The following is a 248666-nucleotide window of genomic DNA, read 5'->3' as shown; positions in this document are numbered from 1 at the left end:
GGTGAAAATACTAAAGTACACACAGTAATAATCATGACATTGTGGCCCACATTATAAATGTGTAATTCTAAATTTAAAACATTTTCTGGTTTTAAAAAATAAATCTCGTCATCCATGCAGTTCTGCAGGTCTTGCTAGTAGGGCCGGTCTCTAAGTTCCTGACTGTTCTCACCTTTATCTATTTACGCAGGTCCTCCAGGTCCACGTGATCTTCATACCATCTGTTCCAACAATGATCCAGGAGGGCCCACAGGACCATGTCATGTTCCTCCAAAAAAGCTAACTCGGTCCAGGATTCTGACAACTCTGAAACCATATGTGCCTCCACCAGTGCTACCACGGGTCATTGCTGCAGGACCACCAAGGTCCATAAGTCCGCCTCATCCTCGATGCATGCCAACAGGGCAGCCTCACCAGGTGAAAAGAGAGAGCCACCTTGTGAAGGTTATTCTCTGCCCACCCCTCCACACACACACACACACACACACACAAAGCAGAGCAGGTCCCCTTTTAAGATTCTCAAACTCTGGGCTTTGAATCAAACAGAAAGGAAGCAAAGGTTACACAATAGCAGTAGTTACAGTGATAAAATTTCGCTGAGCAAACAAATATTTGGGGACTATAAATCAAGACCCTGCCATTAACAGATAACTTCTTCTAAAGTGAATAAAACTTAGTGACATTTTAATGAAAACTTACATCTCAAACTTTCCTTAAAGGTTGAAGAAACCAAGAAAGAAGAATTTCATCCTGCCAAGGATGACGATGGCATTGTGCCTCTTCCTACCACCAACACTGAATTACCTTCATCTCCAGGTACAAGTCATAGAGGTGAAATTCTTCAGGATTCAGAGAAAGTTACACTTCACGACACCACAATGGATCACACACGTTCTTTAGGACTTACACTGGGCATGCAAGAGGGAGACCACATGCTGACTCTGAGTTTCCTCCTGGTAGCCACACTGGTGACACAATGGACCCTCTGCAATATAATTTATTTGACAGTCAAAAAAATTTGGAATGTATTTGAAAACAATCACAACCATGAACTTTTTTACAAGTAGGGGCCATCTCGGTTCTCCACAATTATACTGAGCAGGCTCACAAGGGGTTCCCATTGTTAAGTCTTAAAACAAGCATCTTTAAAAGAAAAAAAAACTCAGGCAACTACCATTTAACTTGTTTTAATGTTTCTCCGCAAATGGTGAAAATACTAAAGTACACACAGTAATAATCATGACATTGTGGCCCACATTATAAATGTGTAATTCTAAATTTAAAACATTTTCTGGTTTTAAAAAATAAATCTCGTCATCCATGCAGTTCTGCAGGTCTTGCTAGTAGGGCCGGTCTCTAAGTTCTTGACTGTTCTCACCTTTATCCATTTACGCAGGTCCTCCAGGTCCACGTGATCTTCATACCATCTGTTCCAACAATGTTCCAGGAGGGCCCACAGTACCATGTCATGTTCCTCCAAAAAAGCTAACTCGGTCCAGGATTCTGACAACTCTGAAACCATATGTGCCTCCACCAGTGCTACCACGGGTCACTGAAGCAGGACCACCACGGTCCATAAATCCGCCTCATCCTAGCTGCATGCCAACACGGCAGCCTCACCAGGTGAAAACAGAGAGCCACCTTGTGAAGGTTATTCTCTGCTCACCCCTACACACACACACACACATACACACACACACACACACACGTACACACACACACACACACACACATACACACACGTACACACGTACACACACACACACACACACACACACACACACACAACGCTGAGCAGATCCTCTTTTAAGATTCTCAAACTCTGGGCTTTGAATCAAACAGAAATAAAGCAAAGTTTACACAATAACAGTAGTTACAGTGATAAAATTTCGCTGAGCAAACAAATATTTGGGGACTATAAATCAAGACCCTGCCATTAACAGATAACTTCTTCTAAAGTGAATAAAACTTAGTGACATTTTAATGAAAACTTACATCTCAAACTTTCCTTAAAGGTTGAAGAAACCAAGAAAGAAGAATTTCATCCTGCCATGGATGACGATGGCATTGTGCCCATTCCTACCACCAAAACTGAATTACCTTCGTCTCCAGGTACAAGTCACAGAGGTGACACTACCTGATTCTAAGAAAATTACACTTCACGACACCACAATGGATCACACACGTTCTTTAGGACTTACACTGGGCATGCAAGGGGGAGAACAAATGCTGACTCTGAGCTTCCTCCTGGTAGCCACACTGGTGACAACATGGACCCTCTGCAACATTATTTATTTGATAGTTAAAAAAAATTGGAATGTATTTGAAAACAATCACAACCATGAACTTTGTTACAAGTAGGGGCCCTCTCGGTTTTCCACAATAATACTGAGCAGGCTCACAAGGGGTTCCCATTGTTAAGTCTTAAACAAGCATCTTTAAAAGAAAAAACTCAGTAAACTACCATTTAACTTGTTTTAATGTTCTCCACAAATGCTGAAAATACTAAAGTACACACAGTAATAGTGATGACTTTGTGGCCCACATTATAAATGTGTAATTCTAAATTTAAAACATTTTCTGGTTTTAAAAAATAAATCTCATCATCCATGCAGTTCTGCAGGTCTTGCTAGTAGGGCCGGTCTCTAAGTTCTTGACTGTTCTCACCTTTATCCATTTACGCAGGTCCTCCAGGTCCACGTGATCTTCATACCATCTGTTCCAACAATGATGCAGGAGGGCCCACAGGACCATGTCATGTTCCTCCAAAAAAGCTAACTCGGTCCAGGATTCTGACAACTCTGAAACCATATGTGCCTCCACCAGTGCTACCACGGGTCACTGCTGCAGGACCACCACGGTCCATAAGTCCGCCTCATCCTCGCTGCATGCCAACAGGGCAGCCACACCAGGTGAAAAGAGAGAGCCACCTTGTGAAGGTTATTCTCTGCTCACCCCTACACACACACATACACACACACACATACACACACACACACACACACACAAAGCTGAGCAGATCCTCTTTAAGATTCTCAAACTCTGGGCTTTGAATCAAACAGAAAGGAAGCAAAGGTTACACAATAGCAGTAGTTACAGTGATAAAATTTCGCTGAGCAAACAAATATTTGGGGACTATAAATCAAGACCCTGCCATTAACAGATAACTTCTTCTAAAGTAAATAAAACTTAGTGACATTTTAATGAAAACTTACATCTCAAACTTTCCTTAAAGGTTGAAGAAACCAATAAAGAAGAATTTCATCCTGCCAAGGATGACGATGGCATTGTTCCCCTGCCTACCGCCAACACTGAATTTCCTTCATCTCCAGGTACAAGTCGTAGAGGTGACACTCTTCCTGATTCTAAGAAAATTACACTTCACGACACCACAATGGATCACACACGTTCTTTAGGACTTACACTGGGCATGCAAGGGGGAGAACAAATGCTGACTCTGAGCTTCCTCCTGGTAGCCACACTGGTGACAACATGGACCCTCTGCAACATTATTTATTTGACAGTTAAAAAAAATTGGAATGTATTTGAAAACAATCACAACCATGAACTTTGTTACAAGTAGGGGCCATCTCGGTTCTCCACAATGATACTGAGCATGCTCACAAGGGGTTCCCATTGTTAAGTCTTAAAACAAGCATCTTTAAAAAAAAAACTCAGTAAACTACTATTTAACTTGTTTTAATGTTTCTCCACAAATGGTGAAAATACTAAAGTACACACAGTAATAATCATGACATTGTGGCCCACATTATAAATGTGTAATTCTAAATTTAAAACATTTTCTGGTTTTAAAAAATAAATCTCATCATCCATGCAGTTCTGCAGGTCTTGCTAGTAGGGCCGGTCTCTAAGTTCTTGACTGTTCTCACCTTTATCCATTTACGCAGGTCCTCCAGGTCCACGTGATCTTCATACCATCTGTTCCAACAATGATCCAGGAGGGCCCACAGGACCATGTCATGTTCCTCCAAAAAAGCTAACTCGGTCCAGGATTCTGACAACTCTGAAACCATATGTGCCTCCACCAGTGCTACCACGGGTCACTGCTGCAGGACCACCACGGTCCATAAGTCCGCGTCATCCTAGCTGCATGCCAACAGGGCAGCCTCACCAGGTGAAAACAGAGAGCCACCTTGTGAAGGTTATTCTCTGCTCACCCCTACACACACACACACATACACACACACACACATACACACACACACACACACACACACACACACACACACACAAAGCTGAGAAGATCCTCTTTTAAGATTCTCAAACTCTGGGCTTTGAATCAAACAGAAAGGAAGCAAAGGTTACACAATAGCAGTAGTTACAGTGATAAAATTTCGCTGAGCAAACAAATATTTGGGGACTATAAATCAAGACCCTGCCATTAACAGATAACTTCTTCTAAAGTGAATAAAACTCAGTGACATTTTAATGAAAACTTACATCTCAAACTTTCCTTAAAGGTTGAAGAAACCAAGAAAGAAGAATTTCATCCTGCCAAGGATGACGATGGCATTGTGCCCCTGCCTACCGCCAACACTGAATTTCCTTCATCTCCAGGTACAAGTCTTAGAGGTGACACTCTTCCTGATTCTAAGAAAATTACACTTCACGACACCACAATGGATCACACACGTTCTTTAGGACTTACACTGGGCATGCAAGGGGGAGAACAAATGCTGACTCTGAGCTTCCTCCTGGTAGCCACACTGGTGACAACATGGACCCTCTGCAACATTATTTATTTGATAGTTAAAAAAAATTGGAATGTATTTAAAAACAATCACAACCATGAACTTTATTACAAGTAGGGGCCATCTCGGTTCTCCACAATGATACTGAGCAGGCTCACAAGGGGTTCCCATTGTTAAGTCTTAAAACAAGCATCTTTAAAAAAAAAAAACTCAGTAAACTACTATTTAACTTGTTTTAATGTTTCTCCACAAATGGTGAAAATACTAAAGTACACACAGTAATAATCATGACATTGTGGCCCACATTATAAATGTGTAATTCTAAATTTAAAACATTTTCTGGTTTTAAAAAATAAATCTCGTCATCCATGCAGTTCTGCAGGTCTTGCTAGTAGGGCCGGTCTCTAAGTTCCTGACTGTTCTCACCTTTATCCATTTACGCAGGTCCTCCAGGTCCACGTGATCTTCATACCATCTGTTCCAACAATGATGCAGGAGGGCCCACAGGACCATGTCATGTTCCTCCAAAAAAGCTAACTCGGTCCAGGATTCTGACAACTCTGAAACCATATGTGCCTCCACCAGTGCTACCACGGGTCATTGCTGCAGGACCACCACGGTCCATAAGTCCGCCTCATCCTCGCTGCATGCCACCAGGGCAGCCTCACCAGGTGAAAAGAGAGAGCCACCTTGTGAAGGTTATTCTCTGCCCACCCCTCCACACACACACACACACACACACATACACACACACGTACACACACACACACACACACACATACACACACACGTACACACGTACACACACACACACACACACACACACACACACACACAACGCTGAGCAGATCCTCTTTTAAGATTCTCAAACTCTGGGCTTTGAATCAAACGAAAATAAAGCAAAGTTTACACAATAACAGTAGTTACAGTGATAAAATTTCACTGAGCAAACAAATATTTGGGGACTATAAATCAAGACCCTGCCATTAACAGATAACTTCTTCTAAAGTGAATAAAACTTAGTGACATTTTAATGAAAACTTACATCTCAAACTTTCCTTAAAGGTTGAAGAAACCAAGAAAGAAGAATTTCATCCTGCCAAGGATGACGATGGCATTGCGCCCATTCCTACCACCAAAACTGAATTACCTTCGTCTCCAGGTACAAGTCATAGAGGTGACACTCTTCCTGATTCTAAGAAAATTACACTTCACGACACCACAATGGATCACACACGTTCTTTAGGACTTACACTGGGCATGCAAGGGGGAGAACAAATGCTGACTCTGAGCTTCCTCCTGGTAGCCACACTGGTGACAACATGGACCCTCTGCAACATTATTTATTTGATAGTTAAAAAAAATTGGAATGTATTTGAAAACAATCACAACCATGAACTTTATTACAAGTAGGGGCCCTCTCGGTTCTCCACAATAATACTGAGCAGGCTCACAAGGGGTTCCCATTGTTAAGTCTTAAAACAAGCATCTTTAAAAGAAAAAACTCAGTAAACTACCATTTAACTTGTTTTAATGTTCTCCACAAATGCTGAAAATACTAAAGTACACACAGTAATAGTGATGACTTTGTGGCCCACATTATAAATGTGTAATTCTAAATTTAAAACATTTTCTGGTTTTAAAAAATAAATCTCGTCATCCATGCAGCTCTGCAGGTCTTGCTAGTAGGGCCGGTCTCTAAGTTCCTGACTGTTCTCACCTTTATCCATTTACGCAGGTCCTCCAGGTCCACGTGATCTTCATACCATCTGTTCCAACAATGATGCAGGAGGGCCCACAGGACCATGTCATGTTCCTCCAAAAAAGCTAACTCGGTCCAGGATTCTGACAACTCTGAAACCATATGTGCCTCCACCAGTGCTACCACGGGTCACTGCTGCAGGACCACCACGGTCCATAAGTCCGCCTCATCCTCGCTGCATGCCAACAGGGCAGCCTCACCAGGTGAAAACAGAGAGCCACCTTGTGAAGGTTATTCTCTGCTCACCCCTACACACACACATACACACACACACATACACACACACACACACACACACACACAAAGCTGAGCAGATCCTCTTTTAAGATTCTCAAACTCTGGGCTTTGAATCAAACAGAAAGGAAGCAAAGGTTACACAATAGCAGTAGTTACAGTGATAAAATTTCGCTGAGCAAACAAATATTTGGGGACTATAAATCAAGACCCTGCCATTAACAGATAACTTCTTCTAAAGTAAATAAAACTTAGTGACATTTTAATGAAAACTTACATCTCAAACTTTCCTTAAAGGTTGAAGAAACCAATAAAGAAGAATTTCATCCTGCCAAGGATGACGATGGCATTGTGCCCCTGCCTACCGCCAACACTGAATTTCCTTCATCTCCAGGTACAAGTCACAGAGGTGACACTCTTCCTGATTCTAAGAAAATTACACTTCACGACACCACAATGGATCACACACGTTCTTTAGGACTTACACTGGGCATGCAAGGGGGAGAACAAATGCTGACTCTGAGCTTCCTCCTGGTAGCCACACTGGTGACAACATGGACCCTCTGCAACATTATTTATTTGACAGTTAAAAAAAATTGGAATGTATTTGAAAACAATCACAACCATGAACTTTGTTACAAGTAGGGGCCATCTCGGTTCTCCACAATGATACTGAGCATGCTCACAAGGGGTTCCCATTGTTAAGTCTTAAAACAAGCATCTTTAAAAGAAAAACTCAGTAAACTACTATTTAACTTGTTTTAATGTTTCTCCACAAATGGTGAAAATACTAAAGTACACACAGTAATAATCATGACATTGTGGCCCACATTATAAATGTGTAATTCTAAATTTAAAACATTTTCTGGTTTTAAAAAATAAATCTCATCATCCATGCAGTTCTGCAGGTCTTGCTAGTAGGGCCGGTCTCTAAGTTCTTGACTGTTCTCACCTTTATCCATTTACGCAGGTCCTCCAGGTCCACGTGATCTTCATACCATCTGTTCCAACAATGATCCAGGAGGGCCCACAGGACCATGTCATGTTCCTCCAAAAAAGCTAACTCGGTCCAGGATTCTGACAACTCTGAAACCATATGTGCCTCCACCAGTGCTACCACGGGTCACTGCTGCAGGACCACCACGGTCCATAAGTCCGCGTCATCCTAGCTGCATGCCAACAGGGCAGCCTCACCAGGTGAAAACAGAGAGCCACCTTGTGAAGGTTATTCTCTGCTCACCCCTACACACACACACACACATACACACACACACACACACACACAAAGCTGAGAAGATCCTCTTTTAAGATTCTCAAACTCTGGGCTTTGAATCAAACAGAAAGGAAGCAAAGGTTACACAATAGCAGTAGTTACAGTGATAAAATTTCGCTGAGCAAACAAATATTTGGGGACTATAAATCAAGACCCTGCCATTAAGAGATAACTTCTTCTAAAGTGAATAAAACTCAGTGACATTTTAATGAAAACTTACATCTCAAACTTTCCTTAAAGGTTGAAGAAACCAAGAAAGAAGAATTTCATCCTGCCAAGGATGACGATGGCATTGTGCCCCTGCCTACCGCCAACACTGAATTTCCTTCATCTCCAGGTACAAGTCATAGAGGTGACACTCTTCCTGATTCTAAGAAAATTACACTTCACGACACCACAATGGATCACACACGTTCTTTAGGACTTACACTGGGCATGCAAGGGGGAGAACAAATGCTGACTCTGAGCTTCCTCCTGGTAGCCACACTGGTGACAACATGGACCCTCTGCAACATTATTTATTTGATAGTTAAAAAAAATTGGAATGTATTTGAAAACAATCACAACCATGAACTTTATTACAAGTAGGGGCCATCTCGGTTCTCCACAATGATACTGAGCATGCTCACAAGGGGTTCCCATTGTTAAGTCTTAAAACAAGCATCTTTAAAAAAAAAAACTCAGTAAACTACTATTTAACTTGTTTTAATGTTTCTCCACAAATGGTGAAAATACTAAAGTACACACAGTAATAATCATGACATTGTGGCCCACATTATAAATGTGTAATTCTAAATTTAAAACATTTTCTGGTTTTAAAAAATAAATCTCGTCATCCATGCAGTTCTGCAGGTCTTGCTAGTAGGGCCGGTCTCTAAGTTCCTGACTGTTCTCACCTTTATCCATTTACGCAGGTCCTCCAGGTCCACGTGATCTTCATACCATCTGTTCCAACAATGATGCAGGAGGGCCCACAGGACCATGTCATGTTCCTCCAAAAAAGCTAACTCGGTCCAGGATTCTGACAACTCTGAAACCATATGTGCCTCCACCAGTGCTACCACGGGTCATTGCTGCAGGACCACCACGGTCCATAAGTTCGCCTCATCCTCGCTGCATGCCACCAGGGCAGCCTCACCAGGTGAAAAGAGAGAGCCACCTTGTGAAGGTTATTCTCTGCCCACCCCTCCACACACACACACACACACACACATACACACACACGTACACACACACACACACACACACACATACACACACACGTATACACACACACACACGCACACACACACACACAAAGCTGAGCAGATCCTCTTTTAAGATTCTCAAACTCTGGGCTTTGAATCAAACGAAAATAAAGCAAAGTTTACACAATAACAGTAGTTACAGTGATAAAATTTCGCTGAGCAAACAAATATTTGGGGACTATAAATCAAGACCTTGCCATTAACAGATAACTTCTTCTAAAGTAAATAAAACTTAGTGACATTTTAATGAAAACTTACATCTCAAACTTTCCTTAAAGGTTGAAGAAACCAAGAAAGAAGAATTTCATCCTGCCAAGGATGACGATGGCATTGCGCCCATTCCTACCGCCAACACTGAATTTCCTTCATCTCCAGGTACAAGTCATAGAGGTGAAATTCTTCAGGATTTGGAGAAAATTACACTTCACGACACCACAATGGATCACACACGTTCTTTAGGACTTACACTGGGCATGCAAGGGGGAGAACAAATGCTGACTCTGAGCTTCCTCCTGGTAGCCACACTGGTGATACCATGGACCCTCTGCAACATTATTTATTTGACAGTTAAAAAAATTGGAATTTATTTGAAAACAATCACAACCATGAACTTTGTTACAAGTAGGGGCCCTCTTGGTTCTCCACAGTAATACTGAGCAGGCTCACGAGGGGTTCCCATTGTTAAGTCTTAAAATAAGCATCTTTAAAAGAAAAAAAAACTCAGTAAACTACTATTTAACTTGTTTTAATGTTTCTCCACAAATGGTGAAAATACTAAAGTACACACAGTAATAATCATGACATTGTGGCCCACATTATAAATGTGTAATTCTAAATTTAAAACATTTTCTGGTTTTAAAAAATAAATCTCGTCATCCATGCAGCTCTGCAGGTCTTGCTAGTAGGGCCGGTCTCTAAGTTCCTGACTGTTCTCACCTTTATCCATTTACGCAGGTCCTCCAGGTCCACATGATCTTCATACCATCTGTTCCAACAATGATCCAGGAGGGCCCACAGGACCATGTCATGTTCCTCCAAAAAAGCTAACTCGGTCCAAGATTCGTACCACTCTGAAGTCATATGTGCCTCTACCAGTTATACCTCGCAATAGTTCTTCAGGACCACCACGGTCCATATTGACACCTCTTCTCCCCTGCATGACACCACTGCCAACTTGGCCACTATCACATCCCGGAGGTTGGAAGGGTTGCGGGAGGAAGCCCTGAGGTTTGGCCTTACCCTGGTTGCATTCTGTTCTCCAGTTCATTTTCTGAGTTCCTCATCCCTGCATGGGACACGCCCAATCTCTTGCTCAGTGCTGGACATTTCCTCCTCCACAAGGGGTTCCCTAAGGAGCCCCAGGGTTTTTATGGGGGAAGCCTCTTTTTCTCCTCCAATGCCTCCCATGCAGCCCATGGGTCCTTTGGGGCCTCTTGGGCTATTATGACCTCCACGGAGCAGTGGTGGTACCCCTCTCCCCTGACGAGGTGTCGTGGCACTCCACATGCTATTCTTTGGAGGCTTCTTTCGCGCAAGAGAAGCTTTAAGTATTCTTCCTTGAAAATCCTTTCCATCAAACCATTCCACAGCAGCGTTGGCAGTTGGCAGATCTTCATAGGCCACCGTGGCGTCCCCTTTAGGCTTTCCTCTCTCCTTATCCAAATAGATGTGGATCATGGGATGCCCAGTTCTCTTGTTCATCTTAACAACCCCACACTGCTTACCGAAGTCTGCCAGATCATCCAGATTCACATTGTCATTTAAACCTTGCACATAAATTGCACTGTTGTCAGAATCTTCATCAGGATCTATAGGAAGGCCTAGATCAGGACCTGGGCCTTCATCCATGGGTCCACCGGGCTTATTGATGCCACCTTGGTCTCTAATGCCCATTCCACCGCCTCCTCCTCCCTGCCCACCTCTGCTCATGCCTCCATGATTAAATCCCCTTCTTCTCCTCTCCCAGTTTTCAGGGCCACTCATGGTCTGGTTCTCTCCTGGTTGGAAAATCCCCCAGACTCCTGCCCCCGACACCATGTGGTGTGGTCCTGTCGGAATGAACTCTGCTCCCCGTAGCTGCTGCTCTGTTGGCTATATTGACTTGGAGCCTGGCTGTAGCATCCAGTCTGAGGGGGGTAACTAGTGGGAGGCTGCTGCCCATAGCTGCTTTGTTGACCATAGCTACTCTGTTGTCCATAGTTGCTAGGTTGCCCATAGATGTTCTGTTGAGATTAACTGCTCTGATCATAACTAGTTGGCTGTGAAGAGGAAGATAGGGTATGTAGCATAAGATGTGTAGGAGGATAGGGTGGAGGTGCAGTGACTGGCTGCATGGGGTAGCTCCCAGGTGCTTTGGATATCTGTAATTACTCTGTCCATACCATAGGATGGGCTGGTTATAAAACCCTGTGATAGATTGAGGTTGACTAGTCTCAGTGGGCTCGTTTGCATCTTGTGGTCTTGCAGGTGCAGCGGCGGCTGCTGGCTGCTGGCCATAGGCTGGGTAGGCAGGCTGGGTGCCATATGCAGACTGAGCTGCACAAGAGGCTTGGGTTGTGGTGACTGGAGCAGTGGTGGTGTCATGAGCACCAGTGCCACATCCTTGAACAGTCTGGCTGTATGCCTGGGGGCAGTTGGAGTAGTATCACCAGTGGGAGGCTGTCCATGAGAAGTCACATATGCAGTCTGCCTGTAGGTGGCAGTGCTCTGAGCTGATATCAGTAGGCTGTCCATAAGTTCCATAGCTTTGTTTCCCATAGGTCTGGGTGGTCTGTGCATATCGTTGAGTTGGCTGGGCTGTGTCAGCACTGTAGCCCTACTGGGCTGCAGCTTGGCTGTAGGTACTGTAATCTGTGGACGCCATTTTCTCTCCTTCCTCCTCATTCTCTCTTCCTTGGCAACATTCTGACCCTGTTCTTGAAACTTGCTTCTAAGAGAACACAAGTGTTATAGCTTTACTACTGATCAGGAATCTGCTCTTGTTCATGTCTCAGGTGATGCTTTCGACCCTCAGAGTGCTAATGAATATTTCAGTGCTACCAGTCCAGCTGAACACACCCACTATGCAACTCACTCCAAGGTTCTGCCACTTTGGGAAGCAACAATGGCACTGCTGATGTTAACCACCGGAATATGGTTTCTGAGATTTGTATCAACAGTGATGCTGTGGGCATTCAACCTAATTTAACATGTGGCATGCATTAAAATGAGTTTAACAAGGTAAGTTAGACCACAGCAGTGGTTTAAAATAGATGATGACTTATTCACTAGAAATCCAATTCTCTTTGGCACCAATACATATCATAAATAAATTTTGTGCTATATATAGGACTCTTTAGCCATTACCTAAAACTAGAAAATATGCTTATCTTTTCCAATCATATTGAAAATACATCTAACATGAAACTTGTGTTGTCTGAATGGCTAAGCAGAGAAATGTAACTGTTAGATATTAGTTTCTATTTTTCTCTGTCCATAAACTGTGACTTATGTGGATAGCATCATTTTGGAAATAAACACCCCCAAAGAAGCCACATGTGAGAATAAAACCAATGAAATAAGGCTCCACATTGTCACCACTTCTCAAATACAACGACATTCCTTGTGACATGACACTACATAAGATTCTACTGGTGATGCCTCTGTTACTGCTCATCCTGACGCAGCTACCAATGATGTTCTTGATACTACTGATAATTCTTGCTTTTCTTTTTAGTTGCTGCTGAAGCCTATGAGGAACTACTATCAGCAATATAAATTTTCTAAAATATTCCTGAAATTGTCAAAGTTTAATGTTAATATTTCTTGACACAGTATATACTGATTACAGTATACAATAGTTTTTTTCATTAAAATGTTTTAAAAATATTTTAAACTGTTTCTTGGTATTGTCCAAACTGTTGACATGATGTCTTGGTAACATGTTTAAGGAGAAAGCTTCTATAATACCTATCAGAGATAGAACAGATAGTGGCATATCAAATCAGACAGACCAGGAACTGATGTTGGCTGAAAACCAGACTATGAAAGAAGAAAAAGGAGAGGCAGAGGGAGAGAGACAGAGGAGGAGACACAGAAAGAGGGAGAGGAACATAGAGACAGGAGGAGACAGAGAGATAGGTTTAGAAAGAGAATGAGAAGCTGGAGTAGGGATTCTTCTGAACGAGAGGAAGGTTAGGGGAGGGCAGGAGGGAAGATGATCTAGAACACTAGCATGGACTTTCAACTGTACAGCAGGTACTTGTGCTACTGAAGGACCCTGGAGGCCGGTCTGTACCTTATTATGGTAATAGACACCACAAGGCAGCCAATATTCCCTACTTCCAGTGATAAGAGAAATGACACCTTTGGGTAGAGGAACTAACTTCACAAGTTTTAAAGGGATGTTGGCTTTTATCTATCCTCCAAAAAATCCTCCAAAGTCCAGGTTGAGCCCGTTTCTGGGTATCTGAGACTGCCATTACAGTTTGGGAACTGGAGTTCAATAATAGGCGTCAATGAATTTTAGTGGATTTTCTAAGTCACAGACCAGCCTTGTTGAGGTTTCCATACTCAACTCTAACATAAGTAAAAAGCACCACCCAAACTACTCTATTGGCCTTAAAATCCAAAGAGTTAAAGTGTGGCTGCTTATGTGAATTTCCTTTTCCTGTATTTTTATGGCATTCCATCCCCCAGCACACATTAAGAAAAGTCCCTCACTGAGGGTGGGGCCTTAAGAACCCCTTCCTGTGTGTGATGATCATTGTGTCCTTGACACCATTTTACAGAAACCATCTACAACCTCTGCCTCTCTCTTCCAGAGAAGGTGTTGTAGTTCAGATGTCTTGCTGAGGTCTGAGAACTGCACAGTTTTGCTTTCTCTAGACTTCAGCCAGGTGTGTTGTAGTTCAGATGTAAGAATGGTTAAGATCAAACACACTAATGATAGATTATGCTGGAGAGGATGTGGAGTTAGGGAAACACTCCTCCATTGATGGTGGGAACTCAAACCTGTATATCCACTTTGGAAATCAGCATGGTGGTTTATCAGAAAATTGGGAATCAACATACCTCAAGACCCAACAATACCACTCTTGGGCATATACCCAAAGGATGCTCAACCTTAATATAAGGACATTTGTTCAACTATATTCATAGCAGCATTATTTATTTCCAGAACCCAGGAAAAAAATGCCCCTCAACCAAAGAATGGATAAGGAAAATGTGGTACATTTACACCATGGATTACTACTCAAGGGTAAAAAGAAACGACATCTTGATATTTGTGTGCAAATATATGGAACTAGAAAAAACCATCCTGAGTGAGATAACCCAGACTCAGAAAGATGAACATGGTATATACTCATAAGTGGATACTAACTGTAAAGCAAAAGATAATGAGTCTATAGTCCATAATCCCACAGAAGCTAAGTAACAAGGTGAGCCCTAAGAAAAACATACTAGATCCACCTTAGAAAGGGGAAATAGGTAAGATGACCTCACAAAATTGGGAGTATGGGGTGTAGCGAGAAAGGAGAATGGAAGGGAAAGAGGAGGGAAGATGGAAGCGGGGAGGAGAACTTGAGGGAATGGGATAGTTGAGAAGGAGGAAAGACAAAGATGAGAGCAAGGAAAGGGATATTTTGATTCAGGGAGCCATTATGGGACTAACAAGAAACCTGACACCAGGGAAATTCCCAGGAATCCACAAGATGACCCAGCTATGACCCTAAGTAATAGAGGAGAGGGGGCCCGATCTGGCCTTGCTTTGTAGTCAGATTGATGACATGACAACTCTTATAAAGTGGATAGTCCCGCCTGGCTACCATGGGACAGTTCACAAGTCGGGCAAGGGGCTGGAGACTGAGACAGACAGACAGACAGACAGACAGACAGACAGACACACACACACACACACACACACAGAGAGAGAGAGAGAGAGAGAGGTCCTCTGTAACGGCATAAATGAATGCAGACAGATTGTAAAAAAATATATATCTCTAGCTTTAATGTAGAAATAGACTTACAGAACCACCTTTCCCGCGGAGACCAGGAAAGCAGAAGCTATGGCTGGGAGCATGCTTGCCAAATTTATAGGCAGACATTAGCCCGAGGCGAACACGCCCCCCAAGGGGCGGGACTTATCCCTACAGTCCTCCTTTAAACAAGAATACCCCCTTTATTGTGTTCCAAGGCAGCTTATATAGGGCTCTCCTTGACTAATAGCCACACTCTAGCTCTCTGGATTGTTCAGCTGCAAGCCCACCAGAAACCATTCCCCTGCCATCGGGAACTCATGAGGGTCTTGTGCCCAAAGCAGCTGCAAGCACAGGAAAACAAGCTGTTTACTTCAGCAGGCAAAGAGTCACAGAAAATTCAGGGTCTGAAGGTCTGCAGTCCCCAACAATAAGGAAACATTTAATTGTGGTTGGCTCACTAACAGTACAGAGGTTCAGTCGATTATCGTCACGGCGGGGAGCATGGGGGCACGCAGGCAGGCATGGTGCTGGACAAATAGGCGAGTGCCCTACATCTTGCGGGCAACAAGACGTTGACTGTCACACTGAGTGCAGCTCTCAAGGGAGACCTCCAAGTCCACCTCCACAGTGACACGCTTCCTCCAACAAGACTACACCTACTCCAGCGAGGCCACACCTCCTGATGGTGCCACTCCTTTTGGGGAGCATTTTCTTTCAAACCACCACACTAAGCATTCAAGTATCGGAGCCCATGCGGGCCATTCTTATCCAAACCACCACAAGCACTTTCATATACTTGGAGCACAGGAAACACATAAGGGTTCAGAAAAAAACAATGTGAATATTGAAACCAATACCTGGTTTGGATCAAAGATGAAGACCAGCTCAAGAATGGCTCCTGGGATAGGGTGCGGAAATGTCACTCATGGCTAGTACTGTCCATCCGCAGGGGAATGGGAAATTCCACAGGACATATGCAACTCCAAAATGGAGTGGGCACGTGTCTACAAACTTAAGTGCCTAATAACTAAAGCTGCTGGGTCTGTCTTTGGGCTTAGGAGTGAGTGCTGTGAAAAATATCCCCAAGGCACTTTGTAAGTTTTCTGGGAGTTTCAGATTGCCTTAAGATACGGTTGGAAGCACAGGCATTAAGCTAGGCAGAGGTCTCTTGGCCCTTCTAGGCAGCCATAACCGCCAAACACAGTAGGTGCGTGTCTGGTGATGGGAGTAGGCTATTGAAGCGACCTCATTTTCTGCATTTCCAAGAGCAGACCTGCCTTATTCCAAAGGAAGCCACATCACAGAGATTCAACAGCCTTTGCCTCCCAAGTGCTGGGGTTAAAAGTGTGTGCCACCACTGCCCAGGAATAAACAACATTTAATGCAATGCTGAATTTGTCCATTTCTATCTTTAATCTCTTGATATCGTCTACCTTTGGTTGCTTGTTTTTATACAATGGATCTTTCTGAAATAGTGACTATATTAATTAGTTTTCTATTTATGCAATAAAACACAACTAAGGCAATTATAGGAGGATTTTACAGAAGAAATAATTATCTATCTGTCTATCTATTATCTATCTATCTATCTATCTATCTATCTATCTATCTATCTATCTATCTATCTTGTTTTGAGACAGGGTCTCACCATGTAGCTTAGGCTGTCCTGGAATTTGCTATGTAGACCAGGCTGATCTTGTCCTCACAGAGATCCACCTGTCTCTGTTTCTGACTACTGAAATTAAAGGCATGAGCCCCCATATCTACTACAAATGGTGCCCACGTGGACAACTGCTTCCACATAAAGCCTGAGACAGCTTGGGAAGTAATTCTAGAACAAAATGACAGCTTTGTGCATGGTTTCTTGGTAGCAGCACTCTCTCGGGTCTACTCTGCTTGCTAGAGGCAAGCAAATGCTCTCATCTAAGAGAGGCTTCCTGACTCAGCTTTAGCTGAAAAACCCTGCAGCTCATTAAGAGGTCCTGCCACGAAACACTTAAATGGTGTTGACGAAAAGCTGAACACATGCTTTTCAGTTTTCAGCTGTAGCAGGAAAAAAGCCGCGCCATTTAAAAATGCCGGCTTTCTGGGCTGTCCTGCCAGGGCAAACTCTGACTCTTTTATGCAAGCGGTTCGTGCGGTTTGCAAGCACAGGCTGCAGAAGCTCACTTGCTGGCAGGGACCTTGAAATGCCATAGAGTTGTCGCAGTAAACACAGCTACAGCCAGTACCTCAGCTATGAGGCTGGAAAGCTAAGGAATGGGCTACATCTAGCCAGCAAAGCCACACCTTTAGTCCTACTGAGATTGCTTGGTAAATTAAAGGCTCATGTGGTCAGAAAAAGAGAGATATACAGTAAAGAGAGATTCAAAGACAGAGAAAATTTCTGAATGGTTTAAATTGTGTTAAAAATATATACAAGCTAAAAGTTGAGCTTCTTAAAAGTAAAAAACAAAAAAAGGAAGAGAGTTGTTGTGTGTGGTAGCACACGCCTTTAATCCCAGTGCCTAAAAGGCAGAGACAAACAGATCTCTGTGAGTTCAAGGTGTAGTAGCAAACACCTTTAATCCCAATGCCTGGGAGGCAGAGACAGGCAGATCTCTGAGAGTTCAAAGACAGCCTGGCCTACAGAGTTATTCCAGGTCAAAGATATACGCTCAATAAGCAAAAAGTTAACCTAGGAATGTCACAGTTTAGATTCTAAAGCGCCTAGTGATTTAAAGGCGCAAATCAAAAGTGCTCCTGGATAGTAAAAAATTGCAGATTCACAATCGGACAGATTCAGACCACTAAATGAGTCACACTGTTGGATGAATGTACGTAGGCTTGGGAGAGAGAAGAAAAAGAATATAGAAAATAAAGTCAATGTTAAAAAAAAAGGTAAAGTCTTTAAAAGAGACAGAATAAAGTAAAGTAATAGAGTAAAAATAAGCCACGTAAAAATGGAAAATTCACAGAGAGTCTGGATTATGTACATTGTGTTTTCTTTAAAATTTTTGACTGTGAAGGAGCTAAGTACAGAGAGACATTTCATTATATGGGCTGCCAAGTGGAACCAGAATGGATATCATGAGGGTATGATTTCAGAATTTGGGTCTAAGGATATGATGCTTTGGAGAGGGTCTTCTTTTGTTTTCACAGAGGACCAGACCCTGTGGATTGCATCTATCCCGATTTGGTATGATGGACCACGCCCTCCTGAAGGGTTGTTGTGAACATCTTCAGAAAATTGCTTCGCTCAACTGCCAACTGAGATGAAACTAGCACACAGGTTATACCATGAAAGACCTAATTAACGATGCCCCCATTCAGCAGGAAGCAGTTTGGAGAGAAAAAACTGCGCCCATGTTCCCAAAATATTGTTTATAAATGTTCTTTTACATTTAAAAAGGGAAATGATATAGGTATGAATAATTTGCATTGGTATGGATTTTAAGGTCAATTTTGTTATATGTATATGTATTTCTGATATTGATTAAGGTATTGTGATTGTGTAGTTCATTTAAATATGTACTGTATAATTAAGAAATATAGGTTGTTAATGGATAATCATCGATAATAGTAAAGCTTGTAGTCATGTTAGTTGGATTTTCTAGATATATAGAGATATATTTTAGATAGACATTCTTCATGTCTTTCAAAGATTACAGAATAGGACATTTAATGTTTTAATAACTTAGGACGTTTCATGACAATGAGACACTCTGCTCCTGGCAGCACCAATCTACTTCAAGAGGAAGATTGGCATAGAAGAGGATCCTTATGGAGTTTGATAGCCATTTGGGCAAGGAACTGTTCTTGCCTGGACTATTGCATAAACTGAACACAGAGAACCCACAGAGAGAGGACTACTGAACTTGCCTAAGGTGAGATGATCTTTTGGGGTTCCTGATTCATGAAAGAGTCTGAGAGACATTCTGCAGGACACAACAGATAGTGACTGAACTGACTTTGAATTTTCCTGCTTTATGGTCTGCTGGATACCATGGGCCTGAAGGCTGAAGATGGATGCCCCAACAGGACAGAGGAACTTTGGGTGACTGTCCAGGCAGCGAAATGTCTCTGTCATTTATAGAGTTTTAAAAGTTGCTTTTTTCTTGTTTGCTTAGGTAGTATTGTATCTTTCTGGAGTCTTTGATGGAGTTAAGAATAGTTAGTTATAGTTATAGTTTTCCTTAGTTATGATAAAGATTATTGTAACTTTTACTTGATAACTGTTTCGTTATATGTAATTTTGCTATGTTAAAGTTAAAGCCTTTTTTTTTTGTTTAAACCGAAAAAGGGGAAGTGATGGAGGAAGGTCATTGGTTAAATAAAAAGAAACTGCTTGGCTCTCATTGGTTAGGAGATAGGTGGGAGGAGTAAACAGAACAAAACGCTGGGAGGAAGAGGAAGTGAGGTCAGACTCGACAGCTCTCCTCTCCGGCTCCCAGGCAGACGCACACTATGAAGCTCCGACCCAGGATGGACAGAGGCTGGAATCGTTCTGGTAAGCGCACCTAGGGGCGCTATACAGATGATAAGAAATGGGCTAGTCCAGGTGCGAGAGTTAGCTGAGGAAAGGCTAGGTAGAAATGAGCCAAGCAGTGTTTAAATGAATACAGTTTGTGTGTTGTTATTTCGGGGCAAAAGCTAGCCGAGCAGGCGGCTGGGGTGTTGGGGACGCAGCCCCGCCTGCCGCCGCTCCATATTACTACATCACCCCACCACAGGAAGCTGATATTTTAGGGGATGTAAGAAGGACAAACAGAGCCAGAGCATTTCACTTCGGCTGAGGCTGAAAAGTTTGAGCCCCACCCTAGTTGGCCTATTGTCTTTGTCCTTCTTTTGAAACTTTGGATTTTCCAAACTTCTTGACAGACAGGTTTTCTCTCACCTGAACCAACATGTTAAGTGGAGATGGTGAAGGTTTGCCTCCAGCACGTAGCACACATGAGTGACATTAGTTGTAGGTTGAAACTGATTTAGAAGTGCCTTTGGAAGGGACAGCCACGCCAGTCTCCTTCTTCCTCTTTACAGCCTACACTTGAGCTCAGCGAAAGTCAGAGAAATAATTTTTCTTTATATATCAGGTAGGCAGGCAAGATCTGCGCTCACACAGATGAGCTCATTGCAGGGATGGCTGGCCTCTTTGAGAGAAAGGTGACAAATCGGTTCCATTGTGTCATGCTTGCTTCAGACCCCTTGGCCCTGGTAACAGAGAGGAGAAAGGCTTCCCCCTCGAGTTTGCGTCTTCTGCCATTTTAGCCGTTCTTATTTTCTCCACAGACTGGGCTGACTCAAGCTTCAGATGCTCAAAATTTTGCCACTTTGAATTTTTTTATTTATTAATTTTATTGTATGTGTGAGTGCTCTGCCTGCTTCTATGTGTACAATATGCATGCAGCACCTTTAGAGGCCAGAAGAGATCGTGTGATTCCCTGGAACTAGGCTCAGCACGGTAGGCACTGGAAAAGCAACCTGCTCTTAATTGCTGAGCCATCTCTTTAGTCCTGTTCTGATTAAGAAATCTGTGTGGGGGCGTGGGCATTTCCTGGTACTGGATTAGAATGAGCTTTTGAGGTGCCAGGAGTACATGCTGGGAACCATACCCTGGAAGAGCAGTACATGCTCTTAACCACTGACCTATCTTTCTGCTCTCCCAACCTCTTTTTTTAATGCCCGTGCCTGCGTGTACGTCTCTGCACCTTTCGCATGCAGTGCCTGAGGAGGAGGCCAGAACAGAGCATCAAATCCCCTGGAACTGGGTATACTGGATGACTGTGTGGGGCCATATGGGAAGCAAATTCGGTTCTTTGGAAGAGTAGCCTCTGCCTTTAACTGCAGAGCCATCTTTCCATTTTAAAGCCATCTTAATTTTTTTTAATTGAGGTTTTGTGTCTGCCAGGCCTGGCATTGAGCACCTGGGATCCTAGCGCCTGGCAGGTGGAGGCAGGAATGTTGCCATTTCAGCTATATATCAAGATCAAGGCTAACCTGGGTTACGTATGATAGGCCCAAAAAAACATACCGCCTCCATTTCAGGCTAACCTCACACTTACGATCCATCTGCTTTTGCTTCCCGAGTGCTGGAATTGCCTGTATGTGTTACCATGCCCTGCTTGAACATTTCTATGACTTGGTATACTCATGAAGTCAAAGTCTTCGTAGTTCTCATTGGGACCTGTCATAGAAACTGAGAATGCATTTTACCAAATAAACATTTTTTTTTTCCTTTTTGGCATTCACATCTTCTGCAGAGTTTGAAGTTGTCATGTCCTGTGCTAAGAACAGGGATCCACAACAAGGTATAGGATAGCGCCATGTCTCTCTTCTCAGAAATGTACTCAGCAAGCGAAACAAATAAGGTTCTTCTCTAATCTGCTTTATTGGGGTGTGTTAGAACTGAGGGAGAAAGCTCTTGTACAACTTTGCAGGGAAGAACGACAGCGGCTTGAGAAAACCCAGAATGTCTTCCTATGTTCCGCAGTTGCTTGATCTTCCAGATCGCAGGTCAGCGACCTTAGAGGCGGGGCTGCACCGGGGTGTGTGGCGAGCCAGCCAGGAACTACAGTTCCCAGAAGGCCTCGCGAGCCCAGGAGGGAAGCGGGGCCGCGGAAGGAAAGCCGCGAGCGAGCGGAGGCGGCGGCCGCTGCCCACCCCCGACGCGGTCTGGCTGGCTGCCGTCGGTGCGGCGGACTGACTCGGCGTAGCACCCTAGCGTTCCCGAGCGCCGGCCGCCGCGAGCTCGCGCCTTCGCCCACGGGCCCGGCCAGGGTCGGGATGTAGGGCGCGGGGCGCGGAGGCCGCGGGCGCGGCGGGGGCTTCGCGGAGGCCGCGCCGAGGATGGAGAGAGCGATGGAGCAGCTCAACCGACTGACGCGCTCGCTGCGGCGCGCGCGCACCGTGGAGCTGCCGGAGGGTGAGGCGCCCCGAGGACGCGCTCTGCACTTTGCGGGGTGGGCAGCGGTGGGCGACCGCGGGCGCGCGGGAGCGTGGGCGGGGCGCTGCGGCTCGCTGGAGTTGGTTCCCACTCCACCCGCGCCGGGAAGGGGTGCGGTGGCGGGCGCGGCTGGGGACGCGCTCGCGTTTTCTTAAGCTGCAGATGAGATAGGCTGGCTAGTAATTTTTTTTTTTTTTAAATACGGGGCGTCGCTCTTGTTTTGGCAATAGACAAAGGCTGTCAGACACCAGCCAGGTATTTCCGAAGCACTGTTGGTGTAGTAGGCATTCCTTCGGTAGGGCATGCCTGCCTTCATCTTTTAGTCATGGAGACGTACGTGTTGAGTGGGCTGGGTGAGAACTGGGGTGAATTCACACAGAGGAATAAAAGATCTGTTCCGGACTTTAGCTTTGGAAAACTCCCAATAAAAGAGTTGGGTGGAAGCGTGGGGGATTTTTTCTTTTCTTTTCTGCCTTATGAAGTCAGACTGTTTTAGGGGCAGTGGGAGATGTTCGTAGCCCAGGCTGACTGCAAACTTGGGAGCCTGCTGCCTCAGCCTTTCCAAGTATTGGGAATTCCAGGCATTCGCCTACCGTTCCCTGCTTAGTTTGTTTTATTCCATTTCTCCTAAAACTTTGTTTCACTTAGCTATGGAGAGTGAAAGAAATGTGGAGTTGGCGAATTTGAGGATAATTTCCTTGAAAAGTTTTATTCTTTGTGATTCTGAGTAGAGAAAGTTCCTGGCAGCCCTTTCTCAAAAGTAATTTTGTATTTGTTACTTTGCTAGAATGAAGCACTGGCTTAGACTAGTCCTAATTTTAGGAAGTAAACTTCAGGTTCCACTTTTTCTTCCACGTCCACCTGTGAATCTTCGCTGAGGGCTGGCCTCCCTTATTTTCTGATGTCATCCTGTTGGTGACAGCTAAAGAAGGCTGTGTGTGCTGTTTATTGACATTGCTATTTGCATCGCTAACTTGCATCCAGTATTTTGTGTAAATACGGTACAGAAGGCTCTGATAATATTTTCAGTATATTTTCATTGGAGCTAGAGAGATGGCTCAGCCATTAAGAGCACTGCCTGCTCTTCCAAAGGTCCTGAGTTCTATTCTCAGCAACTGCGTGGCGGCTCACAACCTTCTGTAATTAGATCTGGTGCCCTCTTGAGGAAGAGACCTGATCAGTCGTCCTGCATCTTCATCAACTTAGACCATGAAACCCAATATGGACAAGTTCAACATAACCGTCATATACGGGCTGCCCATGCATGCTTCAGCATTGCCAGGGTATAAATTTCATTCATTTTATATTTTCATTGTAGAAAAGTTGGATAACAAAAATAAAGAAAAATCTGCCATTCCACTCTCAGTAGTAAATAATGTTAGCTTTTTCTTTACATATTGCATACAGTATTTTGTTTTGCATTTAGAAAACGTCACAGATGTGTGCCCATAAATATGTTTATTGAATTTGGCAGAATTTGGTAGATGCGTGAAATAAAACTTGCATTTTTTTTTTGCTGACTATATGAGGAGCAGCTTTGTATTTAAGACTTAGTCTTCTGCTTCCATAGGGTTTATTCCAGAAGATGAACAGGATTTAATTATATAATCAACATTTTAAGGACTTCAATTATCCATTTCTTAACCTATTTTTTGAGAACTTCTAGTCAGGAGTCTGAGTGCTTGGAAACGTGAATATTACAATTAAAAATAAAGTGTTTCCCCTTGTTGTAAGAATGGCCTATTGCTTACATCTTCTCTTTGATTACAAATCTTCATTTGATTACAATGAAATTGTTCATTTTGTTCCTTTATATTTGTCTTTCAGTCTTGAATGAGTCTTTGAATTCTCTTAGTTTGGCCCTTCAGGTAGATCATATCTAGGGCATTCTACTTTTTTAATTGAGAAAATATTTATAATAACAATTATTATCATTTACATCCCAATTGCAGTAGTTGCATCCCAACTAGACTCTCCCCACAATCCCACTTCCCATCCACTCCTCCTAGATTTCTATTCAGGAAAGGGCAGGCCTCCCATGGATATCAACCAAACATGGCATATCAAGTTTCAGTACGACTAGGCACCTCCCCTCCTATTAAGGCTGGCCTGGGCAATTCAGTATGAGAAAACGGGTCCCAGAGACAGCACCTGTTCCCACTGTTAGGATCCCACAAGATGAACAAGCTATACAACTGAACATATACGTAGAGGGCCTAGGTCAGCCCCATGCAGGCTCCCTGGTTGTTGGCTCAGTCTCTGTGAACCCCTATGTTCCCAGGTTAATTGAGTCTGTGGGTTTTCTTTTGATGTCCTTTACCCTTCTGGCCCCTAGAATACTTCCTCCTCCTTTCCCTGAGTTTTGGCTAATGTCTGGCTGTGGGTCTCTGCACCTGATTTCGTCAGTTGCTTGATAAAACCTTTTATGATAAGTGGGCGAGACACCAGTCTATGAGTATAGGAGAATATCATTAGGCATCATTACATTGACTTTTTTCCCCTCTAATATTATTGGTTCTATCCTAAGTCTCTGGGCCATCCAGTCTTTGGGACCTGGCCCTACTGGCAGTGACAAGCATGGGTTCCCTCTTGTGGCGTGGGTCTCCAGCTGGACCAGTCATTGGTTGGCCACGCCCATAATTTCTGCATCACCTTTACCCCAGCACAACTTGTAGGCAAGATAAATTGTAGGTTGAAGGTTCTGTGGCTGGGTGGGTGTCCGAATCCCTCCGCTGGTAGTCTTGCCTGGTCACAGGAGATGGCCGGTTCAGGCTTCGTGTCTCTCGTTGCTAGGATATCCTTCATTAGCAGCGGTTACCTTCAAAAATTCCTGTAGTTTCCATTACTCTAGGTTTCTAGCTTGTCCCCGATATGCCCCACCAATTCCAGTTGTCTCTCCTAGTACTCACTCCCTCTGTTCCCTCTCTGCCTGATCCCTCATGTTCTTGTTCCCCTCCCAAATCTCCTCCACCTTCAATATCTCTTCTGTCTCCCTTTCCCAAGGAGATCCATGTGTCCTCCTTGTACCTTCCATGGGTCTATGGATTGTAGCATGATTGTCCTTTACTTTACAGCTAATATCCATTTACAAGTGAGTATATGCCATGTTTGTCCTTCTGGGTCTGGGTTACCTCGTCCAGGATAATTTTTCCCTGTTCCATCCATTCACCGGTAAATTTCATGGTGCCATTGTTACTAGCAGCTGAGTAATACTCCATTGTGTAAATGTGCCACATTGTTCAGTTGAGGTACATTTGAGTTGTTTGCAGCTTCTGGTTATTACGAATAAAGCTGCTATGAGCGTAGAGCAAGTGTTCTTGAGCATCCTTTGGGTACTTGCCCAGGAGTGGTATAGCTGGCTTTTGAGGTAGATCGATTCCCAATTTTCTGAGAAACCACATACTCATTTTCAAAGTGGTTGCACAAGTTTGCACTCCCATGAGCAATGGAGGAGTGTTCTTCTTGCTCCACATCCTCTCAAGCATGAACTGTCACTTGTGGTTTTGATTTTAGCCATTCTGACAGGTGGAATCTCAGAGTTGTTTTGATTTGCATTTCTGTGATGACTAAGGATGTTGAACATTTCTTCAAACGCTCCTCTGCCATTTGAGATTCCTCTGTTGAGAATTCTCTGTTTAGATCTGTATGCCATTTTAAAGTTGTTTTTTTTATTTTGATGTTTAGTTTCTTGAGTGCTTTATATATTTCGGATATTAGCCTTCCGTTAGATGTGGGGTTGGTGAGAATCTTTTTCTATTCTTTAGACTGCTGTTTTGTTCTGTTGATGGTATCCTTTGCCTTACAGAACTTTTCATTTTCATGAAGTTCAGTTTATTGATTGTTTGCCTGTGCTATTGATATTCTGTCTAGGAAGTTGTCTCCTGTGCCAATGAGTTCAAGGCTATTCCCCACTTTCTCTTCTGTCAGTTTTAGCGCATCTGGATTTATGTTGAGGACTTCTATCCATTTGGACTTGAGTTTTATGTAGGATGATAGTTAATGGACATATTTATGTTCTTCTGCATGCTGACATCCAGTTAGATCAGCACCATTTGTTGAAGATGCTTTATTTTTTTCCATATTTTATTTCTGGTTTCTTTGTCAAAAATCAGGTGTCCATAGGTGTGTCTTCGATTTGATTCCATTGATCAACCAGTCTTTTTTGTGCCAATGTTATGCAGTTTTTATTACTATAGCACTGTAGTACAGATTGAACTCAGGGATGGTGATACCTCCAGAGTTCTTTTATTGTACAGGATTGTTTTAGCTATCCTTGGTTTTTTGTTTTTCCATGTGAAGTTGAGTACTGTTCTTTCTTAATCTGTAAAGAATTGTGTTGGAGCCGGGCGGTGGTGGCGCACGCCTTTAATCCCAGCACTCGGGAGGCAGAGGCAGGCGGAACTCTGTGAGTTCGAGACCAGCCTGGTTTACAAGAGCTAGTTCCAGGACAGGCTCCAAAACCACAGAGAAACCCTGTCTCGAAAAACCAAAAAAAAAAAAAAAAAAGAATTGTGTTGGAATTTTGATGGGAATTGCGTTGAATCTGTAGATTGTTTTTGGTAGGATGGCCATTTTGCTATTAGTCCTACTGATCCATGAGCATGAGAGGTCTTTCCGTATTCTTATATCTTCTGCAATTTCTTTCTTCAAAGCCTTGAAGCTTTTATCATGCAGATCTTTCACTTCCTTGGTTAGCATTAACCCAAGATATTTTATATTATTTGTGGCTATTATTTTTTAAAAATAACTTTTATTCTTGTCTCATACATTACATCGTGACTGTAGTTTTACCTCCCTCCATTCTTCTCAGACCTTCTCCCACCTCCCCTCCCAGATTTTTTTTCTCCTCTGTTTCCCTTCAAAAAACAAAACAAAACAACCTAAGAAAAAAAAAGGAGAGCAGGCCTTTCAGGGCTATCCACCGAACATGACCTAATGAGATACAGTAAGACTGTGCACAAACCCTAACATTAAAGGTGGGCGACCCAGTAGCAGGAGAAGAGTCCCAAGCACAGGCAAAAGAGTCAGAGACAGCCTCACTCGCACTACTGGGAGTCCCACAAGAACACCAAGTTGTACAATAATAAGGTATATACAGGATCCACACTTGTGGCCTCAGTCTCTGTGAGCCCCTGTGAGCCCTGCTTTCTGTGGACCCAGGCCATTCTAAATACACAAATTGTGGTTGCATTTTAAGACCATTCAGGGATGGGTGAGATGAATCAGTGGTGTGCTTAGGAACACACATGTATGTGCACACACACACACAAACACAGATAATAAAAAGCTGAACAGAAGCGCTAAGATTTTTCTTAATTTAAGAAATAATCAGATTATTTTTACGTTAGAATTTAGCAGTCCATAAGTGTCTTAATTATAATTAGAACAAGTTGTTAAATCAGATTTTTTCTAACCAGCTTTCACCCTAAAATTAACTTTTGCACAGCACTAATATATAGAAACTTGATTTGCTGACTTGGATACTGAGAGGTACCTGACATTACTACTAAGTCATGGAGAGCACATTGTTATCATCCCATGCAGGACTAACGAAGTTTTGTGAGAGGAAAAGAGGGAAGGCAAAGAATTATGTCAGCGATGTGGCTGCACAGTGAACTTTGGAAGGCTCAGGTATATTGTGCTCTATGTGGAGAGCACTAGATTACACAGCTTTACAGTGAAGGTAGTTTGTTCAATTAGATAGACTTTGAATGCATTTTAGCTATATATTTGAACCATGGTCAGGAGAACTGCTAGCTTTAAAACGACACTGCTTTCCTTTTTATGATCATTGCTAGAGTACTCAAATGAAGTCCCGTTGTGACTTCTGACCAAAGCAAGAGCTGTGAAAGGATCTCAGTCCTCAGCTTATTAGTGAGCATTGGAAGGTTTGCATTAATTATATTAAGATTTTATTTATATTAAACTCAACAGAGATCTACGTGCTTCTGCCTCCTCAATGCTGAATGGGATTAAAAGCGTGAGCTATCACGCCTGGCTATGATCTATATCTTTTTAAGGTTGGATATGACTTAAAATATAAGATCTGCACCTAAATTTTAATATAAATAAAAATTTATGAATATCATTAATGCAAACCTTTTGATGCACGTAAGTTGTGTATTTTATTTTGTTTTCTTGAGATAGAGTCAGTGTGTAAGCCTTGACCAGCCTGGTACTCAAAGGTCGGCTTCAAACTCAAGGCAATCCTCTTAACTCAGCCTCCCAAATGCTGAGATTACAGGTATATGCCACCATGCCAGGCTTTTATTTTCATGATTAAAACATTGAGATTCACAAATACAGGTATTGCCTGTTTATGACTGTAACGAAGTTACTTGATTGGAATTGTTGTGGTTTAGAAGCACAGACTGTATACTGTAGAAAGAATGCCATGATGTCAGTGGAGACTTATTTTTAGCTTCTGATGACGACTGGCTGGAAATTAGTGAGAATAGTTGACTGAGACTCAATCTACATTTTAAAGAAATGAATAAAATAACTCGAATATAGTGCATATATTAAGAATGGAATTGTATTGTAGACCTTCTGGGTATTGTGTAGCCAGAACACCGACTCTTATAGAATACGTACTTTTGGGGCTCTGGAATTAGTCATTTAATGCCAACATTGCATGGCTGGATTTTAGGGGTAAACAGGGATTGTAATGTCTGCTTTATAAGACAGCATGATAAAAAAGATCTCCTGTATGTGGTGTTCAAAGTGCTGCCTTTGGTGGAGGCGGGAGGCCAGCTGTGGCTACATAGAGTTCAAGGCCAGTCTGTTGGGACCCAGTCTCACCCACACCCCCCAAAGACAGAATATGTTTTCGCTATTAAAGTATTATTTTTACAGTGGGAGAATTATATCTGCATATTGAACTTGTGAATGTTGATGAATAATTAGTTTTCATGTATACACTCACAAATAGGAAAATAATGGAATACTAGTAAATTTCTATATTCCTTATATATGATTCAGTCCTATATTTCTAAATACATAATTTTAAAACACAGTCGAAATGCCATTATTAGCATCAATAGAGTTAAGTAGTCTTTTTATTTATTTTTAATTGTTCTCAGATAGCCTGTGCATGCTTATTCTTTCTCCCTTTCACAGATGTGAGCTCGTGCTCACAGGGCCTTTCTCGCGCTGTGTAAGCAGTCTACCACTGCCATCACTCAGCTCAAGTTGGTTTGTTGAAGCTAGTATTCATAGCACATCACGTTTGGTTCATCTCTCAAGATCCAATGTCTCAGGGTGGGTGCTGTTGTGCATTCCTTTGTCCCAGCACTTGGGAGGCAGAGGCTGGCGGATCTCTTGAGTTTTGGGCTAGCCTGCTGTACATAGAGAGTTGCAGGACAGGCAGGGCTATGTAGAGAAACCCTGTCTCAACAGACAAAAAGACTTAATGTTTCTAGAAACTTCTAGAAAAAGTTTAAAATCTGTGGTTACAATCATGCTTGAAAATGACTAATGTTGAGTGTTTGTTTTTAATCACAATAAGAAAATGTATCATAAACAAAAATCATTTTTGGCTGTATTAGGCTTACAGAAAATCCAGTTTTTCTATCAACATCTTGGGCTACTATAGTACAGTTGTCAAATCTAAGAAATTACTATTTTCATAATACTAGTATGAACTCTACCCTAGAATGTTAGCTTGCCCTCCATTGTTCTCTGATTTAGCATGTACTCCAGGATACTGCACCACATTTATTTGGATTCTTTAGTCTTCCCCAGCTCGGTCATTCTTTATGGCTTCTTTTCATAGTTTTAAGGAGGACTGGTCATGCATTTGTGGCAACACTTGGATTTGTTAGATGTCTTCTTGGGATCAGATTGAGGTTGCCCATTTTGGGGAATATGCCCTCCTCTGGATCATAGCAGTTATTTCTAATGATACCTCATGTTACCAATCCATTAAAGTGGTAGTTGCTGGGTTATTATAAATTTATTCTCTTTCCATTGTAATTTTTGGAAGATACTTGGGATAAGCCTCAGAATTTTAAAGACTAAGTAAAATCTCTAATACGATACCATTAGTAATGTATAAAACTAAGCTCAAAACACTAACTGAAAAATAACATAAATGTAGTATAGCATGTCAGAAACTGACTGTGTGTGTGGTGCATGTATATACGTGTATGGCATGTTCACAGAGTCCAGAGGAGAATAGTGGCTGCCTTCCTCTTGTGTTCCACCTTATTTCTGTGAGATAGAGCCTCCCATTGGATGTGGAGACAAGACTGGACAGCAAGCCCCAGCAACTTTGTATGTTTGACAGTGCTGAGGGTTCCAGGCACACTTTTATTTTATGTGGGTGTTGGGGCTGCTTTTGCCTACTGAGCCATCTTCCCTGCCCTGTAGATGCTGATTTTTAACCTTTGGGTCCCATTTTTGCCTATAAAGATATGAATGTCTTAAGTATATAAAGCAATAAGCACACCCACACAGACACACAGACATGTATATATACACACACACACTTTTTGAAAAAAAAATTTTTTTTGAGACAGTGTTTCTCTGTGTAGCCCTGGCTGTCCTGTAACTCCCTCTATAAACCTCAAACTGACAGCTCCGCCAGCCTCCGCCTCCTAAGTGCTGGGATTAAGGGTATGTGCCACCACTGCTCAGCTTGCAATAAGTATATATTTAAGGTTTCTTCCTTAGTAAAGTTTTTGTTTATTTATTTTTGTGCATCTGTGACAGTGTGTGATTGTGTGCATACGTGTGTTTGAGTGGTCTTGAGGGACAAGCAGAGGTCAGATCACTTGGAGCTAATTAGAGGTAGCTGTGAGCTGTCTGGTCTGGGTACCAGGATCTGAACTCTGCTTCTTTCCAGAGTGGCCACTGTTCTTTAACCCTGAGCCGCCTTTCCACTTTGTTCGGGTTTTACCTTAGTTTTTTTCATTTTTACACATACTTGGTTTTGGTTGGCCCTCCTCCTCTCCCCTCTCCCCCATTTCCCTGCCCTTTCTCCTGTTTAAGCGAGTCTTTCCCAGCATTCCTCCTTTGATTTTCATCCCTCATTTGTTCTTTTGCCCCCCTACTCCTGTCTCTTAAATCTTCTTTCCCCCTCTTTTGGCTTTTGTTTTGTTTTTTGAGAGAAAAGGTTTCACTCTGTAGCCCAGGCTGGCCTGGAGCTCTCTGTGTACTGTGATGATGGGTAGAGACACCATATCTGGCATACATTTAACATTTAAAAATTATTTTTAGCACATATATATCTCTTAATACCCTAGTATTTAAAATTGGAGCTCTAAAATGTCCTAAATTTCTTAAAGATTTCCCAGACTATGCCTACTTACAGTAAAACATGTTGAAAAAAACTCATTGGAAATGTCACTTGCTCAGGTTCCAGGAGATACTAGTTCTGATTTACTCTTTAGACTGTGGGCAAGCTAAGTTTTTCTTGAACAGTGTGGAAGGCACAGGCACAAGAGAGAGGGGGATTCTGTGGCATGAAATCTGTAGTGGTTTTGCTTCTACACTGGTCTTGCTTTCTCCGATTTTTTCTGTTTACATGCAGCTAGGAAAACTGTAATCATTTGTGTCATTTGTTGCGAAAGTAGGAGATAGCTTTAATTCTTTTTCTGTTTATTTTTTTACTCAGATAATGAAACTGCTGTTTACACACTAATGCCAATGGTTATGGCTGACCAGCACAGGTAAGCGTGCACCCGTTTTTGGTTGGTGCTCTCAGGCTTTTCATTTGTCGTGTTAACTCTCATTCTGCGCCTGGAGAACTGTTGGAATTAACAACTGTTGGCAGAGAGCTCTTAACTCGTTTTAATATGTTTTAAAATGTTTTTATTATTTACATATCAGCTCCTCTTTTTATCATTTCTGGGGGATATAGGTCCGTTTCTGAACTCCTGTCAAATTCAAAATTTGATGTCAATTATGCGTTTGGACGTGTGAAGAGAAGCTTGCTCCATATTGCAGCAAAGTAAGCCTGTGATATTTGTCACTAACTCTGGTCTAGAGCGGGATGTTAGCCGTGAATCTGTCCTAACAGCAGCTGGCAGCCAAGGGTGCTTTGTCTTCTTTAGCTCTTGGCGTGCTGTGTATTCGCTCTGTAAATTGTTAGCTGTGATGTGGAATTCATGTCGCATGTTTGTGTGATCATAACTTATTTTAGGTGAGGCATAGAGATTATCTAGATGTGTGTAGAGTGCATTCACAAACATTTCCTTTGCCTTACCATTGTAAGGGATAAAAGGGCATGGTGGATGCCTGTGGACTCGGCGGTTTTATTCTTCTTACTGGGATGGGAGTATTGTTTTTATCCACGACCTGGTGCCTACTGACCTTTCAGGGTTTAGGTGGCAGCCTTGAAACTAATTGTTCATGATTAACTAGCTCCCAGAAAGTCAAGATTTTTGTATAGTTTCTTTCAGAACTAATGGTTTGTTTTTCTTTATTTGAACTTTTACTCACAGTAGAATGTAACATCTTGAAGGTAGAGGATCATATTTGTTATGAGTGAATTGGGACCTTAAAAATGTGTTTGATTTTGTTTTTAAATTTTGTCTAGAACTGCTGTTTGTTGAATGTATCTGAACTGTCTTTTAATATTGTTTTAGCTGTGGATCCGTGGAATGCCTGGTTCTTCTGTTAAAGAAAGGAGCAAATCCTAACTATCAAGATATTTCAGGCTGTACACCCCTCCATCTGGCTGCTAGAAATGGGTAAGCTTCCTATTTCTAATGGTGCACCATTACTCCTGATGAAAATAGAAGGAACACATTCTTGGTTTTCTTCTTCCCTGCATTTGTCTTGAAGAAAATTACAGAAATGATTATAACTATTGATTCGTTTGTTTGTTTGTCCGTCCGTCCGTCCCTCCCTCCCTCCCTCCCTCCGTCCGTCCCTCCCTCCCTCCCTCCCTCCCTCCCTCCGTACCTCCCTCCCACCCTCCCTCCGTACCTCCCTCCCTCCCTCCCTTCCTCCCTCCCTCCCTCCCTCCCTCCCTCCCTCCCTCCCTCCGTCCCTCCGTCCTGTCTGTCTTTCTTTCCTTCTGTCTTTCTTTTTTGGTTTTTCAAGGCATGTTTCTCTGTAGCTTTGGAGCCTGTCCTGGAACTAGCTCTTGTAGACCAAGCTGGCCTTGAACTCACAGGGATCTGCCTGTTTCTGCCTCCCTATTGCTGGGTTTAAAGGTGTGCACTACCACCACCGAGCCTTATTTTTAGTTTCTTAAGGATTTACTTTTTCCCTTTAAAATTTAATAATTTATTGAATTTCCTCTGATAGTTTTTATCTTGTAAATGGAAATTTATTATTACTTGGCTATATGGACAGTCTACTGTAGTAATAGGGGCAACGGCTGGGCTGCGTCCCCAGCACCTCGCCCGCACCGCTAGCTTTACCCGAAATAATTACACGGAAACTGTATTCTTTTAAACACTGCTTTGGCCCATTCCTATCTAGCCTCTTCTAGGCTAATTCTCACATATTAATTTAGCCCATTTCTAATCATCTGTGTAGCGCCCCTAGGTGCGCTTACCGGGAAGATTCTAGCCTAAGTCCATCCTGGGTCGGAGCTTCATAGCGTGCGTCTTCCCTGGAGCAGGTAGCATGGTGTCTCTCTGAAGCGTCTGCTCAGGAGAGGAGAGCTGCGGAGTCTGACCTCACTTCCTCTTCCTCCCAGCATTTTGTTCTGTTTACTCCTCCCACCTATCTCCTAACCAATGAGAGCCAAGCAGCTTCTTTTTATTTAACCAATGACCTTCCTCCATCAGTCTACTTGGTGTTTTTCTTGTCTCTTTCCCTGTTAATCTTTCCATTCTCCTTGGCTTATTTGTAAAACTATTTAGTTATTTTTATTAGTGGAAATACATTATTGATATATTATGCAGTTTATAGTTGTTGGAGAATGAATTGTTTAAGAGTAATCTTTTTGTGAAGGGTAGTTTTCAATGCTAAAGTATATTTATTTACTTGCTGACACTGCTGAAGATTGTCCAGCTGCTGAGCTCTGTCCCCACCTGTTTAGCTGTTATCTTAGTTGCTTTTCTTGTTGCCCTAATAAAGTGTTTGGACAAAAGCGCTTTAAGGGAGAAAGGGTTTGTTTTGCTCCCAGCAGCTTGGGGTTTTAGTTTATCATAGTATGGAAGTCAGGGTGGTGGCAGCTGGAAGGATCTATTCACCTCACATCCATAGGCATGGAGGAAGGATTTCAGTCGCAGATGGTGCAGGGTTTCCACCGCAATTAATGAATCAAGATAATCCCTGAAAGCATGCCTAGCAGCTTCTCAGCTGACTTTAGACCTCTTCAAGTTGACAGCTGAAATTAACCATCACAGCTGTGAGAACTAACACACTACTAGTATTTCCAAAATGTGAAATCTTAAAGACGCACCTTGTTGGCCTCTTCCTATAATGTTCTGATCATTACTGATTAATATCATTGCAATTGTGTGCTATTTTAAGCCCTACTATGCGTGTGTTTTCTTGTCTTTTTCTGCCATGTAGTTCAGTAGGTGTTTTGTCTCTTTGCCTTTATCCCATGTGCTGGTTAGTTCCTTGTCAACTTGACAGCTAGAGTCATTTGGAAAGAAGAGAACTTCAACTGAGAAAATGCTTCAAACAGATTGGCCTGTAGGCAAGTTTGTGTGACATTTTTTTGATTAATGATTACTGTAGGAGGATCCACCCCACCACGGGTAGTGCCACTGTTGGGCAGGTGATCCTGGGTTGTACAAGAAGCACTCCTCCATAGTCTCTGTTTCAGTTCCTGCCCCGAGTTCCTGCTTGGACTTCCCTCAGTGACTGATTGTGACTGAGACATGTAATTCAAATAAACCCTTTCATCCCAAAACTGATCAGCATTTTAACACAGCAATAGAAAACAATTTAGAACACACTGGTATTTATTTGTTTATTATACTTCTGTTGGATTAAAGAATGATACTAAAATGATGGAAATAAAATTTAAAATGAAAACAAGCAGTTTTTGATCTAGGCCTTTGTAAATGGATGTTTCCTGACCACCCAGTCCCAAATAACCCTCTCAGGGACTGAATGTGAATTACAAATGCTCGGCCGATAGCTTAGGCTTGTTTCTAGCTAACTCTTACACTTAAATTAATCTATATTTCTAATTTTGCTTTGTCATGTGGCTCATGACTTATTACCTCATTTTCTGTATGTATGTCCTGCTTGCTCGGCAGCTGGCTGGCATCTCCTCTGACTCCACCCTTCTTTTTCCCATCATTCTCAATTTGGCTTTCTCACCTAACTTCCTGCCCAGCTACTGACCTGTCAGCTTTTTATTAACAAATGTGAGTAATACATATTCATAGTGTATAAAAAGATTGTTCCCCAGCATTCCTTGCTTGATGAGTTTAGATTTGTAAATCTTTTTCAGACATTGTAAATTTTTTCTGTCAGTATACTTCCTATTGTGTATCTTTTAATTAATCTTACAGATATTTTTATTTTCTGAACAGGAATTTCATACAGTTGACATAGCTACATATGTGAAATAGCTATGGAGATAAAGTTGTCCATCTAATTAACTTGAGGCCAAAGTTTTTTTTTATATAAGTTTATGTATATTGAACCAAGATGATGTGAACCATAGTTCTATCAAGGTCAGATAGGGAAAAGGTATAGTATTTGGTCTAAAGTCTATTTGGTATGCTCCACGTCATTTGATTGTATACCTTTTTATGTGGGTGGTTTTTTTCTTTTTTTTGCTTGCACATTATTTCTATGCACCACTTTTTTTTTTTTTAAATTTAACGTGTATAGAGTGTTCTGCCCAGAAAAAGGCACCAGATCTCATTATAGATGACTGTGAGCCATCATGTGGTTGCTGGTAATTGAACTCACAACCTTTTGATGAGTAGCCATTGCTCTTAACCTCTGAGTCATCTGTCTAGCACCCTCTGATTGTGTAACTTTTTGATAGGTAACAAAGTACCAATTAGACAACTATATATTGTAATATGTCACATCCAAAGTCATAAATTATTTATCACCTTTTAGATACATTAGTTATATTGGAAGGATAATGGCAGAGATCTTTTTTGAATGGTCATATATCTTAGAATATTTTTCAATAGCTACAAAGGAAAGGATAGCTTGGTGCATGGGAGGGATGAAAAAGTTCTCTTAGACACAATGTGTGAGGATCAAGGAATAGGTGTCAAGTTTGAAAGACAGGATGGTCTTGGTGTTCTTCTGAGATAAAGCCCTTTTAAGTAGAACATGCAAGGTACTTTTTAATCATTCTTGTCAATAGTAATTGAAAAAGTTAACATTTTGAAGGTTCAGAAGTAGGGCAGATAATACATAATTCACTTAGCAATCAGCAAGATGAGAAGGTGCAGACTCCCTATGTCTACCAAGAATGCCGTGACATTCAGTAAATATCTTAACTTTTATTTCTTATTGAATGGCTCCCTTGTTTAATATGGAAGTTCTTACTAAGTGGCTGATAAATGACTGAGTATTCAGCTCTTCTGGAGTCACTTGCATTTCCAGAAATAGCTTTACACTATAATTGCAGTTAAATTTGTCCATGTTGAAGTATAAATCATGTAAGAATTTTGTCTTTTTGGCTGGTTTATTTTGCTTTCTTTTGCTTTGTCACCTGTTGCTGTGAAATGGATAATATATGCCCGTTGGCCTGCTTTAGCTTTCGTATGTCCCCTGTCACCATTAGTGTTGCCATTTAAACACAAGGTCTTTTTGTAGAGCTCAGGCTGGCTTGAATTTTCAGCAGTTCTCTTGCATCAGCCTCCTAAGTGGCAGGATTGGTAGGCGAGAGCCATCATGCCCAAATCTCCTTTCTAATAAGTCCCATTAATTTGTTTTAGCACCCTGTGTCATTTAGATCACTAGAAGCTTCCTGTAATTGTTGAAGTATATGCGCAGGAAAATTGTTGTTTCTTTATGTAGGAGATCCAGCCTACTCCCCATTATATGAAATATTAAAAGGAAAGACTTTGAAATTATCATTTATCTGTAGGTTACAGATTAGTCAGGTTTGAAACACGATTTTAAGAGTATTTGGAGGGTAAATTATGAGTTCATAAAGAGCAAACTTGCATCAGTATTTTAGCTGTAAATCTTAGCAAAAGAGCTGCTCAGTTGTTTGGTTGTTTTGACAGAGACTGGAAAGTAGTGATCGTGGTTATTAAATAAGAAAGGCACAATAAATTTTTCTCATCTTGTCCTGTACCTTCTGTGATTTGTGTTTGAAGGGGAGAACATTAGAGGTTGTTACTTTTCTTCAACCAGCCTGCCTTAAATGCTTTCTCAGGTCTGCTTCCCTGGCCCATTTCCACCTGACTGCTTGTTTTGAAGCTGTGCCAGTGGTCTGCTTTGGATTCTGAACTGGTTTTAAAACTCCATCTGGATGGACATAGTCATAAGTGTACATTTGGAACAGATTTTTTTTAAAATTTAATAACCGTAGTTGGACTTCTTTGGAACACCAGCTCCCAGATAATGGCATGGAAATTTATTATTAATTATGAAAGCTTGACCTTAGCTTAGGCTTGTTCTCAACTAGCTCGCATGACTTAAATTGACCCATTTATGCTAATCTATGCTCTGTCACATGGCTTGTTACCTCTCCTCAATATAGTATACATCCAACTTCCTTTGCATCTCCCTGGTGGATCTCTGCCCCTTTGATTCCTTCCCAGAGTTCATACCTTTGGTGGGAAGTCCCTCCTATTCTCTCTTGCTAGATATTGGCTATTTAGGTCTTTATTAAACCAATCAGAAGGTGCTTTGGCACAGACACATCTTGATAGTGTGTGAAAAAATTATCCCACAACAATTTTATTATTTTGAGAATTTCGTACATGTACACTATATCTTCATCATTCCCATCCCTTCTCTTTCCCCTCCAATTCCTCCTGTTCCCTTAATAAATTCACGATCTCTTAATTATTATTGTTGTATGTATGAATATATGTAATATATACATACATGTATATAATAGTAACTAGTCCTGGATCAGGCTGTAAGGAAGTTTTGTGAGCAAACTCAGTAGGTTTACTGAGTTCATTTTGCTTTACTGTATGCATGTTTGTTCAGTGCTGACCACTTGTGGTCTTTGTGGGAACTCATCTCTTTGGGAGACTGGTTCTCTCTCAGCAGGCATCGACCACCTGTATCTCTTCATCTGGGGTGAGACTGTGGAACTTCCCATGCACATTGTCATGTCAACTGGTGTTGGTGTTACGGCGGTCTTATTTAGGCAGTCATATTGTTGATAGTAGCTTCCTTATTATATATGGAAGACACCTTCACACAGCAGATGTTATATATGGAATGTTATATAGAGAAGACACTGTCGCACTTTCAGATGTTCATTAACAAAGTTTTAGATAAAACTTGTAAGTAAGAATAAATGTAAACTTCAACATTTATTCACAGCTTTACTTTCCATTTCTTTGAGTATAATGCAGATTTTTAAATAATATTTAACTTTGTTTCAAGAGCAAAAATCAAAATAAAAAAGTGGTTTTACTGTGCTAGCTATTTCCTCTCAGGTTGAATGTTTATTAATAATTGATAAAGTTTTAGTAAGATTTTCTGTATAACTGGCTATGTTACCACTAACATGATTAAACATGACACAAAAAGTTGTTGAACTAGTTGAGTAAATCTGTTATGTACTCTGTATGCCATATATTGTGTTTGGTATAGTACTGTATGATAATACTATATCCATCATATAATACATACATGATATACTATATTATGACTTATTCAATTAGATTATAAATAGCTTCATGTCACAGGTTATATCATAGCTCCTCAATTCAGTGCTGAATATATATTAGTTATCTGTCTGTCTGTCTCCTAAGTAGATTGCCAAAGGGATACCAGTAGAAAATGAATCTTTAGAAAATATGTGGTTCATAAAAATCTTGAGCAGGTATTATTAATGAAGGTGAATTTACGATAAATATTAGATAGTAACTAGGATTGGATTAAGTTATAAAATGAAGTGGGTAGGTAGTTCAGAAACACAGAAGACTTATTTGAATAGACACATATTCAAGGCCACACAAAGTTCATTGAGTACATGAGAAGATGCTTAGCATCAGTAGTTGGGAAATGGAGAACTAGTGAGTTACCATCTCCACTATAAAATGGTGACTATCAAAAAACATACCATAAAGCAAAAACATTGTACCAGCTCCACTATAAAATGATGACTATCAAAAAACACACTATAAAGTAAAACATTGTACCAGCTCCACTATAAAATGGTGAAACAAGATGTTGGCCAGGCTGTGGAGAAATTGGAGCCCATGTAGGTGGCAATGTAAGATTAGGTAAAGCTGCTGTGAAGAACAATGTGATAGAGCCTCTGAAATTTAAAAGTAGAATTGCTGTATGATCTAGCCTTTTCATGTCCAGAAATACTCAATCAAAAACAAAGTCCAAAAAATTTTTGTCATTATATGTATATCAACATTGTGTATAATGGTCAGATGTGGAGTAGCCAAGTGCCTGTCAACTGATGAGTGGATGAGAAAAGTTTAGTATATACAGATAACAGAATAGGTTTCAATCTTAGAAGACATTATGATAATTAAAATACCATATAGATCTGTACCCTTAAGAATGGTTAAGACCAGCTGGGCATGCCTTTAGTCTTAGTACTTAGGAGGTAGAGGCAGCAGATCTCTGAGTTGGAGACCAGACTAGCTACAGAGTGAATTCTAGGCCATCCAGCAAGGGCTGTGTATTGAGACCCTGTCTCAAAGAATCAGTCAATTCATCAAACAAAAATGGTTAAGATGATAAATTGTATGTTAGATATATTTACCACATAACATAATTTTTAAAAATTGTGGGCAGAGAGGGGTACATATATATGCGTTTTACCAATCCTCCGATGATGTTTTTTCATCTTACTGGGGATCAAACCCAGGGTTTCAAACATGCTAAGCAGATGCTTCACCACCGTGTTATATATCCAGCCTGTTTTTTTGTTTATAATCTGTTTTAGTATTTTAAACATTTTACAATCATGAAAGTAGGAATACAACAGTATAGTATTTTTCCTTGTCCATTGTGTATCTTCTTATATTTCAAATGAAGATTGTTACTCCATTTGGTTAGCCAAAACTAGACATTTCTAATAATTTCTTTTATTTAGTCAAAACTAGAAATTCCTCAGAAGTTTAAATGATAATTTGCCCAAGTGAAATGAAAAACGGATTGTAGTTTTTCTTTAATTTGTCATTTGGGTCATAGAAACAGTTTTCTCTTTTATTTTAAAGTAGTATTCACACTTACATATTGGAGCTATAGTAAAGTTGTGGCTGGAGATATCATCTAATACTGGTAGTTGTAATTTAATACATAACTGTCATGTCATTTGTATGTTTCTCGTCTTAGTTATCCATTACTGTCTTTTTTTTTTCCAGACAGAAGAAATGCATGAGTAAATTACTGGAGTACAGTGCGGATGTCAACATTTGTAATAATGAAGGCCTTACAGCAGTACGTGGTATCAGTTTCATCTGAGATTAAAAAAATACTCTGGAAAATAATGGTGAAATGTGCTGTTAGTGCAAATTATAGTACAAGTGTTTGTACAAGTTACTTCTGTAAAGTTCTTGTGACGTATCCAGTGAGTTTATTAAGCAATGTAGTATTTACCATGTTCATCTTGTCTTTAGATTTATAACTTTCATTCACTTTGAAGCCTTATTCGTGTAGTTTTTGTCATAGACTTTTAGGGGAGATTTTCTTTTGAAGTGTATTATCAGCTGCACTGGGCATGGTCTCACACACCCTTAATTCCAGCACTTAGGAGGCAGAAGCAGTTGGGGCTCTGTGATTTTGAGTTTGAGGCCAATCTGGTCTACGTAGTGAGTTCCAGGATAGCCAGGATTACAAAGAGAAATGCTGTTTCAAGAAACCAAAAACAAAGCAAGCAAACAAACAAACAAAGTATTTTGCCAATTCATTATACCAGAGCTATTTTCCGTTATGGCTTTAGGTAACAAAGGGAGTGAGAGTTCACTCTATATACTCTGTACACAGATAACCACTATTAGCATCCATATCCTTTCAGGTTTGCTTTATTGTATTTAAACCATTAGTTTTCAAAATCCATTTTGCTGTTATCATTTTCCATGCAAAAATAAGTTAGTATACTTTTGATTTACATATTGGGAAATGGCACTGCTGAAGGGATTATTAAAAATCACACAATTTTATCAAGTGATTATAATTTTTTTGAGTAGTATTTATTTTTGAAGTAGAGATAAAATAATGTGATCACTGTAGTGAAGACATAGCAGAATGTGTTTCAGCTCCTGTGTGCTGGGATTTCAAGTGTGTCCTATCATACCTGGCTTTTATTACATCTTTTTTTAAAAATGTATGACGTAAAAGAAAGCTTCCCTGAGATTTGAAGTATTCTGTTAGTGGCTTAGTATAGAGTGGGCCTGATCATGAAAAGAATCTGTAATTCCTGTGAAAAATCCATATTTGTCTATATTAGCATCACTCATAAGGTAATTTTGCATTCAGAATTCAGAATGCTTAGAGATGGGATATGCGCCATAAAGTTATAATACCTTAGAACTGACATAGATCTTTCTTTCTTTAGGATGGTAACTTGAGGCAAGCTAAAATGTTGATAGCTATCATATTTTAATTGCATAACTTTGTGTCTGCAAAATTTTCTTGAACTTTAAGGAAGATATAATAGAAAAATTTTAAAGTCTTTTATTTAAAAAAATAGTGATGCATCTACCTAAAATGATTTTTTGCAAGGCTTCTCATAAGGAAGGCTTCTTGGCCTTTTCTCCTTTAAATTCCCAGTCTAAGCCTCCTATCTCCTTAGGAAATTCTTTTCTCTTTCAGTAGATTTGGAAGCTATGTATGTGTCTCTATATTTGAACAATGCATGGTAGCGATCATTTTGGTTTTAGACATCACCACTTAACATTTGGAGATAAATCTATTTTTCCATTTTCCCATTCATATCTTCATTTATAAGCACATTTTTTCATGTCCTTCCAATACAGTCAGTGTAATTTTAGTGCATATTTAGCACAATACATATCTGTGCTAAGAATTTGCTGTAGTTACTTTTTCCCCTTGCTTAGCATTTTGTTCTATGGTTGATACTTACCTTTAAAATACTGAGGTAATTGTAGACTGCAGGTTCTGTAGAGATCCTGTCACATTTCTACCAGTTTTCCTGGACATTTTATAAAACTGTAATATGGTCCTGTGGTGAGGATGTTGATTCAGTCCGTCTGACTGAGGCTTCTCCAGTTTCATTTGCATGTGTTCATATGAACTGAGTTCTGTGTGGTACTATGGCCTGTGTGTTCACGTGATTATTACCACATTCATAGTTCCAAGATTTATAGTACCATAAATATTTGTGTGTTACTCTTTCCTCACCCTCCTTTTCCATCCCCTTCTCTCACCATGCTCAGCCTTTGGCAACCATTCATCACGCCTCGATTCTACAATTCTGCCATTCCAAGGATGTTAATTAACAGATCCTACTGTATTGACGCTTTCAGGCTTGGCTCATTTTGGGTTTATTCCCTGGATATTCATTTGGCTGTTGTGTATATCAAAAGTTTGTTCCTTTATATTGCTGGATAGAATTGCATGGTGTCTATGCTGCCCTTCAACCTCCTCACCTGTTAAAAGACGCTGGAGTCCTTTGGGTTTTTGGATATTATCAGTAAAGCAGACAGAAACATATGATAATGTATAGGTTGTATTTCCTTAGGATAAATGCTTAGGAATGAAGATACTGGGTTTCATGCTTGCTTTTAAAAAGAACACTATCTAACTGTTGGCTATAGAGGTTGTGTCCTTGCCACTTTTATGTGTATGGGTATTTTGCTTGCATGCTTGCCATGTTTGTCTGTGTACCAAATGCATGCAATGGTTCACTAAGGTCAGAAGAGGACATTGAATCCCCTGTAACTGGACTTAGAGACTGTTGTGAGTTGTCATGTAGGTGTTAGGAATTGAATCTGGGACCTCTGAAAGAGCAGCAAATGCTCTTAACCGCTGAGCTATCTCTCCAGCCCTGAGAGTAGTGCTTCATTAGATATGTCATTTGCAAGTATTTTCTAAATCTTTAGTTTGTCCTTCCAAATACTTCACAGGGTTCTTTTAGAGACAGCCTGATTATGTAGTTCAGACTGCCCTAAAACTCAGCATATTCTTGCCTCAGCCTCCCAGGTACTGAGTGACAGGCGTGTGACATTACACTGGGTCACAGGAGGAGTAAAGGATTTTAATTTCAACAGGTTTTTCAATTTGTACAACATGCTTTTGATAGCAATTTTAGAAACTCTTTGCCTAGCCCTAAATATTGAAGGTTTTTTCTCCCTGAAAGTATTAATAGTTGTACTTTTTCTACATCTGAAGTTTCATTTAATATTTTTAAGAATTATGAAGCTTGGGTTGAGGCTCAATATTTTTGTCTGTGAGTGAATGTTCTGTTCCAGTAGTACTGATTGTTGAATGGTTATAGTCTATCCATAATTCATCTATGTATTTATAGCTGGGTGTGGTGGCATACACCTTTAATTCTGTACTCCAGCGGCAGAGTGGGAGTCTTATCTCTGAGTTCAAGGCCAGCATGGTTTACTGGGTGAGGCGGGGTCAGGACTGCACAGAGAAATCCTGTCTCACAAGCAAACAGACAGACAGACAAACACTGTATGCATTTATTTCTTCATGAAATTGATTTTGTGTCTTCCTCAGAAATTCATCTGGGTATATTTGTGTAGTCCTTTCTAGGCTGTGTATTAGTTGTGTTGATATATGCCTATGCTTCTCTGCCCATACCACACAGCCTTGATTCTTGATTCTTATTATTGTAGGATTATTATTATTATTATTATTATTATGATTCTTTCTTCAATGCCTGTGCTTCTCTGCCTGTACCACACAGCTTTGATATTTTATTAATGTAGGTATGTTATTACTATTACTGTATGTAATAAGTCTTAATATTAGAAGAGTAATTCTTCCCGTGTGTGTGTGTGTGTGTGTGTGTGTGTGTGTGTGTGTGTGTGTGTGTGTATGTGTGTGTATGAAGATTGCATTAGCTGTTTTGGTTTGTGCCTACAGAAGTACTTGGATATGATTGATATTACATTAAACTTACTCAGGCCTTTGATTTCTTTCTTTCATTTTTAAATTTTACTTTTTAGTTTTACATATCAATCCCAGTTCTCCTTCCCTTATCCCACTACCCCCACCTTTTCACCACCCCACCCCATCTGCTCTTTAGAGAGGGTATGGCCTCAAATGGGGAGTCAATGAAAAGTCTGTCCCATCACCACTTTGAGGCATGAACCAGGCCCTCTTCCTGTGTCTAGGCTGAGCAAGGAAATAGGCTTCAAAAGCCAGTTCTGTACTAGGGATAGATCCTGGTCCAGCGGAGAGGGCCTTTCCTATTTCTGCTGCTTTGTGAGCTCCCAGATACTCCTGTCTCTGACTCCCATAGGAGTGCTGGGTTCACAAATGTCTACCACCACACCTGTCTTTTCCTCTTGGTTTTGGGACAAAACTCATGGTCTGGAGCTGTCACAGCAAGTCCTTGTCAGGTTGGTAAGTGGTAGGGATCTGAGAGTCTGAAGTTGCCTTGGACACATTTTCAGCTGATGTGTTTGTGATGTGAAGTATGTTCTGTCTTCTAACTCAGGAGGCCCATGCTGCTTAACTTCCAATTCTGGAGCCTTTTAGGGGTTCTCTTGTCTCTTTATTTTTATTGTATCTGTATTAATGTTCTATCTGCTAGTATGTCTGGTGCCTTCTGGAGACTAGAAAAAGGCATTAGATCCATTGGAACTAGATTTTCAATGATTGTGAGCCACCATGTGGGTGCTCAGAACTGGACTCAGTTGCTCTGCAGAACCTTTACGTGATTTAACCGCTGAGCTACCTCTCTAGTCCCCCCACATGCCTTCTTACTTAGCTTTTGCTCTTACTTAGGATTCGTTTTTTTTGTTCTGACATGACAATAAATATTATCTGACAAGATAAAATGTAATACATGCTTTCCAGCTTCCAAAACGTGTGTTTCTCCCTTGTCTTGATGGGCAGGTTCCTTCAAAACTGCTCTTTGACTGCTGTTTTAGTGCAGTGGTGTTAAAGCTGATAGATACGTAATCAGTTTGCACTTTGAAGACAACGAAGTATATCCTAATGTTTGTAATGGAAAAAGTCAAGTGAAAACTGTATAAAATACCTAGTCTGAAATTGTCTGCTTCCCACCCCGATTTAGTTCTGAGTATTGAACTTGGAGCATATATATACATACATACATACATACATACATACATATACATCTATACGTATATGTATGTATGTATGTATGTATGTATGTATGTATATATATGCTAAGCAGGAGTTTAATATGAACATATGAACCATATTGTTAATTTCTGTCAACTTGACACAAATCCTAATCACCTGGCAAGAAAGACCCTCATTTAAGGATTTGCCTCCATCAGACTGGACTATGGGCATGCCAGAGGAGACATTTTGTTTCTTCTTTTTTTCTTAAAAGATTAAAATAAAATAATTATGTGTATATATGAGTACAGTGTCTAAAGAATATACACACATACATGCGCACGCATATACACACACCCACACACCTGTTCAGTCCCTGGAGTGTTACTTGTGTTCATGTTTTAGGACTGATTATTTGGCATTGGACAGCTTATTTCTGTGTTCTTCTCTGGGGAAGACCACCTCTGCTGCTTCCAGTTTTCCTTATTTGCCTTTGTTTCTTTGTGTATTGATGAGGTCCAGCATTTTCTTGATTAGTGATTGATGTGGAGGGCTCCCCCCACTGTGGATGGTACTGTCCCTGAGTAGGTAGAGCTGGGCTGTATAGAAAGGTAGATGAGCAAGCCAGGGAAGCAGGCCAGAAAGCAGTATTCATCTATGGTCTGGGATGAGTTCCTGCCTCCAGGTTTCTGCTTGGGTTCCTGTTGTGACTTCTTTCAGTGGTGGACTGTGATGTGGAACTGTAAGCCAAATAACCCCTTCCACTGCAAACGGGAACAATTCTTTTTGAGACAGGATTTCTTTCTTTCCTCTTTTGAGACAAACTTTCTCTGGAAATCAGGGCTGTCTTGGAAATCACTGTGTAGACCATACTGGCCTGGAACTCAGAGATCTGTTAGCCTCTCTTTTCCCAGCTCTGTGATTAAAGACATGTTCCTGACACTGGGTTTCTTGTAATTTACTGTGTGGCTAAGGTTGGTTTTGATTTCCTGATCTTCTGCCCCTTTCTACCGGTGCCGCAGTTTCAGGTTTGTTCCCTAGCTTCCTTCATTCTTCCTAATTGGAAATTTAACATTGTCTTTTAGTGGTATTATAGGTATTTTATAGTTCTTTTAAAAATTATTCTTATGTATTTTATTATTAGTGTAGGATATATTTGCTGTTCATAACTACAGGAAGTATGTTTTATTTGAATATCCATTTGCTTCTGGAAAAGAAAGAATACTAACCTGGTTTCTCTAGCATCAGCTGTGTTGAGAGTCTAGTGTCATTCAAGAAACAGAGTATTTGGTGATCTAAGCCGAGGATACTTTTTTGAATCCTTCAGTTCTTGAGTTTGTAGTACTTCATGGTATAGCTAATGTCTTGATGCATTTGTTTTTCTCATTTAAAAGCAGGAAAAATTTTTTTTTACAGTGTTCTTTGAATATTGTGCTCAACAGAGAAATAGTATTTTGTATGTACTGACTTTTACGGAAACTCCACTGCACAAATGCTAATAATGAAATGGCTTTGCAGATACACTGGCTGGCTGTGAATGGGCGGACAGAACTCCTCCATGACCTTGTGCAACATGTCAGTGACGTGGACGTTGAGGATGCAATGGGGCAGACAGCACTACATGTAGCCTGCCAGAATGGGCACAAAACGGTAAATTCCTCCATGAAGATGGTAAAGAAAGTGCGTGTATTTGTATTAAAATCTTGAACTCATGAGAAGTTTTTCATTTTGCATATTTGGGAATATGCAGCATTATAGGAAAATACTGTTTTCTATTTTGTATGGCTTTCTGACTAACATTCTGTCTGGGCAGAAGCAATAAAAAATAGTGCTTTTTGCCTTTGCTCAAAATAGTTATAATTTTGATTTTATTTCTGATTCTATTTTTAATAAATGACTGTCTTTGAATATATCTTTACATAATAAAAGTATGACTTTACATGTATTTTAGGCAATTATGTTTAGTCAGCTTTAACAAGTACCTTTTCCATTTTTTATTATCAAGTGTGAATTATGAAATCAGTGAGTAAGGTGAATATTGATACTGCTTTGTAAGATTTCCAGCTGTGTTATCCTAGTCTCTGTTTTCTCCAACTGGTGGAAGTAACTTTCCGCAGATTTCTGGAACCCTGCGTTTGTTCTGTGGTGTTAACCTTGCTGTTGTTGTGTAGACATTTCATTAAAAATAGCTTTTTCATTAGGAAACTGCTGCTTTATATAAAAAGACAGAGGGCTTACAGTTTTAGATTTTCTGTTTTACTGTCTTTACTGTTTAATTTATGTTAAGATTTTTCTTTCACATTTAACCTCGATGATGAATGCAATGTCTTTACTTGCTAACTAGCCGTAACCATACCAATATAAGCTGAAAATAAGTCACTACTAAAAGAAAAAGCTTATTTGTACATCTTCTTATAGGTACATACTTTCATTTATTTCGTTTTATTTTTTGAGATGGACTCACTATGTAGCCCTGGCAGGCAGGGAGCTCCCTATGTAGATCAAGCTGATCTTGGACTTACAGTCTTTAGTTTGTCTCCTGAGTACTTGGATGCAGGCATGACTACTGTGCCCAGGTAACAATCTGTTGATTTATTTTGTGCCAGCTCTCAGTCTTATGTCTTTTGTTGGGAGACAATATTGGGATCTAGATTTCTGTTTTTGTGTGTGCGTGCATGAGTGTGCACAACCTTGAGTGTCGTACCATCCTGCTTTCTTTTACTTGGTGTTAGGGTCTTTCATTGGCCTGAAGTATCATTGAGTAGGTTAGGCTGACTGACCTCTGAGCCCCGTGATTTGCCTGTCCGTGCGTCCCAGGAGCTAGAATTACAAGCTGTGTCACACACCTTTCTGTTTTTCACAGGATGCTGGCATTCTTTAAGGTGGTGAGGCTGAGGTTAGCTTGTGTATAACAAGGGCCTGGGAAAAGAGATGGAAGATCTTTTCTCTTTCTTGGAATGTCTTCTGAATACCTTTGTTCATCTGTAGATTTTTTTGTTTTGATCGTCAGAAAAATAAGCATTTTCAAGTAGTGTTTCTTTTCACTAGTTCATTATTTCTCTCATTCTCCCATCAATATTATTGGTTTTAAAAAATATGACATGTGAAAAAAATGAAGTATCTTGATTTAAGTGACTCAGCTTTTTCCTCCCTCCCTTTATGTTACCAGAGCTCAAACCCAGAGACTCATTGCCTGAGCTGTGTGCTCAGTCCCAGTGGGCTGCGTTTTAGAGAAACTACTGCATATTAGAAAATGAATCACTTATAGCTTTCAAGGGATAGGAAAAAGAACCTACCAGATGAACAGAATGTCACTTACTAAGACTTGTAAACCTTATATTTGCTTAGGAACCCCTGGTGTTATAATTGGAAGAAACTCAGAGAAGCTAACTTCAGCTGTTTGAAGCTAGTGTAGAAACAAGGGTTAGTAAGAAAACCTTGGTTTAAAATATACTTGGAGATTATATTAAAAATTTAGAATTGCCTTATAAAGTTATTGGAAATTAGATGGTATAATAGTATCCCATATGGTTTACATCCTAAAGCAAGCATTATAAAATAATGGAGAATTCCTCATAGTCATAGAATGATTGAATGCCCAGAGGATTCATAGTGAACTGAGGTCATTGAGTCTGAATTGCTCTGTAACTTCCTGTGGATTTTCTTGGGTGGTGAGTTAAAGTGGCCTTTTTGTTTTTATTTTTTCAAGACAGAGTTTCTCCCTGTAATAGACCTGACTGTCCTGGAACTTGTTTTGTAGACCAGCTTGGCCTCAAGCTAACAGAGATCCACCTGCCTCTGCATCTGCCTCTCCAGTGCTGGATTAAATGTGTGTGCCACCCACATCTGGCTAGTGTATATGTATTTATAGAACAAAATATAAAACTTTTTAGAGAAAGAAACGGTATTAAAATATCTCTGAAAAATCTTACTAGCTACTTCAAATTGAAGAAAACAAAATAATAATAATAATAATAATAATTATTCAGTGAAATTTGCCTTTGAATTTCATTTTAGAGTAAATCTCAGGAGTTCATGAAAATACTTTGAACAGATGCCGGAGAACTCAGAAGCTTTGTCGAGTATACAAATAAATATGTATTCTTGCCTTTTTGACAAGAAATGCCTTTTCAGATTTATGCTACTTTTCTAAAAGGTAAAAGACTTGGGAAACAGATTTTTTTTCATAATTAAGCATTTAGGCCTGAGGTTGGGCATAAGCCAGTGGGTAGGCACAAAATCTTGGGTTTGATCCTCAGTCCAAAGGGGCAACAACAGAAACTGGCTTGAGTCTCTTATCAGTTTTCTGCAGTCAACCATGAGAATGCCTAACAGTGACCTTTAAAGTCTCCATAAGGAGGATGGGGCCCCACAATAACAATTTCTCCCAGAATATGATAACACAACTAAGCTGGAAAACACCACCTAAATATCAGTGTTGAACTACAAATTGCTCAGAATAATTTTGAGGTTACAAGCTGATGTGATATACAGCCTAACAGACAACTCTAGCCAGGACTTGAGACAAACCCTGCACTTTCCCATTATGCAGAGACTGGACAACAAAGGATACAGCTACCTTTCCCAGTACTTGACAATTAACCCCAGTTTTTCTTTTTAAGATCCCCTAAAAAGATGCTATCATCCCCAGACAGCAGGATGTAAATTTAAGAATAGGATGCCCACATTCCTAAGAGGTGGGGAGTGTGGTTATTTTGTTATTCGGTGGATTATGGATCTTTGTCATTGTTTAGGGGATTGGTTATTATTGGCCAAGTTGTTATTGGCTATGGTCAGAAAAAAGCTAAACAAGGGATATTAGATTAAAGGTTCTTGTTTTTAAGGTAGTGAATATAGATATGATAAGATAAAAGGGTAGCTTACTGAATTACTCTGAAAAGAAAAAAGGGAGGATATAGATATGATAAGATAAAAAGGTAGATTATTGAGTCTTACTTTTTAAAAAGCAACTACTAGTTTTCAATGTTTTACATTTGATTGGACTTTTCTATATTATATACAAATTTTATATGTTAAAATTTGAGGTTAATTTTTTTAGCATATACTGTACATACATTTCTATTCTTGTTCAAGGTATTGTACTATACAAGCCATTTAACAATGTAATACAAATTTCTAGTCCTTGAAAGTTTTATTACTTACTGTTTAGGATAATGAGGAAATGCAGATTAGTTGTTAATAACTTATTATAATTAAACTTCTCATATTAGGTAGATTTTCAAGGTCAAACAAAGATATGTTTTAGACATGTTATTTTCTACAGAATACAACTTTTATTAAGATATTTTAATAGCATAGCATAGGTTTTTTTTTTTCTTCTTTTTGGACAGTAAGGCATGTCTGCTCCTGGCAGCACCAATCTACTCTAGAGAAGAAAATGGTCATTGAAGAAACTTCACATAGTGTTTACTTTTCTTGTAGCAAAAGTAAACTACTGGGCAAGAAAATGCCCTTGTCTCGACTGCTGACAATATACTATCCTAATTGGACAAGCAAGACACAAAAGAAAGTGACTGCCAAACATTGTCAAGACAAAGAGGGGCAGTCCTTCTGAATATCCCGCCTCACAGAAATGTCTGTCAGATATACTAGGCCTGTAGGCCGAAGATGTATGTCCTAATGTTGCCCTAATGTTGCAGAGGAACTGTGGGTGACTGTCCAGAGAGATAGCTGTTTCTGTCATTTCTCACATTTGTTTTTGAAAGTCGTTTGCTTGCACTTCCTGCTTACTCCGTTAATATTATTTCATTCTTGGGTCTCTGAAAGAGTTGAAGACTAGATAGTTACAGTTTTCCCTGTTTACCTGAAGCAGAAAGCAGTTATGTTAGAAAGTAAATTAGGTACATGACTTTGGACTCACCAAGATAGGATAGATAATGGAGTATTTTCTCTGAATTTGTCAAATGGACTAGATAGTATTGATGTATTTATTGCCTGTATATATTGTATATAGTTATTGTATTTACTATATATCGTGTTTTTTTTTTGCTTTTTTTTTTTTTTGGTTTTGCGAGACAGGATTTCTCTGTAGCTTTGGAGCCTGTCCTGGAACTAGCTCTTGTAGACCAGGCTGGCCTCCAACTCACAGAGATCCGCCTGCCTCTGCCTCCCGAGTGCTGGGATTAAAGGCGTGCACCACCACCGCCCGGCTATATAGTTTTTCTTAACATTAGTTAATAGTCTTTTGTATTTTAGACAAAAATGGGGAAAAGTAGTGATATTTCATTTGTATTTTAATAAATAAATAAAGCTTGCCTGAAGATTAGAACTCTAAACAACCACACTAGTCAGCCATAGAGGCATGCAGTGGTGGCACACACCTTTAGTCCCAGTTGCCACACTAGCTAGCCATAGAAGCTTGCTGCTGGTGGTGCATACTTTTAACCCCAGCACTAGAGAGGAATATAAGGCAGGATGAGATAGGAACTCACTCTCTTTCAGTCTGAATATTTCATAGAGATAAGAGCTCTCTAGTGGCTTGGCTGTTTTGCTTTTCTAATCTTTAGCCCTGACTGTCTAAGAACCCACTTTGTAGATCAGACTGGCCTTGAATCCAGAGATCTGCCTACTTTTGCCTTCTCAGTCCTGGGATTAAAGGCACTTGCCACCACTGACTGGCAGTGGTATCTCTATTTCTACAAATAATTATATCTGATTTATTTTATCTGCTTAAAAATCTTAGTTTTTGAAAATATTTAGGAGTTCAAAAATTGAATCAGAAATTTATTTTTGTCAATTATGTTGTGCCTAATTGACTGAAAATTTCTAAGTAGCCTTGCTTCAAGACCTCTGATATATTGAATAAGTAAACACTACACCTGAGTTTTGTCTATTATGCACACACTAGCATATTTACATAGTTGGAAATGTGTTAACTTTTAGTATTTTCAAGACTGTTTACAGTCTTGACATGTTGGTAAGGCTGGGCAGCAGATACCTCTGTAATTTTTTGTAGGTTTTATTTTTCTTGATATTTCACTTCTAGATCATGAGAATACTTTGTTAGGAAGAAAAGAATTTGCTGTTGCAGTTAGGCCTTTTGCTTTATTATTGACTATTGTCACTGAATTATCTGGGAATGACTTGTTTGTTAATTAGGCATGATAAGGGCTTCTGGAAGGCTCACCTCTCCATGAGGGCTCAACAGGAAGGTGATGGGAGAGCTGTGAGGGGCCTCTGCTGTGAGGAGTACTTAGATCCCTTTCTTTACACTTGGTCCAGAACAGGGTTGAAGAAATCTTCTGATTACCTGTTACTTTCTTGCTTTTGTTTCTATTATGGTATGGAATTAATAGTTGATTGAGTTTTAGCTGTCATTCTCATTCATGTTTTAAGAGCTTTCATGAAAAAGATCAGCAAACAATAAAAAAGATTAGTGGTTGATGACCTTTCAATCACTTTAATGCTATAGGAATTAGTAAAGGAATTTTTTTTGCATTCATATTCTTATCAATCATTTTTTCCTTCCTGTTAGAATGAGTAGTTTCCCCCTGTCTTTTTGTAGGCAACATTTACCTACAAGTGAATGCTTAAAACTTATCTCCTTTAATAGTTGCATAGCTGCTTGGCACGGGTGCTGCACAGTGAATTTAGGTCCTCTGGAAGAGCAGCAAATGTTCCTAACCACTGAGCCATCTCTTCAGTCCACATTGAGAATATTAATTAATGTAATTTTGTTAAATAAGGAAGGAAAATACTTACCCTGATAAAAAAGAAAAAAGCTGGGATAAGCAGTTGCCACTACCTTCATCAATGTGTTTTATCAATGTCTTTTAGAACATACAAGGATATGGCAAGTACATAAGAAAGGAATGAATTTTTAATGTCTGTAGGTTATACAAGGATATGATAGGAACATTGACAATTTATGTTATAAGTCTTGCTTTTTTTCTTTGATTTCCTTGAAGTTTAACCATTTAAGAATATGTTAGTCTATGGATAAATAATTTTATCCTGTAAGCTCTACAGTATAAATGAAAATGCAGAAGCACTAAAAACGTATATGGTTTAAGAACCATTTAAGAATCAAATAAGTGACTGTTCAGCACTAGTTGACTGGGGAGGATGAGTGCATTGGCATGCTCTTTTTTAACTTACATGACTGAGATGATATGTCCTGACCAAAAGTAGCTGAAGGGAGCAAGTGGTTCGTTCAGCCTGCGAGTCCAGGCTATCCTCATTACTTCAGGGAGGTCATAGCAGCAGGAGCCAGAGACATCAGCTCACACTGTCTCTGCTGTCAAGAGCAGAGGGAAGTGCGCCAGTTCAGCTTGCTTGTTACTCAGCCAGCTTTCCTCAGTCTTCAATAGTTCAGGGCCCAGCCCATGAAATGGTGTCTTGAGTATTCAGGGTGAGTCTTCCTGAATGGACTAGCATTTCAGAAAGTACATCACAGACATTTCCACAGACCAACGTGATAAAAACAGTCATTTGTCACTCTTTCTAGGTTATGGCAAGTTGACATTTACAAGTAAATAGCACATTCTATAATTAATGTAGTTTATGAAGATAAAACTAGGGAGTAATAATGAATTTATAGAAAAAAGTGGAATTTTTACTTCCTGGAAAATAGGATAATTATTTTGATGATGGTCTTAGTTTTTTTAAATTTTCTTTAGAGATTTATTTATTTATTATGTATACAATATTCTGTCTGTGTATATGCCTGCAGGCCAGAAGAGGGCACTAGACCTCATTACAGATGATTGCAAGCCACCATGTGGTTGCTGGAATTGAACTCAGGACCTTTGGAAGAGCAGGCAATGCTCTTAACTGCTGAGCCATCTATCCAGCCCCTGGTCTTGGGTTTTAACCTGTTTTTATTGTGTGATAGAACATAAATTACCTTTCTGGAATTCAGAATATCTTACAGAAGTGGAGTTAATTAAATGAATTGATAGGTCCTTAGTACAGTGTCTGGGCACATGTTAAAGTTATTCATATTATTATACCATTGTATTGTTTTAACTGTAATGTATATAAACAAATAGTATATTTTAATATCTTAGCCTTTGAGTTGTTAGGTTTGAGGTACATGTGAACCTTCTCTTTCCATATGGGCATTTTTCATGTATATATGTATGCCTGGTGTACTAAGAGGGCATCAACTCCTTTGGATTGGGTTTGGATTTTGTTGTAGCTGCAATGTTGATGCTGGGAATGGAACCTGATTCTCTGGAAAAGCAGCCATTAGACTTACCCGCTAAGCCATGTCGTTAGCCCCTGGACCTGTGTTTTCTCTGTACTTGCTTTCATCATTCCTCAATCTTCTGGGAGACTGAGTTCTTTGTCTATAAGTTCTATAATCAGTGGCTGTAACTGCTGTCTGTCTCACTCCTGCTTTAAGATCAAATGCAGCTGTTGGGGTAGAAATCTTGAACGGTGAAGCTTTGATCAAAGTGCCCACATAAGCCTTATCTTGAAAAACAGGACTCAGATGTGCATGCTTATGTATACTTATGCAGGCTCATGTGGAAGCCAGAGCAGGTGTCAGATAAAGCTATCTCTTACTGCTTTGTACCTTAGTTCTATGGGACAGAGTGTTTTCTTTTCTTTTCTTTTTCTTTTTCTTCTTTTTTTTTTTTGGTTTTTTGAGAGAGTTTCTCTGTAGCTTTGGTGCCTGTCCCGGAACTAGCTCTTGTAGATCAGGCTGGCCTCGAACTCCTAGAGATCCGCCTGCCTCTGCCTCCCGAGTGCTGGGATTAAAGGTGTGCGCCACCACCGCCCGGCGGGACTTACTTCATCCTTGGTTTATAGGTTATAGGCATGTATGGCCGTAGCCTACTTTTATGTGGGTACTGGGGATTCAAACTCATTTCATCTTGATTACCCACTGAGCCATCTCCTGAGTCCCACTTATCTAAATATAAAACATAGGAAATACCATATTACAATCTTTTGTGTTTGCTGCTGAGAATTGAATCTAGGACCTTGAATATACTAAGCCCATCTAAAGCAAAACAAAGCAGTCCCTCTTCCAATTGCATTCCTCCCTTGAGCCCCTCTTAAGACCGGGCCTTCTCATTTCCCCTTAAGTTATGTTTGCTTGCTTTCAAAAGCAATAACAACAAACTACAAGTGAGCTCCACTATTTAGATTTTAGAATTCGTGTTGGGATATAAGTAAATTCAGGCACTAATATATGACTACTCTATCTTTAAGTCTTTTACCAAAATCTTTTAAAGAAAACATGGCAGTTCATTAAATCATCTTTCTTTTAAACCAAGATCACCTGAAGAAATGAAGTTCAAGTTTTAAGCATCTCTTCGGTGCATTTCTCCAAATAATAAGTTGCTATGACTGTTTTACAGTTTTTAACACTTGTATATTAATTGTTTCTTTATGGATTTATACATTTTCTTTAGGCAATTTAATTTATATATGTTAAGGTTTTTTTTTGCTGATGAGTCAAGTTGTAAACACTTTAATATATATATATATATATATATACATATATATACACATTTTTTTTGGAGTTTGTTTTCTTACAACTTATTCTGATCAGGGTTTCCCTCTCCTAGCTCCTCCCAGACCCTTCCCACCTCCCCACCCACCCTACTCCATATTCTTTCTTTTTAGAAAATAAGCAAAGCAATTGAAGAATGACAATAGAAATATGAGAAATATAGACATACGTATATCCACACAAGCAAAATCCATAAAAACACAGAATTGGAAACCGTAATATATAAGCAAAAACTCAGTAAGGCAAAAAATGTCCTCCAAAAGAAATGTGAGATTAAAAGTCTATAAAAATATCATGAGTTTTTTCTTTGTTGGCCATCTCCTACTAGGCATGGGGCCTTAAGTGCTTAATATCCCCAGTGAGACTTCTTTGGAGAACACTAAATTTTCTTTGGCAAGCAGTTGTCAATAGGAGATACCTTTTGGCTAGGGATAGGAGCTTACATCCATTCCCCCTCTCATTGTTGGGACCAAATCTGGCTTGAACCTGTGCAGGCCCCTGTAATGCTGCCAGTCTATGAGTTTATATGTGCATCAGTCCTGTTGTGTCAGGAAGACTCTGTTTCCTTGGTGTTTTCCATCGCCTTGGCGCGTACAGTCTTTTTACATCTTTTCCCGAACTCTAAGGGGAGGGTTTAATAAAGGCATCTCATTGGATTGAGTAGTCAACACTCTTGAAGTTAGTCATTCACTGTGTATGTGTGTGTCTATGTGGTGTGTTGTATCATGTGCTGTGGGTGTACATGTATGTGGAAGAGAAGACTGTGGGGTCCTTTATCTCTAGTCCCCAGTAGATCCTGGGCACTGAGCTCAGGTCGTCGGGCTTGAACCTGAGAGCCCCAGTTTCTCAGTTTTCTCTGTGTGGATCAGTAGTTCCCCCTTACATCACCTTGTAATGTCACAGAGCTGTTGTTTACAAACAGATTTGTTAGATAACCTGCCAGTTCTGTTTTTCCTAATCTAGATCATTTTTAATGCCTTTGTGTTCAATTTCTTATATTTTGATTTCTATATTGTCTGATTTTTTAATTTCTTTTTTTTGGGGGGGGTTCTAATTTCTAATTCCTTTGAGGAAGAAGTATTTTAGGAATGAGAAAATATTATAGATAAGTACATTTTGACCATATATTTGAATAATAACATGAATGACTAGAGATTTATATGTTTGAAATAATTTAAAAACCTTGAAGGCTTTAAAAAATTGCTTAAATTCCAATGTTACATTTATGAAATTTAGTATTAGTCAGATTTCAGGTTCTCGCTGAGATTTTACATACCTTTTACTAGACATTTCACATTGGCATTGCTTTGTTTAGACTGGGTACTTGGTCCTGTTTAGCTCTGGCTATGTGTGCTGCACACTGGATGTCTGTGTAGTACCAGGCCCTTCTAGTCTTTGTATCAATTCACTGGTTTTCTCATCTTGTTTTCTGTTTATTTCCTTTTTCTTTCCTGTCAATATTCCAAACATCATTTTTTCTAAACGTTAGTTGGATTGTTATTTCTTCTGTAAAATTGTACATTTCCTTATTTTCTAAATATCCCCCCCCCCCCCAGGTTCCTACTCTTGTTCTGTGGTTAAAATTCCCTTTTCTTCCTTTTTAGAGTTTATCTTCTTTTCTCCCTCTTCTTTTCCCTCTTTCCTTCCATCCATCCTGTTCTTTCAGATAGGGTTTTGCTGTATAGTTCAGGCTGACCTCCAACTCGCTTTGTAGCCCAGGCCAGCCCCACCTTGGGATACTCCTGTTAGCCTTCTGAGAGTTGAGGTTATAGGCATGTACCACTCTGCCCAGTTAGCTCTTTAAATTCTTTTTTGTGGTTGTCTATATTTTTTCTGAGTTTTGCTTTGATTTGCTTTTTATCCCCAGGTTAGATGTTTGCTTTAACTGTATTTTAAATATTGTCTGTCCATTCATATTTAATGGTGAGACACTAAGGGACATTGTATGAGGAATGAATTTATTAGTGCCTGGTTTAGCTGTATACCAAGGTGTCTAGTGACACTGTCCATATATATATATATTTTTTTTTTGGTGAGTGCTGTCCAGCACATGATGGAATGTTTTTCTATGTTCCTGATTGCTCACTAGCTAACCAGTAGCACCCTCTCTTCCTAATCGTGAAAATCAAAGTATTTCCTGGCATTGTGAAATGTTCTCAGAGGAGAACTGACTGACTTGCTCAGTGTGCTCTTGTCCTCCTCTTTCTCTTGTGTGGGTGTACACTGTGATTTTGTTATTGACATAGGACTAGGGTTTAGAGCACCAACGTCTGTGGTCAATCTAGAAGTAATATTGAAAAATTTTAATTCCAAAGGTGTTTTCTTTTTAATGTTTTTATATGCTTTCTTCATTTTGTTTTTCCAGGAGAAACTCAAATGAGGACCATAGGAATAAAACTAGAAAACATTATTTTTGAGGTTTTTCAGATGGGCTTTGTTCTGTCCTGAATCTCAGATGTATATTTTTATGATTTTATGTGAACTCACTTTCTCTTGGTAGAAGTCAAATGACTATAAGGGAGAGGGTACATATGATTGAGTTTCAGAGAATTTGAGCCAGCATGGACTTTTGTTGATTGGAAAAGGGCTTCTTAGCTTTTAACATGTTGTACAACAGTTATACTCTGGCTTTGGGAGAATTACAGCTCTGTGTGCATTTCCCCGCAAGAAGTAAAATGTTTAGTTTTAAAATTTAGATATTTAAAGGTGTCTTGTTTGCTAGCCTTATATAGTTTTGCAACCTTAAATAATTACAAATAAAAATTCATTTCCTTGGTTTCACTAGTCACATTTTGAGTCACATGAGTAGTCATGTGACTGTTGACTGTCCTCTGATCGAGGGCCCCCAGGCAGGCACACTTTGTATCACATCGACAGTTCCACGTAAGACTGTGGAGTACCTGAGTGTCATTGAGCTTTTTATAGTTGGACTTATTCACCATCATATATCATGAGTCTGTACACTCATTTTCTTTTTAAAGCTTCAAACTGTGGGAAGAATTCTCCTTATGTGGATTAAAGTTCTAATAATTGTGTCTTTTGTTTGACTTCTCTGGGTTTACTTTTAACCTTTTTCCTCCCAGACAGTGCAATGCTTGCTAGACAGTGGTGCTGATATTAACAGGCCGAATGTATCAGGAGCCACTCCATTGTACTTTGCTTGCAGGTACGATATTTTGTATTTTCAGACATGCTTCCCTTAATGAATGTTATGTTTCAACTATATTTTCACACATAAATATTTGTGTATGTTTTCTCAAACTCTTGTTTTCCTACAAATGCTTTGCTTTTATTTAGTATGATAAATACTCTGTTACTTAATTGCAGGAGAGAAAGCATTTTCTATTTATATGATTATTGCTATTTTGAGATACAGTCTTACTCTGTAGGCCAGGGTTTAGAACTCACAATGTAGCTCATGGCTGGCCTCCAACTTTAGGTTCTCTTCCCCCAGCTTCTGTAATGCTGAGATTATAAATTTGAGCCATTTTGATCAGCATTTCAGTTAATTGCCAGTGCTTTTATTTTATCAGTGGGCTGTTTTATTTACTTGAATACTTCAGTTTTAGGACAGAATAGTAATCCAGTGAATTCCGTATCTTATTAAGTACCTAGGTCTGATCCTTTGGGAAAAACTGTTGAATATGATTGGTATATGTTATGTATTCTGTTTTTTCGCTACTGTCTTGATTATTTTTCTTGACTTGGTCATTTGTTTCTTCTTAAAGGACTTTTAGAGGACTTGCCTAGCATGCACAAAGCTGTTCTTTCATCCCAAGTATCAGGGCAATGCAAAAGCCAACCAAAACATCAACAACACAAAACAAATGCTGAAGAGTAATATAGTAATTATATACACACACGTGTTCCATACACATATCCCTGTATATATTTGTAATCTGTCACACAAAGGCAGTGCAGAAAACTACTGTAATGGTTCTTTTTGCTCTATATTCCTATGGTTGTCCCTTGGTATCCTTGGGGATTGGTTCTAGAACAACCTTCTCCCTGATGGATAGCCAAATATAATATAAATTCCCCGATGTAAAATCCCAAAGTATTTATATATAATCATCCTACAGCTTAATTATCTCTGTATTACTTACATCTACTATAAACACTGTGCAGATATTGTACCGTGTTGTTTGAGTAGTGATAAGCAATGAAGTATGCACATATTCAGTACAGAGATAAAGTATGTGCATATTTAGTACAGGTACAACAGTTGTATGCCTGACCGTGTTTTCAGTCTGTCAATATGGAACCCATAGGTGTGGATGGCTGATTATATGTTAATTGTAATAATCATTCATTTAGATTTTTATAGCAACTCTAAAAATTTCGTATCCTATTCTTTTATATCATTTAAAAATTATTTTTATTTTGTGTGTATAAATGTTTTGCCTGCATGTACACAACATGCATGCCTGTTGTCTGTGTAGCCTAGAAAAGGGTGTCTGATCTTGAACTGGAGTCACAGATGGTTGCTAGCTGCTACAGGGATGCTGTGAATTGAACCTGCATCCTTTGCAAGAGCAGCAAGCATGCTTATGTGCTGAACCATCTCTTTATCACCATTTTACTACAAGTTTATTTTTAACAGAAAGATGTGCCTTTTCTTGTTTCAATTGGTGTCTCTGATATTATCTTGATCAGACTGATACAGATCATCTATTTATTTTGATTTTATCAATTTTAATTATGTGTGTGTCCATTGTGGGTACATATATGTATTATAGGTGCCTGTGGAGGCCAGAAGAGGGTTTCAGATAGAAACTGAAACTGGAGCTTGAGTTAGAGGCGATTGTCACTGACCTGCTCTCCTGGAAACTGCACTCAGGTTCTCTGTAGGAGCAGTGCATACTTGTGACTGCTGAGCTTCTCTTCATCCCTCTTTATTTGGGGCAGTTTACAAAGCACTGTAGTGATTCTTTCATGTATTTTTTTAAATTGTAGTCATATCATTTCTCTCCTTCCCGTTCCTCACTCCACTCTCTCCCATGCAACCCTACTTGTCCTCTCTCAAAATTAATGGCTTATTTTTTGATTGTTGTTATACACATATACACAGACTCTCTCTCTCTCTCTCTCTCTCTCTCTCTCTCTCTCTCTCTCTTCTCTCTCTCTCTCTCTCTCTCTCTCCCCCCCCTCTCCCCCCCTCTCTCTCCCCTAAGTATGTAAGAATGACCTGTATGTGTATGATTTTTTTATTTAAATTATGTGAATTGTAAAACTTGGCGAAGCTGTTAAATTCAAGGGGCTTCTATATACAAGAGCTTTTTGGGTTTTGTTTTCTAGTTCACATCTGAGTTCAGTAGTCTCTTATTCTTATGATTTAACTGATTGACTGATAGCTAATTCCATGATGATATGAATTTATGAAAGATACTAGCTTGAGTTTCTGGAATAATGTTATTCCATATATATATATATCTTATATAAATTAAAAATTTTGAACATTTTGTTTATTATTTTATGTGTATGGGTGTTTTGACTGTATGCGTGTCTGACTGTATACCATGTACATGCATGGCCAGAAGAGTGTGTTAGATCCTCTGGAACTGGAGTTTCAGACTGTTGTGACACATCGTTGTGGCTGCTGGAAATTGAATCTCGTTCCTCAGGAATAGCAACCAGTGCTTTTAACTGCTGAGTTATTTCTCCAGCACATTTTCTTAAAAATTTTCCCATATTTTATCTTGGATGTTTATTTTTTGACTAGACATTCCTTTGAAGCTCCCAATTTAATTGTTCACAGGCTAATTACATTATTATGAAATCATCAGATGTCCAGCATATAGCATCTTATTTTTTTCTTCATGTCTTTCTTGTGCCCCTTATTCTCCTACTTATTCAGCGCAGAAATTGGGTCATTATTTCTTAGTACTCTCCGACTCTGAACTTGGAACTTATTCTTAACAGCAAGCTCTTTAAAGTCTGCCTTCAAAGCATGTTTTGCATCTCTAGACTCTCTTTAAGCTACTTTCCTGTTGTTACTGAGGAGTCTACCTAGTCTCCTTGACTCCACTTTTACTTCCCTTTAGTAATGTCTTTCTCAGCAAAGCGACCTTGTGGGAGAAAGAAGAGTAAGTTCTTGCCACCTTAGAACTTCTCAGTGCTTCTTTGTTGCATTTCAGAGAAAACCTGCATTCTTTAGGCCGGTGAGACTTAACTCGGCTCTGCCCACTGTGCTTTGGCTATGCTGGTTCTCTTCGGGTTCTCTGAGTGCAAGTGTCCACTGTGTTTTTCTGCATGATGTTTTCCTGTTGTCTTTTGCTGGACGTTTTGTGTGGCTTCTTCCTTCATGCTACTGCTTTAGCTGTTACTTGATTCCCCCTCCAGCCTGCCTTTTTGTTTGAGTTAGAAGTGTGATCCAAGCTGGGCTCAACCTTGTGATCCTTTTGTCTGCCTCCCTTGTGCTTGCTTAGACTATAGACATGTATTGCCAAACCTGGTATCTTATTGTGCTTTTTGTTGCTGTGATAAAACACTGACCAAAAGCAATTTGGGAAAGAAAGGGTTTATTTGGCTTACATATGCTGGGTCACAAGTACATTGAGGAAAGCCAAAGCAAGAATTCAAGACAGGAATCTGGAGATTGACGCAGAGAATGTGGAAGAGCATTGCTTACTGGCTTGCTCTTCATGACTTGCTCAGCCTGCTTTCATATGCCACCTAGGTGAACTGTAGTACAGTTCAGCCTCTCGTATCAATTATTATTTTAAGAAGATGCCCTATAGACTTTCCTATAGCATATTTGATGGAGGCATTTTTCTTGGGGTTCCTCGTCTCCAAGAATTCTAACTTGTGTCAAGTTGACCAAAAAAAAAAAAATTCCAGGATACCTGACTTTAACTTGCTTTTTAGAAGCATAGTTATGGCCGATTGAAATAGATCCCAAATGATTGCCTGTTACAATCTCATAGTATTGCTTTCATAGCATTTTGTAATTTATGCCTATTTATTTACTGTTTGTAGTCTATCTCAACTTTAGTGAAAGCAAAAAGAGTATTTCTTTTTACCTCTTTCTGTCTGATGCTTGTACAGTATTTTGTGCTTAGATGTTTAGTGGGTGCTTGTGAGTGAATCCCTCTGGTTACATACAAAATGATGAATTTAAAATAGTTAATACAATATTATATTATTACGTGGAACTGGGATATTCGTATAGCTAGTCTGAATATAAGAACATTGTTAAAAGATTGCTTTAAAAGTATTTATTCTTTTACTGTATTTATATCAAAGATTATTTCTAAAACTCAGTTGTGTGTGGTACTGGGAATTGAACCCAGGCACCTTTTGCCATGCCAAGCCATTCTTAATTTTTATTTTAAAGACAGGGTGTTCTTGTAATTGAGGCTGGTTTGGGACTCACTAAACATGGCCAGGTCTGACCTGGAACTCATGAGAGCCCTTCCACCTCAGCCAAATGCTTGGCATTATGGGCATGAACCAAGATGGCTATTAAGTTTTCATTTAGCAAGCATTGGATCTCTTTGAAAAAAGATAAGACATGAAATGAAAAAGGAATTTGTCATTGTAGGAGAATGATACATGAGGCACTAAACTGTATGGTGGCACCTGACTGTGTGTGTGAGCTACTGTCAGAGGAGAATGTTAAGCATTTAATAAACTCAAGTGATTCTCCTTTCTCAGCTTCTCAAAAAGTCCTAGGGTTATAGGTCTGCATGCCTGGCTGTTTACATAGGTGCTGGGGGTTTGAAATCAGTTCCTCATGCTTGCCCAACATGCACTCCTAACTCACTGAGCTATCTCCACAGCCGTGAAGGTATGCTTTTAATTGTATTGTGGTTTCTACATTCTCAGGTATTTTCTCTATTTACAGATAACTTTTATTAGGAAAGTTAAGGTAAATTGGAGTATATATAGATAAACAAGGTAGTAAGCTGTTGATGGCGTTTTAGAGATCTTTAGAGTTACAAAGGTATAAGCTTCAGAGCATAGAGTGTAACTCCTGTCAACAATTCTTTTTAGTTAGAGAACTCAGAATCAGAAGGTTCTTGGAGAAAGTCAACAAGATCGACAAACCCCTATCCAAACTAATTAAACGACAGAGAGAGAACACACAAATAAATAAGATCAGAAATGAAAAGGGGGACATAACCACAGACACAGCGGAAATTCAGAGAATCATTAGATCTTACTACAAAAGCCTGTATAACACAAAATTGGAAAATATAAAAGAAATGGACACTTTTTTAGATAAATACCATATACCAAAGTTAAACCAGGACCAGGTGAACAATCTAAACAGACCTGTTAGTCACGAAGAATTAGAAGAGGTTATCAAAAACCTCCCTACCAAAAAAAGCCCAGGACCAGATGGTTTCAATGCGGAATTCTACCAGAACTTCCAAGAAGAGCTAATTCCTATACTCCTTAATGTATTCCACAATATAGAAACAGAAGGGTCATTACCAAACTCCTTCTATGAAGCTACAGTTACTTTGATACCAAAACCACACAAAGACTCAACCAGGAAAGAGAATTACAGGCCAATCTCACTCATGAACATCGACGCAAAAATCCTCAACAAAATACTGGTAAACCGAATCCAAGAACACATTAGAAAAATTATCCATTATGATCAAGTAGGCTTCATCCCAGAGATGCAGGGCTGGTTCAACATACGAAAATCTATCAATGTAATCCACCATATAAATAAACTGAAAGAAAAAAATCATATGATCATTTCATTAGATGCTGAAAAAGCATTCGACAAAATTCAACACCCCTTTATGATAAAGGTCTTGGAGAGAATAGGGATACAAGGATCCTACCTAAATATAATAAAAGCTATTTACAGCAAGCCAACAGCTAACATTAAATTGAACGGAGAAAAACTCAAAGCCATCCCACTAAAATCAGGAACACGCCAAGGATGTCCACTCTCTCCATACCTCTTCAATATAGTGCTTGAAGTTCTAGCAATAGCAATAAGACAACATAAGGAGATCAAGGGGATTTGTATTGGAAAGGAAGAAGTTAAGCTTTCGTTATTTGCAGATGATATGATAGTTTACATAAGTGACCCCAAAAATTCTACCAAAGAACTCCTACAGCTGATAAACACCTTTAGTAATTTGGCAGGATACAAGATCAACTCCAAAAAATCAGTTGCCTTCCTTTACACTAAGGATAAGGAAGCAGAGAGGGAAATCAGAGAAGCATCACCTTTCACGATAGCCACAAATAGCATAAAATATCTAGGGGTAACCCTGACCAAGGAAGTGAAAGACCTATTCGACAAGAACTATAAGTCTTTGAAGAAAGAAATTGAAGAAGACACCAGAAAATGGAAGGACCTCCCTTGCTCTTGGATTGGGAGGATCAACATAGTAAAAATGGCAATTCTACCAAAAGCAATCTATAGATTCAATGCAATCCCCATCAGAATCCCATCAAAATTCTTCACAGATCTGGAGAAGACAATAATCAACTTTATATGGAGGAACAAAAAACCCAGGATAGCCAGAACAATCTTATACAATAAAGGATTGTCTGGAGGCATTACCATCCCTGACTTCAAACTCTATTATAGAGCTACAGTATTGAAAACAGCCTGGTATTGGCATAAAAACAGAGAAGTCGACCAATGGAATCGAATAGAAGACCCTGACTTTAACCCACAAACCTTTGAGCACCTGATTTTCGATAAAGGAGCTAAAAGTATACAATGGAAAAAAGACAGCATTTTCAACAAATTGTGCTGGTAAAACTGGATGTCAATCTGTAAAAGAATGAAAATAGATCCATATCTATCACCATGCACAAAACTCAAGTCCAAATGGATTAAAGACCTCAATATCAGTCCGAACACACTGAACCAGATAGAAGAGGAAGTGGGAAGTACTCTACAGCACATGGGCACAGGAGACCACTTCCTACGTATAACCCCAGCAGCACAGACACTAAGGGCATCATTGAATAAATGGGACCTCCTGAGGCTGAGAAGCTTCTGTAAAGCAAAGGACACTGTCACTAAGACAAAAAGGCAACCCACTTACTGGGAGAAGATTTTCACCAACCCCGCAACTGACAAAGGTCTGATCTCCAAAATATATAAAGAAATCAAGAAACTAGACCGTAAAAGGCTAATCAATCCAATTATAAAATGGGGCACTGAGCTGAACAGAGAATTCTCAACAGAAGAACTTCAAATGGCCAAAAGACACTTAAGGTCATGCTCAACTTCCTTAGCGATCAGGGAAATGCAAATCAAGACAACTTTAAGATACCATCTTACACCTGTCAGAATGGCTAAAATAAAAAACACCAATGATAGCCTTTGCTGGAGAGGTTGTGGAGAAAGGGGGACACTCACCCATTGCTGGTGGGAATGCAAACTTGTGCAACCACTCTGGAAAGCAGTGTTTCGGTTTCTCAGGAAATTCGGGATCAACCTACCCCTGGACCCAGCAATACCACTCTTGGGAATATACCCAAGAGAGGCCCTATCATACAACAAAAGTATATGCTCAACTATGTTCATGGCAGCATTGTTTGTAATAGCCAGAACCTGGAAACAACCTAGATGCCCTTCAACGGAAGAATGGATGAAGAAAGTATGGAATATATATATATATATTAGAGTATTACTCAGCTGTAAAAAACAAGGACTTCTTGAATTTTGCATACAAATGGATGGAAATAGAAAACACTATCCTGAGTGAGGTAAGCCAGACCCAAAAAGAGGATCATGGGATGTACTCACTCATATTTGGTTTCTAGCCATAAATAAAGGACATTGGGCTTATAATGCATGTTCCTAGAGAAGCTAAGTAAGAAGGTGAACCCAAAGATAAACACATAGGCATCATCATGAATATTAACCTTCATCAGGCGATGAAAGGAGACAGAGACAGAGGAGCACGGGACAGAAATCTCAAGGTCCAAATCAGGAGTAGAAGGAGACGGAGCACGAGCAAGGAACTCAGGACCGCGAGGGGCACACCCACACACTCAGACAATGGGGATGTTCTATCGGGAACTCACCAAGGCCAGCTGGCCTGGGTCTGAAAAAGCATGGGATAAATCCGGACTGGCTGAACATAGAGGACAATGAGGAATACTGAGAACTCAAGAACAATCGCAGTGGGTTTTTGATCCTACTGCACGTACTGCCTTTGGGGGAGCCTAGGCAGTTTGGATGCTCACCTTAGGAGACCTGGATAGAGGTGGGCGGTCCTTGGGCTTCCCACAGGTCAGGGAACCCTGATTGCTCTTCCAGCAGATGAGGGAGGGTGACTTGATCAGGGGAGGGGGAGGGAAATGGGAGGCGGTTGCGGGGAGGAGGCAGAAATCCTTAATAAATAAATAAATTAAAAAAAAAGAAAAAAATAACCTTTAAATTTAAATCTAAAAGCTTATGGAATAGTAAACTCTAGTTTCTGTTCATAAGCATTCCCATTATTATACACTCTGGTGGGCATTCTTAGACATTAAGATTGAAAGAGCCCAAAGGTAGAAAGCTGAAGGATTTTGAAAAACAATTGTATTTTCATAAACTACACTGTCATATCCTTGTAAAGAGTATTGTCCCAATCAGTATAAAAATGAGTCTGTCTATTGAGAGAGTGAGAGCACATTAGTTTTCTTTAATGATGTGGCCCCTGCGTGGCTGACGACTCTGTACTGGACACCCACACCCAGAGGAAATGGGTGACCCACGTCCAAGTCAGTGGGTTATTGACAATTAGAAAAGAGAAGGGTAGGAAATTGCAGGCAAAGCTCTGGAAAGATTTAGGAGGAGGATAAGTATGAAATTATCAGAATTAATAAAAATATTATGTATTTATAAAATTAGCCATAATTTTTATAAAGAATAATTGCCTTTTCAGTAAGCTTCCCTAGTTATTTGGATTAAAAATTCTTTGTGGTCCCAAATAATGCCAAAATATAGTCAACTGTTCAAAACATCAGCTTCTGGGATAGAGGGGTGTGTGAGTAACTTAAAATACAATGTAGTTTCCCCACTGAGGATTGTACTCCATTTGTATCTTAGCTATAAGGCATTACATATCATGCTGTGTGTTTCTGTGTATTTTAGTGTATATAATTATAAAGCTGGGTGGATATAGTTTTAAAGTTGAGTATTAAAAACAGTTGACAATTAAAACAAAATCTTAGCTGAGCGTGATGGTGCTGGCTTTTAGTTTTGGCAACCAGGAGGCAGAGTCAGGCGGAATTTCAAGGCTTTCCTGGTCTACAAAGCATGTTCCAGTCCATGGAAGGTACAAAGTGAGACCCTGTGACACTCTTCACAACTCTGTGACTCTGTAGGTTAGTTGTAAACTGCTGCAGTTTTAGTAAGTGGTGTTGGGCACTAATTGTGCTCTTCACAGTTTGTATGCTGTAAACAACCGCTTCTTGTTTTTAATCTAGTTTTGAAATGGACTGTCCCTTCATTGGAGGTGTGAGCTTCAGGTAGTTTCAGAGAGCCAGCTTTCTCGAAATGTTGTACTGGCATTTTGTTTTCTTTGTACTAAATATTCTTTTTTTTTTAAAAAATTATTTTCATAATTTTCTTTACAAAAAGATGTAAAAAGTGTATTTTGCCTGCATGTGTGTCTTAATATCTTGTGAGTGCCTGGCGCTCACATGGGTCAGAAGAAGGCATCAGATTCTCTGGAACTCGAGTAACAGCTGTGTACTACCCTGTGTGTCTTGGGAACCAAACCTTGGTCTTTTACAAGAGTAGCAAATACTCTTTAACTGTTGAGCCATCTCTGCAGCTCCAGGTCTTATACTTTTAATTTTATGTGTGTGTGTGTGTGTGTGTCTGTCTGTCTCTCTCTGTGTATCATCTGAGTGCTAGTACCCACAGGTGCCATAGGCATTGGATAACTCTAGTGTTGGAGTTCCAGGCATTTGTGAACCATCTGATATGGGTGTGCTGGGCGTTGAGCTCAGATACTCTTAACCACTAAGCTGTCTCTCCAGGCCTCATGCTAATAATTGGTTTTGCTGTATGCGACAAAAAATGTTTATGTGGAGGCTTTATGAATCAAACAGATGGATGTATCTACTATTTAAGTGTTGGTCTTGAGCAATTGCATTTACTCTTGAAACATTGGGTGAACCTTTTCAAAAGAGACTTTAGACAGATTAGATTAAGCACAGTTGATTTGCACAGAGAGCAAGCACTTCATAAACTGGATAGTACTCAAACCAGAAGTGGTTCAGAGAGCTCTGTGCTAGCAGTGTCTGAACAGTGAGCTCTTAGACTAAATGTAAATGATGGCCTGAGTGGTGGCAGCAGTGCTTCGGGCTTATTTGAGCATGATTTGATGGATTGACTGCCTATGATTGGCTGAAACTTAATCTGTGAACATAGGAGTAAAACCCTTAGTTTGTCCCACTCACCACACGGATGAGGAGTTTCCTTCTTACCAGGGAGCCAGCACTTGATTATGCAGTGGCCATCAGTTGAACGTCTTCTAAGTCGTTTTTACACCATCTACTGAGTAACAGTGCCTGTTCCTACAAGTTGTGGGCTCAGTTCTAGTTGAATCTCTGCACTTTAGGTACTGGAGCAAGTCTCATCCTCTGCAGTTTCTGAACGACTGCCAGCTGGGCTTCCTTGGACTCCCTCCTTGGGTCTGACTAATATGCTAGAGTGGCTCATAGAACTCAGGGAAATACTATGTCATCATTATTAGATTAGGAAGGGTATTTAAGGGTTACAAGTAAGCACCAGACACCGAGACCCGTTGGGCAAGGTCTAGAAGGCCTCAAATGTAGGCGCTTTTTGTCTTGAAGAATTGAGATGCATTGTCCTGGGGAGCTGGGACGTCTTAGTCACAGTACTTCGAGGCTGGCTCTTCGCAGCTAACCCGAAGTTCTCCAAGACCCAGTTTTGTTTTTTAACTTCATTTTGTTAGCATGATTGAAATGTGGACAATTGTTCAGAATTGTTATTGGGCCAAAAGGGGTGTGACTTAATATATTAGGACAGTGTCAAACCCAGCAGGGTGTTTCTGTTCAGAGTCTTCATGGCCTTTTGGGCAGCATTCCTTTCTCTTAGGTAACAGGCAGAGCACCTTCTGAAAAGGGGATCCTCTCTTGGATCCTTACACAGGTATAGCAAAAACATGTCAGAGAAGTTTCTGTGAGTCACTTAGGGAAGTTTGCTTGAGCGAAACAAGGAATATTGAGGAGGGGCAGGAAAGTACTAGAGAGGTTTTGGTCTCAACATTCTAACAAAAATTACCTCTGAGTTGATTGTTCCAAAGCTACTTCAAGAATCAAGGCCAGAAAACCCAATACACTAACCTTACTTTTCTACTTATTTAAGATATAACAAGGAATTATATAAGAAATAGGAAGCGTGGATGAGCACAAATACACACACACACACACACACACACACACACACACACACACACACACACACACCCTGTCACATCTGAGTATTTGTTATGAGCAGCACACTCTTATTTGCTTATTTATCATTAGGTTGCAGTTCGTTGCCCAGGAGCTCAAGTACAGGGACAGCTTTCAGGCTAATGCTGTCACAGTTACATCCCTGGAGACCGAGGACTAGATAATATTTATCACCTGAGGTATTCTAGGAAGTTGTGTTAGGTTTCTCCTTGTTATTCCCTATCATTCATTCCTTAGTGCTTATTTATCGAGTGTATGAAATACTAAGTTAAAGCTTACAGTATAATTTATAGAATGTGATGTGTACATGTTATAAGCCAACTGCCATGTTGGTACTATTGAACAAGCCTACTATTTAGATATTGACGGTTCAGGGGCTGGAGAGATGGCAGAGCAATTAAGAGCACTTGTTCTTGCAGAGGACCAGTGTTCATTTCTCAGCACTCAACCTGGGGACAGATAGCCATCTGTAGCTCCAGTTCCAAGGATCTGACTTCCTCTTGACCTCTGAGGGCACAAGACACATACATAGTACAAATATATCCATGCAGGGGAAACATGCATATAAAATAAATAAATGTAAAAAAATTAAAAGTTGTCAATTGGAAAGATTGAACACGTGGACATTAAGCAATTGTGAGAGTTCTTGAAATTGGATAGTTTTTTTTTTATATAAAACTCAGATTATTCTACAGGTGCCACTCTCTTCTGACATGTATTAAGTTTATCTTGGTTACTTTTTAGTTTTATTTTTGGGCATGGCAAGGAGCAGCCTAGCATAGGACAGTATGAATTAACCACTGTTATAATAGCTGTCTGATATTTTGGCTGGCACCATCAGCTTAATAACCCTGGTGCCTGATGAATAAAGACTTCTGAGCCTTTTGCTTGAGGCTTGTTATATCACAGCTGGGAAACTGAGACAGAATTGCCCTGAGTTTGGGGCCAGCCTGGACTACAGAGTGAGAGACTACTCTTGTTAAACATTAATAATAAGACTAATTACTATTATTTTCAAAGGACTGGTCTACTGTTGTTGTTGTTTTTCTGGTATAATGTGGATACTATTATTTAAAAACTACTTTTTATATATGTTGGTGTTTTGCCAACATACATAAACTGGCTATACCAGTTATGGTTCCCTCTTGAGGAAGAGGCCTGGTCAGTCATCCTCATCAATTTAGACCTTGAGACTTAATATGGAAAAGTTCAACGGAACCGCCATATATGGGCTGACAATGCATGCTTTAGCATTGCCAGGGCATAGATTTCAGTTTTCAAATTTTTCCTCTGGAAGAGTAGCCTACTGCTGAGCCATCTCTCCAGCTCCCTAGATATTATTCTTATGTTATTTCTGGTCATTTGGTGCACATAGCAAGGAAGGTAGTTATTATTGCCATAAGTTATCAACAGAATGATTAAACCTATTATAATTGTTTTTTTGTGGCACTAGATTTGTAGCAGGACAGTATGAATGTTTAATTCAAATTGGTTATAATTTTTTTTTTTACTGTACCATTCATTTGAAATACAATGAGCTTGTTTTAGATTTGTTCCCATTTCTGGAAAATCTGTGTAGTCTTTATTGTTGTGAAGTGATGTGCCTCTAGAGGATACTAGGGATCTAATTTATGGAGAAAAGTTAGATTAAAAACTTAGATTTTTAATTTGGTTCTATTTCTATACAGTCATGGTCAGAGAGATACTGCACAGATTCTTCTGTTACGAGGAGCCAAATATTTACCAGATAAAAATGGAGTAACCCCTCTAGATTTATGTGTACAGGTATGTTTTTAATATATTATCCTGAGCCCATTTATCATAGAAATTATAAATTATTAAATTATGTTTTACATAAATGAGAGTACAAATGTTTAGCCTGCAAAAACTATATTATTTAAAAGTCTCTTTGTTTTTAAACCTCAATAATCATTACTCTTGTTTTTAGGGTGGATATGGAGAGACTTGTGAAGTATTAATTCAGTATCACCCGAGGCTTTTCCAGACTATTGTTCAAATGACACAGAATGAAGACCTTCGGGAAAACATGGTAGCATAAGCTTGCTAATAGGTTGTAAATGAATAATAATAATTCTGTTGTCATGATTGTTTTAGTAATTTGAGTTTGTTGTACATTATGAAGCTATGAATTATAGTTAGCCCTTGGTATATGGGGATTCTGCAGCCCCAAATCAACCAATTGTTGATTAAAACTACTATAATTAAACATGGACACACCTTTTGTAATTATTCCCTAAAGAATATAGTATAACTATTTACATAGCACTTATATTTTATTAGGCAGGATAAGTTATGTGAAGCTGATTTTAAGTTTATAAGAGAATATGCATTGAATAGATTCACTTGCTCTGGCTTCTTACATAGAGTCCTTGAGCATCTACAGGTTTTGGGTACTAGGGACAAATTGGAATTGGTTACCAGGAATATTGAGGTGTAACTGTATATAATACTGTATCTTGTCTGATATTTGCCCCTCTGAATCATCTGGCTGTCTCTTTGGTCTCTTCCTCAGGGATAGAGGAAAGAAATGTAGTGTCTGGTGACCACTGTTTACTGAGCTCCTTTTCCTGTTGTTTTGTGGTCCCAGGGCGTGAACCCAGGGCCCAACTTCATTGTCCTGCTGAGCTACATCCCCAGCCCCAAGCTCAGTATTTTCAGTAGGAATAGTCTTAGAAAAGTTGGAGACATTAGAAGTTTAGAATTAAATTTCCCCATACATACTTTATTTCCTATGTGTATGTATCTCTTTACCTGGATAATTTTGAAGATATTGTCATCTTTTTCTATATTGACTCTTAAGTTTATGTAAAGCAAAATAACTGTAAAGTTCTTGACTTTAGTTAGCTGGCTTCAAGGCATTTATAAAACTAATATGTGTGTACATTTTGATAGAATTTAATGGATCACTTACTGTGTAATCACTTTTTTTTTAAATTGATATAAAACCAGTTACGGCAAGTTCTGGAGCATTTGTCTCAGCAGAGTGAAAGCCAGTACCTAAAGATTCTGACAAGCCTTGCTGAAGTGGCTACAACAAATGGTCATAAACTGCTTAGGTGAGCATTTCTGTAAATCAGTACTTAGTAGTGTCTGTCTGTTTCATCTCCTGAATAATTAGATACTGTCTGTCATTGGTGAGGTCTTAAAAATTTTTGCTGACTTACTGTATTAGTTTACTTTTCTAAACTATGATAAAACATCATGTCTTTGGCAACTCAGAGAAGGACTTATTTGGCTTAAGGTTACAGAGTTCATCATGGCAGGAAAGCATGGCAGCCAGCAGCAGATGAGGAAAGCAGGAAGCAGAGGGCAGGCTCTAAATGGTGCACACTCTTAGACTCTCAGATCCCCTCCAGGGCAGTAACATGACCTCCTCCAACAAGACCACACCTCCCGAGCTTCTCCGAATGCCTCCAATGTCAGACCTAGCATTCCAACCCAGAGACTAGGGGGACACCTCATTCATACCACACACATTGACTGGTTTTTGTTTTGTTTAAAAAGGCTGCCGAACTATTCAGCCCTTAGTAGTCAAGAGACTTTTTAAAGAAACCTAGAGCATGTTAATGGGAATTTTGGCATATGTGTATGGAATTTAATCCATATTTTGGGTGTGGTCATACTTCCTTTTGGTCCAGGCAGTTGGGAGCTGGAAATTGGAGGACCAGGAATTCAAGGTAATCCTCAGCTACATAGTTTGTGACCAGTTTGGGCTACATGAGAAAATAGTTCAGGAAAGTAAATCTCTGACTTATAAAATTGGGTACATCCACTGTTTAACCTTTCAGTATTCCTTCATGATTCATTATCAAGTCCCCCCCCCCCCCCGTGCTTTCCTTCTCCCTAGTTCAGGTCTTTGTTCTTCTTGGAAGATAATATGGTTTTAATAACTCATTGCTTATTGGGAGCTACTGAGTACCAACCTTACCACTTTCTCAGGGTTCAGAATTGGACTTCTATGACAAGCAAAAACTGGCTTGGGAACAGGGTCTGCGGGGTAGAACAAACTGACTGACTTAGGCACGTTTTGCCTGCAAGTTTCTAGAGGGAAGATAAAAGAAGGGAAAAGAAGAAGCATAAGGGTAAGGGCAAAGCATCATAAGGCAGAAGGGCAAGGCATCAGGCATAAGGGTAAAAGGGGCAAAGCATAAGGTTAAGGGATAGGGCGGTCAGAAGGGTAAGGGATAGGGCGGTCAGAAGGGTAAGGGATAGGGCGGTCAGAAGGGTAAGGGATAGGGCGGTCAGAAGGGTATGGGATAGGGCAATCATAAGGGCAAGGGATAAGGGCTAAAAGAGGGCATCAGGCATAAAGGGGTAAAAAAGGTAAGAGGTGATCTCCATAAAACTTTCAGTTTATATAGGCATACAGACAAGTTAGCGATCCCACAGGTGGTAACAGTAGTATCAAACATGCATTTTCACAGAGTCACAAGAAACTGGTGAAGGTGGCAAGTAGGCACCTTATGTCTCAGAGGGGGCGTGGATGTGAATTCCCCCTGCGGTTGGGAACATATTGTTGGCAGCTATACTAACCTGTGGGCTTGATTTGCTTTATCATCTAGCTGGTTGAGATAAAAGGAATCTCTTCTAGGGACCCTACTTTTAACTCCAGCAGGCTGCCCAGGTGAGAATTTTTCTCTCTGAAGCTAGTTTTAGCTACTCAGGCCGTTTCCCTGTATAAACAGTTAATTTCCTGGGCTATGATCTTATGTTAGTTGAAACCAAGTTGAAAGGTAAATACAGATTTATTAGTAGCCTGTTAAGTCAGAGCAGAAGACCAGTACATTATACCTTCGCGAGTCTGCTGTTAGAGCACACATGTTACCTCCAGTATGAGGCTCCTTTCTTTCATTGACTTCTGTCAATAAAGAAAGTTGGTGGGGACCATTTTTATGTAGATTTTGGCAATGAGAATGAGGACTTGACTGAATCCTTTTCACACCATGGCTTCATGGTGTGGGGGGAGGTGTCCAGTTGCCCTACAGGAAAAGTCGATTTATACACTGTTGGGGTAATACAGAAGGGAGAAATGCTATGATTTCACAAGATTTTTACAGAATTGACAGTGACTTATCCAAAGGACAGACATCCTCATAGCTCTGCAAAAATGGTTCTCCAGGTAGAGTGCCCTTCTCGTGGATAGTCCAATGGAGCCATCAACTTTACATTTACTGTGTAATACTTGTGGGCTCACCACAATCGCTACATCTAAGGAATTAAGCTTTATATCGCTTGAGTTTTATTTGTAACTTATGTATATGCTGTATTTCTCTGTATGTGATTAGCCAGTCCAGTTAGGAGAATAGGCAGCTATTACCAAGTACTTAGTGTGGTTTTTAGCATATGGATTTGAGCCTCTTCTAGTTTGGATGTATTTTTCTATGCATTTCACTGTCACTAATCATTTCAACAGTGACAGTTTGTGATAACCTTTCATCTCCATAGTTGCTGCTGAACCTTTCTCTTCCAGCATCATCCAGAGTCTATAAAAGATATGAATATAAAGCTACATTGTAAGGTTTACTGCTATTCATGTTCCATTCTTCCTGGGGACTTTTTGTGTACCTAAGATGAAAGTCTTTCTGCCCTATAACGCCTGCCTTCTTTTTCTAGAGAGGGTTTTGCTGTGTAGCCCAGGCTGGCTTTGAACTTGTTACCCTGTTTCGTGGTCGGGAGTGGGAATACATTTGGGAGCTACTTATTCCTGGCTGCTGCCTGTGCCCCTCTGCTCTTCACTGGGAAGGCCTCTGCTAATTCATCACCAGTATCACCATCTCGCTTGTTTGCTTTTCCTCATTGCTTTCCATACTCTTGGAATCACATTTAGATTCTTTATCTGTAAGATCCATTGAAGCTAAGATTTCCATAATGTACTCCTCTCACTTTTTTTAGTTATTCCCAATAATTCATCTATTTGTTGAAATTTAAGATTTAAGACAGGCTAATTAAAACATAGTACAAAAAAGGTGGAGGGGGATGAATAGGGGCTGTGTTTGATCAAAAAGCATATTATATGCATATATGAAATTCTGAATAAAAAGCATATATAGTTATTTCCATTCAGCTCCTTTATTACAGTGAGCTATAATTTATGACTATTAAAATCATATTTTTTAAAAAAACAACAACAAAAAAGCCCCCAAAACATGGTCTGTGAGTTTTGAGGTCAGCCGGGTTCAGATATAAGCCCATAAGTTCAGACATACTGTTCCTAATTGTAATCTCAGCAGTGAACTTTTTGGCGCTCTCTTCATTGTTACCAGTACATCTGTTGCATATTTTTGAGTACCTGCTGTTTACCAGGCCAACTGTTAGCTGATTATGAATAAAACAGATGATCTGTCTCCCTATATTGAATTTATAGTTTAGTTGAAATTTTATTCCATTTTTTAAAAGTCGGTGTTAGAAAGAACTGGACTAAATATACACTGCGAAGACAGTAAACTTGATGAGTAAATTTGTACAAAAGCATTCTCTTCTGCTCAAAAGTTATGTAACCTTTTCCTTTTTTTTTGCACAGTAGTTATAGAAGATGACTGGTGTTATATATTTCAAAATAAATCCACTTTCAGAACACAGTCTTACTGTGATACTCAGTATGTTTTCATATTAACTGAATTGGTCTTTGATTTTTATGGTGGATGATATTTACAGTGTTTTTATAGTTATAAGACAATTCATTATATAGGTTAGACCCTGATGCAGATGATTGGTAATATTAACATACAATTTGTGAATGTCTCATGTGAATATTCCATTACTGCTATTCTGAAGGAATACAGGGGTGTGGATAGAATGATGGGGCTTCAACCACTGAGTTAAGATGGTTGTATTGTGCATTGACCTAGAATATAGTATTTATACTATTGCTTCTCTTGGAAGTATTTTCAGAGTTGTAAACAATTGGTTGAATTTATAAATATAGTTCTAGAAGTGAACAATTTGCCTTAAAGTTTATATCCAAAGATTCCATCTGTTTTTTGGGGGTCATTTTCTTCATAGTTTATGCTATGATCTTTGGTTATATTCTGGGTGCTAAATGATTAGAAATCTACTTATTTGTAACACTATATTTAATACATATTAATATATTTTTGTTCCGCAAACCCTTCTGTTTTCTAGAATGGTAGGAAATTTTCTTACCACAGACAATGCATGAAACAGATGGTTAGCGGGCTAAGTCTGCTTTCAGATATGTATTTGAAGATGATTGTGTTTGATTCCACCTAATCTTTTATGTTTTAACTTTTTCATTTTCAGTTTATCTAGCAATTATGATGCTCAGATGAAGAGCCTTCTAAGGATTGTGAGGATATTTTGTCATGTCTTTCGAATTGGCCCCTCATCTCCCAGTAATGGAATCGATATGGGCTACAATGGGAATAAAACTCCAAGAAGCCAAGTGTTCAAGGTCAGAGAAGTAGTTGTTAGGAAGGGAGATGTAAAAAGAGATGACTCTAACACAGCATGCATTTGTTAATGAAAACCTCAAGGACAGGATGTGTTTGCTTCATAACTTGGTCACATACTTTTCTTCTCATCTCAGTTTAATGAACAGGATTTCATTGGTAAGGTATTATATTTTTCTTACACATATATTGATCCTGTTAGTGTTTTTAAGGATGGAGATATTTAGTACCAAAGTATGTGTACTGAATTTCAGATTTGCTTTTTCTTTTGTGTGGTATTAGATATTGAAGCAATGACCATCTACGTGTGGTGCAAGCATGTGACTTACTGAGTTAATCCTAGCTTATGTTTACTTTTGACTTGGAGACAGGACCTCATTAAGTTGATCAGACTAACCTGGTCCTTGTTCTGTAGCTCAGGCAGGTCTTGACCTCTCCATCATATGCCCTCCCAAGTAGCTGGGATTACAAATTATAGCCACCAGATCTAGCTCAAATGAGGAGCTTTAAATGCATAATATAAGCTATCATTTTTAAAGTGTCTTACTAGAAGATAAAATAATCTGGTTTTGTTCAGTTTTATTATGTATATGCCGTGTGTTTGTGTCTGTTATGTATTTTAGAAGAAATGCTACTTAAAAAAAAATTTGTTTATTTATTATGTACTGCCTGCATGTGTTCTGCCTGCATGTGTTCCTGCATGCCAGAAGAGGGCACCAGATCTCATTATAGATGGTTGTGAGCCAACATGGTTGAACACAACATGGGGAATTGAACTCAGGACCTCTGGAAGAGCAGCCAGCCAGCAGCGCTCTTAACCTCTGAGCAATCTCTTTAACTTCACTACTTTTTCTTAATAGTTTTGTTAACAGTTTCAGGGATCACTTTAACAAGAGTGTTTGGGGTTTTTTTTGTAACGATTTATTTATTTATTTATGATTTTTTTGCCTGCATGTGTCTTTTTGAAGGTGTTGGATCTCTTGAAATGGAGTTACAGACAGTTGTGAGTTGCCATGATGGTGCTGGGAACTAAACCTAGGTCTTCTGGAAGAGCAGTTAGTGGTCTTAACCGCTGAGCCATCTCTGCAGTTGTATTTGGGATTTTAAAAGAATACTTTACATTACTTTGGCTGCCTTTCCTTTTATTTTTTTTAAAGATTTATTTATTTTATATGAGTGCTTTATCTGCATGTATGCCTTTATGCCAGAAGAGGGCATCAGGTTCCACCGTAGATGGATGTGAGCCACCATTGTGGTTGTTGGGAATTGAACTGAGGACCTCTGGAAGAACAGCCAGTGATTTAACTTCTGAGCCATTTCTCCAGCCTCCTAGGCTGTCTTTTCTAATTCAAGCATACATGTCATTGTTGTTACCCATGTCAAATTATAAGTTTATGAATTAACTGCCTATATCGTTATTAATTTCTTATATAAATTTAGAAAAGATCATGGATTTGATCCTCAGCACATCAAAAAAATAAATAAGTAGTAACAACAACAAAAACGCATAAAAAAGCTTGTCTTGTGCACAGCAGTGTTCTACCTATGAGTCACACTCCATGCCTTTTATTTATTATGATTTTTAAGGCTAGTCTTCTTTTTTCTTTCTTTTGGTTTTTTTTGAGTGTTTCCCTGTAGCTTTGGCGCCTGTCCTGGAACTAGCTCTTGTAGTCCAGGCTGGCCTTGAACTCACAGAGATCCGCCTGCCTCTGCCTTCCAAGTTCTGGCATCAAAGGCGTTTGCCACCACCGCCTGGCAGTGGCAATCTTTCTTAAGAGGTTTCTGTGTTATAAAATTTACTTTTGAGGTTCATGAAGACAGCATTCTTGCAACAGTCTTTAGGTTATTGCTCCAAATAGTAATATTTTTTTATGTTGTATCACTACTTGAAAAGGTTTACTGTTTATAAAACAAGTCTGAATTAATGTTATATGTTAAATAATTCTGATCTGTCTTACAAGAAATTTTGACATACTTAGATAAGTGGTTTTCAGGTGTTTTGATACTTCATAAAAATTATTTGTGTATTGTTGAATAATATGTGTATTTGAATGCATCCTTGTGGAAGTCAAAAGGCAACTCTTTTGTTTCCACCTTGCTGTGGTTTCCAGGCATTGAGCTTATGAAGCAAACACTTTACCTCCTGAGCCATCTTGCTGGCCAAATCTGTACTCTTGAGTGCTAAGACTGGGTGTGATAACCTTTAGAGAGGAATGCCTAAGTGTCTCTCTGTACGTTTCCTCCTTCCCACTTTTTGAAATCAAAACAGAAAATATAATTTTGGTCTATACATATTTGTTCCTTTTTACATACTTGTTTTTTTTTTCTTTACCCCCTCTCTTGTGCCACCTTCTGGAAGAAGGAAATTAGCATTTTTTTCATTCAGACTGACTTTCCTTTTTTTTAAAAAAAATTTATTTATTTATTAAAGATTTCTGTCTCTTCCCCGCCATTTCCCTCCCCCTCCCCCAATCAAGTCCCCCTCCCTCATCAGCCCAAAGAGCAATCAGGGTTCCCTGCCCTGTGGGAAGTCCAAGGACCGCCCACCTCCATCCAGGTCTAGTAAGGTGAGCATCCAAACTGCCTAGGCTCCCACAAAGCCATGTGCTGTTTCCTTTAGTTAGGATCGACAGTTTACTATTTCTGTAACATACCCACCCAAGTGAATGATCAGTATAAATGTCAGTGCTGTGTTAAGTGAGTTGCTCCACATCATATCCTATGGAGTTCCTACTATATTCTGGTATGGCTCACTGTGTTAGGACAGTTTCTACCCCCGATTTCACTTTCTACTCTTGTGTAAAAAAGAAAATCCTAGTAGGTATAGGCAATGATCATTGTTCTCAGTATTGATTTTTTAATTATTCTTGAAATCTGAGTTTCTCTTGCTAATTGACTCTGTAAGCATATACATAATACTTGGTTTAATGCTAGTTTTCTACATAGTACAGGTTCAACTGTAAAAAACTATGCTAAAGATGTTGTTTCCCACTTTGTCTCTTTTCAGTGTTTTAAATACATGACCTCACATATGCTAGATGACATGGTTTTTTTCTTTGTTTAAAGAAATCCAGACTTTGTGTTTTGTCATACTTATAGGCTTTCTTTCCTTTTATTTTTATTTTGCTGTAGTGGAAAATGAACTCAGCACCTTATAGTTTAGGCAAGTGCTCTATCATTGATCTATATATTGATTGTTTAATTTTTTAAAATATTTTTTCATACAATGTTTTGATCATGTTGCCTCCCAGATAGCCCACCTCCCTAGCCACCAACCTTATGTTCATTATTTTATTTCTTCCTCCGTCTTCTCCCTCTTTCTCAAATGAAAACCAATAAATGAATAAGACAAAACTTTATAGAACAAAACCAAAAAGGTCCCCTACCCCCCCAAAACAAAAGCATAACGAAGTTTGTTGATTGTTGATCAACTCCTCCTGGTCACGGGGCCTGTCCTGAAGTGTGGTTGATAAGTGTCTTAGTTGGGTTTTTATTACTGTAAAGAGACACCATGAACATGGTAACTTTTTATAAGTAAGACATTTAATTAGAGTGGCTCACTTACAGTTTCAGAGGTCCAGCCGATTATCATCATGCTGGTGATACATATGGTGATGCAGGCAGAAGTGGTACAGGAAAAATAGCCAAAATTCCTACATTTTAAAGGCAACAGGAAGTCGACTAAAAGTCACAGTGTTAGAAGCCTAAGCAGTAGTGATCCCAAAGTCTGTCCCCACAGTGATAACACTTCCTCCAACAAGGGCACAATTCCTCTACTCCCACTCCCCTTGGGTGCCATTTTCCTTCAAACCAGCACATACAGAAATTAAGTATTAACTATTAAAGTTTCTCTTAGTCTTTTTACAGCTTTGTGAGTGAACTTTGGCATCTTTGAGTGATGGGAAATCATGTAATTTCTTGTGTGTAAAGATAAAGTATAAACTGTATGTTGCTATCCAACTTCATATGACATTCATTGTGGGGTTGTCAAGTTGTAACTTTGGAATTGCTGATTCGCTGTAGTGTTAGACTGGAAACTAAATTCTGTCTAAGGCAGCAATTGATTCCTACTTGCAGTCTCTTTAATCGTATACCCTGGCATGTCACTTCATTGTTAGGATTAAGCAGTGGTCTTCCGTTAGGACTGAGTGTGTTTCTAGGCCTTTAGTAGTTATCTGATTCATTTTGAAGGCCTTTAAGTTAATCTTAACACTTCACCATTCTTTCAGTGTCTAGCAACTTTGTAATAGTTGAGAGAGAATTTTGTTTTTGTTGTTGGACCAGTGAGCGTAGGGAAGAGAGTTAGGTTTCTTATGTGTTGTTCCCCTCTCTTCCTATGAATAGTAAGTTGTGACTTTTAATAGTTTCATAGAATTGCAATTTAGAAAAAGATTCTCAGAAGCCATGTTTTTGGTTGTAGCATTTGATGTTATCTATTTGATAACAGGATTTGAAAGTGCTATGATATTCATTCAGTTAGTTTTCCTGTCAGATTTCGATTTCACTTCAGCCTATCTTGAGATTTAAAAAAAGTTTCCCGTTAAGCTTAGAGTTATGTATATGTCATATATAACGTGTAATATTCTTAGTGTATACTTTAAAGTTGTTTGTGAATCACATGATTATGTCATATCACTATTGTGTGTGTAGAAATGTAATTTTGTGGTTGTGAATTCTCAGTTTATGAGGTGAGCAGTTATTTTGATAATGCTTGATATTCTTGTTATCAATGATTAATTTTTTTCGTTTAAAAATTTTTTTATATGTATGGATGTTTTGTCTGCACATATGTCTGTGTACCACGCACATACCTGGCACACACAGAGTGCAGTAGAGGGTGTTGGATCCTCTGGAACTGGGGTTGCAGATGTCTGAGTCACCATGTGGGTGCTGGGAACTGAACCTGAATCCTCTTTACGTCTGCCAGTGCTTTTACCTGCTGAGCTAGCTCAATAGCCCCAGCTCATTGTTTTCAGTAGCAGCTGGTATATACACTTTGTATCCAGTTTATTATCCATAAGTAAGTGTTGCAAGCCCCATAGCTGTGGGATGCAGTAGTTCACTTACTTCACTATGCTATGAGACAGGTGGTGTACCACAGAGCTTCACTCAGTCCAGTACTTTTCTTGTGATTTATTATAGTTGGAGAGTCATTATTTCCACAGTGTTCACTCTTGTGACTAACAAGTGACTTCTCTTTTTAGATAATTCCTTAGGCAAAGTCCTGTCTGGGATGGGATTTGGCTTTATTGTGTGTGTGACCTAAATACAGTAAGATGATACAAAGGGGGAAAGAATAACAAAAATAGAAAAACACCAAATTATTTTATTTTATCTTTTATTTAAAAAAAATTCTAGTTTTTTTCTTTTAATATTTTTGCCATGATCATTTGATTAGAGGCCAGTTACCCTTTTTTTTCTTGCAGCACTTGACAGATCCGTTTTTTCACTCAGAAGTTCCGTTCTGCAGGAAAATTAAGTAGTTTTCTGATATAATGAGACTATATAGGTAGTTTGATGTTTGATCATGAATAAAAGCTCTTGGATTGTGATGAGAACCCTAAGATATTTTCAGTCTCATGTTTGTGTCAGCTGCTTCTTTCTTAATCATTGGGGATCCTAAATCTTCCCAACTATAAGGCTAAGTGTTGAAAACCCAGCCTTCTAGGTAAGAGGGTACTCATTTCAGCTTTATTGAAGGTAAAATTAATTTCATTAAAAAGAAGATACTTAGGTTTCTTTCGTACCTGGAGTATAGTATTTATTGAGTCAGTGAATTAGACTTTTGTTCAGTGCAGTTCTTATAACTTAATTTTGATTTTTTTAATGTACAAAAATAGGAATGAGTTAATTATTTGCAAATTCAGTAAGTAAAATTCTCAGCTTACAGGAAGTTGAAGAAAAGCAAGAAGGGAGTTGTGGTGAGGGTATTGTTATTAATAGATATTGTGAAGCTTTTCTTGGCAGAACAGGCTGTTTAAACATTTTCTGAGATTGGAAATATGGCTGTTTAGTCTCTTTCCTGAAGTCAAGATGACTTAGTTGTTACTTTTTAGGTGAGGTATTTTAAGGGTAGGTCTTTCTTAAATGCTTGGTCCACTTTGTAGTATCTGTAATTATTTAGTGTTCAAAGTAAGATTAATTGTTCACTTGGAGAAAGACAGCTAATTGTTTTTTAGACAGGGCTTCTCTGTGTAGTCCTGGCTCTCCTGGAACTCACTCCATAGTTCCTTGCTTGGAACTCACAGAGATCCACCTGACTCTGCTTCCCGAGTGCTGGGATTAAATGCAGGCATGTGCCACCATCACCTGGCTACAGCTAATTCATAATAGGAGTATTTAACATCATGTATGCTATGACGGGCTGTTACCCTGTACTCCCTTCCAGTAGTTGGGAATGTGTATTTTTGTGCACTTTATAAACTAATTGTTATAGGTCATTTGTATTTCACCTCTGGTATTTGTTCTGTGATGACATGGTTTAAACAATAAAATGTATATATGATTATCTCAAAGAAAGGCATTCACTCTTCTCAGCAGGAATATTTCGTATTTAGAAGTAAGATTCAGTTTATCTCCAGCCTCTTTTTGCCTTAATCTCAGGCACTTGAGAAGTGGATGCAGGAGGATCTGGAGTACAAGGTTGTCTTGGTTACATTTGTAGATTGAAGCTATCCTAGGACTCAGTTTTAACATTAGGAAAAGGAGAACAACAACAATAATAATTTGCTAAGGACTTTGCAAATTATTATTTGCTGTGTACTTTTATTACTTTTAAGCTCCCCAAGTCATATAGATGTAGGAATATAAAAGTATCTGGAATAAATTAATTATCCTCTCTATCTGGATGTGAGGTTTTAGTTTTTGTCTTTAAAACATCACGAACTTAAGAATGATACTTAAAAAGCCCCTTTCTTTTCTTTTTAGCCTTTGGAATTGCTTTGGCACTCATTAGATGAATGGTTAGTTTTAATAGCCACAGAATTAATGAAAAACAAAAAGGACTCAACGGATATCACTTCTATTTTATTGAAACAAAAAGGCCAGGATCAAGGTGCTGCTTCCATTTCACCATTTGAACCTTCAGGCCCTGGGAGCTGTGAACACCTGTCCGTGGGCACAGGGGAGTCCAAGCCAGATGTGCTTGCGGGGAGTCAGGAAGCCAGTGCAGACTGTCAGGATGTTGTTGCTATGACAGCCAACCGGCTAAGCGCTGTCATTCAAGCTTTTTACATGTGCTGCTCCTGTCAGATGCCTCCAGGGTAAGAAAGTTTTGACTTAATACTATTTTCCTTTGGTAGATGAAGAAAAGCTGCAATAATTTTGTAGTTTCAGTGAAAGCAAATGTAATTTGTTGGTTTTTTTAGGCTCTATTCTTATTTTGTTTTAGGATACTCATTGCACTAATACAAGCCTAGTAAAAATATTTAAAATTTTGAAAGTATATACATTTATTTTTATGTAAATTTGTGAATGCTACTATATAAAGAGCTGCAGAAAATTTTACACTTTCTAGAAGTCACTTGTTTCTATCATTTGTTAATAACAAGTTTCCTGTGTTATTCCATTGTACATATTGACAGGGTCCTCAGTTGATAAGGAAGATGTGTATCTAGTTCTTACTTGTGGTCTAGGAGCTAGTCCCACTTAATATGTATTTATTGAATTTAGATATTGTATTGCCAACGTTGTACATCCTGATTGCTTTTTCCCTTCCACACCCAGAATGACTTCTCCTCGTTTCATTGAATTTGTCTGCAAACATGATGAAGTGCTAAAATGCTTTGTGAATAGGTAAGGCTTTCTGGATTCTTAGACTATCTTGGCAGCCCTTTTCTCTACTTATACTTCATTTTTTTTTAAGAACTTTAATTTTATTTTGTAAGAATTTCATACATAAGTGTTACATTAACATAATTTCTTTTTTTTAATTTTTTTTATTGATAAAAGAAGAATAAAGAAAAAAAAAACAAATTTCCACCTCCTCCCAGCCTCCCATTTCCCTCCCCCTCCTCCCACTCTTCTCCCCCTCCTCCTACTCTTCTCCCCCTCCTCCCACTCCTCTCCCCCTCCCTCTCCAGTCCAAAGAGCAGTCAGGGTTCCCTGCCCTGTGGTAAGTCCTAGGTCCTCCCCCCTCCGTCCATATCTAGGAAGGTGAACATCCAAACTGGCTAGGCTCCCACCAAGACAGCAGATTGCGTAGGATCAAAACTGCGTGCCATTGTCCTTGGCGTCTCATCAGCCCTCATTGTTCGTCATGTTCAGAGAGTCCAGTTTTATCCCATGCTTTTTTGGTAACAGTCCAGCTGGCCTTGGTGAGCTCCCAATACATCAGCTCCGCTGTCTCAGTGGGTGGGTGCACCCCTCGTGGTCCCGACTTCCTTGCTCATGTTCTCCCTCCTTCTGCTCCTCATTGGGACCTTGGGAGCTCAGTCCAGTGCTCCAGTGTGGGTCTCTGTCTCTATCTCCATCCATCGCCAGATGAAAGTTCTAAGATGATATGCAAGATATTCGTCAGTATTGCGCTAGGATAGGGTCATTTCAGGTTCCCTATCCTCCGCTGCCCAAGGAACTAACTGGGGACCTCAGTTTGGGCACCTGGGAGCCCCTATAGGGTCAATTCTCCTGCCCACCCTAAAGTGGGTCCCTTAACTAAGAATTGTGGTTCCGTGCTCCCCTATCCAACCTTCCTTTATCCCGATCCTCCTGTTTCCCCAAGTCCCCCCTCCTTCCCTTTTACCTTTTCTCTCCCCATCTCTCCTTACCCCCATCCCACCCCACCCCCAAGATCCCACTTTTCTCCCCGGCAATTTTGTCTACTTCCCTTATCCAAGAGGATAACTATATGTTTTTCCTTGTGTTCACCTTCTTACTTAGCTTCTTTAGGTTCGCCAATTGTAGACTCCGTGACCCCTATTTATGGCTAGAAACAGAAAAGAAATTAACTCTGTTACTATTTAAAATATGCTCATTAACAAAATTATAGCAAGTAGAAACAAATATGTTCTTTCCTTCTACTTCACCATTTTATATCTGAATTTGCATTTCACTCAGTGATGATTATTGTTCCTTTTTTCTTTTAGAAATCCCAAAATTATATTTGACCATTTTCACTTTCTTCTTGAGTGTCCTGAGTTGATGTCAAGGTTCATGCATATCATAAAAGCACAGGTACAGATTTTCTTTATCTTATTTTTAATATAATGAAATAAAATATTTTTCTTTTGTAAAATTATTTATAATTTTTTTTAATTTTAAAATTCAGGGTTTTTTTTGTTTTTGTTTGGGTTTTTTTTTGTTGTTTTTGCTTTTTGCTTTGTCTAGATAGGGTTTCTCTGTGTAATAGTCCCAGCTGTCTCAAAGTTTACTCTGTAGGTCAGGCTGCCTCCCTAGTGCTGAGATTAAAGGCAAACATCACCACTGCCTGGCTAAAATTGTTATTTTTAAAAGAAATGTTATTTCATTATTTTGTGCATATGGGTATTTTGCATGCCTGTATGTCTGTGGATTGTGTGGTGCCTGGTCCTGTGGAGAGCAGAAGCAGATATTAGATCCTTTAGACTGGAGTCACAGACTGCATGTGGGTGCTGGGAATTGAACCTGGCTCCTCTTAACCTCGGAACCATTTCTCTAGCCCTCTGAAATTAATTTTCAGATTCTGAATTCTGTTTAGTAATTTTACTTTAAGCTTCTTTTGCTTTCAAAGGGGCTTTAAAAAAATTTTGTTGAGTTTTTTTTTGCCTGCGTGTGTGTAGAACACATGAATTCAGCATACCCGGAGGCCAGAGGGAGTCTCTGGGGCTGGAATTAAAGGACGGCATTAGCCAACACGTGGCTAATCAAACTGAGGTCTTATAGAGGAAGAGGAGCCAGTGATCTTAATCACTAAGCTATCTTTTCAGACCCTCAAAGAGAATTGTAACTAAATATAACAGGGAATTTAATAAATGTATCTATAAGTTAGTAATTATCATATTACTAGGCTCTTTTAAGAGAGGTTTTTTTTGGGTGTTGTAGTGAGGAGAGATTTCAAAAAAGGAAATAGATTTTTTAAGTGGCTCTGAAAAACTTGGACAGTGTGTGAAGTTTTGAGTGAAAAAGGGTGAACATTGTAGCCACGGCAAGGATTTGAAACACGGTGCTGACTGCAGCAGAAATTCGTTCTGAAAGGTAGATTTGATCATATGCTATTGAGCTTTGATTGGGAGGTTAACGTCTTGTTTGCTGGACTGTTAATCCCACCAGTCGAGAATAAGACCACTATCACATTGAAAGCCAAATCTGGAGCATGTTTTAATCAGATACTGGCCAGGTGGGTGCTCTGGCCAGGTGGGTCTCTGGCCAGGTCCATCTCTAGGCTTCCAGAAGATGGCCCCCAATCAGGGTTTTCAGCAGCTTAAGTAGTTCCCATTAGGGAAATACATCAGATCCAATCAGGGGCAAGCATACATCCTGAAGTTTCTCCAGCCTCCATTCAAATAGGGGCAAGCCTATATCCTGATGTATTTCCTGCAGGTGAACCTCCTGCCCACAGGTGATCAAGCCCATCTGGTGCAGATGAGCCAAACAAACTTGTTATAGGAGTGAAAATCGTGTGGCTTGTTATCTCCAGTGAACTAAGGCCTCTAGGATTTCAGGAACTGTCTGTCCTTGGATAAGGGGCTTGCAGATAAGAGGCACTTTTTTTTTTTTTTACAACACGGCTCAGGACCTTCTCTCTCTTCCCCACTGTCAGACTGCATTCTCCAGGACTCTCTCCAGAAATACCCTTTACAGTAAGATGTGACAGAACCTCTTGTGTGAAGCCCTAGCGGCTCCTGGTTTTATTTATTTGTTTTTTTAAGGATTTATTTGTTTATTTATACAGCACCCTGACTGTAGGCCAGAAGAGGACACCAGATCTCATTATAGGTAGTTGTGAGCCACCATGTGGTTGCTGGGAATTGAACTCAGGACCTCTGGAAGAGCAGTCAGAGTTCTTAACCACTGAGCCATCTCTCCAGCCCCGATAAGAGGCACTTTTGTTTCAGGGATCTCTTAGTCATAGTAATTAAAACTTAAAATGTAATTTTGGCTCTCATAGGAGTAACTTTGTACCAGGAAAATAAGATAATCCTGCCAACATATAATTCATTCTCTCTCTCTCTCTCTCTCTCTCTCTCTCTCTCTCTCTCTCTCTCTCTCTCTCTCTCTCTCACACACACACACACACACACACACACACACACACACACACACACACATTTCAGAACCTCTCCTTAGTAGTATTTGTGCAGACTGGGTGGTGGTGGTGAAAGAGGCTGGTGAATCTCTGTGAGTTCAAGGCCAGCCTGATCAACAGAGCTAGTTCCAGGACAGCTATGGTTGTTACAGAGAGAAACCCTGTCTCAAAAAAACAAAAAAGGAAGAAAAAGTATTTGTACAGAAATATAAAACATATCTTTCCTCTTTAACCACTGGTCACCTGGAAAGCACAAACGGAAGAAGCTGGTTGTCCTTTAGTAAAGGTAGTTAGTATTATTAATTGTTACCTTTCCTACTGTTGCAAGAAAATACCCTGACAGGAAGGGTCTTAGTTAGGGTTGCTTTTGCTGTGATAAAACACCATGACAAAAGCAAGTTGGAGAGGTCAGAACTTACTTGGCTTAATACTTCCACATCGCTGTTTACCACTGAAGGAAGCCAGGACAGGAATTCAAGCAGGGCAGGAACCTGGAGGCAGCAGCGGATGCAGAGGCCATGGAGGGATATTGCTTACTGTCTTGTTCCTCATGGCTTCCTCAGAATTTCTCTTATAGAATTTAGGACTACTAGCCTGGGGGTGGGGCGGTGACACCACCCACAACGGGTTGGGCCCTACTCCACACTAATTAAGAAAATGGCCTACAAGCCTCCTACAGCCAGATCTTATTGAGGCATTTTCTCAGTTAAGTTCCTTCTCTGAAGTGACTCTAGCATGTGTCAAGTTGATAAAAAATATGAAAAAGGAAACTTCAAGTATATTGTACATTTCACTGTTATTTAATAGTGGTTATATACACAGATGTTCACATAGTAACACACACACACATACACACACACACACACACACACACACACACACACACACACATAAAATCCATGTGTGTTACCCAAAAAATATTTAGCTCACAAACTAACATTTTAGTTTATCTTGAAACCCAATATTTAGTATAACTGGAATGAAGAGATTTTGTGGTGTCTTGAAACCTGCTGGAAAAATGTCCTTTGGGTATTGTCGGTACTGGATGCACTACGAGTGCACCTGAGTAGAAGTCCATACTGGAGTGCACATAGTCCAATCCAGGAGGGATTTTGAGGTGGTTCTGAGGTTTCTTATGCATTGTTTGGAGAGAGGTGTGTGTGCATACCGTGTGCAGATGAAGAACTAGGCTGTAAGAGCAGTTTCAGAAGGGATATGTGTGCATAGACGAATGAAATGGGTTCCAGACTGAAGTAAGAGCAGTTTCAGAGGGATATGTGTGCATAGACAGAATGAAATGGGTTCCAGACTGAAGGATCTCCTGTACTCGATCATCTCATTCCTGCTAATATCTGCTCGGTTCCCTTTCCCCTTTCCCATTCCAGGGATGCCGGTACCTCTGCTGCATCTCCCAAAGGGACCCAGTGTCACCTTCTGTGCTTTTCTCTTTGTCTCCCTAAAATTGATATGCCTGTTTTCCTGTGTTCTGAGCAAGTTCTACCCAACTTTAAGTCATAGTTCGAACTGTGATCCTGCAAAGCCTCTGTCCTCATCCTTTGATTAATTTTTGTTGTTAATGGCTTTGCTTGTCCCTGTTGAGAACTTGGTATTGTGTACATATATATTCTGTATTAACTCAATTTTTTAGGTATGTCAAGCAGTTTTCATCTGAAATTAATTTCTACTACTCTTATGTACTCAAATGACCTGCAGCATTTGCATATACTAGATGTTTAATATCAATTTCTGATTAATCATAAAAATTAGGCATTATTTGAGTTTGTTTTCCATGACAGATGAGTGAGTATAGTAAAATTTTCAAGAGTTCTTTATATTTTTAGGGTAAAGAGAGGAGAGGCTGAAAGATAATAAATAAAATTGTATCTATTACCTCAATTCCTAAGAAAAGAAGTAAGAATGAACTAGGCATAAAAGATTAGTTTAAAAATAGTTTATTTATGTGTATATGTGTATGTGTTGTCATGCGCATGTGAGTACAGGTTCCTGTGGAAGCCAGAAGAGGACATTGAGTCCCTTAAGGTTTGGAGCAACAAGCAATTGTGAGCTGTCTGGTAGGGATTTTGGGTATCTAACTCAGGTTCTCTACAAGAACTGGATGCTCTTAACTACTGAGCTTTATCTCAAGCTCAAAAGTTCAGTATTTAAAAAATTAAATGAAACAGTCAGTATAATTTTTTTGGGTGTGAAAATACATTCATATAAGCATTATATGACTTAAAAGATTTAGAATATGCTACATATCTGATATTAAGTTCTTTGATGTAATTTATGAATTTTTGTTGAAAACATAGGAATTAAACATACATTAGACAAGGTATTTTAATTAAGATCACTTTGTGATTATTTATTGAAAAGTTAGAACATTAATGATTGCATTTTTTTGATCTGGTAATTAGGTGTTTTAAATACTGATAATGTATTTTTACTGTCATTTTTTGGGGTAGCCATTTAAAGATCGCTGTGAATGGTTTTATGAACATTTGCACTCAGGACAGCCAGACTCAGACATGGTGCACAGGCCAGTGAATGAAAATGATATTCTCCTGGTTCACAGAGGTATGTTTCACAAAGAAACTGATAAATGGATAAACCATAATGTAGTCGTTATTATAAGTTTTAATATGTTAAAATTAACCAATGCTACATATTTAGATTCTATTTTTAGGAGTAGCTGTGAAATTGTATCAAAAGCAAATTGTGCAAAACTAAAGCAGGGGATTGCTGTGCGATTTCATGGAGAGGAAGGCATGGTGGGTATATAAAATGTCATAACACACTTACAGAGTTTAATATTGACCTGATAAATACAGTAATTGAATTTAATTTAAATTTTGTTATTATTTATGAGAATATGTCTAAGTGCAATATATTTCTGTTGTTGCTAAATTTTTTTTTTTTTGAATTTAGGGTCAAGGTGTTGTGCGTGAGTGGTTTGATATTCTGTCTAATGAAATAGTCAATCCTGATTATGCCCTGTTTACCCAGTCAGCAGATGGTAAGTTGTGTAGTCTAGACCTTTCTGTGACTGCATTTTGTCTTCGATTCTTTTAATAGCCCTGTTGTCTTGGTGGATGAGATGCCAGAAGAGAAAGCTGAAGTTTGGAGTTTTGTCCTTACAGAGCTTTCTCCTAAACAGTTTCCAAATGCTTGTCTCAAGGCCCTGAAAACTTCTCTTTAGAACATTAAAATTTACTCAATTTAAGGTTTTTTGTTATGGTATTATTACTTTTAGTTGACATTTTCTTTTATAAAATGATAGTAGATGTACTTTAAAAAGTCTTTATTTGGAATAATAAATTTGGTAACCCTAATTGCATTTCCAAGTTGTAAAGTCTATTGATCATGAAACCCTAGGCCAGTATTTAGGATGTTCCATATTAATTCATTTATTCATACTGTCTTTATTTTTAGTCATTTGAAGAGATCAAAATCAGGCAGCTAAAAAACATTGCACTTGGACTGAAGAGATGGCTCAGCCATTAAAGGCTAGGCACTAACTAAAAATAAAAAGCATGTACTTAACCATATAATAAGATGAAGCACTGTTTGTGGAGATGGTTCTTGTAACCTATATAAAGATATAATTTAATACTGTAAACTAAATGCTAATGGCTACTAAGTTGTTTTGAGAAGAATATCTGAGAGCAAGCTAACTTAATAAAGACATATTTGAAGTGAAGATGGGATTTCAGTTTTCAAATGCTTTGTATGTTTGCTTATTTCTCTTGAAAATATTCTTTCCCCAGTATTTGTACTTTTGAAAGAAGAGAATGTCTTACCATTTATAACTTCTTCAACCAAAGTAGCAGCAAGTGCCTGTTTAATGAGAAGAGTTAAGGGAGGCACCAGGATGGGCTATGGGGAAGGCAGAAGTCTGTAGGCATGTTTCTGTTCAACAGTATCTCTGACACACTTGGAACAATGGATATTACTTAGGGATGTGGAACTGCCTGCTTCGACTCTGTAACCTGTCTCTGATTGTTTGCTGTGATGTCAGTTTGGTGAATTTAGTGTTGGTGATTTTTATGACGAGTTCAGAAAAACAAGAAGTTTAATTGTGTAGGCCTAGTTTTTAAAGCTAGAGTCAGCATAGATGTACTTCCAACTGATAGGAGTGAGAGCAGAGTGTATGTATGATCATACAGACTAAAATTTTAATCTGTTCATTTTGTAATTCATGTACGTCTTTTGGTCATAGTGTTATATATTCCCTGTTTTTAGGTATGGTTGTTATGAAGGAATTACATTTGGGATTTAAGAATTCTTGATGTAGGGAATGTTTAGATAGACCTCATGTATGTAGTATTGTAAAAAAGAAAATTTATTTTCTTATCAAATTAAGATAGAGACACAGTGTAGTTTAGTAGTTAAGAGTTTGGCCTCTGCAATGATAGTAGATGTGAATCCTGACTCCCTTTTTTTCCTGTGAACATTGGGCCAGGAGCATAACCTTTCTGAACCTCAAACATTTTTTTTTTTAAAATCATGATGTTAATCTGTGTTTTAGAATATGAATTTGGTTACGTGATACATGAAAACACAGGTCAGTCCCCAGCACAAGGAGTGGGAAGTAAATATTAGATGTTCTTTCTTTTATTTTTGAAATACTTTCTTATCCAATAGAATTTCTATCTTGAAAAATGTTCACTATTTCTTAAAAATACTTCAATAAACTTATTTGTTTGAAAAAATAGTCAAATTTTAAATCTTTTTTAGATTTTGTGTTTTGTTTTTGCTTTTTGAGTCAGGTTTTTCTGTTTAGCCCTGGCTGTCCTGCACCTCGCTCTGTAGACCAGGCTGGCCTCAAACTGACAGAGATGCTTTTGCCCCTGCCTCTTGAGTGCTGGGATAAAAGGTGTGTTCCACCACCACTCAACTTAAAATTTTCTGGATTTTTAAGAATTATTTTTAATTGTGAATATGTGTGCAAATGCAGATTATCATGGGTGCAAGAGATACCAGATTTCCCTGGAGCTGGAATTCCAGGCAGTTGTGAGCTACCAGGTATGAGTGCTGAGAACTGCACTCTGGTCTTCTGGAAGAGTGCCTTACCGCTGAGCATCTCTCCATCCCAGTTAAACAGTTTTTAATACTGAAACTAAGAAGCTGGCAGGGTCACAAATATATTTGGGTTTAAGTTTAACACAAGCTTTTAATGTTTTGTTCAAGTAAAAAATTATTTTTTGAAGATTTTTGCCTACATACTATTTTTCTTAATTTTCTTTTAAAGAATCCAGGTTTCTTAGAAACTTGTTAGTGAAGGAATATGCAGAGCTAGGAGAAGAAAGTAGAGTCACCAAAGTCTTTGCTGGTTCATCTATAATCAAAAGCTTTACTACTTAAAAAAGTAAACAGCATGTTTATTTTCAGCATATTTTTTTAGAATTATGGTTATGTTTATTTTTGAAATCTTTGTGGCTGTTAATCTTGCCTTGCAATAGGTCACCGTGAGAGGCAGTTCAGAGTGAATGATATGTTTCACATGCCTATTGAATCATCACATGTTTCCAGATTTGCTGCTTAGCACCTGTATAGTGGTTACAGCAGTTTCGTCCAGTGTTGCACTGGAAAATCAAAGATGTATGAAAACTCCAAGTGAACTGTCAAGACAAGTATTTTGAGTGACTAGACATTTCACTTTCTACTCCTTGTCCACTTTTCTTTGCTGCTATTTCATTAGTTTTATCAGCTCGTCTGTTTTAGTCTTGTTGCCATGAATAGTAGTGTAAAGCATCAACTCCGTGTATATTTTACTAGATGAATGAATGAATGAATTTGTAATCCTTGTTAATGGCCAGAAAATGTATTGAAGGAGAGATAAAGTCAAGATGTGGCTTTAGATTTTGTCGTTGTACTAGTTGTTTGTTGTTGTTGTTGTTTTGGTAAAATACAAAATTCACCATTGAAGCCATTGGAAAGTAGACTGTGTGCTAGCATTAAGTACATTTGCTATGCTATATAGTTATCACCACTCCTAATTCCAGAACTTTCCCATCAACTCAAGGGGAGACTCTGTGTCTTTGATTCAACTCCCTCTAGCCTCAAGTAACACTAATTTATTGTGACTTTTTAAAAATTTGTCTATTCCATATAGTTCATAGAAATAAATAACACTGTTACATAGCTTTTAGCAATAATCATACCCTTGCTGTTTTTACTTTCGCTTATTAGTAGTTGTTTAAACTTATTTGCCTTTTGAAAGAATTGGATGAATTTTAGGTGTAGCAGATTTTCTGATTCCTAAGGCATCACATTCAGTGATTAGGTCTAATACTAAAGAGTGGTTATTTTTGTCATATTTTGTAGCTTTACATGCAAACTCTAGTGAGTACTGGGCATGTATAGATGAATGAGGCAATCTCTGCCCGAGTTCATAGCTAAATAACTACTGTCATAGTACCTAGAAAAATGTGTATTGTAAATGTGTATGACCTTTTGTTGTGTTTTACCAGGATCTCTTGATATGTCAGAAGTGTTTTTATAACTTTCTCTCTACACACAGATTATCCTGAGAAGTGTGAATTAATGTTTATCTTTTATACTCCCATTCTACTGTTTGTTTATGTGTTCTACAAAGAACTACATAATGTAACCATGGCCTTTGAGTTACATGTGGATAAATTTTACCTGCATTGAATTGTTCTAGTGCATATACATCTTACTACTTTGTATTTATTTCAATAGGAACGACTTTTCAGCCCAATAGCAACTCCTATGTGAATCCTGATCACTTGAACTATTTCCGGTTTGCTGGACAGATCTTGGGATTAGCTTTAAATCACAGGCAGTTGGTCAACATTTACTTCACACGGTCTTTCTACAAGCACATTCTTGGTATGGGTTTCTTGGTATTTCTGTAGACGTTTACATTGCTGTTTTACAGATTTTAGAGAGAACTGATAATAAGCATACTACCGTTTTTATTGAAATAATTGCTATTCTGGTTAGAGGCATACATTCCTAAGGTATCTGGGGGCTAGAAGGAGAGGAAAATGTCTTTCTTTTAAGAAGGAGCACCTTTAGACTTTTATGACTACCATTTTAGTGTATATGTGTTTATACAAAGTGTCCATTTTTATGTGCGTGTACCTAAAGTAATTGTTAATTCTGAAGCTTATAACAGTTTCCTAAATAGCCGTCTCAAAGAAAGACTGCATTGTAGAGATGTGGACGGAATAGCAGCTTCATTTAATGGACTCTTAATTTAGAAATGAGCATCCATTTAAAACATGCTGCAGATTTGATTATACTTTGCTGTTTTGCAGAGTATCTGTAGAGGGCAGCATTTTACCACTAAATAGGTAAAGGAAAGTCAGAAGCATGTAACTGCTGTTCTTGCAATTTTTTAGGTATTCCTGTAAATTACCAAGATGTAGCATCTATTGATCCAGAATATGCCAAAAATTTGCAGTGGATTTTAGATAATGATATTAGTGACCTGGGTCTAGAGCTGACGTTTTCTGTTGAGACCGACGTGTTTGGAGCAATGGAAGAGGTGCCTTTGAAGCCTGGGGGTGGAAGTATTCTTGTGACGCAAAATAACAAAGTGAGTATTCAGATTTTCACCTCAGTTATTCTTAAAATAGTCCTGACTGTCAGTTTCTCTACATTATTCCAACGTTTGCTAGAAAAATGCACTTCGTCATTGCTAGAAGATGAAAGTACTTAAGTTAACCAAACTATCACATTGAAGACTCGAGTTAGTTTTGGTCTGGTACTGTGATGATATGGTTAGCAAGGCAGTCTAGAACACTATTTAATTGATTGTGGAAGTTAGGCGTCTACATTTTAAAAAATTTGATTGGGTCAGGTGGTAGTGGCTCAAGCCTTTAATCCCAGCACTTGGGAGGCAGAGGCAGGCGGATCTCTGAGTTCAAGGCCAGCCTGGTCTACAAGAGCTAGTTCCAGGACAGACTGCAATGCTACAGAGAAACCTTGTCTCGGAAAACCAAAAAAAAAAAAAAAAAAAAAAGATTGGAAATATAAACTAAATGATGGTAGTATGTGCAGTAATCACTATTGTATATTTTAAAGGCTAGATATTAAGGCAGTTTTTATTTGAACGTATGTATGTGGTGTAAACATGGCATGAGTAGGCATGTCTCCAGTGCCGATGCATGTGGAGGGCAGGCGACACTGGGCTGTTCTACTAACAATTGCTTATTTACCTTTATGGGTAGGGGTATTTAAACAGTTTTTATTGACACTTAGTGTAACTATGTACTTTGGTGTGACAATTATTTTAGAGACTTATACCTGGGGAACACTTGCGTGGGTGCAGCTGCATGTAAAGGAGTTCTCCACAGAAGTGGTGTGATCTGAGAAGCGACTTTCCTACACATCAGTTATTATGTGCCATATGTCTATATAACGCTTTCTAGAGTCCATTGTTAAGTGAGAAAAAGAGTGGGTTAATTTGTGAAGTGGACGGTAGGCTCGGTGGGTGTGCATTGACTTCCTCACTTGTTGGCAGACGTCACATGGCAGGCCTGCAGCGACCCATGGGAGATCAGAAAGCAAGGGGTAGCCGAGAGGATATCCACTTTTATTCTCTCTGTGTGTCTGAGTAATTGATTCAACACTGTTTTTGTTTCTTCTGCCTTATTTTTTTGAGACAATATCTCCCAGGAATCTGAAGCCCACCAATTTGGCTACACTGTCGGGCCAGTGATTCCCTGTGAGTCACCCATGGATGTCCATCCCCCCCCCCCCCCACGGTTGGGGTTACAGAGCACAGCTCCTTTCTTGGCTTTCACATGGATCTGAGAGATCTGAACTCAGTTTCCTAAACTTGTGTAGCAAACAGTTTACTCACAGAACTATCTCCTGTACCAGATTAAAGTGTTTTAACAGAAATCTCAGTGTCTAAACTTTGCATGTGTTTTCATGTTCCAGTAAATCCTACCTCTTGATTTTATATATATTAACACATACATACATAATTTAATTGTTTTATTATATCATCTATACATAACATTTGTTTTAAATTTGACTTAAGTATTGATTATATTTAGTATAATACAATATTGTATTGTTGTATATTTCTGTCTTAGTGTTTCTATTGCTGCAGTGAAATATCATGACCAAAAAGCAGGTTTGGGAGGAAAGGGTATTTTGGCTTATACTTCCACATTGCTGTTTGTCATTGAAAGAAGTCAGGACAGGAATTCAAACAGGGCAGGAGTTTGAAGCCAGCAGCTGATGCAGGTGCCATGGAGGAGTGCTGCTTACTGGCTTGTTTCCCACGGCTTGCTCAGCCTGCTTTTCTTATAAAACCCAGGACCAGCAGCCCAGGGATGGCCTCACCTACCATGGGCTGTGCCCTCCCGCATTGATCACTAAGACAGCTGGGTCTCATGGAGGTAGTTCCTCAACTGAGGCTCCTTCCTCTCTGATGACTCTAGTTTGTGTCAAGTTGACACACAATACCAGCAGCACAATGTCTTGAAATTTTGTAGACTGTAGATTTAGTAAAATATGAAATATTTTTTAAAGGCCCGAAGATGTAGGCACATTTTTAAAAAGTATCTTTACTCTTCGAGGGTTTTATGCAGTATATTTAGGTCATATCTCCATTCGTATTTCTTCAAGATCCGCTCCACCTCCTTTTCCTCCACAATTTTTTTTTTTTTAAATAACCCACTAAGAACACTTTTTTGCCAGCTATTCCCTCCTTTACTTCAGGGTGTGGGGCCATCTAGTGGTGTGTGGCGCACCTGTCAGGAGCTGAACCCTTAAAGAAACCCGATTGTTCCCACATTCCCCCAACCCCAGAAGCTGTCAACTTGCTGTAGCTCCTCAGTTAGGGCGGTGACGCACAAACCTCTTCCCATGTGCACTGGACAGCCTTCCTGTGAGTTCCTGACTACAGCAGTCCTATTGTGTTCAGAAGACACAGGTCCCTGACTGCTGGCTCTTAACAGCCTTTCTGCCTCCTAGAGAGCCCTGAGCCTTGGGGAGGGGTGGCTGTAGATGTCCCATTTTGGGATGAGCACTCCACTTACACTGGTTTTCTGCCTTTGACCCATTGTGAATTTCTGTGTTGACCACCAGCCACTGACCCAGGAAACTTACCTGACGACGGGTAAGAACTGCACAATGGCTAGAGAGTGTTACAAAGTTAGAGGGGAGTGTGATCCTGTGTCCATTTAGCAAAGTGATAGTAGTAGGTTTATTCCTAGGGCTTCTGAGCTCCCCAACCATGGGTCCTTTGCTAGACTTACAGCACCAGGCTGTACTGTGGAGTGGACATTGATGAACCGCAGTCAGGAAGTGGTTGGCCACCCCTGACATATGAGCTAGTATTGTACCCGTTAGCAGATCTTGTCATGTTGGTTGTTATTACAGCCCACAGGGTTCAGGGCTGAGAAAGACTATTGATGGCTCTTACCTCCTAGGAGCACCTTCTACTTAGCACCTACTAGTTCTGTGAGCGCTAACCAGCAAGAAGGAAGCTTCCTGGTTAGTACCATGTTGAATTCTCCATGCCCAATGATGAATGTTTGCTTTGTCTTCAGCTGTAGAGACTTACATCAAATCAAGAGCAATTGCAATAGCCTATACTGAAAACAGGTCTCAACGGTATGCTTGGCAACAACTTGAGGGGAAACATCCCATTCCTTGCATTGAACAAGGAATTTTTCGTTGTCAATCATGGTCACATTTTAAAACTCATTGACTTTAATATTCTATTCTATTAAATTAGGATAATGATAGAGTATCTTACTAACATTTTTGTTAAGTGAAAAAGGCAAATATTAGTTGCCTTTAGATAGTAGTTTATAAAATATGTTCTTAGTTTTACATAATTGTGAATTGAAAACTTTAGACTTTATATTTTATACTTACACAAAATGATCAAGTTTAGTTACTGGAAATAAAATTGGGAACAGAGATTTTATTCATTCAAACTTATAGATATTTTTAGTCTTCCAAGTGACTTTATACACAGGACATAGAAGCCTAAAGCCATGAATATGGCAGCCCCAGGCAGCCAGTTCTGGTGTGTGTTGTGCGATTGGGTAATTTCAGTCAGTGTTGGGCAAGAGAAGAAGCTTTTTCAGTAGTGTTCGAACCCACGACTCATGCAGCTAGCCCTTGAGTAGAGTGTCTGTCCTGGTGAACTCAGGATTTGGAGACCACGGTTCCAAGCACAGGACCAGGGCAGCTCCAGATCCTCCTCCACTCTTTGATGATATGCGTGGTGGCTTTTTCAGCCTACCAGGAGGATACTCAGCCTAGGAGCTGATGTAGTCTTCAGTGTCAACCACGTGCATGGAGACCCAATGGCCGCATATGGCTGTGGCCTGTGGCAGCTCTAGAGCAGCTCAAGGAAAGGAGATAGTGTACCAAGAGTTACACTGTTTTGTGTCTGTGAACAAACTCTAGGTTTTTTTTTTTTCCTGTGGACACAGCCCATGTAACTAAGAAGCTAAGTTTATTTGTCTCCAGCTATACATATCAGAACTGGAAAATGCACTACAGTCATGATGCGTTTCTGCCCCCACAGAAAGACCTCAATGCTCCTGATTCTATGTCATCTCATATGTGCTGTTGGCTGGGATGACATTTAGGAAAAGTTCTCTGTTTTTCTGTCAGCTTAGCAGCTGTACGTGAATCTACTGCTATTTGAATTATCATCTTCAGGTGGGCCTGAAGTTAACACCCCACTGGCCACTTAGACTGTAGCTTGGCGGGGCTTTCCGTTCTGCAGCCACCACTCTGTCATGCTGCAACATGTAGGCTTAAATTAAGTCTCTTCTGTTCTGTCAGTAAGACTTGGGGGTGAAAGACTGGGGTGAAAATCTGCTACGTAGAGAGATTAAGTAGCAACTAGCTGACCTTGGTTTTTGGGTGGAGACACTACAAGAGACACATCTCTTTTCTCCTCCCAGAGCCACGAGAGCTCAAACTGTAGTCCCCACCCTTCGCTTCCTGTGTTTTTTCTGTGTCCAAATTGCTGACTTCTCTGTAACTAGTTCAGGTCAGCTAATCACAGGCTCTGCCCCCTTGATTCAAGGTGAACTTGATGTAACTTATTTATTTAACAGTCTCAGAGTGTCACAGTGCAATCAAAACATCCCATAGCTGTTATCCTCAGAGGTGTTGGGCCTTTGTGCAAGCAAGGCACTTGGCATGGGTGTTACTGGTGGTACTGGTCCTGCTTCTGGACCTCCACCTGGCGACTGTATGCAGTGAACTGAGTACCTCTCATGTCTTGGCCTGTAGTGGTTACATATGGAGGTAATCCTTAGTATGCTTATACTGTTGCTCTTCCACAGCTATGGCTGCTGTGTGGCCCTGGCCTGGACATCATCTGTGCTTATGTACTTTGTTGTGCATTCTATGTGGACTACACTTGGGTTCTGGATGTCATGGGGGGCCTAGCCCCTCAGCAGTGTCTCCAGCTCTACCTGACCCCGGGAGTGGCTGCCTTTCAGCCCCTCATCATATACTGGCTGACCTTGCACCTGGTCTGGTGACCGTGGCCTCAGGTGGCACTGAGTTTTTCATATATTGAAGATTTGGTTTCTTTGGAAAACTAAAAAAAAAAAAGGAAGAATGAATGGCAATGTGGTGCCAAAGCCTAGACCTCAGAAGCTCAAGTCCAGTGGCCTTCATCCTGTGTGAAACAGTAATTGAGTTGAAGAACTCAATTTTTTTAAAATATAGTGAGTCAGGTCCTGTTAAACTGTAAATAGAAATATAAAAAAAGAAAATAGTAATCTGCTTATGTTTTTAAATGTATACGAGCTTAGTGAATGAAAAATTAAACTTATTATTGTGTGATGGGGAAGCCTTGTTAACCAATTATCTTTAAGAGGTGGGACCAAGTTAGGGTGTGGCTTTCTGGGACCTGGAGAAAAGGGGTGCACAGGCCAGGTGCTCTCTCTCTGTGGTACAGTTGAGCGTGGACTTCTCATTCTGGTTTTGTGAATTTTCCCCTTATAATAAATAAAAATGTGATTATTTATATTTTAGCTAGCCTGGTTATTTCCCTAATCGAGTTGACTTTTACAATTGTGTATGTGATGTATCTGTAGGAATATACACCTGCCAGGGGGCATGTGTGGAGGTCAGAGGACAGCTGTGGAGTGGTTCTCTCCTTCCAGCTCTGTGTGGGTTCCAGGGATTGAGCTCAGGTTGTCAGGCTTTCCCTCTACGTGCCGTCATCCTCTGAGCCCTCTTCTAACTGTGGATTGTCTACCTTGCATGACATTTACTGTTTGAGTTTACCCTGAAGACCTATACTCAATTCAGAGTATTGAAATCATAAACTCTTTGTTAACTCAGTGATTGCATATCAGCAAAAAACTGTAAACATGAAACATGATTCTAAATGAATGCTGTATCTGGTGAGTAGACCCCCACTCCTTTCAGACACATGTAACACGACGAAGTTGAAAGAGCCTTTCATCGACTCTGTGCTCTTTCGCTCTGTTCATGTGCCCCTCCTAGCAGCCCCTTCCATTCTAACATGACTTTTGTTTAGATTTTAAAAATGTTTGTTTTATTAGTGATTTTATTTTTATGTCTTTTGAAAGAGCAAAAGGAAAGTGATAGATAAATAATTATAAGTGATAATATGTTCATTTTGAGGGGGACCACTCATTGTGGTTTCATATAACGTTGGAATACTATGGTAATAAGGATCTCAAAACTTTATTTACTTTGTTGATTACAGAGTTTTGTAACGATCAGGATTGGTAGTAGCTGTTAATAACATTAATCGGCCATTAGTATGTTAATAATTCTCTCCTTGTTTTTGAGATAGTGTCTTAGTTCCTTTTTTGTTGCTATGGAGAGATACATGGCCAAGGCAATTTATAACAGAAAACATTTAATTGATACCTGGTTTTCACTTTCAAAGGGTTAGAGTCCATGATCATCATCACAGAGATCATGGCATCAGGCAGGCAGACATTGGACTGGAGTAATAACTAAGAGCTTGCAACCTGATCTGCAGTTGAGGGGGAGGGAGAGGGAGAGAAAGAGAGAGGGAGAAAGAGAGAAAGTGTGTGTGTGCGCGCGCACGCGCTCGTGCATTTGTGTCTCTCTGGGAATAGCTTGGACTTTTGAAACTTAAAGGTCTATCCCCAGTGACACACTTCTTCAACAAGACAACACCTCCTAATCCTTTCTAAATAGTCCACCAACTGCAGAACAAACATTGAAATATATGAACCTATGGGAACCATTCTCATTCACTTAGAATCTTCTGATGTATTATAGACTAGCCTTGAACTCTGTGTGGGGACCAGGTTGGTCTCAAACTGTGATAGTCCTTGTGCCCAGCCTATCTTCAGTGCTAGCATTGCAGGTGTATGCTGTGACACCTGACTAAGATGTAAAATCTTTAAAATGTAGCACATCTAGTTCCCTTGTCTTAAAATTGATACTAACACTCACAAGGCAAAGACAGGAGGCTCCTGAGTTCCAGCTGGAATGTTAGTGTGCAGTAGTAGTGGGTCTTTGAAGTAATAGTTGTTAAGAAATGTTGATTTTTTCTATTTTGTTTGAAGATGTACTCCTTCTAAAGAGATAAGGAAAAAATTTAGAAGCAGTTGGGGTTTTTTAATCAATGCAGTTTCTATTAGTTAAGTCATAAGAATTAGTGGTGCTAGCATCTTATTATTCTACAGAAAAATAATAACCAAAACTCATTTGACTTTAGTGTGAAAATTAGGATATGAAGAAAGCTGATATTCACAAATCAACATCTGGTAATTATGGTCTGGATACTGAAGTAAATGTGGAAAACCATATTAGGAGGAATAGAAGAAAATGTGAAGAGAGAGAAGTATAATTGCAAGAATTAATTTAAAGACAGAATATGTGGAGATAGTAGGACTATGTACTATTCTGATAGATGTGGAATACAGCTAAAATAGGTTGAGTTCAGCTGAGCAGTGCAGAATGCTTCCCATTTAAGATTTTTTGTGTATGTGTGGATAGGTATTGTGTATGTACATGTATATGTGTGGAGTATGTGTGTGTGGATGTCCCAGTCCCCCAGACAGGGTCTCCTACTGAACCAGGAGCTATCCCCAGTGGTCCTTCTGTCCGACTTCCCCACAGTACTGTGGGTTACAGACCTGTGTGAGGCCAGGCTCAGCTTCTTCACCTGAGTGCTGGGATCAGGTCTTCATATTTGCACAGCAAGTTCCCTCCCTTTCTGTCTCTCATTAGAAAAGAACAGGCTTCTAAGAAATAACAAAACATAATAGCATGGGATCAAACTGGACCCCCTGAATGTGGCTGACAATTGGGGCAGACTGAGAAGCCAATGATAATGGCACTGGGATTTGTCTCTACTGCATGTACTAGCTTTTTGGAATCCTGTTCTATTTGGATGCATACCTTCCTAAGCCTGGATGGGTACCCTGCCCTCTCTTAGGACTGGAGGGGGAGGAGGGAAGGTAAGTAGGGGAGAGGGAAGGAAGTGGGAAGAGGGGAGGAAGTGGAAATTTTGATTAGTATTATTTATAAAGTAATAAAAAAATCTGCTGAAAAAACATAATAAAATAAGATAAAACAAAAGCCATTACATTGAATTTGGACAAGGCAAACCAACAGAAGGAAAGGAGCCCCAAGAATAGGCACAAGAATCAGAGGCCCACTCTTTTTCTCACTCAGGAATCCCATAAATATACTATACTGAAAGCTAGAATACGTACATGGAGGATCTGGTGCAGACCTGCGCAGGCCCTGTGCATGCCGTTTCAGTCTCTGTGAGTTCATCTGAGCTTTGCTGAGTTGATTTAAAGGATCTTGTTCTCCTGGTGTCCTTGGTTCTCTCTGACTCAAAGACTTTTTCTACCTCCTTTTCTTCAGCGTTCCTGTACCTTAAGCTCATTAATGGTATACATATTGAATGAGTCTGGAAAGTGTTCATAATTCCGTGAAAAGTTTTAGTGAGAGCAGACATAAACTAAAAGGTGATTGGGTATTTGTAATGAATTGACAGTTGTGTGGTTGTCACTTGCAAATGCTAAGTAGGTATGTGTGTATACATACTTTCCTAGGTCAAATTCTGGAACGTGAGTACATATTGCTGTTTGATTGTCTGGTACACATCTCTCAAATAACTGCCTAAATATAACTGGTAATTACTGATTAGTCCCTATTGTAGGAAAATCCTTCTGAGTAGTGGGCAAGTGGGATTCAGAGATGGGGGTAGATTGAAAATAGAAGTAGCTGCTTTTCTTGTGCTAAGTAATACAAGTTGCCAAATGAGGTTTGGGGGAATCATGAGGCATCGGCTGTGACAGTTCTGTAGTTTTAGAGCTATGGAGAATTCCTAGTTTGCACTTGTATGTAACGTTCTGGCTCAGACTAGTGCCAGAACAGTAGAAGGAAAGAGAAGCAGGCATCTCAGTTTGCTTGCTACTGCTGAGGGACAAACCAAAGCAACTTGGGGAGGAAAGGGCCATCTGCCTTTCATCGTGGGCTGTTATGGAAGAGAAACAGAACAGGATGCTGGAGGCAGCAGCTGATGTGGAGACCACAGAGGAAGGCTGTTTACTGGCTTGTTCCCCCCCCCCCCCCCGCTAGCTCAGCCTGCCTCTTCTACAACCCAGGACCAGTAGCCCAGGAGTGACTCCTCTCACAGTTGGCTGGACCTTCCCACATCAATCGCTAATCAAGGAAGTGCCCCTCAGACTTACCTACCTGTTGGAGACATTCTCAGTTAGGTCCCTCTTCCCAGTGATCCGGCAGTCATCACCATAGCAGGCTTTCCTTATCCTGGCGGGTGAGAAGTATGTAGAGCGTTTGTGCTGTTGTTTTTAACTCAATGGAGTCTGACTTAGAAGCAATAATAAAAAAAAAAGATCTAACATTTGATAGGTTTTATGTACACATGATAATTCTGTGCCAAACACATTTTTTATTACTTGCTGAATTTTAAGTGAGCTTGCTTCCTATGAGGAAAAATGTTCCTTAAGATAAAATTCAGTATAATTCAACGTACAAACTTCTTGTGGTGGCTAAAGCAGCTATGAGCTTTCCGCTGTAAGTCTCTATGTTGAAATTAGGAGTTCTTTTTCTCCAAAGAATACTTTAGCCATCTTGTCTAGTCATCTTTGTCTAGTAGTATTTTTATACAAACAAAATCAAGTACCACAATATAATTTGGCTAGGTTTAATTTTTGTTTTGTCTGTTTGAGACACAATCTTGCTGTATGAAACTCGATGTATCCTCAAACTTGTTATCCTCTTGAATGCTGAAATAACAAGCAAATCCCACCATATTCAGCAATAAAACTCAGTTTTATGGTAATAAAAAAATTCAGTATAATTCTACTGTGTAGGAAATTGAAGCAGGAGGACTCTAAGTGTGAGATATTCCTAGGCTACATGATGAGACTTATTTCAAAAGAAAAAGAAAATGAAAGTAAAAAAAAATTAAAAAGTAGATAAAGTAAGCTTTTTTGTTTGTTTAATTTTGGTTTTGGTTTTGGTTTTTCAAGACAGGGCTTCTCTGTATAGCCCTGGCTGTCGCGGAACTTGTGCTGTACACCAAGCTGCTCTTGAACTCAGATGTCTACTTTCCTCTGCCTCTGAATTGCTGGAATTAAAGGCATGGGCCACTTGCCCAGTTTTAAATAAGCTGTTTTAACTGAGAATTGGATTGGCTACAGTAAAATTAGCCAGATTCAAAGTATGCATAAAATGTATTTGATAGATGTATGCATTTGTTTTTGCCTGTTATTGAACATAAGGTCGCAGCTCCTTTCTTTCTGCATCCTGGAATATGTGCTGGTAAAGAAACCCTTTCCTTTTAGAGATGCAGCAGTCCAGTGAGAGATTTTGCTCCAAAGAACTGGAAGTATAAAGACACTGAGACCTAAGCAGGTTGCCTTTGAGGAATAGCCACAAGGTCAAGAAAACAGGAGTGAAATGGGGTGCTGTTAGCACCAAGGTAGAGTCAAGATTGGCCTTAAAAATTAGAAGTGTATTTGAATTTTATTTTCAATTTCCAGGAAGTCAGGAAGGAGAAGAGCAATATGACTTGAATATATGTAATCTGTACATCTCAGTCCCCTGTGGCTGGGGTGTGGAGAACAGCAGTTCGGGGTGCAGATAGGAACGGGGATGACATATACAATAATCGGTTGTTGTGCTAGAGTGGAGTTGCTACAGCAGAGCCGGACTGAGAGTGCTTGTGCATGGGATGCAGGAGATAGTTGCAAAGGTTTGGGCCTGATGATGGTTAGCAAATGTGTTTCCTGGTTTGCTAAGGGGTGAGTATTGGTGCCAAGTTAGTTCTAAACCTTTGTCTTTTACATGAAAAACAGCTGTATCAGTATTGGCTAAACTGTGAAATTTAAAATGTATTCATTACAAAACCTTTTTTTATAGGCGGAGTATGTCCAGCTTGTTACTGAACTTCGAATGACAAGAGCCATTCAGCCTCAGATCAATGCTTTTTTACAAGGTTTTCATATGTTCATCCCACCGTCCCTCATACAACTGTTTGATGAGTATGAATTGGTAAGGAAGAACATGTTTTTTTCTTGTTATGGTAGAGCACGACTTCATTAATGTAATTCAGAAATACTATGAGGGGTAAGGATGCAACCTACTGGTAGAACCCTTGCCTAACATACAAGGAGTTTTATCCCCAAACCAGAGAAAATGAAAGCAGAAGTAATTTCAGAGTACTGATTGGGGTTTATTTAATGAAGCATTATTGTTTAGAATATATGCTTAGAAAATTTGTAAGCAGATATGTGGTTTTGCTTCACTTAAGCTGAATAACAATATTAACAGTTCTTTCATGTGAGTTGTGGTAAGGTAGGATAAAGAGAAAAATGAAATAAGTTTTTAATGTCTTTGACATGAAAGATGTGGAAGGCCTGTCTTTCCAGAAGCGACAGAGTCCACATCACTTCTGAAATTGTAAAATTGGACTTTTCTTATTGTATTTGTGTGTCTTTTCTACTTTCTTATTAAAATGTGTGTGTTTTGATTTTAATGTTTATGTGTTTACCATTGCCATACATATAATTTTAAAGTCCTCCATTTCTACCCCCTTTGTGGTCTCCTTTTTTTGCTCAAGTCCTCAATGGGTATTTTGTTTTGTTCTTTGGTTTGCCTGCCTTCTACTGTGACCTAATAGAATTTACACTTTATATTATTTATGTCTAAATTGTATCTGTTTTCTTTTGTTGTTAATAAATTACTTTCAAACTCTGAGTTGTAGTAGGTGGAATAGGGGGCCACTTCCCTCCACCAGGCTAGCTTTACCCGAAATAATTAAACGGAAACTATTCTTTTAATTACTGCTTGGCCCATTAGTTCTAGCCTCTTATTGGCTAATTCTCACATCTTGCTTTAACCCATTTTTAATAATCTGTGTAGTACCACGAGATGATGTCTTACCAGGAAGGATTCTAGCCTACATCCGTCTGGGGTTGGAGAATCATGGCAACTGAGTGACTCGGCTTTTTTCTCCCAGCATTCTGTTCTGTTTACTCCGCCTACGTAATTTTCTGTCCTATTAAAGGCCAAGGCAGTTTCTTTATTAACCAATAAACATATGACCCTCCTCCATCACTGAATTGTCGGAAACCTTAAAAAGACACAGTATTTTATGTATATTCGTGTTTTGCCTACATGCATGTCTGTGTGAGCATGCCAGATACCTTGGAACTGGAGTTCCAAACAGTTGTGAGTGACCACGTGGGTGCTGGGAATTGAACCTAGGTCCTCTGGAAGAGTATCCAGTGCTCTTAACCACTGAACCATCTCTCCAGCCCCGACACAGTATTTTAAAGAGCACAGCTGCTGTAGTAGTTACTTCTCTTATTGCTGTGACGAGTGTCTGACAGAGAGAAGCTTAAGGAAGGAAGGGTGTAGGTGTAATTGTTCATGGTTTGAAGATGTGTGTGTGTTTTTCATTATGGTGGGGCAAGCTCCTGGCTGTGGTAGCAGGGTTGTTACTGATGCTTGTTCACATCTTGGCAGACTAGGAAGGAAAGACATAAAAACGGATTGGGCTGAAATTAGAGCCTTTGCAGTGGAATAACTGGACAAGGTGTTAGATCTTTACAACATGGGAGAATTCTGCAGAGAATCCATCTAGGCTTGACATTTTTTTCCTTGGGTGATTTTTAATTTTTCCATATTATTGCTTGCTATAGATTTTTTTAAATTCTTTCTCATTTGGTTTAACTTTGGTAAGTCATGTGTCTAGAAATTTCTCTATTTCTTCTAGATTATCCAATTTAGTGTAATATGTTTGTTTTTAAGGTATGTCTGTAACTTTAAAAAGAGGTACTCGAGAAAAAGACGCCATGTGACAGAGCTCAGGTGGAGAGATTTTTTATTGGGGGAAAGTGAGTGGGCAAAGGGGAGACTGGTCTCTGGGGACAGGAGTAGCAGGAGAGAAGAGAAAAGGGTCAAACGGAGGGAGGGAAGGAGAGAGAGAGAGAGAGAGAGAGAGAGAGAGAGAGAGAGAGAGAGAGAGAGAGAGAGAGAGAGAGAGGTGGGAGGTGGGCAGGGCTCTTTTAAAAGGGAACATAGTGAATGTGCATAGGCGGTGCTCTTAGTGGCTACAGCTGAGGCTGTGTCCTATCAACCACAAGGTCAGACCAATACAGATGCTTGAATACTAGCAGTGTCTACCATTTTCTGTATTTTATTGGTAACTGTTATAATGACTTTTATTTCCTCTCTGATTTTATGAGCTTGAATCTTAGTTTTGCCAAAAGTTTCTTAGTTTTGTTTATATTTTCCAAGAATCAGCTCTTTGTTTCATTGATTCCTTGTATTTTTAAAGTTTCTATTTCGGTAATATCTGCCATGATTTGAGACCTGTTATTTTTATTATTTTTATCTTTAAAAATTCTGTGTGTATGTGTGTGCCTGTCTGTGTCTATGAGCTTGCTATGGCATGCATGTGAGTGAGTGCATGTAGAGCTCAGAAGACAACTTGTGATCGTTGATTCTCTCCTTTGGCCATGTGGGCTTCTGGGATCTAATCAGGTCATGAGGTGTGGTGGCAGGTGCTTTTACCTGCTCAGCTGTCTCTCCAAATTTCTGTTTTAAGTGCAGGTATTTATAGCTGTGAACATCTCATCTTTCATTTTATCCTGTAGGTTTTGGTGTGCTGTCTGTTCATTTTCCTTGAATTCTAGAAAGTTTTTTTTCTTGATTTCTTTAATGAGTCATTAATTATTTAGTAGTGTATCATTTAATCTCCCTGAATTTGTATAGTTTCCCTTGCTGTTTTATTCTATTGTGTTCAGATAGAATGCAAGAAGTTAATTTAGTTTTGTATGTATTTGTTGCGATTTGCTTTGTGTCCTAATATATGACCTATCTTAGAGACTAAGTTCAGTGGACTGCTGAGGAGAATGTCTGTGTGTCAGTCAGTGTTTGAACATGCGTTCTCTACTCCTGTTGATCTGTGATGTCATGCTTCTGGTATGCTTTTAAGTACTTAGCCCCAAGGGAAGAATTTTCCATCTTCCCTTTCTGCTGTTGCTGTTGCCTTGAGTGTGCCTTCTCTTCTAGCTGTTTGAAATGTCCATTGCTTTTCTGCTACCTCCCAATATCCATTTCCCCAGCTTATTTTCTTGAGACTTTGGCCAAGTGTACCAAAATGTTGCCTGTTATGTTGGGTTTGGCAGGTTTACCTATTTTGAAAATAAATGAAACAAACAAACAAACACCTCAGCCCCCCTTTTTTTGTGAGAATCATACATATTGTTGCACATAATGATAATTCACTGAATAGTATTTTATTATGTCAGTTTCCTTTTGTCTTACACTCTTACATACTGACAGGGTCTTTACAGTTTACCATTTTAACTAGTCATACTATAAATAGTGTAGTTTCTCTTTATGAGAGTATGTGCATATGTTCTGTGTACATGGAATTATTATCATAGAACAGGCCTCTGCTACACCAAGAAAGGAAAGTTTTTACACTTTTGTGTACTTACTTAAGGATTCAGGTTTGATTCTAGATTTTAGTGAGGAGAAGGCATATAGTAGCTACAGTATCCTGTCATCAGTCACTGTGGATGGAGGTCCCAGTAAGGAGATGATTGTCAGATTGAAGCATATGTAACACAGTTCTACTTAGAAGACTCATGCCAAATGTCTGAGTGGTTGTCTTCCCATATTGTGCTCCATCTATAATAACAGAATATCCAAACACCAAGTCATGGGAATTCTAGGCAATCTAATTTCTGTAACGCATGTCTTATTAGTGTAGCCTCTATAATTTGTAGATGACATCTAGTTGTAACATTTGTTTGTGCATCTATGAGTATTCACACACATTTTTAGTTTATTTGTGCTTGAAGACAGGGTTTCATGTAGCCCATGCTGGCCTTTAACTTGCTTTATGACTGAGGATGTCTTTGAACTTCTAAATCATCATGCTACCACCTCCAAAGAGCTAGGATTACAGGCATAGGCCACTTTGTTGTATCTTAAAATGTTTAATTCTTTTATTGTATTAAAAATACATTATTGCCTAGGTGTGGTGGTACATGCCTTTTAATCCCTACACTCAGGACAGAGGCAAGCAGATCTTAGTGAGTTTAAGATGAGCTCGGACTACACTCTAAGACCCTGTCTCATCCCATCCCCCTTACTCCCTCTCCCACTGCAAAAAACCTCAAAAAGTCTCAAATTTAAAAAAATAAATTAATTGAAACTTACAGTCTTTTTTACTATATGTACTTTTTCTTGTGAATTTTTATTTATTGTCATGTTAACTTTTTCTTTAGTTGTTTGTTATAAGGAATTAAAAAATAAGTAAATCATTAAATGCCATCGCTATAGAGGTGGTGGGACCTGGGCGAATGGAGACCATAAACAAGGTGGATAAAGTCTCATGCAATTGTCAACTTTATTCAGAGCATCAGGCAATTTGTATTCTGGTTAAGAGGGATCACATGAGTCAAGGATGCAATCACAGCTCACATGTGGTGGGCAGTTTGCATGGACAAGCCACATGCAGCAAAAAACTTTTCTGTAGAGGAATATAAACAAATTACAATAGCCAGTTGTAACAAACAGTCTGAAGTAAAAATCACTCCTTTCTGCTACACCTGGGAAGGACATGAAAATACATGCCAAGAACAAATCTGTGGGCTTGAAATCTCCATACATAGCTCCCTTCTTGGACAGTGTTCTGACAATAAGATAAGAAACCAATGTTTACTAAGTGTGTAAAAAAACAAAACAAAACAAAAAACAAACCCCATGCTGCCTTTAATTCTTGCATGGAGACAAGAGGCCAGTGGATTTTTGTGATTTTCAGATCAGTCTGGTATATACAGTGAGATTCTGTCTCAAAAAAAAGGTGTTTTTCTCTCCTTAAATTATAATAAATGTGATATAAAAGATTTCCAATTTTTTAAGAGTACAGTTAGTTGCAGTAATTATTTCATAATTTTATTCATAATTGTTTTGAAATTTTATTCATAATTATGAAAGAATAATGATAGTAAAAGCTTATCTTTAGTTTGAAAGGGAAGATGATTAAACTCATGAATTGTAAGAAACATGTAAAATTCATCCCCATGCTCTTTTGCAGATCTGTGTTAGTCTAGCAGGAAACCAAGTTTTCTCAGGTGGTTCAAGTAAAGAAATCTTAATAAAGGGATGGTTGCAGCAGTATTTATACAGCACAAAGTTCTGGCAGTAGTCGGAAGCCTTTGTTCTGGCTACTGTCAAAAGAGGCAGGGGGAAGAATTGTAGCAGAGGGCCCTTTGTGAGAGTGAATTGCCAAGGAGATGCTCTGTGGCATTTTACAGTTTAGAGTTGGGGTTACTATAAAACGATAGCGCCGAAGTAAGACATGAACAGAGATCTCCTTACCTGTGGAGACCTGCTTCTCAGTAGCCAAGCTCTTCACTGAAGGTAGTAAGGAAGACAGCCAGTCTGCAGAGAGCAGCCTAGAGAGTGTGTCAGGAGCGCTAAAAAGACCCACTCCTGCAGCAAAATAGAGTACTGCAGATACGCACCAACAGTTCGATATCATAGGGTCTTGGCGTGATTGATCTCTTACAGAAGAGCCTTTGTTTATGTGGGCTATTATTCCAGTGGATAATTGCTGCATTTGAGATTAAATTAGAAGTAAGAAGTGCTTTATTAATTATGTTAACATAAGTAACATTTAGAAATGAAAACTATTCCAAGAACAGTACAAAAATAGTGAGAAAAGTGTCCCTGTTTTTATAAATTTGTGATGCCTCACTAAATAAACCATTAGATTCTCATATTTGCTTATGCTATGATTAGCTGCATGTCATTATTTGGTTGAAGTATATGAAGAAAATCCAGTTTCATACGGAAAGCATGGAAAAGGGAGACTCTTACTGACCTACTGAATAGAATTCAAAACTCCTCATGGTCTCACACATAGCCTTGGGTTAGCTTTGCTAGAGCATATGCTGCCCTAGTTATTGTGAGTTGTCACTGTGAAGTCATTCCCTCCCTCACTGTGTGGTTTTGTGCTGTGAAACATGGGCGATTCAGATACACAGATGCTCTCCTGGTTCCCTTTCCCTTTGGAACACTTACTTTCTTGATATAACTTTAGTTATATGATGTAGATATGTATGTTTGATGATCTTGGGGAAAAGCCAATCAGATACTTAGGACTGAGGATGTTGCTTCGTGGTTGAGTGCTTGCCTAATACATACAAGGCCCCTTCGATCCGTGCCTGTGATCCACTGCAAACAAAGTCACTAGAAAATACTGATTTTTTTTTTTAATTACCTCGGGGAACATTGACTTCAAACGATCTGAATTACTCCAAAATAGAATTCATATGAGCCTAAATCCTTTAAATAAAAAAGATTATTTATTGATAAACTTTCCATTTGTTTAATATTCAGGCTTTTGGTGTCACTTTCATGTCGAGAAAATGATCTGGTGAAATTTAACATATTTGTAAAGAATACTAAAATCAAAATAAAGTGAACTAGAGGGAATACTTGCCACATTGATGTACACAGAAATTTTGGTTGTATATATTTGCTGTAAATATACAAGCTACCATTCTTTTTATGTTTTAGATTGTATCAAAGTGGGTCCATCCCCTCATGTCACATTTGAAATATCACCATGGAGGATTCTTCCTTGTGTAGTGCTTATTATTGATGACATGTAGGAACTGTCACAGAAATAAACCAGCTTTATATGGGATTAGTTTCTAATTAAGGCAAACTTACTATTTAAATGGAATGACTTTTTTTTCCCCTAAAGAAGATTAATGAAATATTTTTCCTCTTTCCCAAAGGAGCTACTGCTTTCTGGCATGCCAGAAATTGATGTGAATGATTGGATTAAAAATACAGAATACACGAGTGGCTATGAAAGAGAAGATCCAGTCATTCAGGTAACTCCCCTCTGGAGCTTAGAATGAAGTTAAGTTTGCCATTTAATTTTGTAAGCTTTTCAGTTCTATTGGATGGGAATCCACATCCATTAACAAAATAAAGATTTTGCATAAATTCTTCTTTGGGGGATATTGCATATGAAAATCTTGTGTGAAATCATCTTTGATAAATGAGTTTCAGAAAATGAAATGTGCTTTATGAATATTGCATGGTCTCTGTTTCTAATAAGTCTCCATTTGCTCTGAAATGTGAGCTAAATTGTGGTTATTCTTGGCAGTGGTTCTGGGAAGTTGTGGAAGACATCACTCAAGAAGAGCGAGTTCTTCTCTTGCAGTTTGTTACTGGCAGGTAAGAAGTGCTTTTATGATAACACTGAGAAAATTTATTGTATGACCAAGAGAGTAATCACAGAGAAAAACAACGAAACTGAATAATCAGTATTCTGAATTTGTTTCTTGCCTCTCTGTCCATACTTTAGGTATTAAACAAATGATTGTTTATGTATTGAAAATAGAAAACATTTATAGTACTGCTAAATCTTTAATATATTTCAGAAACTTGAATTTTTAATATATTTTATGTTTTTGATTGGTTTGATAATAAAGGCATTCTATTTGTGTGGTCACACATGAATACACACATAATCTCTCTCATATACACTGTCTTAGTTTGGGTTTCTATTGTATTTTGCTAATTTAATAAAACCTGATTATAAAATGAACTAGATTTCTGTTTATATGTGACAAAATACCATGGGCCGGAAGCAGTTGGGGAGGAAAGGTTTATTTGGCTTATATTTCTACATTGTAGTCCATCACTGAAGGAAGCAAGTACGGGAACTAAAAGAGGGCATGAATCTGGAGACAGGAGCTGATGCAGAGGCTATGGAGGGGTTGCTGCATATTGGCTTACTTCACATGGCTCTCTCAGACTGCTTTCCTGTACAACCCAGTACTGCTGTACTGCCCCCACAGGGGGCTATGCTTCCCACACCAATCATTAATTAAGAAAATATCCCACAGACTTGCCTGCAGGCCAGTTTAGTGGAGGAATTTTCTTATTTGTAGTTCCCTCTTTATAGATGATTCAGTGTTGTATAAAATTGAAAAAAACCCAAACAACCAGCATAAGTGTGAATCTATATAGTATATATGTATTTTTTAAAAAACATTATTTTCTTATTTTAAAAGTACTATACAACTATTTTAGACAATTTGAAAAATGGAGAACATGAAAAAAAAAATGAAGTTCCCACTAGGTAACCTCGCCATCCAAACGTAGCCACGTTGATCCATCTTTTCCACGCTCTTTTGAAAGTAGTTGGAGTCATTCTGTAATCGGGTTTTATTAAATTAGTAAGACATGACTTTTGACAGATTATAGACTAGATAGGAAAGAAAGCTTTGTTAATTTTTTTTGCCTCTTGAGGTGCTAAGAAATATTCAGAGATATGAATAATTAAAACAAGCATTATATTTAAGGTTAGATAATTTATACAGATACCAAAAACAGAAAAAAATAAACAACCTGATCACCTGTAATCTCAGTCCCTAAAGATAACCAGCTAATATTTATGTTAGTATCCTTTATTATCAGTACTTTATATAAGTACTTTATTCTCATTTGTCTGTGTAGTGTAGATATGTGTGTGTGTTGTGTGCACTTACTTGTACGGACACCCATCTCACCAGCATGCATCATGTATGTGTGGAGATCAGAAGGCAGCAGCAGCTGCCTTCTTACTATTCTTCCCCTTGTTCTTTGTGTGTGCTTTCTCAGTGAGCCCAGAGCCACTGCTGGGCAGTGAGTTCAGGAGTTCCATAGTACCAGGATTGCAGCAGGCCCAGTGTGCCCTGCTGCTATGTGAATGCTGGGAATCTGGACTTTGGTCTTCATGGTTACGCAGTAAGCACTTTACCAACTAAGCCACCTTCCCACCCTCATCTACATTTTTTATTAGCTGTTTAATTTTTATATTCCCCCCTTTTTAAAAATTTTAATTTTATTAATTATTCTTTTTCAGATTTCTCCCTAGCCCCTAAATGCCCCCTATAAAGACATCTCTTCATTACTCTCCCATCTGTCTCACCCTCACCATCCCAGCCTGATCCCTCATGTTCCCATCCTCCCAGTCTCCCATCCTCCCCTCTTTCCACTCCCATCCCCAGTTTACTGAGGAAATCTCTTCTATTTCCCCTTCCCAGGGAAATTCATGCTTCCCTCTTTGGACTCTCCATGTAACCTCTTTGGAGCTGTGGATTGTAGCCTGGTTGACCTTTACTTTACACCTAATATTCATCTTTGTCTTTCTAGGTCGGGGCCACCTCACTCAGGATGGTTTTTAGTGCCATCTGTTTGCCTGCAAATGTCATGATGTTATTGTTTTTACTGCTGAGTGATACTCCATTATGTAAATGTTGTCTTTATCCATCCCTCTGTTGAGGGCCATGTAGGTTGTTTCCAGGTTCTAGCTATTACAAATAATGCTTTTATGAGCATAGTTGAGCAAGTGTCCCTGTGGAATGATTAAGCATCCTTTGGGTATATGCCCAACCAAGAGTGGTATTGCTCTGGGTCCTGAGGTATATTGATTGATTTTCTAAGAAGGTACCAAATTGATTTCCAAAGTGGCTGTGCAAGTTTGCACTCTCACTAGGGGAGGTATGTTTCCCTTGTGCTCTACGTCCTCTCCAACATAGGCTGTCATTTGTTTTGATTTTAGCCATTCTGGCAGGGATGACTTGGTATCTCAAAGTCATTTTGATTTGTATTTCCCTGATGGCTAAGAATGTTGAACAATTCTTTAGTTTCATTTTGGTATTTGTTTGTTTGTTTGTTTGTTTGTTTATTTATTTATTTAAGACAGGGTTTCTTTGTGTAACTTTGGCTGTCCTGGAACACACTCTGTAGACCAGGCTGGCCTCAAACTCAAGGAGATCCCCTGCCTCTGCCTCCCTTTGTGCTGGGACTGAAGGCGTGCACCTTCACTGCCCGACAAACAATTCTTTAAGTGATTGACCATTCTGTTGAGAATTCTCTGTTTAGATCTTTACCCTCCCCCTTTTTTAAAAAAAAATGAATTATTTTGTGTTTTGATGTCTAGTTTCTTGAGTTCTTTATACATTTTGGAAATCACCCCTCTGTCATATGTCAGGTTGGTGAAGATCTTTTCCCATTCTGTAGGCTGTTGTTTTGTCTTTTTGACAGTGACCTTTGCCTTACAAAAGCTTTTCAGTTTCAGGAGGTCCCTTTTATTACTTGTCAATCCCAGTGTCTGTGTTACTGATGCTATATTCAGGAAGTTATCTCCTGTGCCAATGCATTCGAGATTACTTCCCCCTTTCTCTTCTTCTATCAGGTTCAGTGTAACTGGATTTATGTTGAACTCTTTGATCCACTTGGACTTGAGTTTTGTACAGGGCGATAGATATGGCTGTATCTATTTTCATTCTTCTACATGCTGAAAACCAATTATGCCAGCACCATTTGTTGAAGATGCTTTCTTTTTTCCACTGTATGGTTTTGGTTTCTTTTTTAAAAATCAGGTGTTCATAGGTTTGTGGATTAATATCAGGGTCTTCATTTAGATTCCATTGATACATTTGTCTGTTTTTATGCCAATACCCTGCTGTTTTTATTACTATAGCTCTATAGGAGAGCTTGAAGTCAGGGATGGTGATACCTCTGGATGTTCCTTTATTGTACAGGATAGGTTTTGCTGTCCTGGGTTTTTTGTTTTTCCATATGAAGTTGAGTATTTTTCTTTTCAAGGTCTGTGAAGAATTGTGTTGGAATTTTGATGGGGATTGTATTGGTAAGATTCCTATTTTTACTGTTAGTCCTACTGAGCCATAACCATAGGAAATCTTTCCATTTTTTGTTATCTTCTTCAGTTTCTTTCTCTTCAAAGACCTGAAGTTCTTGTCATACGTGCCTTTCACTTGTTTGAGTCACCCCAAGATGTTTTATGTTATTTATGGCTATTGTAAAAGATGTTGTTTTCCTGATTTCTTTCTCAGCCTGTTTATAACTTTTATAGAGGAGGACTACTGATTTATTTTTTTTTTGTAGTTAATTTTGTATCCCGACACTTCACTGAAGGTGTTTATCAACTGCAGGAGTTTCCTGGTAGAATTTTGGGGGTCACTTATATATACTATCATATCATCTGCAAATAGAAGAAGTTTGACTTTTTTCCTCTTCCTATTTGTATCCTTGTGATCTCCTTTTATTGTCTTACTGCTCTAGCCAGAACTTCAAGTACTATATTGTGGTGGACAGTCTTGTATGGAGAGAGTGGAGAGTCTTGTCTTGTTCCTAATTTTAGTGGAACCACTTTGATTTTCTCCCGCTTGCTGTATATTACTTTTATTATGTTTAAGTATGTTATTTTGTCCTTGATCTCTCCAAGACCTTTATCATGAAGGGGTTTGGAATTTTGTCGAAGGCTTTTCAGCATCTAAAGAGATGATCATGGTTTTTTTTCTTTCTTTCAGTTTGTTTATATGGTCGGTTACATTGACAAATTTTTATATGTTGAACCATCCCTGCATCTCTGGTATAAAGCCTAGCTGATCATAGTAGATTTATTTTTTTGGATGTGCTCTTGGATTCAGTTTGCCAGTATTTTATTGAGTATTTTTGTATCAATGTTCATGTATTTTGAGTATCAATGTTCATGAGGGAGATTGGTCTGTAATTCTTTTTCTTTCTGCCTCTTTGTGTGGTTTGGGTATCGGTACCTGTAGCCTCATAAAAAGAATTTGTCAATGTTTTTTCTATTGTGTGAGAAGTATTGGTATTAGCTCTTTGAAATTCTGGTAGAATTCTGAACTGAAAACCATCTGGTTTGGATAAAGGTTTTGTCTATCTTGTTAATTTTCTCAAAAAAAAAAAACCCACTCTATTTTTTCATTGACTCTTTTATTGTTTTCTTCGTTTCTGTTTTATTGATTTTAGTCCTCAATTTGATTAGTACTCCTCGTGGGAGGTCTTCTTATACTCATTTACGCATTTATGCCAGTGAATGACCTCAGGACTCACTGCTGAGTGCAAGGCAGCCTTGCACTGAGCTGCATCTTTAGCCTGCTTTTTGTTTAATTTGTCTTTCATAGTTTAGTTGTGTAAAGGACCTTGGAGTTTTTATTCGGATACTGAAATGCTGTGGTACAATTTGTGTAAGGATGGTGAGAGCACTTATTTTTTCATTTTGTCTTGATAAAGTGACATTTTTGTTTGGCTTCCTAATTTTTTCCTTTTCACTTTCCCCTCAGTTTGGGTTTTCTTTAGTGATTTTATTTCTACCTTCGTGTCCTGAGCTGTTTTCATCATTTCATTCTGTTTGTGTTATCTTAGACTTTATTAAGGGTTATTTTATTTCCCTTTTCAGGTCCTCAAGCATATTCATAATACCTATTTTAAAGTCCTTGTCTTGTGCTTCCTTACAATCCTCAGGTCCAAATGTAGTAGGGTTGCTGGGTTCTGGTTGAGACATACTGCCCTGCCTGATACTAATTGTGTTACTATATTGGTGTCTAGGCACCTGGATTTGGGATAATTGTAATCCTAGCTGTTTATATTTGGTCTTGGCTTTTTGGGGGTGGGTGTTTTGCTCCTTGTTTTCTGTTGCCCTCTTTACATTTTAGGATAGTGTGGCGGTTGTGAGTTAGATGGTAGGGAGTCCTTTTGAGTTCCTGCCAGGTGTTGGCACTGAAGGTTCCTGGTAGCATGATTTTTTTAGTCATTGGGGCTGGTGGGAAAGAATGGGCTAGAAGGAGGTGCTAGTCGGGTCCACAGGACTGAGTTCCCCGGGAGTGGAGTCAGAGAGGACAGCCCCTACAGGTGGACTGCTGTGGGGTTGGGTAAGACTGGGGAATTGGAAATGGGGGCAATAAGGAGAGTGAACATCATCTGCCCGATTGATTCCCAGCCCAGCGTGGCCACCGTGGCCAGTCAGTTCCCAACTAGAGAGTCTCTGGTTTTTGTTGTTTTGTTTTTGAGACAGAGTCTCTCTATATAGTCTTGGTTGGTCTAGAACTCACTATGTAGACCAGACTGGCCTCGAACTCACAGAGATCCATCTGCCTCTGCCTCCTGAGTGCTGGGATTAAAGGTGTGTCCCATTTGCCTGGCTGACAGTCTTTACTTTTTAAAGTAGAGTCTTGCCAAGTTACCCAGGCTGCTCTTGAGCTCCTTCTAGCTCAAGCCTTAGCCTCTAGAGTAACTGTGGTTACAGGCCTGCGACACCAGCCTTGGCACAGGAGTCTTTCAGTACTTCTTTGTTTAGTAAAGAAGCATAGAGATTTCATCACTATGGCATTTAATAGCAATCGATCTACTTCCCAGCTAGAAATGAAAACTGGAAATGTTTAGGAATTCTTTAATATTAGTAAGCCATTTTCCCTATTGCTGACTTGAAATAGAACATCCTTATACACATTTTCCAGAGTTTGTGTGTGAATTATAAAATACACAATAAAAAATGACTATATCAGCTGCTTTTAGGTGTGTACTTTTCTCATTAAGTACATTATTTATACTTATATCTACTGTTCCTCTCCTGGTTCTTTTCTTCTGGTCCTGAACTGAAAGTTTGCCTATTAAAAACTGTTGATCCAGTGTATCCAAGGGTGGCGACCATGAAGTCCTGATCTTCCTGTCTCTACCTCTTGAGTGCTGTGAATGCAGGCATGCACCTCATGCCTAGTTTTCTGCAGTTCTGGATCTAACTCAGAGCTTTACACATGCTAAACAAGCACCCTACCATCTGAGTTCCATCCCTACCTCTGTGCTTCTGTGAATAATTTTGAGGATTGTATTATTTCTTACAGGCTCTGAACTGATGTCACTGGCTAGTTCTCCCCATTTTTATTAATACTTTGTTTTAAATGTAAATGATCACCTTATTGAGTGTGAACTAAGCTTGGATTTCCATCTCCCTAAAGATTAATGATGCTGAACTTCTCTCGTGCTAAACTGGCCATGTGTATATCTTATATGGGTTTTGTTGTTAGGCATTCTTTAGGGATTGTGAGTATCAGTCCTTACCTGTTCCTACTCCCAGCAGATGTTCCTCTGTATTTTCTAATCATGTTTTTTATAGTCTTTAATCTGTCTTTAGCTAATCTTTCAATGAGGTATAAATAATAGTCTGACTTCAACTAAAATTATTACAGCAAATAATCCAGCTGTCCCAACACACCTTATTGGGACTTTTCCCCATTGAAGATTTTTGAGGGGTGAGAGGGGATATTGAGATAGGTTTTCAAGGAGACCAGGTTGCATTTGAACTCACGGTGTAGGTAATAATAACCTTGGACTTCCTGATTCTGAGAACTGGGATTTCAGCCACTGTACCTGGTTATTTACAGTTCTGAGACTTAAACAATGGTCTCCTGCATGCCTATTGCATGTTCTTGGCATTCTTTTAAAAAATTACTACTTGGGGGCTGGAGAGATGGCTCAGTGGTTAAGAGCATTGCCTGCTCTTCCAAAGGTCCTGAGTTCAATTCCCGGCAACCACATGGTGGCTCACAACCATCTGGAATGAGGTCTGGTGCCCTCTTCTGGCCTGCAGACATACACACAGACAGAATATTGTATACATAATAAATAAATAAATAAATAAATAAATAAATAAATAAATAAATAAATTACTACTTGATAATTGGAGGAGCATATTTCTGGGTTATTTTATTAGTCTATATGTGTATCATAACTCTTATGACTATACTCCTATGATAAATTTAAAATCAAACTGCGTCTTCATGCTTCTCCCAGGATTGTTTTGGCTATTGCCAATAAACATTTTTTTAGATTGTACTGAATTGCATTGGTAACATGTGGCCCAGGCTTATCTTGAACTTAAGTTTCTTTTGCCTTATGTCTTAAGCTGCTGAACAGCAAAGACTCAGGCAGCATGCACAGCCACCTGCATGCTATGATTGTGTATCAGAAAACCTTCTAAATTTGGTCATGTTTGGCTCATCCTAGATGTCCATTAAAAATAATTTGAAAAAAATTGTGTATGTAAAATAACATTTTATTCAGCTACAAAGAAAGAATAATCAGAGTCAGAAAGGAAATATCACATGGCTTCTCTCATGCAAAACTTAGATTTAAATTATGTATAAGCATGTATGTATGCTGGCCATGACAGTAAAGAGGAGCGTGGGAGGGAGCAAAGGTCTGCAAGGAGATGAGAAGGGAAGCAGGAGAAGGTAACGAAGTGTGTATGTGACGTGGAAATGGGAGGAAGCACTATTGGCGAAAGAAGGGGACCAGCAAGGAGGAGGGGGACAGAGGGTAAAAGAACTATGGGGAAGGTGAATATGAACAAAATATAATGAGATGTGTATGAAAATATTATAATGAAGCCCATTTACTTTGTATGATAACCATTAGAAGCGAAAAAGTACACATTTAGTATTTATACATTAAATGTGCATCAATATTCTGATTTATTCTAGGGGTATTATAGCATGTTACTATAATTGAGTCAGTTTTTTTCCAGTTATTTTTTTTTGTGGTGTTAAGGCTTAACAGTCTTGTATCTTCTGAGCAAGTACACTTTCCATTGGCTACACCCCCAGCTTACAGCAATACATTTCCCCTCCAGATTAAATTGTTTAATCATGACACATACAGAGTATTTGAAATAATAATTTATTTTGAAATGCATAAAACTTGAAAAGTTGTAATTATACTTTCTATAGCTGTATACCCAGAATTAAAAATTTTAGTTGGTGTATTACACATTAAATTTTAGCCTTCTTGTGGTCCCAAATTTTTTACACAGTAGTTAAAAAAATATTTGAGGACAGGAAAGTTGATTCGTGTAGACTAGTTGCTGTACAGGTGTGAGCACCTGAGTATGGATCCTGAGGACCCGTGTGACAGCTGGGTTGGTAGCACACACAGAACCCTAGTACCGGTGGGCAGTGGCAACCATGTAGAGCAAGTGATGAACTTCAGGTTCAGTGAGAGACATTGTCTCAGAACATAAGGTGGCAAAGAATAGAGGAGATGCCCGAATTCACCTCGACACACACATGCCCAGGATGATCACACACGTGTACCATAGACATTGTATGCTTGCTCTTCTCCATATCTGGAAAGATGAATGTCAATAGAAAAATGCTTTGTACCTCAGTGTTTGTCACAAAGAAGAAAATCCCTAGATTACAACATGTAAGGAGAAAGGACTTATCCCACTGTTCCAGGAGGGAGACAATCCATCATGGTGAGGAAGATATGCATGGCAGGAAGCAGAAAAGTTACTGCTACAGGAACAGGAAGTAGGACCTGGTTTCCTAGCAAGGCTACCTCCTAAAGCAGTGCTTCTCAACCTTCCTATTGCTGTAACCCCTTAATACACTTCCTCATTTATTGGTGACCCCAACCATATCATTGCTACTTTATAACTGTAATTTTGCTCCTGTTATGAATTGTAATGTAAATAGGCATGTTTTCGGATGGTCTTAGGTGACCCCTGTGATCCATAGGTTTATAACCACTGCCCTAAAGATCCTCTGCACTTCAAACAGTCACACCAGCTGGGGACCAAGTATTCAACACATGAGTTTCTGGAGGACATTCCACATCCAAACAACCACAGTCCTTTTATTCAGCAAACATTTAACAGCTGTGAGTTTCCAGGCAGTTTTAATCCCAAGGATACCAATGCCACTGATACAAACGTAAAATAGGACATGTTTGAGAGTCCTAATTTAACAGGGAGGTACGCAAAGCAAACTTTCTGTCTTAGGATGTCTGTTGCTGTGATAAATCACCATGTTCTTAAGCAACTTGAGAGGAAAGGGTTTCTTTCGCTTCCACTTCCATGTTAGAGTCTGTCAGTGAAGAAGTCAGTGCAGGAACCTAGAGGCAGGAGCTGATGTCGAGGCCCTGGAACTGCTTGCTTAGCTTGCCTTCTTACAGCACCCTGTACCTGGAACGCCAAGGTGCGGTGCACCCTCCCACATTAATTACCAGACAAGAAAATTGCACCACAGGCTTGCCTACATATAGGCCAGTATGGTGGGGGCATTTTCCTAAGTGAGATTCTTTCTTCCAAAATGACTCTTGTTGTGTGAAATTGACACAAAACTAGCCAGCCCATTGTCGTAAACATGTCATATAGCCAGTTAAAAGTATAGTTTACCTGATGGAAGCATAGAGAACTTTCTTCTTGGATGATTACTAACTAACCATGAAGCAACAGACAATGAGTTGTAAGTTTTCAGACTAAAAAATGCTGTTCTGTCATTGTTTTAGAGTTCGATATACTCTTGCCCTAATGTCGACCTTAACATGTGTCTGTCAGAAACATTTGCTTTCATGGTCACAGCTGATGTTATAAACTCTTAGTTCCAGGGTCCCGCATGGTGGTTTTGCCAATATTATGGGTGGAAGTGGTTTGCAGAACTTCACAATTGCTGCTGTGCCATATACTCCAAATCTGTTACCAACTTCCAGCACATGGTAAGTTAAACTAACATTTAAATGAATTATAAAATATTTTTTATTAATTTTAAATGATCAAAAGTAATTGCTTTATCTCCTTTCTGGTGGTTCACATATTAAATTTATGATTTTACTATAATAGAGGAAAAAGAATTAACTAAAGTCTTCAGTAGTTACATTCCATTGCTTTGTTATGATACCATTTTCCTTGAGAAGGTATATTTTTACTTCATTAGAATATAAAATGCATAATTTCCCCCTTCCTCTACATCCTATTCTTCCCAAATACTCCCTCTTCCCTCCCAAATTCATGGAGTGTCTTTAATTTTGTCGGATACACATGTACATGAATAAACAGAAAACTACAGCCTACCGGGTCTGTACAGTATTGATTGTATATATGTTTCTAGAGTTGTGGTGGCACACACCTTTAATCCCAGCACTTGGGAGGCAGAGGCAGGTGGATCTCTGTGAGTTCAAGTACAGCCTGGTCTTCAGAGTGAGTTCCAGGACAGCCAAAGATACACAGAGAAACCCTGTCTCAAAAAAATGAAAAATAAAAATAAAAGAAATAGAGTTTAAAATAAAGCTATGTAAAGATGGAAAATGCACAGAGAATCTAGATACTAAATGTTATTGTGTTGTCTTTGAATTGTTTGGTGGCTGAGGAAGGAGCAACAACTGCTAAAATTATTTGATTATAAATACTGCTGGATTAATCCAACATATATTTTGAAAATACCTTGACTTTAAGTCAAAAGATATGTTACTTTGGAGAAGAGGTTTTTCTTTTGTTTCTATAGGAAATGAGAGGCTGTGGATTTGTTCTGGGTTAAGAAATAATCAGGTTTGGTCAAGGAAGACCCCTTGAAAAATTTCTGATTGGAGTGAGTGGCCCAGATGATTCAACATTCCAGAGGACCTCTGTTGGAGTTTCCTTTGAGTTCTACTTCCAGAACAGCCTCAAGACTGTTTGCTGAGATGATCAAGCCTCACAGAATATTCCAGTCAGGACTTGACCATAATCCTAAATTTTCTTTAGGTCCCCATAAGATTATCAGCGTCCCCAATAACTAGGAAATAGCCTAGAAAACTATGCCCACATTCCCCAAAAAAATGGATTATGGATGTTTGACTTTGTTTAGGGTATTGGTTACAAGTTGTTATGGATAATGGTCAGGAAAAAAGGTAAACAAAAGAGATTAGAATCATATCCATATCTATCACCATGCACAAAACTCAAGTCCAAATGGATTAAAGACCTCAATATCAGTCCAAACACACTGAACCTGATAGAAGAGAAAGTGGGAAGTACTCTACAGCACATGGGCACAGGAGACCACTTCCCACGTATAACCCCAGCAGCTAACTGTTCTTGAAATTGTTCAGGTCTTGTTTCGGCAGCCATGTTGTTGAGATTCATGACAGGCTTCTTTATTCTTACAGCTATATGTCACAATCTTTTTTTTTTTTTTTTTGATTTTCGAGACAGGGTTTCTCTGTAGCTTTTTTTGGTTCCTGTCCTGGAACTCCCTTTGTAGACCAGGCTGGCCTCGAACTCACAGAGATCCGCCTGCCTCTGCCTCCCGAGTGCTGGGATTAAAGGCGTGCACCACCACCGCCCGGCTTATGTCACAATCTTGAAGCACATTTCTTGGTTCCCCTGTCTCTCACAATCTTTCTACCCCCTCTTCTTTGCTGTTCCCTGAATCTTAGGTGCAGGAATTGTGTGGTCAAATGTACCGCAGTCAGTTCTCTGCATTTTGACTGGTAGCTTTCTGTGCTGGTCTCTATCTGCTTTGAAAAGAGGCTTCTTTGATCAGGGGCAAGGTCTACACTTACCTGGGTCTCTGCCACATGTGTTGGCTTTGGTTCCTGGTAGAATGCAGGTCTAGGGTCTTGGTGACTTCCACTGGAAAGGAGATGGGATGAGAGGAGGGTCTGATGCTGGCAACAACGGTGGCAAAACTACGGGAACCCTGGCTGCCTGCCATATGTGGTATGCTGTAATTCTGTAATGAAAGAAAAGGTCACCCATAATCTCTCCTCAGAATTCTGGAACTACAAATGAATCAGTGGTTACGTAGTTTTGCTTCTGTTTTAGAAGGGAACATTTGGGAGGGAGGCACACACCTAAAACTTAATTGAGTTTCACTGAAGTTAAAATGGTGGCTCAGTTGCATCGTCACTTTCATGTATAGTACCCGGTTACTTATTTTACGCTGGAAGTTTATTTTCATGCCCTACATTTGCATTCTGAGAGGAACTGCACTGCAGCAGTTTTTCCCTTCCTTTTTAAATACCACTTCAGGGCTTTCCAATTTCAATGCAAATTTGAGAGAGTGGTTTTATGTTAATTATGAGCAGTGTTTTTACTGCTAGGTAAAACAAGAAATTTCTGAGATTCTGTTTAATGATGGTCTTTTTTTTTTTAAAGCATCAATATGCTCAAGTTACCTGAATACCCAAGTAAAGAAATACTCAAGGACAGACTGCTGGTGGCACTACATTGTGGCAGCTATGGTTATACAATGGTGTGATGCCTCCTGGAGAACTCACCTGACTGCTGATGCGCGAGCCAGAGTGGCAGGAGTCATTTGGGGAACTGTCGGCTGAAAAGCAGCCTCAGTGCAGCCACAGGCGGAGCTCCTGTTTAAAATTCATAAAGGATTGGGTTTTCTACTTTAGCTTTCGTTTCCCTGCTTTGTTTTCTCTGTTTGGGTTACAAGTAGAAAATATAAAATCATAGTAGACTTTACTTTTAAACATGACCATTGTAAGTAGAAACCTTTCTTTTAAAGTTTGTTTTAATCTTATCCAAAACTGTGTTAAGGCAAAAATCTTTCTCTACATTCCACTTTTGCTGTGAACCTGTCTCGTTTAAAGGGTATTTTCTGTATATTATATGAGGACATCCAGCGGGTATGTTCTAGTGCATGTAAAGAACCATTTATATTTTGGAAAACTATTGTATAGAACGGATTAATATAGATTGTGTAAAGCCACAAATATGTATTTTCCCACACTATACCTATATTGCAATGGGTTTTATTTTTTGTTGTTGATTAGCTTTTTAGTATTTTGATAAATGATGTTGAATTTAGACTGGCTTGACTAACAATCAATAAAGTGACATCTAATTTATATATTAAAGCTTATACCATATGAATTATTGCATCTTTCCGTGCTCAGTTTCATGTGTATATAGTGTGTGGTCTCGGTTTTTCTTATGCCTTAATTTATAACGAAAATAAAATTGAAATATATTTACCATATTTCTTTTCATTATTTGATCTAAGCTTGATGAGACATTTGAAGAAATATAATGTGCAGATTGTAATTTAGTTATGCAATATTTTCTTAAATTTGCTTATATGGTTAAAATGCTATGCTTAGGTGGTATCTGTCTGATAGAGAGCATTGAATGGACATTTTGGACAAGACACACTGGTCCAGTTGGAGCATGAGTAGCCTGACTTGACCGGGGGATTCCAGGAACACACATACAGATATGCTGGCGGAGGTGTTTCTGACATCTAGAACTCTGACACTGGGGGCAAATATCAGACCTGGTGGCATCACAGTTCTCGTGAGAGCAGCCAGTGTATTTGGGCAGTGATGTTTGAGGGAGAGATACATATTGAAAGTAGCAAATTAAAACCCAAAATACACAAAAAATGTATCATTTGGGGTCCTGTTTTATTTTTTAATATAAGAAAATACACTTAAAAAGAAATTTCTTAAACCTAAAGGAGCTCTAAAATTCAGATTCAAATGCTTTATTTTTTCTAATTACAGAAAAGGCCACTATCTTGTTGAAACAACCTTACAACAGACCTAGCTTTTGAGACTGTAACTGACTTATTTGTGATTCTAGAATCCAGCAGTTCTCAGTACCAGCACATAGTTCAGCAGTTGGAACCAGAAACGATGGAGAAGCACCCTTTCCTTTGCTCCCAATTGCTGTTTAAGCATCTGGCTGCCCACAGTTGACCACAGCTCTCCTGCTGCTCTGCTATGGGGGTAAGCGCTTAAACTGGGATCTGTTGTCTGTATGGAATTAGGGTGCAGATTATGTGGGGTACAAGCTGGATGAAGTCTAATCATTTCTGCCTCTTAGCTCTCTATTTTGAGAGATTGACCAAAATTTGAGGCATTGATTTCTTTCTGTCACCATCGTAAATGAATTTATTTGATCTTAGTGTGGAATTTACAAGTCAGCATCACAGGAATTGAGTAAGGGAACATCATACTCAGTTATCAGTTGAAGAGTGTTCCTGCTGATGTCGGTGAACTGAGGTCATTCAGCAGTCAGTGAATGCAAACAGCTAAGATGTTGAGAGAGTACAGTTCAGGGGACGAATATAGAGAATAATCCTGAAAGACTAAAGCTTACCTAACGAGTAAGTGAAGCATTCAGCATCAACAGAGATAGTTGAATGGTATCTGAATCAATTCAGTGTATACAGGCTATAATGGTGTCATGGTAAAAACAGATCTTACAGAATATTAGAGATGAAATGGTCAGTTTGGGAATGCTATGGAAGTACGTAAGAATGCTTGCAGCTGCATGGGGGAGAGCCTGGATGACTAGGTGAGAGGAAAGAATTGGGCTGTCAGGAAAACCAAGCCCTTGGCAGCTTCTAGCTATCTCCCATGAAGCCCCTCTTAAGAAACATAGGGAAGATACTGCCTCTTTCACGCTTCCAACAGCCGACAGAAATGACTCCTAAAAAGCCTGTACCCATTTCAGGAAGGAGACACCTTAGACTGCCCTACAGACAGCACTACATACAAAGTAACCAAGAAAAACTGCAGCTCCCTTTTGGTAGTCGTGGTAAGAACAGTGCCCACAAGGGTGGATGATAAATGCCACTTGGCTTCTGGTCTAATTAACAGCCGGCAGACTTGCCAAGGTTAAAGACCAGTAACACTTTGTAAGGCCAGCCACTGCTAACAGCCAGGGTTATCAGCGAAGGGGTGATTTAGAGATGGACATGACCCCTCTACTGTGTAAGCAGTGCATGGTCATGTCCCTGGCTAAGCTCAGGGGACATGTCAGTGCCCTGTGAACCCACATTGGCTTGGCCCATAGTATACCCAGGGAATTAATCAGTCTCTCAGTGGAAGATAGCTGTCCACTTTCTGCAATAAGTCCTATAAAAAGCCTCTAGAAACCCTGTCTTGAAAAACACAAAAACAAAAATTAATTTTTATTGGTCGTGTCGATATGAATGATGTGCATGTACATACACATGTGCATATGCAGAGATTAGAAGACAACTTTTGGGAATTGGTTCTGTCCTCTTGTGCAATCTGGGGGCTCAAACTCAGATTGTCAGCTTTTACAGTGAGCATTTTTAACCACTGAGCCATCTCAACCCAGAGTCTTGGTTCAGTGTAGATAGGTGTCAACTCATGTTGTCTACAGGGATAGTGTGTGTGTGTGTGTGTGTCTGTCTGTCTGTCTGTCTGTCTCTGTCTCTGTGTTTGTCTGCATTGCCTTTGGTTTGGGCAATCCAGGTATGATTTGAGTAGGTATGGTTCCCATAGACTTCATATGTTTAAATGCTTGGCCCATAAGGAATGGCACTATTAGAAGATATGGATTTGTCAGAATAAGTGTGCCTCTGTTGGGGAAGGCTTTGAGCTTTGAGGTCTCATATATGCTCAGGCTATGCCCAATGTGACACACAGTTGCTTCTGCTGACTGAGGGTCAAGATGTAGAACCCCCAGCTTCTCCAACACCATGTCTGCCTGCACTCCACCGTCATCGAACACCAGCTTTGATGAAACTCTTATGTTCCAGGGTAGGAGTGTGAGGGTTAGAATTATTAAACAAAAAGAACAGAGACTTAAGACAAATAAGACACAGAAACATAGAACAGCATCAGGAGGAACTTTCAGTGAATTACTGAATCCCTGAATCTGTCTGCATTTATTTTCTACATGCTTGTATACCTTACTCAAAAAGGGGTGGGAGAGGTAACAGAAGTCATTAACATGATATAAGGAATAGACTTGAATTCTCTGATGCTTGGTCCTGGTGGAGCGGATCTACCTCTATACCCAAAATGCTAATTAACCACACTCTAAGTCAGAATCTCTTGTTTGTAGCCACATCTGTTGTCAACAACTTTAAGAGAACAAAAATAAGCTTAACTTTGACCTCCTTCAGTCAAGGTGGAAAAGGTTCACATCTGGGTTCTCACACACCATGACAATAATGTACTAAACCTCTGAACTGTAAGCTAGCCCCAATCGAATACTTTCCTTTAAAAGAGTTGCCATGGTGATATGCAAGATATTCATCAGTGTGGTTATAGGATAGGGCCATTTCACGTTCCTTATCCTCGGCTGCCCAAGGCACTAACTGGGGACATCCCCCTGGGCACCATAGAACCTTCATCGGGCGGTGGATGGAGATAGAGACAGAGACCCATATTGGAGCACCGGAATAAGCTCCCAAGGTCCCAATGAGGAGCAGGAGGGAGAACATGAGCAAGGAAGTGGGGACCGCGAGGGGTGCACCCACCCACTGAGACAGAGGGACTTATCTATTGGGAGCTCAGCAAGGCCAGCTGGACTGGAACTGAAAAAGCATGGGATAAAACCGGACTCTGAACAATGAGGACCGATGAGAAGCCAAAGACAATGGCACTGGGGTTTGATCCTACTTCATGTTCTGGCTTTGTGGGAGCCTAGCCAGTTTGGATGCTCACCTTCCTAGACCTAGATGGAGGGGGGAGGACCTTGGACTTTCCACCTGACTGCTCTTCTGTCTGGAGAGAGAGGGGGAAAGGAGTAGGGGGAGGGGAAGTGGAGTGGGAGGAAGGGGAGGGAAATGGGAGGATGGGAGGAGGCAGAAATTTTTTTCCAAGAAAAAATAAATAAATTAAAAAAAAAAAGAGTTGCCATGGTCATGGTGTCTCTTCACAGCAATAGAAACCCTAACTTAGACACCAGGTGAGTGAGCATTTCCCAGAGACATTATATCTGTAATAATTAGCTGTGTTATAACAGTGAAATAACTCTATCATGGTTCTCCAAGAATGTCCCCTGAGGATAATTCTAAATAACTCTTCTGCTGCTGTTGCAGCATGAAGCTTCTTGCACACGAAATTTGCTAGATAATCACAAAATGTGCACTAAAGGTAAAACAACCTACCAGGGTAGAAATTTACTTAATTATTGTCTGCCCAAGATTATAGGTTTGACAGACCAAGCATTGGCCATTTTAGAAGTCACGCACTATATTAATTTTTCCTTGTTTACAGTTTGGACCATTTTATCTCTTCCATGCTGAGTCAAGAGTGAAGAGCTAATGACGGGCACTTCCAGGGCGCAGGGAGGGTCAGCCAGTTGTTCTCACTGTCAAGGAGCCTGGATTAATAATCGGTGTATATCTTAAATGCAAATGTTATTCAGTTCAGGTGCATGGGACGGTTTATCAATAGTTTATCTTGGGTAATTTGACTTGGGTTGGTCTTACAGAGTTCATCCAAAATTGCCTATCTTTTATGATTAAGTTCTTTGACTTCACATGTATACATTATTTATTGCAGGACAAAATTTCACAACAAACCCATAGATTTGTAAAAATGCCTTACTTTTATTGCTTATCAGTTAATTCCCAAATATTTTAGAGTTCTTGATAATCTTAACTTATACCAAAAACTTAGGAAGTAATTTTGAAAAATGTAATTTAGTGTGTGGGTGTTTTGCCTGCATATATGTCTATGTACAGTGTGTGTGCCTGGTGCCTACAGTAGCCAAAAGGCAGCATTGGATCCCCTGGGTCTCGAGTTACAGGTGGTGGTGAGCCACTATGTAGGTTCTAGTAATTGAGTATGAGTCCTCTAGAAGAGCAGCCAGTGCTCTTAACTACTGAGCTGTCTCTCCACTTCCTTTGGAATTGATTTTTTTAGCTATCTATATGACATGCTATCTATATGACCATTTTGTAAATATATATTCGGTAATTTATAGGAACAATTACGATAGGATTTTTTTCCTCGTGTGGAGACTTCTATTCTCCTAGTCGAATTCTATTATATTAGTTTTTGTTTGATGGTGATGAGAATCAAACCTGGAGCCTCAAACAGTTTAAGTAAGTATAAGCTATCTGTGGTCATTTTATTTCCATATGTAACAATGTATTTGCCAATGGACAAAGTATATTTTTGCCTTAAAATACTTATTTTACTTGCTTGCATTTATATCCACGCACCAGTACACTCTAGTGTCCTCACACGCCAGAAGAGAACATTCAGATTCCCGTGGGACTGGGGTTAGAGATGGTTGTGAGACACCATGTGGGTGCTGGGAATTGAACCCAGGTCCTCTGGAAGAGAAGCCAGCAAGTGCTCTTAACTGCTGAGTCATCACTTTTCATGGTTTCAGTTGCCCTGTGGTTAACTCTAGTCCACGATTAAGTGGAATTTGTTTCAGAAGTATGTTATTCACAGGTTTTTAACTGACTGTCCACATTACATGATAAAACATTGCACCATTCCACTCTGTCTCATCTAGAGGTGAACCCTTTATCCTGTGTATCTATTCTGTATGTGGTACCCATTCATTAATCACTTAGCTATTTCACTTATCAAATTATTACTGAACTTGGGAGTGACAAGTGGACTTCAACAAGCCAATTTCAGCCACCTGCTCCCAACAAGTCCATTGAAATAGCCAAATTTATTAAAACGGAGATCAAAGAGATGTAATGCCCACTAAGTTCATTTCTGGGGTCTTGATATAAAGGTAGGGTTTAAATAAGAACTAAGAGATGTTAATAACTATGCAGTCTGGCCAATGTGTGGTGTCTTGCCCATCACTGTCTCAGATCTTAAGTCTCTCCTTCAACAGTCTCTCCTTCTGAGTTACCTATCAAGTTGTAAATCTTTCCCCAGGCGACATTTTTTTCCCCCTCTGGAAGTCAAATTGTTTCTCTGGATGTCTCAGCCCCTTCTTCCAACAGGAGATTTCCCAGGGACATTATAATTTCTTGGAGTCTATGTTTAATAATATGGTAGCCAAAGAAGGAGCACAGTGGTGTCTTTAGAAGGCACTTCTGCCTGGCAGGCTCTTCGGCCAGCTGATGTAGTGTGGCTACCAGAAGTAGGTGAAAGGCCTGATTACTCTTAGTGTTTTCACTCTTAAAGGGGAAACAAAAGATAAGATAAATATATGTCTAATGTAAACTGTCAAATTAATTGCCTAGATGCAGAGTTGAGCCTAGGAGTGGACAGATTCACACCAGATTTTACCAAATCTTAAGAAATATCTAACCCAGTGCTTCTCAAACTGCCCCATGAAATAAAAGAAGGAACATTAACACACTCATTCAATAAAACCAGTATTATCTTGACACACCAACTAGATAAGGACATTATCATAACAACAACAACAACAACCATAACAACAAAGAAAATCACAGGCCAGTTTCCCTGATGGATACAGACACAAAACTCTCAATAAAATACATGCAAATTGAATTTTAAAAAGTATTTTTGAAAACTCACCAGGCCAAAACATTTTTATTCAGGGTTCAAGGTTGCTTGAAAATATGGCAGTAAATAAATGAAATGAAATAAATAACAGAAAAGGCCATTGATGAAGTATTCCTTCATGATGGAAGTCCTAAAGAAGTTAGGAATGGAAGGGTCATATCTTAACATGATGTAACCTATATGCGACATCCTACAGCCAACGTTATATTAAATGGGGAAAAGTAAAAAAAAAATTTCCCTAAAAACAAGACTGAAACAAGGGTGCCTTCTCTCAGTGCTCTTTAGAATAGTATTCAAAGTCTCAGCTAGAGTAACAGGAAAGAGAAAATAGGACTTATATTTAGGAAGGGAGAAAGTAAGTTTCTGGTGTTTGAGTGAAAATGGCCCCAGTCGGCTCATCTATGGACCACTTGGTCCCCAGTTGGTGGAACTCTTTGGGAAGGATCAGGAGGTGTGATTTGTTGGAGGAGCTGTGTAACTGAGGACAGATTTTGGGTTTTCAAAAGGCTCTGCCATTCCCAGTCTCTCTTTGTCTTGAGGTTGGGGATCACAATGTGAATTCTCAGTTGTTCCTTCATTCTGCCATCATAAACTCCAATGACAAATTAGAAGCCACAAGCCAAATTAAGTGCTATCTTTTATCAGTTGCCTCGATCATGGTTTTTTATCACAACAATCCCTATTTGCAGATGATAGAATAATAAAAATACCCTAACAATTCCAACAGGAAAATCTCAGATATGACACTTTCAGCAAAGTGTCAGGATACAAAATAACACAAACAGTCAATAGCCTGTCTTCATAGCAGTAATGGACTATTCAAGAATGAATATGGCTGGGCAGAGAGAGGAATATAAGGCCAGAGCAGACATGAGGTCGGCCCCTTTTTGGCCAAGAAGATAGCAAGATCAGAGTTGGCTGTGGCTTGCTCCTTTCTCACGCTGATCTTTCAGTCTTTGCCCTGATATCTGGCTCTGGGTTTTTATTGTTAAGACCTATAAGAACTCATGCAATAGTTTCTTTCTTTTTTTTTTTTTAATTTCTGGAATGGGGGTTTACCAAAATACATCCAAAACAGAAGCCAAGTATAGTATAAAGTGATACCCTATGTATCATGCATGCAAAATTTACGTATAAAAGTGTTTATCAATACTAAGATGAACATAGTACTCTTTTTTCCCCCAGTCTCATTGTCCTCTTTTTTAATTAATTAATTTATTTATTAAAGATTTCTGTCTCTTCCCCGCCACCGCCTCCCATTTCCCTCCCCCTCCCCCAATTAAGTCTCCCCCCAGCCCGAAAAGCAATCAGGGTTCCCTGTCCTGTGGGAAGTCCAAGGAACCCCCACCTCCATCCAGGTCTAGTAAGTTGAGCATCCAAACTGCCTAGGCTCCCACAAAGCCAGTGCGTGCAGTAGGATCAGAAGCCCATTGCCATTGTTCTTGAGCTGTCAGTAGTCCTCATTGTCCGCTATGTTCAGAGAGTCCGGTTTTATCCCAGGCTTTTCCAGACCCATGCAATAGTTTCTTTAGACAGAATAAAGTGTGACCGAAAAAAGAGAAAAGTGAAAAATACTTTCAGAAAAAAAAATGAATGAAACTGGAGATAACTGAGTTAAACCAAATAAGCCAGATTTAGAAAAACAAATACTGCATTTTTCTCATGAGAAAGTTGTACTTTTAACTTTATGTGTGTGTATATATATATATACATATATATGTAATATATATATCTACATACACTCACACACACATATATATGCAGGTGTATGTGGGTCATGAAGAAGGGGGACCATGAGATGGGAGGAAGAGATCTTAAAGAAAGGGGATTGATAGAAAAGATTGTGGAATGCATGTAATATGAAGACAGAAAGAGGTGCAGACCATTTGATGGAAGGAAAAGGGACCAGTCAGAGGGAGTAAGGAGGGAATGTGGAGATCAGTGTGGGAAGGAGCAGAATAAGAACAAAGTATATGAATGTGTATGTATAAGAATACCATAATAAACCCATTACTCTGTAGACTAACTTAGAAAGTTTATAAAATATTCTGAAGGTCTTTTGTATGATCTAAGCCTATTTGCAGGACTCAGAGTTTTAGTGTTTGCTACATTACGGGCCATTTGTTCTCTTGTGAGCCAAACGTGAAGCCCCACCTCCGTTTATGGTGTTTCCAGAAATGGGTTCTTAAGTTTTGAAACCCAACATTTTGCCAGTTGGACAGGGTGTATACAATTGTCTTTATCAGCACCTGTTTGTCAATATTAAATGTTTATGTATTTTTAGCATGATTTAAGGCACTCTTGTTTTAATAATGATTTTTTTTTTCTCATATGAAACACGTTCCTGTCTGTGTGCTTTCACAGCTACTGGGCAACACAGTAGTAAGAGAATTTCCAGTGTTCTGCGGTGGAAGCTGTTTTTAATGTGGGACGATTTCTGTGAGACTGTTACTGGTAATCTTGTCGGCATTAGGATCAGGTTGTGATTGCTGGCCTGCTGTTCTGCTGCTAAATGGGACCACTCCAGTTTATAGTGAGGCCTTTGATTTTAAAAATGAGAAAATTGGAGCCAGACAAGTAGCGACTTGCTTAGGGCTTCAGATACAGTTGCTGCAAGCTGGAATTTGAAGCCCAGACTTTTAAATTCTTAGTGCAGCAGGTGTTCCCTTGCGCCACGTTGTCTCTTTCTGACAGGGCTGCTTTATAAAAGGACTTTTATAAAAGCACCTGCAGCTTGTTAGCGGCTATGTACAACAAGCCTGTTGAGAGGCTATAACTCCATCAGCGGTAGTTAGGCCTGATTAATAGAACCAGGTTTCTTCCATCCCACTACGCAACAGCACACAGGGTGGGTATTCTATCATCTCCAAATGAGAAGGAACAGATGTATTGTCAGGTCGTATATCATGGCTAGTCATTAGCCTTTATTATCATTATAAAAATGTTCATTTTTAAGCATACCTGGTATTTGGGAAGTGTATTGTACCTTCAACACACTTCCAATGTTTCTTTTTCATTTATTTATTTTATTTTTTGAGACAGGGTTTTTCTGTGTAACCCTGACTGTCCTGGAACTCACCAGGCTGACCTTGAGTCCAGAGATCTGCCTGCTTCTTTCTCCCAAGTGCTGGCATTAAAGGCATGTGCCACCAGTGCCCAGTGACATCCGTTGTTTCAAAGCAACACGACCCTGAATTGAGTATCTGACGACTGTTGGTGTATGCTTGTATGAGAAGACTGAGTCTAGTGGACAGAAATGGAGGGACGGTGGTCCTAGGGGGAATTAAATACAGTTGCTTCTCAAATCAATCCAGTAAATTCTCTTCAGTGCTTCCTGTGTGTTTAACACTGGTTTAGGGACTGTGATTGGTAATTTTCATTTCAAGCGGTGTCTAAAGCTGTGCACCGGGTGTAGACATGTATCACTGTAATAAGACCTACACAATATGGGGCCAGTCAGCATCCCATCATGGACAGGAGTGGAGCTCATGAGATTCTGCCCCTTCCCGAAGAGCTACCGATACTAATGTTCAATAGCAGAAGGGGAGTCATTTTTATTAAAGGTCATTTTTATTAAGTTTTCCATGCTCTAGTAGGTAAGACTTCATCTGTATCATTTCAGCAACCCTCAACTAGAAAGGGCACAAGAAAGAAAAAAAATAGAGCAAACACAAGATACAAAACTAGGGGGAACAGAGGAATGTATGAGAGCATAGAAAGGCTTAGAATAATCCATTGCCCAGGGCAACTAGCTGGCCTAACTGAATTCTTACATTTTTCTCTAAATGTGGAGAAAAATAAATTGATAAGGTTGTTGATTAAACACTAAGTGGAAATGATAAAAATGATAAATGTGCTAAAATAAGACTGTGTGGCAGCTTTGTGGTTCTCAGATTCTTAATTAGCAAATCAATAGCTTTCTCAGTTCTAGGTTCTTGTTATTCCTTGAGAATCCTGATACTCTGGAGTTTTCTTGATTTGGAGATTGTTGTGTGTCTGTGTACACATCTTAACTGATGGCTCATTTTTTTCTCAAATATTTACCCTATTTTATTTATTTATTTATTTTAAATTAATTTATTTATTAAGGATTTCTGCCTCTTCCCCGCAACCGCCTCCCATTTCCCTCCCCCTCCCCCGATCAAGTCACCCTCCCTCATTTTTAACTCAACATTTCTCTCGAAGCTGATTTAATGGGAAGAAGCTTACCGCAGAAATGGGGAAGAGCTCTTGGGTGGCATTTGCACAATATCTCCTTATAAAACCTATCTCCTAATGTCCAGTGATAGAGAACAAAGGTCGATATTCCACTCAAATACCCAAATTCTGCCACATTGGCCATCATGGTACCATTGCCAAAGTTCACTTGATCAGGAGTGCTGTCCCTTCAGCCAGAGGCAGCTCTGCTTCTCCATCACCAATGGCTGCCACTTCCTCCTAATCTGCCTTTGCCCACACAGAGAAGGCATGCTTCATTCTTTCCCTTCTTTTTTCTGATAGCTCTGACTCTGGAGTGTTCAACCCCACAGCTCGGGATAGCTGTGGATGTAGTCCAATGCAAAACTTACTTGAAATATTATGAGAAAAATTTTGCTGTTGTTGCTTCTTATTCTTTTGCAATTTTTTGTCACCCAGTTGTGTTGTTCTTGAGTATGAACAATGATATGTAAAATAAAATGAATGTATATGCTCACTATTTGGGCTGGTGTACGGCTTCCATTTCAGGGTGGTGTGCAGCTTCCAATGCGTATCTTCCAAGTTCATGCTGTCTAAGTAGCACCATAACATGTTACACGTAGAGGCTGGAGAAATGGCTCAGTAGTTAAGAAGACTAGCTGCTTTTTTAGAAGACTTTTTTTTTATTTCCAACACCCACGTGGGGGCTTACAACCAGTTGTCATTTCAGTCCCAGGGGATCCAATGACCTCTTCTGACCTGGATTCCTAGCACCCACATACACTGTGTGGGTCTGGCAGCCTGCTTAGGGAAGGTAGATAAAAGCTGAAGAAAGCTGCCTAGCTAGACTAGCTGAATTGGTGAGCTCTGGGTCCAAGTGAGGCAGCACCACCTAGCTTCATTCTCTGTCCTATGAACACACACTTGAACCTGCACACATGTGCCTATGTACATGTAAACATGCATCCACCTGTGCATACAAACCATACACATGCAAAGAGAGTAAAATTAGCATCAAATTATTCAATAAGCACTTGAGAACCCATTCAGAATTACAACTACTCCTATCAAATCAAAAGGCTCTTGCATCCAAACCCAAACTTGTATTTGATCTGACTCACATGGTGGAAGGAAGAGACTCACTCCTAACCTTCACACACACACATACAAACACACACACACACACACACACACACACACTGTGGTACATGTGTCCCACCGTCTAAATAAATAAAGTATAATAAACAATTTAAAAATAACTATTGATGCACTAGTTTCTCAAATACTAAATACCCCATCATACAATATACTTTGATTATATCCATCCTTATTCCTCTCCCTATCTTCTCTCAGATTCATGCCTACCTCCCTTTTCCTCACTTCATATCTTTGTTGTTGTTGTTATAGACCCACCATGATCATTTATGCTGTCCATTTACTCCTGGGCGAGGGCCCATCCATAGGAGCATGACAGAAAGAAACTGACTCTTCATTCTATATCCAACCACCAACTGTCAATTGCTCCTCAGTTAGGAGTGGGGGCTCTCAAACTCCTTTCCCATCCACGTTAGGATGCTAATTCTCTAGATGGTGTGCAGGAATCCACAGCTGCTGTGAGTTTATGAATGTGGCCGTCCTGCCAGGTCCAGAAGACACTGCCTTACTCCAGTCCTCCCCGACCTCTGTTCCCACAGTCTTCCTACCTCCTCTTCTGTAATGGTCCCTGAAACTAGGGGACGAGGGGCGTGATATAGATCTGCTTTTCCCTTTGACCTGTTGTGAGTTATTGTGTTAGCCACCAGTCACTGCACAATGTCCAATTAGCAAAAATAATAGTAGTAGGTTCGGAAATTCCTGGGGCCTCTGAGCTCCCCAACCATGGGGTCTTGGCCAGACTTACAGCACCAGGCTGTGCTGTGGAGTGGACCTTAGCTGCAATCAGAAAGTGGCTGGTTACCCCTGACATATGTGCTTGTGCTAGTATTGTATTCAGGGTGTGATTTACACATTGATCATGGTTATAGCTGACAAGGTTCTCAGAGGGGGAACTGTTGATGACTTCTTGCCATCCCCAGCAGCCTGCTTACCTACTTAGCATCCTCCAGTACAATAAAAGCTTCCAGGAGGGAGGAAGCATCCTGGTCAGTACCAGTTTCTTCTCCATGACCTGTGACCCATTTTCCTTTATAGTAATTTTCATTTTCTTTATTAGTGATATTTGGGACCTGGCCCACAATTTAAAAAGACTCTAACATGGCCCTGTGTAATTAGAATTATTATGTGAAAACTTTTTCTTCTTATCTGTGTGGTAACTATCACAAAAATTACACACAGATCTTGGTTTGTTTGTTTTTACTCATCAATTTTTGTTGATGTTTATATATTTAATGTGTAGAATCTTCCCGGTAAGACCGGTGCTATACAGATGATAAGAAATGGGCTAGTCCAGGTGCGAGAGTTAGCCTAGAAGAGGCTAGGTAGAAATGAGCCAAGCAGTGTTTAAATTAATGCAGTTTGTGTGTTGTTATTTCGGGGCAAAAGCTAGCCGAGCAGGCGGCTGGGGTGTTGGGGACGCAGCCCCGCCGTCCTTATTACTACACAAGACAATTCCTTTTATTTATTTATCTTAAAAGATGGTGCATTTATTTCTTTTATATGTATGAGTATTTTGACTGTATGTATCCAGAGGCATGCATGCATGCAGTGATCATGCTGGCTAAAAGAGAACATTAGGTCTCCTTGATTATAAACATGCGCAAGTTGCCATGTGGGGGCTGAGACTTGAACCCTGTCCTCTGGAAGAGCCGTCAGTGCTTTTAACCCCTGAGCCAACTCTCCAGCTCTATGCCAATTCTTTATCCAATGTGGCCAAGAGAAGCTAATAGTTTAGATAACCCCTATCTAGCTCACATCAAATTTTGATTTCCCTGTCCAGCATATAGTTAGTTAATTCAATTTGTGCCTAAGCTGGCATGATGAGTCCATAGACTACAACTGAACACAAAAGAGCACAGTATCAAGCCAGTAGTACATATATAGGTGACTTCAGTACCAGCTTTTATAGTTAGCTGTTGCCAGGATCACAACAGAATCAAGGAAGAAAGCTCAACTATCTGGAGTTAGAGTACCTGACAAAAAAAGCTGGAATTAAAGTGTTTAGCTTATAGTCACATACTGGGATGGTATAAGCAAGACACTAAGAGTGGAGGAGATGGCGTTGGCTTCCTCAGTTCCACTTCCCCACTGCAATTGTGCACAGGCAGAGGGTAGATTAATGTAGGCACTAGGATGGACTCACTCTTCTGACTAGCTGCTTGGAGCGTTCAGATGCTCGCTGGGGTATTGTACATAGCAGTCCTGCCAATGGTCATTTGTGTTCTTTTGAGCTAAATCAGATGCATAGCCTTCATTCATGGTGTGTCCAGAAATGGATTTATAAGGGGTGAAGTTTTCAAAGTTTTTCTTTGACTTCTTCATGAGGATCCATTGGCAGATGCACCCGAAGCACTCTGTTCAGGGCCTCAGGTTCTAAGATCAGGGGTGGTGAAAGTGCCTAGGCTCGGAAAGACAATGCCTGTACAGCTGGTCAGACTTCCTGGTTTGGGACTGCAGCTCCTTTCAAAATCAGCAGTGCAGCATCCTTCTTACATAAACATTTGAAGTAATAAAATAGATAAAAACATAAAATATTTTATGCCAACCTTAATGCTTTCTATAAAGGGGGAAAACCTACTATAAAATAAAACATTCAACATAGGACTATCACCAGTTCTAAAAAAGTTAACCAAAAAAAAAAACCCAACAAAATCAGCAGTACATTCACAGTGCTCAGACTGCTCTGGGGAGGGCACTTTTTCCAACAGAGACTCCCATGCAAAGCCTTTGCAGCGGTCAGGCTTACATGCACACACACACACACACACATACACGCACGCACACACATGAGGCAATTTTTGGGTGGAAGTTTATTTAGGCTTATGGTTTGAGAGATCACTGTCAGTCATGGTGGGGGAGGAGGCTCAGGACAGTGCTGACGTGACTATGAAGCTACCTGCACTCATCCAGGCAGATCAGGAAGTAGAGCTGGGGCAGGAAATAGGCCAAGATATATACTCCATACCCTGACCTCCAGCTGTCTACTTCTTTCGGTTAAGCACTCCCACCTAGAGTGTATAGAGCACCTTTATACAGCTTGATCAGACCAAGCGTTGAAGCATTACTACAGGGTAGGGGAGCATTTGACATTCAAACCATAACAGTAACCCTTTATGCCAGTTTGTAATGGAAATGCAAAACGAGAACTGCATATTACTTGAATTTCTTATTGCTGCAGTAAGAAATCACCATGCATTTAGTAGTTGAAATAACACACATTCATGATCTCATTGGCTTTGGGGTTCAGAAGTATGAGATGGGATAACTTGATTAAAATCAAAGAGTCACCAAGGCTGTGCTCCTTTAAGGAATGGATTCTTTTCCGTCTTTTTAGCTTATAGAGGTTTCTTGCATTTCTTGGCTCGTGGTTCCCTTAGACCCTCAAAACCAACAATAATACCAGTTGATTGTCACATCCATTATTTCTCCTGTCTCTCTCTTCCACATTGAAGGAATCTGTGATCACATTTGATCTGCTCAGATAATACACTTTCTCCACCTCAAGGTCAGCAGTATATTAGCCACTTTCTGAAAAGTCTAGGTTAGGATGTGGACAAGTCCCTTGTGTGTAGGGTTGGGGGTTTACTCCAATAGTCTACAGTGACGGAAGCATTTTTAATGCTTGCTTCTCACTTCCATTTATTTATTTATATTTATTCTCTCTGTGTGTATGTGTGTGTATGTATGTGTGTGTGTGTGCATGCTTATTCAAGTGTGCACGTGTGTGTCATGTATCATAGCATGCCAGTGGAGATCTAAGGACAACTTGGAGGGAATCAGTTTTCTCCTTCTCTACTGCTAGTCCCTAGGATGGATCTTCAGGCTTCAAGTCTTCAGGCTTGGCTGGAAACACCTTTACCTGCTGAGTCATCTCATCTACCTCCCTGCTGGAAATCTTCTATTCTTCCTTTTATTAAAGAGATTTTTTTTTCTCATACAGTATCATATACATACAGTTTCCCCTCCATTTACTCTTTCCAGTTCTTTTCCTTCTCCTCTCCTATCTGGAACTATTTCATTCTGCCTCTCATTACAAAAGAACAGTCTTCTAGGAGATAACAACAAAACACAACAAAAGAAAATATAATAAGATAAAATGAAACCTTCACACTGAAGTTAGACAAAGCAAAGCAAAAGGTGGAAATCAACCCCAAGAGAAGGTATAAAAATCAGAGACTCACTCATTTACACACTCAAGAGTCCTGTAACAGCACTAAACTGAAAGCTATAGTATACAGGCAGAGGACCTGGTGCAGACCTGTGTAGACCCTGTGATTGCTGCCTCAGTCTCTGTGAGTTCTTATGGGTTTTGCTCAGTTGATTTAGGAGGCCTTGTTCTGATGTCCTCCATCTCCTCTGTCTCTCCCACTCATTCTGCCTTTTCTTCTGTAGAATTCCCTGAGCTCTAAGGGGAGGGATTCGATAGAGACATCTCATTTATAGCTGTGTGAGTCAAAGTTTAGAAAGGGATGAGATAATGTCTTGCTGTGGTCTCTATTTGTTCCAATCTGCTGCAGGAGGAAGCCTCTCTGATGGCGGCTGAATAAGGCACCAATCTATGAGTACAGCAGAATATTCTTAGAAGTCATTTAAAAAAAAAACCAAAACGAGCAGTTGTTGGGACTGCGGATCACCAGACCCAAAATTTCTTGTAAACAACTTGTTTTCCTCTGCTTTGAGCAGCCTGCAGCTGCTCTGAGCATGAGACCCTGATGGCAGGGGAGTGGGTTCTGATGAGTCTGCAGCTGAAAGATCCTGAGAGCTGGGACATGGCCAGAGCCCTATATAAGCTGCCCCTGAGCACAATAAAGTGGGCATTCTTGTCTTAAGGAGTCCCCACGGCCCCATCGGTCTGTCTGTCTCTGTGTTTGTATGTTTTTAAATTTTCACCCTTGCTCTCATAGCATGTAGCAAGTAGAGCACGGACGGAACCAGTGTAGTTTTACAATCATTAGTATTTGGTTTCCCCCCCTGTTTCTGAGCTACCTAGACTCTGGTTCTTGGTCACCCAGCAGGCTTTAAGTCAAGTCATACATCAGTAGGTTACTCCCACAAGGTTTGTGACACCATAGCCTTAGCACATCTTGCAGACAGGATAGATTGGAGATCAAAGGTTTTATGGTTGTGTTGATGTTTAGTTTTCTCTTTTGGAAGCCTGCAGAGTACTCTCCATGTCATAGACACTAGAACATGGGGTAAAGGTTTGGTGTAGGCACCAGTCAGCCTCTATCCATATTCAATGAGTTCTGTGGATACTGTCTTCAGCAATGGGGGCGTGTTTTCAGTTTGTGGAGAACAGCCTGTTTTCTTGGCAACAGCCTGAGTTGTTTGGGGATTTTCATGGGACCCTTTCAGTCAACAACTCAACTGTATCAAACCCAGTCCCAGCACTGGACACTTTATTTGATGATAACAGAAGGCTGGTAGGGGTTCTGTCTCCCTCATTATGTGGAGGCTTCATTAGAATCACCTTTATAAATCATAGGAAGTTCTCAGTGCACTAGGTTTCCACACCACCTTTCAAGTGCTCTTCAAATCTGCGTGTCTCTCCCCCTCATTCCCCCTCTACCCCATCTTCCTTTCCCCTTCGCACCTGATCTTCCCATTCTCATTCCCTCTTCCACCCATAAAATAGATTCCATTTATGCCTCCCAGGGAGATCCATGTGTCTCCCCATCATCCCATCCTGTATGCCTAACTTCTCTGGATCTATGGATTGTGGCATGATTATCATTTATTTAATAGTTAGCCTCATAATATAAGTGATATATATATATATATATATATATATATATATATATATATATATATATATAATATTTGTCTTTCTGGGTCTGGGTTACCTCATTCAGGATGATTTTTTTCTGGCTCCATTTGTTTGACTGTAAATTTAATGATGTCATTTTAAAAAAGGAGCTGCACAATGTTTCATTGTGTAAGTGTAACACATTTTGTTTACCCATTCTTTTGTTGAGGAACTCTACGTTGCTTCTAATAACCAGCTATTCTGAACAAACTAGCAATGAACATGACTGAGTAAGTATCCCTGTGGTAGGATGGTGTGTCCTTTGGGATATGTCAAAGAGTGGTATAGCTGAATCTTGAGGTAGATTGATTTCTATCTTTCTAAGGGACCATCATACTGATTTCCAGAGTGGCTGTACAAGTTTGTACTTCACCAGCAATGGAGGACTGTTCCCCTTACTCCATATCCTCACCAGTTTAAACTGTTACTTGTGTGATTGATCTTAGCCATTTTTATAGGTATAAGATGAAATTTCATAATAGTTTTCATTTCCATTCCATAATGGCTACGGATGGTGACCTCTTGTTTAAGTGTTTCTAGGCCATTTGAGTTTCCTCTATTGAGAATTCTCTGTTTAGATCTATATCACATTTTAAATCGAATCATTTGATTTTTTGATATCTACTTTCTTGAGTTCTTTATATATTTTTAATATTAGCTCTCTATCAGATGTGGAGTTGATAAAATATTTTCCAATTTTATAGCCTGCCACTTTGTTCTATTGATAGTGTCCTTTGCCACGCAGAAGCTTTCAGTTTCATGAGGTTCCATTTATTAATCTTAGTACCTGAGCGGTCTGTGTTCTGTTCAGAAAGTCTTGTCCTGTGCCAATGAGTTCAAGGCTATTTCCCACTTCCTCTTCTGTCAGGGTAAGGGTTGGTTTTATGTTGACGTCTTTGATCCACTTGGAGTTGAGTTTCACGCAAGGTAATAAATATGGAACTATTTGGATTTTTCTACATGCAGACTACCAGTTAGGCCAGCACCAGTTGGTAAAGATGCTTTCTTTTTTCCAGTGTGTATTTCTGCCTTATGTTTTGTAGTGATATTTCATTTGTATTTTAATAAATAAGGCTTTTGTGAAGATCAGAAGGCAAAATGGTCACACTAGTCAGCCATACAGGCCAGGCAGTGGTAGCACACACCTTTAATCCCAGCAGCCACACTAGTTAGCCATAGAGGTGGGGCGGTGGTGGTGCACACCTTTAATACCAGCACTAGAGAGGAATATAAGGTGGGATGAGAGAGGAATAGCTCTCTTTCAGTCTGAAGATTTCATAGAGGTAAGAGGTTCCAGTGGCTTGCTGCTTTGCTTTTCTGATCTTCAGGTTGAAACCTAATATCTCTCTCTCTCTCTGGGTTTTTATTATTTGTGCTACACAGTATTAAATATCAGGTGTCCCTGGGTGTGTTGGTTTATGTGACTGATGTCTTTTAAACACCCGTATTATAGATGAGAAACTGAGGTACATACTGATCAAATTCATTAAAGCCACACATCAGGGGCAAAGCTGAAACTTAAACCCAAAGAGTTTGGCTGAGAAACCCTCGCCAAAGTGTCACACTAAGCTGCTTTTCAAAGGCTGGACATCAGATGGCACCGTGTCTGTCAAGAAATGAGTGTCAATAAAGGAGGTGTTGATTCCTTAGGATAACGAGACTCAAGAACAGCCAGTTTCACCAATCCTTAATGAAATGTCACATACTGCTCAATAAATTGGGAACACTTTGGAGCTGATTAATCTTGAAGTAAATGCATTTTAGAATGAAAGGGGGGACATATAGAAATAAAGGTGCCCTGGAGACTTTGAAGAGAACATGCCAGCGTGTTCCGTTCCCCAAAGCAGGCGCCCCTAGTAATTGGGTCTGTTCGTGTCCAGACTTTGTGGATATTCCCTCCTGTGAACTGAGCTGAGAAAGTTTTATGGTTTTGTTCCTGGGCTGTAATTTATCTAGGTGGACTTTACTTTTTAAAAGTATAATTTGCTCTTCCTAAGTTGATAAGCTGGCGCTCCGCAGGGCAGATCATTGTCCAACTCCAGCGTGGGCTCGAAATCAGACCAGGTGCAGCTCCAATAAGGAAACTGAAGTTGGTAGTTGTCCCAAACCGAACAGAATTTTTGTTCCTGCTCTTCGAATGAAATCATTCCTGAAAATCCAAGTCTGGCTAGATTGTACATTGGAGAAAACGTCAGTGGGAAGCTTATGGCCTCTACTGCTTGGAGAAGTCAGTCTTAGCCAGCTCAAAAAGCAAAAGCCCCACAAGAAGCAGGCCCTGGTGTGTGCACCACGCCATCCTTGAGGACTTGGTTTTCCCAAGTAAAACTGTGGCCAAGAGGGTCTTGTGATGTTCCAGGGCTCTAAGCTTCATTCAGACAGAGCACAGGCAAATTTGCTGTGTATCCCAGGCTGACCTCAAATTCAGGATTCTCATGGCTTGGCCTCCAGGGTGCTGGAATTATGGGTAGTAGGACATCTGTGCCCTGCACACCCTCGGGTGTTTTGTCATAGTGACTGAAAGCTGATGAATACACACGAATTCTAGTTGCTCCCTATTCTCAATATTGTAATTGGCCCTTTTCCCTTTTATTTTTTATGTGTGTGGGTGTTTTGCCTACAGGTATGTCTGTGCACCATATAAATAATAACATAAAGTTAACAGACACACTGAGCAAAGATATCTATAATGTCTAAATGCAGCAATATTGCATTATATTATTATATTATAATCAGATCTTATCATATTATTGTAAACAACACCTGTGTATCAACAAAAAGAAGATAGGAAACCCAAAAGCCAATGGACACAGGATAAAATTAGGCATTCTGTAGAGGGAGAATGCTAACTGGCTAAAGGAATCTATTATAAGATGCAAATAAAAAAAGACAAATTTAAAATTAAAAATTAGATTCCATATCAGAATAGCAAATACTAGAAAACAGAATATACAGAACTGTAATGAGGATGCTTGACGACTACTATTTTGAGCATTTTCTGGTATGATTATTATAGAAAGAATCCTAGAAAAAAATTCATGAAATGTTTATATACTATGACATATACAGTGTGTCATTCATTCATATGCTGAATTTCTCAGAGAAATACCACACGTCCATAAAGGAAGGTTATCTTTTGTTAGACATCTAGATTACTTCTGCTTCTCTTATTAAAACAGCATTGCTATGGAGATTATCCAGTTGCATATGAGCTGGGCCATTTGGAGTGAATTACCTGAGTTATAGGGAAAGTGTAGGTTCAACTTTAAGGATCCCGATTGCTTTACAAAATGGTGATATCAATCAGTGTTCTTTTTTAGCAGTATACAAAGAAGTGCAGTTCTGGATTCTTTTTCTAGATTCTTAACTAATATTTAAGATCATTGGGTGTAAAAAAGCCTTTCACTATGACTCGTATAAAATGGTATCTCTTTATTTTTAGTTTTTATTTTCTTCAATGCTAAAAAGTTGAACAGAATTTTTATAATTTAATGCCCATGTTATATAAATTCTACAAATGGCCATATTCTTCATTCTATAAATTACATTTGTTAAAAGATAAAGAGTGTATAAGAAAGTAACCTTTCAAATTAACTTAATCTTGTTTAATAGCCCCAAATGTTTAATTTTAGTAAATGATTCTAAAATGATTTGCGTATGTGTGTGTCTTCATGTGGGTATGTCCACATGCATGTACCTGAAGGGTTAGAAGAGGGTGTTGGATCCCCAGCTGCTAAGCCATCTCTCGAGTCCTCCTGAACACTTCTTTATTGTGGCATTGATGTTGTCACCAAGACAGAGACTTCATATTCTCAAAACCTCTTTGTAGGCTCTACTTCCCAGCACTATTGCGGTTGAAGACGAAGGGTTAAGTTCTGGAGGTGATAAATGTCCAAGCCACAATCCAGTGGTGGTAATATTAGAGCAAAAGCCCCAATAATACAGCCCAAAGCACCAGGAAGACCAAGCTTGAAGTGGTTGAATCTCCGTTTCTCAGTTTGTCCAAAGATGATGTTACTACCTGCTGACTTCTCTATGCTCGAATAAACAATATAACACACTTAGAAACTTCTGGTTACTATAAAGTTCTAAATTGGTACAGATGTTACTAAGATGTTGGCGATCCTGGTGTAAATGATTGGAAGTGATTTTAACAGAAAACAACCCCCTGCGCCTATCTAGACTCTCGCTTCTAGAGGAATCGGGAGACCGCAGTCAGCATTTGTGCTGACAGGCCCGTGCAAATGTGAAGCTTGGTTGCTATAACATCATTGAACGCAAATTGACACCACCACACACAGCAGAGCGCTTCTTCTCCAGCCGACTGCAGTGATCTTTAACTTACGCATGAGAGGCTAGAGAGTGTCAACACAGAGTTCAGCTGTATGTAGTAACTCCTCTAAGTGCTTGTGACATGCTATGTCAGGAGTTCAGTGGTTGAGTTTCACACGGGGCAGTGAGATTCGTCGGGATCATTAGGATCCTCCTGGAATAACTTCCTTGAGTTGATTGCCTTTGACAGATCAGTTTGCTTAGATTAAAAAGCAATTGCTGCTGTCTAGTCAAATTTAAACACTTTGGCTAGAAGACGCTGAACTCTAACTCTATCCGGTCTGTAGAAACACCTTGATGTGAAAATCACATCGAATGTAGTGGAGAGAAAACTGACTTAGTGAGATCCAGGAGTATGGTTTTGTAATAGCGAGATGGAGGATCTATACTAGAGAAAGGATGACAAATAAAAGCTAGTGTGGACTGTGGGAAGAGGCAAAAGAATAATGTCATTAATAACAACGTTGCATCCATTGTGCTAAGTTGTTACAACGTTTGTGATATGACTGCTTTTTATTCATGTAACATTGACCATGTTAGTTTGGGGCAGAAAGGATTGGTCTTCTGATATAAACAATGAAATACAATGAAAGGTTATTGTGGTATGTAAGTATCTTCCCCTTCCTCTTTATGAATGAATTCAGGGATTTAAAAAGAAACAGTAGCACCGACAGAGCTCAAATAGCAGTTTTCAAAATCTAAATCCCCAAGGCCAAGGAGAACATCTGAATTAAGTGAAATTTAAACTTGTATTAGTTTCTATTGTTCTGACAAAACACCATGACCAAAAGCAAGTTTCTGGGGGAGGGGGAGCAGTTATTTGACTTACAGTTCTCCATCGCAGTCCATCATGGAAGGAAATCAGGACAGGAATCCAAATAGGACAGGATCCTGGAGGCAGGAGCTGATGCAGAGGCCATAGAGGAGTGCTGCTTACTGGTTTACTTCCCATGGCTTGCTCAGGCTGCTTTCTTTCTTTCTTTTTTTATTAAAACATTTTCTTTTTTTTGCCCTTCCTTTTCTTTTTTAAAAGATATTTATTTATTTTATATATAGTGTTCTGCCTGCATATATGCCTGCAGGGCAGAAGAGGACACCAGATCTCATTACAGATGGTTGTGAGCCACCATGTGGTTGCTGGGAATTGAACTCAGGACCTCTGGAAGAACAGTCAGCGCTCTTAACCACTGAGCCATCTCTACAGCCCTCAGGCTGCTTTCTTACAGAACCCAGTCCAGGCATGGCCCCACCCACAATGATCTGGTCCCTCCTCTGTCCATCACTTATCAAGAAAATGCCTAACAGAAGCATCTTGATCGAGGCATTTCTCAACTGAGGTTCCCTCCTCTCCAATGACTCTAGCTTGTGTCAAGTTGACATAAAACTTCCAGCACCAAACTTAATGACTTCAATTACATGTGCAGACTTTGTGAGCTGGAGGCAGACTGGAAGCTGAGAGACACAAGCTGACATCTACCTGTGACACACAGCACACAGTACAGACTTGGAACTAGTGTGAGAAATGACATGTTCTCAAAAGTACCCTTAGTTTTGTCACAGCTTCTCTTTGTATTTAGATTGCTTGATCTTGTAGCAGGGATAATAAAAGTAGAGGATAAAAGCCTGGTCTGATGGGTTTTGCTTTTCCCTTAGGAGTATAAGATTTCCTACGAGCATGCTCCTTAGAAACCCAGGCTACAGAAAGCATGTGTTATCTGGTGTTAATTGAGAAGAGTGTGGTACACATTATCCTTACACAGAGAGAAGGGATACCACATCCATCACAGAAGTTTGCAAACATCAAGAGCTCTAATGTTAGAACAGTTTCATCATCCAAAGAAGCCTCGGTGCCCATCAGTCATCATTCCTTCCACTGTAGACAGCCACTAATCCAGTTTATTCCTTTACAGATTATCTTATTCTGAGTACCAGATGAGAACCATATAGTAGATGGTCTTTCAAGACTGATTTTGTTGACATGTTTTCAAAAGCCATCCGACTGGATCCAATTTCAGTGATTCACTTTTCTTACTGAATAACCATCTATTACTAGGATGTGGCACATTTTATATAGTTACTCACCAGCTACAGCACTTTTTGGCTTGAGAATATTCATGTACAAGTTTTAGTATGGAGAATTTTTTCATTTCTTTCAGACATATGATTTTTGGTTGTATGCTAACTCTGTATCTAAATTTTTGAGTAATTTCCTGTTTGCCGATGAACTATAAGTTTACATCCCTGACAGAAATGTATGAGGATTCTAATTTGTTCACATTTTTTTTGTGATCACTTATTATAACCCATCTTTTTAGTCACAGCTATCCCAGTGTTCATAAAATATTATCTTATTGTGCTTTAATTTCATTTCACTTGTGATGACACTGTTTTTTCTTTTGGAATTTCTAGACAGGGTTTCTCCGTAGCTTTTGGTTCCTGTCTTGGAACTAGCTCTTGTAGTCCAGGCTGGCCTCAAACTCACAGAGATCCGCCTGCCTCTGCCTTCCGAGTGCTGGGATTAAAGGCGTGAGCCACTACCGCCCGGCGTGATGACACCTTTGATTAAACATTTTCCATATGTATAGTGGCCCTGTATCTATCTTTAGTTGGAGAAATGTCACTCAAATCTTTAGTTCACTTTAAAAATTTTTTTGTCTTTACTGGGTTGAACATGGTCTTCATTTCCTTAAATCTCTTTATCATATATATAATCTTAAACTATTTCTTCTTTTCCTATGGTGTAGGAGAGAAAATTTAATACCTTATGTGGTTCAATTTGTCTTTGTTTTCCTTTTGTGGCTTACAATTTTATTTTGGTATCGTGTATCAGAGACCACTGTCTGATCCAAGGTAACAAATTTATTGATTTTTTATTACATATACACATGTATGTGAAGCTACATATGCACGACTGTGTGTGCATGCAGAGGTCAGAGGCCAACCTTGGGTGCTTTTCTCCTTATTTTTTGAGATAGCATGTCTCATTGAGCCTGGATCTTTCTTTTGGATGGCTAGACTGGCTGGCCAGTGAGCCTCAGGGATCCTTCTTTCTCCACCTCTCCAGCCCTGGGATGACAAAATGCATGCTGCCATGCCTCAGCTTTTACCTGGATCCTAGGACATTGATCTCTGGTCCTGATGCTTGCTTGACAAACACTTTACTGACTGAACTGTCTCCTCAGCACAAAGATTTATACTTATGTGTTTTGAGTTTTATAGCATTATGATCCAGGCATGTGACTCAATGGTAGGTGTTGACTATGGTGGCATTTCGTGGCTGTCACCTTGACTACATCTAGAATTAACTAGAATCTAAGTGGCTAGACACATTGTGAGGGATTTTTTTTTTAAACCGAAATCATGTGTGGTGGGAAGACCCATTTTTAATCCATATCTATTGAGATAGGAATATCTGTTTTTAATCTGGGTCACATCTTCTGCTGGTAACCTATATAAAGGATATGGAAGAAGAGAGCTTGCTCTCTTTGCCTGCTTGCTCTCTCTAGCAAGTCCATTCCTTCTTTGACATTAGAGCCTACTTCAGGATTCTGGCATATACTGAAGACCACCTGAGACTCTCAGCATCCTTCAGCAGTCATTGTTAGACAAGTTGGCTCACAGTCTGTCATCAGTTCTAATAAAATCCCTATATATACATGCCATACACACATACATGCACACACACATACACACACCACACACACACACACACACACACACACACACACACACACACACACACACACACATTCTTTATTGTCTGCTAAACCAGCAGGGACTTTCTCTGAAGGAGATGTCAGATAATAACAATACTTCTGTGGTAGTTTGAATGTAATTGGCCCCCATAAGCTCATAGGGCATTGAACTATTGGGAGATGTGGCTTTGTTGGGGTAGATGTGGCTTTGTTGGGAGAAGTCCATTCTGTGCAGGAGGGGCTTTTGAAATCTCATATATTCTCAAGCTACGACCAATATCTCAGACTACTTTCTGTAGCCCCCTTTCCACTCTCAGTTCCTTCTTGGCATCTTGTCTGTCTACATGCCCCATGTCCTGCGACGAAAACAATGCACTAAACCTCTGAACTGTAAGTCACCCAACTGAATGTTTTCTTTATAAGAATTGCTGTCGTCTTGGTGTCTCTTTACAGCAAAAGAAACTCTAACTAAGACTACTTCTATTCCCCAGGGCCACCAATGGTTGTACCCGGACCTATTACTATAAGGCAAAAAAAGCTCCTAGAGTGGAGGTAAAACATCATAGTCCAGGAGGAGGTGTGCAACACTACTCTTCAGAGCTCAGTGAGTTACTAATCCATCCAAGTAGAAGTCTGGGAAATAACTGTGGGATTGGATTGTTAAGGTTGTGGGATAATGGTGGAAGGAACATAAAACTGGGTCAGATTGAGTTTATTGATATGGTCCCTCTGAGTGGAAATTCTAGGTTTAATATGGAAGCTTCCGCAGTTTGTTTTCTTGATATCTAGTTTCTTGAACTCTTCATATGTTTTAGATATTAGTCTTCTATTGGATATGGAATGGTAGAAATATTCTTCCATTATGTAAGCTGCCACCTTGTCCAAATGACAGTGTTCTGTTGTAAAAATTTTATTTTAAGATCTGTTACATTTGTTTATGCTCTGGAACATTCGTTTAATGGTGTAAAGATGTGTTGCTTTTGCTTATGCTGAATTTGTTTAACTCTTGAAGCTGTGATTCTTTGCCTGTCTAAAACACCCGATGTGCTAATAAAGAGCTAAATGGCCAATAGTGAGACAGGGCAAAGAATAGGTGGGGTTAGCAGTCAGAGAGTATAAATAGAAGGAGGAATGAGGAGGAGGGGAAGTAGAAGTGAGCAAGGAGAGGAGGACATCAGGGGCCAGCCACCAACTCATCACCCAGTCACCAAGCCTGCCTCACAGTAAGAGTGAAAGCAAGACATGTAGGAGGAAGAAAAGGGAAAAACCCAGAGGCAAAATGTAGTCAGGATAATTTAAGTTTAGGAAAACTTGTGAGAAACAAGCAAAGCTAAGGCCAGACATTCATAACTGAAAATAACTCTTTGTGTGCAATTTATTTGGGAGCTGGGTAGCAACCCCCCCCCCCCAAAAAAAGGTCAAAGTAGTACAAAGACCAAAGAGCCAGAACAAACTCAAAAAATGTTCTTTACTTTAGGGAAGATGTTCAGTTTCATGAAGTACCATTTATTAATTGTTGCTCTTAGTGCCTGTGCTAATAGTACTCTGTTCATAAAGTCTTTTCCTGTGCCAATGAATTCAAAGTTATTACCTACTTTCTCTTCTATCAGGTTCAGAGTTTCTGGTTTTATGTTGAGGTCTTTGATTCATTTTGAACTGGTTTTGTGCAGGATAGGTTCTATTTGCAGACATCCAGTTTGACCAGCCCCATTTGTTGAAGATGCTGTCTTTTTTTCTAGTGTATTTCTGGTTTCTTCAATAAAAAAAACCCAGGTGTCCATAGGTATGTGGATTTATGTCTGGGTTTTCAATTACATTTCACTGATAAATATGTCTGCTCTGATGCCAATAAAAACTATGTGGTTTTTGTTTGGTTTTTGTTTACAATAGTTTTGTAGTACAGCTTGAAATTGGGGATGGTGTTAGTTCTTTTATTTTTCAGAATTGCTTTAGTTATCCTGTTATTTTTGTGTTTCCATATGAAGGTGGAAAATGTCCTTTCAAGAATTGTTTTTGGAATTTTGATGGGGATTGTATTAAATCTGTATATTGCTTTTTGCCATTTTCACTATGCTAATCCTAATGATCCATGAACACTGGAGATCTTTCCAGTTTCTGCTATATTCTTCAATATCTTTCTTCAAAGATTTGAAGTTTTTATTTTTAAGCCTTTCACTTGGCTTGGTTAGAATTGCTCCAAAACATTTTATATTATTTGATGCTCTTGTGAAGGATGCAGTTTTCCCGATTTCTTTCTCAGTCTATTTGCCATTTCTATACAGGAGTGCTACTGATTTTCTTTGAGTTAGTTTTGTATCCAGCTACTTTGCTGAAAGAGTTTATCATCAGCTGTAGGAGTTTTCTGGTGGAATTTTTAGGGGGCACTTATATATACTATCACATCATCTACAAATCATAATTCTTTGACTACTTTCTTTCTAATTTTTATCCCCTTGATATTTTTCAGTTGTCTTATTTCTCTAGCTAAAATTTCAAGAACTATGTTGAATAGATATGAAAGAGTGGACAATCTCATCTTTTTGATTTTAGTGGAATTGCTTTGACTTTCTCTTTATTCAACTTGAAGTTGGCTATATCCCCTGTATCACTAATCTCTCTAGGACTTTTTTTCATGAAGTGTTGCTGGATTTTGTCTAAGGCTTTTTCCTTATCTAGAGAGATGATCACTCCATTTTTGTCTTTCTTTTTTTTATATGGTAGATTACATTTATTAAATTTTCATATATTGAACCATCCTTGAACCTGTGAGATGAAGCCTACTTGATCATGTTGGATGATCTTTTTGATGTGTTCTTGAATTCAGCTTGTAAGTATTTTATTGAGTATTTTTGCCTCTATGTTCATAAGGGAAATTTCTCCTTCTATGTTGGGTCTTTATGTGGTTTGGGTATCATGGTTACTGTGGCCTCTTAAAATGAATCGAGCAATGATCCTTCTGTTTCTATTTTGTGAAGTAATTTAAGGAGTATTGGCATTAACTCTTTTTAGAATGTTTAGTAGAATTCTGCAGTAAACTCACCTGGTATTTTTTTTTTGTTTGGGACACTTTTAATGACTGGCTTTCTTTTACTAGGGAGACGTAGGTCTATTAAAATTGTTTATCTGCTCCTGATTTAAGTTTGCTTATCTATTGAGAAAATTATACATTTATTTTATAATTCCTCATTTGTTGGAGTATTTGCTTTTAAAATATGTTCATATGATTCTCTGAATTTCCTCAATGACAGTTGTTATGTTCCCCTTTTCATTTTTGATTTTGTTAATGTGGGTATTCTCTCTGCCTTTTAGTTAGTTTGGATAAAAGTTTGTTTTTCTTTGATTTTTTTAAAAGACACAACTCTTTGTTTTATTGATCTTTCTCTTTGTTTCTATTTTATTGATTTCAGTCTGAGTTTGAAATTTCCATGAAATAGAGAGAAGAAAGTATATATCTTGTGTGTGTGTGTGTGTGTGTGTGTGTGTGTGTGTGTGAGAGAGAGAGAGAGAGAGAGAGAGAGAGAGAGAGAGAGAGAGAGAGAAATGTTCTGTAAATATGTCAGCTCCACTTATTTATAACATTTCTTCCAGCATTTCTCTGTTTAATTTTTGTCTGTATGATCTTTCAGAGAGTGAGATTTGGATGTTTAAGTGGTTCACTCTCAGTGTTTGAGGGCCAATATGTGATTTAAGCTGTAGTAGTGTGTCTTTTACAAACCTATTTGCCTTTATGCTTTTGAAGTAGATAGTAAGAATTATAATGTCATTTTGGTGAATTTCTCCTTTGATGAGGATGTAGTGTCCTTTCTTAACTGTTTTAATTAATTTTGGTTTGACCTATTTTTTGTTAGTTATTAAAAGGGATACACCAGTTTCCTTCTTGAGTCCATTTGCTTGGAATATCTTTTTCCAACCCTTTACCTCGAGGTAATATCTATCCTTGATTTTGAGGTGTGTTTTTTTTTTTTTTGGATACAGCAAAAGGATGGATCCTGCTATCTTATCAATTTTGTTAATCTATGTCTTTTTTTGGAGAATTGAGTACAGTGATACTGAAAGGTATCATTGACCAATGATTGTTGATTTCTGCTATTTTGTTGTAGGTGGTAGTGGTGGTAGTGGAGTGTGTGATTCCCTTCTTTTGGTTTTCCTTGTGTGAGATTATTTATTTCCTGTGTTTTATGAGTGTAGTTAACCACCTTAGATTGGAATTTCCTTTCTGGCTCCTTCTGTAGGGATTTATAGATAGACAGATATTGGTTAAATTTTGCTTTATCATGGGCTATATTGTTTTCTCCATTTATGGTGATTGAAATTTTTGTTGGTATAGTAATCTGGGCTACAATCTGTGGTCTTTTAGAGTCTGCTGGACCTCTGTCCAGGCCCTTCTAGTTTTTAGAGTCTCCATTGAGAGATCAGGTATAATTGTAGTAGGTCTGCTTTTATATGCTACTTGTTCTTTTTCCCTTGCAGCTTTTAATATTATTTCTTTGTTCTTTATGTTTAGTGTCTTGATTATTATGTAGTATCAGGACTTTCTCCTCTGGTCCAATCTATTTAGTGTTTTGTTTACTTTTTGTACCTTTATAGGTATGTCCTTCTTTAGATTAAGACAATTTTCTTCTACGATTTTGTTTAAAGTATTTTGTGGGACTTTGAGCAGGGATTCCTTTACTTCTAGATTTCTATTATTCTTAGGTTTGTTCTTGCATAATGTCCCAGATTTCTTGCATGTTTTGTGTCATTTTTTTTTAGATACAACATTTTCTTTATCCATTTATTCTATTGTTTATTAAATGCCTAAGATTTTCTCTTCCATGTCTTATATCATGTTGGTGAAGCTTGCATCTGTAGTTCCTGTTTGAATTCCAAAATTGTTATTTTCCAGAATTCCCTCAGTTTATGTGTTCTTTATTGATTCTATTTCCATTTTCAGGTCTGGAACAGGTTTATTCATTTCCTTCATGTGTTTATTTGTGTTTTTCTGGATTTCTTTAAGAGATTTATTCATTTCCCCTAATTATTTATTTGTATTTTCCTAGTTTCTTTAAAGGATTTATTGATTTTCTCTTTAAAGGCCACTGTCATGATTAGAAAGTTGATGGTAAGGTCTTTTTTTTGTACTTCAGATGTGTTGGAGTATTCAGGGTCTGCTGTGGTAGGATAACTAGACTGTTATGGAAGCATATTATCATGGATATTCTTGATTGCATTTCTATACTGACATCTAGGCACCATGTGTTTGTGATGATTATAGGTCTATGTCTTAATTTTTGGCTCTGTCTTTGTTGGGTGAGTGTTTTGTTCCTTGGGTTCTGTCTCCTCTCTGGATTTTAAGAGAGTGTGATGGCTGTGCGTTGCTTGATATCAATTTTTCTTTGGATTTAATAATTGTGACCAATGTGGCTTCCAGGTAAAATGTGTTTCTGGGTACTTAGGAGTAGAGTTAGGCTAATGATCTAATGGAGCTCACAGGTGTTAGGAGAGCAGTGTTCAACTAGGATCTGCTTATTTCATCTCCTTGGAATGGGAGAAGACAGAAAAGAAGGGTCACCATAGAAGATCTTCTGTAGCACTGGATAATTGGATCTAGAGAAAGAGAAGCAGAGGGAATATCTACAGACAGTCTATCTGTTTCTCTGGCAGCAGTGGTCTATGGGTTAACAGAGAATGCCTGCTGGAGTAGGGGGCTGGATAAACTAACAAGTGGGAAGAGGAAGGTTAGAAGGAGAAGGTCCATGGGGTCCACAAATATGTGGGCAGGAGGAGAGCAAGGCTGCAGTTGTTAGTTGTTCTGTTGAAGACCCAGAGCTAAGACTGGGTGGTTGGGATTGGAGAAGGGAAGGAGTGGTGAAGGTTTTCAGTTAGCTTACCTGTTTTTCTGGACTGTTGGCTGATTTGGGATTCCCCTCTGTATGCTATGAATATGTTATTTATTACTGTTGATTAATAAAGAAGCTACTTTGGCCCATGGAAGGGCAAAATATAGCAAGGCAGAAAATCCAAGTAGAGATAGAGGAGGAAAGAAGAAGGAGCCAGGGACATTCTATGTAGCTGCCAAAGGAGAAAGATGTCAGAATCTTACTGGTAAGCCACATTCTTGTGGTGATACATAGATTAATAGAGAGATGATCACTCCATTTGATCAGCTAGTATCTAGCTATAGTCTCTGATTCAAAGCAGTCTTGAGAGTGTCAGAGTGCAATAAAAATATCCCACAACATTTCCCCCTTTTTGCCTAAAAGGTTTTAACTCTAACACAGTAAAACTAAATACAATAAGAACAATTATCAGATAAGAATTATATTCTCAATATTCAGTCCATTTGCATTTAACAAATTCAGAGAAAATATTCCATTATCCAGTCTTAGTGATTCTAAAGTTTTGTACACAATTCACTTTCTATCCTAACTTGCATTATCAACCAAAAACTCTTCTTTCTATATCTCAAAACATTTTCCTAGATAAACAATTTAAGTGATTTTATGTCTATCAACCTTACATACTTTATACCACTTCTGTGAATTTCTTTTCTGAATTAAGTAACAAGGAAAACTATAACTATCTTATCTTCAACCCTATCAGAGACTCAAGAAGGATATAATATTACCTGAGTAAACTGGAAATGTAGAGCAAACAACTTCCAACAGCTATAGAAATGAGAAAAACAACTGCCTGGCTACTGGCCAATCAGTGTTTATTTAAAATATAATTGAATACAGAATACAGACCACTGTCCCACACCAGTAGAAGCAAGGGCACTTTCTTGCCCAGTGCCTAAGTTTGCTACAATAAAAGCAAATTCCATATGGAGGTTCTTTGATGCCCATAATGGAAGTAAATTAGTGTTGCCAAGAAGAGACATGTCTCACTGGCATGAAAAGCCTTAGGTTATTAAAACACCTTAAATGCCATATTTTCTAAGTCTCTGAGGTGTTTGAAGACCACCTATCTATCTACTTCTCTGTTTAAACTTGAAAACATATCTAACATGACTACAAGTTTAATTATTACGGATGACTAACTACTTAGCTGTATTTTTAAATTATGCATTACATTTTAAAATGAGCTACATAGGTGCAATAGCTTAAACAAAAGTAGAAACATACAGTATAACAAAATAACCTTAAATTTGTATCAATATACAAAAATATCTTAAAGAAGAGTTGAAACATATATAGAGTATTTTCTAACAATATAACCCTAACTTTGTGTCAATATACAAAACTCCATATCAATGTAAAATACTTGAGATTAATAGCTGCTTTTTAGTTTTAATCTACCCTTTTATGTCATCATTACTATATCCCCCCCCACACACTTTTTCTTTTTAGAAAGAGGTTCTTTAATCTAACCTCCCTTGCCTAGTTTCTTCCCTTTCCTTGACCAGTAGCAATTTGCAGACAACCCCCAAATGATGAAAAACATCCACAACTCACCTAATGACCAAAAACCACCCACCCCACCTCTTGGGATTGTGGGTGTTATGTTCTTAAAATTACTTCCTGTTGATTCAGGATGATGGTATTTTTAGAGGACCCAGAGAAAATTGAAATAATGGTTGATCCTGGAAGAGCTTGCTGTTGTCCAGTCTTAGTGTGGTGGGAAAGTACAGGACTTATCTGTGGTCCTGGTTGGAGTAATCTATGAGACTGCACCATCTTAGCTAAGATGGTGACCCAATATCAGCTGTAAATACCACATATCCATTCATCAATGCACGATAGAGTTTGTCTTTAGAGACCTGATCACCCTTTTGCATTCTGAATTAGCATTTTCAAAAGCCAAGGACTCAATTTGTCTAATTGTGGATCTGATATTATTCTATATATATCTGAAGTCAATCTTTGCAAAAATCAGTGAAGGCTTCTTTGGGCTTTGTATAACTTTAGTAAATCACTTAGTCTTCTTTCCTGATTCTTCAACCCTGTCCCAAGCATTCAAATCAATTATATGATAAGAGTCAAGGTATGATCATTAATTCTAATCTGTCTTTGCTCATCAGCATACTGGTTGTCACTCAGAAGTTGACCTTTAGAAATTTCAATACCTCTAGCCTTACTTCATTGTTCTATGACTCTAGACTTCTCTCTTCACCATGTTTTCCATTGTAACTGAGGATCAGCTTCCAATATTGTTACACCTGAATCTTTCCAGTCTTACAGAATAATTCTGTTCAAAGTTGCCTGTGATTTTAACATCTACTTCACAAAAGGGGAGTGCATACTATATGAAACCACTGCTTCTTTAAATATCTTCAAATCTAACATTTCTACAGGATTCCAGATAACTTCTGAATAGCCTTGGGAGTGCATATCATCTGGTAATCATTCTTGAATGGTAACTGGATAAATTAAGGTTGGTTTTCTAATAACCTTGGGCCACTCCTCTTTAGTTTCATAATGCAAGTGTGTGGTAGATTCTACCCCAAACTCCTCTGTCTCTGTGTTAATATTTTTCTTAATTTCACTAGTAGGTCATTGATGTGTGATTACCATTGATTAATAAAGAAACTGCTTTGGGTCTAAATGGCAGAACAGAGCTAGTCAGGGAAAACTAAACTAAATGCTGGGAGAAAGAAGATAGAGTTAGAGAAGTCATGTAGCCCTGCCAGAGACAGTCACTAGACAGAACTTCGCCTGGTAAGCCACAGCCAAATGGCAATACACAGATTAATAGAAATGGGTTAACCAAAGATATGAGCTAGCTAGCAATGCACTTAAGTGATTGGCCATGCAGTGATTTAAATAATATAGTTTCTGAGTGGTTATTTTGTGAGTCTGGGCGGCCAGAAATGAACAGCGGCCACTCACAACAGGTTTTTCTAAGGATTGTATCTTATTAGTCATTTTTTTTTATTTGGCCTCAGTAATAAATCATTTTTTTAAAGGGATAAAACGTGACTTAACAAACTGATAATGATTACAATCAACATTATGCCAATCCTGGCTAAGTTGATTATTCCTTCATTTAATTTTTCCATTTTCAAACTATGTATTGTAGAACCACACAGAGACCTAATTCCCCTCTTAAGAATCCCCGTGTGTCTCACCAGATCTGCTGATGACAACAGTGCCATGTGGCTGGGCAGAGAGAGTGAGTAGTGTACAGCCTGGCTGAGGGTAACTGCTTGCTTGTAGCTGTGGGCGGAGAGTACGTGAGTATGGCTGCAGTAGTAAAAGCCCAAATAGGTGTCAAGGCAATCAATCTCGCAAGGCAATGGTCCAAGGAGGGATGTCCAGGAGAAACCCATGGTGAGAGTAGCCAGCTGCCTGAAAAGCAGACACAGGGTGATGTGTGGATGAGGCCCATGTAAAGGGAAACAAGGGCTTGGGGCCACCTCAATGACAGAGCTGACTAGTGGTGGCTCACTACAGCAATGTTTGGGGCTCAGGAAGGCAGCTGGAGGAGGCTGCTATAGCAAGGCTGTAACAGGAAAACCCAGACTTGCATAGAGGGCCTGGAGGGAGGGAGGGAAATCCAGCCAAGTGGTTCTGGATGCTGCAAAGCAATCAGCAAGTGGCTGTCTCATGATCTTGTTCCCTGCGTTGGACACCAGATGAAGCATTTATCTAATTATTCTGTATCAATGAAAACACAGAAACCTAAATGATCAGAAAAGCGACGGAGAAGCGATTTCTCTCTCTCTCTCTCTCTTTCTCTCTCTCTCTCTCTCTCTCTCTCTCTCTCTCTCCCTCCCTTTCTCCTCCCTCTCTCTCCTTCCTTGATCAATCTTTCTGAGAATCTTTCTAAGCCCCACACCACTTAGTGTTCAGGACCAGGGAATTAGAAAGAACATGATGGGAAAACATCTGGGGAAGAAGTATGTGGATCTCTCTCTCCAAATGGGCAAAGGATGTGAAGATACTTGTGTCCCGTGTAAATGCTCATAAAATGGTAATTTCAGCAGGGGAAGCAGTCAATAATCAAGTAGATAGAATGAGCCATTCTGTAGACAGCCAGCCCCTCTCCCTAGCCATTCCTGTCATTGCCCAGTGGGCCCATGATCAAAGTGGCCATGGTGTCAGAGATGGAGATTATGTGTGGGCTCAACAACATGGACTTCCACTCACCACGGCTGATTTTGCTACAGCTACTGTTGACTGTCAGATCTGCCAGCAGCAGCGACCAACACTGAGCCCTGGATATGGCATCGTTCACTGGGGTGACCAGCCAGCGAACTGATGGCAAGTAGACCACTTCCTCCATGGAAAGAGCAATGCTTTGTTCTTACTGGAGTTCATACTTACTTTGGTTATGAATTTATTTTCCTATGTGTAATACTTCTGTCAATTCTACAATCTGTGGACTTATAGAAATTACAGAGTGCACAGAATGCCTTATGTACCATCATGGTATTATTCCACATAGTATGCCTTCTGATCAAGGAACTCCTTTCATGGGCAGAGAAGCACAGCAGTGGACCCATGACTGTGGAATCTTATCATGTTCCCCACCATCCTGAGGAAGCTCTCCCGACAGAAAGACAGAATGACCTCTTGAAGATATAGTTCCAGCACCAACAAAGTGTCAGCAGCCTGGAGGGCTATGGCAGGATTCTCCAAAAGGCAGTATATGCTTTGAATAGGGGTCCAATATATAGTATGGTTTCTCCCATCACCAGGATCCATGGGTCCAGGAATGAAGGGATAGAAAAGGAATAGTTCCACTCATTATCTATCACTCCTAGCAATCCACTAGGAATTTATGATTCATATTCCTGTGATCTTAAATTCTGATGGCCTAGAAGTTTTGATTTCAGAGGGAGGAGTTCTTCTGTCAGGAGCCACAACAAACATTCCATTGAACTGGAAACTCCCATTCCTGCCTACTTGGAGCCTTTGATACCCTTAAGTCAACGAGTTACAAAAGGAATAATGGTGTTGGGGGGGATGATCAATCCAGATTACAAAGGGGGAAATTAGATTACTTCCTAAAGTGAAGGTAAGAAGGTTTATGTCTGGAGTGCAGGGAATCCTTTAGGGGTATCTCTTGGCGCTACCATGTCCTGTAATTAAAGTCAATGGAAACTATAAAAACATAATCCAGGCAGGCAGAAATCCTGACAAAGGGGACACATCTTTCAGGAATGAAGGTGTGGGTCTCTCCTCTGGGAAAAAGAGCCAAGTCATGGTAAAGTGATTGCTGAAGGCAGAGGAAATGCAGAATGGTTTATAGAGAAAGGTAGTTATAAATATCTCCTACGGCCATATGACCAGTTGCAGAAACAAGGATTATAACTAAAATGAGTGAATGTGTTTGTACAGATATTTGTGCTTTACTTTCCTCATACCATTAATTAAAGTAACATAAACTAAGAGACTATCGGTGGCTTCATATTTGAGATACAAGAAGATGTCTCTTAAGTGATATTGTAGTTGTATAAAGGGTAGTTATGATAGACATAATTATGATTGGCTATTGTTTTATTTAGAAATGGGTAGTTATATCATGATAGATATAATTACGACTGGCTATTATTTTATTTAGAAATTAAGCATGACATACGAAAATATGATTGTGTGCTGAGTTGATAAGGGGGTGAACTTGTGATAGATATTCTTGGTTGAGTGACTGCATCTGAATTTAACTAAAACCCAAGCAGCTGGGCACACCAAATATTTTTTCTTAATTAACTCATTTGAAGTGGAAGAGCCAGTTTTAATCCTAATCTTTTGAGGTGGGAAGATCCACCTTTAATCAAAGCCACACTTTCTGCTGTTAGCCTATATAAAGGATATGGAAGAAGGAAGCTTTCTCTCTTTATCTGTTTACTCTCTTTGGCAACTCTATTCCTGGCCTATTTTTTTCAGGATTCGGCATATACCAAAGACCAGCTGAAAGATCCAGCCCTGTGACCTGAACAACTACTGAATTTTTGGAACTTCCATGGGTAGATAGCCTATTGGGTTTATTGGACCTCAGCCTGTAAGCCATTCTAATAAATCCCCCCCCCCTCACTTTTATCTCTCACCCTCTCTCTAAGTTCTGTTCTTCAACTTCCCTAGCATGCACAACTGGTATAAATTGCCAGTTCTAAAAGTAAAGGTGGGATTGGTGAGTTTTATAGTTTTAGGTCTGACATTTAATTGCTCTTGTATCATTTGTTGAAAGAATTCTTCATTGAATCATTTTGTTTCTTTTGTTAAAAGTCACTTGGCTATATTGCTTGAGTTTCTTCCTGGATTCTCCATTCTATTCCATTTATTTATGTGCTTATTTTATGCTTGACTCAATTGCTGTAGTGTTTTAGTAAATATGACTGTGTTTGCAAAATCTAAGTCATGTTATTGCTAAGATAGCAATACCCTATAAACTGACCTTCACACCAATGTACTCTCCACCTTCTTTACTAGCTTTTTTCGTCAAGAACTGACAAAACAGTTATAAAATTAACACAGGAACTTAGCGTCACCCAAACTAGCCTCAAAGAGAAAGTAAAATTTTCCAAAAAACTAAAGTAATTGAGAACAATATCTGTCTTCACTGTTCACTGTAGGGATTGCATGTGAGGCGAGAATTCTATTCCTGAGCTGCATCTCTCTGTTTATCTGTTTAGGTTGTTTTTTCTTGTGGTGATGGATTTTTCTATCTACTTTACCTCAGTTATCTAATTTATTAGCGTAGTGTCTTCATAGTGTCCTCTACAATCTTTTTTATTTCTGTAACATTGCTAATGATAATCTCCTTTGATTCTTGAATTTGGTAAATATGACTTTCCTTTTTCTTGTTTTTTGTTTTTAGTTTTCAACAGTATTATTTCTACAAGACACATATGTTGACCTTGCTTCAACACAGGGTTTAGAAAACAATAACAAACAAATCCAGGAGATGCTTTTCCTTGTTTCTTTGTCCCCTTGCATGTGCCTCCCTCTTTCCTCTCTACCATAATTGTAAGATCCTTTGTACATCAGGATGTATTTTTATCTTATATTCCGAAACCTATTTAGGGGTCAGTTGAGAAATTTTTTCACTGTTCATTCCTGGTGGTTTGTTTGATATCTTTTGTGTATCCCACGAAACTCTACTGCAGTCATTTTAAATATCACAATTCAGGAACTCAGTTGGCTTTGAAGAGATATTCTGTTTCTGGTGCAGAAATTCAGATGCTATTTGAGTTCAGAATTCACAACAGACTCAGTGCAGTTATTTTAGATGCTCAGAACGTTGTTCTGGAAGGGGTTTAGAGTGACCTAACCTATGGATTGGGCAGTACCTAGTCTGTGCCAATCAATTGTGCCAGGAGGGAATGGGGATTTGGTATGGCTGTATCTTCTAGTGCACAAAGAAAAGCAAAACCCACTGCACCTAAAAGAGATTGACACCCGGATAGTCGTTTGAAATTTGTGATCTTTTTATATGGCAGAAATAAGTTCAAACACTCAGCTCAGTTAGATCTCAGGACAATGTTTATTTATGTCTTGCTTTGCCTTTATACTGCTTCAGGCTGGCTATAGATGCTGCAGATTAGTTAGTGGGAGTCTAGGAGACTCTAGGTTGGCCTAGATTGGAAGACAAGAAAAAAGGTACTAGATTTGATTGTTAATTTAATTATTAGCTCCTTGTAACCACATGGGTATTAAGAACCTTTGGGAGTAAACTTCCTTTATGATCTTTCTTTCCTGAGAGTAACAGCCCTAGCTATCCTGGAACTCTCTCTGTAGACTGGACTGGCCTTAAACTAATAGAGATTCACCTGCCTCTGCTTCTCTAGCGCTGAGATTAAGTGTGTACACCACCACTGCCCAGCCTTCTTTTAGGTTTTTAAATGTGATGAGTCCGTGGGCTATAAGGGCTGAACTTAGATGAATCAGGGGTCTATAGAGTTGAATCTTCAAAGACACTCCGTGTTAGTTTGGTAATTGTTCTTCCTCCTCAGCTAGAAATTGATGAGACACTCTAAAATCAAACATCAAGTTTATTCATCTCAAGTTTTATAGATTAGTGCCATTTGAGAGTGAGGTTTTCATTAAAGAGCATCCTGGTAATTTGTGCGAAGCATGCCCAGGCAGTGCCTGGCACCATTTTATTGATGATAGACCTCTCAATATTTGAAGTTATACTTGGAAGTGACTGAAGATCCCACACTTTCAAATCCCAGAATAGCCCCCCCCACCCCTTTTTGGATAAAGATAGTGTTCCTTGTGATCATTTTCTCTTTTTCCTTGGCTGGTCTCAAAATTTTGTTCCTTTGTTAAAAAAAAAAGGAGATGGCTGAACATTTGCTTCCTGTGTATTTTTAGCTCTGTATGCATTACTGGCATGGCCTGCAGTTTCCTAATAATATTCTTATTTAAGATTTCCTTCCTGGGGAAGCTGTCTCACAGCAGAAGAATGAAGCCTCTGCCCTCATCCTGATGCTCTGGAGTGGGGCGAGCCGCCCATTTCAGACCCAGGGAAAGGCAAAGCAGGGATGGTTCCTAACACTTGTTTTTCATCCGTAGACATTACAGGATGAGAGATATAACTAGATTGAACTAACAAATTTGGTGTATGAATACATTTTACCAACACAGAAACTTCTGTTTAAAAAGTTTGGACTGGAGAGGGAGGGGGAGAGGAGTTTGGGGGAGGGGGAGAAGGGTGGGAGGAGGGGGAGGGAAATGGGGGGCTGGGAGGAGGCAGATACTTTTTTTTCCTTTTCTCAATAAAAAAATAAAAATAAAAAAAAGTTTTTTACACACACACACGTACACATTAAAATTAAATAGAAGAAATAAAATTATAATTAATAACCTCAAGGAAAAGTTACTTAAGTACAGATGACATTTCAATATTTTCCTTTTTTCTGAAGTCTTTTTTTTCATTGACTTTTTTGCATATTATATTCTGATCACTGTTTTTCTTCCCTGTCTCATCCCAGTTCCTCTTCACCTCCCTACCCATCTTTTCTCACACTTTCTTTATCTCTCTCTTTAGAAAACAAGCTTATCATACTAGAACAGCACAAGGAGAGAGAAAGAGAGAGAGACAGAGAGAGACAGATAGACAGAGACAGAGAGACACAGAGATAGAGACAGAGGAAGACAGAGAGAAAGAAGAAGAAGCATATACACATGCATAGACAAATAAGTCAATGCAGAAAACCCACGGAAACACAAAATTGGAAACTGTCATGGCTAAAATTATGTTTAAAGCTTTAATTACTGTGCTTAAGAGAGCTATAAAACAGAAATGCCTCTAACCTGTAAGCTCTACTTGCTCAAGGACAGATGATTTCCTGGAATACTGGGGCTGTTGTTCATGTCCAATAACCTGCCACATATTTTGGTTTCTGTAGACAAACTTGGTTGCACCTGCTCCATGGGATGTGCTTGATCTCACGTAGGTGAGAAGTACATAAATAGCCTTGTGAGGCTTGTCTTTGTAGTCTCTGATTAGTGTCATTTGGCACCATACTCTGAGAATCCAGGATATGGACCTTGCCAATGTCCATTGTCCTGCCAATTATTTATTAAAACTTACTTCAAATTTGGCTCAAAAATTGTGGTATTGGTATTATTTTCACCCAGTGGAATTAATGAAACCATAATATACAAGCCAGTGTAGATGGAAGACACCAAGGAAACCATGCTTTCCAAATGAAAATGGGAACAGAACCACTCCTAGGTATGGCTGCTATGGTTGAGGAGAAGGGTTTTATGTAGATAGGAGGGAAGTTACAGCCAGAGGCATCTGGAAGGGTCCAGACTGGAGAGAAGAGAAAGAGAGGAGAAGAGCAAGAGAGAAAAAGGAGAGAGAGGAGGAGGAGGGGGCAAGTGGATCAAGAGAGGAACAGAGAATCAAGAGAGTGCATGGTTGAAATAGCAGGTTCATAGAGAAATCAGAAACTATGGGTAGGGAAGCAATGCCCAGTTCCTGGGCTGGAGAGGTTTAGGGTGGGGTGGGTGGGGTGAGAAGTGCTGGGAAGAGCCACAGGTGCTGAGTGAGGTTTCTCCTGGGTTTCCATGGGACCTGGCATCTCCCAGACACAATCAGACTGACACACATACGAACTCCTGGAGATGGAGGCTCCATCAACAAGGCCTACACAGAACTAAGCCAGATGTGGTTCCCGTGCTGAGATGGGGAGGTTACATGATCCCCCACTCCTAACCAAGAAGCTATTTTCCCTTCACAACAACTCATAAAGTAAAAATTAGTTTCCTCCAATGGAGTCTCTGATTTTACAAACCACATTCAAGGGCAGGCCTCTCGCCCAGCAGCAGATGGCGGACGAAACAAACTCAATGGTATTTTTGGAGGTGTGTGTGTGTGTGTGTGTGTGTGTGTGTGTGTGTCTGTCTGTCTGTCTGTCTGTCTGTCTCAGAAGAGCCTTTTCTGAAGGGACCAGACAGTAGCAAACACAAAAACCTTAAAATATGTGACCTGCAAGATGGCTGAAGATGGAGCTACAGGTAACATCATTTAAAAATCTCAGGATGGAAGTGCTTTTGCACCTTGTTTATAACTTCCGTTAGGTAATTTAGCATTTTCTCCTCTTGTTGAGGAACCTCCTTCAGCCAATAGCCTTTAAGAGACCATGCCCAAATGGGCTTCTTCAGCCAATAGCCTTTAAGAGAGCAGCCCAGCCCATTTGGGTTTTTACACGTGAGGAGCCAGTGAGCTATAAGGAGCTCCCACAGCACCCTCTTAGCCAGCAGCAATTGAGTTCCGCGTGTAATACACCAGTAGTTGACTACGAGACAGTTTTGATATTAGTTGCTGTAAGTGTAGTTTATCTATGCAGCAGTGTTGAAGGCAATGCACTCAGCTTTAAACAGAGACTTGTATGAACCGATTTCAGAACCACAGTTGAATTCCACGTGGGACATCACCGGACCTTCAGGAGGTGAAGAGAGCCTGGTGTAAAGCCACAATATGTATGACATACTGGATGAGATGGCTGGTATTTCCTAAAAAAATGAATCTAGAGGCTAGGCACCTGGTGTCTTGTTTATACAAACTACTTTGTCAAATTGCAATGTGAAGGAAAGCGTGATTGACATTGTCTTCTGCTACCATTTCTCCCAGAAGCATTTTGTTGTCTGTTCTCTAGTCAGAACAGTGTTAAAAATAGTCATAAAAAATAAGCCTTTTGGGCAGTGATGGTACACGCCTTTAATTACAACTTTCAGGAGGCACAGGCAGGAGGATCCTTGTGAGTTGAGGTCAATTTGGTCTATAGAGTGAGATCCAGGATAGCCAGGGCTACAGAGAGAATCCCTGTCTCAGGAAACAAACAAACAAAACAAAACAAAACAACGACAACAAAAAACCCCAAAAGGCCTATAGATTTCAAACGTTCTTGATTGGTTGCCCCTAAGACCTGTGACCTATAGCCTTTACTCTGGGATGCAGTAGATCCTCTTCTGTGCTAATGTGAGGTCTTGTTTAAGCTGTTGGTGGTGGTTTTTCGAGACAGGCTTTCTCTGTCCTTGGACTCACAGAGATCCACCTGTCTCTGCCTTTTAAGTGCCCAGATTAAAAGCGTGTACCACCACCTCCTGGCTTTTCAAAGGGGTGAGCTGGAGGGTGTAAGCTTGTTCCTGACTTCCTTTCCCACCTACAGTCAGTTATCTCAAGAAGGCACCTTTATCCTCTTTTGAGCATCCCTTACTTTTTTCCACTTTACTGTACAGTGATAATATTTATTTATCTATCATTTTGAACATCTTCATAAAAATCCATCAAGGTATTAGTTTTATTTTTGTAAATATGACTTCAAATTATTATTATTCTTTTACCCCTTTATAAATACCCTTTAGGAGTCTAATGTACTGGAACTTCAGAGTGCTTAACTTGGTGGTGATGACAGGATGTAGTTTCCGTCTGCCATTCTAATGCCTGGTCTGGAATGGTTGGAATGTGAAATGAAAGGCTGTGCCTTGACCTTTTGGGCAGTGATGGTACACACCTTTAATTACAACTCTCGGGAGGCACTGGTGAAGATCTCAGGCCACAGCAGGGAAGGCAAGCAGGTGTCTGCTCAGTTCTGTCTGAAGACTTCTTTCCCTGACTCTATGTATTTGTCAAGTCCCACCTATTCTCTGAGTGTCCTTAGTACCTAGGCAGCATTAATTATGTGTTCTCCAAGGTTTTTTGCTTTGATGCACAAAGAAAAGTATCTTTTGTAGATGCTCAATCATACTACAAAGACATTTGTTCAACTATATCCATAGCAACATTATTTGTAATAGCCAGAACCTGGAAACAACCTAGATGCCCCTCAACCAAAGAATGGATGAAGAAAACGTGGCACATTTACACATTAGAGTACTATTCAGTGGTAAACCACAATGACATCTTGAATTTTGCATGCAAGTGGATGGAACTATCAAACACTATCCTGAGTGAGATAACCCAGACCCAAAAAGATGAATATGGTATGTACTCACTCATAAGTGGATACTAACCTATAGATCATGATCCTACAGAAGCTAAGTAATAAGGTGAACCCTAAGAAAAACATACATAGACTCACCTGGAAAGTTGAAATAGACAAGATCACCTGACAAAGTTGGGAACAAAAGCTGGGAACAATGTTGGGTGGGGGGAGTTGGGAGGGTAGAAGCAGAAGAGGACGGGATAAGGAGAGGGGCGAGGAGAACTTTAGGGGATGGGAGAGTCGAGATGGAGGAAGGACAGAGATGAGAGCAAGGAAAGAGCTATTTTGATTGAGAGAGCCATTGTGGGGTTAGCAGGAAACCTGGCTCTAGAGAAATCCCCAGGAATCCACAAGGATGACCACAGCTAAGACTCTAAGCAATAGAGGAAAGGGTTCCTGAACTGGCCCTGTCCTGTGGTCAGACTGATGAATATCTTAAATATCACCATAGAACCTTCATCTAGCAGCTGCTGGAGACTGGGCAGAGACCCGCAGCGGAGGCCTGGACTGAGCTCCCAAGGTCGGGTTAAAGAGTGGGAGGAGTGAGAATAAGAGCAAAGAGGTCAAGACCATGATGGGTCCACCCACTGAAACCGTCTGCTGGAGCTGATGGGAGCTCACCAACACCAGGATTGGGAAGGAACAAGCACGGGTGGAACTAGTCTCTCTGAATGCGGTCGACATTGTACGGCTGGGGCAGACTGAGGGGGCCACGGAAATTGGCACCAGGATTTATTTCTGCTGCTTGTGCTGGCCATTTGGGAGCCTGTTCTCATTGGATGGATACCTTTCTCAGCCTAGTTATAGTGGGGGAGGACCTTGGACCTTCCCTAGGGCAGTGTGTCTTGCCCTCTCTGGGTAGTGGATGGGAGGTGGGATGGGTAAGGTGGGTGGAGGGGATGGGAGGGGGAGGGAGTAAGAACTTGGATTGAATATGTATGATAAAAAAGATAGTTTTCTTTAAAAAAATTTTAAAAAGGATTTAAAAATAAAAAAAGAAAAATGTCTTTTGTGCAATGTTTCTCTAAGTAGAAATTTTAAGTGGATGGCAGGGACCCTGCTTTTCAGTAACACTTTGAAGAGACTTTTTCCAAATTACTAATGTCGGAGAAGCAAGACCTATGCTAAAGGAAGAGAATATAAGAAATTTTATCAATGCAAAAATAAAGCATACTTTATCCAAATCACTAATTGTTTCCCCAACAAAAAAGGGGAGCATTGTTCTGGAGGTGTCTTCCAGAGCCTCAGCTGCCCTTAGCGGAATAGCTCCGGCCCATGACACCTGGCTCTCTGCCCATAGATGAAGACTCTTTGTTGCTGTGGTCATACGTTTTTGCTCTTTCGTAGTAAATCTAACCCAAAGACACCTCTTTCCTGTAGAATTGTTTCCTCTGAAGTGCTCGTAAACAGTATCTGCCTCCATTTCCTGCAGCACGGTCATGGTGGAGCATTTTGCGCTAAGAATCAATATGTGTTTTATTAGCAGCAGGAGACTCGTTGGATTGATTTTTTTCTTTTTACCTTTATGGGAATTTGCTATAAAAAGGTAAATTAAAAAGTTAACCATCTGCTGCTCCACTTTTCATTTAAAATCTTTTATTTGATTACTCTTTCCAGGTAATCAATGCTTTCTATTTTGCTCTTATGCTGGCTAGTGAATGAAGGTGCCCCAAATTTATAGCTTTTATTTGTGTAACAGCATTGTCGGAGTCACAATCTTTATGTGTCCTATTAGCAGTCTGGAAAATATTTCTTACTACATCGAAACAGAACAAAATTCAATTTAGAAATATAATTTCCTGCCACGGAGACACTTGATAACAGGGTGGAGATTAATGGAGCCCAGTGACAGAGACTTGATATAAAGCAGGAGATTAATACTGCTTTATCAGCCTACCCTGCAAGTGGATTGGCTCCAGAGGGGAAAAAACCCGCTTGAAGCTGCTGAGTTGTCTGTTCGTCAGCAGGAGAGGTCTCTGGGCATTTCTTTTGTGAGTCCCGAGGCTTCACCGTGTGCACGTCTATTTGACAACACGAGGACCAGCCTGCACACAGAACCACCCTTGCTTATTTTACAGTAGGAGCATGTTTCTTATTATTCCTTTTGATCCCACAGGAAGTTTGAGTGCTGCGGAGGTCAGCTTGGGAGTTAAGGGGATTATGTGCAGTAAATCATGTCAAAATTAATGAATAGGATCATGCTGACACTTCGGTTTGGTTGGGTTTAGGTGAAGTGTTAAAATAGTATTTTTAATTGCAAACCTCCTGTCCTTAAGTCCCATTATAAATACTTTTTCTATCCTTTACAGAAGTCATTAATTTCCTTTCCCAACATAGAAGTGGGCACTTTCAAAGGAACTGGGAGCAAATCTGCAGATTACTTCAGCAGGGCAAACCTCCACAGTCTAGATTCTGAAACAAACTGTAGAGAAGATTGAACTGTTAGAAACACTCTGGATAGAGTCCACATTTTGGTTTTGGATTTAATTCAGGATATTAAAGTATTATATTTCTGGAATTGAAGGTTTTTTTGAACTTGCTCCTGAGCTATGTGAATGTTTAAACTTTCAAACTGTCTAAGGAAGAGTGTCTTACCCAATGGCCTCACAGCAGTGGCCGGGTGCTTTTAAAAGCTTGAATTATACCATGAATAGGACACAGGCTAATTGCTTGGCTACAGAATTACAGTGGGAAAGAGATATCTTTAACAGCTCTTGCTTCTTTTTAACTGACTGGATTTTTGCAGAAACGGACTGAAAAAAAGTATTTTGCATGGATTCTACTCAGTTCTGTAATTAAGAGTTTTGTCAGTTAGGCTACAGGTTGTTGCTCCAGGTCATTTAGCAGCTTTCTGTATTCTCATTATTTCAAAATTGCTTTCTGTTTCTAAATGAACTAAATGGTTATGGAATATGAGCTTTAACATTTCATTGGGTTGTTGAGAAAGATAAGCAACTTTTGCAAAAGGCTTAAATACTGAAAAGGCTCTAGGAACACAGTCAACTTACTTAAAATAATACTAGTATGTACAGACTACTTTAAATATTCTGTGTCTAGGATGTTTTGGGGGAAGAGACAGGATTTCCAAGAAATCTTTCTTAGTTCTAGGTTGGTGTAGCTGTCCAGTTACCATAATTCTTAGAAGTGAACCCCTGGAGATTGTTTACACTTGAAAAACAAGGAGAAAAAGACCCGTGGGGCACTTCTCTTTGTAACTATCATGAAGTTACTGATGTCAGAGAAATTGAGGCATGATTTGATTTGTTCACCACGGGCTCTCAATATTCTAAAATATGTTGTAAAGACTGACTTTGAAAATCGTTAGGCTGGTGGGCAGAGTCCAGAGTCCTCGGGTGCCTTGGGAGGTTCTGTCCCCCCCAGCTGACCTCTTACTGTCCCATTATCTTGCTTGTACTCTGCTTGTTTGATGCTACCCACACAAGCCTGTAGGGAACGCTAGGCTCTGGTAAAGCTCTCCTCTTGTCTTAAAGCACACAGCAAACTCCTCGGCCAAACAGCTTTAAGTGGCTGAACGTTCACTCAGAAAGAAAGAGGCTTAAAATGATTTCCACCCCACAGGATTTGGCAGAGAGGAAAACTTGAAAGGGCTATTAATTTCAGTGAGCATGCATCTGATTTTCCTCCCTCTTGCTCCACTGGTCCAGTGGGACCTTTGGCGAATATGCCCCTTTGACCTTTCCCTAGTCATGCAATTACCCTCATCCTGCCTTTTCTCTTTTGCACTTCCTTTCCCAAATGGCCTTTCTTAGGAGATGCAGTTTAAATTGTGCAGTGCCCACTCCAGACAGAGCCTCTTGGATTAATTTTGATCCCCTCCATCCAACTGCCAGAACGTGACCATCAAATGTGCTGCCTTCTTGGAGTTTTGCCTGAGGGGCACAACACCCCTGCACATTTACAAACATTTTGTTTTCCATCCTTGGAGAGATGGCAGATTCTACCCTCCCCCTCCCTTTTTTTTTTTTTCCTTTCTTAACTTTCTGTTCTCTGTGTAAGATTGATAGGGCTGTCATGTTCAGCAGCTCAGCTGTGGTTGTGGATTATGTGCCCTGGTTACACTCAGCACATATAGGCTCTAATCTAACCCTGCTCCCATTGACTTTCTAAAGGACACAGGCTGCAGCCGCAGCATGGAGACATAACATTATCCTATCATGGGATGACCCTGTAGCTACCCCAGAAATAGCTTGTTTTATCCCCCACCTAAACACGGCCAAGTAGGAGAGCCAAGGTGTGTGGGGGCAACGTTGTGATAGAGAGGCCCCTGTCCATTCCTCATCAGCTTCATGTATGGTTTTCCTCAGTTCTGAGGCATGTATGCCAGCTCTCAGATCCCCTAATTCAAGCTTTTGTTTCACACAATAAGGAGCGAGAGAAAACTGTTCCCCATTTGTCTTGCTTCACTGTTTCCAAGGAAACAGGGATATGGACGTCACAAGGTCATTCTCAGGCAGTCCTGCCTCAGCCAGGGCCTGATGTTAACCCTTTGCTCACACTCATAGCTGCTCTTGCTGCTGCAGCAATGGCACCATTCTCTCTGTGAACAAGAGTTCATAGCATCCATGTGCTAATAGTGTCCTCACTAGCAACTTTGTCTCTTTCTTCAGTAGGGAAATACACAGAAAGAGAGGATAGACTGAATGAACCCTGCCATCACATTCCCCAGGGTCTGTTCACCTACTGAGTGTGCACCTCATGTGCCACCATGTTGAAATAGGAGCAGCGGGGCTGCGTCCCCGGCACCCGGCCGCCCCCACGGCTAGCTTTACCCGAAATAATTACATGGAAACTGTATTTTTTTAAACACCGCTTGGCCCATTTCTATCTAGCCTCTTCTAGGCTAGCTCTCGCACCTGGACTAGCCCATTTCTAATAATCTGCTGTAGCCCACGAGCTGGTTTACCAGGAATGATCTTAACCTGCATCTGCCTGGAGTAGAAGAATCATGGCGATTCTCTGACTCAGCTTCTTTCTCCCAGCCTTCCATTCTGTTTACTCCACCCACCTAAGGGTGGGCCTATCAAATGGGCCTAGCAGTTTCTTTATTGCTTAATCAATGAAATCAACAGATTGATATATGACACTCCCACATCACCACCAGGTTAGACAGGAGGCAAAAATGAGCAGAGCACAGGTGCCCCAGGAAAGAGCAGGTGTGTACCCTAGAACTGTGGCGCAGGAACTCCGGTGTGAGTTACTCTGACAGACGTCTTCACGTTCTGAACTAAACAGAGTGACAGGAGCTCAGCATCTTGTCTGCCATGTTTTCTAGCTTAACGAGCTCAGCCAGCCTTTTCTGAAGAAGCCCATAGAGACTAGTAGCCCATATCCATAGTGATTATTGGGAGATGTAACAAGACCCTAAAATGCCCTAAGTCACTAAAAAACAAACAAACAAAAACACAAACATCCTCGTGTGATCTTTATTTTACCGCATTTTAGGTCCAAAGTCATAAGGGCCATCTTCGATCTCTTTCCAGGACACTTATATAATGTTAGGTGTCTTGGAAGGCAGATGATAAAGTTTTGTTAAATTAAATCTAGATAACACCACAGCAGCACCTCAAAATGTTAAAGCTATGGACAAATAAGACACATTTCATTCAAATACAAACACAGGGATCTGATGACTTTCAGGGGTGCATATCTGCAGTTCTAGAAGGGGAAGCCCCAGGTCTGACCTAATCCTTCTGACTCCATTGCTTAGGGTATTTATTTGGGACAGACAGACAGAAGTGTGCATGCATTATTTCTCCATTTCGGCTGGTTTGAACACAACGCTAATTTAGGGATCTGTGTCATTGTGAGAAGAATCTAGTTTTATTGTTGACTAAGAACACAATCAATCTTTGAATTTCATTTCAACAAAGATAAAATTGAATAAATCAGTTAGAATGCGGATCAAGAGTTTCCTTAATCCAAGAAGGCAGGAACCCAGGAAAGTGTAAGCAAAACAACCAAGAAGTTTGTGTAACTGTGGCGTGGGACAGAGGGACAACTGCGGGGGACTGCAGGGGTAGTAGTGTTCTCATAACAAGGTGCGCAGCTCCAGTCCACCATCTATAGTGTGTGTGCCACGAAGAAGGGACCAGCATTTAGGATCACTTGCTGCTCTTGCAGGGGATGAGCCTGGGTCCCAGCACTCACAGAGTGGATCACAATCTGTAGTTCCAGTTCCAGGGAAGCTGGCACCCTATTCAGACCTCGATGGGCACCAGGCACACACATGGCACACATACAAATGCAGGTGAGCTATTTATACACACGAAATAAAACCCAAGATAAAATTTAAAAATACATACGCATGTGTAACTGTTAAAACTAAACCCAGTCAGGCAATGGTAGCTCACGCTTTTATTTCAGCACTCAGGGAGGCAGAAGCAGGCAGATCTCTGTGAGTTTGAGGCCAGCCTCGTCTACAGAGTGAGTTCCAGGACATCTAGGACTACACAGAGAAACCTTGTCTCGAAAAACCAAAAACCAAAACCAAAAGCACAAAACTAAACCCTTCCTTGGAGAAGAGGGGGGAAAAATGTATAGCTCAATAAAAACAGTAACAAAATTCTTCAAAATCTCCCAAACTAAACCCTTCCTACAAAGCCACCATGCCAGTCCTTCCTACATAGCCACCATGCCAGTCCTTCCTACATAGCCACCATGCCAGTCCCTTCTCTTTTCGTAGCAAGAGCCTTCTTGTCACAGAGATGCTTCTAGCTGCAGAAGAGATGTTTTCTTCTGAGCTTTAGAGGACTTTAACTTTTGCAGAGGAGAAAACTACCACTGAAGAGAAATTAAATACTGTCCACCACAACTTGTTTTTCCATGGACCCCTGGCTGTCTTAGAACTCACTCTGTAGACCAGGCTGACCTCAAGTAGAGATCTGCCTACTTCTGCCTCCCTGAGTGCTGCAATTAAAGGTCTGTGCTACCATGCCTGGTCTAACACAACTTCTGTCTGATTAAGAAGTCTACCCAGGGCTTTAGTTTTACTTCCCGAGCCGGTGATCTTGTACCCATTTGGAAATAAATATTTCTTTGTTTTACTTGAAACTGCAGCTTACTTATCTTTGCTGTGGGACATACTTGGGGTAGGGACAGCAATAGTAGGATGCTGTGAATTTGATTACAATAATCAACAAGTTTGTTTGCTTATAGGGGAGTAGGAGCGTCCAGGGGCTTTCCTGGCCATGGCAGTGAGAGCCCGTGGCCGGCAGGGGCCTTCCCAAGAGAAGCGTGTTGCATGGAACTATGAGCGAATGGTAAGTGTCAACACATGAACGCTTCACTGCCCTTTATTCCCCCTTGCTCTCTTATTTGTGAGCTAGTTTTCAGACAGCTGGGTTTTATACAGGGACGTCCGAGTAAACTGGAACTGACAGACAATGAGCTGATAGCTGGGGCTATAGCCACAGGAATCGATGCATTTCAGAATCCACGGAAAGGAAAGTAGTCAAGGTGGTCTAAGGCCCTTTAGAGTGACAAATGCAATTTACACAATAAGCAAAAAACCATGATTGGGAGTAGGTAGCGAAAGATCTCATCTAGGAGGCAGAGGAGAGGTGTCTGAGGGGGCGATGTGGCTAACCTTAGAAGTCAGCAGCAAAATTGGCTCTGAAAGTGGTAACAGCAACAACAAAATAAAGCTTAAGAAACAAAACCCGAAGCAAACCAAACAGAAAGAACGTACGGATGCAAGCCAAAGACTCAAGAAAAGCTTAGGTTCTGTGTTGTTCCACACCAGCTTCATAATGAGATAGGGCTCCATCTGAACTGTGCAGCTGACCAGATTTATTTAGATGGCTCTGATTTGTATGTCCAGTTGAAGTGGACCGAATGACAGTCACATCTGAAGACACATAAAGACATTTCCAGGTAGTCCCAGGAGAAGCCTGTGTCTTTCCAGAGACGTTCAGCCTGGCCACTGCAAAACATTTTGCTGTGGTTAATCTGAGTGGCACTTCCCGAGGGGACCACTGCAGGCCATAGAACAAACTCGCGAAGCTTACGATGACACGGGCTTCCTGCGTCTCCAAACTATAACGTTAAATATTTCTTCTTTCTCCCTTTCCTTGTTTTTATTTTTGTTTTTTTAGATTTTAATTGTAGTATTACTCCCTTTCCTTTCTTATCTTCAATCCTCCCACACATCCCTCATCTGTTCTCACCATTATTGCACGCATATATATGTATATACTAGTGGTTCTCAATTTATGGGTTGTGACCTCTCTGGGGTTAGAATGACCCTTCCATAGTGCCTAAGAGCACCACAAAACACAAATATTTACACTACAATTTAAAACAACAGAAAATGATAGTTATGAAGTCGCAACAAAAATAATTTTATGTTGGGGGGGGATCACCACAACTTGAGAAACTGTATTAAAGGGTCGCAGCATTAGCAAGGCTGAGAACCACTGGCTTTTACATATATAGTTCAAAACTGGTTGATGGTACTTGAGGGTAAGAATTCTCTTTAAGAAGGCATTGCACTCCCTGCCTTCTCCTAGAGATGGAGTTCTCAGAGGCAATGTGTGTTTAGTGGTTCAAAAGCAGGGCTTTGGATTTGTCAGGGTAGAGAGGATCTGTACAGGGTTTTGGACTCCTCTTTCTCCTCTTTGTCTTTGTAACCCAGGTACTGACTTCCCTTAAGAGGAGGTAACGTTTAAAGCAGGGCTGTGATTCCCTCCTTCAGAGCACGGTGGTGAGCATCCTGTGGGATGGTACCTGTAGCACATGGAGTGGAGGAAAGCCATAGCCAGCCCAAAGCAGATGTTAACTTCACAAAGTTACTGCATTTGCCCAAACTCCTATTATACTCCCACTCCATCTGGTGAAGGTAGAACGTCTCACTTGGGAGGACCCCTCCAGCTAAGTGGCCTTGATTCCATAACCCTGCAAACTCCATCAGAGGTTAGACCTGCTGAAGGATTCAGCGGCATGAACATTTGAGAGACAAATAGATGGAGAAGAGTTAGCTAAATAGATAAGGATTTTCTTCACTCTTTTTACTTCTGTGTAGCTCTTTGAGTTGACATAATACTGCTCTTTTGGTTCCAGCTTGAGGCTCTACCCCAGAAAGCAACTCATGTGGATTTGCTTGTTTCTTGGGTGCCAGGCCCGGCAGCTCTCTTAAATTATCCTTTTCTGTTTTAATAGCTAACAGAGAAAATGGAATGCTCCGAGTGAAGGCTTTATATCCATCCTTGCCTGCTCCTGTTTCCTGTATTGAAGTCGCATTATAGGACTTCCTGGTGAAATGCTGGGTTAATAGCTACCTCCGTGTAACACAGTGCAGGAGAAGAGACAGGAAAACAAAGAATAGAAGCCAGACAGAGTGGGAGACATGAGGGGCCACGTCGGGAGTCACGGGCCAGTGAAAATGCAAGGAGAGAGAAGGACAACTGGACAACAGAGTTCTAGTCACGTGATTCCACTGCAGCAGAGGGGAAGCAGAAGTCCCTTTTGGGGACTAGAGAGATGGCTCAGGAGTTAAGAGCACTTGCTACTGCTCCCAGCACCCACACAGTGGTTCGCAAACCTTGGTAATTCCAGTTTTAAGAGACTGGATGTCATCTTCTGTCCTTCAAGGGGACCAGGTTCAGTTGTTCATGGGCACCAGGTACATATGTGGTGCATAGACATATATGCTGGTGAAACACCCATACACATAAAATAGAGTACTATTGAGAAATGAACTCCAGGAAAAATCTCCAAATGAAAATGAAAGATATATCTGCACCAACACATGGACAAATTGCAATATGAAAATTCAAGAAATACAAAAAAGCAAGGCAACAAACCCCACCCCTCTTTCTTAATTACTGAATTAAAAGTATAAACATGGATAAAGGATAAAGAACCAAAATTTACTTGTAAAAACTAGCAGTGATTTCAGAAGAGATACAAACAAGCAAATGGCTTAAATAAAAACAAAATCCAACATCCCTGCTCCCCCCCACCAAAAAAAAAACCCCAGAAAACAAAACACTCAGGACCTGAAGAATAAAGTTGGGGCTGTAAACAAAAAAGTCAGAAAAATGGATAGGAAAGAATATGGTAGATGAATGCAGAAACATGGTTGAAAATTTTAGGAAAGCAGACGAGAAGCTCAGCAAGACACATGAGAAAGTCAGGAACATAGATATGTCATAAAGTGTCAGCAACAGAAATGAGATAGCAACATGGATGAGAGAATCAACAATATGGACGAGAGAATCAGCAACATGGATGAGAGAGAGTCAGCAACATGCATGCTAAAACAAGCCACGAGGATGAGAGAGAGTCAGTTCCACAGATGAAATGGTAGCATGGATGAAGGAGTTAGCATCATGGATTAGAGATTTGGCAACATGAACTTTTACAAGTTAGCAAGAAAATGAAGATTATATAGGGAAATTCAAACTTAAGTGTTGGAATTTTAAAATTTCATAATTCAAATAAAATCAAAGAGAAAATACATTAGAAGAATTAACCATGCAGAAGAAAGACTATCAGGAGGGAAGGACCCATGTTAAGAAAATACTTTACTTAAACATCAGTAAAGAAAAACAGTAAGTAACCTATGACTTACAAGATTTTTTCAGATGTGATTGAGACATAGCCTGAGATTCCGTGTGGTAGTAGAAAGGGCTTTGTACTGATGAGGCAGGATGGCTCAGCAAGTAAAGATGTTTGCTGCCAAGACTGATGATCTGTATTTGACTTGCAGGAGAGATTTACATGGTAGGAGGAGAAAACTAACTCTTGTAAATTGCCCTCTGACTTCCACATGCATGCTGGGGCATTTGTGTACCTACATACAGATAAGTAAATGCAAATAAGAAGGAATTGAGATAAATGCTAAAGGCATAGAAACCCTGTTCAATAAAATTACAGCAGAAAATTTCTAAAATCTAGTGAAAGAAATGTATATGCAATAGCAAGAGGCATTTATAGCCCCCAAACAGACATGATCAGAGAATTTCTTCATAGCACATTGCAGTTAATGTATAAAACAAAGAAATATTATTAAAAGTTATAAAAGAAAAATGGCAACTCATTTAAAAAGAAGTATGTCAGAACAGCATCAGAACTCTCAAGAGAATCCCTCATGACCAGGAACGCCTGGAATAATACATTTCAAGCCCTAAAAGCAAATAGCTGCCAACCAAGATTGCTTATCCCCCAAAGTGCCTTTCAAAATCAGTAGAAATAAAGGTAGTTTAAGAAAAGCACAGACGAGGAATTCATGATCACCAACCTGGTATGGAAGAAACTTAAAGGAATCCTACACACAGAGAAGGAAGGAAGGAAGGAAGACTATTGATACCAAGAACACAGGAAAGAGTAACATCACGAGAAGACCAGGTAGACAAAGGAGAGATAAGAAAGATACTCCACAGAAACCCCACAAACTTGCAAATACCAATAGGGGAAAAATGAAAAACAATAATTCCATCAACCAGAAAAACAGCAAAATTACAGGAGTTAACAAATGCCTTTCAATAATAATACTAAAGGCAAATCATCTCAATGTGCCAATTAAAAAAACATAGACTAGCTGACTATATTAAAAAAAAACCTTTCTGCTGTCTGTCACCTGCCCCTCCTACAGCACTGATCTGGGACGTATATAAACCACGTTTCTCTGTACACCAAAAACAAACTTGGCATGAAAAATCCCAAGAAAAAAATTCTATTCACAATAACTTCAAACAAACAAATAAAACAGGCAAACCATTAGTAAATATAAAACAAAAAACAGAGTGAAACAACCCCTCAAATACCTAAGACTAAATCTAACCAAGGAGATAAAATGCTTCACTTTTGGGCACTGAAGAAAGAAAGAGAAGACACTAGAAGATGGAAAGATCGTCCATGCTTGTGGATTGGCAGGATTACTTTTGCAAAAACAGGTATAAAACAAAAGTGATCTATAGATTCAATTCAGTTTCTATCTAAATATGAATTCTATTCTTCATAGAATTATAAAAAACTATAAATTTCACATGGAAGTATAAAAAAAAACCCCAATTATCCAAAGCAGTCATAGGTAGAAAGAACCATGCTGATGGCATCAGAGTTACCTGATTTCCAATTATACTAGAGCTGATTAATAAATTCTGCATTGTGCTGGCACAAGCACAGATGTCAGTGCAATGGACTCAGAAACAAGCCTACATGGCAACACAAACTACTCTTTGACAAAGAAAGAAAAACAAGAAGTAAAAAACCAAAACAAAAACATACCCTTGAGGAAATACAGACTCTTTAGCAAATATTTTTGGGATAACTAGCTGTCCCTGCTGAAGAGTAAAGCTATTTCCTATCTTTACCCTGTAAAAAAGAACAATCTAAAATCGATCAAAAGCCTTAATGTAAGGCCCCACACAAAAATGATAAAGGAAGACATAGGTTATCTGTTAAGATGAGTGCATAGGACTTTCTGAAAATAAAATCAATGATCAGTCAATGGAATGACATGAAATTAAAAAGTGGCTACATAGCAAAGGCAGCTGTTACCAGAACTAAGAGACAGTAACACATCTGGAGGGTTAGTTTGTAGAATCTGCAAATAGTTCTTCATGCTAAATACCAAACTCTCAATGGATGATGGCCAAAAGATGAAATGGCTCTCAAACGAAGACATACAAATCATCAACAAACAAATGAGAAAAGCATCCTTAGCCACCAGGGAAGTGCAAATTCAAGCTGTCTTGAGATTTCACCACAACCTTGGCTAGCACCAAGCAAACAAACAAGTATTGGGCATGACTGCACATAGCTGTCACCCCTGCCCTTCAGGAGGCATAAATCCCCAGTGAGCAGGAGCTTTGTGAAGCCAGTTTATACTATGTGAAACCCTGTTTTGAAATCTGCTCCCAGCCCACTCCCTAAAGGAAACAAAAGATAGTAACAAATACCAGCCAGTATACGGGGAAAGAGAAAACTCACAACCTTGCTGGTGGAAATGCAAATTGGTATAGCAACCGTGGAAACTGGCACAGAAGTTTCCTCAGAAATGGAAAATGTGGCTACCATTTGGTGCGTCTTCGAAATTGCTGTGGCTATGTTAGAATCTTATTTGGAGGTTTTAAAATCAGTTTTAATTTGAGGCCAAAGTTAGATCTTAGCAACATGTCTTTATGACTTTCAAATTCATTGATGAAATGCTTCCCACTCAGTCTGAAAATAGGTTGTTAGGGCTTCCTCTGCCACTGAACCCTGCTCTCTGACCAGTTTCTGCCCTTTGTGCTCAGCATCTGCAGGGGGAGGGAGGAGATGAATTCATTAGATTCTTCAAAGAGAAAGAATTTCTTGATTGGGGTTCAAGTTGAATAGGAAAAAAAAACCACTCTTTTCCCCACCCCCATTTTTTCAGACATGTCTGAACAGTGCCCTCTACATGGGTGCCCTGAGCATCTTTGCATCTGTAGCCAGGGGCTCTAGCAAATCCTCATTGTCATCTGGACTTCATTACAATTTCCCCAAATGTGTTCCTATATGCAGGCTACTGAATATCTAATTTCTTACAAAATATGTAGCAACTAGTTTGTTTATGTCTATTTTGTATTTGCATAGGACTTGTGGTCACATGACTACAAGGGACTCTATGTTGCAATTGTTCTTATTGACAGTAGAAAAATCAGAAGATCAAAATGTCAGTGTGTTTTTCAAGATCAAAACTCTTTAAACAGGGAACTGGAAACTAAAAGTAGGTTCTCCAACCCCACAAACTTACTGTTCATTTGATGACACCATGTTCTTCCTGACTGAATTTCAGTACAAAATGTTTCGTTATTCCTTGCAGTAGGAATGGCAACTGTAAATCACGTGCGTTCTGCCCCAATATTTTAAGGTTTGTTTGAAAAGAGCCCTGCCTTCAATTTCTGTTGTTTAACTATTATGTAGGCATGCTAAACAACTAAAACATGCTTCCTTTATCCTTTATCTTATTAAGTATCTATAAGGTGGACTACCTTCAAAATGTTAGAAAGCCATTTGTATTTCAGCTCCCACAAGTTAATGTTTTTCCTTTGTTATTATTTTTTCAAATTTATTTCTTGATATATATATATATACATACATATATAAAACATCATTTTAAATCTGCAGCTTTAGTGTAGTTTCTCAAGCATCTTGATCTGCTACTGTGAAAATTTCTCCAGTGTTTTCTTTTAGCACATTCGATGATTTCATTTTGTATGTTGATGCATTTATCTACACATAATTTATTTTATAAGAAGTAGAAAGTAGAAATATTTCTCCCTGGATGGCTTCTTAATTGTCCTGACAACTTTTATTGGACAGCCATCTCTAACTACCAACTTAGAAAAACAATTTTCTTGAATCTGGATGTGTCTGTGTTGGTTCCAGGCCACGCTGCACTGTTTCTCTCCCCTTTGGTGTGATACCATGTTTCTGTTTCTGTTTTTTTTTTTAAACTAGTGAAGCTTTCTAGTCCTCCTTTTCATTCTGCTTGGCCTTACCGTCTTAGTAAACTTTCTTTGGCTATTCTTGATTATTCTTACATTTTACTTTTCTGTATTAACTAGAATTAGCTTATTTGTTTCCAAAACTTTGTTATTGTTGGTGTCTTTTTTGGGCCCGCATCATGGCTTAAAGGGCCATGAAGCATTGGAGGCTTGATCCCCAACTGGTAGCTCCAATTACTAAAAAGCGATTGAATCTCAAGAGCTCTGACCTCATCCCTAGGTCAATCCACAGATGGGGTCATAATTTGGTGGTATTATTTGGATGTGGTGGAACTAGGAGGTGGGGCCGAAGTGGAAGAAATAAGCAACTGGAGGTGAACCTCTGGCAGCTCCTCTTGTTTCCTTCTTCCGTTCCTGAGATAAAGTCGTCTGTTCTGCCATGTGTCCTTGTCATGTTTCTCAGTGTCACTGTGAGTGAGATCAGAAGCAGCAGCGGCAAACGACATGGGTCCAAACCTCAGATACCACGAGACAAACAAATCAGCTCCCTCTTCTCTGATTCTATCATGTGTTACAGCAACAAAACCAACACAGAAGGAAAGGAATGGATACCCTTATGTAAAACATTGCTAGTTAGTCAAGGAGATGTTAAACTGAGTTTACTCAAATTCAACTACTGTGTGAGTCAACTTTGAATCCAGTCTTACAGCAGCAATAGCTCAGCTAAGAGGTCATAAACATACTTCATTCTCAAGGCTGACTGGTCTTGGAGATGATATGACCCCAGTTGTTTTTGAATATATACTTGGTCTTCTATGTCTGTCACTGTCTACAAATAAGGCCAATTTCATCTATGACTTTATGACAAGGAAAGACCTGGATACCAGAGTCACACTTGTGATGGAATGTAATCCTGTTAAGAAGTAAGGTAGAGTTAAAATAGCCTAGGCTTTGGTCCTAGAAAGACCTGTTTCCCATCTTTGCTGTGAGATTATGATAAAATTTTCAATGCAAAAATTTGGTTAGGGCTTCAAAACAGTTGTTAGTCAATAGTTCCCCTGTAGAAAGAGCGTTTGATGATGCTTCTGTTTGATACTGGGAGATATCTGAGATCACTTTGTGCGGTCAAGTTTACCAGAGAGCAGCCCTATGGAAATCCAAGTGGAGGTTCCAGAAGTAAACCTAAAAGCAGCGTACCATATGACCCAGATCCACTGCTCCTGGGGAGACTCCTGCAGTCAGAACCCGACAGAGATGCTTGCACATCCATGGTTACTGGGGCACTGTTCACAATAGCCAAGCTAAGTAATGAGCCTAGATGTTCACCACAAGCAAGTGAATAAAGACAACATTCTGTTCATGCACGATGCAGTTTTATTCGGTTACAATTAGTCACAAAGTCATGTCGCTTTCGGGAAGGTGTGAAGAACTGGACACCATCGTGTGAACTGAATGCCATCCAGACTCGGAAAGACGAGGATATTCCTAAAACAAAAGAAGGCAAGGAAGAAAAAAATGGAAGAGGATGATTTCGGAGGAAGGTCACAAGCCAGTTTCATGAGTCTGACCAAAGTAGGCTATATACATGTATGAAAATTGAGTAATAAGGGACCATAAACATGAATGAAAGCATAATAATAAAGGATTCGTGTATGAAAACTGAATAATAAAGTCAGTCTCTGTGTACAGTGAACACATACATTTCTTTTTTTGTAAAGAAGCAGAAGTAAGTTTTCCAGACTGGTGAGTTCCTTCCACAGGTAAAGTTTTGGGTAGAAGGTTCAGTTGTGGGGAACATGTTTGGGCCACACAGGAAAAGGGCTCTATCTAGGGTGGCATGTGCTCTCGCCCTCCCATCTCTGAAAGCTGTGCCTTTACCATCCATTTTGGTCTTTATTGGAGGCTTGCCGTCACTCTTCATCTTTTCCTGAGACTATTTTTTTTTTGCCAGAAAATATGCACTGAAAAAGAATTCACTTAGCACAGGGCCAAAGTTTATAGAGAATAATAAAATATTTTTAAGAATTGGTTATTTTTAAAATCAAATCCAGAAGCCAGGACAATAAGATTTTGTTTGGGAATAAATTAACATTATTGTAGAATGAAGATTGAAATGAGTGACTCAATATCAACTCACTTTTGGTGAAAAGATGTTTGGATACAAATTTGTGATTATACATTTTAAGTTTTCACATTATGAGCAAATCTCTGAGGGAGTCATCATTTTTCCTATGTCCCGAATCAGGTGGAATTTAGATAGCCTTGCCCAGCTGTCATTTTCCTTGCAAATTTCCTATCACTTTGGTTACGAAGGGCTCTCCTGCAAGACATGGATTTCACAGTGCCTTTGCCCATAATCCCAGCAGTTCTCAACCATAACATTTGTTGACGATGGATTTGTCAATGTTTTGCAAATCCGGCAGTTTTCCTTTTCAATCACCTCATTCTTGCATGGATGCACTTTACAAATGAGCGTTTGTGGCATCTGGAAGCACAGTGGAAGGCTTATGATGTGGTATGAGCAAACCCCTGGGTCTCGGGAAGGTTGAGTGGCGAGGGGGACTTTGCATCTGTGACTGAGTTACTTGAGATCGTTGTGACCTTATTTTGTGCTATTCAGGTGGGACTGATGTGGCCACAGAAATCCTTATGAAAGGCCGGAGATCAGGGTGGGCACAACTGATACCATAATGGAAAGAGGAGGTTGGATTAATGAAACCATGAGCCAAGGAAAGTCCTTTGTCTCTGGACGTGAAGTGGCAGAGATGTGCTCCCCTCTGAACTTCCAGAAGGAACAAGCTAGGCAAACACCTACATCTTGTCCCCTGAGACTCACTTTAGACTTCTTATCTCCAGAAATGTAAGAATAAATTTATGGTGCTTGCAGTCACTACATGGAGTGATATGCCTTAGCTGCAGGGTAAGGGGGCTGTACAGAATCCTGACAGCCAGGAGTGAATACACACTATGAGCGGCCTGGGCTAGACAGAATCAGTCCCCCAGAAAGTTCTGAATGACTAGTTTCTCCAGGTAGCTTAGAACTACAGTATATGAGTGTCTCTATGTGCACTTGGCAGGTGCCTCTGCAAATGTATGCACATGTATATTCGTGTGTGTGTGTGTGTGTGTGTTTCACAAAGTAAAGCAAGTATTGAGGAGAAGTGTATAGTGGCCTTTTCTCATTTCTTTTTCTTTGCCTGGAGCTGGGTTTCCTCCCAGTTTGGGAAATGGCCAATGACACATACTGAAGAAACCATAGAGGCTAGTTGTGTGAGAAAGAGGCTGAAGTGAAAGAGGCTGAAGGAGAAAGGCAAGTGAGCACTACAGCTGCTGAGCTGGGAGTTAGTTACAGCAGAGACAGAAAGAGAGTAAGTGCTGCTGGGCCAACTACTAGGCATGGGGAGGCAGAGGTAAGTCGGGCGATCTGTACACAGTTTTAATTTACACCCCTCCCACTCTCGAGCAGCTATCCTTCCTGGAAGTCACCGATCCCCATCCCGGGCTTGGGTTGTATGTTAATTAATTTATTTATTTGGTGTTGGGAGTTGACCCCAGAGCCTTGGGCATGCTGAGCATGTGTTCAAGCATGTAGCTACGCCCCAGGCAGTTTGATGTGCTATTTCTTGTCCGAAGCTTCTCAATCGGACTTCCAGACCTGAGATCTAAGCAGACACCTCAGGAGGCTACTTTGTGGCACCTCGTGCTTTTGGATCCGGGTATTTGGTAGGCAAGGCCTCGTTAGCCTTGGCTTTGTGCTTCTCGACATACTCATCTGCCTCTCTGAAGTTGCAATGGCCAAACATCTGTTCTTGGTGATCTCTTTCTCTGGTCAGTCTCTGTGGCCCTTGCTGTGGCCTGGGAGTTCTGCTCTGGAGAGCCTTCTGTCCATGTGGCTGATCAGTGTGTGGGAATTTGAGAGCAAAGTCAATAGAATGCGTGTGTCTGCACATGAAAGCGTACATCCTGGTACCACTTACACGCCAGCAACCCAAGCCCGATTAATAACAGCTATGATTGCAACCAGATTCGCAGCATGTGGCCCAGAGGAAATGCAGACTATGCAACCAATTTCCACACAGGCTTGGTGGCTGTCAGCGCGAAGCACTGGCTGGAGGCTTCTAGGCACTTTCAATTAGAGTTCTTTTTATTCTGTGTCCCCTGTCCTCTCCCCGGAGATTAAACACTGGTTTCAGCTTTGAAATACCGTCCCTGTGTTATTGGGCTCAGGGATGCTGCCTGCATTTATTTCAGTTTGTGTGGCAAGAGTTGAGGGTCTTTTTATTGTTATTTTTGTGCTCCATTGAGGTTTGGCTGAATGATTGACAGTTGGCCGGTGAGGTCGTTCAAGGGGCACAGCTTGTTGGGATTCCACAGCAGACCCACATATGGCCTGGCTTCCCATTCCCAGCGATGGCTCCCTCCCCCTAGAGACTGACTCTGCCTGAGTATTTCTGACTTGAACTGATAAGGTTGGGAGAGGAACACAGTGGAGTTTTCTTACAGAGCAGCATCCATGTGGACTTACATTGTCCTGCCAGAGTTACATGAAACTCGGCAGAACGGAAAGTGCCAGGCCTCCCAGTGTGCCCATTGCGCAAGAGCATAGTGGGACAACACTGGATGCCCCTGTTCTGGCTCTAAGGGTATAACTAAGTCCCTGGTGATTAGTGCAGACAAGGACTAGCTCCGGAAGTGCCAAAGAAAGCCGTATTCCTGGCCTGAGTGAGAGGCTAAGATCAGTGTCCGCTATGTGTTGCTGTTGTTTGTTATTTTGTTTTGCACAAAGGTGAAACCGGCATGTCAGAGTCACGTTATTTCCCTGTGTAGACTCTCAGATATAAAGTCATTTACTAAACAAAGTTGAAAGTTCTTAGATAAATATCTACATTTTACCTGGTGGCTGACATGCAAGGATTATTTTGACAGAAAGTAAATAGCAAGGCAGTGTGAGAGACTTGAGAGGGGAAAAAAATTAGTTCAACTCATGTGTTATTTAGTGAGCAGGACCAATCAATTTTACCCCCCACTGCCAGAGCAGGGAGTTATGTAGCTGTGTTGTTGGGCAAGGCTCGCAAATTACAATCAAGAAGTAAATAATATTGAAACCTTACAAATTGAATTTTTATTAAGAAATTCATCTCTGGTTACCTGAGAGTTTAGAAAATCTTTTAGTGCTTGTGGAAGCAGGCAGTATATCTCAATATACAATACCAGATTGATTGGGGTGAGTGATTTTAATCTTTTAGGGTCAGAAATATACTTCACCTTTTCAAATAGGCTTAATGAGGAGGAGCTGATGAGCGCCGCTTTAAAAGCCGGCCTGATTCTTCTTGTGCGGTCTTTTATCTGCATTACCATTCCTGTTGCTGATTTCATGTGCTTTGCAAATTGGGATTAATGGCTTTTCTGCATGAGAGTTTCAAGGTCATATTTCATAAATTGAGTAAATAAACAAATCCCTCTCTATCATTGACTCTATGTACTTAACATCTATATATTTATTACTTTCTGCATTTATAAGATGCCAGTACTGCTATTAATAACTGGTATATATTGTGCAAGACTTGTAGCTTAACTAGAAAATAGAAGTGGAAACTTGAGCCTCACATTTTCAAAGATGAACAAGTTTAGATGATTTTTGCACACCACTGCTCACTGTCAGGGACATGCACTGCTCACTGTCAGGCGCATGCACTGCTCACTGTCAGGCGCATGCACTGCTCACTGTCAGGCGCATGCACTGCTAACTGTCAGGCGCATGCACTGCTCACTGTCAGGGACATGCACTGCTCACTGTCAGGGACATGCACTGCTCACTGTCAGGGACATGCACTGCTCACTGTCAGGTGCACGCACTGCTCACTGTCAGGGACATGCACTGCTCACTGTCAGGGACATGCACTGCTCACTGTCAGGTGCACGCACTGCTCACTGTCAGGGACATGCACTGCTCACTGTCAGGGACATGCACTGCTCACTGTCAGGTGCACACACTGCTCACTGTCAGGTGCATGCACTGCTCACTGTCAGGGACATGCACTGCTAACTGTCAGGGACATGCACTGCTCACCTTCAGGGACATGCACTGCTCACTGTCAGGTGCATGCACTGCTCACTGTCAGGGACATGCACTGCTCACTGTCAGGGACATGCACTGCTCACTGTCAGGTGCACGCACTGCTCACTGTCAGGTGCACGCACTGCTCACTGTCAGGTGCACACACTGCTCACTGTCAGGGACATGCACTGCTCACTGTCAGGTGCATGCACTGCTCACTGTCAGGGACATGCACTGCTCACTGTCAGGGACATGCACTGCTCACTGTCAGGTGCATGCACTGCTCACTGTCAGGTGCACGCACTGCTCACTGTCAGGGACATGCACTGCTCACTGTCAGGTGCATGCACTGCTCACTGTCAGGTGCATGCACTGCTCACTGTCAGGTGCACACACTGCTCACTGTCAGGCGCACGCACTGCTCACTGTCAGGTGCATGCACTGCTCACTGTCAGGTGCATGCACTGCTCACTGTCAGGGACATGCACTGCTCACTGTCAGGTGCACACACTGCTCACTGTCAGGCACATGCACTGCTCACTGTCAGGTGCACACACTGCTCACTGTCAGGGACATGCACTGCTCACTGTCAGGGACATGCACTGCTCACTGTCAGGGACATGCACTGCTCACTGTCAGGGACATGCACTGCTCACTGTCAGGTGCACACACTGCTCACTGTCAGGGACATGCACTGCTCACTGTCAGGGACATGCACTGCTCACTGTCAGGGACATGCACTGCTCACTGTCAGGGACATGCACTGCTCACTGTCAGGTGCACACACTGCTCACTGTCAGGTGCACGCACTGCTCACTGTCAGGTGCATGCACTGCTCACTGTCAGGCACATGCACTGCTCACTGTCAGGTGCACGCACTGCTCACTGTCAGGGACATGCACTGCTCACTGTCAGGTGCACACACTGCTCACTGTCAGGTGCACGCACTGCTCACTGTCAGGGACATGCACTGCTCACTGTCAGGGACATGCACTGCTCACTGTCAGGTGCATGCACTGCTCACTGTCAGGCACATGCACTGCTCACTGTCAGGTGCACACACTGCTCACTGTCAGGCACATGCACTGCTCACTGTCAGGGACATGCACTGCTCACTGTCAGGCGCATGCACTGCTCACTCTCAGGGACATGCACTGCTCACTGTCAGGCGCATGCACTGCTCACTGTCAGGTGCACGCACTGCTCACTGTCAGGTGCACACACTGCTCACTGTCAGGTGCACGCACTGCTCACTGTCAGGGACATGCACTGCTCATTGTCAGGGACATGCACTGCTCACTGTCAGGGACATGCACTGCTCACTGTCAGGGACATGCACTGCTCACTGTCAGGGACATGCACTGCTCACTGTCAGGTGCACGCACTGCTCACTGTCAGGTGCACGCACTGCTCACTGTCAGGTGCACACACTGCTCACTGTCAGGTGCACGCACTGCTCACTGTCAGGTGCATGCACTGCTCACTGTCAGGTGCACACACTGCTCACTGTCAGGTGCACACACTGCTCACTGTCAGGTGCACACACTGCTCACTGTCAGGTGCACGCACTGCTCACTGTCAGGTGCACGCACTGCTCACTGTCAGGGACATGCACTGCTCACTGTCAGGCACATGCACTGCTCACTGTCAGGGACATGCACTGCTCACTGTCAGGTGCACGCACTGCTCACTGTCAGGGACATGCACTGCTCACTGTCAGGTGCACGCACTGCTCACTGTCAGGGACATGCACTGCTCACTGTCAGGTGCACGCACTGCTCACTGTCAGGTGCACGCACTGCTCACTGTCAGGGACATGCACTGCTCACTGTCAGGTGCACACACTGCTCACTGTCAGGTGCACGCACTGCTCACTGTCAGGTGCACGCACTGCTCACTGTCAGGGACATGCACTGCTCACTGTCAGGGACATGCACTGCTCACTGTCAGGTGCACGCACTGCTCACTGTCAGGGACATGCACTGCTCACTGTCAGGTGCACGCACTGCTCACTGTCAGGTGCACACACTGCTCACTGTCAGGGACATGCACTGCTCACTGTCAGGTGCACGCACTGCTCACTGTCAGGTGCACACACTGCTCACTGTCAGGCGCATGCACTGCTCACTGTCAGGTGCACACACTGCTCACTGTCAGGCGCATGCACTGCTCACTGTCAGGTGCACGCACTGCTCACTGTCAGGTGCACACACTGCTCACTGTCAGGCGCATGCACTGCTCACTGTCAGGTGCACACACTGCTCACTGTCAGGCGCATGCACTGTTCACTGTCAGGTGCACGTACTGCTCACTCTCAGGTGCACACACTGCTCACTGTCAGGCGCATGCACTGCTCACTGTCAGGTGCACGCACTGCTCACTGTCAGGTGCACGCACTGCTCACTGTCAGGGACATGCACTGCTCACTGTCAGGTGCACACACTGCTCACTGTCAGGTGCACACACTGCTCACTGTCAGGGACATGCACTGCTCACTGTCAGGTGCACGCACTGCTCACTGTCAGGGACATGCACTGCTCACTGTCAGGTGCACGCACTGCTCACTGTCAGGTGCACACACTGCTCACTGTCAGGGACATGCACTGCTCACTGTCAGGTGCACACACTGCTCACTGTCAGGTGCACGCACTGCTCACTGTCAGGGACATGCACTGCTCACTGTCAGGGACATGCACTGCTCACTGTCAGGTGCACACACTGCTCACTGTCAGGTGCACGCACTGCTCACTGTCAGGTGCACGCACTGCTCACTGTCAGGTGCACACACTGCTCACTGTCAGGTGCACGCACTGCTCACTGTCAGGCACATGCACTGCTCACTGTCAGGCACATGCACTGCTCACTGTCAGGGACATGCACTGCTCACTGTCAGGTGCACGCACTGCTCACTGTCAGGGACATGCACTGCTCACTGTCAGGGACATGCACTGCTCACTGTCAGGGACATGCACTGCTCACTGTCAGGTGCACGCACTGCTCACTGTCAGGTGCATGCACTGCTCACTGTCAGGCACATGCACTGCTCACTGTCAGGTGCACGCACTGCTCACTGTCAGGCGCATGCACTGCTCACTGTCAGGGACATGCACTGCTCACTGTCAGGGACATGCACTGCTCACTGTCAGGTGCACACACTGCTCACTGTCAGGGACATGCACTGCTCACTGTCAGGGACATGCACTGCTCACTGTCAGGGACATGCACTGCTCACTGTCAGGTGCACGCACTGCTCACTGTCAGGGACATGCACTGCTCACTGTCAGGTGCACGCACTGCTCACTGTCAGGGACATGCACTGCTCACTGTCAGGGACATGCACTGCTCACTGTCAGGTGCACGCACTGCTAACTGTCAGGTGCACGCACTGCTCACTGTTAAGGACATGCACTGCTCACTGTCAGGTGCATGCACTTCTTATTTTAAGGCATATTCATTGCTCACTGACTGAAAGTCCATCTCTTTCTATGTCTGTCAGCATTTAAAATGTTTGATTTACTTTGATTTTATGTGTATAGCCTTTTGTTTCATGCATATATCTGACGCCTGGCATCTGAGGAAGCCAAAAGAGGGTGTCAGATCCTCTGGAACTAGAATTACCATGAACTCTTGTGTAGGTGCCGGGAACTGGGCTCAGGTCCTCTGCAAGAGCAGAAAATGCTCTTAAGCACAAGCCATTCTCCAGCCCTGTCTATCAACATCTTCTCGTGAATGATATCCCTTTCTAGGGTAACACCACAGTATTTTCTTTGACCTGTGTCATGGAGTATTGTTGATACAAGAGTTTATGAAGTTCTTCAATGATTGTGTGTGTGTGTGTGTGTGAGAGAGAGAGAGGGGGGGGGTGTTATGCTGTGTCACATCAGTCAGTAGTTCCACATGCCAGCCATGGCAGCAACATCAATTCATAATTTTCCACTGAAGATTATTCTGTTGGTACACTGCTGAACCCCAAGGTAAGGTGACTTTTTTTAAATGTTGTATTTTAATTTTGTTCTTCTTTCAACACAACACAACCTCACATAGCCATACGTCTTTCTTGCAGCACCTGGCTGTGTGCCTGAGAGTCCTGCAAAAGAGACACTTACCACAGAGTAATATTTTCCTTGAGGTTTCCTGGGGCGAACCAGTTCTGCAGTTTCCCAGTAATTGTTTTAGAAAGACAGTTCTAGACTTGGATTTTCTCTTAAATCTTTCCCTGCCTGTGGCTCCAGATTCCTTTTGGCAGGCCTCACTAAGGTGCCTGGATCTGGGTGTAACAGTCGGAAACATGAATTACCTAGTGGAAGCTGATAGTGCCTCGAATGGTCCGCTCTGCTAGAAAGCCCTCTGTCTGGACAGTCCAAAGTCTCTTTCTACAATGTGATAAGCGAAGAGAATTTATGGGCATCATATCCCACAGTGTGAACTGCTGAGGTGGCTTTTCAGATGAAGAAGTTGAAAACTTGGGAATAATGAAGGTTTGTACATATATATTTTTATATATTATTATTTAATTTATTATATTTTTTCCCTTTTACGTGTTGACCTCAGTGAAAATTAGAGAAGTTGAATAGCCACATGCAGGTTGATCTTTTTTTCCTTCTTCTAGCTCACTAGTAAGTAAAATGGAGGCTTTGTATGGCTGGTCAGTTCCCACAGTAGAAAAACACTGGAATCTTCCTTCTGGGGGCAAGTTGTATGCTATTGTCTTATGTGGTGCTTGCTGGTACTCTAATCATGAGGTTTGATAACCTGGAAATGGTGTAGCACCTTCATGACTCACAGTAACCTGCACACAGAAACTCATCCCTGAAGCTGTTCTTACACTTTACTGCCCTCTGCCGGTGAAGCCCTGCAATTCCTTGACTGTTACTTGCTTCCACCCTCCCTCAAACCCCCATCACAGTGCGGCGCTCTTACATGGAATTGTCCTGGGTGGTGCTTTACTAGGGAAAATGCCAGAATAACAACAAACAACGTGTTAATTTGTTAATGATCGTGTCTCTATGTGAAAGTGTCCCATTCTCTTGGGGACTTTCGTTTACCTAGTTCCCTGCCTGGTCCTTGCTTTGCCGTTGTCCACGTCCAAAATTCTCCAGGGAGGCAGCTATAGGATGGACTTAGAATACACACAGATGCCTGGGCCCTGGGAGCCAAATATGGAGGACCCATCACCGAAAGCCCCCTTTCAGTGGTGGGCTAAAGTTCTCGATGGGAGGAGGCAGGTCTTCAGGGACTGTTCCAAGGCCAAGTTGGACGAGACTGCAAGACCAGTAGGCAGAGGTTAGAGAGAAATGCTTAAGCCAGGGACTGGTGACTGACTTGACCAGCACAGATTTGGTTAGTAAGAAAATGACGCTTTCATGGTCACTTGAGACTTTTGCTATCTTGGTAGTCTCTAGAAAGAAAAATATTGATATGGTTGCTATACCACTGTCAAAAGAGGCTGCCAATTTGAATCGTCTTACTACACTAACTGGGGATGGTTGGTTACAATTTTCGCTCTAGTAGATGATAAGAGAAGCTATAGAAACTACACTGCCACTTACAACATTATCTAGAGAAAATCTAGAAGGTGCCAAATGGCTTTCTATCAGCAGTTCTCAGTCTATAGCCTTCCCCTCAAAATTTACTAGAAATCTCTATTACTGAAGTCCCTTTGTGATATGGAATTCCCCTCTTTATGCTGTGAATACCATTGGTTAATAAAGAAACTGTCTTGGGCCTGCTTAGGGCAGACTAGAGGTAGGCGGGGGAAACTAAACTGAATGCTGGGAGAAAGAAGGTGGAGTCAGAGAGAAGCCATGTAGTTACTGCCAGGGACAGATGAGCCCAAACCTTGCTGGTAAGCCACAGCCATGTGGTAATATACAGATTAATAGAAACTGGTTAAATTAAGATGTAAGAGCTAGCCAATAAGAAGCTAGAGCTAATAGGTCAAGCAGTGATTTAATTAATATAGTTTCTGTGTGATTATTTCAGGGTTCTGGGCAGCCGGAAACAAACAAGTGGCCTTCTCATAACACCCTCTCTGAACACAGAGTCGGGAACTCTGGAGGCTAGCTCAGCAATATGCATTTAACATAGCCACTTTACCTTGGAGTGTGAATGACAAATACCAGGTCCTTTCCCTGCAGGAAGTATTGAAGCTGTGATGGGGGCAGGTAGGTAGAAGACATGTAGGCAGAGCCATAAGCCACCTTGGAAAAGCACATGTCTGTGCTGTGTCTCAGGTGGTTGTTAGCATTTCTTGAAGTTTGGCCACTAGATAAATCGAGGTAATAATAACACCACACAGGTGAAAGATGAATAGCCAGGGCCATCAAAGGGCAAGGAAATAATGACAATAGAATTGATCAGGACACTTGATGATTGTTTTAGGAAATTGTCATGAGGTTGCCCTGAGTTCTGACATGGTGACCTTCTTTGACATAGAAGCAGCAAAATTTAATATTCTGGGAAAGGTCAAACCAATGTTATTTTATAAAAATAATTTTCTTGGGTAGGGAAAGCAGTAATTGACAATGTCAACTGGAAATTTTATTAAAAAATTATTCAGTTTGGGAGCATAATAAATCATAAAGCATCAGCAAGCTTTCTTTTCAAGTTCTTCCTGAGACTATGACAGATAAACCTTCAATTAGAACAAAAGGCACCAAAGGGACCCAAGTGTCACTCACCACAGCTATTCCTGTCCTGAGGCACCAGCATTTCTTTGGCAGAGCTTTAGTAAGAAAATGCTTCTGGAGAGTTTACTCCTTCTGGTTAAAATTCTTTAAATGGCAAAGTAAGTCACTGACTGTCATTCTCTGAGAAAGAGGGGAAGCAAAACCTGTTCTTAATTACTGGGCAGCTGCTATGCTTTTAATTGCCTTCTTTTATAAGCAATAAAATAAAAGAGTAGCCGTACGTTCGCTTATGTACTATTCCTGCACCTCTGTGCTGCACGGCCCTGGGAACGTGCTACAAGGCAGATTGTGCACCCTGGGGGCTCTGATTTAGGAGGGGCATGATTTTTAACAAGCATCCCAATCATTTTAGTGCAGGTGGCTTGAAGACCACACCTTTTGAAACCCTGCCCGTGGCCTACCCATAATTTATGTGCTCACTAGTGTGGGGCATCTACCAGTCACTGGCAATTCATAAGACTTCAGTTTAGCACTGGTAAAGACTTCACTGTGAGCAGCAGATGATTATTGCAATAGAATCTCTTTTGTTGGCATTTGAAAGAACTAATAATAGTTAAAAAATAAGTTCTTATTTAGTGTATTTTTGGGGGCAGTTTTAGGTTTCTGCTGAGTTGAGAGGACAATAGAGTCCTTGCTCTGCTCACCAACTCAAGAGTTCCCTGCCTTAATGGTGTCCAGAATTACTGAGGAATCTTCATAGCAATTAACCAGTATTGGTGGGTTATGTTACTATTAATGAAATCCATAGAGCGTTTTCCTTACAGCTGTGCTGTGGGCTTTGATCAGTTTGAAATGCACTATCCCACTATCATAGCGCTATCATGGTTAATCTTGATTTCACCTCAATGGGCTGTGGAATCACTATGGAAACCATTTTCTGGGCATGTCTGTGGGGTTATACAGATTAGGTGAGCTGTAATTGGAAGGCCCATCCTGAACGTGGCAGCACCATGCCACAGCAGGCAACATGAGCTGAAGAGAAAGGCGACCAAGAGTTCAAGTTTCGGCCACCAGAACTTCTCCTCTGTTATGGAGTATGTCCTTGAACTCCAAGCCGGAAAAATCCTTCATCCCCAAGTTGCTTTTGTCAGGGAAGTGTCTATAGCAACAAGTAAAGTAACTTACACAAGCACAGCCTGGAATTTTCCTACAGCTTTCCTGGTCCTGTTAATCGCTTCCGCCCTTCCCAACCCCTAGCCCCGTAACCTGACATCGTTGTCACTGTAAGTTCACTTTGTTTTCCAAGTGTCTCATCACTGGACTCATGCAGTATGCAGCTTTCCGCCCTGGTTCCATCTGCTCAGCAATATACATTGAAGATTCTGTTTCCTTTTCAGTGACTTGATAGCTCACTTCTTTTAATTGCTAAATAACATTCCACTCTATGGATATTTTATACTTTTTAAAAATCCTTTTGCCTTTTGTAGGACATGTACATTAAAGCTAGGATTATATGATGGCCATAGATGTTGATGAAGTCTGGTAGACATTTTATAAATCTTTGCTAAGTGTCTCTGACATCCATTTCTTTCTTTTTAATTTTCTGTTTTAATCTATTATGGTTCCAATAAAAACCAGAATATTTTTATTGATTAGAAGAGGTAATAAAAGTTAGCCCTTAGTACAGTATTGGAGCTCTGTTGTGACTTTTGAAGACATATAGTGATGTGGTCTGTTTAAAAACATACAGAAAAGTTGAATACCCTGTGTCTTCATCTAAACAATTAATTTACATCTCTTTATGTATCTTTCTCTGCTTCTGAATATATTAATATATAGAAACATGAGCTGTACTTTGTAAAATTAGTAATCATAACTAAAGTCCTGCTTCACATGCTTCCTGTGAGAATCAATATGATGGGGCTAATTTATCACATGAGAAATTAAGAGTAATTATATAATATTATTTTAGTTAGAAATCCATTCTTTTTGTCATGATTATGATTGGAATGTCTTTCTAGTGACTTATGCCCAATTTCCACATGGCCGCTGGCAGAAGTGCTGTGTTGTCTGACACAGGATGAGTTTGTTGTTCTAACCTTGGCTTTGCCTCTTTCCATTCCTGGCAGTATAGAGTGATCTCTACTATAGTCTTGAGTTCTGAGAATCTCTGAGTTTTCTAATTGTGGCTTACTATTAAGGAGCATAGTAATAGAAATGTTATATAGTAATTTGACAGGAACTGATAAACCAAAACAGAAGCAAAGTATTCAAATGCAAGTTCAAATACTCATGAAATCTGGACTTCCTCCCATGCAGGTTTTGAATACTTTTTCTGTGTGAAACTCAGCTATGGGAAGAGGAAGATCTACCCACAGAGATGATGTCACTGCACTCTCCAGGGACGATGTCATTGTGCTCTATGGGAATGATGTCACTGCACACTACAGGGACGATGTCACTGAACAGTCCTGGGAACCAGGAAGAGAACTGAGGCTGTGCATGTGTACAGACTGTTTCCCAGAACAGGCAACTTCTCTGACTAAACTCATAGAGGAAAAAGTCTTAGAACACTTTTTATTCTAAGAATAAAAATTATATAATAGAATATATTATAAGAATAAAAATTATATAATCTATTCTAATAATAAAAATTATTATAGAAATGTCTCAGGTCAAAATAGTGGTAAATTATTAAACAACATTTAAAGAACATTTTATTTAGTGATAATTTCAGAGTTAAAAAACTTATAGAAATAAGAACCACGTGCAGATTCCTCTACACTCAGCTCCACCAGAGGTTTGCTTTTGCATGGCTGAACAGGTAGTCAAAAAATGTCAGTAAGACCCTGTTATGGCATGGTTAGCTGCAGACTCCAGAAATAAATGCCGGTATCTTTGCTTTTTCCAAGTTAGATTAAACAACAACAACAATAACAAAACAAATTATATTGCCAAGGTATGCTTAGAAGATTGCAGCTTTTACTTTCCCATTTAAGAACTAAAACACTCTGAAAAGAATTTGCATCCAAACTGCTTATTTTGTCACTTCTGAGATGAACATGGGATGCTGAAACAATGCAGAATAGTCTTTTATTCCTGCGGCAGCTGTAGTATCCTTCCATACGTAAGCATTTCACTTTTTATTTTAATATGTTCCAGATGAAATATGCTTAGCGTTCTCAAGTAAAACATTTATGATCTAATTGTAATTAACCTTGACTCTGTTATGATTTACAATTAACATGGGCCTTCCGGTTACTGCTGCTGATTTGATAGATTCTGACAGCTCTTGATAAGCTAGCTCACAGACAGCCACTTGGAAGTGGGCTTGATGAAAAACATGGCTTTAGAGTCAGGAGTGCTGAAGAAGTTCTACAGATTCAATCAGAGTTCCCACTTTATGTTTCAGAATTCAATAGAATGTATTTACATGAAGCTCAACGTTATGTCTGTCTTCTTTAGAGACTGAGTGAGCCCAGGACAACACTGCTAACAGTAAGAACCGAAACTGTGGACACAAACAAGCTTCAGACAGGAAGTGCTCTTAGGGAAGCTGGGTGGAGGGATTTAAGATAGGAATCAGAAAGTTGTATAAAGCTCTCTCTTCTTTCTTTCTTTTTAAAATTTTGGGACATGGCAAAAGTTTTTTTGGTCAAAATTGGTATGTTTGGCTCTCAGTAAACACCGTGTTCTCAATTTCCTTGACTGTAAAAACATATAGTCTCAGGGGTCCAGGAACTAGATGCCATTGACATGACCACGTTCTTCAGGTGGAATGCTGCAGTAAACACGAGGACTGATTTAAATATGAACTTGATGAATTGATCCTAGAGTTCGATTTATGAAAAATGTTAAGACCAGTTAAGTCATGTTATGGATACGTGATGCGTTGACTGGATGGGAGAAAAAGAGGTTGCGCAGAAGCCAGTCCCTCTGGGCCGGGTTGGAAGCGATGAGTCAAGTGACAGGAAACCCTGACTCAAAGCGGTCTACACAATGAGATGTCTTAGTGTCTCACCAAAAATCAAGTCCAAATGTGGGCAGCTCCTGACGGGTTGATCCAGTTGCTCAACCTATGTGTTTGTTTTCCTCTGCTTTATCATCTCGGAACTGTTGACTTAGTTTCTTCTGGTGATTTCAAGAAGGCTGAAATCATCACTAGCTCCACAGTAGTTTATTCCCAGACTCCCCCCCCCCCCACTTTCGACTTCTCTCTTCTGTGAAAAGGGAATATTCCCAGGATTTCTTACACACAGTCGTAACTAGAGCTATGTCACACACTTGTGTCCAGAGGTGTCTTGGAAGTAGGAATAGGAAAATGGGATGGGACGTGGTGGATCCTCCCTCTCTGGGGTATTTGAGCACACAGAGGAGGGGAGCTCCACGGAAACAAGATAGGCTTTACTTTTGGGAGGGAGCAAAAGGAGGAACTTGGGCTAATTATAATGTTTTTTTCCCCTAAGGGTAGCATTGGTTTTTTCTCATGTCTGATTTAACTTAAATATTTTAACTTGGATGTAGGGAGAAGTAGCAAATACATTTGCCACGTATAGGTATATAAGTTAATAAGTCAGTGTGTTCAAGTGAACTCCCCTTACAGCCACTGAAGGAAGAGACAGGAGCTGATCCAGTCAATGGTTAAAAGGCAGCCGTGCTCTGAGGCGGAAGCGTCTTGGTGCTGTGACCCACAAAAGAGCCGTTAACCTTGTTCCTAGCAAATCTTTCTTTAGTTATCTCGGAGAGGAAATTTCTATTTTAAACTACAGAGCCTTCCACACAATATCTGACTGCGGAGTTTATGGAAAGGATTCAGAAAAAATAATGTGTTTGGTCTTATCTTAATAATATGTGCTATCCTGGGGCCTTTGAAGCTGGTAAACAGAAATGTGGACTTCCGGAGGAGATTTTGGGGTCTATAACTGTGAGAAATGTGGGGAACTTAAAGACTCTTGAAACATAAAAATACAATTTATAACTTACCAAAGCACATTGAGGACAGAGAATGAGATTCATGCTGCCTGTCCTTATTTGAAATGATGTTGCATGGCTTAGCCCATAAACTCTTGACTTTCCACAGTAACATAGACAATCTAATACTTCAGACTACCCAGACAATGTGACGTGATATATTGGCTAATTGTCTGTCCATTCTTATTGGACTCTAAGACCTCATGATAGTTTCTGACTTTTTATATAGGATGCCTTTGAAGGGAAGGTTGAAGTTATAGTTTTCAGTCTTAAAATAACCTCAAAAATTCAAAACCATGGTTGTGAGGGTAGGAATGGTGAGTTTTAGCTAAGATTGGAACTTACAACACACCCAAACTATCCCTCACTTATGGTGAGTTCTTCAGATGCAGATCCCTGTCTGCTCACTGTTGTCTATGGCAGCAATCTGTGACCCTGTCTTCAACACCATGTACAGCCCTCATCAGTGTGATCCAGAAGGATTCTCTAAACTCTACTAAAGGCTGGAAATAGCAGAATCTACCTCTTCATGGTCACCAGAGACCATGGCAAACACTGAGTGCCAGCTCTGTTTGCCTGCTTAGAGAGCGACAGCAGACAACCTTCTGTCTGAGGTGTCACTCAGAACGGCTCTTCTTCACTCTTCGTGTGGCTTCTCTGAACATGCTACAAAGGAAGAAACTACCCTCTGCCCCTTTATGTCTGAAAATACTCCTATTTATACCCGTCCGTTTGATCGGATTCTTGGGCTTCAACTCCAGAGTAAAAAAAATGACTTCCTAAATTTAAAACCATTGTTTTAAATTGGTCTTCTACATCACACACACACATGCATACTAAATAAATATGAAATTGTTTAAGTCCAAGGGACCAGTTTTAATTTCAAATGAACTTCTTCTTTCTCTCTGTCACATCTCATATAGTTGTAGGGACAATAGACTTCATATTGGAAATTCAAAATTACTGGGTCAGTGCAGGCAGTAGCTTGGTGATTGTAAACTTGAAGTTGGAGACAATGTGTTTGAGCCCTAGCCCCTTTGTTTCTCATTAGCTGTAGTATCTTGGGAAATCATTAGTATTTAAGGCTTTGTTTTTTCCTATGTAAAATGCAGGATGCAAGAGTACTGTCATCACACTTGTGATGATTCAAAAAGAGCACTCGTTTAATTTTTAGTGCACAGAAAACCTAACTGAAAAAATTGCTATTGTTTGTTATTAATATTTTATACATTAATAACAATATTTACCTAAACATCTTAACTAGGATTTTGAGGCATCCTAAGTATACAGAAAGCAAATTTATTTTTCAATTCTAAAAGAATAAGAACAGTTAATAAAAATTCAAGCCGAATAAGATATAAGTAGCATAAAAGTGGCATTTGCTACTCTCCAATCTTTACATCACTTTTCAGAACAATCCACTTAAAAAGTTTAAAAGTTAATTTTTCTTGGCGCGGTGGTACATACACCTTTAAGTTTAGAACTCAAGGAAGTAGAGACAGAAACAGGCTGATTTCTATGTATAAAAGGCCAGCCTGTCTACAGAATAAGTTCTGGGCCAATCAAGGCTACACAGTCTCAAACAAAACAAAACAAAACAAAATGAAACAAAACCCCAATCAAATCAAACTAAAATAAACAAACAAAAAAAAGCAAAAATTAATTTTTTATGTAACCTATCTCCTGACATTCATTCATATAACTTATCAGCTCTGCAAACAGTGCCAGTTGACTGTCATGGGACTGATGAATACATGTTTTCTTTCCAGTCCTGTCAATACTTATTTGGGTTCTTATATTTTAATATGCTGACTGCTCGTCATAACTGAATTATACATGCAATTATAAATGCAAGTTCCATTTCTTGCCATTTCAAACATTAGATGGAATCATAGTTTCCCGTTATGATGTGAGAAAATTAGCCTACCATCTTCCCAGGTCTCCTACAGCCACCTGTCACCTATCATCAGCCATGCTATTCCTGTCACACTGTCAAGATAATTCGCATTAGTGGGTTTTCTTATTCCTTTGACAAAACACCTGAGGGAATCAACGTAAGAGAAGAAAGCTTTATGATTATGAACGGATGCAATCCCTCCTGGATGGACAGAGGCAGCTCAGTCACATCGCCTCTGCAGGCAGGAAACAGCAACGGACATTGCTGTCCTTCAGGCTATTCTGTTCCTTTCTACTCTTGTGTTAGCCTAGAGCCCCAGAGCATGGGATGGTGCAGCCTGCATTCAACAGCGAGTCTTCCTTCCCCAGCTAATGACCTCTGAAGCACATGACCAACCTATCCAGAACTGTGTCTCCTAGATGACTCTAAGTCCAGTCAAGTTTGCAATGGAGAGGAACCATCACAATATAGGGTATTTACATTCTGTCTGGTAATTGAATCAGAGTTCTAGTAGCCAAATCTCAGCATCATCACATTGACAATAAGCCTTTGTAATATTAGGGCTATGTAAATCTTATTCTCTGAAGACTAAATGATGTGATTAGATCTACAGAGAAGACACAACCTTAAATGTCACAGAGTTTATCTGTGAACATTCTAAGTAGAAAACTCAAGTTGATTTAATTTTTTTTGTATCTATCACATGGTAAGAAACATTTCAGTGTTTAATTAGGTTGCATACTTTGCATATTTTTGTATGTATTTTGAATTTTCTGTTTTCCATGAGAAAGGTGTCGGCTAGAACATAAATGCAGATGTGGAAGAAGAGTAGAGCTAGATGGAGACCAGAGACTTTAATCTCTTTAGGTTGTCCAGCTGACTAATAAGTTTTCAAACCATAAATAAACCACCTGAGGAGACTGTAGAGAGGCACTTATCTCTTTAGGTTGTCCAGCTGATTAATCATAAGTTTTAAAAACATAAATAAACCACAAGGGTCACACGGAGAAACCTGTGTCTCCTTTGTTACTGAATTTCCAGTTTCAAATTCCTTCTTCCAGATCATTGTTCTGCTCTCATTAGTGCAACAGTTAATAAGTGTGAGCCTGGCTCTTAATCCCTTGAAAAGAATCTGTAATTTTGTTGGTTTGCTTTGTACAGAGGAAACCTTTTGTTTTTTTCTGAACCTTCCTCTTTTTAAAGTTGTTAAATTTCCTGAGTATTTGTACAGGAGTTTTCTGTCAGGCTGTTACGAAGCTCCTGATATAAATTCCATCATTCCCTATTCTAAGAGACCTTCCTCCGTTGTTTACATGATTATTTTTGTTTTGTTTTGGTTTGGTTTTTGGAAACTTTAAGAGATGAGTGTGAGATCTTGAAGATTTGTTCTCTGTAAACAAGCTTTTTTCTCCCCCATATTTTTTTTGTTTGCAGTTTGATTCTATGATGTATCATCTTTTTGTCTCCTCAATCATGTTCTCGGTTTCCAGGAGCACTTTGCTGTCTGCTGCCTTGTTGCTAAGTCATTTTAAGTGTCTCTGGAATCATCTGCACTCTCTGTCTGGTCAGCCGTCTCCGTTTGTCTGTCTTTCTGTTCTGGATTGTTGATGCCCATTGAGCTCTGCAGGAATACATCTTCAGCAGGCCAGAGAAACTGGGAATGAGATGCAGGTGAGAAAAAACACACACACACAGATTGTTTTCCTGAGGGATCAAAGCTTCTTTTTCATTTTATTGTTCTTTCTGTTGCTTGTTAAACTCTATTCTTTTTTCTAGTCTTTTCTACCCTGATATTTCCCTTCTGTTTCCTTTCCTGATGTCTTTCTTCTAACTATTTCATGATGTCTTCCTTTTCCATCCTTCATTTTTTTTTAAATTTTTTCCTTATAGCTTGTATACTCCTGCAGAATCTTTCAAGGGATATAAAATTTTCAATGTGGTTGCATTCTATTTTTTAAGTGAATGATTACAATAATATAAGTAAAAAACATGTTTCTTATTTCTCTACCATGATTAAACATTTACGTATTATAGGTAAAAAACAAATTATCCTGAAGAACTCACATACAGCTAAACATTCATCTTTTAGATTTCTCACAGACCAGGAGTCTTTCAGCCATAGCTGTTTACACAGGCAGTAGTTTTTATAATTGTCTCAGGAAACACAACTTTCAGCTGCTGTTCCTCATTTCCTATGTCCCCTTCTAAAACCAAGTATGTGCACATGTGTTTACAGGCATATGTATGCTTGTGTCATATGTCTATCTATCCATTCTTACAGACACTTAAAAAGTGTGGATGTGTGAGCATTGCCACATCCAGCTCATAAGGCAGTTTGTTGATCTGTCAATTTAGTTGCATGACTGTATTCTATTCCTCCATAGAGCCTATGATCTCCATTACATTAGAATTAATTAATTAATTAATTAATTAATTTATAGCCAAGGTTTCCTGTGTAACTGCCCTGGATGTCCTGGAACTCGCTTTATAGACCACATTGGCCTCAAACTCACAGAGATCTGCCAGCCTCTGTCTTCTGGGTGCTGAGATTAGAGGAGTGTACCACCACAGCCTGGCTGAATTTTTTTTAAAATCAGCTTTACAATACGAGGCGTGGATCCATTTTTATGAATTGAGTCCTAGGTGTCTTCTTATGAACTGATGGTCAGGGAGGCTCCAGAACTGTTGTGGAATATTAGTTTAAGATGTGTTACATTCTTTCATGCTATGGAATATTTGTTTAATTTTGCAAAGATGTATACATTCTTTTATGTTGCATTTGTTTAATTCTGTGAAGTTGTGTTACTTTGCCTGCCTAAAACACCTAATTGGTCTGATAAAGAGCTGAATGGCAAATAGCTAGGCAGGAGAGGAAAAATAGGCGGGGCTGACAGGGAGAGACTAAAAGGAATAAGAGAGAAGGGGGGAGCAAGAAAAGTAGATGGCGAGAAAGATGCCAGGGGCCAGCCACCCAGCCACCCATCCAGGCACGGAATAAGAAGGTAAGAAAAGATATACAGAAGTAGAGAAAGATAAATGTCTAGAGGCAAAAGGTAGGTGGGATAATATAAGTTAAGAAAAATTGGCAAGAAAGAAGCCAAGCTAAGTCTGGGTATTCATAAGAAAGAATAAGTCTCTGTGTGACTATTTTGGAACTGGGTGGTGGGACCCCCAAAGAGCAAAGAGTGAAAAACCCATCAATACAGAGCTCCCTAACAGTTCCTCTGGGTTGCTCATCAGGGTTTAGTGTTTTGATTTCTTAGACAAAATCTCACTACATTGCCCTGTTTGGCCTTGAATTCTTGATTATTCTGCCTCACCCTCTCAAGTGTGGGGATTATAGGCATGTGCCAGCATCAATTTTTTCTTTCTATGAATAAGCAATTTTGTTTGTGGAGATTTTTTTCTCTTTCATAGTGGTAGAGTTTTGCATTGACCATTTCTTATACTGACAAGAAGTTAGAGTCCATCTAATCTTTTGTATTATAAATATTGCCTTGAATATCCCTGTACAGCCTTCTGGCGTTTATTTGCAAATATATTCAAATTAAGAATTTCTTGGTGACAGAGGATGTATATATAAAACATGGATTAAAATGATTTTACAATTTACATTGTGTTAGTTTCTTGAAAATCTAATGTGCTCACTGGATAAATACTGAAGTTGCAAAATGATACAATAAAAATTAAATCAGTTTCAACTCTTTCTCTGTTAATCTCTTCTACCACCCTTCTCAGCCTCAGCCACTATTCTTCCCTATATGAAGAGAGTGTCTATACACTTACACATATGTGTGTGTGAGTGCACACAGACATGCACATGCACATAAGTGCATGTTGTGTGTGCATGTGCATGCATGTCTCTTTGTGTGTATGCTTGCACATGCGTGCGTGTATATGTGTGCAAATTCGTATGTGTGGATATGCACATATGTGTATGTATGTATATGTGTGCACAGATGCTTCTCTGTGTATATGTTTGCATGTGTTTGCATATGTGTATGCATGTGCTTGTGTGTATGTTCACACTTCCTCTTTTCAGATAATTTCTTCGAGGGGCCGTAGCTGAGTCAAAGTTCTGGAGGCAAAGTGAGGGAAGTTTTCTCCTATAAAAAGTATTCACATTTGATTTCTTTTAAATTAAACCATTTGAGCTGTCCCTGAAGTGTGTCATGACATATTGCAAGAGGTTGCCCCATTTCTCTTTCCTCTTCTTTAACTATTCTTGGCTCCATATTCCATGTGGGTATGGAGGACTTTTCAGGGACATACTTTGTCTTCCTTCGTATGAGAAAAGACAGAGTTGGTGTGGATTTAAAATCCCTGTTTCTTCCTTCTAGTGTCTAAATTCATGACAAATGGTACTGCTGAAGGAAGGAGGAGCAGGAGTTTAGTGGTTAAGAGCACTGACTCTTCTTCCAAGGACTGGACAAGGCAAACAGTGCAGTTGAGTTTGGCACCACAACACAGGCCAGATTTGATGAGCAGCTTTCTGCACTGAGCAGAGATGAGTTGCTGAGATGCTGTTCATCTACTCTTCTTCCCCTAACTACCACTTTTGCTTGATTCAGTACTATTTTACTAGCTGTCACTCCTCTGTCTGTGGATAGTCTTTGGTATATGAGGTTTATAAAATACTTAACTACAGAGACAAAAGTCCTGGAAGAAAATGGTATTAAGGGAGCATAGCTTTTGCATGAATATGCTAAAAGTAGGTCATTTATTTTATCAAACTTTACCATGATTTTTGATGATGAATGTGGAGATTTATATTCACAAATGAAGCAAGACCAGGTAATAAAATGCTAATCAGATTTTAAAGTCAGATCTGGGGTTGAGAACCATCTGTACTCCTTATGGACCACATGACCTTAGGAAAGTCAAAGTAATTTTCTTGGGCATCAATTTCTTCATCTACAAATATTCATAAGATTGTTGTGAGGATTAAGGAGATAATATTAGCAAAGTACTTTGTAAGTGCTATGTGTCATGAAAATTACAGTCATAATGTTAAAGAGAGAAGTGGGCAAGCTTATTAAATTCATCCAAAAATAATTCTTACAATCATGTCCAACACTGCACATCATTCTCAGGGCTCAGACATGTTGTGTTTTAAGATTTAATGATGGGACAATGTGAACCCCCAATTATCTTTTTAGACAGGGAATCTCAGTGACTAAGCTTCTTCTCCATATTAGTAAAAATTACAAGCAGCCCACTGTGGCCAGAGCCTCAGGTAGGAACAGAAGTGTAGTGAAGACAAGGCCAGAGGGACTGGGAGTGGCCATGAATGACAACTCCAAGGAGTACGGAACTTATTTATTAGCTACTGGAAACCTGTGGGGCAGTCAAGTTGGGAATGAGATACCAAATATAAAAAGTAGCCAAAAGGTTCAATGAGAAAATAAAAAGTTCTTCAGTGCCACTGAATCCAGAAAAATGCTCATGTGGTGGCAATTCTATATAACCATGCTCCCAAGGTAGAGAGGCATGGCTTTCCAAGTTCCTAGAGAGGCCATGATCGCTACAGATTCAGCTGGAGCTAGAGGTGTATCTTTTCATTCCTGGGGTTTCCTGACTGTGCAGTAGACCCTGACTCAAAGGAAATAAGACACCATGGCAGAAGAAATGTTCAGCCTACCCCTGAGCTTTTACTGAAGAGACTGGGTGAAAGAGAGACGTGTCTCAACCGATCCGGTCTCAGTCTGCCTGTCCCTGTAGCATGCAAGGAAGCATTCTAGGAATAGGAGACACATCACAGGCTGTGAAGAAGAGGAGGAAACAGAAACAGAGAGGTTGCCACAGGGCAAGGATGAAGCAGCAAGGTGTTAGGCCCAGGCACGTGTATTTAGAAAGGGGAAGCAAAAGCAGCGGCAGAAAGTGTGAACCAAGAATCAGCATTAGTTACAAAGAAGAAGCTAGAAGGGTGGACCAAGGAGAAGGATCAATTTTACACCACAGTAGGTGGAGGAATGGAAATATCATAACAAAAAATTAGGAGAAGGACAAGATCTGGGCAGCAAGCAGAAGAGAAGCGGCGATGTCTCATGGGACACTAGAAATACAGAAAAAAGACACGAACTTGGAGAAATGGTAAACAAGCTTGAAGGTTTACATGTGGAAGGAAAAACTAAAGCTTTGGTGTTATAAACTACACAACAAGGGCAAAGTAGTTGATGAAGGAATGGACAGAGGGAGGATGAGAACTTGGAAAACACCAACAGTGAAAAACCCACTTTCAGGCCTGTGAGTCTGCCATTACCGTCAGCCACTGTGTCAGATGGCGTGGTGGTTCAGGGCTTCTCAGCAGAGGGAAGAGACCAAATTTTCGCACTGAGGTCCATTTCTTCTTGAACTTGTGGTTGCAGAGCTAGGAGTTGGACACGGAGCACGGGGAGACATCAGGAGCAGACAGGTGCAAGGCTGTCTCCTGCCTCCCACAGGTACTTTGATAGATCTACACATCGGCTCACAAAGTGTTCAAAGTTGAAGAGCTTAATTTCCAACACCCAAAAGTTGGAAAGTTAATATAAATCTTATTTATCTTAAAATAAACCAGAAGTGATGGTAGCAGGTTTTACTGGCCATCTATTTTAGGAGTAATGTGGATTATCTATCACAGTTCACGTCCACAGTGGTTGGCTTTTTATTCATTTGGCTGACTTCCCTGGCCTCTGTAGGCACAGGATTGGGGGCTTTGGTTTGATCTAAATGTTGATCTGATGTATTTCACTAAAAGAAAAAGCAGACCCTCTGATCATCTTTGTAGGAGGGAAGAGACAGGCAGAGGGGAAGATGGACAAAAAGAAGGAATTTCAGAATTAGTCTGGGATCAGAAAGACTCGACATGAAGGGTAAATGCACGAAGTTAAGATTTGGGGGAGCAGAGAAAGGAACGAGAGAGGCTGTTAACCTCAGTAAAATAGACGTCACATTGTGATTCAGAAGACACAATACTGGGTCTGAGCAATGTGGGGAGATTCAGGACAGTTGTACAGGACCCACTAAAAAGAAAACCAGCTCTGGTGGAAGATAAGACAGTGCCCCTTGAAAGTACTGATAAGCAAGAATGCCCGATGGTTTATGTAGAAACTGCTTTCCCCTACTTACTTGGAACAGCCGATTAAAGCGGAAAATTATATTTCAGAGTTTTAAAAGCCATCTTATGTTATGTTTAAATCAGTCTTTTTCAAGTATTTCATGTCAACAGCTGAAGGAGTCAGCCCTGTAGAGGCCATAGCCAGAGCAGCAGCTTTCCTTCCATTTGGCTGCCTCTTCCAAAGTTTCCAGTTCGGTTATTTATCCAACTGTAGCACCATTTCTATTAAACCACACAAAGGGACGGCTTAAAGTATTTATGCAAAAGTGTGCGTATGCTGTGTTTCAATGCCAATATTTGTGTTTGATTGAACCTCTTCAGATAACACAAAAGCAATTTGTTTTATTGAATGGAACAAATGTTTGTTTCTTTCTTAGGGAAATTTTTGTTTGTTTGTTCAGGTCTGCTTATTTTTAGAGATGGGAGGCATGTAAGCTGAAACGATGGTGCATTAAAATTATTCCTCATCAATTTGTTTTACACCACTTATTTTTAATTGATGCCAGCAAACCCTGAGCTGCTCATGGGTAAATTTGTTTTGCTGATTTATGTATTCCGAGACTGCTACAGGGCATTTCGAGAGCATTATAAGTACAGAATCTATAGTTGAGAAGGCCAAGGCTTATAAAAAAATGGGAGGGTGAAAAAAACACACTGTTTTATTGAGGACTTTATGAGTTGGGGAGAACACTGATATTCATGGTAAAAATCTACACATTTATTTTTTCTGTTTCTGTGAACTGGCACTAACTGTACCACTTTTTTTCACAAAGAGGGAACTTTTTAATGATTTATAAGGTAATCTCACAAATGATAACTAAATAATGTAATTCAAGGGAATGCTAGGTATTGGGATCTGAAGGGGCTAATTAGTTTCATCTCACCATGAGCTCTGAACCAACTGAGAAGTAAATATAAAATAGATATTGAGAACATAACAGAAACAGCCATAGAAAATTCTGTTATTGATAAAACTAGAGAATGTGGCTCTGATGTGCTACCAAAATGGGTCTCCCAGTCCTCTCCACACTTGTCACTGTAGGACTTATGGGCTTTATGGTATATGAGCTGAGCTTCAGAAAGGTAGCATCCTAGTCATGCTCTGGAATGACTTGGTTCAACCCACTGGACTCAGAGTGAGAGGTCACTCCAACAACAGCTCCTCAGGAAGCTGGTATAGTAACTTGTGTGAAAGCTGGTCCTCTGGGTGGAGGCTTTCAGGTCAGATCCAACTCAGTCCTCCAGGTCTTATGTCTTCAGAAATAGGGCCTTACTTTTAATCTCAAAGAGGCAGTCAATGGCAATAGCAATGACCTACTATCAACAATTATAGTTTCAATAAAGGGGTCATATACAAAATATATAAAGAATCCAAAAACCAGGAAAAAACTGACCTAATTTAAAAATATGGTACATAACCCAATAGACAGTTCTCAAAAGATAGAACAAAAATTGCTGAGAAACACTTAAAGCAATGTTCAGTATTCCAAGTCATCAAGGAAATGGAGCTAGGGGAAACTCAAATGCTACTACTGTTCTGCTAAAGGAACATAGCAATAAAGTGACTCCTGATGACATTCTGCTGTGCTCATAGACCAGTGACTTATTCAGCCACCATCAGAGAAAGCTCCCTCCTGCCATAGATGGGAACAAATACAGAGATTCACAGCTGGACAAAAGCCAAGAGTGACAGATCTTAGAACACTTAGTTTTAAATGTCTTCATCAAACCTTCCCCTCAGGGTTCAGGGAAATGTGTGGAAGAGGAAACAGAAAGAGTGTAAGTGTTGTTGAACAATCTTTTGGTACTCTGTAAATATGTATCACACTCATTGGTTAATAAAGAGCTGACTGGCCAATAGCTAGGCAAGGAGAAGACAGGCAGGACTTGTGGACAAACAAAGAGGACAGGAAGAAGAGTGGAGTCATGAGAGTTGCCAGGGACACAGACAGAAACATGATGAGCATGCTGTACAGAGAAAGGCTCCGAGCCATGTGGTAGGGCATAGATAATAAATATGTGCTAATTTCAGTTGTAAGAGCTAGTTGGTAACAAGCCTAAACAACTGACCAAGCATTTATAGCTAATATTAAGTCTCAGTATGGTTATTTGGAAGCTGACTGGCAGGACACAGAAAATGCCTACATGTAGGAATCAAAGGGGATGGATAACAAATAACCAGAAAATGCTGTCTTTCAGGCACAACATGGGGACTGCACAGGTCCAAGCCAGATGGGGTTCTAGCTCAGAGAGGAAGAAGTAGACATGAACTCCCATCCCTAATCCAGAAGCTATCTCCAGTTAACAGTTAACAAGGTTTCTTCAAGAGGGCCTTAATGGGTATACAGACCATACATAAGGGCGGGCTCCATGCCCAGCACTAGCTTGCCAGTACAGAATGAACATTTTTGTCTCATATAGCATTGTTTGGGCATCTTAAAATAATTTTCTTTATTGTTTTATTTGTTCATTCTGTTTTATCTTCCTTTGTTTGTTCTTTTTCTTTGTTTTATTTTTTCTCACTAGTTTATTTAAAATTTTATTTAGTAATAAATTTCAAGAGTTTAATTGAGTTTTCAGATCACATCTCTTAATCTTTATTCCGTTAAAGAAATGAATTAAATGTCCTCATTTTTTAAGTAGCTGGTGCTTAACTATAAAGAAAGGAGCAGTAAATCCCAATCCAAAGTACACAATCATCATAGCCAATAACTGCCTCTTGTTTTCTCCTGAAAATGGCACATTCTTCCTGGTCCCTTCTCCTAGTGGCTGCAAGGGACCATTGTTTTCTTAAGAATGAGTGGAGTTAGAAGGGTAGGGGTGGGGAGGACTGGGAGGAGATGAGGGAAGAGAAACTATGGTCAAAATATATTATACTAAAATAACTATTTACTATAAAAATTAATTATAAAAAAGAAAAAAAAGGCGAACATGAAGGAAATCGTATCTGGTACTGGAAACCTAGCCAATCACCAGTGTTGGTGAGGTCTTAGAGAACTTATTTCTGCCAATTTACTAAACAGTACAGTTCCTAGTTGAAATCTAAACATCCTATAAAGGGGCTCTCACCCCTCATTAAATACACTTCTCTTTGCAATAGTCAGAGACCATTACAGAAAATTCAAACAGGCCAAAACACAGTGACGTAGTGGCAGTGGCTATATTCATCCCTAGTTGGTACGTCTAAAACACGACTCCTGCACCTAAGGCTTACAGAACCCTGCGAAAGAAGAAGGAGTGGAAAGACTGCTGGAGCCAGAGGCGCAGCGAATCTGCTGCAAGACTGTGTCTTCTCAAAACGATACAGAAGCTACACCCACGGTGCCTCAACAGTTTAACTACCTGAACAAGACCTGGCCAGGGCTGGGGAGACGGTGCAGCAGTTAAGAACATTTGTTGTCCTGGTTCAATTCCCAGGAGACAAGTGGAGATTTATAACTGTCTACAGCTCCAGATCTAAAGCATCTGAGACCCTATTCTGATCTTCCTTGACCCCCAGGGCAGGTATGCACATGGTAGAGACATACACGTGAGCAAAGTACTCATGCACATTAAACAAGTAAATAAACACATAAACACATACATACCAAAGACCTGAATAAGTATAACAGCAATAGAAGTGCTAATGAAGAGGAGGGAAACCTCATGGGGCCCCACCAATAAACAAGAAGTACAGACAGCTAAGAAACACGGAGTGGGAGACATAGTCTTTCCCAGGAATGAGCCCCCTAGTTGGTTATCCCGTACCAAGTGATTGGCCCTGAACTCACATGCATACAAGTAACATTAGATGAACAGAACAGAATATATATTGTTCTTTCTGCTGCATTGTGTGCTCTAGGCCAGCTGATTAAATCTATATTATATGTGTGTGTGTGTGTATATATACACACACATATATGTATATATATGACAACCAGAGAAAAACATTATGATGCCGAGAGGAAGAAAGGGGGCAGGTTCATGGCAGGGACTGGAAGGGGGTTATGGGAAGGAGAAATGATGTAAACATATCTTAGTTTAAAAACACAAAAGGGGAAGAAGAACATCAATGAACCCACAGAGAAGTGGACCACTGGCCATTGGCGGCTAGCACAGCAAGGACAGCCAATGGATACGGTGTGGAGGCTCACAATATAAGCAGGATTTCTGTTAGATGTTTTTTTATTTTTCTAAACTTGTATTTATTATTGTGTGTGAGTGTTGGCATTGACATGTCATCATAGAGGTCGGAAGACAACTTTCAGGGACACATTTTTGCTTTCACCCCATTGAGGTGGGAAATCTCTCTTGCTCTTTCTGATGCACCACATACTCTAGGCCAGCTGGCCTCGTGTTTCTGGACAGCGCTGTTCCTGCTTCTAATCTTCTTACAGAGACAGGTCAGCCAGTGGTTCCCGGGGTTTAGCTCACCGGGGTTGTGTTGTTAGTACTTTACCCACTGATCCATCTTGCTGGTCAGCTCTTATTTTAAGACATGAAGGTGTAAACTGAAGCTTGCTTACACGCACGTGTGTGCGTGCTCACACACGTACAACTAGTGATATACTACATGAATATCTGTAATTAGGGATTGATTGGTATGGGCCAAATAGCTTCATTTGTTTCTAAAGTTCATTTAAAATAATTTTGGTGAAGGAAGACAGTCATATATGTGGTCTGAGGCACTGTCCTCTGTGCCAAATAGCTTTTGTGCATATTGGGAAGAAGCAAGGTAGCATGGCACATGGTTTGTGTCCTCTCCTTCTGCTAGCTGTCTCTTTCTCTGTCCCTGTGGCTATTACGGCTGAGGCAGGAGCAAATTCACTATTTGACGGCCTTTAACGCATGCCCGAGGCTCATCTTCGTGCTTTAACAGGGGGATCATGTTACATCGTCTTTTTACTCTTGCTCTGAGTAATTTAAATCTAAACAGAAACAAAAAATTATTTCTATTTGTGGAGAAGAATATCATTTTACAATTTTATCTTTTAGCAGAATCTTACTTTCTAGAATGTAATCTGGTGGGTACACAAATTACCCCCCTAGAAATGACCAGTGGGGTTCAGACTTCTGCTTTCCTGTTCTCAGAGCTGCCCCAGACTCTTCTTTACAGTTAGTAAAGGTACTAAATTAGGGGCTGGGAAAACGGCTCAGTGGTTGGTTGCTCTTCCAGAGGTCCCAGGTTCAATTCCCAGCACCTATGTGATAGTCACAACTGTCTGTAACTTCAGTGGGATCTGCCACCTTCACACAGATATAAATACAGACAAGACACCAATGCCCATAAAGAAAAAATCATTAAAAAATTTTAAAAAAGATTTATAAAAAAAGGCAAAGAAAACCAGCCCACAAATCACAATCAAAGAGAACCTATACAACAGTGAGGACCCTAAGAGAGACATACATAGATCTAATCTACATGGGAAGTAGAAAAAAACAAGATCTCCTGAGTAAATTGGGAGCATGGGGACCTTAGGAGAAGGTTGGAGGGGAGGGAGAGGCAGGGAAGGGAGCAGAGAAAAATGTTAGAGTTCGATAAAAATCAATAAAAATGAAGAAACATCATAAAAATTTACTAAATTAGAAAAAAACTGAGGCAAGGCAGGAGCAGTGTTCAGGGCAGTGGTTCCTTTGGGGCGAGGGTGAAGATTGGCAGGGTTAGAATCTGGGACGCTTTTCGGGGGGGCACAGTGCTGCAGGTGTCTTAAAACTGTGATGTGGACACACGTTCACTATAACAACGTTCTTTCTTCCACAAACATTCTAAAATAAAATAAATATTTTATACATTGAAAATATAAAGATAAATTTCAGAAATACAGATCCCCTTCCTGTTGCCCTCTCACGTGTTTGTCCCGCATCTGGGGCTGTGACGTCAGCACACACACTGCCGTGCTGGTAAGACGGTTTGGAGGATAATGGTACTTGTTGGATGCCTGACAACCTGAGCCCAATCCCTGGGACACACATGGGAGAGGAGAGGACTGAGTCCCCTCTCATAGTGTCCCCCGATTTCTATATGTATGCTTTGGAACTCATGTGTCCCACTCCTGGATAAACAAATGTAGTAAAACTCCACCATTAGTCTTTATATACTTGGTACACAGGCTGTGCTAGCCGACTCTACCATGGCAAGAGGCAGGGATCCAACTCAAACTGTTTAAATCTTCTTTCCCTGAAAAGGAAACGAGAAAAGAGGAATCTGTCCACTTGTGTAGCAAGGAGGGACAGGTGTGCAATTAATTTGGGCCCCACCACACCAGAGAGCACACACACTAATACCAGGCCTGTTTTTAGTCTGGGCTTTCTCTGTATTTTGGGTTCTGTTTCTCTTGCAATAGATAATTTCATCCATCTGGCCAGGGAAGACTGTCACATGCAGCCAGATGACATTTCCCTACAATCCTCAGGACAAATAGAAGAAAATCAAGCATGTCTTCTGGTAGTCTGGGCAGCTGTAGAATTCATAGGGTTCCTTGTTCATAAGGAAGGAAAAAGATCTAAAGGTACTGAAACAGAATTTATTTTGTGTTCTTTCTCTTTTACTTGTCATGTTTATTAAAAATATTTATTTTTGTGTGTATGAGTGCTGACTTGAATGTATGCATGTGTACCATGACCATGCTTGCTGCCTGAAGAGGCCAGAAGGGGATGTTGAATCCCCTGAAGCCAGAGTGATGGACAGTTGTGAGCTGCCATGTGCATGCTGGGAACTGAGTTCTGGCCATTGGTGAGAGCATTCCACTGCGGGGCTATGATCCCTAGGCTTGTGAGATGGGCTGTCCAAGAAAAGAAGCTGAGCAAGCCAGAAGAAGCAAGCCAGTATACAAAGCTACTCCATGGTCTCAGCTTCAGTTTCTGCCTGTAGTTCCTGCCCTGGTTTCCCTCCAGGTTAAACTGTATTGTAGGTTGGAAGCTAAAATAAACCCTTTTCTCCCTAAGTTCCTTCTGGTCAGCAACAGAAACCTAATTAGGACAAATAGGAAGCATGACCTCCTGGGGCTCTGGTGTCCAGGGTTGAGGCACAGCTGACTCTATTTTCTTTATAATTAAGCAATGTTAGATTTTGATTTGTATTTTTTCCCCTCTGTAATCATGTCCTTAGCTAGAGGTCAACTTCTTTTTTTGACTTATTCTTCCTCGATAACCTTGTGATTTATACGTTGTAAATTGTATAAATCCATTGTCTCATGATATGTTATGAGAATGGACTGACCATAAAATGTTTCATGGAATGTTAACTGTCTGACCATAAATCCATGACATGTGCCTTTTCCCATAATCATAAAAATAACTACAGAATTCCACGTATGTAATCACTTGCTCATTTGCTATAAAAAGGCCCTTCTGCTTCTGGTCTTGGCTGCTTCATTCTCCTACCAAGGGAGGCTGTAAGTTTGGCCTGGCCATAAATAAATTTTTACCTTTCAATATCTCAGTGTTAGCGCCTGGCGTTTGACACCATAATGCCCAGCTTCCATGTAACAGATTTCTTCATTCTTACCTTAGTCTTCTGAAACTGCCACAAGGAGTGTATCCACTGGGATGCTGCAGTGTATCCACTGGGATGCTGCAGTGTATCCACTGGGATGCTGCAGTGTATCCACTGGGATGCTGCAGTGTATCCACTGGGATGCTGCAGTGTATCCACTGGGATGCTGCAGTGTATCCACTGGAATGCTGCAGTGTATCCACTGGGATGCTGCAGGCGAGCTGCATGGCAGATGGGGTGGGCTCGTTGCTTACCTTGCCTTCCCACTGGATTTTGTTTAAAAACAAACAAATAAAACTCCCAGGGAAAAATTAATAAGAATTTCAAAGCAGCAATAGAGGAATGTGGAAACAAGTGGAAAACCTTCCTAAACACATGGATGATATAACCAAGGCATCTTATACATGATGTTTAAGTGCAAGGCCCATCTAAACACAGGGGTGGTATAACCAACAGGTCATATATGCGATGCTTAGTTGGTCACTAATTTTATGGAGATTATGATTGTCCTGGGTTGGGCCATCCATTTGTCTTTGAACTTATCATGTGACTTAGGTATATGGAACATTCTGATAGGGCAGCCCTGGGTTCTACATTCACAGTTGACACTGGTCAGCTGGGAGAAGGGTCCCTCCAAAGAATCAGTAATGCGTAGACACATTACACTTAATGTGGAGACCTTTGCTCTGCCTGCTTCCTGCCCTTCTTTATTTCCTGCTAGCATTTTAATCTCTTGACACTCCACAGAATTTCTGGATACTCCTCCATCTCCAGTATCCACCCTGTTGCTTCAACATGTGGCTTCTTGCTGGACCATACATCTACTTCCCTCTGCCTTGAAATACATTTCCTCTTCTGGAAACTTCTAATCTGTCAGCACACAGTTCGAACTCAGGTCCCTAGACAGAAAGTTTGCTTGGATGTTAGCCAATTCATTTGGTTCTGAGCCCAGCACTTCCTGATCCTGCTCTGATTCATCTGAGTTGCTCACTGGACTCTGGACCCTTGAGAGGAGAGCTGTCTCTGACCCATTTCAGCGCTCAATGGAAAGCAGATCTTGTTACGTAATAGGTCCTAGATAAGGCCTGTTGGATAAAGAAATGAAAGCTGGTGTTAGAAAACAGTGTTTACAAAATACCTTATGTAACATCAATCCTGGGCCCAACAGGAGGCATTCACATTTAGGAGAGCACCAGGTTCTGTTTTCTCGAGGATCCATCCGTCTCCTGAGTAAAATGAAGCTGGTTTTTTTTTTTTTTTTTGGCTAAAACTGTGAAAGAATCTAACCAATTAAATGCACAACGCAGTAAAGTGATATTTCTAACTCAAATAAATTTGTGAGTCTTTTTCCTAAAATGGAGCTTATTGCCTGGGGTCTGTCCTTGGACTCTAGACAAGGTCAAGTGCTGTCTGTGGAGTGGAATAAATGGTTTCTCACCTTGCCTCTGGGCAGATCAGTTCTGACAATGTGAGATCCAAGAGCTACAAGTGTCAGGAATAAGGGATTGGCCATTTATCAGCTTTTGCCTTAAAACATTTTCAAAACATCCTCTTCTAAGTTTTTTTTTTTAACTTCTGCTGAGGGAAAGCAAACACAAACAATGTGACCTTGCGTTTACCTCAAGATCCTTTACCCAGCACCCAGTAGTTAAAAGCTTCGTTCCAGCACTCAGATTAAAACACTGCCTCTCAAAACACAGCCTTGCCAACTGTGCTCCGGGGAAGGAGCAGCCACTGGAACAATGTGGGCAATTTAATCACGCTGGGGAGAGGGGGAAGCCAGTCTGGAGGCTCTTCTGTAATGGAATGCAATGCCTGCATCCCAACAGGGAGAATGAGAAATGGGACGAAGGTGGACAGCGAGAGGCAAAGTCCAAACTGGCATACAAATCAACCACCCCACTCAATGAGTTACCCATAAGATAGTGGTATAAACGTGCGTGAATTAGACACTATAGAAGGAAATAATTCAGAAGCGTGGAATGAAACCCTTTTACTGCACCAGAGCTGTTCTGTGTAGCAAAACCTCCATCTATTTCTTTCCATTTTTACTTAAGTTCAGCTTTTAAAACGTGCTTATTCTCCATGGAATTGAAGCATGTACAGACCATTGCGCATAGCTATATCTAAAGTTCTGTTTTCTCTGTTAGAGCTCATACTCCTAGCTGTTTTCAGTTAAACCCAAGATTAAAGAGCAGAAATAGCTTTATGCTTTAATTCAAAATTATTTTCCATTATTTTATAGGGATAAAAAATGAGCTGATAAGAACCTTTATATATGAGCCAAACTAGAGTTTATAACTAAGATTACCAGAATGAAAAAAAAATGTCTTGTGTCCGCTCCCATATTTGCCATCTTAGATATGTGTTTTTGGTTAGTTTATTTAAACATAAAATGTCCACTGTCCGTCATATCTATGGTATAGTAAACAATGATTAATGTAACCTTCCATTTGATTGGTTAGAATGTGGTGCGCTGGGTTGATGGCTAGATGGTTAAGAGCCCCTGCCACTCTTCCAGAGGACCTGAGTTTCTGTCTCAGCATCCATGCCAGGAGCTTACAACCAACTGAGACTCCAGTTCCAGGGGACCCAATGTACTCTTTTGGCACCTCCGAACTTGAGGTATGCTACAGAGATATTTTATCTATGTTTTAATAAATAAAGCTTGCCTAAAAATCAGACAGCAAAACTAAGCTTTAAGAGGCCAGGCAGTGGTGGCACACACCTTTAATCCCAGGATTTGCGAGACAGAGGCACGTGGATCTCTGTGAGCTCAAGGCCACCCTGGGCCACACAGATCAATGTAGAAACAGATCCATGTGGTAGTGGCTCATGCCTTTAAGGCCAGTACTAAGGAGTTACATGCTTTTAATTCCAGAACTAGAGGGCAACATAAGACAGGCTCAGGGCTCAGTTTGCAGTCACCCAGCCTTGGTGGAGGTAAGACTTCTCTAGTGGTTTGTTTTACTTTTATGATCTTCAGCTTGACCTCCAATATCTATCTCTGGGTTTTTATTATTTGTGCTACAGCATACAACACACAGGACACACACATACATGCAACTAATTTTTTTAAAATTATCTTTTAAAAAGAAAAATCAATGGCTGATACTGACTTTGAATTTTGGTATATGATTAGAATATTTAAAAAACTATGTCTCTAATAATTCTTGGTGATTTAATCAAGTCTTGAAAGAAGACGAATGTTGTATTGGCTAGTGACACCTGACTTGAAAGAAGACCAATATTGTATTAACTAGAGACATCTGACTTGCATCATCTGGGGACTAACAGTCACCAGGGAGAGAGAGAGAGTCCACTAAAGGAGGCAATGGGATGAATGTGACAATTAAGACATTCCAGATGTCATGGATATGATATTTTCCTTTTACATAGTAATCATAGTCCTCCCTATATCCATCACAGATGAAGAACCTGATTGGCCTTGGAGAGAGTATCTACTCACTGTAGTGTCAGAAGAGCAGGTGGTTAGAAATGTGCTAAACAGCATACTAATAAAATTAATGTCCATGCAGTTTCAAATATTTAACAGTTAACATTAAGTGATTATATAAATGAAGAAATGTGTGACTTTATTTGCAAAGGGGAGACATTTTAAACTCAGATATATCTGAAAATTCGCATGGACTTATTTAATTTTGGAATTAAGTAAAACTCACTTTTGCTCTTATAATATTGTATAATCAGAAAGAGAAGAGATTCTTGATGGGAGATAGAGTTAGGGTGAACAACTGAGTGTTCAAAACCATAGTCTATCTATAGCCATAGCCTATTCATAGTCTTGAATTCATGTGCATGTGGAGCACCTATGATCAAGCAAACACCACTGTGCTGTTCCTGCTATGAAATTCATTTGCGTGGCACCAATAATGAAGCGATGGGCTTCTTCTTCCACAACCATGCAAAATTTAGCTTTTCTTGATGTTTCAGATTTCCGCAGTTCAAGTCATTCTTCTAGGTATACAGTCATTCCCACGTACTTGCTGTTGTTGCACAGAGTTGATCAGAACACATGCTTCAGAAGGAGGGAAAGTCCTTAACACCACTTGTTTCTAAATACGGCAGGCTGATCATTCCTGCATGGATGGTGATAGGGGTAATGGGTCTCTGGTCACTGATATTTACAAAAATACCTGGCAAGGCAGTTAAAGACACTTCCTTACCAGGCAGCTTCTTAGCATGTGTGGTGTGCCGTGTTCCTCCCTAAGAGGGGAGTCTGTGCATGGAATTTGTTCCATGGACTCTTTGACCACAAGGTGGAGGAATGCATTGCCCTAAACCACTTTCCTTGATAAAGTTGCTGTTTGTCTCTCATGGTCAGAGCCTGAACTGGGAGTGAGAAAAGGAATTCCTGCTTTCTATCCCAGGCCAGGGTAACTCTCAACTCCAGTCCAAAATGTTTGCTGTACACATGGGATGGGCGCTGACAGAACAGACAACCCAGAGTAGAAATGGAGGCCGCATGCCAGGAATGGAGAAAACTGGGGGGTGCTTGGAGATGCCTCTTCCATGTTACACTGACCCCCATATAATATCTTTATAGCTTCACAGATCTTCCTGTAATATTTATATTAATTTTATTTTTAGACCCGTCAATGAGTAAGAGGTGAAAGCCAAGCCAGGAATGGACACTGATGGAGGCTGAAGGACAGTTTCTTTGTCCCAAAAGCGCTGAGAGCTAAGTCCAGAGTGGTCTTTCATTCTGTGTTCTCGTCTGGTGGCTTGCATGCTCCCTCCCCGGTGTGTCACGTGGTGATACTTTGAACTGTTTAAGAACCATCAGTAACCATTTTATAACCTTTCCTAAGATCTCAGACCTTGTGTTTCTAGATCCCAGTTTTACCCACAGTAAGACTATTTGTGGCAACGATGGGTGTCAGTGGTGGGTCTTTAAGCACTTGGCCGTTGGAAGTGACCATCAAGGACAGCTGATGTGGTAGCTGTTGTCTCGGGTGTAGTCGGTTGGGGCTTTCATTGTCTGTAGAGAACTTAAAAGCAATAACAAAAACATCTTTGTTTGTCATTTATTTTTTAAAGAATCAATGTCATACTCTAGTCATGTAAAATGATGATTTTAATGAAAACACTTCTTTCAGGAAGTCGCCTTCCCCTAAATGGCTGTCTAGGACGAACTTATGCAAAGGCAAATAAGTATACTTTAGGTTTTGCATTTTCTGTTCCCTTATTCTAGTCTGTAAACTTATTTCCTCTCATTTTATTAAGAAGGATCATTGAAAATTAGGAATTTTATCCACAAAGGTCTAAACCTAGTTTTCACTATGCTGTTTTGTCCTAATTACTTTGGTGAAGGAAAGCCATCAAAATTAACAGCAGTGGGCTCAAAGTATCCATTCTGTCTAGGGTCTTCCTTCATTTCATTTGAGAAAGCACTGCATAGGAGGATCTGCTCTTGAGTGCAAAGACCAATTATATTCGTGCCCTGAAGCTGTGTGGCTCTGGTAGGATCTAGATCGCTGGGCCTCTGCTTTCCTCTTTTGCAGCTAGGCTGATATCCTTAAAGGATAGAAATGAAGGAACTGGCTAGAATCATAAAAAACAAAGTTAGAATCATTAATAAACAAAGTTAGTGTGACCGATTATGTCCAGTTAAGATGCTTAACTAAGGGAAGGAGGGAGGGAGGAAGAAAGGGAAGGTGGGAGACAGAGAGAGAGAGAGAAAAAAAGAGAGAGAGAGAAAGAGAGGGAGGGAGGGAGAAGGGGGATGAGGAGGTGGAGGAGGAGAGAAGAAAGGCTTGTAAAAGCCAGAGGTTAACACTGGTTGTATTTCTTAGTTGCTCTCCATCTTACCTTTGAGACATGGAATCCAGGACCTTGCCTAGGTGACCAATCAGCTCCAGGGGTCGTCCCCACAACAAGGATTACAGGTGTGTGCCAGCATTCTTGCTATTATTTTTATTTTTTAAACATGTGTTCTGGGGACCAGATTCAGTAGGGTCCTCATGTTTGTGTATTAAACAATTTATTCACTGAGCCATCTCCCCAGCTCCAATGTTTAAAATATTGCTTAAAGAAATATAAATAGAGCTTTATAACCTTCATAATCTTGTGCATCTTAGGGACACAAACATGTAAAGCCGACTAGCTCTCAAAGCTTAAAAACTAAACGTTTAATGATTCTGACTCTCATATGCCTAGAACTCTAAAATGAGTTTCTTTTTGGCTCAGAAATATTGTGGGCATTAATAGGTAAAATCTGAAGAAATCCATCATGCTGACATGGTAGAAACTGAAGTTAGGTCATCACAAGGATTTTCTACACTGCTGTCTCTGGACTTTGCCTTGTATTTTGAAAGGGTTCTCCACCTTATCCTGGAACTTTCCAGAGTACATAGAAGTCTTCAGAATTGTGCTGCACGTAACTGAATCATTCAAGTTTTTGCCCATGCAGTGCAATGGGTAGTATAGATATGTCTCTAAAAGATGTGTCTTGTCAGATTTTCTTTTCAGTGATCAAGAAGACTGACTTTAATCCATTGATTTCTTCATCATTAAAACAATGTATTGATAGTTTAGCCTGTGCTAACATCTCTGCGGGTCTTGAGATTTAACAGGGAGCAGTTCTAAACCTCCAAGGAACCTGCTTTTCCTAATGGGTTGAAGAGAGTAGAAAACAGATGGAGTCAAGATGTGCAGATGTAGCTTGAAGATTCATTTAGAATCTTGACACAATAACCTTTTTATTCTAAATGTTGAACACAACAGTGTAAAGGTAATGTACCTCTGGGGGTCAACAGGTTCATTCATTGTAAGAGCAATACTTTTTTTCAGGGGTTAAAAGTTCCTGTAAATGTTTCCAGATGTCAGCTAGATCTTACACTTTTGAGTTAACTTAGCAGCCTGCCGTTCAGTTTAGACCATGGTAAGCCAAGCCGGTATGGCCCTCACCATTTCCTCCAAGTGAATAGAATACTTTTAGGGACTCTAATTCATCTTCTGTATCAATTCTCTTCTATGTAGTTAGGCGTTGGAGTCATCTTGGAAATAACATTCCAGTATTTTAGCAAATTATATGTATGATATATATATATATATATGCATATAAAATATATGTGGACCTATTTTCTTAAATATACTGAATTGAATTCTCTAGGGATGAAAGCCTTGGGATACGTGTTGTTCACTGTGCTTCATGTGACTTTGATTAAGCTGCATGGCTTCAATTTTCAAGTCAGGTATTAGGAGATATTCATTACCAGCTTACTCTCTTTAATGTAAGAATGTTTTCAGTCTTCTCCTCACATGCTTAAGACTTTACAAAGCAAGGCACATGGATTTGAGGAGTCAGACCTCCTTTCCCGTCCCAGCTTTCATTGCCCCGCTCTGGATACCCTCTGCTTCAGTTGAATCCACTGGCGAACTTCTCTCGGGTATAGTGTGTATTCCTGCATCGGTAACTTTTTGTGCTTTTTCTCAGGGTCCTATTTCTTCTTTTTCTGGTCTGTGTCCTTTTAAGAGCTATTTAACTCTAATCTGTGATATCAGAATCTTGGCCCACTTGATCCTTTCTGACCTTTCCAGCCTTCACTGTGTGTATTACCAACTTGCAATTTGCAGTAGAGTCTCTTGTGACCAATAGGTCTATTTCAAGTCTGGGAAAGCCTTTTAAGTGACTGTCATATATGACATACCACTTATAACATTTCCTGACCAAAAATGCATAAGAGCATCTAACACTGCTCCCTGTAATGTCTTTCAGACGTTTGGAACTTCAGTGGACCCCCATATCACACCTGTCTTGTTGCCTAGAACAGAACTCAGGTCTCACATAAGGCCAATAGCCATTTGTATACTCAAACTAGGAAAAAACCCATTTAATCATCTCAAAACCATTGGCTTCTGTGTGGTGCTTTCTCAGCTTCTGCTGAGAAGGAATCTGAAGCTTTAATTTGTACCCTTACATTCTTTCTCTTTGCTTTTTCTCGCACAGCGGTATCTGTAACCTGTCCCTTGACTTCACATGTAGTTTTGCCTCAGAAGGAAGCCATTTATTATAACTTCAGAAGGTAAGTAGAGTAACTCAAATCACTCTGTGCTTAAAGTAATGCATAAAGTTTCGGGTTACTGCACAGGGAACATCCCATAAGCCCCTGAAACTCATTGCTGTTGACTGACTGGCCTTGCTTGCTCTCATGGGATTGAGAGCTACTCTGCAGCTCTGATCCTGATTACTAGAGAAATTCTGGGATCTGGTCAGAATGCTCAGAGGGTAAAGGCACTCACTGCCAAGCCTGACAACTTGAATTTGATCCTTAGGACTTAAGGTGGAGGGAGGGAGCCAAGTCCCACAAACGGTCTGTCCTTTGACAGTCACATGCAGCTGTGACGTGTGCAGGATAAGATTACAATTCAGTTGGTAGAAGGTTTGCACTTTATGCATGAGCCATGAAGTTTCATCCATAGCATCACAACCTGCAGAGAGGAAAGAGAGAGAGAGAGAGAGAGAGAGAGAGAGAGAGAGAGAGAGAGAGAGAGACTGTTTCATGTCAGTCAAGCACACTGACTTAAATCCTGCTTTTAATTTTGTTCATGCAGTGTGACAGACTCTGTATCCATTTGATATGATTTTTGCGATGAATATTAGAAATAACCTGTTTGTGTTTGAAAGCCAACGTTCTGTCAACTCATACATGAAATTGCATAAGGCAGAAATAGCTGTCACATATCTGAATCTAGAAAACATTTTCTGCTGCCAACTTGTCCTTCTAAGTATCCTTTGGGAGGACTCACACCTCGTGTCGATGGCACCTAAACTTTGCTCATCTGGAGTGAATATTTACAAGATGGAAAGTTTCTCCTCCTTGTGCGCTAGACCACATGACCACGACACTTTCATTCTAATGCACCCTTGACATCTAGGAATTTTTTTTCCAGAGCTGAATGCAGAGATCCTAATAGTTCAGCTGGCAGCAAACAAAGGCTCTATTTACAATATATGTACTAATACTTTTTAAATATCATTCCTCAGTCAGAAGACATGAGAGGTCCTGGTGTACAAAGATGAAATGACAGCTATTTCTTTGTGCCAAGGGAGATGTGGTTTATCCAGATGGACCTCTATGGTTGTGGCAGTTACTACAGTGATAGAGTCAATGAAAGCCTATCATACAGTGAGAGGATGTCAAAGGCTTCAGCCTCAGATGGTGAGTGGTGGGGAGCAGTGGGGTGGGAAGTGTTCAGCAAGGCACTTCTTAGGGGTCTTATTCACTCTAAAGTTAAAATAGAAGAGGTGGAAAGAAGAGTTACCAGCTCTACTAATACAATAATACAGAAAGACCTCAGAAACCACATCTTACAGCAACTCAGTCATGCTTGCTTAATCCTACTTTCTAGAGTTTTGGCACTGATAAGAGACAAGGACTATAGAGGTTGTAAAAACACCATGTATATATCTAATTTATGAAGAATTGACAATGAAAACTCCAAGGTTAGGATTGGTGGCAGAGATGCAGATGTTTGTGGGGAGAAAGGCACCTGAGAATGTGGCTGATAGGGAATTTCATCATTCCTACATCTGTAAACCAAGGGAAGAACATTTTCCTTGACATGTTCCTTGACATAGTGACGTAGTTTGACATGTTATGGATCAAATCATGTCCAATGTGTCTTCCAGCTGTACAAAAATGATTAGCATTTTCTGTGTCCATTAGATTAGCTTGCCATCCCCAGACATCCAAATACTACAGGACAGAAGCATAGAAAAAAGGGAAATCAGATGAAAAGAGAATCAGACAGAAAGAAAACAGGCAAGGGAGTGACTGTAGCAGATTATGAAAAATGAATTTAAAATTCTTCATTCTCTTCAGAGAGTCAAGTGTTCCTTAAGAACCAGAATTATTTTATTTTGGCAAGGAAGGTCAAGAAATGCTGGTTGGAAGTGCTCCTCTTATCTCTCAGTTCAGGATCACTAGCTCTTCGGTGCATCAGCAATGAGGTTCCTGTGTGTTCTTTGTCACCTATAGGTGCTGTATCAGACTGAAGAGACACAAAGGGTGCAGGGAACTCACATGGTGGTTGTCAGATGGTTGGGGCTGCCGTCTCCTGAGCTGGTTGACTTTGGCTATTGAATGAAATCCTAGCAACAGCTTTCACACTTGGGAAGAAGAAGGCTCACAAAGGTTAATTTGCTGAGGTATTTATTTCAGCCAGGACTTCCAAGTGTAGTCTAAACCAATTTTATTATTTCTTTTAAATTAAATACAATTGTTTCCCCTTTAAGAAAGAGTGCCTGCTTTTCTTTATTGTTCTGGATTAGTGCTGTCTGTAACAGTCTAGAAGGTCTCATAAAGGTAAGCTTACACCTGGCATGTGCCTCAAAGAGTTTTCTTAGCCAGTTGGTAAATTGTTCCTTCAAAGAGCTGAGTGTAGAGACAAAAACTGGGTTACTAAGGATTTTCTTGTGTAGATATAATTTTTAAGATTACACTTTTCATTACAGTGATAGTTTATTTTTCTAGATAATTGGGGATACACAGAAGCACAAAGGGGAAAAAAACTGCATGTCACTATCTGAAGCAATGGTTTATTAAAAAATGTTTACATTTTCTCCTAGCTTCTTTACTTTGAATATTTATTCCCCAAAATGCATTCATAGCACATCCCATTTTGTGTTATTCCATTGTGTAATATAGAAATCAACTTGTGAAATAGTTCCTATAATTATCATCGTGTTTAGGATTATTAACAGAACTAGAACGTACTGTAGGATGACAAGCTTTCTTTTGTGAAAAATCTCCTCTGAAAGTAATTTGCTTCAGGTTGAGCCATTTGCTAAATGGGAAGAACTCAGAGCGAATTTTCAGGATCACGTTCATGTGTCTTCTACATTGACTTTCAGAGAAAAATTTTCTGTGATTTGGGATGAGGCGTTTTCTGCTGCTTCCACCCCTTAAAATGGGTTTTTGTAGAAAAGGTTTTGTTTTTCAGTTGACTGGAATAAATCAGTGATTTTGGAAACGAATAAGCTTATATCTTTTTATGTCCAGGCAAGTACTCTACTGCTGAGCAACATCCCAGCTGTACTTCTTCACTTTTAATCAATAAGTATTTTATCCTGGACCACCCGAAGCACTAAAATTCACTTCCTGTTTATAGAACAACTTGTAGTCTGACATTCCCTAACCTGTCTACTGAGTTTGGAGCATGTGTTCTAGATTTAGGCAGCATAAGGCCAAATTTTGATTCAACTACTTAGGTATTATGCAAGCTTGAGAAAGTTATTCCAATTCAGACCAGATTTCCTCATCTGCACGTGCATGGAAACATCCCCTGTTTCAGGCGTTCTGTGAAGATTAAGTGAATTATAGTTATTCGGTGGCTTTTATGGGTGCTCAAGGTTCCAAGAACCTCTGTGGACACTGAAATCTGTGTGTGAGGTTACTTATTGTAAATACCTAAAAATTATAAATTTTATGTTTTTTAAATGATTTATTATTTTTATTTTATATGCATTGGTGTTTTGTTTGCATGTGTGTCTGTCTGTATGAGGCATGAGATCCCATGGAACTGGAGTTGCAGACAATTATGAGTTGCCATCTGGGTGCTGGGAATTGAACCTGGATCCTCTGGAAGTGCAACCAGTGCTCCTAATCTCTGAACCATCTCTCTAGCTGTAAATGTTGTTAATAGATTTTATACTGTACTATTCAGGTAATAATGACAAAAATATCTGTACATGTTTAGGGCAAGTGTAGTGATTTCTTCGAATGCTTTTGGTCAGCAGTTGGTTGAACTCAAAGACAAAGAGCCCACAGATATGGAGGGCTGTATGCCTACAGATATAAAGGACTCTATGGAAAGCCTTTTCAGATATCATTCTTACTAAACCTTTATCTTTAATCTAAAAGCTGAAATTTTGTTAGCCAGATCTTTAGTTAAAATATGTCGTTTTCAATTAAAACTTGATCTATTTGACAACACCTTGAAGTCATAGAATCTAAAACATTCTGGGGGTCTGCTTGTTTTTAGTTCATTATTGAGTTGTCAGGGTGTTTACTTTTTCAATTTAACTTTTATTTTTCTCTCATACATTACATCCTGGCTGCAGTTTCATCTCCCTCCACCACTCCCCCAGACCTTCTTCCCTTTTCCCCTCTCCCCAAGATCAACTCCTCTTCTGAGGGGTTCCTTTGGCTTGCCTAATGTTTGTCTGGGGTTCTTTTCATCTGCTTCCATGGTTGCTGGATGATACTCCTCTGATGACATCTGGACTAAGCATGAATATATAGTATAGCAATGTATCTTTAGGGATCATTTCATTGACCACCCCCAGTTGTGTTTGGTTCTATTTGGATCCCTGTGCCTGTAGAGGCAGAGCTTCCAGGCAAAGAGAGTAAGTAAGAGGAGAAATTTAGGCTTGAAAAAAGAAAGAAAAGTAGAGGACAGGGAGAAGCCAGGGACCAGTTAGCCAGACAAAGAGGAAGAAGGACAATAAGGCATACTGAATGAGAGAAAGGTAAAAAGCTCTGAGGTAGAACGTAGATGAAGAGATGGATGAATGATGTTATTCTCTCAGTTGGGACATGTAAGCAGGGGCTCATCCCTCCCTGCTAAGAACCAAGTAGCCTGGTCACCAAAGAAGATACTCCTCCCAAACAGGCAGGTCACGGGATCTAATGTAGATACATAAGTAACCCCTTCAGACAGCTAACTCTTTTGTTTTCATAGTGTTGACCCTGCCTCTGAAGAGTTTTATATGGCTGTTGTATTCTTTGAGAGCTCAAAAAATTGATTTGACATGACAGGCATGATTATACACATTATCTTTCACCCCTTGGCTACAGTGGACTCTCATGAAGAGCCATTTGCTGGGTTTTATGTACTGCATAGACATACAAAATAGATAGAGGTTGTATCTTTTCTAAGTGATCAGAATTTCTAAGATTTGTGCCCAGCATAAGCGGTTGCCTCAATGTAAAAGGTCAATCATTTTATCTGCTAAAGAGGTTCCCAAGCATCCCCTGGAGCAGAAATGTCTATGACAACATTTCTGCATAATGAGAGGAAACATTTCCATAATAAGTGAGTGCAGAACTGGGAGGCAAGCGGTGAGGTGAAGAGGTAAAAAGCCAGCATCGGAAGAAGGTAGCTAATGAAAAGGCTATCTAATTTTTACTGTGCTTTGCGATAAACTCTGTGGAGATTTGGTGTGTCACCTTAAACAGAAAATGGCAGAAATTAATTATAAACAGCTCTGCATTTCCACAATTTGTTCATGTCTGCATTCCAGCAATTATAGCCCATTGTGTTTAATCCATGTCACATCTGTCTCCACCTTGCTGGCTTGCTGGCCCTGGCCTCCGCTCTTCTGGCCCCCAGTGTCTGACACGGGCGTGCCATGTAGTACAAACTTAGTAAATGTTGGAGTCTCGTGGAGTGAGATTGTGTGTTTATCGAAGTCACTGTGATATTGTAGATGGCCACTATCAGATTCAAAGAAAGCAATCATGATGACGGAGAGTAGGACTCAGCAATAAACGTCCTAGGCAGTGACAGGGGCTGGAGCTGACCCGTAATCTATTCTATGACCTAGAGGTAGATTTACTAATACCCACAAAAGGTGCCATGCAGCAGTTTGGGGTGTAAAGCAGACACAAACAGCATGAAGATGGATGGATGGATGGATGGATGGATGGGTGGGTGGGTGGATGGATGGATGGGTGGGTGGTTGGATGGATGGATGCTCTGTCAGAGGATCTGTGAGTAAGTACTACAGGGCTGCTCCTCCCATAGAGACAGGTTTTCTTGACCAGGCGGAAAGGAGGCAGCAGCTATGGAAGAACTCAGTTGTGGTTTTGTCCCTTGGGTGACAGAGTGGCTTCCTGCTCTGGCGAGGTGGGAGTGGGTCTGAGAAGCCCATAGGAAAGCTTGGCCTCCAGCCTCACTCCTGTCTTACACACTCTGTCTCTGGCCTAGGTTCTCCTTAGGGTCATAGTCCACTTTGTGGCACAACACTGCATGTCCAGCCTAACCACTGACTTAGATTTCTCACAGAAGTGCTGGCAACCACAGACAGAGGGGCGAGAACAGACAGCATGTTCTAGCAGGGCGTAAGTTAGATTCCCTTCCATCTGTCTACCTGCCTCCACCTCTCCACCAGCGGCCCTTACCCTGTCATCAGCATATGCACAGTCATGAGTGCTCACTTGGTGTCCAGGCCCTGTGATGTCATTTAAGGGAGCTGTCCTACAGAAGTTTGACAAGGACCCTGAGAAGGAGCACACCCCACCTCCATTCAGTGCCTGTTGAAGTTACATAAAATTGGTCAGTATGAGTTCAGGGAGCAAGTATTTCCCCAGAGAATCACAAGGTAAGCGGCTGGAATGGTCTGCTATTTGCATGACTGGATGCTGGCAGCAGAACTCCGCCTGTCTGAAGCTCACGCGGGGTTAGAGAATGAAATCCCCGTAAGGACCTGGAAGCAGGAGGAAAAAGCCCATGATTTATGTGCTTTCCTCTTCCCATTTACACGGTGCCAATGCTGATCTGGACAGACCCCATGAAGGGAGGCCCTGGGCTGAAATGGCATTTCCTCCCCGTCTCTTAAGCATTCTACCGTTTGGTTGCAAGACACACGGAAATGGAAATGTAATGCTGCTGGATTCTGAGAAGTAGTCACAGGTGTTTTGCAGTCCGGGCATGTACGCTCTGTTTACTATGAAATAACTCCATATTCGTCACTGATTCAATCAAAGATGGATGCACTGACATTGAGAAGCAATGATTATATCTCTGAGTAAGGCACGCAGGCCAGGAAATGGAAATAGAAATAAATTCGAGTGCCTGTGAACAGGGAAGCAATTTTCAGTTTGCTTCACATGGTCTTTTTTTTTTTTTTAAAGAGCTTGCATGTTTATATTGGTGTGCATTATTTGTCACTACAAAACTAGGAATGCTTGCTTAACACCTTCATATAAAGGCGATGTTTTACTGAGGACCCGACTCTGCAGAAAAGCAAAAATAACGATAACAACAACAATTCCAACCAACCAACCAACCAACCAAACAACCAAACAAACAAAAAACAAACAAACAAACAAAAAACAAACAAGACAAAAAGAAAAATAAATAACAATGCATTAAATTGCTTTTTGCACCAATTGCCAAGCCTTTCCCTTCCAAAAAATTAAGAAAAGATTTCTGTTTGTTGCAATCCTTTTGTCAAATGAGCAAAGAGCTCAGTGCAGTCATGTGAGGTGTATGTGACCTCCAAATTATAGACTAGAGTCGTCATTCGTGTCCCTTGTGTGACATGAAACCTGCCTACAGACTCGCCCCTCCTCCCTCAGTCTCTTCTTTTGTTTTAAAATGACCAGCAAAGAAATGAGATGCAACTGCTTTTATATAAAAAAAATCACATTGTTATTATTACAAGTTGAAACATTTCTTTTTCAAGCAGAAATATCTGCTACTACCTGTGTATTTAGGCTTTGGATAGCTGATAAACAGCTCGGGATTACACAAAAAGAACTGCATTTTCATTATCAACTGCTCACAAATTCCAGTCGGCAGAGTTGCGGCGGCAGAAAGCAGGCAGCCAGTTTCAAACTGTCTTCTTTTCTTAAGCTTTTAAAACAAGGCCATGATTCTTCATATGCAGTTGAAATGGAAATCACTCAGGCTCAGTGCACACCAGGAAATTGCAGCATCGTTTCCCCCTCCCTGCTCCCTTTCCTTTCCTGAGAGCAGCAAGCTGCATAGTGTCTGGAAGCTCCCAGAACTGCCGGCTGGGTGGAACCGCACCTCCACCCAGCCACCTCTTTGATAGTCAAGCCAGAGTCTTGCCTCGGGTCATCTTTTACATTGTGTTTTGATTTAATAACACAGACACATTGTTGAGATGAACGTGTTGTGACAACTTAATGAGAAGAAAAGAAGAGCCCAAAGGTTTTTACTGACCGACCAGTTCCATTTAATACTGCATTTTGAAAAACGTGCTTGGACAAAGAAAAATTCACATTTCAGTGATGATAGTGAATAGAAGTGGATTTGGCCTGATTAATTTGTTTTTTTTCCTTGAAGAAAATATTTAATAAACGAAAGATTGTGATAGCTATTTTTTCCTCTCAATTTCTTTTTTAAAAATATTTATTTATTTATTTATTATTTATACAGTATTCTGTCTGCTTGTATGCCTGCAGGCCAGAAGAGGGCACCAGACCTCATTACAGAGGGTTGTGAACCACCATGTGGTTGCTGGGAATTGAACTCAGGACCTTTGGAAGAGCAGGCAATGCTCTTAGGAAATAGCAGATCTTGAAATAAGTTTTACCTGGTTTCTTGGACAATGTACGTTAGTGAGACACCCTTCTATTTGACTTGGGTTTCTAGAACAGCAGAGTGGGTTTCTAGGTTATCGAAAAAGGGGTGTGCTTAGTCTCTTGGGGTCCACCCCCTGCACCCATGTAATTTATCCTGCAAGCCTTCATCAAAGCGGAGAGGGTGGTTACACTGCCGTGAGTCCACTCCGGGGGAGGCTAGTTAAAGAAGGAAAATTGCCCACGGCTTAGAACCTTGAGAGTCTTCCCTGTCTGAGTTTCCGGTTTCTAGCTTGAATAGTTAATGCTACTATAAACTAGTCCTTCTGTGAAAGTGTTGCTGTGGAAAGTAGATGCCATGATGCACATTACTACGGACAAGTCGTCTCTTTCAGGACAGGATCACTCGCTCTTTGCTGTCTTGACTGCTGCTACTTCAGGAAATGGCTTGCCTTTCCTTACTTGCCTTTCTTCCAACATTGAGTGTGTGGGCTCCACCCTCCCCCAATCTCCTCAGTAACTCTCAGAAGGGTAAATCAAATACTGAGCTAGTTGTGGGTGTCTCCTAGGAGGTGTGGTTCTGGGAAGGAAAGTGGCTCGTGGTTTTGCCCAGCTTTGTCCTGGCCACCCAGTGTCAGGCACCGATTGACCACTTTGTGTGTGCGTAGTGTTGAGAGACCTGGAGGCTCACAGAACCTCTGTGTGTACCACTGCATCCCCAGATCTTCATGTCGCCTTCCTGGAAGGGTTATTTTTTTCTAGGGACTGTAAAGAATTGCAGTTATTTGTTCAAGGATAAGTTTTAGTCTGGAACAGCCTAAGGAGCTTATGATCTACTAAAAATGTCCCAGTTCCTCTACAATTTGATTTTCTTAGTGCCTACTCTTCTCTTTGAAAAGCAGGTCAAATTTCTCAACTAAACCATTTAATTAAAAAAGTTGCTTCAATGACTTCATATGCATTCACCAAACAAACCTCTAGCTAAAAGCATTTGCTTGTGTCATTTTGGACTCTCATTTGAAGCCAGTTAAGTGAAACCTAGCCTGTTCTTGGAAGGTTACAATTAACCTCGGGTCAGAAATGTGAAGAGAAAATGAATGAAATGCTCATCTGATTTTCGTGCCTGCTCAGAACTTCTGGGGACCTGTGTAATGGGCTGCGGGCAGAGATTGTGGAACCTGTCTGACTTGATGGCCTTAAGAAAATAATGGTTTACATGAATGCTTTAATTTATGTGGCAGTTTTCAAATACATGTGACTTTATTACTGCAAAAACTTCGTCCTCATTTTGTCCTTCATCGACTAGGTACAGTCTTTGTGATTTTTGCATAGGGAATTTTAAAGTTAATATGAAATCTCTTTTTGAAGGCTTGCAGAAGGAAAATGAGATTATAGTAATTTTCAACTCTGTTTTAAACGTCAGCCTAAAGAAGTGATGCTCGGTGTGTAACACCTGCAAACATGGCTGGGTGGGGGAACCTTCAGCCTTGGAGGAGGCACGGCAGAGTGAGACTGAAGTCAAGGATTGCACAAGGAGAGAAGTGTCCATAGATGTTTACTTCTGTTCTTATGTCTAAGCTTTTTACCAAGCAAAGCTGCACTCACTCCAAAAGAAGCAACCCTGTGAATAACCCATCAAGGTTCCTGTTGAGTGGGTCACCTGGGTGGCCCTGAAGATCTACAGTAGAGGGTTACTTGGACTCAACTTAAGCCAATAAAGGTATCAACTGAAAATGATGAACTCAATACTATGGAATGTGAATTATTATAATTTTGGTTGAAGTGAGATAATATTCATAAAAAATAACAGAGGTTATGTCAATCATCCCCAATACATTCTGGCCCTTTCTGATAGGGGTGGATGCTTCTCTTTTCTGACCATTCATCATGAACTAGTCTATGCTCTAGCTCTGCTTGCTCCTTTTTGGTGGCTGCTTGGTGTCTCCATGCCTTCCTATTATCTGTGCTATTTTATTCTGGTCCAATTCATTTGTGTAGGAATCAGGCATTTTTCGTTATTAGAACTCTTTTTGGTTAATTGGATTGTGTCAGCAGTTACTCAAGGTTCAGACTTGCTCTCATGCAATCCTCTTGGGTTATCTCTAGCACACAAGATGTGTGTACCCATCAGTACTTAGCTATGCTTTCTGTTGGCTTTCCTTCCTCTGCCTCCCCTGCACCACTTGATTTCCATCTGAGTCATTTTCATTTACCCCTGTGCTGAAGATCAGCGCTAGTCCTGGACTCCTGAGGCTCTGTGTTAGGAAGATCATTTTCTATTTTAGATTTGAGCTGCCTGGAGTTCGTCGTTGGGCAGACATGGAAATATCACTGCATTTTGGGATAATGGGGTTTCAGTGTTTACTCAGAGAATATATAACATGTTTGCCAAACATGGAGGCTCCAAAATTCTTGTGGGTCATCTACCTATACACATATATGTGCACACACATATCCTGATTCTGTACATAATATTTTCAAGTAAGTAGTGAATATGAACAAGTGAAATCAGTATCTGCTTTGTTTCCTTAATATGGGTTTTTACGGTATGTTGTGTTTAAAACTACTTTCTAGTTGGGAGAACTTATTCTAGAAATAACTGTTTAACCTGTTTTCTTGCCACTGAAAAGGCATTGATTTTGGAGATACAAGAAGACTATGGTCTCACTGAGATACAAATATGCTGGACTCAAGCTGGTGGTACCCTTGTCCCTTTGCCTCAGTGTGGTCTGTAGAACCATGAAACAGGCTTGATGTCAGAAGTCAATTGAGAACACCTGCTCTCCGTTAATTGCGTTTATAGGTAGACTTTAAAATGCTAGGAGGTTTCTTCTCCAATTGGTTGTTCTAAAATTGAAATTCAAAGAACAGTTCTAAAATCCTTTAGTTTGAAATAATTTCAGATTTACAGAGGACATGAGATGCCAGTGCAGAGCGGTTTGTGCGTGAGTGTGTGTGTGTGTGTGTGTGTGTGTGTGTGTAGCTTTAAAGCAGCTTTGGCCGATGGTGATATTTTACATGATCACAGTTCATCTATCAATCTAAGAAATTGGCGCAGATATGCTACTCCAGGCTTGAAAGCCAATTTAAGGATTATTTATTATTACAGTGTGCGTCTGATGTGTGTGGAGGTCAGTATGTGCCATGGCAGGCTATTGAGCGCAGAGTGCACCTCTGCGGAGTTGAAAATCTCTAGTTTTTATTTGGGCTTTAGGGATGCAACTCAGGCCAGAAGGCTTTCTCCACAAGCACTTTTCTCATTGACCATGATAGAGCAGTTTTAAAATAATTTTTGTTTATGGAATACAGAGTTATTTAGTAAAATGTTCCATGTAGGATCCCGAAGCCTGGAGATGTGCCTTGGTACAGAGAGAGAACTTGTCTACATGCACACTGCCCTGCCTTTGATCCGCAGCATGGCCCAAACCAACAAGCTAACACTGCAAAAACAAACCACCAAGGAATTGGACAGTCTAGGTTGTTCATGTAGAAACTGAATTAATTTTACGATATGTTAAAATTTTTTTATCTTAGCTAATTTTTCTCACCAGCGTGTATATTGAATAGGATAGCAGGGTACTTCTTTCAAAGTGAATGCAGTTTCACTTCTATAGAAATCAGAAACTCCTATAGGAATTTCTTTTTCATCTTTTAATAATCTGTTGACTGTTTCACAAGATTTACCCTGTAAACATAAATTTGCACACTGTAGAAAATACCGCTCATATTGACGAAAGCTTAAGTCTCTCTGTGTGTGTGTCTTAAGACAGTATAAGCAGAGCAGGCAGCCGTCTCTTAGACAATTAAGGCAATTGCACAAGAGTGTGACGGCAGGTGATTGAATTGCATTGCCTTGTGAGAGGATATGCTGTGGCTGCTTGTGCTTGTGCACTTTAGACAACAGCGTAGCAGCATGAACGCAGTTGGAAAGGCCACCACTCTGTCCTGCTCCGCTGTTTTGTTCTCACTTGGGCTGCATGTCGTCGTGACACCTTGAGAGGACGGACGGTTGTTTCACATGTTCACCCAGGCTCGAGGTTCAGTGGAGCACTGCACTATCATGTGTGATGCTAAGAACAAAAGGAGTCCTACCTTTTTAAAGCTCTTACTGACTAAGGACTCTAGAGAGGGAGAAGGTTTAGTTGTTGAAGCTTCCAATAAGATACAAGGTGTCACGTGCATCTTTTATCTACAAAGCAAATGTTATATACTTGTATTGATATTAAAATGGAATTAAGTATATGTTATTTATAAATATCTCCCTGGGAGACATGCTGTGGTTTTTCAATATGAATGAGTAATATAAAATGTTAATCTAGAAAGGATTCTCAGAAAGGTAAAAGTGAAGATACCAGTGAGCCATAGATTAAAAGTAGATGCCTGAACTGTTATTGAAACTGGCAAAGGGGACTTTAAATTGTAATTAGATTTCACCAATTGTGGATGAGGCATATGAAAGAGAGATTTACAGGAAAAGTATGCTCATCCATTGCTTCTGATAAAACTCATTTGTGAAGGTAAATTGCAGATGCTGGCAAGGGTGATGGTGGATTGTTAGGGCCGGAGTCTAATTTAAGCATCCTTACTTGGCATTCGGCAGTGTCCCAGCAGAGAGTTTGGCCTTGAATCTATAGCTATTCCCGGAATGGAGACCTATTTAGGAGAACTGTTGATGAGAGGTTAGCTCCTGCATTGATTTTTTTTTGTAGGCCAGTGTTGGGGGAAGAAAAGAGGTAGAGGCAGGAGAATTCTTGTAGGTTTTCCTTATTTGACTTGGCTTCAGGTTTAAGGCTGGGAGTGAGGAAAGAAAACTTTCCGAAGTCTTTTAATACGTGTGTGTGTGTGTGTGTGTGTGTGTGAATTTATGTGTGTGGCTTGTGTGTGTGTGTGCACACGCGTGCATGCATGACTCTGTCTTTTTATCTTGGGTTCATCTGTAGTATTGAGCTGCCTCATTGAATTTACAAAGCCTGCTCTCACTACAGCTGCTGTGGTGGAGACCTACTGTGTAGCCCCTCGTTGCTGATAGCCAGTGACGGGTGCTTTATAAGGACTGTCTCTTTTGATTAGCATTGCATATAGAAGCAACCTTGTATGGGGTTTGGAGAAGTTTCTTAGGTTTTCAAAGATAAGCAAAGATTGAAGTTTGATGATAGCTCCTCCTTGGCACACCTAAACAAGCTTTGAATTTATATTAGAGAAATGATGTTTAATGTAATAGGAATTCAATTTGAATTAGAAAATATTAATGATGTTAACTGGTTTAATTTTATTTGCTGGTATTAGCTGGGAGTTTGTCATATTTTGTTTGCCTCTGTGACCGTTGTCATCATTAGAACCCTCATGGGATCAAGCAGAACGGGTTGTGGTTGTAATACTCCTGGTCATTGGGATATTGGGGATGTGCTTCTCTTTTCTATGGGGAGAGGGTATGGTGGATCCTTCGGTTCCCTGAGTTTAGCAATACCCCAAACTAAAAAAATCATCAAGGTGTAACTGGCAGAGCAATTAATTAAAATCATATACAACAGATACTTTCCTGGGTATGTTAATTTCCCATGTGATATTATGAGATTGTAACTAAGAATGCAATGAAATTTAATGGCCAACTGCTAATATCCTCAGGATAGTTGTACGCAGTTTCTCTCATGATGCCGTAATCAAAGTGCTGGCTGGAAATGCAATCCTTTCCGACGGCTTCTGGGGAGGACCCTCTTCCATACTTACATGTGTTTGCTCACAGGGTAAAGTTCTCCCCTCATGTCTTGCCTCAGTTTCTTGGCTTCTCCACAGGCTCAAAGGGGAAAATCTGAATTCTTTTGGACTGACCATAGAAGCGATTACGAGAGGGGATGTGAGATGGAAGTCGCCATCTTTTTGTACATTAATCTCAGAAATGACCGTGCCCTTTCTACATTGTGCTAATGGAATCTGTCTCCAGGTCCAGGCTACATTGAGGAGGGGGCGTTGCATAGGATTTCAGGAGATGAGGATTACCAACAGTCACCCTAGAGGCTGATCACCGGTATATTAGCTTTTACCACTGTAAGAGAAAACTAAACAGCTAGTTGATAGAGGGTTTCCATAGAAGACATTAGTTAAGAAAATACCACATCTGAAGTGAGAGTACTGGAGAAGTCAGACTGAGTCCAGGGGATCTTTCTATCCCTTTCTGTATAGATTTCCATTGCTTTTCCTTTGCTAAGGCCTACGCCTGCTCTTTACTGTCTCAAACATCTCGTATTCTTTCTCCAAAGTAGATGTAACCTGTCTTTATTTACACAGTTCTAAGAGTTGGTTGGGTAAGAGTTTTACAAAAATCAATTCTGAATGATATCTTAAAAATTCCCTTTAATTTATCTATGTTACGGTCACATGTTGGTGTGGGACTTATGGCCTGGCCTGGCTATCTATCATTCACATGCAGAAGTGCCAAGGTGCTGCCTCCTCGGTGTGCTCTTTCTTCACTAACTTGTGCCCCTGGAAGCTTTCTCTCTCGAGCCCCATTTATCATCTTTCTAGCTCTTTCTGTTATTTGAGATCACCATTTCATGTCTGTTTTTATTTGTTGCCTTTCTGCTGACGAGAGTTTCAGCTCTGGGAGACCAGAAACAAGGCCAGGGGTTCTGTCTTTGTGTTTTGTGAACAAATACGAAATTAAAACAGAATTATAGAGATCAGTTTGGGCCAAAATAGCCCCCAGGTGTTCCTGACACACCTGTCTGCTGCTGGACTGACCTCGGTTGTTTGCCTTAGATGAGTCTATGGTGGGTGCCAATGTGCTTGGCTAACATGTGGCTACTCCATGCTCATAAACTCCAGAGTATCCTGGAAACCACTGCTCTCTCCATAATCCTCTGAAATTGTAAAGATGCATTAGAATGTCTTCAGCCTTCAAACTACACATAAAATGTGTGGCTATGGAAGAAGGAACCAACCAAATCTTGCAATTGAAGTGTCTTCAATTTTTTCAATTTTTCATGGCCCATTTTGGGGCCCCTTGAGAGAGTATCAACAAAGCTTAAGAAGGCACATTACAATATGTTTCTAGATGACAATTGTCTGTGGTTCAGGTTTAAAAGCAGAACAGAGGGCTGAGAGTCCAGAACAGAGTCAAAGGTCACACTGAAAAAGAGAAGGAAAGAAACGCCCCCTCCCCCTTTTCTTTCCTTGCTGTGATTTCACTCCACACAGTGAGAAGCGTGACTTGATTGTTGCTTATTGTGGCTTAATACAACTCATCAAGTTTCTTCTCCCTTGCAACAAAATGGGCTGAAACTTGAGGGATTTCTTCTGCAATAATTCCCCAGACCCCATTCCCGGCCAACACCATGCAGCTCATTTCTATTAGGCAGATAGCCTTCCTTTCTCTTTTGCTTCCAGACTCATAATTCTGTGCTTATCTGAACCAAACTTCATTTGCATTTATTAGCTGGGTAGGTACTTGAAATATCTAAACCCCTTTTTATCTGCCTGCTTTGTTTCTCATTATTTGCTGTCTCTTCCAATTTAGTATTAACTGCAAGCTTGAAATGTTTCTTCTGAAGCTGTTGTTCTGATTCTTTGCATACCAATGCGGTCCCTTGCACAGCTGTCTGCCGGGATCTGAGGCGGTAACCTGTTTCTGCCTCGCACGACTATAATGCTCACATTTTGCTTGTCTCACTTGACTGGCTGAGTGTGAGCTGTTCATGCGGGTTCAGCTAGTTCTGCTGAATACTTGGGTACTGTTCCTCTACGCAGTGGTAGACAGTGTGCCAAGGAATAAGAGAGGAGCTGCTTGCCCTCATGGAAAATATACCTGTATTGTGGATTTGAGGGTTGTGTCTACCAACCATTTTCCCAAATTTTCTTTAAATTACACTTAAAAATGCTTTAGGTCTTTATTGAAAAATATGCAAAATGACATTGTGAAACTAGGATTAATTAAAAAGTCTTTGATTTTTTTTCTATTTTACCTTTTTTTTTCTTCAGGCATCCAGGTGAGTTGCTTTTATTTTTATTTTTATGCATTCTGGTGTAGGGCTGGTTCTCTTGAACACCACTGTTTTTATTTTGTGCTGTTTCAGTAAGACACCCTGCTTACTTCTGCGCTTGTTGCCAAGTAGTTTATAGGTAGATTTGTAACTGACTCCCGGGAAATTCCCTGGTCTTCTCACAGTGCTTTAAGTGCCCCCGAGGATTTCAGCTTGCCTCGTTGGCTTTCCTGCTTCAATTGTAACCCACAGCTCATATATCTCAACCTTGTAGGATTCCTTATTGACTCTGAAAATTTGTCTTCTTTTCATTCAAGTGTTCTCCAAGCTACCCTGAACCCCTTCTTAGTTAGAATGCCAGGACATCATTTGTGTGACGCTGTGGGGCTGATGTCCAGGTTCAGATTATAAGGCTCCCAAACTGAGGTGCCGCGATGGACCTGGTTGCTATGAACAGCTGAATAAATTCCATGAGGCACCTATTCACTCTTGGCTCTATGATTCTTGCATGCAAATGGAAAGGATTTATTGGTTAACCCTGTAATTTTGTCCTCAGCATTAAAATTTTACTATTGTATACCGATTTGTAACAGCATCATTAGCATGCCCGCTTCTCATCTTACAACATAGTTCACTTTCTGAATTCTTGAGGCCTGGGGCAGAGTAGAGACTCAATTTAGGAATCTGAGGTGTGGCAACTGAGGCCTAGCAGAGAATCGAGAGACTCCTTTGTCTAGCGACTGAGGTCGAGGCCTGAACAAGCTGGGAGGGCCACCCACAGGAGTCAGGCTCAGTCCTCAGGAGCGAGAGGAGACCAAAAGGGGACTGAGGACCAGTAGGAAATCAGGAAAGAGTTAACCGCGACTGTGTTACTGGCTCCTGGGAGGTGCAGAACAGACTGGTTTGTGTTTCGGCGGCAGCAGCACTTTTGTTCCTGTGGAAAATGGAGGAAGTGCTCAGTGACATTGGAGATTTAACTAAGATCAGGTATTGAAAGGTCGAGTGTGTCTTTGGGTACAGGAGCAGCTTTGGAGAACGAGAAGGAAAGAGGCTAGCTTGGGCTACATAGCAAGTGTGAGGCTAGGCTAGTATTTAGAGTGAGACCTTGTCCAGCCCAAGTGCCAAACAAGCCCTCCAAGCAAAGTCCTTCCCAGCAATCAGTTGGGTGTACTCTGCTGAGATCTTTGGGCTTCATGTGAAGACCAAGGTTGTTGAATGAAGGGTTCTAAATGAGGTGAAGAAAGTGAGCTGATGGAAAAGGAGCTCCTTCTATACAAGTATGCATGATAGACTATAGATATTATCCAACAAGCAAACAACAGACAAACTAATGGGCCCGTTTGTCTTCTAACCCCTGGGAAAGTGAGCGTATTAGAGGCAGAAGTTGCCTGGGTTTCTTATCTAGTGTGGGAAGCGTATGTGTGATAATTGATGTCAGAGAGAAGAGGAAGAAAGGAAGCCTCTGATGCAGGCAGGCTGAGTCTGAGGGTTACTAGGATACGCACATTGGGATGACCCACTATTTGAAATTAATAGAAACTAGTACTGATTGATATTCAGTACCAATAACTTCATATATTCTATCTTACAGACTCCTTTCAGTAACTTTGATTTTACTCACAGATGGGAAAATTCAAGTTTAGAAAGTTTAAGAGTCTCGGCTAAGGAAGACAGCCAAGCGAGGAGGTATCAAGTAATGTTTTTGAATATTGGTGTCACCAGGCACTGGCTGAGTCATTCGTGGTGATATTTCTGTTTTTCTTTTAAAACGATAGTATGACTTTGAAAGCTGTTCTTGAGTACTAATCAAGACAGTGTCTGTCAGCCCTCTCCATGGCTACCAACCCATGCTCAGTCAATAGTAACTGCTATTCTACTTCCAAGTTTTAAACAGGTGGTGAGGAGCCACGACTTTAAAATACAACAGAGAGTAAGATGGGCGAGGGAGGCAGCATAGCACGTGGGTTAGCAACACAAAGAGACGAATCCAGGAGTTTAATAACTATGGAAACAGCAGAAAAAACTTTCTCCCAGCCATGCATCTGCTATTAATTTTACATTACAGAGAACAAATATCCATGGTATTAGTTTTCTTCACAATCAATCTCAGGGAAGTCTGTGAATGATGAATGCCAATACGATTGAAATGAAGCGCCGATCATTTATAATTACTCAGAAATAACATTGCCTTGAAAAAGCCTTAACAGTTTCGTCTCGGAGAGCAGGAAAGCCTGCTGATCACTGACTATCAATGAGGGAATCTGACATGTGGCAAAGGGGAGTGGCTCAAGCATTGCATTTCCCTTTGTTACCCTTTGCTCCCCTTGTCCCATCTCACAGGGTCCCTTCTCAGAAGTAGAGTTCTTTAGGAACTCCTAAATCAAAAGAAACCATTGGATTTAAGCGGCCATGCTTCTTTTGGTGGAGTCCTTGGCATTGGGCAGTTGCCTTGCCTTCTCCTTAACAAATGTTCTCATCTGTAAAATAGAAACATGTCTCTTTTTTTTTTTAAAAAAAATTATTTATTCTTTGTGTGTTTAACATCATGTCTCCAGATCCCACCTGTCTCCCTCTCACTCGGAAAGAAACAAAATAAAATTTAAGAGAAAAACAGAGAAAGAAAAGAAAGAAAGAAAAAAGGGAAAAGGAAGAAGAGGACAATCTTGTCCTGGAAGCTGCAGGGTAGCACAATGAGTCACGCAGTAAACCCCTTTTATATATTTTTACATGTAGTCATTCATTGCAAAGAATCTTTAGTCTGGATCTAGACTCCCCTGGTCTCTACTGTACCATAGATGCTAGAACCCTTCCTGTATATCCCGTTGCTACCCCATGTTGTGGGGATCCTGTAAAAATGGGTCCACAGGAATGCACCCCTTTGCTCCAGCAGGTTACAGATGGGTTGGATGTTGGGGTGGGCAAACATATAACCCAGGATTGGTCATCTTGCCAGCTCTCCCCAATCTTTGCTACCAGGGTGGGCTCTCCAGCCTTGCCCTGGCTAGTAAACCCCTTGCAGCTATGAGCAAGGGGTGGGGCCAAGTTTCTGACTTTCACTTACTCAGGGTCAGTTCTCTTGAAGGTCATACACCTTCAAGGCCAGTTCTACTGTGTTGCCTAGGCGAGGTGTAGGGGCCACACTCCCAAGTGCTGTAGTTGATGAGGGACAGGGACAGCTCTCCTCCTCTTATGACCTCAAGACCAGCTTTCCTACCAGCCTCACGTGTTGATGGGGGCATCTCTCCTCTGCCTACGCCACTACAAGACAGATGAGTGGTGGGGGCAGCTCTTCCAAGATCACAATATCTGAACTGGCTTACCCACAATTTCACCTTTTGTTTTTATATGAGAACCTTCTAGTTCAAAATCATGGCAACTAGCGAATAAAAATCTACTGTGGAATGAAGCCCCTGGGAAAGCAGAATTTGATTTTCATTAACACCACCTTGCAATTGCCATCTTTCACAGATCTTCAATTGATCGCACTCATTGTGTGTTCAGCCAGGCAACCCAAAAGCCAAGGACATTTTGGGCACAGTTTTTGGACCCAACCGAGTATGTGAGCTTGACCTTGTACACGTGTGTATTTGGACATATGTGTGTAACTCAGCATTTCAGGGATTGAGAGACTATTTAATCCAAGATACTCCTTGTTTTATGTTTTTTTTTTGTTGTTTTTTTGCGACTGTTTTTCTGTGTAGCTTTGAAGCCTGTTCTGGAACTAGGTCTTGTAGACAAGGCTGGCCTTGAACTCTGTCTGCTTCTGCTCACCCCACCCCGAGTGCTGGGGTGAAAGGCATGCACCCCCACCACCCGGCTCCAAGTACTCCCTTTTAAAAGTAAGAGATTTAAGCCGGGCGGTGGTGGCGCACGCCTTTAATCCCAGCACTCGGGAGGCAGAGGCAGGCGGATCTCTGTGAGTTCGAGACTAGCCTGGTCTACAAGAGCTAGTTCCAGGACAGACTCCAAAACCACAGAGAAACCCTGTCTCGAAAAAGCAAAAAA

The 248666-nt window shown here is 40.2% G+C and overlaps 1 protein-coding gene and 3 pseudogenes across 1 annotated transcript; 3 read left to right on the top strand and 1 right to left on the bottom strand.

Annotated features, from left to right (window-relative positions):
* Positions 1–5100: 5100 nt before the first annotated feature.
* On the bottom strand, positions 5101–12091 carry LOC142842482 (RNA-binding protein EWS-like; annotated as a pseudogene).
* A 9774-nt stretch (positions 12092–21865) lies between these two features.
* On the top strand, positions 21866–128056 carry Hace1 (HECT domain and ankyrin repeat containing E3 ubiquitin protein ligase 1). The gene is made up of 24 exons (XM_075944229.1): positions 21866–22089; positions 31727–31781; positions 31973–32062; positions 32700–32804; positions 40521–40596; positions 46906–47037; positions 58957–59039; positions 71968–72064; positions 72228–72329; positions 73250–73356; positions 77561–77711; positions 84637–84971; positions 85435–85503; positions 86793–86880; positions 91396–91507; positions 91604–91701; positions 91859–91946; positions 95636–95785; positions 96301–96497; positions 107315–107446; positions 114223–114321; positions 114600–114670; positions 124691–124804; positions 127224–128056. Exons 1-24 carry the CDS (start codon positions 22014–22016, stop codon positions 127324–127326), a joined length of 2730 nt encoding a protein of 909 aa, XP_075800344.1. The 5' UTR covers positions 21866–22013; the 3' UTR covers positions 127327–128056.
* On the top strand, positions 97170–101769 carry LOC142837726 (protein YIF1A pseudogene; annotated as a pseudogene).
* A 35202-nt stretch (positions 128057–163258) lies between the features above and the next one.
* LOC142859986 (uncharacterized) lies at positions 163259–164697 on the top strand (annotated as a pseudogene).
* The last annotated feature ends 83969 nt before the right edge of the window (positions 164698–248666 follow it).

The sequence above is a fragment of the Microtus pennsylvanicus genome, chromosome 1 (assembly GCF_037038515.1).
Source record: "Microtus pennsylvanicus isolate mMicPen1 chromosome 1, mMicPen1.hap1, whole genome shotgun sequence".
In the NCBI taxonomy this organism is placed as follows: Eukaryota; Metazoa; Chordata; class Mammalia; order Rodentia; family Cricetidae; genus Microtus; species Microtus pennsylvanicus.
Note: the sequence above shows the minus strand (reverse complement) of the source record. Positions and strands in the feature narration are given on the sequence as shown.

Bases quoted from the DNA above. Each gene is read 5' to 3' on its own strand.
- Hace1 (XM_075944229.1), top strand. From the start codon at position 22,014: ATGGAGAGAGCGATGGAGCAGCTCAACCGACTGACGCGCTCGCTGCGG. The intron at 31,782-31,972 runs GTAAGCGTGCAC...TGGGGGATATAG, and splicing joins GTTATGGCTGACCAGCACAG to GTCCGTTTCTGAACTCCTGT. The intron at 47,038-58,956 runs GTAAATTCCTCC...TTTTCCTCCCAG, and splicing joins GCCAGAATGGGCACAAAACG to ACAGTGCAATGCTTGCTAGA.